This window comes from Bombyx mandarina, chromosome 11 (genome assembly GCF_030267445.1).
Source record: "Bombyx mandarina strain Sakado chromosome 11, ASM3026744v2".
NCBI lineage: Eukaryota > Metazoa > Arthropoda > Insecta > Lepidoptera > Bombycidae > Bombyx > Bombyx mandarina.
Window position 1 is genome coordinate 2,849,395 of NC_143218.1, and position 288,358 is coordinate 3,137,752.

The following is a 288,358-nucleotide window of genomic DNA, read 5'->3' on the forward strand; positions in this document are numbered from 1 at the left end:
CTTCAAACCGCATTACTGCTTCACGGCAGAAATAGGCATGACGGTGGTACCTACCCGTGCAGCCACAAATCGCCACTGAATTTGGAGGAGTTATTTTGCCTAGATTAGTGGGCGAGCTCACGGTCCACCTGGTGTAAAGTGGTTACCGGAGCCCATAGACATCTACAACGTAAATGCGCCACCCACTTTGAGATATGAGTTGTAAGGTCTCTGTATAGTTACAACGGCTACCCTACCCTTCAAACTGAAACGCATATTACTGCTTCTGGGCTGAAATAGGCAGGGCGGTGGGACTCACCAGACGTCCTACCACCAGTAAAACAAAAAAGACTAAATTTTGACAATTTTTATTTCCAATCAGCACCGAAATCAAAGTTCTCAGCTTCGAAAGCTCCGCCGTCCCTCCACAACGCCGGTTTTCTGTTTCCGAGTCGGCGACCTCTCCCGCCGCCCCCTTCGAAGCCGAGCGAGCCCCTCATCTTATCCAGCTGCTTCTTCCTCAGCTTCTCCAGCTTCCGTTTCTCACCCTCGTGCTTCGCCAGCACCTCATAGAATAGATTTTGCTCCACTTTGATCTCATTGTAATCGCTTTCTACAAAAAACAATTTATTTGGTTGCGGTTCGTTCATTAATGTTGTATTATTTTTTACTGGTTTACCTCTTGTGAGTCCGCACGGGTAGGCACCACCGCCCTGCCTATTTCTGCCGTGAAGCAGTAATGCGTTTCGGTTTGAAGGGCGGGGCAGCCGTTGTAACTATACTGAGACCTGAGAACTTATACCTATATCTCAAGGTAGGTGGCGCATTTACGTTATAGATGTCTATGGGCTTCAGTAACCATTTAACACCAGGTGGACTGTGAGCTCGTCCACCCATCTTAGCACTAAAAAAACTTTTTTTCAAAAATATTTACATGAAAAAAAAAACAGAGATTGCTTTTATGGATACCTGATTGGAACAGAGTTCTTTTGGCAATATGGCAAATATGTAAAAATCAATAATTAAACTTAATTAAGAAAGAAACACACACATACACACATTATTTATATTGCATCAAAGCTACTTTTACGACGATATTAGGTATGTTTATAGATCATGAATTTGTTTTGGAACAGTTGTTATTTTTTTTCTTCACGAATGATATTCTAAAAGCTAAAAAGCTATTTATTATCTGCAATAACAACTTTTATTCGCATTTGTTCACATTTTAGGATGGATACGTCATCATCATCATCTCAGCCTGTCCACTGCCCACTGCTGAACATAGGCCTCTCCAAGTGATCTCCAGTGCGGCCGGTCCGTTGCCACCTGCATCCAACGTGACCAAGCGGTTCTTACCAGGTCGTCGGTCCATCTCGTAGGTGGCCGTCCCACACTGCGCTTGCCAGTACGTGGTCTCCACTCGAGGATCTTTCCGCCCCATCGGCCGTCCGATCTTCGCGCTATGCGGCCTGCCCACTGCCACTTGCACACGGATGGATACGTAATATAACTTAAATTCACTCACGCAGAACGTGATACGCGTTCAGGCTGTCGTATATTGTGAAGTTGACCGCCATATGCAACGTGACATTGGAATAAATCCTGTATATCTCCAGCATGTGCCTATATTTGTCTTGGATGCCGGCGGCTATAGTGCCTAATTCGTATGTCACTGAATTCTTGTACTGGGACTGGATTTTATCAGCGTGCCTCACTTTTAAATCCGCATCTGCGAATATAAAATGTTTTTTTTCTCCTACCTACGCCGAAAGTTCGGTTTTCCTCCCGCTGAACAGGAAAGAAAGTCTAACTGTTTCTCCCTGGGTACTGACAAGTGCGCATGCGCGTTATAAGTGTCTACGTCTGCTCTCACGCACCTAAAATTCTCCGCCATTTTTGTGCATTGTGTTTAGTGTAGAAGTGAAATAAACAAAAGGCAATAAAATTTAATAGTGAAGTATTAAACAAAGATGAGTTATTCTTATTCAATTAGTAGTAGTTTATTTAAAAATTCGCCTTCGGCTCGGCTTCGGTAATTTTACACGCGGGAGGAAATCTCCAACTTTTTTCTCTTGGTGCACAATGTACTATTCTTTTGTTCAATTAGTCGTAACGACGTGTTTTCTTTTCCTTACCTATGCGCTGGTAGCCTAAGGGGCTATTTAAGCTACGCCCGGACGGTAGATGAGCTCACGGGCTCGACATGAGAGAATTTGCTAACACTAGCCCTAGCAAGGACATGGGTTCACAGAATATAACTCCGGATCGGAATCGCGACCGATTGAGAAGATCCGGCGAGAAACTCAGTCGGCTGTGTCTATAGGATAGTTCGCTCGTCAAATTCCAGTGCTTGACTGAGAAAATTTGCTAATACTATCCCTAGCAAGAGCTGTGCTTCGCAGAATGTAACACCGGATCGGAATCGCGACCCACTGAGAAGATCCAGCGAGAAACTCAGTCGGCTGTGTTTATAGGATAGTTCGCTCGTAGAGCTCCGGTGCTTGACTGAGAGAATTTGCTAACACTAGCCCTAACAAGAGCAGTGCTTTGCTGAATCTACCACCGCATCGAAATCGCGCGTGGGTTAATCTTTGTAGCAATCGATGAGGACGGTGACCGGGGCTTGAAGAGCTTAAAAGCGCCGAGAGTGGATCCGGGGATCTTTGTCTATCAAAATCGTTTCTCGACTTTCAAGTTCTGGCAGTTTTCCGGGATTTCCAGGATCCGCCAGACTACGAAGCATTTGCAAGGTCGGAAATAACTTAACGACAGTAATAAATGCGATGGAGGAGCAATGCTCTTATGTTCGGGTCGCTGGAAAGAGCTGGACGAGAGAAGCCGAGGATTGTGCTCAGTGGTGTGCCAGACCTATGTCCAGTGAACTGCTATAGACTGATGCTATTCAAGATTAAGGTACAAAAAAGAAAATTAAATCGCACATCAGCCCACCTGGTGTTAAGTGGTTACTGGAGCCCATAGACATCTAGAACGTAAATGCGCCACCCACCTTGAGATAAAAGTTCTAAAGTCTCAGTATAGTTACAACGGCTGCCCCACCCTTCAAACCGAAACGCATCGCGGCAGAAATAGGCAGGGTGGTGGTACCTACTCCCGCGGACTCAAAGAGGTCCTACCACCAGTAATTTCGACCACATTTATACATGGATCTTTTGGGATTTTTTTAGAGCAGAAAATGGGTGTATTGGGAATAACGTGGGAGGAGGTAGACCAGACTGCCCAAGACCGATGCAAATGTGAGAATTTGATTCGAGCCTTACACCCGAGCAGGTAATAGGAAAGAAAGATTTTTCTTTCTGGAGGAGACCAGTACGCACGTACCTCTGATTAGTTCTGCTGTCATGTTTATAAGATGAATGGCTATCAGCTGGTCCGCCCAGGTCTTCCAGGGCAGCGGGCGCGGCGGCCATCCCGTATGGTTGGAGACGCAGGGATCGATGACTTATTTAGGGAAAATTTAATTATCCTCCATTATATATATATATAATAATATTATATTATATATTATATTATACATTATATGCAATAAAAAAATAAAAAAATAAAAAATATATCTCGGCGTAACATCACTATTTAAACTAAAAACAGTTAAAGTGAACTACCCTCTTAATGTTACGCATATCAACGAAACGGTATTCAAGCGAATTTATTACTAAGCTACCCACACTTTCTACTATAAATTTTAATACGAGTGACTATTGTCACTCAAAACATCTAGACTCGAGCAGCCGAAAGGAGCGGAGCTCTCTGTTGTTAACGTTGTACTCTAGAAATGTAATAAAGGAATACATTGGCATAGTAAATCGTAATTACTGTCACCATGAAAGGCAATAATAATGATGAAGAAAATGGCGTCAGGTTTAACAGTACAACGGCTGCTTCACATTTCAAACGGAAACGCATTACTGATTCACGTCAAGTCACGGCAGGGCGGTGGTACCTACCCGTGCAGACTCACAATACGTCCTACCACCAGCTATTACGAAAATTATAATTTTGCGGATATGATTTTTATTACACGCTATGTTATTCCTTTACCGTGGAATCGTGGACATTTGTTAAGTACGTATTTCATTAGAAAAATTAGTACCCGCCTGCGTGATTCGAACCTTGGCACGGTCGCGTCATTCAATACCGGCTGTCTTATCTATTACACTACGATTACTTCGGCTGGTTCTAGCAGTCGACTACAACTTACTATCCTACACAAATCCAAGTCCTTTATCAATATAATAACAATACTTACACAGAACAAAAAGTAATATAACGATCATGATTTACTCATTGTTCAGATCACGAAATAAGTCGCGCAATAAATCGTTAATATTTCAAACAAACACGATAAAAATTTAACAAAAAAAATTTTACGGTATTAATAATGACATTAAAAAATGTTAGATTAAAAACAGTATGTAACGCTAGCCTTAATTGCGCCTAACTCGCGAATCACGTAAAGAAAAATATTAAAAGTTTTTGTTTTACAGTTAAATTCTGTGAAAAGCTCAGAAGTGCATTTACGAAGTTGATGATTAAAATGACGTATACAAATAATACGTGAACGAATAGATTAATTAAAAGTTCGCATCAATTTTTGTAATTACCTCGTAAAATGCACTGTTTTATTTCGAGTTTATATCGATTTTGCGTCTACTATTTAATATCTCTACTATCGAAATTTGTTTGTCTGTCTGAAGTGATGTACAAATTGTATTCCAGTTGTGCTAAGGATTATACTTTATATACTTATACGAGGTTATGCGACAATTGAGAATTCGACCTCATGTCTCAAGGTGGGTCACTGTGTTCAGGTTGCGTATTGCATGTCCTCGTCTATTTAATCTCAATACATAATCGGCCAAAAACACAAAGTGTCTGGCCTCAAACTAACCTTAGCTTACACATAACTATGTAGTAATTAATGCCTTTATCATGAAAACCGACGACTAATATACATATATTTAATATTGTTACGCCGGTAAGAGTAACGCCATCTATCGCCGAATAGCTGAACGAATATCAAAGGATCTAGCAGCATCTAGAACGCTCGAGAAGTACAACGCCATCTATTATCAGAAAGCGGAAAAACAAAATACTCGAGTTGTGTGGAATATACTCGACAATTCTAGAGATTTCGTCTCGACAAGCTTGTTAAATAAAATAATGTAAAATCCGCGTGATGGTACTAGTTAAAAAACATTAACACTTTATTAACTGAGATTGCAAAGAATAGTACAGACTCTAATGTTTTTATTTCCCTTTGCGTGGCCCGGCTGTCAAAACTGACAGATTGTAATCCGTGCATGTCAGAAAAGAAAAGAAAATGAACACTCTATTAATCTTATTGTTTATACGTAAGTGTTTTATGTTATATTTTATGAATTGTTTTCATGTTGCGATCATGGCTTGCTGGTAGGAACGCCGAAATATGGGGAACACTTCAGTATTCTCCAGTCATAGGCATTATTAAAACTATATTGTGACTAAAAAGGCCACTATCAGTCAAAGGCCATTATTCAACCTATTTGAAGGAAGTCGCAAAAGAAAAGGAAAAAAAAGTGTGTGTGTCCGCTCCGACGCACGACTGGAGTTTACTGGATATAAAAAATTAAACGAAACAATACGAGAAATAGTTCTATATTACGACAACACGATACACTACAGATTATTAACAAATTAACGAGACACAAAACAAACGACTAACAAATATATGAAAATACAATAATGAGAGAAACGCGCGATCAGTACGAGGCTTTGTGGCGGACTGCCGGCGCAGCAGCCCGGCGCGCATTTCGTGTGACATGCGCATAACGCATTTCGTGTGACATGCTAGTACGATTTTGGTCCCCATAATTTTCATACCCCGGGCCTATATATGTAAATCGATTCTAAAGGAGTAAACTCCAAAAATGACAGATGACAAGGACAAAAGAGACGGGAAATTAATAAAACATGAAGGTTTTAAAAAAAAAGATTGTGACGTTAATATAAAGATCTATACAAATAGATGCCCACTGAGTTTCTCGCCGGATCTTCTCAGTGTTTTCGCGTTTCCGATCCGGTGGTAGATTCTGCTCTAAGGCTACCTAAAGATTAGGTTTAAAATGAAAACAAGTTCCATACAGACTTCGACATAGCTGGACCAATTTCAATGATGTTTTGACATTTAAGCTATTTGACGTTCAATCGCGGAAGTGTTCGATCGCGTTGTTCTCGTGTTTTGTGCGACAGAGACAGCGCTATACGAAGCCGGAATTAGCCGATTGTCTCTTTCTAAAGACCGATGGGCGGCATCTCTCGCCGGGTACTGTACGCTCTCTAGCCCTCTCTAACGCACGTAAGTAAAAACTTTGGATTTGTCACAATTATTGTTTCATTGACTTTTCACGCGGCCATAAGCGGTTGCCGAATGCCCACGAAAACGTGAAACTCAATACCTTAATATTTTTAGGTAGTGGCTTAACACAGACCTCGGAAAAAACGGAGAAGATAAAGTTGGAAGGCGCCGATCTGTTTTCAGCCCTGTTGATTATAAACACGACGTCGGATATAATACAGGACACCAATCAAAGGTTGTCTGAGCTGCAGTACATTAGACAGGTAAGCTAAGGTCTTTGGGTCTGTCAGAGATGAACCTAGTTAAAGTTCGAATGCCCGTCACGGACGGATGAGAGCAAACTGAATCAAAGCAGGCGTCCACTGTAAGAAGACTAAGAGCATCATGGGCCCAGCCATGCAGACGTTATATTTATTGTAAATATGTATTTTCTTAATTCATATGCGTAATTGCTTGGTCTACCTTGATAGACCACTTTTTTGATGTTAATTGTGTTTTAATGCGCAATGAATTATATTCTCCCTCTCTTTCTTTTTCTCTCTGTCTGTAACCCGGACGCTATTATGCAAGATGGTTAAAGAACAGTTCGGATATTGTCATCTAAGACATGGCCACACTTGACTAGTTTTTTGTCAATGTTTGCAACGTCAGAACCTCTCCCGTCCCACGGGGGCAGAGCGAGCGCGTCCAAGCCGCAGATAATTCTAGAAGGCTACCGAACTGCCCAGCTCCTGAACGTGTTATGAAAACATTCCAATGACCTAATAGATAACTGATGATGATTGTTTTTTAATTTTTTTTATTGCTTAGTAAATGCCGCCACCTACCTTGAGATATGAGTTGTAAGGTCTCAGTATATTTACAACGGCTGCCCCACCCTTCAAACCGAAACGCATCACTGCTTCACGGCAGAAATAGGTGGGGTAGTGGTGGTACCTACCCATGCGAAGAACTCATTCGAAGGATTCGAACACCGGTGCATCGCTACATACGAATGCACCGGACGTCTTATCCTTTAGGCCACGACGACTAACTTGTCCTCTACGGCTACAGGATAACGTAAACACTCCACCTTTCGAAGTCGGCTACATTACCTACGTGATACAGGAGAAATATCGCAAGATGGTCGATAAATATAACACCAGTTCCTACATGAGGACCAAGCTGTATCTGATGGAGCTTGTGCTGTATTTGGAGGAGATCGAAAGACACTACTGGCAGATCGAGCATCTGGCTAATATGCTGCACGAGATTGAGAATAAATACGCCGTGCCCTATGGCTTCGGCAGTCCATACAATGACGCGGTGACGAAGCAACACTTCAGCATCAATTATCCGACTATGAGGTGAGTGAGGTTTCGTCTAGAATGTTCTGTCCCGTTTTACGAAAATTGCGCGGACGGAGGAGTATGAAATTTCCCACACTTATAGAGAATATAGAGAAGGAGTGCAGAATGTTAATGTATTTTTTAATTATCTATATATTAATACGTGAAGCAAAAACTTTGTATCCCTTTTTACGAAAATTGCGCGGAGTAGTATGAAATTTTCCACACTTATAGAGAACATAGAGAAGAAGTGCACAATGCTAATATTTTTTTAAAATAATGCATAAAAGATACATTAAATCAATAAAGAAAACATTACACACACTACATACCATGTATTTGACGCACACACGCATGCATACTATTTATTGTCAAACTTTTGTTCTTGACGTCTGTGGTCAAATTGAGAATAAATTAAGTATTGTTTGTTTTTATTAATATTTTTTTATAGAGTAGTCTTGGCGAAATTTGTGATTATAGAAGTATAAAATACAATCATAATAGTGTACAAACTTACAATTCCAATTAATTATAGTCGAATTTCGACTACTGCGGGACCTCTAGTGATAAAAAATACATGATATAAATAATAATAAAAACATTACACACACTACCATGTATACTCGCTGTGTTTATTGTCAATTGTCAAACTTTTGTTATTGTTTAAAGTCTATGGTCAAATTGAGCATAGATTAATATTATTTATCTTTAATACTATTTGTCTATAGAACCTTAATAATGTTCAAAGTTTTAATTTCAATTAATTATAGTCGAATTTCGGCTATTGGGGGGCCACTAGTTTTTATTATTCTACTACCTATATATATATTTAAAAGCTTATTAACCTTACTAGTGGTTAGGAGTCCAGAATGAGAAAACTCCTCACAATACGCGCAGTATCGAGGATAATTGCCTTCTGTATCAGGCCTCTAGCCCAGCTGGATAACGAAAGTTTCTGTTTTACTGGTGGTAGGACCTCTTGTGAGTCCGCACGGATATGTACCACCACCCCGCCTATTTCTGCCGTGAAGCAGCAATGCGTTTCGGTTTGAAGGGCGGGGCAGCCGTTGTAACTACACTAAGACCTTAGAACTTATATCTCAAGGTGGGTGGCGCATTTACGTTGTAGATGTCTATGGGCTCCAGTAACCACTTAACACTAGGTGGGCTGTGAGATCGTCCACGGAACTAAGCAATAAAATAAAAAAAAATCTTAAGGTGTTGATCGATACTCTTCGCTAACCAGCGCACGTCTGCATTTAGATCCACTAAGAAGAGGAAGATGTTCAACATGAAGAGGTTCTGGAAGAACAGGAATAAGACGCTGTATGGACCCACGAAAAAACCGAAGCACCCCAAGAAAATGTGGGACTTGGATTACGGATGGGAAATCGATTATTATTGGTAGACTTGATTAGTGAATTTGCGAATACCGTCTTAATTATTATAATATTAATATTCTTGACTGACAGCGTTCTTTTATTGCCGAATTTTTAGATCTTCGGTTATAGAAATTCCTTTTTTTTTTATTGCTTAGATGAGTGGTTTTGTTCAGTTGAGTAAGTTGTATTATTGAGGTAACTATGACAAGTAACTTTTATTTATTTATTGCTTGGATAGGTGGACGAGCTCACGGCCCACCTGGTTGTTAAGTGATTACTGGAGCCCATAGAAATCTACAGCGTAAATGTGCCACCCGCCTTGAGATATAAGTTCTAAGGTCTCAATATGGTTACAACGGCTGCCCCGCCCTTCAAACCGAAACCCATTATTGCTTCACGACAGAAATAGGCGGGGCGGTGGTACCTACCCGTGCCGACTCACAAGAGGTCCTACCGCCAGTAATTACGCCAATTATAAATTTGCGGGTTTGATTTTTATTACACGATGTTTTTTATTCCTTCCCCGTGGAAGTCAATCGTGAACATTTGTTGAGTACGTATTTCATTAGAAATATTGGTACCCGCCTGCGGGATTCGAACACCGTTGCATCGCTACATACGAATGTATCGGACGTCTTATCCTTTAGGCCACGACGACTATAATACTTTCGCCAAATGCGAAGCTCGGCAAGTATGAAAAGCTTTCTGAATTCGAAAGCTTAATACATTGACTGTCATATAGGGCACATATGCCCTACGCGGCGCACTGAAGTAATTATGTCGACTTCTCTCTTCTATCTCCTTAAGGCACCGGAATATCTAGTAGATTCTGGGAGAGACGAATCCGAACGATACTGAGAATTAATCTATTTACAAGAGATTTAAAAGAGCAAAGCTAGGCAATCCAGGCGCCTTAATAACAGAAATCGTCATAATTACTTCAGTGCGCCGCGTAGGGCACCGGTGACCTACGCTACAGTTAATGTGTTAATACGCATTCGAATCAAGAGGATTTTACTCTAACAGGCCTTAATTGAAACATATTTTACCGTCACACATTATAATATCATTATAACGTTACTAAACAAAGCAAGCTAGTCACACGTATGTGAAACCATACACGTCATTACGGATCCTCCCGATTCACTAACGGTGCTATAAGGTACCTCAAGCACCGGTCATCGTCCTCGCCAAAGGTACGCGAGTAAATTAACCCATAGACACAGCCCACTGAGTTTTTCGCCGGCTCTTCTCAGTGGGTCGTTCCCGATCCGGTGGTAGATTCTGCGAAGCACGGCTCTTGCTAGGGTTCGTGTTAGCAATGTCCTCAGGTTAGAGCTCCGTGAACTCAACTACTCGCTCGGTGTTGTTGGCATAGCCTATAAGGCTACCAGCTTAGGTAGAAAAAAATTAGTCCATTGAAATTACACAACAACACGCTAATCTTGATCTTATGAAGCCTTGAACCCTGGACCCTATGAACGCGAAGATAAAAGCAAATTTATAGAACCGACAGACCTCAATATGCTGGTTCGTTCTATGTGAAATGAAACTTAAAAGCTTAGAAAAGTTTTTTATTAAAAATTAGACGGTAGTCAACAAAATATTTAAACTTCGATGAATAAAACATATGCGATCACGAAAACTGAAGTATTGGAAGCTTTTGCAAGCAGCGGCTTGGTTCCGCCCCTGGCATTGCTGACGTCCATGGGCGACGGTAACCACTCACCATCAGATGGGCCGTGCTCGTCTGCCTACAAAGGCAATAAAAGCCGGAGCCGGAGAAAATACCGACTTCAGCGGCCGTTCCGTTTTCCGCACAGCAATTGTTTCGGCATTCTGGAGTAACTTGAGAATATCCTGGTGGAATATTTACTGGTCTTGGGAGCGTATTGCCCGCACGGGTAGGTACCACGGCCCTGCCCATTTCTGCCGTGAAGCAGTAATGCGTTTCGGTTTGAAGGGCGGGGCAGCCGTTGTAACTATACTGAGACCTTAGAACTGATGTCTCGAGACGGGTAGTGACATTACCTGCTTGATGTCCATCATTACCATAAAAAATAGGTATAGTACAGTAGAAGTTACCACTTATTCGCGGCGTTGGTGGGGCTGAGGACCCGTAGAACTAGGAAATGTCCTATGGCCAGGACTATTGCGCTTTTAAACGAATTTTTGTCCGAAATCCAGGATGCTGATGTGTTTGCCGATAGTTGGGGAATACTTTTGTAGAAAATAATGTTATTTTTAGCATAATACATAATCTTATCTCTTTAAACGAGCAATTCTTGTACATAAATGTAAACTAATATATAAATCTACAGTGGTTTTTACGGATGTTCCGTTACAACTACTGAACCGTGCATCCGATTGACTTGAAACTTGGTATCCATGTAGAAAATACATGTGCTTAATGGATAGGCTGATATTTATATGAGTATTGGACTCCCTACACCAGTTGCGGGGGCGTTAATGATGAGAATCTTTGTGGGTGTGAGAAATAATAATGTTCATTTTAAATGCCCAGCGAAGCGGACGGGTACAGCTAGTACTTAATAATTTTAGTAATGCTTTGGTACAAACTGTAAACCTGACTTTGTATTGAATTGAATAAATAAATTAAATAAATACTTATATTGATAACACGCCCAATCATTTTCTAGATGCAACGCTAGCCACCAATGTAACCAAACTCCAGGAGAATATCCTTAACGACCTCTCTTGGAACGTGAAGTTGAAACTCCTGAACGAGTATCCGTCTTCGAAGCCGTCTGGAGGCTCACCGGTGCTCAGGAACGCGATCAGTGATGCTCTAATGAAGAAACAAGGTTTCTTATTTCTTTATAAATATTTATCATAATAACATTTATATAGATATGTTATTTTTTCAATCGATAAGTATCATTTATTTATTTATTCCTAAAATGGGTGGACGAGCTCACAGCCCACCCGGTGTTAAGTGGTTACTCGAGCCCATAGACATCTACGACGTAAATGCGTCACCCAAGTTTTTAAGGTATAGTATAGCACAGAAATTGACATAATCACTTCAGTGCGCCGCGTTTTTTTTTTTTTTTTTTTTTTTTTTTTTTTTTTTTTTTTTTTTTTTTTTTTTTCATACCTATGCTGAGAGCCTTGAGAGGCTATATCAGCGTAACCCTAACTTTTGTAGGTGAACACGGGGCTCTAACCTGATGACGTTGCTAACACGAACCCTAGCAAGAGCCGTGCTTCGCAGAATCTACCACCGGATCGGAAACGCGACCCACTGAGAAGATCCGGCGAGAAACTCAGTGGGCTGTGTCTGAGAGTTAATTTACTCGTCGAGCCCTTCGTCGCAAGCGACGGGTTCGACGAGAACGGTGACCGGTGCTTGAAGTACCTAGAAGCACCGTTAGTGGATCGGGAGGATCCGAGATGACGTGTTTTGGGCGACGTCGACTGCTTTCCATTCTGTCCGCAGGATCGGGAAGTGCGCCGCGTAGGGAACTGGTGACGTACATAGCAGCCAACGTTTTCATGAACATTGTTAAATATTCAAAGGTCCAAGCGTGATAGACAGGCGAGTCGGCATCGCCGCGCTGATCCAAAGGAGACAGGACGAAGGAACTCAACATCCTGATCCGGAGTCGGACGAGAACACAATGCGTTTGAAACTATTCAGGCTGATGTATGAAACGGTCCGAGATAGCGACATGAAAGCGAACAAAGCCGTGCAGATCCGACAGCAGTATCAGAACTCGACGCCCTTCGAAGTTGGGTGAGTGTTCAGCGTATGGGCGGGCGTCAGCATCGCGTATCCCGCTGACGACTGCCGGTAGGTTAATACCTTGGCTGCGGCAAAACTGTAAACCTTCATCTGGTAGGTCTTATTCGACTAGCACTAACGTAAATTATAATGCTATAACTTTGCGAAAACATACTGTTTATATATATCGGGCGCAGCACTGTTATTTACTTGAATAAGATTAGTTAAGTGGACCGTTTCCGTAATGTTAAAATGAATAATTAAGCATTATAAATCCAACGCGTGTAGTTAAACAATTATTTAAGAGAACTCCTGAACAAACAACCCCCACTGTTCTACTGTAAATACGAGTGGTTATTGTCGCGCCACACACACATTGCTGACGTCCATGGGCGAACGGTAACCACTCACCATCAGGTTGGCCGTATGCTCATATGCCTACAAGCAATAAAAAATGCTTATCTACGCCCAAAAATTATACTCATACTGATCTTCCTTCGCAGATACCTAATAGGCGATATTACAGATAAGTACAATGTAATGATCGACATAGCGGCTACTTTAAAACGATTGTATAGGGAGTGGAAACCGCTCGAGCATATAAATGCATACGAACAGATAGCCAGTCAAGCGATCGAGATAAGCCATCTAATTGACATGGCCAAATATGTGAGCAAGCGTAAGCAACGGCTTTAAGCGTCAGCAATTCGTGCCCATGGTCGGCGGTCAGCAATCGATTTAAATTGAATTGTATCTGAATAAATAAAACCCAAAATCACAATTGAGATTTTATTGAAGCTTTTAAGCGTTTTTTTTCACGCTACGTGTGAGGAGTAGCCAGGGTATACGAAGTATTTTACAACCAAAGAGGTATGTTTCTTATTTATTTTTTATTGCTTAGTTGGGTGCACGCGCTTACAGTCCACCTGGTGTTAAGTGGTTACTGGAGCCCATAGACATCTACAACGTAAATGTGCCACCTACCTTGAGATATAAGTTCTAAGGTCTCAAGTATAGTTACAACGGCTGCCCCACCCTTCAAACCGAAACGCATTACTGCTTCACGACAGAAATAGGCGAGGCGGTGGTACCTACCCGTACGGACTCACAAGAGGTCCTACCACTAGTAATTACGTAAATTATAATTTTGCGGGTTTGATTTTTATTACACGACATCAGGCTTATTGGCTACAATATACCTACCCATCTATCAATCAATAATTATAGTTGAGGTTCCTGCACCGTGGAAGTCAATCGTGAACATTTGTTAAGTACGCATTACGTATCTCTATCTCAAATACATTCTGTATTTACACAAGAAAATTTTCTGTCCCTACATATTTATATACGCTTCTTCTTCTTCTTTTTCGTCGCTTTCTTCATTGCTGAAGGTCGTGTCCCTGAAACTTGACCGTTGCCTGTCTCGTGAGCTGTTTCCATCTCGTCCGGTCCTCAGCTGCTCGAATGGCGGTTGCGACTGGCAACCCAGTTAGAGCAGTTCCTTGATCACACCAACGGCTAGGTAATCGGCCGCGGGGTCTCTTTCCTTCTACTTTGCCCGTCACAATCACTTTGCCCAAGTTATCTGACTGTCGGCGGGCAATATGACCGAAGTAGCTGAGGATCCTCTGGTAATAGATTGAGAGCCTGACTATGATGCGAAGCTAGATCGAGGATAGATTTATCTGTCGTTTTGGCCGTCCACGGAATTCGGAGCATTCGTCCGAATTCCGTGGACGGCCAATTAAGCGTATATATTAAGCATATATACGCTTATATAGCGTATATATTAAGCATATATACGCTTAATAGATCAGATAACTGCGCTCACTGGACTCTCTGTTGCGACCGCCCTGAGAGAAGCCGAAACCCGAAGGAAACGGAAGCTGACAAAGGTACAAAGAACCACGAAGGGGTTTCAGGGACACGACCTTCAGCAATGAAGTATGCGACTAAGAAGAAGAAGAATAGAAACAAATGCATCTTTTTTTTTTTTATTGCCTTTGTAGGCAGACGAGCATACGGCCCACCTGATGGTAAGTGGTCACCGTCGCTCATGGACGTCAGCAATGCCAGGGGCAGAGCCAAGCCGCTGCCTACCATAACCTTAATCTTAATGTTAGTTATGTTCTAATTTACAATGCGAAAATTAAGCTTTCGTTTCCCATTAGACCCAACTTCTTCATGGTATACTGCTCACGGTATTTACTCTTCAGCTCCTCCTCCTGTCTCCGAAGCGCCAGGTACGCAGAGTCTAAAGAAACAATAGAAAAATAATAAACATTAAGCTTTTCTGGGCGACTCCAAAAAAGAGAGATTTTTTGACGTGACAACGTTTTATAATTCGATGGAGCCGGCGCGCCAGCGCGAGCGTTAGCAACTAGTAGCGTCCAATATTTTAATGATCTATTAAAAAAAAAAAAATTTTTTTAAATGTCTGTAATTTGAAATATATATAATATAAATGTTGAAGATGTCGCATCTCTTATACACAGCATTCACTATTACAAGAGCAATATGTTTTAAGGATGAAAAATGAAGAAAACCACACAACACTACACATCGAAAAAGAAGTTTCACTTCATTCACGTGCACCACGTTACACGCTTTTTTTTTATCGATACGATGCTCGGATGGGCTTATGGTCTACCTGACGTTATGTTCAGCAAAGCCTATAGAGATCAACCACGTCAATATTACCGGTCATCTTGACACGTCAGACTCCGGTTTTACTGCATTAGGTCAGAAATAGGCAGGATTCTAGTACCTACCTTGTGGAACCTGAACAGACTTCGCTGGTATGCCCTAATAAAGACTTACCTTCGTTGCTCCTCAAAAGTAACTTGGTGTTATTCTTTATTACTATCACTGAATCCTTAGAGCCCATCATCTTCGTGGGAATGCTTTCCAACACGCTCACCAACTTATCTATGTCCACCTCCTTAGTGTGGACAAGTTCCATGCTGATTATGTAGTGGAGGGGCTTGAAAACCCTCACGCCCGGACCGGCGAGGAGGGTTCTGTTGGTGTAACGATCTCTCGCGTCACGATACGTCTCCAACATTCGCTTATATTTCTCCCTGATCTGACCTGGAGTTAGTTTAATAGACTAATTGGGTGTAAGGCGTTTGATATTTAAAGCAAATGCCATCACTCGTCTTGAAACAAGAGATCGAAATTTTAATAGCATATTAATTGGCTCTATACTATAAGTCGTCGTGGCCTAAAGGATAAATCTGACCTGGAGTTAGTTTAATGGACTATTTGGGTGGGTATGTCTGATATTTAAAGCAAACGCCATCATTAAAGCACGCCGTCTTGAAACAAGAGATCGAAATTTGAATAGCATATTATAGTTGACTCTATAAGACGTCCGTTGTATTCATGTTGAGCGATGCACCGGTGTTCGAATCCCGCAGGCGGGTACCAATTTTTCTAATGAAATACATTCTCAACAAATGTTCACGATTGACTCCCACGGTGAAGGAATCGTATAATAAAAATCGTTCACGCAAAATTATAATTTGCGTAATTACTGCGGGTAGGAGGTGCTGTGAGTCCGCGCGGGTAGGTACCACCGCCCTGCCTATTTCTGCCGTGAAGCAGTAATGCGTTTCGGTTTGAAGGGCGGGGCAGCCGTTGTAACTATACTAAGACCTTAGAACTGGTATCTCAAGGTGGGTGGCGCATTTACGTTGTAGAAGTCTATGGGCTCCAGGTACCACTTTACACCAGGTGGGCTGTGAACTCGTCCACCCATCTAAGCAGAAAAAAAAGGAGTCCGCACGGGTAGGTACCACCGCCCCGCCTATTGCTGCCATGCAGCAGCAATGCGTTTCGGCTTGTAAGGCGGGGTAGCCGCTGTACTGAAAAAACTGAGACTTAGAACTCATGACTCAAGATGTGAGGCGGCAGTTACGTTGTTGATGGCCATGGGCTCGACAATATAAAATAAACACCCAAAATATATCCAATTTGGAAGGCCACTACGACGCTGTGCTCATCCACGATGTCTCTGATCTGACGAAGCTTCAGTTTTGAGTCCTGCAGCAATTCCAGCGAGAGCTTTCCTACCTGATGATGAGAAGATAGCATTCGTCTTCAACTGGTTCTAGATATACTAGAGATAAGACGTCTTGTGGAATCGCACGGGTAGTTACCACAGCCCTGCTTATTTCTGCCGTGAAGCAGTAATGCGTTTCGGTTTGAAGGGCAGGGCAGCCGTTGTACTGTAAAAACTGTGACCTTAGTACTCGTGTTTCGAGGTGGGTGGCGGCATTTACGTTGTAGATTACTATGGGCTTCGGTAACCACTTAACACCAGTTGAACGTGAGTTAATTCACCCGTCAAAGCAATAAAAGAAATTGGCATATATATAAATCTTGGGTTGTCAATGTTTATGATCAATTTTCAACTATTCAACAAACAGTTTAGCAAAAGCTTTATTATTTACACTATTAGCGAATTCTGATGCTGCCTATCCTCTCGAAATGCATGGTCGAACGACTACCGATGCCATAGATAATACGCATTAATTAGTTATAGATAAGCACTCAACAAAAATGTTTACGGGCGTCGGCCACTAGATGGCTTCGCTTCGATTAGTTTCTCATTGCTCCTGTAGACGGCAGTGACACATTAACTATCCTATATTTTATTTTTAATGAAGTGTTTTGTAAATTTGTCTACAACAAATAAAGACTTGTATGATTTATTATTTTCCGGGTTTAATTATACAATAATTCAATGCCTTAACTTTAACAACATATAAGTTTAGGGGCATCCGCTACAAGATGTCGCTAGTTTCTGTACAAAAAAATATTTGACTTAAAGTATCGCAGTTTCAGGACCCAGCCCCTTACTTCTACCATCCATATCAAAAACTAAACAACGCAATATTGTATAATCACTAATTTACCTTGTGTTTATCGCTAACACCTATAATGTCATGGGCATCCCACGAATCAATCTCTCCCTTCAATAAAAGAAGCCCTGGAAACAATAAGGCCTTGATTTTCTTGTAAGCTATATTATTGTTAAGTTTCATCAAAATCCATTTGGTGTTTTTTGCGTGAAAGCGTGACTGGTGATAGGACTTCTTGTGAGTCCGCACGGGTAGGTACCACCACCCCGCCTATTTCCGCAGTGAAGCAGTAGGGCGGCCGTTGTGACTAGACTGAGACCTTAGAACTTATATCTCAAGGTGGGTGGCGCATTTACGTTTTAGATGTGTATGGGCTCCAGTAACCACTTAACATGAGGTGGGCTGTGAGCTCGTCCATCCATCCAAGTACAATCCCAATCGTACATCCATACATTCATACAAACTTTCACGTTTATAATATTAGTAGGATTAAGCTGATTAGTGATTTAGAAAACACTCTTAGTATGATTCTGTTAGCCAACGCTAATTATTAGTGACGTTCAAATAATTCGTCCGAAAGCATGATGCTTACCATTCAAAACGAACACAAGTTGTAAGAATATCATAGTTAATTATTGTTGTTATTATTAAACATTTTAACTCAAACAAAACCCATAGCTTTGTTATGGTGATAACGTTTTTGATTAGCTACTAAATTAACATGATTACTACTGGTAGGTACTCTAATGCGTTTCATTGGATATTTAAATTTAAGCAGTTTACAGGGTGTGTAAAAATATTATTGGGAATCTATTTTTTTTTTATTTCCTTTACCCGCACAAGGGAATAATGCGGACGGATGGCAAGCACTCGCCGTCAAAAATCACCAATACCAGAGGCATAATCAAGTTTATCGGAAAAAAATCTTATTTTTCTTTATATATGAGGCCTATAAAATCAAAAGGCAGCTAAACGCCTTATGGCCATTTTCACCGACATTTAGGGATCCCTTAACTGCATTTAAGGAGCCCCTAATTAAAAATTCGTTTTCACCAACCTTTAGGTATCTCCTAAGTTCTTAAAAGGCTCCCTAAATTTAGGAACCCGATTGTTCGTTCCTTAACTGTCTCCTAACACTAGAAGACAGTTTTATGTCTGCTGTCATCTATTTCAATACATAACATTCAAAAGGTTTGAAAACAATTTTTACAATAGATGATGATTTAACTCTATTTTTAGAAAGTTTGGAAGCAGTTGAGTCTTTACAGTTAGTTTCTAGTCATTCTGTACTTAAAAGGCCGCGCTTGTATTGTCAGAGAACTGAAATTTTCGGAAAATACGATGACAAAGACTTTGTCTTTAGGTATAGGCTATCAAAAGAGACTGTGCTATTTTTATTAGAAAAAAATTTTTTTTTACCTTATAGATGAAAAGTAAGGTTTTTGGAGTGAACGAGTGTTTGAGTAAATTTTGATTACAGCTCTATGGGTATAAAATAAAAACTATTAAATAGCCAATTCTAAATTCATGTTCATTATAGCTCTTGCTACTATTTTAATACCAACTGAAAGAAAAGAAAGTTAATATTTGCAGTCAGGTTTTACTCATTTACCTGTAATCTTTAGTTAAGTAAAAATAAGTTATTATTTTAAATTAAATTTTAATTATTGATGTAAGACTTCATTCTTAATTTCGACTTCCTTTGCTGCTGCCTCTAATGAGTTCTTGTAAAACTTTCTTTTATATTCTAATTCTTCCTGAAGAATTTGTCTTTTATGTCTTCTATATCCTCTTTCTTTTTGTTCACGTTTTGAAAACTTGTACAAAGCGAGGACATAGCCCCTGTCCTCTCATTACTGAGTGATAATCGTGGTCGTCTCCTTGACCATAGTGGTGTATTATTTGTACTATAATTCTGATTGATTCTGAAAATTGAATTATTGACATTCAGGACTAAAGTGCGTTATTCAATTTCATATTTATATAACAGATTGAGTTTTTTTTTTATAAATTATATACCAGAGACGTATAATTATGATTTTTTGTCATTAATATTTATTATTCTTTTATTTGATGGATATTTTAAAGGTAATCGCGGATCACATATTTTTATCGATAAAACAGAACTCAAATCAAAACATTAAAACGTTACCTAACTAAGAAACTCCTTAAAACTTAGCACAAAGCATGGTGAAAATGAATTTAGGTAGGTGGTTGATTTAGGTAATCTCCTGTCTAAAGTGTTTCCTATGTAGGACCACTTTGGGAACTTGTCGGTGAAAACGGGCATTAATGTCGTAAAATGTACGAGGGCGGCACTGAAAATTTCGGGAATTAACGAAGTGACACAACATTACTATTTAAAAATGTATTTATTGCTTTTCGAAGTATTCTCCGCGAAATTTGACACATTTTTCCATACGATGGAACCAATCATTGAAGCAACCATTCCATTCGGAAGTTGGGGTCTCCAAAATGGCCGTTTTGTAGGCGTCCACAGCTTCTTCAGGTGATGAAAATCTCTGTCCACGCAATTTATTCTTCAATCATTAGGGCTTAGGTCGGGGCTGTATGGCGGATGGTCTAATAATTCTATGTTTTCTTGCTCTAAAAACTCTTTTGTTCTGTGCGCGGTGTGAGAACTCGCATTGTCGTGATGGAGGATGATGCGGCGGTTGCAGTTCTCTTTACGGAGTTCAGAAACGACCTGTGGCAAACAAATGCTAGCATACCATTCTGCATTAACCGTTCTTTGTCCCTCAACAGGAATAGTCGTAACATGGCCGGTTTTGGAGACAAACGTGGCCACCATTTTTTTTGCAACACTCCGTGAACGAACAATTTTTGTTGGCTTTAACTCATTTTCGAACACCCAAACTCGTGACTGGTTTTTTGTTTCGGGTTCGTACGCGTATATCCAGGATTCGCCACCTGATACAATGTTGTATACAGCATTTGAGGATCCTGCGTGGAATATTTCGAGAGTTCTGACGCACCAAGTAACGCGAGCCGCTTTTTGATCTTCACAGAGCGAATGCGGTATCCATCGGGAAAACAACTTTTTTACACCTAATTGTTCATGCAAGATTATTTGTATTTGGCCCATGCCAATGTCTAAAGTTGCCTGAATTTCGCGGTATGTCACATGTCGATCTTCCTCAATCAGCTTACGCACAGCATCAACGTTTTCTTGGGTGACTGCAGTTTTTGGACGACCTTGACGGGGATCATCACTGAGCTTGACACGTCCACGTTGAATCTCAGCAAACGAGCGATAAATTGTGGTTTTGCATGGGGCTTCATCAACAAATGCAGAAATCATCCGGTCAACACACTGTTTTTGTGTTAAACCACTTCGAAAGTCATAATAAATCATCGCTCTTGAATTTTCTCGAGTCAATTACATTTTCTCAACGACTAAACAAGTTTGACAAAACCTCGTGACAAGACCGAGAATCTTTTGTTAAATAAATAAATGGTATTCGATTTTTAAAACCAAGGAGTTTTCAATTAAAAAGATTTTAATATGACAGGAACAGTGGAAATATTCCATTCCCGATACTTTTAGTGCAGCCTAATATTAACAATGGCGCTATCTTGTTTAGTTAGTTGGACACGCTTAGAGTTTTCATGTTATAATAAATGCAGCTAAATCTCTAACAAATTCCGTTCAAAAATTTTATTTTTACTCTGTTCTAAATACTAATAAACGAAGTTTTATCATTTAAAATTCGGATTATTAATAATATTCTCATTCTTTATAACTCTACTTTAAAATAAAGAATATCGTAGCTATCCGAACAAAGTTATTTCAGCTTCTCAAACCGGGAGTGTTGCTACACACGCATAATGACCTTCTTAAATGATAACACCTAATGATCTCTCAACACTAGTCCGCAGCATCTGTTCACGACTTAACCCAGCCTAATCTATCTTAAGAAGGAAGGAGCTAGGAGATCAGCAATACAGGTCTTTGAACATAGTACAGACTTTTACTTTTTTATTTTTAACTTTAATAAATTATGAGGTTAATTTCCATTTGTATTTGTACTATAAGTTTGAAAGAAAAATAAATAAATTACTATTATTGTTATTATTATTTATTTATCGCCAATACCAGTCGATCTCCCAGCCGTAGTCAATTGGCCACCACTTATTGTAGGTCTTGTTTAAGACCGGCTTGTATAGAGTGCCCATTTTTAGCGCCAGTTGCCTCATTTTCTTGATCCTCTTTTGATCCGCTTTTAGCTGTAGTATCCTTTGCCTCTCGGTGGCTTCGATCCACTGCTCCCTCTTGAGGACCTCATCGAGATCTGCCTGCCTCATGTCCCTGAGTAATTCTGGTGAATATCTGTATCGGACGATACGGGTTTTTGGATTTTAGTTGAAGTTATATCGAGGAGTGAAGGCAGTTTAGTTTAAGCTTGAGTTTTTCAAATTTACATGAGAGCCATTTAAAGTTTTAAATCTGGAACATTTTTTTTATTTATTGCCTAGATGGGTGGACGAGCTCACAGCCCAGGTGGTGTTAAATGGTTAATGGAGCCCATAGACATCTACAACGTAATGCGCCACCCACCTTGAGATATAAGTTCTAAGGTCTCAGTATAGTTACAACGGCTCGCCACCCTTCAAACCGAAACGCATTACTGCTTCACGGCAGAAATAGGTGGGGCGGTGGTACCTACCCGTGCGGACTCACAAGAGGTCCTACCACCAGCAATTACGCAAATTATAATTTTGCGGGTTTGATTTTTATTACACAGTGGAAGTTAATCGTGAACATTTGTTAAGTAAATAGCAAAAAAAATTACTTCAGATATTTGAATGGAGGAAACTTAATTGAAGTTCAATTACAACATCATGTTTTTTTTTGCGTGCAGCCGACTACATCGTATTATAAGATGTTGTCACGTCAAAAGTTGAAGTTTCTATGGCGTTCTCTTTCCAAGTATGGTATCAGCATCAACAGTTCGGGGTTTTTAAATGAACTTCAATTAAGTTAAATCCACTCAAATAGCTTGATAGCTGAAGAAGTTTTTTTTGTTAGGATTTTTTTTAACCCCATGATATATTTAAACGGATCTAAGTATGTATTTATCAGTCTCTGATACCCTTCTCTGAATCTGATACTCTGATACCCTACAGGAAATCCTAATTCGGGTTCGGGTAACCATGCGTGATTTGTTCCCAACTATTTACTTATTATTTAAACTCAACCATAGTCGTCTAACTACACGCGAAATAGCATAACCGCTCTCACTGGTATTTGATTGGGATTTCGTGCATCATATTGACGAGATGATAGGCTTCGAAGTACAACTTCTGAATGAGCTCGGTTCGCTTTAGCGTGTCAAAGACGCTGTCAGACTTAAATTCCATAGGTCTTTTGACGTGCTCCACCATTTTCTTGTATCTGAGGAGTTGGATATGAGCTTTAGGCGCATCATCATTGGTTCTAACCTAGTTCTGAAGCGAAGAGTTGGACGTGTGAACTAGCATGTAGACACGACCCACTGAGTTCGACATCTTCTCAGTGGGTCGCGGTTCCGATCCGATAGTAGATTCAGCGAAATACCTACCAAAAGCTATGGCCAGTTTTAGCTAGTTCTCTCAGGTTGATCCCCGTGATTTCACTGTTGTATTAACAATCGCCAAGCTTTATTTATTTATCATCATCATCGGCCCACAGTCTCCTAATGCTGGAGAAAAGCCTCTTTCAATTACCACTACTAAGCCGAGCCTTTGACAATCCTCATCAATTTCTTACTGGTCACCGTTTTAAGGTCATCCACCTAGTTGGGGGCGTCCCACATTACAATCACTGATAGTCGGATCTATTGAAAATCTGGCGGGGTACGTGGTAGCTGCGTGCCAGCTTATGCATCAAGATGACATTCAAAATGGATGACAAAACGCAAAACCAGGTTGAACTTTAGCTCGATTTTTTTAGGTCTACGAACTCCGCTAACCACTCAAAATGGGTGTTTCGTGAGCTCAAACTAAAATAAACAATCATGGCTCAATCAAACTTTCATACCGAGGCGGTTATGAAATGAAAAAAGACTCATAAGGGTCATAACTCCCTCAAAAATCCTGTCAATTCAAACATTTACCAACCGTTCTATGATCTCTCCGATCAAATAGCCCATCTCGTACTGCGGCGTGATCTCGTACGTAAAACGTATCGGATTCATCTCCGCTATCCTGTTCGTGGCGTCTTCATAATAATTCCTCATCACCTGGAGGAGTCTGGTCGGCACTAACTCACTGAATTCATACTCGTTGTACTTCTGATTGTAGAAATCCTGAGACGCACTTATCTTTCGGATACCTTAAGGACTCATTAGAGGTTTATGGGGCAGTAATAGATTTTTTCCAGTTTCACCAGGATAGGTGGGCGAGCAAAGGCTCAGCCAGGAGGGGTGGGATTTGCTAACAGCTACCCGATCGTCTCCAAAGGAGACTTAACAACTCAAGAGCAGCTGCTTCGCGAATCAATCTAATGGGATCGCGACCCGCTGAGAAGATCCGGCGAGAAACTCTGCGGGCTGATACATGGGTTAAGTTGCACGTCGAACTCTATGTCGAGTTCGAGGAGTACGGTTACCGGGGTCTCTAAGCCTGCTCCTAGTGTTAGAGCTGAAGGCGTCTAATGCAACAGTTATAGGATCTCAAGGATCCGTAAGGGTGTGTCTATGGCATACAGATCGTCTGGTGGCTAGTGGTCTTCGGAATCGATAGGTACAAACCGTTTTGGAGGACGAGGTTACTGGTGGTAGGACCTCTTGTGAGTCCGCGCGGGTAGGTACCACCACCCTGCCTATTTCTGCCGTGAAGCAGTAATGCGTTTCGGTTTGAAGGGTGGAGCAGCCGTTGTAACTATACTATACCTTAGAACTTATATCTCAAGGTGGGTGACGCATTTACGTCGTAGATGTCTATGTGCTCCAGTAATCACTTAACCATCCGGTGGGCTGTGAGCTCGTCCACCCATCTAAGCAATAAAAAAAAACGAGACTATTTAAAATTCGAATAGGAAGGCAATGGACGTGACACCAAAAATACTTCACCAGCTATAATAACCATGCAAGTTTACCGTTATTTTAGGTTCGATTTTATTTTAGACTCAAACAGTATCGAGGTCAGTCGTGAACACTCGTTAAGTAAGGATTTAATTAGAAACACTCGCCTGCGGGATTCGGGTTGTTAAAAACCCGATTCTCTCGGTTTTTTTTCTTTTAAAGAAAAGGCTGCAAACCGCAATTTGTTACTTTTACCATTACTTACAGAACAAAAGTATAACCATAAAATACATGTTCATAGCCAACAATCAATTTCTACATTGTAAGCACGATTAAACACATTGAAACAAGAAGCCTGCCAAGTTTCTATATTGTCCATTACAGATGGCTATAAAAAAAATACAATTAAATTTCCTCGTCATTAATTATCCAAATTGAAGTTTTAACGGTTTAGTGTTTAATTCGCCAATCTATGATGGAGTTAATTTTTTGTCCTTGTAAGCAAACGAGCATATGGCACACCTGATGAGGAGTGGTTGCCGTCACCCATAGACTTCAGCAATGCCAGGGGCAGAGCCAAGCCGCTGCCTAAGTACTCTCCACAAGTCTGGTTTGAAAGACATTTCATAGCGCTCGGGAAACACCGTGGAGGGGAACCATCGTAATTAGTGATGGTAGGACCTCTTGTAAGTCCGCACTCTTGTAAGTCCGTAAGCACCGCCACCCTGTCTATTTATGCCGTGAAGCAGTGCCTAATGCGTTTCGGTTTGAAGGGTGGGGCAGCCGTTGTAACTATACTGTGACCTTTTAGGACTTATATCTCAAAGTAGGTGGTGGCATTTACGTTGTAGATGTCTATCGACTCCAGTAACGGTTTGTCACCAGATGGACTGTGAACTCGTCCACCCATCTAAGCAATAAAAAATCATAATATTTAAGCGCTTTTAAAGGGATCTTGTGACCGGTAAAATAGAGGGGAAAAGGCCTAGGGGTTGAGGTCCCAAACGATGGTCGGACCAAATAGCGGAGGAACTGGGAGTACTCCACCAAGCTACAGAACGGGATCGATGGAGACAGCTGGTTGACGGAATCGGACGGAGTCACGATCCTCAGCAGTGAGGGACTGATCTAAGAGAGAGAGAGAGAGAGAAAGGGATCTCGGTAAAGAGATCTCTGTCTGTGTCTGATGCCTGGAGCTTAGCTGGGAGGGAAGGGTTTGCTAACAACGGCCCCTCAGAGGTCCGAAGGCAGCTCCGAGATCCGCCGAGGGGTGTAAACACGACCTGCGGGGTCATCCGACGCATAAAAATAAAACACTCAAACAATTACATTCATATATTATGTACTATTTAAGTAAATTATATTTGTATTCATTTCGCTAAGCACTATTTTTAATCTGTGGTATGAATTCAATATGGGATACCGACACGACCGTAGACAATTTTTTTTTTCAATTTTTTGCGACACGCAAACGGTTTGATTGAGGGCCAACGTGAACGATAGACTATGTGAATTTGTTTCGGAAGGCACGCATTAATGCTGATTGCGGTAATGCGAAAACGGTCGCCATGTTTGTGTGGGGGTGAGCTTGTTAATTGCACACAGCCTAGCCTGGGATTAATTTCTTATAAATATCAAGTTCACAAAGTTCTCGTTCGAAGCGCGATACATATATTATAATCGATATTGACGCGACCGTTTTAAGAAATTGTTCTTTTTTTTTCGTATGGCAATTTCCTGGTGGTAGGACCTCTTGTGAGTCCGCACGGGTAGCTACCATCGCCCTGCCTATTTCTGCCGTGAAGCAGTAATGCGTTTCGGTTTGAAGGGTTGGGCAGCCGTTGTAACTATACTTGAGACCTTACAACTTATATCTCAAGGTGGGTGGCGCATTTATATTGTAGATGTCTATGGGCTCCAGTAACCACTTGACATCAGGTGGGCTGTGAGCTCGTCCACTCATCTAAGGAATAAAAAAAAAAATATTCTTTTTATGTGCAGACCGTACCAGTCATGTTCGGGTATCAACTTAAATCGTTACCGTATTGGCACACTTAACATCAATCAGACCGTTCGCTTTTCAGTTCTTTAAAAGCGCTTTATTCATACAATTTCGTCAAAAACAATTTATACATAATTATTTTGAAAGTAGGTATATTTAATATACAATTTTTTTTAAATAATCTTTCAAAAAGGCGCTATACTTCACACAAAACGTTCTTCGTTTTTTTTTTTTTTTGTTTTTTTTGTTTGTTTGTTTTAGAATTTCGCATTATTTTAATGAATTTGTACAACGTTAAAAAATTCCAATTAATAACTAGATAATATAATTATTATAATTAAAAAAAAAAAACATTTTTTATCACTCAGTCACATGATCGTCCACGGCTCGTGCGGAAATGAGCATCACTCAAGGAAACTCATCTCCGCTCACTAATTCTCACTTGAGATCACTTTAATTACAATTCGATGTTGCCATGTGGAACCTATAGTCGTTCGACAATATCATGATATCGTCAATGTATGCTTATCTAGCCGAACGATTGCCTTTATCGCAGTTGCATTCTTCCGTCATTGAGTCCAACGACATAAGGCTCTCTTGTGAGGTCCTCAGGCAAGACCTGCATCTAGAGTCTACTGAATTCCCACTCTGCGAATTGGCGTCTTCCGATACTGACTCCAAGCTCCTTAAGCTTTCGACTGAAGTAAGTTTGTATGAGCGCCTGAATTCTGCTATTTCTTCTTCGGACATGTTTAAAGCCAAGAGCGAATCCCTTGCCATTTTGCCTAAAGAAGAAACCTTTTTCTTCTTCTTCGTCAGTAGAGAATCCATTTTCGTCAGTGGACAAGGTTTGTTCAAGCTTTCGGGCAAAGATTTGGGGCTTGACCCGCTCCTGGACCTCAGTTTGGTCCGTCTTTGGGGTATGTCTTTGGGCGTGCTTTCCGGTATCTTGAAGGCTATCGTTTTCGTCTTCCGGTCACTTTTCTCAGCATCCGTACTCTGTAACTGCGATAAATCTTCTAGGGAGTTTGACTTTTTCAATTTAGCCCTGTCCGGTATTACGGGGGACGCCCTCAATCCCTTCATCTCTTTCGCTGTGAACACCTCCGGTATTTCCAATGCTTCATCTACTATCAATTCTGGTGACAGATCGACAATCTCTTTAAGTTCGGCTTGTTGGAGTTCTTCAGCTAACGAGCTCTGCTTGTTCGTATCCGGCTCGAAGTCTTGAGTTTCGTAAGCTAAATAAGCTAACGCGTCCTTCCCCAAGTCGACAGCTTCTAAGTCTTGAGTGATTTTTTCCGTGTTCGGATCGGCGAATCCCTCTAAGCAGACAACGTCGCTGCGCGCGTGAAGTTTATCAGCGTCTATATATTCCAATTGAATATGAGCATCGGCCGATTCGTCACACGTTTCATCTATAACCGCTATAGGGGCTAAGCCGACAGCCTCATCCGCTGTATTCTTCTCCAGCAATGAAGATACAAAAGCAGCGTTAATTAAAGGCTGGCATTTCATCTGCTTCTCGGTCAGTTCAATGGCAAGAGCTCGGGTCGTGCTAGTGTTGGACGTCAGAGTATTTTCCGGGCTGATATTCTCTTTGATCCCCCTTATGACCTTGCTGGGGAGTTTGTCCACAGTTTGACCAGGATCCGGACTGGATTGTTTCTCCAAGGAATTCTCGGAGCCCGAGGACTTTAAGACGGCCGCGAAGGTCCTCGGTCTGGCCGTATCATCGATTTTAATGTCTTTTACAATCACGCCTGGCGTTCGTCCCGGATTTTTGCCGCCTTCAGTACATGGCGCGACCGATTCGTGAATATTCTTATTTATTTCGTTGGGCTGTCTGAGATCTATTCTACTGCTAACTCTATTCCCGTTAGCGTTAGGGTCCTTTTTGCTTAAATCTATTTTTTGTACTAAATTGTCATCGGTGGTAGGGGCGGTAACTATACTTCTCCCTGCGTCACGAGTCGCGTCCGTCGTCTCCGATATCTGTGGAGCGAATGATTGAAATTCGCTTAAAGTATTGTCCGTGTCAGTGGATGGAGTTTTAGAGTCCAACCTCTTCGAGAATGACTCATCAACGAATGATACTTGAATCCTTTCGGACAATGTAGAGTCCGTTGCTTCGGGCGAGCTGTCGTCCTTTTCATCCTTGTCCTTATCTATGCTGCTGCCCCACGTCCAGAAGGAACTAGTCAGAGAGGAGTCCTTCCTGGGCGGGGTGTTGGAAGCCGATTTCCTTTCATCGTCACTCTGAGAGCTCCTCGAAAATATACTCGTCGGATGTTGGAAGATGCTCAAGAGTTTCTCCAAGTGCGAGGGTTTCGTGTCTCTGTCCGCCTCGGGTCTTGGCACTTGGAAGCTCGATGATGGAGCGACCCAGGATTTCTTTCTAGCTCGTTCCAAGCCTTTACTTTTAAGTGCCGGTACATCCATCAAGCTGGAGGCTCTCTTCGGGGACGACGTCAGGGTTTCCTCTGTAGGATTCTTCTTTGTATCCCTCAAGCTCGAGTTATTCGTCAGTGTGCCTTCGTTCGAGGACACATCATCGCGCGGCTCCGTCGGATTCTGCAGAGAGTATTCTATCCCCGAATCAGCCGACGTCACCATTAATTTCTCTTGTCTGACGGAATCTATTGAGCTAACGCTCGCCTCCAGACTCGACAGGGAGCCGTGGATTTTCTTCCCGAAGATCGGAGACGCGCTTTCGTTTGAGCTGAGCGACGTATTCAAATAATTGACAGGCGTGACGTCATTGGCTGACTCGACGCTGCTCCCCGCCGACAGAACGCGCTCGGGCCTCTGCCCGTCGTCGTCTGACGCCGCAGCCCTGACGGTGAGCCTCTGGACCTCGTTGAGACTCTCCACAGAGCCCCCGGATATTTCCAAGGACGAGCTGCTGTCGCGGAAATCGGCCAGCTTCTCACTCATCAGCATGGACACCTCGATATCGGAACTGTCCGGACTCAGTTCGCTTTTAATCTTCTTAATAACTAAATTAGCAGGTACATTTGCACTATTTACACATTCACTATCTAAAACGTTTTGATTCCTCATCGATAGAACTTTCATTTCATTTATTATGTTACCTAAGTCTTCGGTTAGTATTTCGATTTGTTTGATTGTCTTAACGCGTTTTATTGTCTCGTCGACGTCCGCGGGTCCTGCGGGTCCCGCGTGTCCGCTAGCGTCCGTCCCTGGCGCGTTTTCACTTAAAACACTTCCCCCGTCACATTCACTATCACATTCGCCAATCGTCACATCACTAATTAGCCCATCCTCAATCTTATCAGTCTCTACGTTTAACTCGGCGCTAATGTCCGCCACGTTGTCGCATACAACGGGTCGGGGGTCAGGCACGCGCCTCACTTCAAAGAGCCTCGACAGAGGCCGCCCCCCCGGTCCCCGGGAGGGGGAACCAGTGACTTCCTCGTCACAAACACTCCCACTTACAGTTGAAACATAGAACGTTTTTCCTATCACGTTCTCTGATGTCGTTCTTCTGTCACTATCAGCTTCGGCGTGAGCTTCGTCTTCGGCAGGGCGCACTTCAATCGTTTCGCTTCTACCAATAATCTCTTGAATGTTCCTCTTGAACTCGATAACGGTTATATTATCTAATTCATTCTTTGATTCGTCTCTCCGATTGGAATCGGCAGCTTCGTCAAATTTCGCTTCGTCTTCACCCGCTTCATCATCGCGGACGGTCTCTCTTGTTACATTTGCAGCTTCCACAGCAAGTGCTTTAGGTAGATCTTCGGTTTTCGCTTCGAGCGCAGTGCTTTCAATGGGAGTTTCATCTCGATCTGTTTTGTTCGTCTGCGCGTCCGTCTGTGTCTTCTCTGGCGTCCTTTGCTGTGGATCGTACGTGGTGTCGTAGTTCCTGGTCACCGAGAAACGTGAGGGTGGTCGTCTCTGGGTGGAGGCCGCGTCGATTTGTACTTGCAGCGGCTCTACCACCTGAAGGTAGAAGAGTTAATCAAAGATTGCTACCATGAGTTAGTATTTTTGAAGTGATAACTCCATATGGGAGGCTAAACCGCTTCTTAAAAGCCGTATAAAGGCATCTTGTCTAAAATTATAGTTTGCGTAATTACTGGTGGTAGGCCTCTTGTCAGTCCGCGCGGGTGGGTACCACCACCCTGCCTATTTCTGCCGTAAAGCAGTAATGCGTTTCGGTTTGAAGGGTAGGGCAGCCGTTGTAACTATACTTGAGACCTTAGAACTTATATCTTAAAGTGGGTGGCGCATTTACGTTCTAGATGTCTATGGGCTCCGGGTAACTACTTAACACCAGGTGGGCTGTAAGCTCGTCCACCTATCTAAGCAATAAAATAATAATAATAATAATAATAATGAAATCAATACAAAAGGTAATCTGTACCTGTACGACTTTAAAACGTGAAGGCGTCGGGTAATCTGTGCCGGGGACCGTCCCCGGACTCGGGCTGTCCCTGGGGTCCCGCTCCGGCGTCACCCTGGTCACCTGGACGCGATCACAACATACAAAGACATGAGTGGATGACGGGATTCAGTACATTTTTTAATGTTTTTGAGTTTTTACATTGAACCAACACCTTAACACCTTAAGAAACTTTTGTTATCCAACTGGGTCAGGGGCCTGATACAGAAGGTAGTTATTCTCGATACTGCACGTATTGTGAGGAGGTTTCTCGCTTTGGAGTCCTAACCACTAGTAAGATTAATCAGATTTTCAATAAATATAGTACAATAATAAATAATAATAACTGGTGGTCTCTCAATAGTCGAAATTCGATAATTAATTAAAATTACAAATTTGAACATTATTATAGTTCTATTGTCAAAGACTATTATACTTCGATAATCACAGATTTCGCCAAGACTACAACTTTAGACACAAATATTAATAAAGACAAAACAATATTTAATCTATTCTCAATTTGACCACAGACTTTAAACAATAAACTAATCGAAGCGAAGTGGCCGACGCCCGAAAATTTTTTGTTGAGTGCTTGAGTTGCTGATCTATAACTAACTTATGTGTATTATCTATGTTCCGACTCGAGCAGCCGAACGGAGCGGAGCTCTCTGTTGTTATCGCTGTACACTTGAAATATAATAAATGAAATTCATTAGAAAAGTGACTCTTAATTACTGTCACTGTCAGCAACGCTGACGTTATTATTTTAAAAACACCATGGAACCAGCCTCTCCAATGTCTCCTGTTATCCAATGACTCCTTTGGTCTACTGTTGGGCTACACAGGAAGGTCCTATTCTGGGAGCTTATATATAGTTTATTGAGGGAACAGAACGATACTCACAGAAAACCTAGAGGCGGCGTGTATCGTGGGCACTGGGCTTCCGGCGGGGGAGGGCGCGGGCGAGGGGGCGGGGGAGCGCAGTCTGCACGCGCGGCGCTCCTCCTCCGGCCGCAACGACGACTGAAGCGAGAACAAAACGAACACCCTGTATATTAACTGACGACGATAATGGAATTAAATAACATCGTGTAATAAAAAACAAACCAGCAAAATTATAATTTGCGTAATTACTGGTGGCAGGACGTCTTGTGAGTCCGCGCGGGTGGGTACCACCACCCTGCCTATTTCTGTATTAACACTTACAACACTTAACCAACACTTTAAAACTCTCAATTCTCTTCTTCCGTTTCGCTTCAGGTGATCTGATCGCTGTTTCGCTTCGAGCAGGTAGTTCCGATTAAGCTGCGTGCCATCTCTGCAACGCTTTTAAAGTCGACATCCCTACATTTAACGAGAACGTTCTGGGCAAGTCGAGTAGCTTCGACGTGTGCTTCCTCTATCTGACAATAGATGGCGTTGTACATCTCGAGCTTTCTCGATGTTACTAGTTCCTTTGATATTCGTTTCTGCTATTCGACGATAGATGGCGTTACTCTTACCGAAGCGTCAAAATAATAAAGAAATCGAACCTCACCTTTAGCACAGTTGTGGTGTTACATGTCAAGCTGATCTTTCGGTGGGTCCGCGACGTGGGCTCGGTCGCTACTGGTTCGTTCCTGCGACACAGCGCTCTGATCTCTCGCGTCAGACGGGATACGGTCGCAGCCTCCTGGTCCTCGGCCGCGGGGAGCGAGTCCGGCGAGTCCTGTCGGGAAACTGTGTCTATAGTAGCGTAATATAGGACTCTCGGCTGGATTTAGGTCAGATCTGTGTCTGTTTGTGCACGAGAAGAGCTCGGGATCAGTACAGAGCTGCAGAGGACTGTGTCTATTGTAGTGTAGTATAGGACTCTCGGCTGGATGTAGGTCGGATCTGTGTCTGTTTGTGTACGAGAAGAGCTCGGGATCAGTACAGAGCTGCAGAGGACTGTGTCTATAGTAGTGCAGTATACAGATCAGTGGAGCCGCTTACCGCCTGATCGTCCAGGTCTATTTGCGTGAGGGTGGTGTTCTCCCTGAGGGCGTTGAGTATGGCTCGCAGCCCGACACTCCCTAGCTTGTTGTCTCGCAAGTCCAATCTCTGAAACACAACAAGCTAAATGCGTTAGGTTTATAGCGTCTCACTTACCCCCTACTACATACGTTGCCTGATTTGAGGTCTTTTTTCCCTACTTATGCTGATAGCCTTGGGAGGCTAACTCATATGCTCGATGGATATCTTCCCTTTGTCGTTTACATCTACAGACTTAGCTTTGAGACGGGGGGAGGGGGGGAGGGTCTGACCTGCAGCCTGGTGTCCGCGATGAGGCCCGCGAGCGCCGGCGCCGCGTCGGGCCCGAGCCGCGCCGCCTGCAGCCCGAGCGACGCCAGCGACGAGCCCGCGCGCGCCGCCCGCACCGCGTCCCCGCCCACCGCGTTGCGCCCTATGTTCAGCACGCACAGCGACGAACAGCCGCGCTGCCCGATACAAACGTCACTATCATTTGTGAATAAACAAACAAAGATAGAGAGAGATAGAGAGAGAGAGAGAGAGAGAGAGAGAGAGAGAGAGAGAGAGATAGATAGATGGGGGAGACAGAGAGAGACCGAGAGATGGGGAGAGAGAGATAGAGAGATGGGGGCGAGAGAAATATAGGGGGAGGTGGGAAAGGGGATATAGGTAGAAGGATAGAGATAGGGATAGGAAGAGGGAGAGAGAGGGAGAGTATTCTTTATTATACACAAAATGAATAAACTGCGAAACATTAACCAACCACCTTTCAAACCACAACGGAGTATTGCGTTATCATCAAGCTGGGGGAAGTTCGTCTGCCATTAATACCAATAACAAGAGCGTCCAAGGACGGCAGCCGGTGTACTCACCAGAGCTTTGCTGAGGTGCACAGCGCAGTTCCTCGTCAACTGATTGTTCCAAAGCACCAGAAACGAGAGACCTCTGACTTCGTGACCTGCGAAACGATGATTAGATCATCATTATTTTGTTCACATCTCTTAAGTAATTTAATTTAGACTTGTATCTTTTGTCGTGTACTGAATAATAGTTTGGACACATTGACGTAAAACCGAAGATTTTAGCGCCGAGTCAAGGTTTAAAATCCGACCAGGACCAATAATTTGTTATTAGTGGTCCCGCAGTTGTCGAAATTCGACTATAATTAATTGAAATTATAAATTTGAACATTATTACGGTTCTATTGTTGAAGACTATTGACTATTATACTTCTACAGGTTTCGCCAAGACTACACTATAGACAAATAATATCAAAGACAAACAATATCAATCTATTCTCAATTTAACCACAGACTTTAAACAAATAACAAAAGTTTGACAATAAACCAAGAGTATATGTGTATGTGTGTGTCAAATACATGGTAGTGTGTGTAATGCTTTCTTTATTGATATAATGTATCTTCTATACAAAATATTAGCATTGTGCACTCCTTCTCTATATTCTCTATAAGTGTGGGAAATTTCATACTCCTCCGTGCGCGCAATTTTCGTAAAAAGGAGTACAAAGTTTTTGCTTCACGTATATTAATTACGGATTAACCCAAGACTAACAAACAGACTTAAGACATCAACAGACGTATGTAGGCAGCGGCAGGTAAGCAGCGGCAGGTAGGCAGCGGCAAGTAGGCAGCGGCTTTTGCGGTAGGCAGCGGCTTGGTTCTGCCCCTGGCATTGCTGAAGTCCATGGGCGACGGTAACCACTCACCATCAGGTGGTCCGTATGCTCGTCCGCCTACAAGGGCAATAAAAAAAAAAGTAGTTTATTAGAGATACGGAGTCACATACCCTGACCGTACACCGGAGACAGGGGCGAAGCGACAGCCGAGGGAGGCGTCAGAGCCGCCTGCTCGACCAGAGCATCAGCTATGTGTCCGACACCAGAATCCTGCAACGAAAAACGAATGAATGAAGAATATTTTTTCTGACTGACGGTGCCATACAGGGTGTTAAGTCTGTCGCTTCATTGGGAATGCTGTGAGTACTTCTTCTAAAATAGAGCAATAAAAAGTCAACTGCAGAGATAAAATTGGGCTGATTGGTTGCGGTCTGTCTAATGTCTACCAGCGGATCGGAATCGCGACGGAGACGCGATATTGAGAAGATCCGGGGAGAAACACAGTGGGCTGTGTGAGCTAGGTTAAATGTTAAAGTTTTCGTCGCATCGACAAGTTCCACGAAAGTGGTGATCGGTGCTTAGAGTACCTAAATACACCGAGAGTGGATCAGGAGGATCCGAAATGGCGACTGTATAATATTATCTTCGACCTCATACCTCAAAAGCGTTCGGCTGCATTCACGCTGCTAAATGGGCTTAGATAACCACAGGGTCATAAAGGGTATTCTAGTCGCATTTTCGTGCAGAATCTGACAGAAACCAACCGGATCCCTGACCTAAGTGTCTCGAAACTTCCGGAGCCATCTCTCGTCCAGATCTGCTCACACAAATGCTGCAACTGGCCAAGCGTTACAGCGCCACGACCGGTACTAACCTGTATTTGGTTGTTCGACAAGTCCAACAGTTGTATGTTTGTGTTGTATCTCAGTAACGAGGCGAGCTGGACCGCGTCCGATGAACTCAAATTATTATCGCCCAAACGAAGCTCTCGTATCGAGCTGTTCGATTTTAGCGCTATGACTGAAATTAACAAAACAAACAACATAGTTTTTAACTTTAGTCTGCATTACATCAGCGTACAAGTTCAAAGCTCGAAATCGCTTATATCACAGTACAACGCTTGCTTCCTTTTTGTATATAACCTTCCTTACTATTCTTAATTGTTTATTCTTATTTATGTGTAAAGAAACAAAAATTATTACATTACATTACATTACGTTACATTATGTATTTGTATGTATATTTTTAAATGTATATTATGTAAGGATTTTGTGTATGTATATGCATGCATGTATATATATATTTCAATTAATTACTTTCCAAACGATTCTTTTCCACCTGACGGTTGTCTGGAACAGATCGTTCTTAGCGATAAGACCGCCATTGCGGTTTTTCGGTAACGAGCTGAATAAATACTTTAGTGCCAAGTGGTGTGTACAAAAATCTGTCAACGGCAATAGAGGACCCGACTTACCAAGGGACAGTAATGGCTCTCCACAAAGAGAGGCTCTCTGAAGACACAGGGCTCGGATCCTGCATGTGTGGGTCCTGAGGGCGCGCGCTATGGTGGGGGCGTGGGACGCCTCCAGGGGACCCTCGGTCACTTCTAATTCCGTCAGATCGGCACTCTTGAAATATAGAACACTGAATCAAAAACAATTTGGTACTACTGGTGGTAGGACGTCTTGTGAGTTCGCGCAGGTAGGTACCACCGCCCTATTTTTGCCGTGAAGCAGTAAAGCGTTTCGGTTTGAAAGGCGCGGCAGGCGTTGTACTGTTAAAACTGAGACCCTTAGAACTCAAGTCTCGAGGTAGGTGGTATTTGCGTTGTAGGTGTCTATAGGCTCTAGTAACCACTGAACACTTGGTGGTACGTAAGCTCGTCCACCCATCTAAGCAAAAAAAATGGATTTTTCGTTTTTTGACTCGAGATCCGCCCGACATTAAAGTCCATGGACATGAGTAGGAGAGACACCTTAAGCTCAATGGCATTGAAATCCTCCCGAATTTCTCCTCATGGTAGAAGCTGGCAAAGCCGTGGTACCTACTCGTGCGGGCTTACAATACGGCATATTATTGCGCAAAAATGCGGGTTTGATTTTTACATTAAGCATAGTATAAGTAATTTCTGAAGAGTTGTCGAGTATTTCCCTAAAACAACGTGTACCTGTCTCCAGTATTGGAAGACCGGTACCGTCGTGACTCTTGATATGAGTGCAGCAAGCGTCTCATCATTCAGTCATGGTACGAAGCACCCACCTTCTTTATCATCCGGGACGCGGCCTGCCAACCTCTGATCCCGAACTGCCTCGGACCACTGATGGACACGACGACAGCGCTCTCGTAATACTCGATCATATCGAAGAGAGCCTCCTGAAAACGCACAGTTTCACATCCGATTTCAGGTATATTCATTTATCTATCCAAATCTACAGTGGTTTTTACGGATGTTCCGTTATAACTGCTGAACCGTGCATCCGATTCACTTGAAACTTGGTATCCATGTAGAATATACATGTACTTAATGGATAGGCTGATATTTATATCAGTTTTAGACTCCCTACACCAGTTGCGGGGGCGTTAATGATGAGAATCTTTGTGGGGGTGAGAAATAATAATGTTAATTTTAAATGCCCAGCGAAGCGGACGGGTACAGCTAATTTATTTATAACTTTCTATACTTGACAGTATAAAGGCGGACTTAATTCTATAGGCATTCTCTGACAGTCTACCTTAGGGCAGTGCAGAGATGAACCTTGGTATAATAACCGGCAAACTTCTTGAGCATTTGTTGACGTAGTGGGGGTAAGTTTGCGCATGGTACACTCACGTGCAAACACATTACTTACTCTGCGTCATAATGCTATTAAATTATTAAAATCAACATATGTATTTATTTATATATTTATTAGAACATCAACAAAACATATAGGTTAATAATTGTAATAATTTAATCTTGGGGTAAAATAGATATTCCTTCTATTAAGTCAAAACTAGAGCTGTTGCCAGGTCTTGGTTCAGTTGAAGCGAAGCTGGTATTTGTAATTTTTTTTTCGTTATCATAATCTTGACCATCATCATCATCACTGTTTTCATCACCCGAGTCGCTATCATCGTGATGAGTCGACATAGGGCTCATCGGCGTAGTTTACAACTCGGTCGATTCGGTCTTCTTTTTTGTCTATAATTAATTATTTTTTGAAGATATTCGATTCGTAGTAATCGAATGTTACTTTTTTCATTTACCAGCTTCCGATTATTTTCTGTTCTTTTTTTCCATCTGAAGCCTAGCTCTTTCATAATCCGTCGTAAGCTTCATTCCGAGCCATTAAAATTTATATCTTCTTTAAATTTTTCGAAGCCTTTCTACGGTACGGAGTTTCGCTGCTTGTTATGTAGTTATTATGATTACATCTTTTTATTACAGATTGAACGAAACTATCCATTCCGGTAACTTTCTTCTTCCCTGATCTTTTCTTATCCGGAGTCCGAAACACGGCGAGCAAGCCAGAGCCTTTAGCTTCGTTAATAATGCACCTAACAGTACTCACTGATGTTTTTGTTGCTTCCGAAGTCTGTTTTAATTTTTCCATATCATTCTTCCCCTGTTTTATAAAGAAGCAATATACGTCGTACACAAATTTTCTACCCTTTCTTTTAAGTACTACACCAGTTTGTCACGGCATAGTGTATATTTTATAAAAAATCAACAAACACTCAACAAATAGCAATGGCAACAAAGTCCACAAGTAATTATAACAAATAACTTAACGATTAATAACGATAGACTTTCCACTGTACGCAAGCGTACTTTTGGGAGCAAGCGGAATGAGGGCGCGGTGCGGGACGCAAGGTTCGACTGATCTACCAATAACGCGCTCGATACGATTTCCCCTGCCGTCGCGCCTCACCCTCACCACCAAAGTGATCTAAAATTCGGTTCTGCGCAGTCAAGGTCATTTGCTCAAGAAGTTTGCCGATTACTATAGGTGCAGTGTTATATTGTTATATGTTACTTAAATATACGTATACATATAATATACATAGCATTTATAGATACAAATACTCGTAATTAAATAAATACATATAGATGAATATAACTAGTCAGGTCATAAGTATTGTCACACAGTAAAAACTTTTCTTTTAGAATGCTGGCCACAAAAAAGTTTATTGAATTCGAATTTCGGATTGTTCATGAAAATAAAAATGTATACTTTTAGAATTTTACTCATTTTTAAATATGGAGTGGACGCTTAAAGAAGACCGTGTTGCAGCTATTGCGTTGCATCGTTGCGGTTACGCGCCAATTCAAATTTTTAACATACTGAAAAATTTGAATATAACCAAAAGATTCGTTTATCGTACCATCAAACGATACAATGAAGACTCTAGTGTAGATGACAGGTCAAGAAGTGGTCGCCCTCGGTCTGTTAGGACTCCGGCAGTGATAAAAGCTGTGAAGGCGCGAATTCAAAGAAATCCCAAACATAAGCAGAAACTGTTGGCCCTTCAGATAGGGTTAAGCAGAACCACGGTGAAAAGGGTGTTAAATGAAGACTTAGGGCTTCGGGCACATCGAAGAAAAACAGGACATCGTTTGAATGCTCGTCTAATGGACCTGAGACTGAAGAGATGCCGCGCTTTGTTGAAGCGGTACGCGGGAAAAAAATGTCGGGAAATTCTTTTTTCGGATGAAAAAATTTTTACCGTAGAAGAGAGCTACAACAAACAAAATGATAAGGTGTACGCACACAGTAGTGAAGAAGCGAGCAACCGTATTCCGCGTGTCCAACGAGGTCATTTTCCATCCTCGCTCATGGTATGGTTGGGAGTTTCTTATTGGGGCTTAACAGAGGTACATTTTTGTGAGAAAGGTGTAAAAACGAATGCAGTTGTGTATCAAAATACAGTCCTGACGAACCTTGTGGAACCTGTTTCTCATACCATGTTCTCATACCATGTTTCTCATACCAAAATGAACTTATTTTGGTATATGAATGGTTACATAATGAAAAAACTTGTTTCAATTATTTTACATTAAGCATGTGACAGAATTTATGGCCTGACTAGGTATATCTATACTAATATATAAATCTACAGTGGTTTTTACGGATGTTCCTTTATAACTACCGAACCGTGCACCCGATTGACTTGAAACTTGGTATCCATGTAGAAAATACATGTACTTAATGGATAGGCTAATATTTATATGAGCGTTAGACTCCCTAATAATAATGACAATAAATAATAATGTTAATTTTAAATGCACAGCGAAGCGGGCGAGTACGGCTAGTATACATATAAAAATATATATAAATAATATATAAATAAATATCAATTAGATGACTATATTAGATGACTATATTAGATGACTATATTAGATGACTATATTAGATGACTATATTAGATGACTATATTAGATGACTATATTAGATGACTATATTAGATGACTATATTAGATGACTCTGCTAACTCTCTGAGAAACAGTTCTCGAACCCTAGTCTATTCCGTTCGGTCCAAAATCACAGCTTACATAACGAGCCCCCAAACATTAAACGTTTGAGGGACCGCGGGCTGAAACTTAACCAGACCTAAAAGCGCCTCATGACATCAAGAGGCTGCACGATATCGGGAAAAGTGGCTAGAAATCACGACTAGTGTTGTGACACCCACATCCAAGAGGTTTACATATCTATAGTATAACAGCTATCCAGCTTTTCGAACCGAAAGGATTGCTGACGATTACATTGCGACAGAAGAGGCTGATCAGTGTTGTCTGTGTCACCAAAAAGTCTCGAACAGCGATAATGTAACACTATTAGCAATTAATTATTCTGAATAGGGTATTTCTAATTTTTATTCATTATTATTTATCTTTTTTTTCTTTCTCATACCTAAGCTGATAGCATTGACAGGCTGTCAGCGTAACGTAACAAGTAGGTGAGCTCACGGAGATGAAACCTGACGAAGTTGTTAACATTGGCCCTAGCAAGAGCAGTGCTTTGCTGAAACTACCACCAGATCGGAATCACGACCCACTTAGAAGATCTGGCGAGAAACCCAGTGGACTGTGTCTATGGGTTACTTCCCTCGTAGAGTTCAACGATGACAGTAACTGGTGCTTGAGGAGTATAAAAGCAACGATAGTGGATCCGAGAGATCCAACAAAGCATGTTTCGGGAGACGGCGGCCTTGCGTAGCTCCGTCGGATATGTAATTAGCGGAGACCACGATAAGAAAGTTATCCTATCACGCCGCTTTGTCTGGCCGTGGGGCATTCTTTTTTGCCACGTACCATCCGGCTTTGGAATGAGCTCCCCTCCACGGTGTTTCTCGAGCGCTATGCCATTTACTTCTTCAAACGAGGCTTGTGGAGAGTATTTAACGGGAGACAGCGGCTTGGCTCTGCCCCTGGCATTGCTGAAGTCCACGGGCCACGGTAAGCACTCACCATCAGGTGTGTGCTCGTCTGCCTACAAGGGCAATAACAAAAAAAAGCTGTCGTTCCTGACACAAGAGTCCTGAACACCGGCTTCTGCACCTTCCAATCAACGTCTTAGCTAAACAAACTCACGGCTCCTTCGTCGTCCAGTATCGCGTGGTCCAGTTCCAGTCTCCGGAACTGAACCCTCCTGAGCACCGCCTCCAGGGCGTCGACCGGCGCCGGACCCAGCAGCAAGCACTCGCATAGCGTCAGCCTGGGCGCTCTGGTTCCGCCGCCTATACACGACTCCGGTAGCTCCTGTAAGGAATATTATTGATCCATCGCTGAAGCCCTTTCAAACGGTTAATCCTGTACGGGTAAATAGCAGATGACATCGTGACCACGACTCTGGTAGCTCCTGAAAGGAGTATTATTGATCCATGGCTGAAGCCCTTTCAAATGGTTAATCCTGTACAGGTAAATAGCAGATGACGTCGTGGCCTAAAAGATAATAAGTCCGGTTCGTTCGTGTCGAGCGAAGTCACTGTGCCGGTGTTTGCAGACAGGTACCGGTTTTTGTAATGAATAATTAACTCATGTTCACGAGTGAGTGTTTACGTTATCCTGAAGCCATAGAGGACAAGTTAGTCGTCGTGTCCTAAAGGATAAGACGTCCGGTGCGATCGTATCGAGCGATGCACCGGTGTTCGAATCCCGCTGGCAATTACCAATTTTTCTAATGAAACACGTACTAAGCAAATGTTCACGAGTGACTTCCACGGTAAAAATCAAACTCGCAAAATTATAATTTGCGTAATTACTGGTGGTAGGACCTCTTGAGAGACCGCGCGGGTAGGTACCACCGCCCTGCCTATTTCTGTCGTTAATGCGTTTCGATTTGAAGGGTTGGGCAGTCGTTGTACTGTAAAACTGAGACTTTAGAACTCATATCTCAAGGTAGGTGGCGTTATTTACGTTATAGATGTCTATGGGCTCCGATAACCAATTAACACCAGGCGGGCCGTGAGCTTGTCTACGCACCTAAGCAGTAAAAAAATGGTAGATTCTTGCGAACTAGTAATGATGGGTACCAAGTACTGAAGTAGGAATGGGTTCCGATTTGAAGCTTGGAGATAGCAGTTGTCACTGGCGACTTGGTCCAGTCGAGGCGTTACGGCTGTGCACCCCTAACCTGCCGCGTCACGCTGGGCCTGGTTGGAGACGAGATATCGTTACCCTGATCAGCTGCAGCACGGAGTCGATCGGCGTCGTGTTGTACCGCCTGCACAACTCCAAATAGTCCGCCGCTATCTGAGCGCGGTTCGTTGCCGGAACTGAAAATATATAACAGAAAATATATCTATATATTAATACGTAAAGCAAAAACTTTGTATTCCTTTTTACGAAAATTGTGCGGACGGAGGAGTATGAAATTTTCCACACTTATAGAGAATATAAAGAAGAAGTGCACAATGCTGATTTTTTTTTTAAATAATGCATAAAAGATACATTAAACCAAAAAAGAAAACATTACACACACTACATACCATGTATTTGACGCACACACGCATGCATACTATTTATTGTCAAACTTTTTTTCTTGACTCTGTTGTCAAATTGAGAATAGATTAAATATTGTTTGTCTTTGTTAATCTATTTTATAGTGTAGTCTTGGCGAAATTTGTGATTATAGAAGTATAAAATACAATCATAATGGTGTACAAACTTACAATTCCAATTAATTATAGTCGAATTTCGACTACTGCGGGACCTCTAGTTATTATAAATGTCACACATTCAATCGCGTATGAAAAGTGCTAAAACATAGCCAGGGAGATTCAATGTAGAATAACACTTTACAAAACACACACACACACGTATAAACACACCTATAACACACGCATAATATCCTTTTCTTTTTTTTTTGCTTAGATGGGTGGACGAGCTCACAGCCCACCTGGTGATACGTGGTTACTGGAGCCCATAGACATCTACGACGTAAATGCGCCACCCACCTTGAGGTATAAGTTCTAAGGTCTCAGTATAGTTACAACGGCCACCCCACCCTTCAAACCGAAACGCATTACTGCTTCACGGCAGAAATAGGTAGAGTGGTGGTACCTACCCGCGCGGACTCACAAGAGGTCCTACCACCAGTAATTACGCAAATTATAATTTTGCGGGTTTCATTTTTATTACACGATGTTATTCCTTCACCGTGGAAGTCAATCGTGAACATTTGTTGAGTACGTATTTCATTAGAAAAATTGGTACCCGCCTGCGGGATTCGAACACCGGTGCATCCCTACATACGAATGTATCGGACGTCTTATCCTTTAGGCCACGACGACTTTCCAGTTTTTACGGATGTTCCGTTATAACTACTGAACCATGCAACCGATTGACTTGAAACTTGGTATCCATGTAGAAAATACATGTACTTAATGGATAGGCTAATATTTATATGAGTGTTGGACTCCATACACTAGTTGCGGGGGCGTTAGTGATGAGAATCTTTGTGGGGATCCGGTCACCGTTCTCGTCGAACCCGTCGCTTGCGACGAAGGGCTCGACGAGTAAATTAACTCTCAGACACAGCCCACTGAGTTTCTCGCCGGATCTTCTCAGTGGGTCGCGTTTCCGATCAGGTGGTAGATTCTGCGAAGCACGACTCTTGCTAGGGTTCGTGTTAGCAACGTCATCAGGTTTGAGCCCCGTGAGCTCACCTACAAAAGTTAGGGTTACGCTGATATAGCCTCTCAAGGCTCTCAGCTTAGGTAGGAAAAAAAAAAAAAAAAAAAAAAAAAAAAAAAAAAAAAAAAAAAAAAAAGTAGGGATGAGAATTAATAATGTTAATTTTAAATGCCCAGCGAAGCGGACGGATACTGCTAGTATATAATAATATATAATACAAAAAATTCCTCCTCATCCTAGCGTCGTTTCCTCACTGCTGAGTGTCGTGACCATTATGTTTAGACAGGATTTTAATTTTTTATTATGTCTTTCCAGCGTTTCCAATCATTGGCCGCGCGAAGGGCTTCATGAAATCAGGCTGCGCCCGCGTGATCCCTTTATCTCGGCCTTAACGATATCTTTAATATAGTATTTTAAAGTTAGGTATACTAGTGGTCTCCCGGTAGTCGAAATTCGACTATAATTAATTGAAATCGTAAGTTTGTATACCATTATGATTCTATTGTCAAAGACTATTATACTTCTATAATCACAGATTTCGCCAAGACTACACTTTAGACAAAAAAGGTATTAATAAAGACGAACATTATTTAATCTATTCTCAATTTGACCACTAACTTTAAGCAATAAGAAAAGTTTGACAACAGTCAAATAGTATGCATGCGTGTGTGTGTGCGTGTCAAATACATGGTAGTGTATGTAATGTTCTTTTTATTGATTTAATGTATTTTAAATGCATAATTTACAAAATATATTAGCATTCTGCACTCCTTATCTATATTCTCTATAAGTGTGGAAAATTTTATACTCCTCCGTCCGCGCAATTTTCGTAAAAAGGGGTACAAAGTTTTTGCTTCACGTATTAATCACGTAATAATATATAAAGACCAAACAAGTTTTAATTACTTCAGTGCGCCACGTAGGACACCGGTGATCTGCACGGCAGTCAACGTGTCAAAAACATCACAGACAGGAAATAATCGGGGGTCATATAAAAAAAATACGGGATTATCTTTATCGGTAGAGATAATATCCGCGAAATCAGCATCTTTCAAATACAAACTTTAAGCCTTATAGGTTAAAATGTATTACTCGATGTAGCTGTAACAGACTTCTGTGACTAGACGACTAGCATTCACAAAATTATTACAACGATAATTTAATCTATTGTTAATAATAAACACTGTTTGAAATGAGTAGATGGATTTATCTACCTTTATAACCTTTTGGGCTTTTTTTTACCTATCTAGCCAAGTGCCTTGAGAGGGTATTTCAGTGTAACCTTAACTAGTAGGTGAGCTGACGGTGCTCAAACCTGACGACGATGCTAACACGAACCCTAGCAAGAGCCGTGCTTCGCAGAATCTACCACCGGATCGGAAACGCGACCCACTGAGAAGATCCGGCGAGAAACTCAGTGGGCTGTGTCTGAGAGTTATATAAAAAAAAAAAAAACTGCGATGCACTACTCTTGCTAGGGCTAGTGTTAGCAACGTCCTCAGGTTAAAGCCCCGTGAGCTCACCCGGTGAATCTAGTATGACCCCTCAAAGTTACTAGAAGAGCCAGGCGAAAAAAACAACAAAAAAAAAGGTGGGTACATAGAAAAATGAGTAATCGCATAATCAATCACCGAAAGGCCGCATTAAACAGTAAGTACCTACTCGTAATAAAATATTAAAAAATTCCAACATTACAATATATAGAGTTCCACATTAACACGTCAATGATATCATCGTATGACCGGATCGGACTAAAATTCGACCCGGCGAGCCCAGAGCGTGTTTGAGTGACCTCATACATACATTTTTACGACAGACCTATTATACTTCGACGGACCTGAAGCTACTCTCATGACAAGCACTAGGATTGAAACAGGGAACTTGGATAAGAGAAATAGCGACATGGATAACATCAGTGGCAACCAATTTATCAGATTTGAAAGAGAAAAACACAAAATATAGTAACCGGCAAACTTCTTGAGCAAATGACCTTGACTGCGCAGAACCGAATTTTAGATCACTTTGGTGGTGAGGGTGAGGCGCGACGGCAGGGGAAATCGTATCGAGCGCTTTATTGGTAGATCAGTCGAACCTTGCGCCCCGCACCGCGCCCTCATTCCGCTTGCTCACAAAAGTACGCTTGCGTACAGTGGAAAGTCTATCGTTATTAATCGTTAAGTTATTTGTTATAATTACTTGTGGACTTTGTTGCCATTGCTATTTGTTGAGTGTTTGTTGATTTTTTATAAAACATACACTATGCCGCGACAAACTGGTGTAGTATTCAAAAGAAAGGGTAGAAAAATTGTGTACGACGTATATTGCTTCATTATAAAACAGGGGAAGAATGATATGGAAAAATTAAAACAGACTTCGGAAGTAACAAAACCATCAGTGAGTACTGTTAGGTGCATTATTAAGGAAGCTAAAGGCTCTGGCTTGCTCGCCGTGTTTCGGACTCCGGGTAAGAAAAGATCAGGGAAGAAGAAAGTTACCGGAATGGATAGTTTCGTTCAATCTGTAATAAAAAGATGTAATCATAATAACTACATAACAAGCAGCGAAACTCCGTACCGTAGAAAGGCTTCGAAAAATTTAAAGAAGATATAAATTTTAATGGCTCGAAATGAAGCTTACGACGTATTATGAAAGAGCTAGGCTTCAGATGGAAAAAAAAGAACAGAAAATAATGGGAAGCTGGTAATTGAAAAAAGTAACATTCGATTACTACGAATCGAATATCTTCAAAAAATAATTAATTATAGACAAAAAAGAAGACCGAATCGACCGAGTTGTAAACTAGGCCGATGAGCCCTATGTCGACTAATCACGATGATAGCGACTCGGGTGATGAAAACAGTGATGATGATGATGGTCAAGATTATGATAACGAAAAAAAAATTACAAATACCAGCTTCGCTTCAACTGAACCAAGACCTGGCAACAGCTCTAGTTTTGACTTAATAGAAGGAATATCTATTTTACCCCAAGATTAAATTATTACAATTATTAACCTATATGTTTTGTTGATGTTTTAATAAATATATAAATAAATACATATGTTGATTTTACTAATTTAATAGCATTATGACGCAGAGTAAGTAATGTTTTTGCACGTGAGTGTACCATGCGCGAACTTACCCCCACTACGTCAACAAATGCTCAAGAAGTTTGAAGGTTGAAAGCGAGCAAATTAATTTGAAGATATGGAGAGAGCTGATTGATAATTTAATTAATTTTTAAAAAAACATGTGTGCAATTCACACGTGGTACAAGTGAAACCTTCAAAAATGTTGGCCTCAAGATAATGAGACTAATCAAAATTTTCGGGAAATGGATAATTGTAGGTTTTAGTAATGTGATAGTGATACAAAGTTTGATAATTATTTTATTGTACACTAGCTGACCCGGCAGACTTCGTGATGCCTCAATCGATAAATAATAGACCTAAACTTTTGTATAAAACAGACTTAAAACAAACAAAAGTATTCCGTCCGACGGGGGACACATCAAAGGAAAAACAAAATTGTTATTTTTATTCAATTCCGAGAATTTTCATATTTATCTACCTTTTAAACCTTATCTGGACTTCCACAAATAATTCAAGACCAAAATTAGCCAAATCGGTCCAGGCGTTCTCGAGTTTTAGCGAGACTAACGAACAGCAATTCATTTTTATATATATATAGATTTCATTCGTATATCTTACATAGATTTATTCAGAATGTATTAAGTACGAATATAAGCGTACGAAGCAGAGCACAAAGAGAACCACTAACTGTTTAATGCTTCCCATCTCATTTTCTCCCACGTTAAATCTTATGAATTTATGTCTCTGTCTCTTTTTACTGTCGCTTTTTCGTTTCATCGACTTTCGAATCACAACGATGCTAAAGAAGTTTTCACTTCAAAATGCTCAAACTTTAATCGTGAAGATGGTTGCTTATCTAACTTCCGATACCCTTATATTGTGAAGCTGGAAACCCAAGTCAAACTTCCATAACTACGCTGTTTGAAAGGAAAAGCAAAAAAAAAAACTTTTTAGGTCGTCCCGGCCTAAAGGATAAGACGCCCGGTGCATTCGTATCGAGCGACCCAACTGTGCCATGGTTCTTTCTAATGAAATACAAATTTCTAATGAAGCACTGCTCTTTACGGGGCCAGTGTTAGCAACACTCCCGGTTTGAGCCCCGTGAGCTCACCTACACGTCAAGTAGAAGCTGAAATAGCCTCTCAAGACTATCAGCATAGGTAGGAGAAAAAAAAGCTACTGTTGTGCTATGAGCTATATACTATTATATTATAGCTTAGTCTGAAAGCAGCTTAAATCATATCACAGTTATTCCAGTCTTGTTTTACGCCTACCCGCGTTTGGCTCCGAAATGCAATTAGCCGCGCCGACCAAGTCTCTTAGCTCTAACTCGCTTAGAACTAGAAAGCCACCGGTGCGTCAGTACTTGGCAGGCGTCCACGCGGAGAGCACGATTATTAACGTGTTATTTATGTTTCGGGAGAACTTGTTTGTCCCGCAGAAAGAAAGGAGCTATTCAAACGAGAGATGACGAGATTACCTGGACCGTAAAACTGCGATACTTTAAGACAAATATTATTTTATTGTATGGAAACTAGCGACATTTTGTGGCGCACGCCCCTAAACTTATATATTTTCAAAGTTAAGGCATTCGATTATTGTATAACTAACTAAAGAAAAGAAAAAAATACTAGTCTTTATTTGATTAAATTTTATCAATTTGTGTTTTCTGAAAATTTACAAAATTCTTCATTAAAAATAAAATATAGGATAGTTAATGTTACTGCCATCTACAGGAGCAATGAGAAACTAATCGAAGCGAAGCCATCTAGTGACCGACGCCCGTAAACATTTTCCCATCCGTTCGCTTCGAGACCGGTGTGCTTCGAGCGAGTTTTTTAATGTTCTCGATAACGATAATTTTTTTTTCCTACCTAAGCTTGAGATGCTATGTCAGCGTAACTTAACAAGTAGGTGAGCTCACGGGGCTCAAACCTGACGACGTTGCTAACACTAACCCTAGCAAGAGCAGTGCTTCGCAGAATCTACCACCGGATCGGAAACGCGACCCACTGAGAAGATCCGGCGAGAAACTCAGTGGGCTGTGTCTGTGGGTTAATTTACTCGCCGAGCCCTTCGTCACAAGCGACGGGTTCGACGAGAACGATGACACCGGTGCTTGAGGTACCTAAAAGCACCGTTAGTGGATCGGGAGGATCCGAAATGACGTATTTAGGGCGTCGTCGACTGTTTACCATTCGGTCCGCAGGATCGGGAATGACCTTCAGCTATTTGAATGGAATAAACTTAATTGAAGTTCAATTAAAAACATGGAACTGTTGATGCTGATACCGAATAAAACGAACCTTTAATTAAAACGTTAAATATCGCGTGTTAAGCGAAATGTCGCTTCAACCAAATAACCTTACACCACACCCCTCGATATATTAGCCCCGATGAAAAACGCGTGTCTAAATCGTAAAAATAATTCTGATTGTGTCTACGGCCGAAGAAAAAAAAACATTTAGATGAGCCAACAAACATAATCACGTCATAATTCTTTAGAAACGCAAGTGTCGACCTGTATTAGTCACTCTATCTATAACTATAGATACATAAATAATTTCGATTCACCAACACGCCAATGTTGGTTACGTTGGATTGGCTTTGTTTGACGTAATCCTCGCATCTTTTTGTATCAAAATCTCATCTAATCTTTGCGTAACTATGATGGGTCATTAGTGAGCGCGCACGTTTGTACCGGCATCTTGTGGGGGAGACCCGAAATTCTCGCATTTAATTCAAAAGTCTTTATGGAATGGAATGGGTCTTTAGGGAAACCATATTAGAAGTTTTTAATTTTATTAAGTAATCTTTTTTATTGCACAGATGGATGGATGAGCTCACGGCCCACCTGCTGTTAAGTAGTTACCGGAGCCCATAGACATCTACGACGTAAATGCCGCCACCCAAAACGAGATATGAGTTCTTAGGTCTCAGTTCCTACAGTAAGTACAACGGCTGTCCCGTCCTTCAAACCGAATCGCATTACTGCTTCACGGAAAAAATAGGCATGGCGGTGGTACCTACCCTTGCGAACTCACAAGATGTCCTCCTACCAGCAATAAAACAGAAACAGAGTTTAACAGAAGTTTTTTTTCCTACCCATGCTGATAGCCTTGAGCTAATTCAGCTTCGCCCTGACATATAGGTGAGCTCACGGGGCTCAAACCTGACAACGTTGCTAACACGAACCTTAGCAAGAGCCATGCTTCGCAGAATCTACCACCGGATCGGGAACGCGACCCACTGAGAAGTTCTGTGGTTCTGGTGGTCTGTGGATCTGTGTCTATGGGTTAATTTACTCGTCGAGCCCTTCGTCGCAAGCGACGGGTTCGACGAGAACGATGACCGGGTTTAACAGAAATCACAAACATCCCAATATATAGACCAATATTGGCCCAATAATTTTGCGGCAGCACGTCCAACATCGATTCCGGAACAGACAGCGCGACGCTGGCACAACAATTTGTCATAATAATTACTTTTAATTGGCCACGTTATTACCTACGCGCAGACGATTAATACGCAAGTTGGTTCTCATTAAAAGTTCATTACAATGGTATTTTAAGTATGTTTTATACGTGAATTGCTTATTCTTATTTATGTGTAAAGAAGTAATTTTTTTAATAATTATTATTATATTAACTTGTGTATTTGTATGTACTAGAGGTCCCGCAGTAGTCGAAATTCGACTATAATTAATTGGAATTGAAGTTTGTACACTATTATGATTGTATTTTATACTTCTATATCTATATCTATATAATATTATATAATTATAAAGAGGAAAGATTTGTTTGTTTGTTTGTTTCGAATAGGCTCCTAAACTACTGGACCGATTTGAAAAATTCTTTTGCCATTAGAAGCCGACATTGTCCCTGATGAACATAGGCTACTTTTTTTTTTTTTTTTTGGTTTCATGTGTGTTTTAATGTTTCCGAAGCGAAGCGAGGGCGGGTCGCTAGTACTTCTATAATCACAGATTTCGCCAATACTACACTATAGATAAATATTATTAAAGACAAACAATATTTAATCTATTCTCAATTTGACCACAGACTTTAAGCAATAACAAAAGTTTGACAATAAACAAAGAGTTTAAGTGTGTGTGTGTGTGTCAAATACATGGTAGTGTGTGTGTGTGTGTGTAATGTTCTTTTTATTGATTTAATGTATTTTTAATGCATAATTTACAAAATATATTAGCATTCTGCACCCCTTCTCTATATTCTCTATAAGTGTGGAAAATTTCATACTCCTCCGTCCGCACAATTTTCCTAAAAAGGGGCACAAAGTTTTTGCTTCACGTATTATTAATATATAGATATTTACGGATATATGTATGTATGTTTATGTGTATGTATGTGTATATTATGTATGTACCTAGCCTCACTCACATGTAGTCCTATAACCAGTGTGATTAGCTCATCATCAACTAAGCCTCCGATTTAATTTTTAAAAGGAATCTCTGTGCAAACGCTTCGTAAGATCTTTGCACTGTGTCTTTCTTATAATGTGATATCGTGTGATAACAGTTCTTTATCGTGTTTTCAAATATGTCATTGTTGTCGGGTTTCAAGGTTAAAGGTCACGTGGGAGAGTCGTTGTCTTCGAACGAAGACCTGAAAGTCTACTGGGTGACCCATTGCTGGGTGTTCAGGACCCTTCTACTGTTTAGTGGTAACTGGGGCTCATTGACGCAGAGCAGAACGCAAGACTGCTTGTCTTCAGATAGACGCCTTTCCAACAATGAGGTTATATCTAAATAGGGCCCTCACAGAAAATTTAATATGCATAAATAGGGCGAGGCCACTAAATACCTTTTTTAGTGCATATTTTTAGCTTCAGTGTCACTAGTAAAAAAAAACAGAGAGCCCGATTTGTTTTAACGTGTCACTAATAAAATAAAAAGAGTATGTAATCTATACATATAAAAATGAATTGCTGTTCGTTAGTCTCGCTAAAACTCGAGAACGGCTGGACCGATTTGGCTAATTTTGGTATCGGATTATTTGTGGAAGTCCAGAGAAGGTTTAAAAGGTGAGAAAATATAAAAAAAGCTCGGAATTATATAAAACAATTTTTTTTTTCCATTGATGTCTCCCCGCTCGGACGGATTCCTTTTCTTTGTTTTAAGTTTATTTTAAACAAAAGTTTAGGTATTTTATTTATCGATTGAGGCACTACGAAGTTTGCCGGGTCAGCTAGTACATAAATATAAACCTTGAGAAGTGAGTGATTATGGTCGAATTTCGATATATCCGGTGAACAGAAATAATAATGAATTTATCTGTCGGAGAAGCCACAATTATTAACACCATCGTCAGACACCATAGGGGCGAATAGGGTGATCGAGCTTAGAGAAATATTGAGTACACCAATCACTTTTGCTGTCTTAGAACAATTTAGAAATCTCTTGACGTTAGCAAACGAATGACAGTTCTTAGGACTACCATCTAATAGAACTAATATCTCAAGGTGTGTGGCACATTTAAGTTTTAGATGTCTCTATGCTCCAGTAACCACTCAACACCAGGTGGGCTGTGAGCTCGTCCACACATCTAAGCAATAAAAATCTATACATATAATTAAATTAGAGTGTCTGTTTGTAATATTGAAATAACCGCTTTTTACTACATGCATATGAATAGATAATAATATACGGTACATACACCAAAATAGTCATTTTTTTACAATTTTTGTCTGTCTGTCTGTTTGTTCCGGCTAATCTCTGGAACAGCTGGACTGATTTTGATGAGACTTTCACTAATAGGTAGCTGATGATATAAGGAGTAACTAGGACTACTTTTTTTAGACTAGCTTCGCCCCGCGGCGTCACCCGCAGTTATTGTTTTACCGTACCGCGCGCAACATGGCGGGCTTCGCCTATCAATAATAAAATTTAATGTTTCCGAAGCGAAGCGAAGGCGGGTCGCTGGTAAATAAATACAATTTTACAGTTTTCGTGTTAACGGACGAATGAAGTTTCATCGTCATCTATCATGTAAATTTGTATATTGTGCGAACTACCGTCTTTTTTATTAGTACATATATATAAGTTTGTAATTTTTTTAAGAGATTCAAACAGAACGTACTAACAATATCTTGAGGTCTGACAGTTGGATTTGGGTTTTCATCTTCACGACAAGAGGATCTCTAGTGTTTGATAAGCGTCATCTTCTTTCACATCTTGACATCGCAAGTCTTTTGTTTCAATAGGTCGGATCTGTGTCTGTTTGTGTACGAGAAGAGCTCGGGATCAGTACAGAGCTGCAGAGGACTGTGTCTATAGTAACTAGTCAGGTCATAAGTATTGTCACACAATAAAAACTTTTCTTTTAGAATGCTGGCCACAAAAAAGTTTATTGAATTCGAATTTCGAATTGTTCATGAAAATAAAAATGTATACTTTTAGAATTTTACTCATTTTTAAATATGGAGTGGACGCTTAAAGAAGACCGTGTTGCAGTTATTGCGTTGCATCGTTGCGGTTACGCGCCAATTAAAATTTTTAACATACTGAAAATTTTGAATATAACCAAAAGATTCGTTTATCGTACCATCAAACGATACAATGAAGACTCTAGTGTAGATGACAGGTCAAGAAGTGGTCGCCCTCGGTCTGTTAGGACTCCGGCAGTGATAAAAGCTGTGAAGGCGCGAATTCAAAGAAATCCCAAACGTAAGCAGAAACTGTTGGCCCTTCAGATGGGGTTAAGCAGAACCACGGTGAAAAGGGTGTTAAATGAAGACTTAGGGCTTCGGGCATATCGAAGAAAAACAGGACATCGTTTGAATGCTCGTCTAATGGACCTGAGACTGAAGAGATGCCGCGCTTTGTTGAAGCGGTACGCGGGAAAAAAATATCGGGAAATTCTTTTTTCGGATGAAAAAATTTTTACCGTAGAAGAGAGCTACAACAAACAAAATGATAAGGTGTACGCACACAGTAGTGAAGAAGCGAGCAACCGTATTCCGCGTGTCCAACGAGGTCATTTTCCATCCTCGCTCATGGTATTGTTGGGAGTTTCTTATTGGGGCTTAACAGAGGTACATTTTTGTGAGAAAGGTGTAAAAACGAATGCAGTTGTGTATCAAAATACAGTCCTGACGAACCTTGTGGAACCTGTTTCTCATACCATGTTCAATAACAGGCACTGGGTATTCCAACAAGATTCGGCGCCAGCTCATAGAGCGAAGAGCACACAAGACTGGCTGGCGGCGCGTGAAATCGACTTCATCCGGCACGAAGACTGGCCCTCCTCCAGTCCAGATTTGAATCCGTTAGATTACAATATATGGCAACACTTGGAGGAAAAGGCGTGCTCAAAGCCTCATCCCAATTTGGAGTCACTCAAGACATCCTTGATTAAGGCAGCCGCCGATATTGACATGGACCTCGTTCGTGCTGCGATAGATGACTGGCCGCGCAGATAGAAGGCCTGTATTCAAAATCACGGAGGTCATTTTGAATAAACTTTAGTGTCATAAGAATCTATGTTTTGTTAAGTTCATTTTGGTATATGAATGGTTACATAATGAATAAACTTGTTTCAATTATTTTACATTAAACATGTGACAGAATTTATGACCTGACTAGGTAGTGTAGTATAGGACTCTCGGCTGGATGTAGGTTGGATCTTTGGTCTGTTTGTGTACGAGAAGAGCTCGGGATCAGTACAGAGCTGCAGAGGACTGTGTCTATAGTAGTGTAGTATAAGACTCTCGGCTGGATGTAGTCGGATCTGTGTCTGTTTGTGCACGAGAAGAGCTAAGAATCAGTGCTAGCTAGTCAACGTAAAAAACATTCTCCAACCAAACATGTTTTTTTTCCTCTTTTCTTTCCTAAACGCATGAATCTTGAACAAAATAGCTCTCGTGAACAAAAATAGCTTGATTATAAGCACGTTATTTTCACGTGGTCGTACAAATCTTGGCAACGTGAATCTGTTCAGGTGAGAAATGTGTAACGTGGTGTTTATAATGTTTAAATGAGGTAATTATTCGTTCGACTCTAATAATGAGTTGCATATTAAATAGGGATGAACCTCTTCACATTATAAGTGGTCGCCCAATAATCGAAATTCGACTATAATTAATTTAAATTATAAGATTACAAAATTATTAATGGTTCTATTGTCAGACTATATAATACTTCTGTAATCACAGATTTTGCCAAGGCTGCACTATAGACAAATAATATTAATCTATTCTATTTATTTATTTATTTTTCCTACCTATGCTGATAGCCTTGAGAGGCTATTTCAGCTTCACCCTAACGTGTGTAGGTGAGCTCTCGGGGCTCAAACCGGAGTGTTGCTAACACTGACCCTAGCAAGAGCAGTGCTTCGCAGAATCTACCACCGGATCGGAAACGCGACCCACTGAGAAGATCCGGCGAGAAACTCAATAGGCTGTGTCTATGGGTTAATTCGCTCGTCGAGCCCTTCGTCGCAAGCGACGGCTTCGACGAGGACGGTGACCGGTGCTTGTGGTGCCTAAAAGCACCGTTAATGGATCAGGAAGATCCGTAATGACGTGCGTTTCTCAATTTGACCACAGACTTTATACAAAAAACCAAAGAGTGTATATCCGTGTGTGTCAAATACATGGTAGTGTGTGTAATGTTTTTTATTTATTTATTTTATGCAAAATTAAAAAACAATATCAGCATTCTGCGCTCCTTCTCTATATTCTCTATCAGTGTCGGAAATAGCATAATCCTCCGTTCACGTAAATTTCGTAAAAAGGCGTACAAAGCTTTTGCTTCACGTATTAATATATATACATCGCAGAGTTTAAGAGGCGAAAATCTTTGATCAGTGCGTTTTGCCTATAATGGCATAAGGCAATGTGTTTATTTAGATTTGATCTTATCAGAAGACTCAAGGTCACCCCAAAGAGTAATGGAGCGGGCAGTGCTTGAAGTTTCGCTGTGAGATCGAATCAGGAATGAAAAGATTTGCAAGAGAATCAATGCTTAAGGATTGGGACGTTGAAGTGGCAGTGAGCACGGCACATTTCTCGTAGAACAGATTGACGCTGGGGCCGAAAAGCTCTCGCTTGGGGGCCGCAAAACTCCCGAGTGGCAACTGCGTACCGGAAGACCTAGCGTGGGTAGTGACCTCCCACAAGGTAGACCGACGACCTGTTGAAGGTCGCGGGAATGCGCTGGATGAAACCAGCACAGCACAGCAATTTTTTTATTTATTGGTTATATGGATGGACGAGCTCACAGCCGACCTGGTGTTAAGTGATTACTGGAGCCCATAGACATCCACAACGTAAATGCGCCACCCACCTTGAGATGTAAGTTCTAATTCACGCAGGAACAGGAGGGGTGGTGGTACATACCCGTGCGGAATCACAAGAGGTCTTACCACCAGTAATATTTGTTATATTATTATCATTCTCTCAAACATCACGTCATATGACACAACAGCTTAAAAGACACACTGTTCTGTAGACCATGACTCATAACACTATGAGCAAATGGTTATTTTAGGCAAAGACGTATAAAAGTTTTTTGAACCGAAAATTTCAGTATAAAAACAATGTTGGTATAATATGTACATATTTTTTTTTTTTACTGAATCTCCAATATCACCACCCACCTGACGCTAAGCGTTTAACGTAGCTGAAGAGACGACGAGGTCATGAGGTCCTGACACACCAAACTGGCACCTGACACATCCTTGGCGACAGAAACACTTGGGATTGGTCGTGTTTTTTTTTTTTTTTTTTTTTTTTTTATTGCTTAGATGCGTGGACGAGCTCACAGCCCACCTGGTGTTAAGTGGTTACTGGAGCCCATAGACATCTACAACGTAAATGCGCCACCCACCTTGAGATATAAGTTCTAAGGTCTCAATTATAGTTACAACGGCTGCCCCACCCTTCAAACCGAAACGCATTACTGCTTCACGGCAGAAATAGGCAGGGTGGTGGTACCTACCCGTGCGGACTCACAAGAGGTCCTACCACCAGTAATTACGCAAATTATAATTTTGCGGGTTTCATTTCTATTACACGATGTTATTCCTTCACCGTGGAAATCAATCGTGAACATTTGTTGAGTACGTATTTCATTACAAAAATTGGTACCCGCCAGCGGGATTCGAACACCGATGCATCGCTAAACACGAATGTACCGGACGTCTTATCCGTTAGGCCACGACGACTTCTAGGGCGGCGTGGCGTGTAGCGGGTGGCGGGTAGCCATCATACAACGCAAGATATTTGACAGATGCCTGAATCTCGCTTACGACATTTTCAAGATAAGCTTGCTTAAATATATAAAAGTTCCGAACAACAACATTTGGACCGTCGGTCTACATAACTAGTGGTCCCGCAGTAGTCGAAATTCCACTATAATTTATTGAAATTTTAAGTTTGAACATTATTATGGTTATATTGTCCAAGACTATTATTATACTTCTATAATCACAGATTACGCCAAGATTACACTATAGACACAAATAACATTAAAGATAAACAATATTAATCTATTAACAATTTGACCACAGACTAAGTAATAACAAAAGTTTGACAATAAACAAGGAGTATGTGTGTTGTGTCAAATACATGGTAGTGTGTGTAATGTTTTGTTTATTGATTTAATGTATTATTAATGCATCATTACATAAAAAATTAGTATTCTGCACTCCTCTATATTCTCTATAAGTGTGGGAAATTTCATACTCCTCCGTCCGCGCAATTTTCATAAAAAGGGGTACAATGTTTTTGCTTCACGTACATACTACATATTAATATTAAATATAATAAATCGTTGCATTCAAGAGGACATCACGATGACTTCAAAGAGCGGCAATAAGGACGATGCGAGCGAGATTCAGGCGTCTGTCAAATATATCTTGCGTTGTATGATGGCTACAACGCCACAGCGGTGCGATGCCCGGTCATCATTCTCGTCGAACTCGTCGCTTACGACGAAGGGTTCGACGAGTAAATTAACCTACAGACATAGCCCACTGAGTTTCTCGCCGGTTCTTCTCAGTGAGTCGCGTTTCCGATCCGGCGGTAGATTCTGCGAAGCACTGCTCTTGCTAGGGCTAATGTTAGCAACACTCCGGTTTGAACCCGTGAGCTCACCTACACGTCAAGGAGAAGCTGAAATAACCTCTCAAAGCTATCAGCATAGGTAGGAAAAAAAGCGGTGCGTACACATTCGTCGATAAGTCAATTTTACTTTTTAAACATAAAAAAACACACCTAAACGGCAAACCTGGCGATGCCGGATCAGGAACATCATTCTCCTGCCCTTCTCCTAGTCATCTGGGGTCAGCGCAACATGTTTTCTCCTTCCATACTCTTCTATACTACCATTTCTTCGCTCACTCCCCTCTTACACATAACGTCTTTCACGCAATCCACCCGTTTTTTCTTAGGTCTAAATCTTCCTTTAAAACCTTTCATATTCGATACCGGTCAGGATATTAGAGCGAATTAATAACAACTAGAGGTCCCGCAGTAGTCGAAATTCGACTATAATTAATTGGAATTATAAGTTTGTACACTATTATGATTTTATATTATACTTCTATAATCACAAATTTCGCCAAGACTACACTATAAAAAACATTAACAAAGACAAACAATATTTAATCTCAATTTGACAACAGACGTCAAGAACAAAATTTGACAATAAATAATAGTATGCATACGTGTGTGCGTCAAATACATGGTATGTAGTGTGTGTAATGTTTTCTTTATTGATTTAATGTACCTTTTATGCATTATTTTAAAAATAATATTAGCATTGTGCACTTCTTCTCTATATTCTCTGTAAGTGTGGAAAATTTCATACTCCTCCGTCCGAACAATTTTCGTAAAAAGGGATACAAAGTTTTTGCTTCACGTATTAATTAATAACAATTATTGCATCGTCATCACTATCCACAATTCTGTTTGAATACGTCGCCTCTCGCTAACTGATAAGAGCATCTCTCTGTCTGATAACATTGTTTATGTAATGCGGTGATTCTGTATCATTCTGTGTGATATAGGCCTATTAGATACGGCCGGTCTGACCGTGCGGTAGCTTTTTTTAAAATTGCATACATGGGTGGACGAGCTCACAGCCCCAGACAATAGACATCTGCAACGTAGATGCCGCTACCCACCTTGAGATTTGAGTTCTTTTTTATTTATTTATTGCTTAGGTGGGTGGACGAGCCCATAGCCCACCCGGTGTCAAGTGGCTACTGGAGCCCATAGATATCCACAACGCAAATGCGCCACCCACCACGAGATACAAGTTCTAAAGTCTCAGTATAGTTACAACGGCTGCCCCGGCCTTCAAACCGAAACGCATTACTGCTTCACGGCAGAAATAGGCAGGGTGGTGGTACCCACCCGCGCGGACTCACAAGACGTCCTACCACCAGTAATACTACATTATTTAATTTTCACAATTTATTTATCTTAACCTAGGGATGTTCGATGTTGGAAAATTTAATCAATGATGGCATCGATAATGACATCGATAGCAGGACATCGATTCCCGATGTTCATTAAGCACAAAATATCGATGTCAGCCAACATCGATGTTTTTTGCAAACATTGATCAATTATTAACACAACCATAAAATCACAACGTTTTTCTATAATTCAACAAAATTAATAATAAATTAAAGATATCAGGGCATAGGTACACGTTATAAGTTCCAATACTTTTTGTCAATTGACTGTAAAAATAATAACTTTAAAGCGCGGAGCCATTCAACCTATTGCGTTGATATAGGATTGAACCAGACAGCAGAATTTAGATATGTGTCCGTGACATCGATGTTTTACATTTAAATATCGATTAGCATCGAACATCGATGATAATCGAGCATCCCTATCTTAACCTTAATTCCCTTGTCATTCTTAGGTTTGTTTCATAATTATATATAAACTCAATTTTATTTCTGTTCACCCGATATATCGAAATTCAACCATAATCACTCACTTCTCATGGTTTATATTTATGTATTAAATACTCTTTTTATTTTATTACTGACATGTTGATACAAACGTGGCTCTCTTTTTTTCTTTTTTAATTAGTGACACTAAAGCTAAAAAAGGCCACTACAAAGTAAAAAAATAGTACTTAATAGCCTTGCCCTATGTAAGCATATTTAATTTTCTATGTGTAACATATTGAAGGGTACAAGGCTATTTGGTTTGAGCGACATTTAAGCAACTTTACAGGGGAGCCATTTAAAGTTTAAAATATGGAAAAAAATATCATAACATAAAACATCTTCAGCCATTCGAATGGAGTAAACTTAATTGATGTTCAATGAAAAACATTGAACTGTTGATGCTAATACCAAATAAAACGCACCTTTAATTACAAAAGATAAATGCCACATAAAATCCTTTCACCCCTTGACATGTATTCTTTTTTTTTAGGTAAAACATAACATTTTAAAATTGGCAACATCAAGTTTTAAGAGTTTAATTCTTGCTTATAACTCATTGACACCTGTGACAAAATTCAAATGTTAGTACTCATATTTCTTTTGTCCTATTTATAATTAATATCAATTAGTACCAAGGTCATTTACTGTTACCGGTGATAGGACCTCTTGTGAGTCCGCACGGATAGGTACCACCACCCTGCCTATTTCTGCCGTGAAGCAGTAATGCGTTTCGGTTGGAAGGGTGGGGTAGCCGTTGTAACTATACTGAGACCTTAGAACTTATATCTCAATGTGGGTGGCGCATTTACGTTGTAGATGTCTATGGGCTCCAGAAACCACTTAGCACCAGGTGGGCTGTGAACTCGTCCATCCATCTAAGCAATAAAAAAAATTAAAAAAAAAAAATTTGGAGTTCACAGTTCACTGAACTTACTAAGATTTTTAATATTGGATAATTCCATTGCGTGTTGTCATTTTAATCTTCTAGTAGAACCAACATTCAAATAAATTATTACAACAAAAAAACGATGTATATAAATCAATGGATGGAGTGATCTTTTTAAAGTGCTAGTTTTAGATCAGGATAGTGAAGATATAGACTACTTTTTATTCCAAAAAAAACCTCTCACTCTCATGAGAAATCACACTGACACTTTTCCTTGGCCGGGAGAAGCTGCAGGTAAAAGCTGTTATCTATATATTAATATGTGTATCAAAAATTTTGGCTCCTTTTTAAGAAAATTGCACGGATAGAGGAGTATGAAAATTCTCACTTATAGAGATTAAAGAGAAGGGATGCAGAATGTTAATATTTTTTAAATTACACATAAAAAATACATTAAATCAATAAATAAATAAGAACATTACACACACTACCATGTATTTGACACACACGCGCATTTATACTCTTTTGTTATTGTTTAGTCACTGGCCAAATCGGGAATAAATTAATATTGTTTGTCTTTCATATTATTTACCTATAGTATATAATATAGTCTTGGCGAAATCTGTGATTATAGAAGTATTATAGTCTTTAACAACAGAACCTTAATAATATTCAAACTTATAATTTCAATTAATGATAGTCAAATTTCGACTATTGGGGGACCACTAGCTATAATAAACATGAAACAAAAACTGACTTTTTTTTTGAAGGGCAGGTATACTTGGAAACTTCTAGGGCACTTAGATAGGCAATATTACAAATAGAATACTTTTGGACACCCATCAAACAAAACCCACTTTTTACTGGTGGTAGGACCTCTTGTGAGTCCGCGCGGGAAGGTACCACCACCCTGCCTATTTCTGCCGTGAAGCAGTAATGCGTTTCGGTTTGAAGGGTGGGGCAGCCGTTGTAACTATACTATCTTAGAACGTATATCTCAAGGTGGGTGGCGTATTTACCTTGTAGATATCCATGGGCTGCAGTAACCACTTAACACCAGATGGGCTATGAACTCGTCCACCCATCTAACCAATAAAAAAAAAACTCACCTAGACAGTAACATACATTGGCTTAACTTTTTCTAAGGTCAATAAGGTTTCAATTTTTTATCTCACGGTCTACCCAGTACCGAGTAGTTGCCGGAACCCATAGACATAGTAAAGTGTCTGCCACCAACCACCAGGTAGTATGGTCAAATACACAAATTCATTCTTTTTTGTTAATTCGATTGAGTTCAAATACAACAGCTTTTCTTGGTGTGATATGTATAGAAGACTTCTTGGGCCATCAAAGTAAAGGAAACATTTAAAAGAGATTGTTTTTATTTATTGCCATTATCGGCTGACAAGTTGGTCTAGCTCACACAATCCCAGAGGCAAAGCCAACATCCAATGGCCTTTTAAAGGCAAATGGTTACCAAATTAACGTCACAAGCTAAAAGTGATTAGCCACTTTTAAATATAAAATCAGTGACTCATCAGGTCTGCTTGCTGAAGAAATAGCTTTCAAGGACTCGAACCTATCTGTAGGGCCTCATAAATACATTTTAGGGATTTAGAAATTATTTTACCATGTGATGTAAGGGATATTAGAAGTGTTTTTAGTTAGAACAGAGAATGATTTTCAAGGAAGGCCATAGTTTGATAAGAGGCGACTGCTGTTTCTATATAATCTGGTTTGACATTGAACTCTATTCAAACACAGTCTCTACAGCCTGCTTGTTGGTAAGGGTTGATGGCTTGAGGACTCTTTCTAGACCTATATGCTTCTATATGCTATTCTGATGATATACTATTAAATAAGATAAAACTAATTAATCATTAAACGGAATTATAATTGCAGACTACGAACTATAGGATAAAGAGCATTGTGATGTTTATAAGAATGAGTAATGGATTAGGTCACATACACTAATTTCTTGTTGGAATAGATGTAAAATGAATGAGTTCATATATTTTGCTATTAATTGTTGAAACAGTGATGTAAGTTAGCCTCCTCATCCTCAAAATATATAATGAAATTGGTTTAATATTGACGTTTCTATTTTTTCGCGAGAGGTTGTTTATTATACTTTTTACGTCTTTCTGTAATGACGGAAGGGACTTACCATGTTTCCAAGGGTTTTCTGGCTCGCAGTATTGTGTGACTAGCTGATCGTCGGCGGGAAATGACACTGTACGTATTTTTTTGTTATTTTTTTCACTAATCTCATTGTCGCATACATTTTGAGCCTTCTCGGTCGGGATCAGTGAGAACGGAGCACATGCGGTGTCTTTATCAGGATCGGCAGACATATCTATCACGTAAACTATTGTCACATATCACTGCGAACGACCACATTAGCAAAAGATACACTCGTTACACACACACAACATATAAGATTTGTTATTACGAACACATTCTGTTGAGATCGATATAAGGACCACCCTTTGTGCATCACCTCGTTAATAGACCGGCCATAACGCGCTTTTTATTTCGTAATATCATACGGTTCAGTTTTTTTTTTGTTACAATTTTTCTCAATCGCTCGTCTTGAATCAAAACATTCTGCACCTTTCATACATCGTTTGCCATATTGGATCAGAGAACGAGACAAAAGGGGAGTTTACATTATACTCCGCTAGAGGGAGACGAGAGCGTGAAAAAAATTTCCATTAGAAAAATTGTATGCCATCTATTGTCGAATAGAAGTAGTTTTTTAAATCGAAAATAAGTGAATTTACTACATTTTTGTTTTTTTTGTCCCTAAGGAGACTTCATTATGTGAAGCATTTCATTGAATGATAAAACAGCGTACTATGCGTTCCTATTACTGGAACAGACAGAATTAGCGAAATTCGTGTAGTGCTTATTACGAGACTACTACAAAAAAAATTAGACCTACAATGAATTGCGGCTATGAAGAAAAGTCGCGTTGCATATGGAACAAACATAGAATACCACGTACAGTGTTTTTTTTTATTTATTGCTTCTATGGTTGGATGAGCTCACAGCGCACCTGGTGTTAAGTGGTTACTGGAACCCATAGACATCCACAACGTAAATGCGCCACCCACCTTGAGATATAAGTTCTAAGGTCTCAAGTATGTTACAACGGCTGCCCCACCCTTCAAACCGAAACGCATTACTGCTTCACGGCAGAAATATTGGCGTTATTGGTCCTTTTTGTTACTAAACTTTTTCGTAGACAACCCCGCGATATTTTTTTTGGTTGTCAATAACTCTGACAGACACCAAAGAAAGACACAAAGCATAGATTATACACTTAATATATTAGAGATAGATGCGCAACTCTCATTTTTATTTTTGCTTTAGTTAAAGCCCGGTCCAGCAGGCGTCGCTACGGTCGATTATTAGTCTCCCTACCCCCCACCAGGTGGCTTTTTTAGTAATTTTAATATTTTTAATAACTCTCTTTATGAAAAAATCTTATCGTTTAGAATCGCTGAAATTCCCGGTAGTACTTATGAGATATTAAGGAATGTTTGATTGTGTTCAGCATTCTAATCGATAAGATCTTTTCATACAGAGAGAAAACAGTTTTTTAAAATAAAAAGCTGTAATTCTCTGTAAGCTATTTAATTTCCCTATATTACAAACACTTTTCTGTTAAAAGATTGTATGAACGTACAATTGTATAAAATTTCGAATAACAATAACTCCTCTAGATTAATCCTACTAGCGTACTTATTAACATTAAATCGAAAGTTATCTAAAAGTTAATTAAGTCTAGATAATCAAATCATTCAATGTCAATTAAGTCATTTGTGCGAAATATAAACATGTCAGCTTTCCATTACAAACATAGTAGACAATTTGAATTAAATTTAATAAATTTGTTTCTTAACGATAGCAGTTCTTGCTTAAAGTTGATCGTGACAGATCATGACCTTGTATGAAAATATTACATCTATAAACACTACCTATGCTTCGTCATACAATAATTGTCATTTAAACTAGCATTGTAGAGATAATACACACACTAAAGTGAATACTAAATTATTCTTAGCATTCTTATAAACATTTAGAAATTTAAGGAACGATTAACCCACAATCATGTTCATAACATGTGACATTTTGTTCTGCACAAACGTTTTGTTACACGATTTGAAAAACAAAAAAAAACAAAAAATGTTTAAAAAATGTAATGATGATTTAAAGTACTCTTAAATATTGATAGTTTGTACTTAATGACGCTTATAGTAATCTTAGACATGATTACAAGTTATACTTTTATTCCCTATCTAAATTATTTCTATTCTGACATTTCTGATGCTTTAGCTTTGGTAATACTAGATGAAACAAACAGCAGATTGAAAGAAAATCATCTTAAAGTTAATTACATTCATTACAAACCATTAGTTTGCATTTTGTTACAAAAGAAACTGATGTTCGTTACATGCAAATGAATTATAAATATACACATCCAAACATAAAATGTAAATTTATCTTTTAATCCAAATTAAATGTACATTAATATTACATCTAAATAATAGAAAGGGTTTCGAAAATTTTTATTGCCCTCAACAGCAAACGAGCACGCAACCCGGCTCATGATAAGTGGTCACCAGTGCTTATAAACTTCAGCAGTGCCATAGGGGTTGCTGTCTATCACTTAAGTTTTAATAAATTATTAATATACTCAATCACAAGCATATTGATTTCACATAATGAAAATGTAAGAAACATAATCATGTTTGGGCATTTTCATTTATATCTGCTCATACAGAAAAGACAACTTAGCAAATATATTCCACAGTAAATCTAAATAATTGCAAATAATGCTTTTGAAGACTGCTGACTTTTGATCATTAATTAAAATCATCTTCTCGTAGAATGTACAAAAGGTTATTTACAAAAATTTATATCAGTATTTTCATATATTACTAACTTACTAATTACAACTATTCAAACATAATACTATAACTATAAGAACTAAACAACCTATTTTAAAACAAAATTGGCATCAATCTAGTTCTTATGAACTATTTCAATTATTAATTTATAAATTATAAACATATTTAAAAAAAATTAAGATCCTTGAGAGTTCACGTTCCTTGCTGAATCAGTTTCTCTTCTGAAACGGAGAAACAATGTATCTTAAGTATGTAACAAATATTGAAAAAATACGACCATGAAAAATTTTGTGTTAATGTAATCATACTTACAAATTAATATATTACATAACACGTTCTGGTTCAAATATAGTGCATCAATCTTTTCATGTTTCAGACATTTTAGTGCTCCTTATAATTTTTCCATAAAATTTTGTCATAATCAAACCTTTGTCTACAAAAATAAAAACATTATTTTATATTGGGTAGAAGGATGAACGTGGTCACAGGCCACTTGGTGTAACTTGGTTATCAAACACCAGGAAACAAAACGTGAATGCCATCATCTAACTTTGGATGTGAGATCAATTGTGCTGTATTTTATTTAAACAGGAAATCATGACTGATTGATCATTCCAAAAAACTAGTTCGGGCCCACTTGACAATAAGCATATAATACGCTGAGTTGCAAAACATAAATACTGCCACCCACTCGGGACAATTTTATTATCTGAGGTGTGTGTGTGATAGTACGAGACTTAATACCGACTGTTTTGATCAAAACTTAACATATATGATAGCTAGGCAGCAGAAATAGGAAGGACCATTAGTTGGTGCTAATTCATTTAATTATATTATGAATAATAATTCTGTTAGCAAATAATATACCGGAAAAATAGTGTAAACTCACCGTTATCAAGGCATCCGAAATAGCATTTCATTTTCGATCTTGAGGCATGCTGATTTTTAATAATAAACTTTCTGAAATGAAAATAGTTACACTGGCTTACGAAACGCTAACGAAGAAAAAAGTATTGGAGCCAAGTTATGTCTAAAGAGAATTCAAAACAGAGTTTCTCAATGTCTAATCGTCTAATATTCTCACAAAGCTAAAAGTTGCTCTAAATTAATACTACAACGTAAAATAACTCAAAACAAAACCAAAAAAAAACGATTTAAAAAATTAAAGCGTTATGTACGACATTTTGAAAACTTTTTTTTTTTTTTGAGATTGTTTTATTGGCCCTGGAGTTTTGAAAACTTCAAAGCAGTGTTTCCACTTACGTTTTTTTTACCACATTTTACCCTAGTTTCTTTTGAATTTATCCCTAAAATTTCCTAAACAACTTTCATAAATCCTTTATATAGAAAGCATAAATAAAATACAGAAAATAAACCACAGCATATTATTTAATGTAGGTATATATAATCTAAACGCCCCCAGAAGATCATAGATCTATAGGATTAGAATTTTCAAGGAAGTCGACGCATTGCTTTTATATTCTTTTGCTGCACGCAACCTAACACTGTTCGGTTCTAAAATTAAGCAATTGTTTGCTGGCATTCCCAACTTTCTATGAAGCAAGTCGTTCAGGGTTTCGTTAGAAAGCCTGTTTCTTTTGTCAGTTTTTACATTTGAGAACACTGAATAATCTTTCTACCTCAGTCTTTGAAGAAGGAACTGCTAGCAAAAGCGAAATGACAATTACAAGGTTTTCGTAAATGAAATTACCATGATAATCTTTCATGGTACATGAAGTACCTGTATATTACAATACAAGTAAGTTCTGGTGACATCAACGAAAATAGGTAAATAAAAATTTGGCGGATTATACTTATTGGGATTCTGGGGAATCCCTAAGAAAAAAGCAGTGGCTTAATCTATGATTTACTTTACTAGAGGGTTACTGTTGAATCAAACCTTCTTTATAGTTTTTATACACAACTCTGTTTTATTCTTTTACTTGTCAACTCGACTTAATGTCATTCTCTCCATAAAATAAAATGTTCATTGTTTTACTTTAATTATCGTTTATTTTAAAATTCACAACAGTTACTAGTATAGGCTTTGCTTTTTACCCCGAAATATCCTAAATCCTGGTATTTTTTAAATTGTCTTTATCATCCAAAATATCAGCTATTTTTCCCTAAAAAAGGGAGAATTCCCTAAAAGTGGAAGCACTGCTTCAAAGTACGCTAACATTTTTTATTGAGTCAGAACTCGTATCTGCCATCTAGTGAGTTTATTAGTTCATTAAGGCCAAAACGTTTCAAAAATGACCTCGCCGGTTCCTAAAGATGACGCTAGTTGAATGTTCTTTTCCTTTGTATGGGAGTTGCACCCCCCTGACACAAAGTATAGAGGGCTCACGGTTAAAAAGATCACAAATTAGACTAACTTTATTCTTATATATCGAGCGATGAAAGACTGTTTGGTTAAAGCCAAATTTTTACAACTTTAAAGGATATCCTTTTAAAATTTAAATTTTGGAGAAAATATCATAACAAAAACACTTCTTCAGCTATTCGAATGGAGTAAACTTAATTGAAGTTCAATTAAAAACATCGGACTGTTGGTGCTGATACCAAATAAAACGGACCTTTAATTACAAAGATAAATGTCGCGTGTTAACCGAAATGTCACCTAAGCCAAATAGCCTTTCACTCGTCAATATCTTATACCTTTAAACGAGCAATTCTTGTATATATATATTATATTATTATATATAATCTGAATCTCGGAAACGGCTCCAACGATTTTCATAAAATTTAGTATACAGGGGATTTCGGGGGCGATAAATCTACGATTTATTTTCAGAAAATATTGTTTTATTCGTGTTTTCAATAATCAACTTTATCGATAATCAACTTATGACTCTTCCTGACATCTATTGGCGAATATTAATACTATTTTTCATAATCGAGAGCAAGACACAATAACACTAAAGTTATTTCAGCAGATGGCGTTGTGAAGTCACCCGAAGCGAATGAGTGTTTGGTTTAAGGTTAGACCAAGAAAATGAATTATTTATATTATTTGTGTCTTTTTAACTCACGTGGTCACTTAAAAATGCCTAAAGGATCTTGGAATATTTCATCATTTTATCAATATGTAATTCGTATTTAAATAATATTATTTCTAAAAAAACACAATTTATCAAAAAAAAAAACCGTGCAAAGCTCGGTCATCGTCTGGTATATTTTAATCTGTACAGAATTACGTATTCATTACACGATAATGAGTCGGCGACAATGAAATGAAACAAAAAGACGTATATTTTAAATCTTTAATAATTTTCTTAAAAAAAAACCGTTTTTAATAAAATATTTATACTCGTACATATAACAATATAAAAACACGTACCTACGTAAATTGGTTATTTACTTAAAGCATTAATATTTATTTGGTCTTAAAAAATATACACAAAAAAATACATAATTATATATCGACGCTTGAAAGGCAAACGTGACTAAGCGACAATAACTGCTTTTTACATAAATGATAGGCAATAACCATATTCGATGAGCAAAAAATATATATTTCTACGTCTATTAAAATCATTTCAATCCTACAGCTAGATTCGTTAAAATATAATGTTTTTCATGTATTTCAACTTTAAATTAGTCTACTGTAAAGTTCACGCATTGTCGCTTAGTCACGTTTGCCTTTCAAGCGTCGATATATACAACTTTTTTTCTATATGGCTTCAATCTGTCAGTATACATAATGTTTGGAGGTTTGTTTGAATTTTGGTCGACTTTAAGGAGGGTACAATTGAAAAATCGCTCTCACTCTGCGAATTAAAGATGGCGTCACTGTAGCAAAATTCCTAAATATGAAATAAGTGCGGAATTATCTTTCTAATAACTCCGCTTATTAATTGATACAGCAATTATCATATATTCCGCATAAAAAAATTTGAAAATTGTCGTGATATGAACATAATACGCGAAGACATGATAAACGTCTAAGCAAAAAAGGGTTTTTACTGGTGGGGGGGAGCGACTTGTGAATCCGCTCCAGTAGGTATCACCGACCTGCCTATTTCTGCCGCGAAGCAGTAACGCGTTTCGGTTTGAAGGGCGTGGCTACCGTTGTACTGTAAAAACTGAGACCTTAGAACTATTATCTCATATTATCTCAATTTGAGTTAACTTTTACGCTATAGAGAACGTTAAAAAACTCTCACTAAGCTCACTGATGTCGCGATCTTACTCCGATTTCGAACTTCTCTTATTGCGCCCTCCACTCTTGAACTATTTTACTACCCTCGTATAATTATGTAGTGTGACAACGATGTTTTAAAAAATGTCACCTTTCGGATCGACCTATTAATGTCGGTCAACGTTACTGGCACATAATTTTAATTTGGCAAATTTACTAAACAAGATTTCTCTTTAACAACTCCATCCAGACTGTTGAAGACTTACGCAATTTTAAACTGGCCTCTACAACCGATATCAATAAAGAAAGGGGGCGTGTACTTATGTACGCGCGTAAGAAGTTATACTTTATTTTTATTAAATTTATTTCTTTTTATTTATTTAAATTTTAATCAATTTGAAATAAATCGATTAAACAACATCCTCAAACACGCATATTGGACATCCCTTTTCTTAACATCGTATAAATTCGGTAATTCTCGGTACGGTTCGGAAAGTTCACCTGCGGCTATATTCAGACTCGCCAAGTTACGTCGGTCGTATTGTAATGAGCGATTTAGTTGGCAACTTCATTCTGTTAATTTTGTGTCACGGTGCGCGCGCATCGTAAAATTTCACTCTCATAAATTTTTCATAACGCGCCTAAAGAAGTATAACTTGAATAACACCGATTACTTAAATACTTATCGCATAGAATAACGGATCCTAATATTCAGTTACGTAAATGGAAAAAAAACACAAATTGTCAAAAAAGACGTCCTATAAGGACGCCATTCATTTTTGAAAAATTACAGTAAACTATTAAGTTTGGAGGGTACAAGTACATTTTTTTTCCTACCTATACTGATAGCCTTGAGAGGCTATTTCAGCTTCTCCTTGACGTGTAGGTGAGCTCACGGGGCTCGAACCGGTAGTGTTGCTAACACTGGCCCTAGCAAGAGCAGTGCTTCGCAGAATCTACCACCGGATCGGAAACGCGACCCACTGAAAAGATCCGGCGAGAAACTCAGTGGGCTAGGAAGTAAGGAGCACCATCTTTGTGTATTAAAAAGTGTCCGCTGAAAGGAAGGTGGCGCCACTGTAGGGGAAAGGGGGAAGGGGAAAGATTTTAAAAAGCAGCACGCCATAAACTATTAGAGTAGGATACTAAATTAAGAAGGAAAGAAACATTTCCTACGTAAACAGTAATAAAAAGAAATAGTTGAGAATTTATTTTACTGGTTTATTTTTTTACTCGTGGTAGAACCTCTTGTGAGTCCGCGCGCGTGGGTTCCACCACCCTGCCTGTTTCTGCCGTGAAGCAGTGATGCGTTTCGGTTTGAAGGGTGGCGCAGCCGTTGTAACTATACTTGAGACCTTAGAATTTATATCTCAAGGTGGGTGGCGCATTTACGTTGTGGATGTCTATGGGCGCCAGTAAGCACTTAGCACGAGGTGGGCTGTGAGCTCGTCCACCCATCTAAGCAATAAAAAAAATAAAATTAACTCCGAATATTTTTGAACTACACAAGTCACGAAAAATATTAAATTTTTCAACTTCGCTCTGTTTAAAACTGCTATATCCACATCATTTCCACTTCCTACACTAGCGCTACTTCGGTGAGTCTTCCAATAACAACTAGCTGTTTACAGGCGGACAGTTTATCAACTAGTCCCATATACAAGACGGTCCTTACTTCTACCCTCCATACTATTAAGAAGGCTTTAACGTACGCCATTTTGTTCAATATTTGACCGCCAAAATTACTGTCAAAGTTATCAAATGTTTTTTTGGTTTTTGTTTTGAAACAGGGATCTATGAACACGGGGCATAGAACCGGCTTAAGTGACTGGTATTGCGACGGGTACTGATCCTACCTAAGCGAGTTAGGCGGTTATGCGTTGGTACAGTCGTTCTAAGAATACGACCTTATATCTCAAGGCGGTATTCACACTGTAATTTTCAATAGATTGAAGATATGTGTGCTTAGTGCGAGTTTTTTAACGTTTTCGATAGCGTCAAAGTTAACTCAAATTTGTATGGAGTTGGAACAGCGCCCCTAGCTACAAAAAACTCACACTAAGCACACCGTATCCAGATTAACCCGACGATAATTTAAGTACGAATTATTTTATTGATAAAATTTCGCTCAAGTTTTAAGTGAGGAATTTAGACGGTTCAATTAAAAGTGGAAGAGGATTATTTATATGTCTACATGATATAAGTGGAAGACCAAAAGTATTGATGGATTTAATGTGGCAACACAATCTCAGCAGACGCTAGTACTAACTAGAGTCATTCCACTGAAAACTTAGAATGTGGGCGTTAATGATTTTTTTAAAAAATCTTCGATCAGTGAGGAATTATAGACTTCGATAACCCAGGAACTAGCTGAATCGCCGAACCAAATAGACGGCATTATTTCCGAAGCCGTTTACTGGATTACATTACGTCACGAGCGTGACGTCATAAAGGCCTCGGTCTCACTCGCACGCGAGGCTGCTTCACGGCAAAAATAGGCGACCGGTTGCACTTAGATCGCGCGCACTTATGCTAGTAACGTTTTTATCACACCCGCTTTTATCGTTCACATCACTCCTATTTAACTATAAAAAGGTCAGTACACTCGACGTCTTCTTTTAAGCGACGGACGCTTCTTACCAGAACGACAGAAAGCATTCGATTTCAGCTTTATTAAAGAATAAACGAATATTTACACCTGTGCCTTAAACTAACTTTTGCACGTTTTAATCAAACTGACAGCTGTCAAATATGACACGTACGTCAACGTCAGACGTCAAATACGCTTTGCGTTTGGCGGCAATTTCGAATCACCTTCACTCGTATCGGTCGTACATTAGAACCCTAAAAACACTGTTTGTTCCCTAGGCAGAGAGAGATACGTATAAACTTTGATCTCATACCACGTATTTAAATACTAAATTGTGATTATCGTTCGAAATCGTGTAATTATAATCACATATGACTTTTCCTCAGGGCTTCTCCGTTTTGATTTTCAAATCCAAAACGTTATCTGGAAATGGAAGATCATAAAATTATTAATCGTGTACATCCTATATTATTAGTTATAAATGTGAGAGTGTGTTTGTTTGTCCTTCTATCGCGTCAGAATGAAGCAACAGACTGATATCGAGGGACTAAAAGATTATTTGGTTTAAGCCACATTTTTGCAACTTTACAACAGAGCCATTTAAAGATTAAAATTTGGTAATAATATCATAACAAAAAAAAAAACACTTCTTCAGCTGTTTTATTTTGGTAAATATAATTGATGTTCAATTAAAAACATCGGACTGTTGATGCTGATACCGAATAAAACGGACCTTTAATTACAAAGATAAATGTCGCGTGTTAACCGAAATATTGCTCAAACCAAATATAGCCTTTAACCGCTTTTATGTTTATAAAAAACTAGCGGCCCGCTCCGGCTCCGCTCGGGTCTTTAACAAATAATTTCAACGACATTTGACGTTGTTTTATTTTTTTTTTAATGAAAGAACACTTATTGCAGCAACTATAATAGTTAGAGATACGCTGTCGCGACACTTTTTGTAAATAGTAATGTGTTCTACAAAGGCATAGTACATTATTTTATTCTATCATCAATAGTTTTCGCAGGGCACGCGATGTAAAGAATATTTTAGGTAATTTTTTTACACCTTGGGTTACATTATTGGAGTTTTAGTAAGGATCCCTAATATTTTTCAAAAAAGTATTTATAGCCTATGTCACTTGGGAATAGTGTAGCTTCAAAACAGTGAAAGAATTTTTCAAATCAGTTCAGTAGTTTCGGAGTCTATTCAATACAAACAAACAAACAAATCTTTCCTCTTTATAATATTAATAATAAGTATAGATTATAATATTAGTATAGAAGTATAGAAAAAAGTTAACGTACCCTCACTATCGCAGTACACGATCCGTCTGGGCGCAGTCTGCTTCCGACCGTGGCCCCGGCGGCCGTCTTTCACCGACAAATTGAGCACGCCCTCGTATTTGCTTTCGTTAATGTAGAACGTCTGGGCGCAGATCTTTTTGACGTCATTGCACCCGAACAGGCGATCGACGCTGCGGTCCACCAGCCGGTCCAGTCGCAGCTCGAAAACGTCGTCCTTCGCGAGGTTGCTGCGGTCGCTAGAATATTCGGTGCGCGGAGACGAGGAACGAGATTTCGCGGGAGATTCGTGCGGATTCTGGACCGGATTCTGTATCGACGGAATCGCGGAGCTGTCAGAACGCTCGCTTAGTGCCTGGGAAGGACATATGAACAATCATTTATTCCGCGAAATCGGTGAAACTATAAAAAAATCTACAAATCACAGCTCCCAGTCCACTCGGTGTTAAGTGGTTACTGGCGCCCAGACATCTAAAACGTTAATGCAGCTGCCCCACCCTTCAAACGGAAACGCATTATTGCTTCACGGCATAAATAGGCGGTGTGGTGGTACATAACCGCGCGGACTCACAAGAGGTCCTACCACCAGTAAGTAGTTTTGAGTTGATCGTTGCATTTTATCAGTTACTTTTTCTGGCTACCTAATGACCAATAGCTCTTAGGCGCTATTTTAGCTTCACCTTCTACGTCAGCCTGAGACGAACTGCTAACACTGGCCCTTGCAAGACCAGAGATTCGCTCAATCTACCACTGGATCGAAATCTCGACTCACTGAGAAGATCCGGCGAGGAGTTCAGTGGGTTGCGTCTATGAGTTAAGTTGCGCGTCGAACTCTTGGTCACTCGAATATTAGTTACCCAGTGTGCTCCCAACAGGTCTTACATCCACACCTTCCATGGAAGTCCTTGAAGAGATTTATGTAAAGCCTCCCCAAAGACTCTGTGGTGGTAGCCATCAGAAAACACAAGATATTTGACAGATGCCTGAATCTCGCTCACGACATTATCAAGATTAGCTCGCATATATACAAGTTCCGAACAACAACATTAGGACCACCAGTCTATTAAGCAATTTATTTTTTTGGCTTAGATGGACAAGCTCACAGCCCACCTGGTGTTCAATGGTTACTGGAGCCCATAGATATCTACAACGTAAATGCACCACCCACGTTGAGATATGATTTCTAAGGTCTCAGTATAGTTACAAAGGCTGCCCCACTCTTCAAACCTAAACGCATTACTGCTTCACGGCAGAAAATAGGCAGGGCGTGGTACCTACCCGTGCGGACTCTCAAGAGGTCCTAACACCAGTAAAACCCCGCTAATATAACACCTCGGATGGAAGATCTTCCCTCCGTCGTTAAAATCCTAGAACTGCTTTACGCACCTGCACTAAGTACGCCCGGAGAGCCACGCACTGCTCCCTGATCGAGTCCCGCTGCGCGACCAGACTCCGCCTTTCGGATAAAGCGTCTCGTCTACAAGCGCGCACCGCCCTGAGCTCGCGCGTCAAACGCCTTAAATTTTCAACGCTTCGACGTCTACTGTTCTGTGATGCTAGCTGCAATACGTTTTAATTCATAGACTTACTTATACACTTACTGGTGGTAGGACCTCTTGTGAGTCCGCACGGGTAGGTACTACCGCCCTGCCTATTTGTGCCGTAAAGCAGTAATGCGTTTCGGTTTGAAGGGTGGGGCAGCCGTTGTAACTATACTGAGACCTTAGAACTTATATCTCAAGGTGGGTGGCGCATTTACGTTGCAGATGTCTATGGGCCCCAGTAATCACTTAACACCAGGTAGGCTATGAGCTCGTCCATCCATCTATGCAATAAAAAATAAATAAATAAAATGACGGGTGTGAACGACCTCCCGATCTACCTACGGGAAAGTCGTCACCAGTGTGCTTAGCTTCTCTTCGTTTGCCGCTAGGGGCGCTGTTTCAACTCCATACAATTTTGAGTTAACTTTTACGCTATCGAGAACGTTAAAAAACTCACACTAAGCATACTGAACCTGTGGAACTCACAACTTAGATTGTTAAATTGTATTATTTTTTTTTAGCTTAAATTGGTGGACGAGCTCACGACCCAGCTTGTGTTAAATGGTTACTGGAGCCCATAGACATCTACAACATAATTAGCGCCACCCACCTTGAGGTATAAGCAAGGACGTCTTAAACTAGGCTGGGGCCCTTGGGCACATAAGAATTTGAGGCCCTTTTGGAAAATATAAAGGGCGAATTTTCGAACATTTTCTGAGTATGACCATTTAAAAGGTACTCAATAACAGTATGATATAATATGTCATTAATGCTATCAGAATGCTGATGGTTTTTTGGTTACGATTTAATTTGCGTAATCACTGGTGGTAGGACCTCTTGGGAGTCCGCACGGGTAGGTACCACCACCCCGCCTATTTCCGCCGTGAAGCAGTAATGCGTTTCGGTTCGAAGGGTGGGGTAGCCGTTGTAACTATACTGAGACCTTAGAACTTGTATCTCAAGGTGGGTGGCGCATTTACGTTGTAGATGTCTATGGGCTCCAGTAACCACTTAACATCAGGTGGGCTGTGAGCTCGTCCATCCATCCATCTAAGCAATAATAAAAAAATAAAAAAAAAAGATTACGATAACGGCTTTCAAACTAATTTCATCAATATACCCTAAAATTATTACCTACTGTGGTAAAACGTGGAGACATCGATTGCATTTTCTTATCAGCTTTAAATAAAATACTTTTGCGATTTTGTAGTGCTTACAGTTCTTTCGTCCTTTTTTATTTCTCTATCTTATTCTAATAGCTTCCAGCGCCTTTTTTTTAATTTACCCGGTTGCTATTGTAGCGCCACCCTTATTTAGCAGATTTTAACGGACACTTTTTACACATAGAGACGATCCTCATTACCTCTACCCTCCATGTTAGTACAGTAGGAATAGGCGCAGTCATTGATATAATGGCGTAGTATATGCCTTGGAAATACCTTCTGATAAGATTACTGATTTGTGAAAAAGTGTAATGTGCCCGACAAAAATGTTTTAAGAATAAATGTGTGAGAGAAATTGTCGATCCTTCGGGGCCCCCTGAGAATGGGGGCCCGGGGCACGGGCACCGTGTGCCCTTATGGAGAAGACGGTATTGGGTATAAGCTCCAAAATCTCAGTTTTTACTGCACAACGGTTGCCCCACCCTTCAAACCGAAACGCATTACTGCTTCACAACAGAAATAAGCAGGGTGGTGGTACCCACCCGCGCGGACTCACAACAGGTCTTACCACCAGTAATTACGCAAATTATAATTTTGCGGGTTTCATTTTTATTACACGATGTTATTCCTTCACCGTGGAAGTCGATCGTGAACATTTGTATAGTACGTATTTCATTAGAAAAATTGGTACCCGCCTGAGATTCGAACACCGGTGCATCGCTCAACACGAATGCACCGGACGTCTTATCTGTTAGGCCACGACGACTTCAATAGTGTACAATAGATTAATGCGGTGTTCAATTTCTTGGCATAAAGTCCAGATCGTTTTAGTTTTTTTTTTGCTAAAGCGTGTGGACGAATCCCATAGACAGTCAGGAGCGTATATGCCGCCACCACTCTGAGACACGACTTTTTAAGTTTTCAATCAAACGGCTGCCCGTCTTTCAAACTGAAACGCGTTACTGCTTCTCGGCAGAAATACGCGGGGCAGTGGTACCCGTGCGAGCTCACAAGACGTCCTACCACCAGTAAATTAGTCGATGCATTAATAAATCAATTCTTCTCGTTCTCTCGTTCCCTCACCGCTGAGGAACGTGACCACACGTGACTTTTCTCCATGTGTTCGGCCATGGGAAGCATGGATCCCATTATATAGACTACCAGCAACCGCTTTCCTAACCAGATCAGACCATCTGGGTGGTAATTCTGACCCAAAATTATGAACTTCTCTAATTCATGTCTGGGAGACCGCAATCATCTCTTAGAAAAGCCCTGGTCATCGTTCTCGTCGAACCCGTCGCTTGCGACGAAGGGCTCGGCGAGTAAATTAACCCACAGACAAGCCCACTGAGTTCCTCGCCGGATTTTTTGACAATTCGCTGGTAGATTCTGCGAAGCACTACTCTTGTTAGGGCTAGTGTTAGCAACGTCGTTAGGTTTAAGCCCCGTGAGCTCGCCTCGTTCTGTAAATCTAGTATAGGGTTACTAGTCGAGGTTACTAAAATAGGTAGGAAGAAAGAAAAAAAGGAAAGATGTGGCTTAACCGTGCCGATCCGTCAGACGCGCCGTATTCTCCTCTCTCTTCAAAGCCAATAAAAAAATTGTTACCAACATTAGAACAATGTCAATGCAGTCATGAACCGTGAGAGTTGGAAGTCCTGAACAGTCATTCTTGCTCGGTGGCGGTTCTGTGAAATATCTCACGGCTCGACCGGCGAGTACTGTGGGAATCGATCTAAGAGTGTCATGTGACAGCGAACCGCAGACTTTGATATTGAATTACGAACATATTATTAAATACCGAATGTAGGTTTGATTACAAATTATTAGACCCTTTGAGCGCGAGCCGTCGATAGATCGACTCTGTATTAATGCGTATAAAGTGTAGAGCGTCGGAATACCGACTATTGCGCAGTTCGATTATAGGTATTAGGTATAGGCCTGTATGGCCGTGCCTTACCGCGCGCACGTATAACGTTTATGATAAATTAACAACATTTATAAATAACCATTTATTTTGCTGGGAATTTATAATGTTTTTCTTTTAAGTTAAATAATTTTATAAGGTTTTTTGTTTATGTAATAAAAGCTCAGCACTAACAGAGTTAAAACACTTTTACGATTTAATCTAGCGCTTTTTTTCTTCTTTTCGTTGTTGTTATTATATTTTTACTTCGAATTTTCGAAAATTATATTATTCGCAAAATTATAATTCGCGTAATTACTGGCGGTAGGAAGTCTTGTAGGTCGGCGCGGGTAGGCACCACCGCCCTGCCTATTTCTGCCGTGAAGCAGTAATGCGTTTCGGTTTGAAAGACGGGGCAGCCGTTTGATTGTAAAGCAAGACTTAAAAGCAGCCGTTAAGTAAGACTTAAAAAGTCATGTCTCAAGGTGATGGCGGCATATACGCTCCTGACTGTCTATGAGATTTGAACACACGCTTTAGCAAAAAAAAAAAAAAAAACGATCTGGGACTTTATGCCAAGAAATTGAACACCGCATTAATCTAGTGTACACTACACTACTGTACATTGTATTTGCACTACTGTACATTGTATTTACACTACTGTACATTGTATTTACACTACTGTACCATGGGATATCTTCGTTAAAGGTATACGAATTTCGGTTACTGCATTTAGCTGTTCTTGTTTTGAATGGTTTCCAGAACCCGATGTACTGGTGTACTGGTGATGATGGTGATGGTGTAAGATGTACTGGTGGTAGGACCTCTTGTGAGTCCGCGCGGGTGGGTACCACCACCCTGCCTATTTCTGCCGTGAAACAGTAATGCGTTTCGGTTTGAAGAGTGGGGCAGCCGTTGTTACTATACTTGAGACCTTAGAACTTATTCTCAAGGTGGGTGGCGCATTTACGCTGTGGATGTCTATGGGCTCCAGGAACCACTTAACATCAGGTGGGCTGTGAGATCGTCCACCCATCTAAGCAATAAAAAAAATACCCATAATCTCTAAGCAGTTGGATTGGAGGAGACATAATCATATGACACTATTAGTACTTTAACCTCATCTCCGAGTATCCCTAGGGCATACTTTGAGAGCATACATTTAGCACTCCTTACATTTCTACTTATTACTCTATCTCTCTACTCTACTTATTTATCTTACATTTAGCATGTTAAGTCTGACACTCTGTCAACGTCAACCTTGTTTGATTACTGTCTGATACAAGATTTGCTACGTAGCAGGAGGTTTTATTTCAGTATACTACATCTACAATCCTCAGTACGAGTAACTGACCAGTTCCTCCCAAACAAAAAAAATTGTAAAAGGTTGACTCATACTCACTCTATTCTTGATCCTTCTTCTTAAACCTTTAAGGAATGCTAAATCGTCTTCACTTAATTTTAGTGAATGAACGCGATCTGCGTACTTGCAAGTCGGTAATTCGACCACCTCTTCCACTGTCATTTCTATGCCTCTAGCTGAAAGTAAGCATATTAGGCTTAGAGAATGACCAAGATTGTTGTCGTACAGATGTACAGTACTAGAAATTCGGTTCATATCATTCTAAGTAAGTGTAACACTGACATTACTACATTTAGCATGAATTATAAATTTGAACCATCACATTGAGAAAAGTAGGCAGTCTCATTTTATAACACAGCATCAGACTCCCCTGAAAACTGTTTCACAGTAGAAATGGAGGACAGGGTCATATCTATATTCACCTACCACCAATCTAGTTGCTATTGCTTTGATGTTACCCTTACGAGGACAAATCTATTTATTTAATTAATTCATTGATCATCACCAACAAAGTAATCACCAATTTAGAACATTGATAAATCTACGAGAAATTTGTGATAAATTTTGCCTATTTATAGGCACAAACAGCATATATATAATATAAGAATAAATTACAGTAATAGAATTTCACTTGAGTAACAAAGTTGTAAAAACTGCACTTAATTAGAGAGAAATTTTGTAAATAAAACTTACTATATTTGATATGATTTTATTTAGTTCGGAAATAATCTATGCCAAATTTTCCTGTAGACAATTATGAAAAGTAGATGTAGAGTATAGAATAGAATTGCTTAATTGTCTCATGTTTGCTGTCATACACTCATTCTTCCAGGTTGTCTTAATTAACTGTGTGTGCTCTGCTCTCAAACTCCGAAGAAAACTTAATTACCCATTAAGAAAACTTTTCTGAGCAAATGTATTTAAAAGTTTTGTAAATATTAATTTGGGTACGCTCTCGTGAGCGTGGAATTAGTATTAATGTTTTTTATATTAAAATATGTCTTTAATACGTTCCTCGGTGCACGTATTAAATTAAATGAAAATGCGTCATAACAATATTTTGTACCTGTTGAATTCCAAATGATGTTTTATTACGATTTTGGATGTTTTATTTGTGTACTCACCGTCGAGTATTTCCTGGTCTAATTGATATGAGGATGCGTGTTTCGAGTTATCGTCCATTCTTCATATTTAATTTGTTGTTTATTAACGAGTTTAATCCAGTTTTATCGCTTGTTAGTAATTTATTTAAAGGACTTTAGGTTATGTTTTTGACAGCTGATGTCATTTCTAATCAGTGATGTGTTGAGTAGGTACCTAGGTATATCGATAAATGCCTTAAACTGATATCTAATACTTCAGGTGACAACATAGTTATTGCTACTTCGATAAAGCGGCACGACACGGAACCCTCTCATCGTGGCCGCCGTTAACTACATTCCCGATCCTACGGAAAGAATGGATAGCAGTCGACGTCGCCACAAACACGTCATTTCGAATCCTCCCGATCCACTAACGGTGCTTTAGGTACCTCAAGCACCGGTCATCGTTCTCGTCGAACCCGTCGCTTGCGACGAAGGGCTCGACGAGTAAATTAACCCTCAGACACAGCCCACTAAGTTTCTCGCCGGATCTTCTCAGTGGGTCGCGTTTACGATCCGGTGGTAGATTCTGCGAAGCACGGCTCTTGCTAGGGTTCGTCTTAGCAACGTCGTCAGGTTAGAGCCGTTTTATTTGAAGCGTTTTATTGCGTTATAGTGTCTTAAGCCCCCAAACACATTAGCTATAGTGCAATAGTCAGTGTAATTACTTACTATTGATTAACTTTGTGAGTTGCAGACTTAATAAAAACTACTACAACCACTTTCATGTTAATTATCAGAAATTTATCATACCAATAAGCGGCACAGCTGCTGTTTATGAATTGGACCCTATTTGACGTACATAGTTGTCGCAGCATGTTCTTACTTGATTACAAAGTGTGCAAATATAAAATAAATATAGTATTTATTGAAGATTACTAACATGTCAATTTATAATAATATAATATTCATAAATTATATTCATATTCATAGTCATAAAGAATTTAAATATATATTAATGCAGGATTCTTCTAATCCCTTAATCGTTGAAAGAAAAAAAAAGAAATTAATTGCTCTGACATTAATTAAACGCATGAAGCTTTTGGGCAAAATACAGCTATGGGAAGATAAGTAGAAACCTACCCACCCATGTACCCAGTTTAGCTAGTGCTATTATTATTTAAGTGTAGATTGATGAAATAAATGCTATCGTTCGGAACTTACATTTTATACAAGCTTATTTTGTAAATGTCATTGGTGTGTTTCAGGTTTCGTCAAATAACTATATTTATTTTAGACAAAATTACGGCATGAAGACCTCCTTGTGTATTTCAGCGACTATTTTGTTGCTCCATTGTGATCATTTAATCTAGATTTTTAACCCAGTTCGCCTACATGTTAAGGCAAAGAGGACATAGCCCATACATGCAAGCTTTTTCGATTATTTGAGATGTCTCTTTTCTCAGATCAGGAAAAATAAAAACAAATTAAAATAATATCTTCTAAATGAAAAATTATTTTCTTGTGAGATAATCATGATATTATGTACTTTAAATTTATTTTTGCAGTAAATACCAATCTGTAGAAGCCAGGGCTCAATAAAACTGATTGAACTTTTTTTATTAGGTATTTTACCTTGGAAGCTTCAAAGATTTGAATTTTTGACAATTCCTTGTCAACAAACCATTGTAACCGGCTAACAGAGATTTCTTCATCGTTTCTTGTTCTTTTACGTACGGTAAGTCTCATAAACTTTTAGATAAAGTTGAAGCAGTGAATAATATCTAAAATTATATAGTTTTAGTTAGTTTTCATTATATAGTTTAGATGTTTCTGACTGAGGCCAATGGAGCGGTTTAACGCGCATCCTCTGTAAAGCGCATGTGTCGATTAACGATTTTCGTTGCTGACTGCAAGGACCTCGTCCGGGCCATATCTTAAAGCACTGCAGTGTTTGATCCTGCAGTAAATCATTACCTACTACACATCTCTCTCTCTCTCTGCTTTGCCTGTTTCAAAAATACGCGTTCAAAGAATTATTTCTTAAAAAAAACCTCGTCCGGGTTTTCGGCGTTTACGTAAAGAATACTCCGCATCGAAACAGTAAGTCGTAACTAGTATTCATTATAATGTCGTTTGTATTTCATGATACACTTCTAGAAGCAGAAAAAGTAGTAATACAATGTTTATTTATACAAACATTTAATAGTAAAAAAATCGGAATACTTTCAGCTCCTTTGTCTTGCATCAACTGAGATTTCTATTTGCACAGTATTGATTTGTAAGACCTTTTGCTTGGAATAAAACTTTTCTTCTCTTAAATGAATACCTATTGTTAACAAGGTTTTTTTTTTTATTGCTTAGGTGGGTGGAGGAGCTCACAGTCCACCTGATGTTAAGTGGTTACTGGAGCCCATAGACATCTACAACGTAAATGCGCCCCCACTTTGAGACATAAGCGAGATAAGTTCTAAGGTCTCAAGTATAGTTACAGCGGCTGCCCCACCTTTCAAACCGAAACGCATTACTGCTTCACGGCAGAAATAAGCAGGGTGGTGGTACCTACCCGTGCGAACTCTCAAGAGGTCCTACCACCAGTAATTTTTTTTGAGTTTGCTCAGTTATGTACTAATACGCTGCATATGTTCACCATCATAAATTCTCTGTAGAGTAGTGCTACAGCTATTGTAAACAAAAAAAAAACACTAGTACTTATATTCTTGTAGCTACAACTCCAAAATAATAATTTACTAACATGGTTTCTTAGTATTAGTAGCAGTTAATATATTAGATTCAAATATAGCTTATAAATTACTTCAAATCAGAAGTAAGCTTTTTTGCCCTGTAAAGTAATCTTCTAAGAATGCTTGGATCATCGAAAAAAACAAATCTTTATCATATACTTAGTTTGTTCCTATTCTTTTGGTTGTTATAATAGCTCTCGAAATGTATTTAGTGTTGCTTACTTGTGAAGTCGTCGTGGCCTAAAGTTTAAAGACGTCCGGTACAATTGTGTTGAGCGATGCAACAGTGTTGGAATCCCGTAGGCGGGTACCAATTTTTCTAATGAAATACGTACTCAACAAATGTTCACCATTGACTTCCACTGTGAAGGAATAACATTGTGTAATCAAAATGGAACCCGCAAAATTATAATTTGCGTAATTACTGGTGGTAGGACCTCTTGTGAGTCCGCACGGGTAGGTACCACCACCCTGCCTATTTCTGTCGTGAAGCAGTAATGCGTTTCGGTTTGAAGGGTGGGACAGCCGTTATAATTAGACCTTAGAACTGATATCTCAAGGTGGGCTGCAAGCTCGTCCATCCTTATAAGCAATAAAAAATAAATAAAAAAAACTTGCACTTCATAAATTTTTTTAATGTAAACTTTAAGGGACACGTGAGTCAGTTTAAGAAATATTCATATATTTAGGCACAGCAGCAGCATATCAGGGCAGGTTATTAAGAAAATACTCATTGCCAAACTCTACAACAGCTTTATTGTTATAGTCAAAGATGCAGTCAGATGATGTCTTAAAGATATATGCAATAATAAAAGGTTTCATTATAGTTTTTTCTTAACTGAATCATAAAATACGTCCAATTTGTTTATCTATTCATTCACTTGTTGCTAATAACTCAGTCAATCTCAGCGGTCACATTTATTTTTGTAATCAAGTATTTGATATTGATTTGATAGCGGTAGGCAGCGGCTTGGCTCTGCCCCTGCCATTGCTGAAGTCCATGGGCGACGGTAACCACTCACCATCAGGTGGGCCGTATGCTCGTCTGCCTACAAGGGCAATAAAAATATATAAGTATACATATATATATTAGGGCAGAAAATTATAATTTTCTTTGTTTTAATTTTTATTTACTTCATCCTAAGTCACCCGGTGTCGGCACAATATTTCCTCTTATCCTGCATGGTTCTACATGACTTAAATTAATTTAAATTTAATTTCAACATTAAATTCCAAATACAAGAGCTTATTTTTTAAATAGTTTGTGATGTTAAATATAAATAGTAATTGTAGTTACTAGGTGTAATTGTAAATTACTTGTAACAGTCCAATAACAGCTCAAGTGGTAGTTTAGAAAAAGCAACAGGCAAGTGTAGAATCAAACGGCGTTCTTAGTTTTCTAGAAAATCATTGGATGCACATGTTAAATCAATAATTTATTTTTCCATTCTCTCAAACATTGATTTTTTTATTAATACCATTCATCAATCGTTCATATATTATTCCAATCATTCACTCAATCCTTCATTTATTATTCCTATCATACACTCGAACGTTCATTCCTTATCCATATCACTCACTCAATAGGTCATTCCCTATTCATATCATTCACTTTGTCGTTTATTCTTTATGCACTTCTTTCACTCGGTTCTTTATTCCTTGTATACATCATTCGCTCAATCGTTCTATCCGTATTTACTTCATTCACTCAGTCGTTTATTCCTTTTTCACATCATTGACGCAATCGTTCATTCCTCGTTTAGATCATTCACTCAATCGCTCATTCCTTATTCACGTCATTCACTCTATCGCTCATTCCCTGTTCAGATCATTCACTCAATCGTTCATTCCTTACTCAAGTCATTCAATCAATATTTCATTTCCGTAGTCTCTCATTCGCTCCCTAGTTCAATCTTTCGGTCATTTTGTCGCTTGGTATCGAACTATCCAAGTGCTCTGCAAGAAGTTGAAGCTAGGAAACCATGCTCTGAACGTTCGTGTGTCTTGTCATTTCTGCACATTAAATCAGGTAAAAAAAAATTTTTTTTTCTGATATGCATTCTGTCAACTTTTGAAAGCACTATGTGTGTGGTTCTTTCAGTTTTACAGATAAGTATGTATCATCAGTTTCTAGCCCTAGATGAGTAGACAAGCTCCAGAGCACATCCACGATATACATCAATTGGGATGTATATCAATAGAAATTTTACGATAGGCAGCGGCTTGGCTCTGCCCCTGGCATTGCTGAAGTCCATGGGCGACGGTAACCACTCACCATCAGTTGGGCCGTATGCTCGTCTGCCTACAAGGGCAATAAAAAAAAATAATGTAGATCGGGTGGTGGTACCAACAGGCCTTCCAATAAGCAATCTCTCTTTCAAGGCGTGTCCACCCAATGCTGAGTGTAGGTCTCTCGGGTTTCTCATTCAGTCCCTACCAGCCACTTTAACCAGGTCATTGGTCCATCTCGTTGGCTGTCTGCCCACGTTACGACGTCCAGTACGAGGTCTCCACTCCAGTGCTTTTGTGACCCACCGATTACCAATACGCAATACAAGTAGGCTATTAAAAATCGATTTCGTTGAGATCGTATCGTTCGCCATTATATCGAGTCAGCGGCGCACGTCGCGCGTGCGCATCGATTGCCGCCCTGACATTACCGTACCCCGGTTCGATTTCTGGTGTGCAAAACTCGCTTCCTCATAATACCTACCTTTTTTTTCACATACCTATTCGTTGGTATTCTAAGGGGTCATTCCAGCTACGCCCAGACGGGTAGGTGAGCTCACGGGCTCGACTTGAGAGAATTTCTAACACTAGCCCTAGAAAAAGCAGTGCTTCGCAGAATCTAGTATCGGATCGAAATCGCGACCTGCTGAGAAGATCCGGCGTGAAGCCTGCGTACCCTATATTACTTTCGGTGGTTTTCATCATTTCCTTCGTCCATTTCATGAATAGAAGAAAAAATATATATGTATAATTTCAAGATGGCGCATGACTTCCATATTCGGAATCCACGTTTGCCTATTTATCAACATTCCATATTATTTCCATTATATAAAATTACATATTGAAAACATGCTAAGCCCCTATTTTTGGCCATGTACGATCAGAAACGACCAATGAACTTGTTCTGTTTAATAAAAATTGCGTGAAAATAGCCTTAATCCTATGCTTAGTGTCTGCGGATCGCCCCCAAGTCTTAGTCAAGCAACAGGAGTAAATGCTTTTTAATTATTTCATTTAGAGGCTGGACCCCTCCCGCCTCCATCCCTCGTCTCGTTAACGCCCGTCTGGGGTTAAAGAGCGAATCGATCACGCCACGCATGCGCAGTAAGTAGGTCCTGACGATCGATCCGGATGCGCCACTGTCGCTAGTCGGTTCATTGAACTAGATAACTGCGCTGTAGAGATTCTCTCTCGGTCCTAAATAGCGGCTACGACTGTTCATTAGTTTCTGAAGCCAGGACATAGTGCTGCTTTTGCTCAAGTGATTACGCAGATTTAAAATTGAATGTACTAGTCTGATATTTGTATTACATTGCTGTTAGTTCGTCGTTGAAGTTGATCGCGAGGACTTTAGATATGTGGTCAAAGAGGTAAGTGGTAGCAGGACTTGACTGTCTTTGAACATTGCGCCTCGACTAGTGACGCGGTGGTGGGGTTCACAAAAGAGATCGAACATATGACAAAGCCAGTTGATTATCGAATACATTGCTCGCTTTGATTTAAATTTTAAAAAATATACATAACAATCGGGATCCGGGCTTTTTTGGTTCTGTAGTTCTACAGCTATTGTGTTCAAAGGTAGATATGACGTTTTTAAAAAAAAACGTATCTGTATGTTCTATATTAATGTCACAAACTGGTCCAGGTTATGATAGTTCGTGTCAAAGGAAAAAAAAAATGATTATTTTTTTTTATTAGAAAGCTGACGCTTCCACTGCATCGGGTTGGTAGTGAACCCGTTTGACTCTTTTATGTAATACCATTTGAAATGGTGATATTTTTTGTTTTTCAGGATAATGTCGAATCACAGTAGGCCTCAGAGGCGCCGGGAGTGGGACCCGATGAGGGACGATTTTAACGAACACACGTATGACGTGCAATACGCCGACGATAATGCCGGGTACGTATAAATTTACTGTACGACTTTTGCTTATATGCTTCGCTTTTACAGTGTTAAGTCGTCGAGGCCTGTGTGCTTAGTGCGAGTTTTTTAACGCTCTCGGTAGCGTAAAATGTAACTCAAATTGGTATGCATTCGGAACAGCGCCCCTAGCGGCAGACGTGGCAAACGTTCTGACTCCATACAGAATTGTGTTAACTTTTACGCTATCGAGAACGTTAAAAAACTCGCACTACGCACACCGATGGATAAAGCGGCCGGTGTGCTCGTATCGAGCGACGCGAAGGTGTCCGTGTTCGAATTCCGCCGGCGGGTAGCGGGATTTTTTTTCTAATTAAAAACGTTCTTAACTCGTGTACACTCAGGGGTAACTAGCGCGAACGCACGCCGCATAATTTGAAGAATAATAATAATTACTTTTTTTCTTTCTCAAAAGGGAACAAGTGCAGCTTGACCACACGAAGCTGTACATAATCAACATACCGAGAGGTCTGAGCGAGGACGGCATTCGCGCCGCCTTCTCGAAGCACGGAAAAGTTCTAAGCGCCCGCTTGAGCAAAAATCCTAACAAGAGATTCGCCATAGTGCAATTCGAGACTGCTAGGTGAGTTTATTATGTCTTTATAGGCAGACGTGCGTACAGCCCATATATTGGAGTCATTGGCGTCTCGTGCTATGTTGGGGGAACAGCCGAGCCGTTGCCCACTGCTGGGCACTCTCCTCAAGCAACATCGAATGCTTATAACGCGCAAAAAGTTGCCCGACGAGTAAAAGATCGCTATAAAACTAATTAAAGCAATCTTTACGAAACGGCCATCCTAGTTCCACAACTAGATGGGGCCACTTGAAAAAATCTCTCTGGTTCTACAGCTAGATGGCGCCACTTGAAACGCTATTTACCCAGAGATGGCGCTGGTTAGCACCGAAACGGCCACCCCTTTCTAGTTCCACAACTAGATGGCGCCACTTGAAACACTATTTACCCAGAGATGGTGCTGTTTAGCACTGTCATAACTTCACGATTTTCAAAAAAATGCACTCTTGTTACTAGGACCTTAAACTATAGGTTGGCGGGGCTGAGTAAATGGCACAAGCCCCCGGCCCAAAGGGTCTGCGAACTAACTAACGTAGAATTAAAAAAAAAGTAGTAAAAATAATTTAAGGTTTTTAAAATTCTAATATAGCTGTAACTGAAGTATTCAAATTTTTTTAAGGGTTTTGATTACCTGGTAACTACGACCTTTAGATCAAATCTTATTTAAATCTTATTATATTCATTTTTATGAAAAATGGTAATATGGAGTGAAGTGAAATGAAGATTTGAGACATTAATCAACTGAAATGAAATGAGATGAGATGATATGGGATAAAATATAATCACAGTAAAATGGTGGTCATTTACTGAGACTTTTTCAATGAACTTTTTGGAAGATCCCCGAGAAGTTACGTTCAGCGGTTTTGTTTGATTTTCCCACATTTGTGCACTTTCACAGATACTAAACAGTTAATAAACCACCGTTGTCACACATTTAAACCTGAAGAAACACTAAATAACAAAATAAAACAAATCACACAACTTCACTCATCGCGTTCCCTCCAAAAAGTCCAGTATTCTAATTGAAGTATATCTAACATGGATGTAACTAAAAGAATTACATATAAAATTGGTTAACTATTATTAGTATTTTATTTTATTATTGTTTTCTTATATTTTATAATATGAATATCATTATTTAAGATTAATAATGTGAAAATGTATTTAATTGTTTATCCTTCCGTCATGTTGAAACGAAGCAACAAATTGACACGATATTGTTATAGTATAAGGCCACTAGAGCGACAAAACCCGAAGAAACATCTCACTACCATGGGAAAATACACTAACATTTCCTTGATCACACAGGCAAAACTGCCTGCAATACCTAGTTTTACTAAAATGATGTGTATCTAAGCTTTTTAAAGTTCTATTTATTAGATGTTCCACAAAAATGATCATGATATTAGTAATATTTTTGAGGGGCAACTAAATCAGTGATTTATTAAAAAAATACATTACGATTTGGACATATTGGACCCTTCCTGTGAATTTTCCACTGCTCTCATCAGATGACACAGCTATGCCACTGCTGGTTGCACAGACTTCTTATCACAGAAATAAAGATTAATACGGACTACGTTGCGTAAATTATTACCGATCGTAACTATACTGAGACCTTAGAACTTATATCTCAAGGTGGGTGGCGCATTTACGTCGTAGATGTCTATGAGCTCCAGTAACCACCTTATCACCAGGTGGGCTGTGAGCTCGTCCACTCATCTAAGCAATAATAAAAAAATAAAATTAAACTGAAAATAATATATTCTATAGCTTATTTAGCGCAAAACACTGTCCACAGAGTGAAGAGATTTTAAATGTGATAGCATCATAAACAATGAGACTATGATTGCAAATTTTCAAGGATATAAATCACCGTGCTATAAAAGCTGTGCAAAATGTGGGATAGTTTTTACTCGTGTTTAATAACCCGCTTAAGCTCAATTATTAATTGCTTTTTTTTTTACAGTGAAGCCAAACTGGCCATGATGAAAATGAACGGCTCCGAACCTCTGAACCTGAAGATATCCATAGCTCATAAGGTGAACACAAATAGTTTTTTGTATTTGAATAGCAAAAGTCTTAGCACTTTAATATTTCTTTTGGAATTCACGAATCGAAGACTAAAGCTTCTAATGAAACATCAGATAAGTTATAATTAACTTCATAGTGCAATAGTTAGCGGCTCTGTCTGCTGGGCTGAGGGTTGTGAGTTCGATTCCCACATTGGGCAGACATTTGTGTGACGAACAGGCTCGTTTAGTGTTTTGGGTGCTTACTACCTACATATTATGTATAAACAAATAATGTGTATATTAGTCAATGGTTCTCCTAGCACAGCAGGATACTTGGGACTAATGCAATGACACTAAAAATGCAATATTAAACAGTATGTGGTAGAAATAAAATCATACTGGTTACAATTTGTGCTTGTGAGTTCTTGAATGTCCAGCTTTATCCCTATCATGATACACATCGAATGAACTTCCGATGGGCCAAGATCTACGTGAAGAGTGCAATGGTCCAGCGCATACAAGTATGGGCTGTTTGAGTGGTGGTTATCCGGACTAAGGTGGATGAGACCTTCATTACTTAGCACTCTCAAAAGGAATGCAAGTGGTTCGTGATTATAACTAAGATGACATGACGCAAAATCTCCCGAAGGTTTAAAGTGGTTACTGATACTAAAAAAAAGTTGAAGCAAATGTGATCTGTAGATCTGTAGATCTGTGATCACGATGTGATTCTGAGAAAGCTTATGATATTTTTTTTAGACGATTCGGAAAACGCAACATGATAATAAAGACAGGAATTACAGCACGTCACGAAATGGTCATTGTAGTAGAGATGAAGCATCCAGTATCAGCAGCAAGGGATGGAATATGAGGTATGATTAGACTTTTTTTAAAGATTTAGAGAAATGTATGTAATTGTAACTTTAGTCGAATATTTAAAAAAAAAATTATCAGAGTCGATAACTTTTCAGCAGTTGTTGGAGCTCATTGACCAATTGAATAGCGCTCATACATGCACTACTACATACTACTACATACTTATCACCACCACATACTTTGCCATGTTAAATTTATAGGTGCAATGGCTTTCCCCAGGTTGTAAACCAATGTTTCTCGGCCGACATAGGCCTTTGCCTATGGAAATTAAATAAGAGTAAATGATTAGTCTGAAAATGGTAAGGTGACACCTCTACCACCATTTTGTAAAGTATTTAAAAAGAACCTAACCTGAAAGTTGAATGGAATAAATCTGAAATTTAGGCTGTATATTTCTAAACCCTTTGTAGTTGGACCAGCAACAAAAAAAAACTACAGAAATACTTAGAGGTTATTGGATTTTAATTTCCCGCCAATCTCATTCCGCTGCGAATAATACCGTAAAATGGGGTAAATAGGGACAAAATCGAACTTCAGATTGAATTTTAAAATAGTTCCAATTAAATAGTCACTGCCCAACCAAAGAAATAAGTTGAGTCTTGAGCGTACCTAGGTGATAAAAACCGTTACATTATTTTAATTATTCAATTTAAAGAAATAATCGGAAAAATAATGGCCATCCCAATTTTCCCCGCATTCGGGGTAAATTGACACGGGTAAGGGTTGAATTGGGATATTTGTAAGGGTTGTCAGTTCGCGGTACTGCGATATATAGGTAGGTAGGTGCCATACAATTATTTATATGGACCGAAATGATGAATACAATCCATAATTTAAGCACAATACACAACATAGTGTAAATTAAGCTGGTTTCTATTCCGAAGCGATGTGACGTGAATGATAATCAACAATACAATGATCAAAAAAAGTATCTGCATGTTATATTTTAGAAAATTATTATTTAATTTCCTTAAAAATCACAACTCTAAAACAAAATCATAAAATAGAATAAAAAATAGAAAACAAAAGGACTGGAAATGCAATAATACAATTTTATTTAATCAACATTTTCAAAATAATCTTTGAGCAAGAGTAAGATATCAGGTGAATAAGATAAAAAAGCAGATTTATCTGATTACTGCCTATAATAACAAAATTATAAGAAATTTTTTATATGCTAAATAACTAAACTCAATTTAATTCACTCACTCATAATTGGAACCTAGATATCTCGGATTTTTAATTAATGTTACATTTAAAATCTGAGGCCTGTTTTTATTTGTCTGTGCGTTGTGAATGTTAACAAAATCATGATTCGACGCGTGAATAGATTCTGAAATAACAAAAGTTTTGATTCGTTTGAGTTCTTTTTAATTTTATTTTATGCTATAAAGGACATACGATCGGGCAGATATTACAAGGTAAATGTCGCGAAAAAATGTAATTATATATATACTTTTCTTTTACCTATAGTACTTACATAAACTAACTGATAAACACATTAACCTTCTTTACATCACGCAATTGAGTGATAGTATAGGCTAAAAAAATCTATTATAAGATATCAGTGACAACCCTAACAAGCCATCCCTATTTTGTCTTTTGGCGTTCCAATTTTGTGTTTTCTCGTCCCTAATTTTTCCAGTCTCGTTCCAAATTACCCCACATACGTCCCAATTTTCCCCAAAAAGGAAGGAAAAAATATACATTTTTTATGTTGTCGAAATATTGTATTTAAAATAAGAATATTGCAACTTACCGTTTGTTGTGGTATTTCGAGGTGTATTAAAAACTTATATAAACTGTGATCTTATTGAAAAAACAACGATAATATTACTTTTTTTAAAAGTTCTTTAAGCTGTTTTAAAACGCACTTTTCAACCACTATTTTCAATTTATTTTGACGAATTTTTGGGACCAACTTAACTCATATTTAGTACTTCCATAGTTAACTTGGTTTTTCTTCTATACATTGATAAATATTAACATAAACAAAATTAGGTAGATTCCGTGCTACAGGTACTTTGAGAATCATTCGCAGGTTTGTCCCAATTTACCCCAGGATCCCAATTTACCCCATGTCATGGTACGCTTTGATTGGCCGTAGTTTCGCAGATCGCTGGTTAAGTTTTTCAAAATCAAAATGGTCGTTAATACTTAAAGTGAAGTTAGGTGAAGTGAAATTTTTAGTAATTTGAAACTTTCCTTAAAAAAGTTCGTAAATCTAATATTTAAATAACTTGTTTGACTTTACGTTTCTACGTAATCTTTCAATAATGCTTATGAATAAGTTTTTGAATTCCGTGTCGTGTTCGAATGCGTAAGTCGACAGTTTTTTGTATGAAATTTAATATATTCATATCATATTACGTCTGATAAACATGAACAATATACTTCGTAGACATTTTGGCTTGTTCGTAATAAAATACAGCAAACCAACTACCTATGCTGAAGGTTATTTTTACAATACAATTTATTGTAAGCTATATGAAAATGTTGACCGAGTTCGCATATTAATGACAAAATATATTTTACATCCGAAGACTTAATTTACCCTAAAACATTTTTTTGATTTCTTTTTTTTTATTTGGCTCTTACAAACAGTAGTAAAATTCCTAAATTTCTATCAGATAGATACATTTGTAAAGTTGCTAATGGTACTAAGTGCTCATACAGCCAACTACTTAGCAGTGCTTGATTGTTATTACATTCCGGCGTAAGGAGAGAGACCTTTTGGTACAAATGCGGCTTAAACCTCATTGGACATCGAGATTGAGACAGCAATTTTTGGTGATCAAGTTCCTCAGTGGGTACCCATATCAAAAGGAATCAAGTCAAGTGCAGTGTTTAAATGCCTAAATAAGCATCCATTCGCAAAGTACTTTGTCAAATTGTAATAACTGGGAAATAATCATTTCACGACTGAACGATAATATCCTGATGTTCAGATTGTATATTATTGGTCTTTAAGTCATTGATAGAATACCACAATACTCTAAGTAGAACACACGAGTAAAAGACAGTACTGCTGTACTGGCTTGAGTCAAGCAGACTCTGTCTACATTCAAACTTCATACTACTACTATTGCGTTGGTGCTATGAGCTCTGGTAATCATTTTAGTCATAATTTGACAGCAATTAATCATCGTAGCTTGACATGAACAAACCCAACCAACCTTCATGGAGACATTACAGCGGCAACTATTTGAATAAACTATTGGAACATTCTAATATAATCATATATTTCATTTGTTTAACAGGAATCTGGACGATGTCATGAACAATGATGAAATTGACGAAATTGATGACATGGTGAGTAAACACTTTTAAGATGGCTAGATTTTTTTTTTTATTGCTTTATGGGTGGACGAGCTCACAGCCCACCTGGTATTAAGTGGTTACTGGAGCCCATAGACATCTACAGCGTAAATGCACAACCCACCTTGAGATATAAGTTCTAAGGTCTCAGTATAGTTACAACGGCTACCCCACCCTTCAAACCGAAACGCATTACTGCTTCATGGCAGAAATAGGCAGGGCGGTGGTACCTACCCGTGCGGACTCATAAGAGGTCATACCACCATTGAAAAGTAAAAGTGAAAACATTAAATAAATTTGTTAATTTTGACAACTATTTTGAAGTTTTATCTGAAAAGTCAAAGTTTACTTTGTGGTAATCCTATGACAGAACTTTACGAAACATGAATTATTGTAGTAAAATTTCTTCAGTTTAGTTTTGTACCAAGATGTGTTGTGGTAGCCATTATAATTCACAAGATAATTGGCAGACACCCGAATCTCGCTAACAATGTTTTCAAAATAAGCTTGCATCAATATAAATTCTAAACAACCACATCTGGGCTGTTGGCTTACTGAGCACAATGTCAACCGCTCAAGAGGTTTAAAATCAGTTGGAAAGGACAAATTTTATCATAAAAAACCTGCTATTTCATCAATATGGTGGTATGCGTTGAAGATATGAGGTGGTAATTTTGAATCACCAATTTTCCTTGTAACCTCTTGTTTTGAAATAAATGAATGTTCAATAGTCAAAATGTATTTTATAATTTCTATAGATTCATGAGGATCACGATGACAACCTTGACTTGGAGCTGGACATGCTCACGCTGAAACAGCTGAAGATCAAAGAGGAGCAGCTCATGTGTAAGCGGAGATTGCTCCTGCGACATGCTGAGAAGAGACAGGTGTGTTAAAAAAACTTAAAACTGCTAGAAAGAAATGAGTGAAACAATAAGATATAGTTATTCAGTTTGAGTCGTCGTGGCCTAAAGGATAAGACGTCCGGTGCATTCGTATTGAGCAATGCACCGGTCTTTGAATCTTGTAGGCGGATACCAATTTTTGTAACGAAATACGTACATAACAAATGTTCACGATTGACTTCCACGGTGAAGGAATAACATTGTGTAATAAATATAAAATCAGCAAAATTACAATTTGCGTAATTACTGGTGGTAGGACCTTTTGTGAGTCTGCATGGGTAGGTACCACCGCTCTGCCTATTTCTGCCGTGATTTAGTAATGCGTTTCGAGGTGAAAGGTTACTACAGCTGTTGTTAAGCGCTAGGCAGCGGCCTGGCTCTGCCCTTGGCATTGCTGAAGTCCATGGACGATGGTAACCACTTACCATCCAGTGGGCCGTATGCTCGTCAGCCTACAAGGGCAATAAAAAAATTGTACTGTAAAACAATAAGCTTGGAACTAATGAGTTCACGGCCCTCCTAGTATTAAGTGGTCACCTGAGCCCATGGACATCTACGACGTAATTGCGCCACCCACCTTGACGGCTGCCCCACCCTTCAAACTGAAACGCATTACTGCTTCAGGGCAGAAATAGGCAGGGCGGTGGTACCTACCCGCGCGGACTCACAAGATGTAATTGGATCGAGTCTCCCTCCTCGATGGGTTCCTCTACCCGACACCAACTCGTAAGGTTACGGATTGTTGCAGGTGGCTCCGCATTCGTCTGCCGGTAGATCCGTCCTGCCCGACGGTCGCATCGTCGTGAGGAACAACGCCAATGAGTACGTATGCTGTATTAACTTATCGCTAAACCATACTACTTACTAGAGGTGCTTAAGCTGTACATCAATACGTGGAGCAAAAACTTTGTGCCCTTTTTTACGGAAATTGCGTGGACGGAGGAGTATGAAATATCCCACACTTATAGAGAATATAGAGAAGGATTGCAGAATGTCATTTTTTTCTAGCAGTTCTATGGCCAGCAGTGAACGTCTGTAGGCTGATAGAAAGAATATCAGAAAAAAAGAAACAGAGAGAGAGAGAATACACTTCATTGCACACCAAAACACAATTTACATTCAAAAACAGTCAAAAAGCAGATACATTTGTACAATAGGCGGTCTTATCGCTAATAGAGATCTCTTCCAGACAACCTTTTAATTTAGAGAGATTCTGGAAAATATAAAAATATAGCAGGAACGTTGTGGTGTACTATTGACAATATATTAATATAGAAAATATATTCATACAATAAACAGATATATACCGTTTACATCTTCTTCTAATATATAAAATTCTCGTGTCACAATGTTCGTTCCCATACTCCTCCGAAACAAACCGCTTGACCGATTCTCATGAAATTTTTTATACATATTCAGTAAGCCTGAGAATCGGCTACTATCTATTTTTCATACCCCTAAGTGATTAGGGTTGTCCACCCCTAACATTTTTATATTTTTATTTGGACATTTTTTTTTTGTTATAATGAGGTATTATGTGGTTGAATGAGGTTTTGTTATTTTTATTATATATTCCCTCATCGTTCACAGCACTACATACCTCTTTCACTCATTTACCACATCCTTACACACTTACAATAAGTTAGTTTTTTTTTCTACACTAGAAATTTCCTAGAAATCTTATATATGACAAAACAACGTTTGCTGGGTCAGCTAGTATTAGTATTTAAGTATGTATATTGGTATATAAATCAATTATTTCATATAATACTAGCTGACCCGGCAAACATTGTTTTGCCATATATAAGATTTCTAGGGAATTTCTAGTGTAGAAAAAAAAACTAACTTATTGTAAGTGTGTAAGGATGTGGTAAATGAGTGAAAGAGGTATGTAGTGCTGTGAATGATGAGGGAATATATAATAAAAATAACAAAACCTCATTCAACCACATAATACCTCATTATAACAAAAAAAAATGTCCAAAAAAATAAAAAAATAAATGCTAGGGGTGGATAAGTCTTATCACTTAGGGGTATGAAAAATAGATAGTAGCCGATTCTCAGACCTACTGGATATGCATTTCATAAAAATCGGTCAAACTGTTTCAGAGGAGTATGTTAACTAACATTGTGACACGAGAATTTTATATATAAGATACTTACATACATATAATAAATGAACAGTATGGAACTGATATATGATAATAATTATACAAACAGACAACACTAAGCAGATAGGTAGTGTTCCTTCACTATTCTTTTAAAGCAGTTTAAAGTTGGAGCTCTTCCCATAGCATCCGGCAGAGAATTCCACAATCGAACCGTCTGGATGATGAATGAATTATCAAAGAATGATGATTTTTTTTTAGTTTTTTTTATTGCATAGATGGGTGGACAATCTCACAGCTCATCTGGTGTTAAGTGGTTACTGGAGCCCATAGACATCTACAACGTAAATGCGCCACCTACCTCGAGATATAAGTTCTAAGGTTTCAAGTATAGTTACAACGGCTGCCCCACCCTTCAAACCAAAACGCATTACTGCTTCACGGCAGAAATAGGCAGGGTGGTGGTACCTACCCGCGCGGACTCACAAGAGGTCCTACCACCATGAAGTGATGGTGTAGTAGTGCAAGTTTAATAACTTTTTTTTTTCGTTGTCCACAGAACGGATTCTGCTGAGGTTGAACCTTCATTCGCTGGAGCAGGTTCAGAATCGGTAAGTCTTCAGATTTTGTTTTGTTTTCACTTGTCTTATTTAACTCTGTCCGGTCGAGGTGTGAAAGTTTTTTTTTTTCTTGACGTCTTCGTACGAGTAGAAGATATCATACGACAGGTATATAATATTCATTTGGTATTAATCTTTTACTGCTGTGTAGGTCACCGGTGCCCTACGCGGCGCTCTGAAGTAATTGTCGTTTTCTGTCACTAAGGCGCCGGAATATCTAATAGACTTTAATGGTGGTAGGATGTCTTGTGAGTCCGCGCGGGTAGGTACCACCGCCCTGCCTATTTCTGCCGTGAAGCAGTAATGCGTTTCAGTTTGAAGGGTGGGGCAGCCGTCAAGGTGGGTGGCGCATTTACGTCGTAGATGTCCATGGGCTCAGGTGACCACTTAACATCAGGTGGACCGTGACCGTGAGGACTCACAAGAGGTCCTAGCACCAGTAATTACGCAAATTTTAATTGCTTTTTTATTACACGTTATGTTATTCCTTCAGCGTGGAAGTCAATCGTGAACATTTGTTAAGTACGTATTTCATTAGAATAATTGGTACCCGCCTGCGGGATTCGAACACCGTTGCATCGCTACATACGAATGCACCGGACGTCTTATCCTTTAGGCCACGACGATGCTAACACAAGTCCGCATAGGTCCGCACCTCATACCTGTAATCGAAGCGCGCAATAGTCGATTTTCCGACGCTCCGCGCTTAACCGCATCAATAGAGAGTCGATTTATCGACGGTTCGCGATCCAAGGGTTAAATTGTGTCAACGTCTCGCTTATAACCGAAACGAATACTATAATTGGACAGGAAAATTATAAGAGTTATAAGTTAAACACCCGGGTCATTTCATGTCAGAACGACCGATAGTCTGAATTTATTTATTTATTTGGGAAACAAACAGTACAATACAAACATTTATTTTAAAAAACAATTGCTAAAACAATAACCAAATATGTTTCCGCAATCAAAATCACATATAATTAGAAAGTGAACAGAGAAGAGAAATTTAGAAATTTAATTACAAAAAAAAACAAAAGCAACACAATACGCACATATTATTTTATACATCAACTTACACTATAAAACTATAATAGTCATCGGACTAAATCACCTTAAAAATATTTTAATTTAGATGAATAGAATAATAGAATTATGATTTTAATGAAATTTCGTCGATAACATTTCGTTCATCTTATATAACTAAGCCGTTTCATTCTTTTACAAAAGAAAATAAAATGCATATTGGTAGCATGTTAAATATATTTTGTAATAATCTCAAAATATTAGGAATTCGATGATAATTCATTTTGAAAAAGGACATTTTTTTGATTTTCTTCTTCTTCTTCTTCTTCTCTGTCGTTTCCTCATTACTGAGGGTCGTGACCACCTTGGTCCAGTTTTTGCACCAGCTTCCTCCAATGCTGCCTGCATTCGGCCTGCTTAATGGCGCCCGGGACGCTGGTGTTTGTGGCCTCCTTGATAATGTCCGTCCACCTGGTTGGCAATCTTCCTCGACTTCTCTTTCCTTCCACGTGACCTACAACTATTAATTTTTCCAAGTTCTTAGGATTTTGTCGGGCCACGTGTCCGAAGTACTTGAGGAGACGCTGCATACAGATTGTAGATAGACGGGTCTTGACGTTTAGCTCCTCAAGAATTGACACATTTGTTCGGCGCTCCGTCCATGATACGCCCAACATTTTGCGCCAACACCACATTTCAAATGCGTCAATTCTCGATCGGGTACGGCCCTTGAGGGTCCACGCCTCAGAAGCGTACAAGAATATGGAGAAGATGAGGGTTCTCATGAGCTTTATATTAGTTTTTTTGTTTATGCTGCGATTTCTCCAAATTTTCTCCAATCGCTTCACGGCTGATTTTGACATCTGGGCCCTCCTGACCACCTCTCTGTCACGATCACCGTCACTGGATATTAATGACCCCAAGTACACAAATTCCTGCACCACGTCCAGGTCACGCAGTTCGTGAGTGCGTGTCATTGTGCCAGCTCTATCGACAAACATCAACTTCGTTTTGGATCGGTTGATGCAAAGTCCGTAATCTTTGCTAACGACTTCCATTTGATTTTAAAATAAATAAATTTAATGAAAGCGTTTACTATGAACTGATGATTGATTTGATATTTTCATTCTTTCGATAATAATTTCGATTAAATGGTTAGTATAAAATCGATCAACATGTGGTACGATTCTACATTATTTACCTATGTATTCTTCTGTATACCTATTACTCTTTCTTCTATGTACCTTCTATATACCTCTGAATCATAAGTTATGAAAGAAGGTGATTAAGTGGGGAACATTGGATAGTGAAAAATGCTTTCAGGAAAACTAAACTGCTTTTTTGTTTTTCAAAAATCGATTTATGTAACCATATAAATTTTCGAGATAAGAATAAAACCAAACTTGGATGTCCTTTCTTCTAAAAATAAAACATTTTTAACTAACTGCAAAATAAATATCACAATACAATTGAGACATCGACGTCATGTCTCAAGATGGGTGGCGGAATTTACGTTGTTGATGTCCATGGGCTCCGGTGACCACTTATAAGTGGTCATATACCAGGTCAACCATATAACCAGGTGGCCCGTGAGTTCGTCCACCTGTCTAAGCAATATTTTTTTTACAAGTACTTTCCAACTAAGGAAGGACAGACATTGTAAGTAATAAGAAAGTCAGTCTTTTTCATCATCATTCTCCTGTCCTTCTCCCAGTCATCTGAGGTCGGCGCAACATGTTTTCTCCTTCCATACTCCTCTATCATATACCATTTCTTCGCTCACTCCCCTCTTACACATATCGTCTTTCACGCAATTCATCCGTTTCTTCTTATGTCTACCTCTTCCTCTAGTTAGTCTATGACTCTAGCTAATAATTGAAGACATCAGTGGATAAAGGGGATATGATACAATCTGTTAATTTTGAGAAAACGGTCAGTAAACTTTTGTTAATTGTACTTGTTTTTCGTAGACAATTCCTTCGTCACATGCAATTTCTAAAAATATACTTTAAACGTGGAGTATTAAGGTCTAATATGGTTTATAGGGGCATAACACCTTCATTCAATCTAAAAACACAAAAATCTTAAATATGGTACTTAATCCCTTTATCCACTCGATGTCTTCAACTCTTGTGAGCCTAATACGTTGAACGCCATATGATAATATGATAAAACAAGTATTTTCGTTCAGGCCACGGTGCTCTCGTGAGCCTCACGAAATATCTAAACTACACGGTAAAAGTCGCTAATTTTTATCTGCTGCCCAAACAATATTAATCTATTCTCAATTTGACAACAGGCTTTAACAATAAACAAAATATGTAGTATATATGCGTGCGTGTGTGTGTGTGTGTGTGTGTGTGTGTGTGTGTGTGGGTCTGTGTGTGTGTGTGTGTGTCAAATACATGGTAGCCTGTGTGATGTTTTTTTATTGATATAAAGTACATATGTTAAGTACATTTAAAAAAAAAAAATTGCTTTCCGCACTCCTTCTGTATATTAATTATAAGTGTGGAAAGTGTGTGCGCAATTTTCGTAAAAAATGGTACAAAGTATTTGTTTCACGTATTAATATATAGATGAATAGAGAAGGCGATATCTATCTATAAAAGTTATCCGGGGTATTCATGCATGCGAATACACATACATCTAAAGGAAGGAATCTGAGGCGAGAATGCGTTTCTGTACAGAGCGAGACCCTATGCTCCTGCCTGACGAAGACATGCGATCGAGCTTCCGAAAGCAGTGCGTCCACGACTGCATGCGATAAATGCGCCGGCGCTGACAAAGCTAAGTCTACGATCCATAATAAAACCGATATAAAGTCTTCCGACAGTAGAGCGCCGATGACGGATCCGTCGAGTCAGTTTGACAGATGTCACTTTGACATTTGCGATCTGGATGACTCCGACTCCGAAACCACTGGGCTGATACAGCTTAGGAGCACTGATTACGCGGGCGCGGTCGAGGAGCGCTTGAAGGTCGTAATAGCTTTCGAAGGATACCCCAAGTCCAGTATTCGGCTGCGGCAAATGGAATCGTTTCAGCGATGTCTGAACACCATCATAGAGATGCAGCTACACAATGGTCTGCTTAAGGAGACTCCGTCTTTTGTAGATTATTACTTGAATCGAGGTGCTATAGTGGTGGTGTGCAAAGATTTGGAGAGTAGAGATTGGATCGTACGCGTTTTTCCGGGTCTAGAAGAGAGGATGAAGGAAAAGATTGTCTTTCTGAGTTCGACCGTGAAACGCGTCTATTTGGCTGTCATGAAGATACCTCGTACGTGCTGGCCCATGAAAGCGAGAGATGTCTTCAAATTGCTGCAATACTTCAATCCGAAATTGAAAACTGTTTTGTGGAAAATTTACAGCCAGAAAGTAATGAACGGTGTTGAAATCACTTCGTTTATCATGGACAGGGTATCCGGGGAGATAGTCAGAGGCTATTCATTCAACAATGTTATAGATTATTCTCAGATGGAATTCGACTTGATCGGTCAAAGAGAAATATACTTTGAGCCCTTGTCCGGTTTAGACGAGGATATCAGCAGTGTCGCGTCTAGAGTAAAACTCTTGGCAGAAATCAAATCGGCTGAATCGACCCCGAAAACTTCTCAAATCAGTTTGATTAATAGAGCTGTTGACGTGGAAAAGGTATTAAAAGTCATCGAGGCTAATGAAAATGAAGAGAAAGAATTCAAGTTTAACTTTCTCGATCCAAACGAAGCCCCAAAGAGTTCTTTCCAACAAAAAGTCTTAGATAAACTAAAGGATGTCCAGTACGTGGGAGAGGATCGTGAAGTTTTTGTTTGGTCGAAAGACCTTGGCGGCGTCGAGGATGCGTCGAATGACGGTTTCATGTCCGACAGCAGCAATGTCACGTCTGCACCCTTGTCATACATGTCTGAGAGTACTGATCTCCGAGAGAATCTGTACGTGGACAGCAGTAAAGGCAAACCTTATTACAGGAGAACGAATTATCTACACGTCGAACCGGAGTTGAAGGTAGCTGTGACGCTTGAAGGATACCCGACAGACAAACTAGAAGCTCCCCATATGAAACTTATGAAACGGGCCTTCAAAGACTTTGTACATAAAGACGCGAAAATGAAGAGATTCGATTGTTTGATGCAGCCGCATTTTCATGACGTGTACCTAGCCAACGGCGCTTTGATTTACATATGCAATTGTATAGAAAGTAAAGATTATCTGCTGGAGGTTCTGCCTAAATTGATATTAGCTACCGGCTTAAGGTTGTCGGTGAGGGATATAAAAGATCTTGTAAGATACACTAGAGTCGTGTTTCGGTTGCCCAAAGAGATCGCTCATAAGGCTTCGGAAGAAGTGTTGAATGCTTTGAAAAAATCTTATTCTGGCTTAAAAATTGAATGCTGGAAGTATTACTCTAGTGTTATTGGTAAACAGAGACGGGAGTTCGGCTTGGATCCGGAATCGTTATTAATTATAAAAAGTTCAGAGTTCAAACCTACGTACGAAGGTCACATTTTAGAATTCAGAATAATCGACCGTACCCAAAAATATCTAAAGGAATGCAAGAGAGCTTGCGTGAAAACCGAAGAAACTTCAGAATCGGAGAAAAGGAACCAAGAAATATTAAATAAAATTTATAATCCAATTAATCCGTCACTAAAGAATTTGTCTCTATCAAAAATACGTGCGGATCATTATTCTGATTTCATTGACGACGATCTAAAACTGTATATAGGTTCGGTCAATTATCCCGAGATTCGTATCGACTTGGAGTTGTTCAATACGATCAAGACAACATTCGAGAAGATTCTTTTGGAATCCATTGAGAAAGGCGTCATGGGGATCACCAATTTACCAGTGTTCCACGATGTATATCTTTTCGACGGTGTAATATTTGTGATTTGCCAAAACATAGCTTCGAGGCGGTGGATAGAAAATTCTCTGTCCTCAGTTAATTCAAGATTGGGAATAAGTCTGAAGCATACAGAGTATAGAGGAGCGGTTGGTATAATTAGTATGTCTTTACAAACCTTTAAAACACCTGAACGGGTGATCGAAGCATTGCAAATAAGAAATCCCAGGCTAAGGACTAGATTTTGGCGTGTAATCAGCACTGTGCAGACAAAAAACAATCTGAATATAGTGTTGCAAATCGACAAGTTTTCAGCTCAAATCATAACTAGTAAAGATTTCGTAAATGTGGTCGGCAAGAGGTGTAAAGTTCACTTCAAATTGGGTCATTTAATGCCTTTGCTCGATAACAAGTCGAAACTGACTTGTTATGATAATAATTACGAAAAATTGACTACAATAGAAGAGTACGCAAATATTGAAAACCTCGAAGCGACAACTAATCAGACGAAAACAAAAAAAAATAAGAAGAAAAGTAAAAATAAAAAAGGACTTAAAATTCCTAATACGGAAGCCGAATCTAAAATCACTTTGGTATCTGAAAGTTCAAACGATAATTCTACAACAGACACGTCTAAAGGAAATGAAAGTGTAAGACCCACTGACGATCATCAAGACAAAGGAATTATTTGTAACATAAATAACAACAGTCTGGTACATGCTATAATGAATGTAACAAAAAAGAATAATGATAAACAAAGTGAAGATAAACGACAAACAAAGGAACCAAATTCGAACTCTGACAGCTCAGGTGACATTTTTACAGCAGATACTTCTAATAATAATGATGAAATTGTTAATGTAACCAGGACTGAGGCAAGCCTACAACACAATAATTTGTTTAGTAACATTAATAACATTCTAGAACAGGCTATAATCAATGTATCAAAACAGAATAATGATGAACAAACGAAAGTTGAAATATTTGATGAGAAAGCAAATGAAAATAACGATCAAAGTAATAATTCTATAAATTTGGAAACAAATTCCAAGTCTGTTGACAATTCTGCAACAGAAACATTTAACTATATCCAGGAAAATATTTGTGAAGAAAATACAGATGCTTCCGGCGTAATTCGTAACTTCGAAGAACAACAAAACAATATAAGTGTAACAGAAAACAATGAACAAACAGTAATAGCAATTCGTCTAGATAAAGAAGAGTTGCTTAAAAACAGCATTGAAAATAAATTAGATGCTTTGGCTGCTGATAATGAAGCTGTTGAAATTGAAACGGAAACTATAGGTGTGCCTTTAAGCGAAGATGATACAAACGCTAAGGATGTAACCGACTCGACCGAAGCCATACCAGAAAATAATAATTGCGAATTGATTAATGAAGACGTAATGATTGAAAAAGAAACTCCAGCATCAGATTTTAATGATAACACAATAGAGACGAGCAAAACCCAATCTCCTCACGTGTCAGATCCCGAATCTGATTTGAATACAAACGGGCTACAGAAGATACTATTGAGGATACCTATAGAAATATTGCCTGAGGAGGAAGACCTGAACATGGTGTTCGAAGTTTTGAAGAATAAGAATCCAGGTCTGAATCCTGCAGTTTGGAAGATGCACGCCATCGGCTCGTACGATAAAGGTAAATTCGTATTGCACGTCGATGACGAATCTATGAATGTCATTAAAGGCAGCGCCTTTAATAATTACGTTGGCGGTAGGCGGATTTTTTTCTTTTATTAAACCTCGCGAAGGGGGTAGTTTGGTAATTAAATACTTTTTTTTTGATTTGTCGTTCGAAGCGACAATTTTTCTTCATTTCACTATATGCTGTAGTTACGTCGACGTTGGACGCATGTTTTTGTTTTATTTAGTGTTACGTGTGGGTAGATATAGTACCATTAAGACGAACTAAGCTCAAAGAACTATGTGGTGCTGACTTGCCGGTGGATAAGAATTCTCAATTCAGAATCTACCTCTGTATTTAGAAATACTCTTAGATTTTCTAATATTGTATTAGCTATGTTTTAGCTGGTTTGTGCCGGATCTTTTTGTACAAAAATGATTGTCTGCGTTATTGAAGTAGCTTAGTTTTGATAAAATGATTATATTTTTACGTACATTAAATCGATGTAATAGTAGGATATGCGAGATGTCCTTTGTCCTTCATTAATTAGTCTTTTATTACTCTCGTCTCTTGGGTTTACAATATCAACGACCTACACTCGCCCACCTTCAGATATATTAGGTCGAAATCTATCTTATATTTTATTAGGGCTGCCACGCTCTTTATAGCGGAACGCATGACTGCTTCCCGGCAGAGTAATTGCAGGATGGTGTGCCTATTCGGGTGGGCTAACAATATGCCATACCGCCAGTCGCTCTACCTATTGATAAAAACTGTGTGATAATCTAAACTGCTTATAATAAGCACGGATTGACTTGCTCTGCTAACACCCAAGAATGCATATATGTGTAAGGTTAGGGTAAAAGAAATTCATTATTTTTACGTAAGCTTCAAGACTTATTTAATAGTCGTTTCGGGGATGCTCAGTTTTGTTCCATAAAATTTGTTGTCATTTTAAGGATAGTTTCATTAATGCCTTTATTAATATTCTTGGAAGTTTTAGTCCGTATCGGTGAAAAACTTCAGTAATTGATTTTCACTATCTCTTGATGCCAATTTCTTATTATCAAGAAAGTTTGATAATGCAAGAAAGATATTGTATTAGCTTGGTCGACACCAACTTATAACAGTCCGGACTTATATTGGTGGATGCATCAAAACTTCCCAACTAAACTTCCATAGTTTCCCGATCACTATAGAGGTGTGTGGCTCTGCTTTGTCCTGATGGGACAGGACATTTCTCCTGTTGGCCCATTCTGACAGTTTTTGGGCAATCGCTGGCAATGGTCCAATTGTTGTCCAAAAGCTTAGTATTGGGCCAGATGGATGGAACTCATAATAAATGAGTTCATAATAAACCCACCAAATTCATAACTTAACCTTCCTGGCCGCTAGTCTTGGTTTGGCCAACGTTTGAGCTACTTGATCCCTCTTTGACCAAAATCGTATTCAAACAATGCTGTAATCATATGTGACACATTTCCCATCTCCGCTCACCATTTTTTCAAGAAATGGGTCGAAATAATTCAAAGTTCGGCCAAGACTGCAGATGGTAATTCGACAGCTCATGTTTTTGATGTTAATTGATGTGGCATTCAAAATTCGAGCTTGGTGGCATCTCGAGCATATCTCGATACTTTCGGTCCATAGTTTTGGTCTGAATATGGATCTTTGTCAAGACAACACCTCAAGTGATTGTCGTTGAGGTGTATTAACGAACCGAAGGGAGATTTCTCGAATCGTCAGCAATATAAAGACGTCAGCATTTTCCCTCCCCCCTATAATTTTGACATTTGTATAATATCCTTTAATAATATATAATGTAATATCGTAATAGTTACGTTTGAAATTGAAACTGCATGCTCTTTGTTAATTTTAAGTTTTTATTTTATTTTTCAATATGCATTTGTTGTGACGTGTGATATTATTTTGCTCTTTTTAATAATGTTTTTTAAAACGTGATATTTTGTTTTAGTGATTATCTTATTAAATAAAATGTTTTTTTTTATTATTTCTGTTTTTTTTTTCTTGTTTCTTTGCTTTTTATATAATGTATATATATTTTAATATCTCACGCATTGCCATTAATTCGTGCAATTAAGATGTAGTTTTGTGGCAAGCTTCTGCTGTCGCCGGATCTTCTCAGTGGGTCGCGATTCTGATCCGGTAGTAGATTCAGCGAAGCACTGCTCTTGCTAGGTCTAGTGTTAGCAATTCTCTCAGGTTGAGCCCGTGAGCTCACCTACCGGCCCGCAAAAAGTTGAAATCGCCCCTTAGGCTATCAAAAATTAGGTAGGGAAAAAAATATTGGTATATTCTTATTTATCTTATATTTTTAAACGAGCAATTCTTGTATATAAATATATATATATAATCTGAATCTCGGAAACGGCTCCAACGATTTTCATAAAATTTGGTATACAGGCGATTGCGGGGACGATAATTCGATCTAGCTACGATTTATTTTCAGAAAATGTTGTTTTATTCGTGTTTTCAATAATCAACTTTATCGATAATCAATTTAAACAAACTTTTTTTTATTGAAAGTAATTAACAAATAATATCAATATTCGTATTTAAATATAATTTCTAACAAACACAATTTATCAAAAAAAAAACCGATCAAAGCTCGGTTATCCTCTATTGTTATTAAATTTTGCATAAAGTTATTGATTGTGAACGCGAAAGTCTACTCGCGTTGAAGTCTGCAGTGAAAACTATCTGGTATGTTTTTTTTTGCGAAGGCATTTCGTGATTTTTAATAAACGTTTCACACCTTGACCGTCGATGCTGTTAATTCGAATAATTCGTTTATGGAGGGTAGAAGTAAGGAGCAACCATCTCAGTAAGTTAAAAAGTGTCCGCTGAAAAGGGTCTAATTAAGGTAGCGCCACTGTAGCAAGTGGCAGGACTTTAAAAACTGCGCCATGAATTTCCCTTCAACCCAGCACACTACGCTCTATTAAAACTGCTACATTCATATAATTTCCACTTGCTACACTAGCGCTATTTCGGTGAGTCTCTCAACAATAACATCCTGTTTACAGGTGGACACTTCTTCAACTTGTCCCTTAAACAAGACGGTGCTTTTACCTCTACCCTCCATAATTTGTCTCAACATAAACGTCATTAGATATGAAAACGTGTCATCCCGAATTTCGCTTCCAAAAAAGCCACAGTCCAGCGAAGACCCGGCGTAATAATAAAGTCGGCTTGCTGATTGAAAGTGGAATATTCTGCAAGTGATTAATGCTTGGTTCTAGTAATATCGGCTAACCCTAAAACGCAATAGTCCCCGTCGAAATTGTTAGGACATCGTAACGGGCACGTAAACCTGTAATGTGTCATCTACAGTTACGAGAGCATCTATACTAATATTATAAAGAGGAAAGATTTGTTTGTTTGTTTGTTTCGAATAGGCTCCGAAACTACTGGACCGATTTGAAAAAAAATTCCTGATGAACATAGGCTACTTTTTTTTTTTTTGTTTTTTTTTCTTTTCTTTCATGTGTGTTTTAATGTTTCCGAAGCGAAGCGAGGGCGGGTCGCTAGTTAATTATAAAAAAGAAAGCATGGTTTTCGGGAATATCTAAAAAAACAATAATGGACACCCTATCTCCATGACCCAATATGGTTTGACCAATATTTGTCTTTTTCTAGATTTTTTTTTAAATTTTTGTCGGTATAGGTTTGTGTGTGTGCGTTTTTCTTAACAAGTGTTCAGTACGTGACTGCAGTTGACGCGGCATTATTGTGTCTAATAAAAAACTGCACATGAATCAGTGGAGGCACATCATAATATACACGTCACACGTGAATTGGTACAGCTAAAAACACCAGGACTAGAACGGAACGCTTCCCGCCAGTGCGTGAAGTGCGGCGCGCCCGCCGACTGGTACTGCTCGCGCTGCGCCATCACGCCCTACTGCTCGCAGACGTGCCAGACGAGGGACTGGACCGAGAGGCACAAGTCCGTCTGTCATTATCTAGCTCCGTGAGTATTCCTCCTTCGAAATGTCCCGCTCGTGACGTGTGCTCTGGTCGGATCGCGTTAGAACTGGTGATAGGACGCGCGGGTAGATACCATTACCCTGCCTGTTTTTACCGTGAAGCAGTAATGCTTTAGAAGGGCGGCACTCATGTCCCGATACGGGTGGCGACATTTACTTCGTAGATGCCTATGGACCCCAGTTGCTACAACACCATGCGGGTCGTGAGCTCGTCCAAACATCACAATTTTTATGGATTAGTCAATATCGATGTCGCCACCCACCTTGAGAGACGAGGTCCTACTCTCAATTGTGCCTCACTCGTCAAACTCTTGACTGCTGAGCGGTAGAAATAGGCGGGATGGTGGTACATGCTCGTGTGGGCTTAAAGTATTCCATACCACCGCCACTAGTAGGTACACGGAAATCTTCAGTTCACACGAAAACACATAATCATCTCACAGCAGAAGTAAGTTTGTACAAATTCAGAAATCACTATAAAGTTGCTTTCAGACTACGCTATAGTGCCATATAATATAGCCGCCTATACTTAGCCAATAATATATAGTACAGTACAGTGTGAACGTGGCTATAACAATATATGGTGTGCGATATTGTTGTGCTATGAGCTATATTATTATGCTATTTATATTATAGCGTAATCTGAAAGCGTCTTAATAGTTGTTGCAAAGTACGACTGCGCGCCGCCCTTAGTTGTGTGAGTGACCAATCTGTATACGCCTTAATGTAGGCTATATGTGTGCTAATGTGACGCTCCGTCGGGTACGCACACTACCTAACGAAAATGTGTATTTACGATTACAACTACAAATAAAGACCACACGCACTCTTACTTTGCAACAACTAATTGCAATGTAGTTGCTTAGCCATCAGTATATAAGTTATTGTACAAGGGATGCTCGTGGTTCGTGAGTCCGAAAATAAGTGAAGGTAGTTCGTTTGCGTCACACGAGGTCATCGAACTTGCCCGTCAGTTGGTCTTGTTTGTGTTACATTGCGTGTCAACAAACGTTCGACTTTTTTACGTCACGAATAGAGCTTTCTACTCACTGATTATCTCGCCAATCGTGATTACGATCCAGTGGTAGATTTAGTAATGCTCTTCCTTGTTTTTTTATTGCTCTAGTAGGCAGTCGAGCGTACGGCCCACTTGATGGTGAGTGGTTACCCGTGGACTTCAGCAATGCCAGGGGCAAAGCCAAGCCGTTGCCTACCGATTCTCAGGGCCAGTGTTAGCCACGGCGTAGCTGGAATAGCTCCTTAGGCTAATAATATAGATCTACACATATTAAATCCTCCATATTGAAAAGGCTAATTTTACAGCTACCTCCCAATACCGCTAAATCCCTAGGTATATTTTCACTAAAACTTGAAATTGTATAATGTCTTAGCAGTAATAATATTTGTCGTTTCCGTAGTTTGAAAACTGCTGGAGGCTTTGAAGCTGAAGCCACGTCTAGTAAGAGGTGAGTGGTCTCACGATCGGCATGTTCATACCGCATATCAAAGTTTTGTTTTAATTAGTCGACCATTGCGTGGGTAGTTGAATATAGTTGTATATCGAGGGATGAAAGGCTATTTAGGTTAAGCGACATTTCGCTTAGCACGCGACATTTATCTTTGTAATTAAAGGTCTTATTCGGTATCAGCATCAACAGTTCGATGTTTTTAATTGAACTTCAATTAAGTTTACTCCATTCGAATAGCCGAAGAAGTGTTTTTTCGTATGATATTTTTTTCAAATTTTAAACAGTAAATTACTCTGTTGTAAAGTTGCAAAAATGTCCCTTAAACCAAATTGTGTATGTCATGTGCATTACTATAATTCTCATGTTGTATTTGTTATTTTAGCTGTTCTACACACACTCATCACTTTTTATTATTATTCTCATGATCCTCTCGCAGGTCTGCTGGAAGAGATTTCTTAAAGAAATAAGCAGTGCCTTTGTACATAATTTTCCTATTACTCTGTACTATGTCTTCTTTTTTGTGTGTACATTAAAAAAAAATAGCTTTTCTCGATATAGTTATGACCTAGAGACATGAGCTGTAAGGTCTAACTTTTAACGGCTGCCCCGCCTTCCAAACCGAAACGCGTTACTGCTTCACGGCAGAAATATACAGGGCGGTGGTACCTACCCGTACAGACTCACAAGAGGTCCTACCACCAGTAATTACACAAATTATAATTTTGCGGGTTTGATTTTTATTATACCTTATGTTATTCCTTCACCGTGGAAGTCAATTGTGAACAGTTGTTAAGTACGTATTTCTTGAGAAAAATTGGTACCCGCCTGCGGGATTCGAACACCGATGCATCGCTACATATGCACCGGACGTTTTATCCTTTAGGCCAAGATGACTTCAAAATTCTGCGAAGCACTGCTCTTGCTAGGGTCAGTGTTAGCAACGTCGTCAGGATTGAGCCCCGTGAGCTCCGCTACTTGTTAGGATTACGCTGACATACCCTCTGAAGGCTATTGCTCGCTGTTCGCGACACTTTCTCCTTACGCCGTATAACTAATATTAATGGTCTCACGGCTACGCAGTAGGTTTTGTTTGTTTTAATAAGTTGTAAGAATATTAAGTTTCTCTGTTGTGTTGTACATATACTTACCACCTAATTATAATAAACAAATAAATCAATCAATCAGATGAGGTTGAAAATAATAATAATTGCAGCCTCTCTAATTCGACGCCGATGCGCGCCTCACACTCGCCACCGACAAAGCAGCAGCGGGGCGAAGCAGACGAAACTGACAATAAGGCCAAGGTAAAAACTTGATAATTTATATATAATTATATATATACTAGCGACCCGCCCTCGCTTCGCTTCGGAAACATTAAATTTTATTATTAATAGCTGAGTCTCGCGATGTTATCCGCGGTTGTTGTCGTACCGCGAGTGACGCCGTGGGGCGAAGCTAGTCTAAAAAAAGTAGCCTAAGTTACTCCTTATATCATCAGCTAACTAACAGTAAAAGTCTCGTCAAAATCGGTCCAGCCGTTCCAGAGATTAGCCGGAACAAACAGAGAGACAGACAAAAATTGTAAAAAATGTTACTTTGGTGTATGTACCGCATATATATTCATATGCATGTAGTAAAAAGCGGTTATTTCAATATTACAAACAGACACTGCAATTTTATTTATATGTATAGATAAGCAAGCTATATTACAATAAATATGTACTCATCCTGGAGGAAAGCATAAACATATAAATTAGAAGCTCCGTAGTCTCCAGTTCTGTGTTAATGATAATAAACAGAACCAATCCCAAAAAACGCGTAGGGTGTGTACGTTTAGGACTCTCATTCGCGGAAGCGGTTGTCTTTGAAGAGTCCGATCCTCAGGACGTCTCGATCGAGGTAGAAGGAGCGACAGAGGTCAGTGACAACTAGACGTGCACCCTCCAGGGCTGTCTGATCAAACCGACCTCATGGCACCACGGTCCGCTCAGATCTCAAAAGTCTAGGATTCCCAATCGTCGTGATCCCCGTCGTAGCAGCTTGGTTCTGCCCCTGGCATTGCTGACGTCCATGGGCGACGATAACCACTCACCATCAGGTGGGCCGTATGGTCGTCTGCCTACAAGGACAATAAAAAAAAAACTTCCCCTTCATTCTGATGGGATCCCGGAGAGTAGTCTCCTCTCCCGGTCATAGCTTCCCCCTACCTACCATTAACTTATGTTTGTGTCATTTTTAACAGAACATTCAAGAACCCAAGCAAAATTACCATCGCCCTTCGAACTCTGGCCCCAATAAAAACATTCCGGGGAAGAACCAAGATCACAGAAGACCCGCTACATCCAGAGAAGCGATAGAAGAGGAGACTGAAGAACGGGGAGCCAGGAGTGAGTTCTTTAACATGTGGTTCATCATTACGGCTTAAAGTAGTGTGTAACAGTAGTGAGTAGTTGTTCAATTGTTCCAACTGGAAAGGCAAAGGTATCATACCATATAGCCTAATCTTTGATACTACATGTTACAAAATACCCTGTAAAAATATAATTAATTATCAAACCAAAAAAAATTGTCAACCCTAGTAAGCTGTCACGTCAGAGAACTAGATTAGGACTTTTTGGCGGGAACTCAAGGAGTGAAGTTGTGTGATTTGTTGTAAATTTGTCTATTTAGTGTTTCTTCAGGTTTAAATGTGTAATAGTGGTGGTTTATTAACTGTTTACTATCTGTGGAAGTGCACAAGTGTAGGAAAATGATAGAAAGCCGCTGAACATAACTTCTCGGGCTCCTTCAAAAAGTCCACTGAAAAAGTATTATTAAATGACCACCGTTTTACTGAGATTATATTTCATCCCATATCATCTCATCTCATTTCATTTAATAAAAAAAGAAAAACTAAAGGGGAATACCCGTGTTATATGAGGGACTGAAATCGCGTTATATGAAAATACGTTGTATGAGTACCGTGTTAATAATAAGGAAAATTACTTAGTATGTGTTTTTTTTCCTCCACAGACCCGAAGCCAGCGGAGGTAACGAAAGACAAACATCATCCGATGAACCCGGTTACGTTCCAAAGGCGGCAGCTGAAGTCGAATCCGGTGGTGGATGCCCAGCCGGCGCCGAGAGAGCAGCAGCAGCCGGCGGCGGCGGCCAGGGCGCCCGAGGCATCTCCTACTGAACAGAGAGAGTCAGCTCGACGGACCCTCGTACCGGATAGGTTAGAAACTTTGTGTTATAACTAGTGGCGGGGCGTATTGGGTTCTAGTTTTAAAGGCGGGAGGACACCAGTTGTAATTTTTTTTAACCCACCTAAGCTGGTAGGTAGCCTTCAGAGGCTATTGCTAGCAGGTGAGCTCACGGGGCTCAAACCAGAGAGTGTTGCTAACACTGGCCCTAGCAAGGGCCGTGCTTCGCAGAATCTATCACCGGATCGGAAACTGAGAAGATCCGACGAGAAACTCAGTGGGCTGTGTCTGTGGGTTAGTTTGCTTAAAACCGATAGTGGATCGGAAAGATGCGAAAGATCCGAAATGACGTTTTATGCATCGAAACTTTGACCTCACGTCTGTCGGTAAGTGGTTGCGGCGTTCTCGTGGTCTATGGGCTCCAGTAACCACACCGATGTCACACAGCATGAGATTGTTATATGAGACTACGACGTTTGTACTACGTACAAAAAGCACGAGTAATCTTTCTGAAACATCTCAACTATCAATACATAAAAAGCAAGCAGTGAAATTTCTGTTATTCCCATATGTTGTGTGTTCTTAATGCATAATGTAATTTTAAACATAAATCTTGCTATGGTACTGTAGAAGTAATGTGTTGTAAGAGTGGAACTGTCTTGTAAAATACCATCTTATAGGACGAATGATATATTGCTCTATGCTCGTTCTAATAGCTAGAGTTGTTCCGCAGGTGCCTCATAGACAGTCTCAGCGAGGGGGACGTGGTGCTGGTCTCGGTGGAGCTGAAGGCGAGCGAGTGCTGCACCAAGCAGGGCGGCTACGTGTGCCTCTCCATGCACGAGAAGTACGAGAGCGACTACCAGAAGCTGTGCGAGGACTACGTGTTGGACTGCGAGGCTGACTCGGACGAGTACAAGTGAGTGTCTTGGTTTTAAACTGAAATTCGACTATGATTAATTGAAATTATAAGCTTAAACATTATTAGGGTTCTATTGTCGAAAACTATTAAAGTTCTATAGACCAGCGGTCGGGTAAATTACCCCAAATGGGGTAAAATGAAATTTTGGGGGGTAAAATTGAAACTTTTGTGAGTAAAAAGTATATATTTAATTCTTTTTTTTTAATTGCTTAGATGTGTGGACGAGCTCACGGCCCATCTGGTGTTAAGTGGTTACCGGAGCCCATAGACATGTACAGCGTAAATGCACCACCCACCTTGAAAGTCCTAAGGTCTCAAGTATAGTTACGACGGCTGCCCCACCCTTCAAACCGAAACGCAATACTGCTTCACGGCAGAAATAGGCAGGGCGGTGGTACCTACCCGTTGGACTCAAAAGGTCCTACCACCAGTAAACTTAAATTCGACTATAATTTGAAACATAATTAATTATATTAATTATTATTACTTCTATAAGCACAGATTTAACCAAGACTACAATATAGACAAACAATATTAATCCATTCTCAATTTGACCGCAGACTTTAAGCAATAACAAAAGTTTGACAATAATTAAATAGTATGTGTTGTGTCAAATACATAGTAGTGTGTGTAGTGTTTTCTTTATTGATTTAATGTATTATTATTAATGCATAATTTAAAAAAAATAGCATTCTGCACTCCTTCTCTATATTCTCTATAAGTGTGGGAAATTTCATACTCCTCCGTCCGCGCAATTTTCGTAAAAAGGGGTACAACGTTTTTTGCTTCGTGTATTAATATTATTATTCGTTTTATTATTATTCGTATTATTATTATATTCATGTATTAACATTCTTCATGTATTAACATTCAAGACTTCACTTCTTGGTCGTTGTTCCTCGATGTATATGGTGATTGTGGCAATTATGTAGTATTGCCCCTTTGGCCCATGGGCTACATGGACCAAAACTCCTTCGATGGAACGACCCTGCCAAAAACTTGTCTAAGATAATAATATATTACAAATAAAATTTACCAATAATTACTACCTGTACTGTTGTACTGTAAATACGGACACTCAGAACTCATGTCTCAATGTAAATGGCGACATTTACGTTATTGATATCCACGGGTTCCGTTGGCCACTTAACTCCAAGTGGGCCGTGAGCTCGTCCACCCATTAAAGCAGTAAAAAAATGTCCACAGTGAATGTATATTTTTTTTCCTACCTATTCTAGTAACCTTTTATTTTAGATTCAGCTAACTAGTAGGTGAGCTCACGGGACTCAAACCTGACGTGTTGTTGCTAACACTGGTTCTAGTCAGAGCCGTGCTTCGCAGAATCTACCACCGGATAGGAAACGCGACCCACTGAGAAGATCCGGCGAGAAACTCAGTGGGCTAACAATGTAATAATAATAATAATAACAATAACATTATAATTTTTACTAACAGAATTATAACGGGAGACACCTTCTCGTACCTGAGCCCCGAGGACGGAGGCTGGTACCGGGCGCGGGCGCTGAACACGACGATGGCTGCGCTACTGGACGGCAGCAAAGTCGTATACTTGAGAATGAACGACAAAGTGAAGAAGTTGCCGGCGAAGTACAGCGGGATACCGGAGTTCTGTTGCGTTTTGAACGCTGATGTCGAAGTGAGAATGTCTTCTGTTAATATATAGATCATATCGAGGGGTGAAAGGCTGTTTGGTTTAAGCGACAGTTATGAAACTACAGGAAAGTCATTTAAAGTTTAAGATTTTTTTTATTGCCTTTGTAGGCAGACGAGCATACGGCTCACCTGATAGTAAGTGGTCACCGTCGCTCATGGACGTCAGCAATGCCAGGGGCAGAGCTAAGCTGCTGCCTGCCTACACTGCCTACCTACCATTTGGAAAATGTATCATAACAACAAAATGGAGCAAACTTAATTGAGGTTCAATTTAAAACAACCAACTGTTGATGCTAATATCAAATAAAAGGCACCTTTGATTACAAAGATAAATTTCGCTTAAACAAAAGAGCCACTCACTCACTCGTCGATATCTTGCTTGGGAAACCTTCTCCGGAACTGATGTAGTAGGTATCAATAAAACCATTACCTGGCTACTGCCAGAGAGGGTCACTAAAACCTAAAAGAATTTTGGAAATATCGGTACCAACAAAAAGTCTTATCGCTTATTATGCCAATTATAGTGTGATTTATTTGCGGTTATTAAGCAAATATCACAAAGCTTTACCCTTGACGTTGCTGCTGTCCACGAGCCTCGGTAGCGGCTTAACCCCCGGCCGCACGCCAATGGAAGCGAGATAAACAGAAAATTAATTCTCATATATCTTTAATATATTTCTAGGTGGGCTTAAATCTCAAATGTTCGTTATTGTCCAAAACACCCAATGGATTCAAAGTTACACTTGAAAACGTCGAAACTGAAGCTAACGTCGGCGAAGGGGAGATCACGAGGTGGATTCCCGAGGTGGATTATCCTCCAGCGGTCAAGAACGTGCCAGGTAATTTACTTGACTATCCATTGTTTTTTTATTTCCACCAACCAGACTTCCTCTTGTCCTTCAAGGTTTATGGAGAGTACTTAGCTAGCATTGCTGACGTCTGTGGGCGACGGTAACCACTTTACTATCAGGTGGACCTTATGCTTCTCTGCCAACAAGCCTTACAAGGGCAATAAAAAAAATATTGACTAATGACATTCAATTCGTTCTTTCTAATAGTATTGTATAAATGTCCTATGCTTCAAACCTGAACCAATGACTATATATCTCTTTTAATATAACTCATAAAAAAAACATTTCCTCAAATAGTTCAACGGTCAGTTGAAATACCTGAAGTTCCTCGTCCGGAGATCAAGAACAAGAGCAGAGTGATATTAGTAGATGCGACCGACGTGCAGCGTGTGTTTGTGAGGCCGGCCGACACGCGCTCGCAGAAGGCGTTCGATAATATACTACAAGATGTGCTACTGTATGGTACAACGGGTGAGTCATTAAACTGTCCTCTGCAGCTCTGTACTGATCCCGAGCTCTTCTCGCACACAAACAGACACAGATCCGACCTACATCCAGCCGAGAGTCCTATACTACACTACTATAGACACAGTCCTCCGCAGCTCTATACTAATCTCGAGCGCGTCTCATGCACAAACAGACACAGATCCGATCTACATCCGAGTCTTATACTACATTTATTATTATATTTATTTCAGCTGAACCCTTGAAGGAGCCTCCAAGTAAGGGAGAAACAGTAGTCAGCAAGTACACAGACAATTTGCACTACAGAGCATTGTGCAAACGTACTAGTGTTAACAAAAATAAATATTTACTTGAATATATTGAATATGGTGAGTTTTCGTTTGCTTTTTACATTCTAATATAAACTATTTTCATAATATTTTTGTAATACTGAATATTTACCATTTACTTGGTCATCTTAGATATAAAAAATACTGTGGGATAATTACTACACAATACAATGGAATTTTTGACCTTATGTTCTAAGGTCAGCGGTGGTAACTTAACACCAAATGGCCTGGAAGAATTACAGCACATCATGACCTTGTTTGGCAAGTGTTTTTAGAGAGTGAGAGAGAAAGAGAACGAGAGAATACAGAATTTTACCTTCCAATAAAATTTTGTATTGTTTCCTAAGACGTCCAAAGTCCAGATAATGTTTTACTGGGGCTACATCCATCATTATGAGCCGAACAATGACAAATATGGCGGCTTGTCTTTGCTTGTTGGTTCGGTTCCAGAGGTTATAGAAGGCGCCGTAGGCGGGACTTTGTAACGGAAGTAGTAGGAAGTTTGAAACGGAAGTAGTCAAATTTAGCGACCTGCAGTGGAAATCAGACGACGTACTCTCATAATGAACTTCGGATGTCAATCAGAACACATAATATACTTTATTGCTTATCGAAACATAATTAACATAAAAAAAAAAGTAAATAGGTTTTATTATTTTTTAAACTGCAATATTGTTGACAGGCAACATTGAAATAACTCAGCTGAATCGTCTGTACGCGTGCCCCGAGCACCTGTCGGTGACGTCACTAGCCAGTCTGACGTCACACGTGCAACTAGACACTACCGTCGGAGAGCTGACACCTCGCGCTCTAGAATACATTGAGACTATCAAAGAGGAGGAGATGATCTTGGTATTGTATTGAGACTGGGAAATATTCATCTCTGTTTTTTTTTATTGCAAGGACGAGCTCACGGCCTACCTGGTATTAAGTGGTTACTGGAGCTCATAGACATTTACAGCGTAAATGGCGCCACCCACCTTGAGATATAAATTCTTAGGTCTCAGTATAGTTACAACGGCCGCCCCGCCCTTCAAACCGAAACGCATTACTGCTTCACGACAGAAATTGGCGGGGTGGAGTTACCTACCAGCGCGGACAAGAGGTCCTACCACCAGCAATTTGAACAACATGCATATAAATAATTTGTACTACATGCATATGGATATATATACGGTACATACACCAAAATAACAATTGTCTGTCTGTCTGTCTGCTTGTTCCGGCTAATCTCTGGAACGTCTAGACTGATTTTGACGAAACTTTCACTGATAGGTAGTTGATGATATAAGGAGTAACTTAGGCTACTTCGCCCCGGGGCGTCACCCGCTGTACGACAATAATAGCGGGTAACATCGCGGGACTCAGCTAGTCATTAATAAACCAACCACTGCACTCTCGCGCTGTGCTCGCACAGTTAGCAATCTCTAATGAGCCCGTGAGCTCACCTACCCATCCTTGTAGCTGGAATAGCCACTTAGACTATCAGCGAAAACTAACCCATAGTTCAATTTGATCGAGCAGACTCTATCGAGCGGCGCCGACACGGCCCAGAGCGGCGCCGCCCTCGTCAACCTCACCCTGGTTAAGAACAACGAGAATGTCAATAAGAGAATAGAAGAACTGTGCACTCCAGAATGGAAGAAACTCGAGCTGAAAGGAGTCGATGTTATAGGTGACGGATCTGCGCGTTTTTTTTTTGTTTATTGCTCAGATGGGTGGACGAGCTCACAGCCCACCTGGTGTTAAGTGGTTACTGGAGCCCATAGACATCTACGAAGTAAATGCGCCACCCACATTGAGATATTTTCATTTAGTTATAATCTAGTTGTAATTTCAAATTTAGTTAGAACAGGAAAAAGTACGAATTCCGTGTCTCTTAAATCAAGCGGCATACATTAAGCTTTAAGGGATGCGCTTTAAGGCTTAAAGTAAGCGAATCGAAATTGAAAAATTACAATTTAAAACGAATTATTAAAATTATACCAGTTTAAGGTGTATAATTTGAATGATATCGATGTAAGGTATAGTTCGTTGGTGCTATATCGACTGACTCTTTTCTGGAAGCTTCGTGGTTTTGGCCGGCGACGTCTCTGCCGCTCCGCCCGCATGCATGTCCCTCCAAGAACCACGATTAGAACCAATAGGGATGTGCGCGTTATACATTTATTTTATTACATTTTTGGCTTTTACCGTAAAAACAAGAATTTTTATTTAAGCCAATTCAATTCTAAAGGCGCGATGTCATAACTGAATTTGTGGTCCACAGAAACAGAACGTCTGATGTACGGCACCGCTCTGGACTACATCGAGCTGCCGGCCGCGCCCTTCGACCTGCAAGTGCTGGACGAGGTCGGCCTGGACTCTGGGAACATATCGGGCTGCCCCACGAACTCGGACTACGTGCGATACGTCATGACGAAGCTCCCTGCGCGGGTACGACACACGCCTTCCGCTAACTAGTAGGGACTGACTTGACGGAAATCTAAATAACGGCTTTTTTTTTCTAAGCGATTTTATGACCTGGTAACTAAGACCTTTAGGTCATATCTTATTTTAATTTATATTGTTTTTATGAAAAATGATAATGTGGAGTGAAATGAAATGAAATGAGATGAGTTCTCGTCGAACCCGTCGCTTTAACCCATAGACACAACCTACTGAGTTTCTCGCCGGATCTTCTCAGTAGGTCGCGTTTCCGATCCGGTGGTAGTTCTGCGAAGTATGGCTCGTGCTAGTGGTTAGTGTTAGCAATGACGTCAGGTTTGAGCCCCGTGAGCTCACCTACTAGTTCAGTGAATCTAGAATAATTCCTCGAGGTTACTAGAAAAGGTAGGAAAAAAAGACATGCTTCAGGCATCTGACAAATATCTTGTGTGACTACCCACCACAGTTTTGTCTTTGATATTCTGAAAAGTGTTCACCAAACGTCATTTCACAGATGAGGGAATACTGCGAGAGCGAATTCGGTCGGCAGCCGTATTTGCCCGCGGCCGAGGAGCTTTGCATTGCGCAGCTGCCGCCATGTAAGTGTCTATTACAATAATTACGTGTTACTGGTTGTAGAGCTAAGCAACAACAAAAAAAAACATGTCGGACAAAACGCTTTAGTAAATAGGTTGTGAGTGTTTTAATGTGTGATTCGTTTGGCAGCCTCCGAATGGCACAGAGCGGTGGTGCTAGAACAGATCCTGGGGCCCGGCGGTGGCACCGCGCGGGTGCTGTTCGTGGACCACGGCAACGTGGCCGAGGTGCCGGTCTCCTCGCTGCGGAAGATGCTGGCGGAGTTCGTCACCGACCTGCCGGCCGTCGCCTGCCAGATCGTCATTGAAGGTTCCTACATCTTACCGACTCGTTACAGTTAGACCGGTGTGCTAAGTGCGAGTTTTTTAATATTATTTTCCTGCTTAAGCGGATAGCCTTGAGAGGATATGTCAGTGTAAACGAAAGGATATGGCAGCCATTCTAACTATACTGAGACCTTAGAACTTATATCTCAAGGTGGCTTACGTTGCAGATGTCTATGGGCTCCGGTAACCACTTAACACCAGGTTGGGTGTGAGCTCGTCCACCCAAGCAATCAAAAAATAAAATAATGTTGAAACGTTTGCCGCTAGGGACGCTGTTCCAACTGCCTACAAAGGACATGGCCCAAAAGTGGGTCAACTTTGTGTCAAAACTATTTGTACTTGAAAAACTATGCCGAGTATAATAAGTACCTCAAGCACAGGCCACTGAGTTTTTCGCCGGATCTTCTCAGTGGTCGCGAATTTTAACATGATAAATGTATTAAGGAAAAAAATCACCTCTATGTTTATAAATATATATTTATGTACATATGGTATTTGTGTATGCGTGTGTTCACATCTGTATTAATTATATATTTATATTTTAATTGAATGGTACACCGCGTGAAATTCGTTTCCGAAGGGTTCTTGTCCACCTGATGGTTGTCTGGAAGAGATCGCTTTATTTATTTATGTAATGTTTCGCATTGTTTATTTTTTTGGTGAACAATAAAGAATACTCTCACTCATTCACTCACTCAATCACTCACTCACTCATTCACTCACTCACTCACTCACTCATTCACTCACTCGCTCTTTGCAGTCGAAGAGAGACCTTGAGCCGTTCAGCTCAAACACGTAATTTTGCTATTCAACAGATTTCCCGAAGCAAGCAACGGCCGAGATGCTTGCGAAGGCGCGTCGGTTCATGAGCGGCCCGGACAAGGCTCGCGCCGCCCAGCTGCCGGTCCGGGGCTGCGACAAGCAGGACGTCGGCATCTACACGATCCGCGTCCCGGAGCTGATCGAAGCGATGACCGAGTGACTCGAGACTAGATGCGATGCTGTCTCGTTAAAAACTACATAAATTATATGGCGACGTCTGAGGCTTCAAGTACGGGATGTTTATTGCGGAAATGTGGTTTTTATAAAATGTATATTTATATCGAGGGGTGAAATTGATATTTATCTTTGTAATTAATGGTCCGTTTTATTTGGTATCAGCATCAACCGTACCATATTTTTAAACTTCAATTAAGTTTACTCGAATCAAATAACTTATATTTTTTCAAATTTTCAACTTTAAGCGGTTCTCCTGTAAATTTGCAAAAAGTGTCACTTAAAAAACGCCCTTTCATCCCTCGATATACATGTATATATATATGTATTTTCCGCTATGCGGTGTCGATTTAGAATAGTATTCAATTTCGTCCTGTGGGCATTGCAAAAAGCGATTAAGAGATTTACCAGCAAATTCTCATGAGTTTAACAAATGCAACGTGCAGCGATCTACAACTGGGAAGAGCGTATTGTAACTACCTCCACGATGCCTATAAAAAAAGATAACAAAATCTTAATACTTTATATCGAGGGGTGAAAAGCTATTTTATCCGACCGCGACGGAGCAACGCGAAGCCGCCGTCGCCCAAAACATGTCGGATTCCTTGGATTCGCTCGGTGTTTTTAGGACCCTCAAGCACCGGTCACAGTCCTCGCGAACTAACCCATAGACACAGCCCATTTATTCTCTCGCCGGATCTTTTCAGTGGGTCGCACTTCCGATCCGGTACTTAGATTCAGCGAAGCGCTGCTCTTGCTAGGGCTAGTGCTAGCAAATTCTCTCAGGTTGAGCCCGTGAGTTCACCGCGTAGCTGGTATAGCCCTTTAAGCTATCAGATAATAGGAAAAGAAAAAAAAAGAAAAGCTACTACATGGTTTAAGCGATGTTTCGCTTTAGTACGCGACATATTTATCTTTGTAAATAAAGTAGATTTTTATTTGGTATGATAGCATCAACAGTTCAGATTTTTTAATTGGACTTCAATTGAATATGCAATTACGAAAAGGGCACATGTCGCATATATTGTCAAATACGTTTTTTCATATACATGTAGTTTTTAGGCTTACCTACACCCATTTTATAATAATTCTAGTAATTTTCAATTGCTAATTAAAACTAAAATAAATCTCAAAAGTTAATATTTTAAATTTTACACTGCTTTAGAAAATAATCAGTTTTTTTTCCGTTTCGTTTGAACATTTTACATTTTCAGAGATGTGCCCTTTTCGAAATTGCATATTCAATTAAGTTTAGCCCATTGAAACTCCCAAATCGTCGTAACGTTTAAATGGCTCTCCTGTAAAGTTACAAAAATGTCGCTCAAACCAAATAGCCTTTCACTTCTCTATATAATAGACCGAACTTAAGTGTACAGTTAAATGTCAGATATAATAAAAAATATTGTTGTGATATATAAAAATCGTTAAGGCCTCAGTCGAGGTATGTACACTCACTCATCCGTGTCGCTCATACTAAGTATGTGTCTTCCAAATGAGAATACAAGTCTTCTCTGGCCATTTGTCAGCCTGAAGACTGCTCAGATCAGACCAAGCCACGCTGCCTCCGTGAAGAACTTGAGATTCCGTCTCCGCGGTGAGACTACAATCTCAATACCGATTTTTTTAACTTTTAAGACTATGTTAAGTAGTTTTAAGGAATGTTCGATACATTGATATCATTAAGATAATTAAATCAATAAGATATATTTTTAGTTTGTAAGATTACTATTTTTTTTTTATTAATGATTGTTTTTTCTATTATCTAAATGTTTGTATAACTCTTTAATACGTAGATTTATTAATATGGCGACTGCCGTGTAGGTCACCAGTGCCCTACGCGGCGCACTGATGTCGATTACCTACTGAGTTTCTCGCCGGATCTTCTCAGTGGGTCGTGTTTCCGATCCGGTGATAGATTCTGCGAAGTACGGCTCTTGTTAGGGTTCGTGTTAGCAACGTCGTCAGGTTTGAGCCCCGTGAGCTCACTTACTAGTTAAGGTTACGCTGAAATAGCCTCTCAAGGCTATCAGCATAGGTAGGAAAAAAAAGATGTCGATTTCTCTCTTTGATCTTTTCTTACTAAGTTGCCGGAATATCTAGTAGACTCTGGGAAAGGCGAATCCGAACGATACTGAGAATTAATCTATTTCTAACAGACATAAAAGACTAAACCATACATTGACAAACAAAAGAAGGCAATGTTAGACAATCCAGGCGCCTTAGTAACAGATATCGCCATAATTACTTCAGTGCGCCACGTAGGGCACCTGTGACCTACACGCCAGTCAACGTGTTAAAGAATTTAACTGTTTATAATCTTTGGAACGTTAAATTAAACATTCCCAAAAGTAATTGCCTTCTTGGCTCAGAAAATGTTATGATAGATTTCGTTACATTGCGCGCTAAAGGTGACTTCATTTGCGGTCACCATTCTGTATACTTGCCTCGTTAGCGAGAGCGTTTTGTCTTTAAGTTTATATATAAATGGAGGGCGCAAGCGATCTGTACCGATAATTAAGTTCGTGAGCTTCTGTGGTCCCATTTGTAACAAGCTATTGGAGCTTTTTTTATGACCCCAACGAAAGAATTAACTAAAAAAAAAGGGTGCGTGTACTTATGTACGCGCGTAAGAAGTTATACTTTATTTTTATTAAATTTATTTCTCTTTTTTTATTAAAATTTTAATCAATTTGAAAAAAAATCGATTAAACAACATCCTCAAACACGCATATTGGACATCCCTTTTCTTGACATCGTATAAATTCGGTAATGCTCGGTACGGTTCGGAAAGTTCACCTGCGGCTATATTCGGACTCGCCAAGTTACGTCGGTCGTGTTGTAATGAGCGATTTAGTGGGCAACTTCATTCTGTTAATTTTGTGTCACGGTGCGCGCGCATCGTAAAATTTCACTCTCATCAATTTTTCATAACGCGCCTAAAGAAGTATAACTTCAATAACTATGCGTATTATAACAAGATTGAACGAATAACCGTTTGAATTATTATTCCGTTCCGGTTTTCCGAACGCGCAATGTAAAGCAAAGGCGGGTGGCCTTTTCTCGAATTTTTTTTTTTTTAATTAATCTTTAGGAACTTTATTATAATGTTTTAATGCGGCCAATTTGCGTTTACGGTAAGACTACATACAGTATTCATGTGGGAAACGGAACGTTTAGAGCGAAAGGGATGAATGTATGGCTGAGAAAGGGACAGGGAGAGATTGTTAACAAAATATATTGACCCTTTCACTCTAAGCGTTCCGTTTGCTACATTCGTGTTGTTTGGTTTTCGATCGTGGTTACTTTAAGAGATCGGTTTGACTAGAAGACCACAGTATTCATGTTGTGTGCAAATCTTGAATTCTATTCTCGATCCGCGAGGATCTGGAGTACGTATAGGTTCGTCATCGACAACAGATTTGTGATAACGACGAGGAGAGTACTTACAATTGAAGACATGAGTGGATGAAGCGGATATGATATAATTTGTTAATTTTGAGAAAACTGGCAACAAACTATAGTTACTTGTACTTTCTCTACCAACACCTTCATCAAGTGCAATTTGTAAAAATAGCCTTTAAACTCGGAGTTTTAAGGTCTAATATGGTTTATAGGCACATAACACCTTCGTTCTATGTAAAAACTAAAAAATCTTAAAAAATGGTACTTAACCCCTTCGACCACTCATGTCTTCAATTATTTCAAACCAAAGAAGCAGCAGGTGGGTGGTAAAAGTTTCGTCATTTCTTACTTTGAGACCGACGGAATCCGTTAAGGAATTGACATTGTACACGAGAATTGAAAAAAAATGCGATGCTTTAAAAAAAGGTAATTATGTAAATTCTACAAATTTAACTAATACTACAAGCAAATTAAAAAAAAAATTGATTACGTGTTGCGATGTACCAAAAAAAAAGATAATTTGCTAAAATTTCAAGGTCCCCTTGGCAAATCCCTTGGACCTATCGACTTTTAGTAGATCAAAGAGCTTACAGAGACGTTTTTTCTAGTCTCGTAAAAGGTTTTTATAAAATTTTAAGAATCTCTATTATGAGGAGAGTTCAGTTTTAAAACTTGAAACTTTCAGTAGAATTTTACAGCAAACTTCGATGGCGACGCATTGTTAAATTTAATACTATAGAGGTTCAAGTCAGCAGGAAAGCCTGGTTTTTGGGAATGTCACCATTCTTAAAAAAATATAAATATTTTCCTTGTCAGATGACAAGTTTTCGTCCGCTGCCGTGGTTCGGAAGATTCCCATGCAGTGGACCTTTAATTATGTTTCTATCTCGTGGTGTCTAAGGGCGCTTCCTGCATCATTTGACTTTTCGCCAAGTTAAACTTGAACCGGATTTTGATATCAAATCCTTCAGTAGATATTTCCAGAAATTCGTTTTTGGAAATTTCGAAAATGTTGTAAAGCACTGTAATTGTTGGAGTGTTCTTTAATTTCATTTCGAGCTTACAAATGATGGCTTGGATTGAAGTTTTTCTGGCCCCAAAAATACCGTCAGCACGAACGGTGTTATTTTTAAGGTCTCTTCGCCAATTTTAATTCGACCTTTTGGGTCGTTCTGGGCGACGCTATTGTGACCCTTTCCGAACATTTAATTGTAGGAGAAATTTCTCTGACAAAGTGATATGTCGGGTCAGGTTCAAACTGAAGCGTTTGGTGACCTGACGATATTAACTTTCAATGGATTTTGTACAGGAGAAACACAAAGCTGTAATGATGTTAAATTTCAGCGGGTCTTTTTATGCCTTAACATACGTTATTTTAATGTGTGTTGGATTTTATAGTAAGCCGCACGTAAGTTGGCAAGGTTTTGGTGTAGTGGGGGTAATGACGCGCATAATGCACATTGCCACAAAAAAATGGTCACTTTTATTGCCCGCATATAATTTAATTTTATTTTATTTAACTTTTTATTTGCCACAATTTATTTTTAAGCCTGTGTGCTTAGAAGAAAGTTAAAGAAAAGAGAGGAATTCGTGAGGTGTATTAGGTGTTATAAATAAAATACAATTAAAAGTTCAGAAGTTTATTTAAAAAAATATAGTTAATATTAAAAATTATGTGTCGCCGTCGTCACTATCGTTTTCTAATAGTGCTACCTCTTGCATTAAATTTATGGTAGCACCTGAGCTGGTGGAAAGAGTTGGCTCCTCATCCTCGACATAACTCTCGTTGCTGGAAGAGTCGCTGTCGTCACTGGCGTAAATAATAAAATGCTCAGTGACTGAATCGACTATATGGTCATTGGTATTTGGTCCTGGCATTGCAAACAAATTTAAAACAATAATAACAACTCGTAACAAAAACTCAATATAAACAAAGGGTTCCACCAACTTTAGTAGGCGCATGTGTAATCGGGAGTGAACGGAACGTGGACGCGGTGCGGGAGGGGAGGGTCGACTGACTCACCAATCGCGCGCTCGGAACGGTGCTACGTCTTTCCCCGCGTCCCGCTTGACAACCAAAGAGACCTAAAAAACGACTTCTGCGCATCTAATGACTCTTGCCAAGTTACGTGCCGGGGACTATACATGAATTTTCAAGTTAGTTATTAAATCCAACGGGTTCACTGTTGTGAATACCGTTTTCTAAATCATTTAAGCTTGCTTGTCTAATTATAGAGATGTCACCAAGGCCATAATTACCTTTTGCCGAGTCTTTTTGGCAGTGACATATTTTTGCCTAATTACATTTTGATCCGCTTTTTTATCAGCTTATTTACGGTGCGGACTAAGCTAAGCTCAGTCCCCCAACAAGCTAGCACGCTATGAACGTGCGCAGAATCGCCTGGAAACGTGAACACGGCAACTTTCATTTGAATTTTACAGCAAATTTCAAGTTGGAATCTCGTTTCATTTTAGGCACACCCGGTTTATTTCAAAACCCTGCAGATTCCAATGATGGATATTGTAGGAATTTTCTCGATTTTTCGATCTAACAATTCTTTTGGGGTGACGTGGGCCCTGTAAATACGTGGTCGCATCTGTATAGACTGCATAAGCCACTGCCAAGATATCAAGCCAAGAACTCTACGAATAAAAAGACATACATAGTTTTTTGCGAATCATTTTTGTTTTAATATGGTGCTAATTGAAGCGACTGGATTTGCAATGCGGTTGTATTTTTTCAAAAAGAAAAAAATAGCTCTCGTACAGTAAGGCAGTGCGTGAAGTAAACGTACCTATGAATGTGTGTGTTTGATGCATCCTGTATGCTTTTTTTTTATAAATGCGACAAATGTTTTTGTAGTTCTACCTTCAAAATCATGTATTCGAAGAATTTGCGTACTAAAATTATATAGGACAGCGCCGTGAGATGACAACGAACCGTTGTCTGAAATGCCACGGCTAGATTGTTCCAGAATTCGAAATGTGTAACCTTTGAATATGTGATTTAAAATAAACGCTTGATTTTGTTTTGTTTTATTTGTTTGCTATTTGTTTTTTATCTATTCTAATAGTTGCAGTTTATCTTGTATGGGAGTTGATAAATTAATTAAATGGCTATATTTCCTGTGGGATCTTATGGCATCAAGTCAAGTAATGCTTGGACAGAGCTTTTTTGGTTTTGTCGCCGTTAATTTCGTGACTTTTAGTTAAGTCGATTCGAGCTCTTGCGGAGAATTCGTCAGTAGAGTTTGACAGCAAATTTCGAGTCACGTTGATAACTCCAAAGTTTTACAGCAAATTTCGAGTCACGTTGTTCACTGCAAATGCTTAACGCGCCGGAGTTATTAGAGTTTACTTATTACTTGAATTAAATATTTCTTGGATTTCTTTACGAAATTGATTTTTAGTACTTAAATAATTTTTGACCAAGACTTTGATAGTGTCAATCTAAGTTAGGCTTGGCCAGGTATATTTTACAATTAGAGCCATTTATTTTTAATGATCCAATAGGGTCATTATAAGCTGTCATAAATAATCCTTCGTGGAGTTTTACAGCAAATTTTGAGTCACGTTGTTAACTCCAAATGCTTAACGCGCCGGAGTTATTATGACTTATTACTTGAATTAATTGAAAGGTCATTTCTGCAGTTCTTTACAAAATTGAATTTTGGTAAAGAATCCTTTGACCAACATGTTGATATCACAATCCAAGCTATGCTTGGAAAGATATTGTTCTCTCTTTGGAGCCATTAATGTTCAAAACTCCAAAGGAGCCACTCCAAACTGTCGTAAAGTATCCTTCAGTAGAGTTTTACAGCAAATTTCGAGTCACGTTGTTCACTGCAAATGCTTAACGCGCCGGAATTATTAGAGTTGACTCATTACTTGAATTAATTATAAGGTCATTTGTGGATTTCTTTAAGAATTTGAATTTTGGTAAAGAATCCTTTGACCAAGACTTTGGTAATGTCAATCCAAGCTATGGTTGGTCAGACACATCTCTCGATTGGAGCCATTAATGCTTAAAAATCCAATGGTGCCACTCCAAACTGTCGTAAAGTATCCTTCAGTAGAGTTTTACAGCAAATTTCATGTCACGTTGTTAACTCCAAATGCTTAACGCGCCGGAGTTATTAGAGTTGACTTAATACTTGAATTAATTTAAAGGTCATTCCTGTAGTTCTTTACAAAATTGAATTATGGTAAATAATCCTTTGACCAACATTTTGATAGTGTCGACCCAAGTTAGCTTGGTCAGACATATCTCTCGATTGAAGCCATTAATTTTTGATAATCCAATGCGGTCACTCCAAACGGTGTAAAGAATCCTTCAGTAGAATTTTACAGCAAATTTCAAGTCACGTTGTTAACTCCAAATGCTTAACGCGCCGGAGTTATTAGAGTTGACTTAATACTTGAATTAATTTAAAGGTCATTCCTGTAGTTCTTTACAAAATTGAATTATGGTAAACAATCCTTTTACTAAGATTTTGATAGTGTCAACCCAAGTTAGCTTGGTCAGACACATCTCTCGATTGGAGCCATTAAGTTTAAAAATCCAATGGAGCCATTCATAACTGTCGTAAAGTATCCTTCAGTAGAGTTTTACAGCAAATTTTGAGTCACTTTGTTATCTCCAAATGCTTAACGCGCCGGAGTTATTAGAGTTGACTTATTACTAGGATTAATTAGAAGGTCATTTCTGGAGTTCTTTACGAAATTGGTTTTTAGTAAAGAATCCTTTGACCAAGACTTTGATAGTTTCAATCCAAGCTATGCGTGGTCAGACATGTTTCTTGATTGAGGTCATTTATTTTAAATAATCCAATCAATCCGCCCGAGCCTATCATGAAGAATCCTTCACTAGAGTTTTACAGCTTTAGCTAATTCTACTCGCAAATAAAAAAAAAAAAAATAATTGACGAGTTGCGATGTTCCAAAAAAAGCATTGACCTATATAGTAAAAAAAGTATTTAGATTGCTAAAATTTCAAGGTCCCCTTGTCAAATCCCTCGGACCTATTGACTTTTAGTAGATCAAAGAGCTTGCAGAGACGTTTTTCCTAGTCTCATAAAAGGTTTTTATAAAATTTTGAAAATCTCTATTGTGAGTAATTCAGTTTTAAAACTTGAAACTTTCAGTAGAATTTTACAGCAAACTTCGATGGCGACCCATTGTTAAATTTAATACTATAGAGATTCAAGTTATCAGGAAAGCCTGGCTTTTGGGAATGTCACCATTCTTAAAAAAATATAAATATTTACCTTGTCAGATGACAAGTTTTCGTCCGCTGCTGTGGTTCGGAAGATTCCCATGCAGTGAACCTTTAATTATGTTTCTGTCTCGTCGTGTCTAAGGGCGCTTCCTGCACTATTTGACTTTTCGCCAAGTTAAACTTGAACTGGATTTTGATATCAAATCCTTCAGTAGATTTTTCCAGAAATTCGTTTTTGGAAATTTCGAAAATGTTGTAAAGCACTGTAATTGTTGGAGTGTTCTTTAATTTCATTTCAAGCTTACAAATGATGGCTTGGATTGAAGTTTTTCTGACCCCAAAAATACCGTCAGCACGAACGGTGTGATTTTTAAGGTCTTTTCGCCAATTTTAATTCGACCTTTTGGGTCGTTCTAGGCGACGATATTGTGACCCTTTCCGAACATTTAATTGTAGGAGAAATTTCTCTGACAAAGTGATATGTCGGGTCAGGTTCAAACTGAAGCGTTTGGTGACCTGACGACATTAACTTTCAGTGGATTTTGTACAGGACAAACACAAAGCTGTAATGATGTTACATTTCAGCGGGTCTTTTTATGTCTTAACATACGTTATTTTAATGTGTGTTGGATTTTATAGTAAGCCGCACGTAAGTTGGCAAGGTTTTGGTGTAGTGGGGGTAATGTCGCGCATAATGCAAATTGCAACAAAAAAATGGTCACTTTTATTGGCCGCATATAATTTAATTTTATTTTGTTTAATTTTTAATTGCCACAATTTATTTTAAGCCTGTGGGCTTAGAAGAAAGTTAAAGAAAAGAGAGGAATTCGTGAGGTGTATTAGGTGTTATAAATAAAATACAATTAAAAGTTCAGAAGTATATGTAAAAAAATATAGTTAATATTAAAAATTATGTGTCGCCGTCGTCACTATCATTTTCTAATAGTGCTGCCCCTTGGATTAAATTTATGGTAGCACCTGAGCTGGTGGAAGGAGTTGGCTCCTCACCCTCGACATAACTCTCGTAGCTGGAAGAGTCGCTGTCATCACTGGCGTAAATAATAAAACGCTCAGCGACTGAATCGACTATATGATCATTGGTATTTGGTCCTGGCATTGCAAACAAATTTAAAACAATAACACTCGTAACAAAAACTAAATTTAAAACAATAATAACAACTCGTAACAAAAATTCAATATAAACAAAGGGTTCCTTCAACTTTAGTAGGCGCATGTGTAATCGGGAGTGAACGGAACGTGACCATATGATCATTGGTATTTGGTCCTGGTATTGCAAACAAATTTAAAACAATAATAACAACTCGTAACAAAAACTCAATATAAACAAAGGGTTCCACCAACTGTAGTAGGCGCATGTGTAATCGGGAGTGAACGGAACGTGGACGCGGTGCGGGAGGGGAGGGTCGACTGACTCACTAATCGCGCGCTCGGAACGGTGCTACGTCTTTCCCCGCGTCCCGCTTGACAACCAAAGAGACCTAAAAAACGACTTCTGCGCATCTAATGACTCTTGCCAAGTTACGTGCCGGGGACTATACATGAATTTTCAAGTTAGTTATTAAATCCAACGGGTTCACTGTTGTGAATACCGTTTTCTAAATCATTTAAGCTTGCTTGTCTAATTATAGAGATGTCACCAAGGCCATAATTACCTTTTGCCGAGTCTTTTTGGCAGTGACATATTTTTGCCTAATTACATTTTGATCCGCTTTTTTATCAGCTTATTTACGGTGCGGACTAAGCTAAGCTCAGTCCCCCAACAAGCTAGCACGCTATGAACGTGCGCAGAATCGCCTGGAAACGTGAACACGGCAACTTTCATTTGAATTTTACAGCAAATTTCAAGTTGGAATCTCGTTTCATTTTAGGCACACCCGGTTTATTTCAAAACCCTGCAGATTCCAATGATGGATATTGTAGGAATTTTCTCGATTTTTCGATCTAACAATTCTTTTGGGGTGACGTGGGCCCTGTAAATACGTGGTCGCATCTGTATAGACTGCATAAGCCACTGCCAAGATATCAAGCCAAGAACTCTACGAATAAAAAGACATACATAGTTTTTTGCGAATCATTTTTGTTTTAATATGGTGCTAATTGAAGCGACTGGATTTGCAATGCGGTTGTATTTTTTCAAAAAGAAAAAAATAGCTCTCGTACAGTAAGGCAGTGCGTGAAGTAAACGTACCTATGAATGTGTGTGTTTGATGCATCCTGTATGCTTTTTTTTTATAAATGCGACAAATGTTTTTGTAGTTCTACCTTCAAAATCATGTATTCGAAGAATTTGCGTACTAAAATTATATAGGACAGCGCCGTGAGATGACAACGAACCGTTGTCTGAAATGCCACGGCTAGATTGTTCCAGAATTCGAAATGTGTAACCTTTGAATATGTGATTTAAAATAAACGCTTGATTTTGTTTTGTTTTATTTGTTTGCTATTTGTTTTTTATCTATTCTAATAGTTGCAGTTTATCTTGTATGGGAGTTGATAAATTAATTAAATGGCTATATTTCCTGTGGGATCTTATGGCATCAAGTCAAGTAATGCTTGGACAGAGCTTTTTTGGTTTTGTCGCCGTTAATTTTGTGACTTTTAGTTGAGTCGATTCGAGCTCTTGCGGAGAATTCTTCAGTAGAGTTTTACAGCAAATTTTGAGTCACGTTTTTAACTCCAAATGCTTAACGCGCCAGAGTTATTAGAGTTGACTTATTACTTGAATTAATTGAAAGGTCATTTCTGCAGTTCTTTACAAAATTGAATTTTGGTAAAGAATCCTTTGACCAACATGTTGATATCACAATCCAAGCTATGCTTGGAAAGATATTGTTCTCTCTTTGGAGCCATTAATGTTCAAAACTCCAAAGGAGCCACTCCAAACTGTCGTAAAGTATCCTTCAGTAGAGTTTTACAGCAAATATCGAGTCACGTTGTCAACTCCAAATGCTTAACGCGCCGGAGTTATTAGAGTTGACTCATTACTTGAATTAATTAGGTCTTTTGTGGATTTCTTTAAGAAATTGAATTTTGGTAAAGAATCCTTTGACCAAGACTTTGATAGTGTCAACCCAAGTTAGCTTGGTCAGACATATCTCTGGATTGAAGCTATTAATTTTGAATAATCCAATGCGTTCACTCCAAACGGTGTAAAGAATCCTTCAGTAGAGTTTTACAGCAAATTTCGAGTCACGTTGTCAACTCCAAATGCTTAACGCGCCGGAGTTATTAGAGTTGACTCATTACTTGAATTAATTAGGTCTTTTGTGGATTTCTTTAAGAAATTGAATTTTGGTAAAGAATCCTTTGACCAAGACTTTGATAGTGTCAATTCAAGCTATGCTTGGTCAGACATATCTCTCGATTGGAGCCATTAAGTTTAGAAATCCAATGGAGCCACTCATAACTGTCGTAAAGTATCCTTCAGTAGAGTTTTACAGCAAATTTTGAGTCACTTTGTTATCTCCAATTGCTTAACGCGCCGGAGTTATTAGAGTTGATTTAGTACTTGAATTAATTAAGTATTTTTTTAATTTCTTCACGAAATTGATTTTTAGTAAATAATCTTTTGACCAAGACTTTGATAGTGTCAATCCAAGTTAGGCTTGGCCAGACATATTTTACAATTAGAGCCATATATCTTTAATGATCCAATAGGGTCATTATAAGCTGTCGTAAAGTACGGGTGGCCCATAAGTCCTTTGATATGAAAAAAAAATTATTAAAATAAAACTAATTACATTATGAATTAAATTTTTATTTACATAAAAAGCTTAAAAAACGGGAAATATTTTTTGAAAATAACATCTCCTAAATGTAATCCGTTGCGATCACGGCACTCTTGCAAACGACGTCTAAAATTGTCGATGACTGCGCGGCACGTCACTGCTGAAATGCTTGTCATTTCTCTGCGGATGTTTTCTTTTAGGGCCTCAATTGACCGCGGGTTTGTGTCGTATACTTTAGCCTTAAGGTAGCCCCACAAAAAAAAATCCATCGGGGTCAGATCTGGACTACGTGGAGGCCAGGAAATGTCTCCTCTCTTAGAGATAACTTTGCCAGGAAAAAGTTGACGGATAACGGGCATAGCAGTGTTAGAGGTGTGAGAAGTGGCCACATCCTGTTGAAACCACGTCCTGGCATTAAAGCCTGAAAAGTTTTGCAATTCTGGTATGAAAAACTCTTCGATCATAGCCACATATCGCTCCGACGTAACAGTAACTGCGCGCCCTCTGTCATCCTCAAAGAAGTAAGGCCCTAGGATACCATGGGCTGACATAGCGGCCCAAACAGTCACTTTCGGACTATGTAAGGGCTTCTGATGCTTAAGTTTTGGATTGATGGGGCTCCAATAGCGGCAATTTTGTTTACTAACATGCCCGTTAAGATGGAAATGAGCCTCGTCAGAGAACATTATGTTATTGAAGGAAGTAAACCGATTCAACATTTCATTCGCATAATTTTGTCTTTGAATACCGTCAGTTTCCTTTAATTCTTGAACCAACTGAATTTTGTAAGGGTGCATATGTAAATCTTTCTTCAAAATCCGTTGTAACGATGTCCTGGATACGTTTAATGCTCTGGCGCGCTTACGAGTTGACTGTGTCGGATTTTCGCGAATAGACTGTGTCACTGTGTCTATGTTTTGTTCCGTACGTGACGTCCTTGGGCGACCCAACCGCGGTTTATCTAACGTCGAACCGGTCTCCTCGAACTTAGCAACCCAGTTCTTAATCGTTTGAAGAGTTGGAGTGTCGTCAAAGTTGTGTAAACCTTTGTGTTCTCGAAATTTACGCCGCGCAACGGTTGCCGAATTGTCGTTTTTATAAAACTCGCGCACACAAAACGCACGGTCCGCTCCGGTAAAACGCTCCATCGCGACTAAATTCCCAGAAACCGAAGTTACTCCCCCCGCTTCCCCTGCACCGCTCACGCGCGCCCTGTTCGTTTTATTCAAATTTTACTTTTCAAAGGACTTATGGGCCACCCTGTACCATTCAGTAGAGTTTTACAGCAAATTTTGAGTCACGTTGTTAACTCCAAATGCTTAACGCGCCGGAGTTTAAATTAGAGTTGACATAATACTTGAATTCATTAGGAGGTCATTTTTGCACCTCTTTACGAAATTGAATTTCGGTATAGAATTCTTTGACCAAGACTTTGATAGTGTCAATTCAAGCTATGCTTGCTCAGACATATCTCTCGATTGGAGCCATTAAGTTTAGAAATCCAATGGAGCCACTCATAACTGTCGTAAAGTATCCTTCAGTAGAGTTTTACAGCAAATTTTGAGTCACTTTGTTATCTCCAATTGCTTAACGCGCCGGAGTTATTAGAGTTGATTTAGTACTTGAATTAATTAAGTATTTTTTTAATTTCTTCACGAAATTGATTTTTAGTAAATAATCTTTTGACCAAGACTTTGATAGTGTCAATCCAAGCTATGCTTGGTCAGACATATTTCACAATTAGAGCCATTTATTTTTAATGATCCAATAGGGTCATTATAAGCTGTCATAAATAATCCTTCAGTAGAGTTTTACAGCAAATTTCGAGTCACGTTGTTAACTCCAAATGCTTAACGCGCCGGAGTTATTAGAGTTGACGTAATACTTGAATTAATTAGGAGGTCATTTTTACACCTCTTTACGAAATTTATTTTTGGTAAAGATTCCTTTGACCAACATTTTGCTGTCGCAATCCAAGCTATGCTTGGAAAGATATTGTTCTCGTTTGGAACCACTCCAAGTTATCGGAAAGAATCCTTCAGTAGAATTTTACAGCAAATAAAGATTAGAGTAATGTTTCAAATCACGCTATAATTTCAACCTTGCGAATGGTTTGGCTGCTGGCCGTCATAGCTCGAAGCGATATGGATTATTCTTATGCATATCTAGTTCCATGACAAGTTCCTGTTGTGATCACTTGAATGAGACATCTGAGTTTTTCATGTATCATGATATAGTTCTTGGATCTATCGTCGGATGACATTTGAAATTTAATAATTAAATAGATTGCAAGCACAGCTCCCACGGTCCTTTGTTGTACTAGCTTTGCTTACTCTGAGATTTTATGGCCTCAGGTCATACTATACTTGGGCAGAGTTTTTCTGGTTTTACAGCTGTTAAGGCCATATCTGGAGTTCTTTACGAAATTGTATTAGGGTAAAACATCCTTCGACCAACATTTTGGTATCACAACCCAAGCTATGCTTGGAAAGATATTGTTCTCGTTTGGAGCCATTAATGTTAAAAACTCTAAAGGAGCCACTCCAAACTGTCGTAAAGTATCCTTCAGCAGAGTTTTACAGCAAATCTCGAGTCACGTTGTTAACTCCAAACGCTTAATGCGCCGGAGTTATTAGAGTTGACTTATTACTAGGATTAATTAGAAGGTCATTTCTGGAGTTCTTTACGAAATTGGTTTTTAGTAAAGAATCCTTTGACCAAGACTTTGATAGTGTCAATCCAAGCTATGCTTGGTCAGACATGTTTCTTGATTGAAGTCATTAATTTTAAATAATCCAATGAATCCACCCGAGCCTATCATGAAGAATCCTTCACTAGACTTTTACAGCTTTAGCTAATACTACCCGCAAATAAAAAAAAAACAAATAGTTGACGAGTTGCGATGTTCCAAAAAAAGCATAGACCTATATAGTAAAAAAAAGTAATTGGATTGCTAAAATTTCAAAGTCCCCTTGACAAATTGACTTTTAGTCGTTCGACTAATTTGCAGAGACCTTTTTTCTAGTCTCATATGAAAGATAAAAGTTTTCGTGAAATTTTGAGAAACTCTATTGTGAGGAGTTAGGTTTTAAAACTTGAAACTTTCAGTAGAATTTTACAGCAAACTTCGATGGCGACGCATTGTTGAATTTAATACTATAAAGTTTCAGATCAGCAGGAAAGCCTGGTTTTTGGGAATGTTACCATTCTTAAAAATATATAAATATTTACCTTGTCAGATGACATGTGTTTGTCTGCTGCTGTGGTTTCGGAAGATTCCCATGCAGTGGACCTTTAATTATGTTTCTGTCTCATGGTGTCTAAGGGCGCTTCCTGCATCATTTGACTTTTCGCCAAGTTAAACTTGAACCGGATTTTGATATGAAATCCTTCAGTAGATTTTTCCAGAAATTCGTTTTTGGAAATTTCGAATTTTTTTTAAAGCTCTGTAATTATTGGAGTGTTTCGAGTCATGTTGTTAACTCCAAATGCTTAACGCGCCGGAGTTATTAGAGTTGACTCATTACTTGAATTAATTTGAAGGTAATTTTTTGAGCTTTTTACGGAATTGGTTTTTGGTAATGAATCCTTTGACCAAGACTGATAGTGTCAATCCAAGTTAGGCTTGGCCAGACATATTTCACAATTAGAGCCATTTATTTTTAATGATCCAATAGGGTCATTATAAGCTGTCATAAAGAATCCTTCGGTAGAGTTTTACAGCAAATTTCGAGTCACGTTGTTGGCTCGAAATGCTTAACGCGCCGGAGTTATTAGAGTTGACTTATGACTAGGATTAATTAGGAGGTCATTTGTAGAGTAATTTAGTCAGACATGTTTCTTGATTGAAGTCATTAATTTTAAATAATTCAATGAATCCACCCGAGCCTATCATGAAGGATCCTTCACTAGAGTTTTACAGCTTTAGCTAATTCTACTCGCAAATAAAATAACAAATAGTTGACGAGTTGCGATGTTCCAAAAAAAGCATTGACCTATATAGTAAAAAAAGTATTTAGATTGCTAAAATTTCAAGGTCCCCTTGTCAAATCCCTCGGACCTATTGACTTTTAGTAGATCAAAGAGCTTGCAAAGACGTTTTTCCTAGTCTCATATGAAAGATAAAGGTTTTCGTGAAATTTTGAGAATCTCTATTGTGAGGAGTTAGGTTTTAAAACTTGAAGCTTTCAGTAGAATTTTACAGTAAACTTCGATAGTGACAAATTGTTAAATTTAATACTATAAAGTTTCAGATCAGGGGGAAAGCCTGGATTTTGAGAATGTCACCATTCTTAAAAAAATATAAATGATTACTTTGTCAGGTGACAAGTTTTCGTCCGTTGCCGTGGTTCGGAAGATTCCCATGCGGTGGATGTTTATGTTTCTGTCTTGTGGTGTCTCAGGGCGCTTCCTGCACCATTTGAATTTTCGCCAAGTTAAACTTGAACCGGGATTTTTCCAGAAATTCGGTTTTGGAAATTTAGAAAATGTTGTAAAGCACTGTAATTATTGGAGTGTTTCGAGTCACTTTGTTCACTGAAAATGCTTAACGCGCCGGAATTATTAGAGTTGACTCATTACATGAATTAATTTGAAGGTCATTTTTGGATTTCTTTAAGGAATTTAATTTCAGTAAAGAATCCTTTGACCAAAACTTTGATAGTGTCAATCCAAGCTATGCTTGCTCAGACATATTTCTCAAATAGAGCCATTAATTTTTAATAATCAAATAGGGTGACTCCAAACTGTCGTAAAGTATCCTTCAGTAGAGTTTTACAGCAAATTTCGAGTCACGTTGTTAACTCCAAATGCTTAACGCGCCGGAGTTATTAGAGTTGACTTATTACTTGAATTAACTAGACTGTCATTTGTGGAGCTCTTTACGAAATTGAATTTGGGTAAAGAATCCTTTGACCAAGACTTTGATACTGTCAATCCAAGTTAGGCTTGGTCAGACATATTTCTCGATTGGAGCCATTCATTTTTTTAAAATCCAATGTGAAAAACCTAATGTGAAAAATCCTACATTAGAGTTTTACAGCAGATTTCGAGTCACGTTGTTAACTCCAAATGCTTAACGCGCCGGAATTATTAGAGTTGACTTATTACTTGAATTAATTAGAAGGTATTTTGTGGATTTCTTTAAGAAATTGAATTTCGGTAAAGAATTTTTTGACCAAGACTTTGATAGTGTCAATCCAAGCTGTGCTTGGTCAGACACATCTCTCGATTGGAGCCATTAATGCTTGAAAATCCAATGGAGCCGCTCCAAACCGTCGTAAAGTATCCTTCAGTAGAGTTTTACAGCAAATTTCAAGTCACGTTGTTAACTCCAAATGCTTAACGCGCCGGAGTTATTAGAGTTGACTTAATACTTGAATTAATTTAAAGGTAATTTCTGCAGTTCTTTACGAAATTTGGTTTTGGTAAATAATCCTTTGACCAACATTTTGCTGTCACAATCCAAGCTATGCTTGGAAAGATATTATTCTCGTTTGGAGCCACTCCCAAGTTATCGGAAAGAATCCTTCAGTAGAATTTTACAGCAAATAAAGATTAGGGCAATGTTTCAAATCACGTTATAATTTCAACCGGGCGAATGGTTTGGCTGCTGGCCGTCATAGCTCTAAGCGATGTGGATTATATTCATGCATATCTAGTTCCATGACAAGTTCCTGTTGTGATGACTTGAATGAGATATCTGAGTTTGTCATGTATCTTATAGTTCTTGGATCTGTCTTCGGATAAAACTTGAAATATAATAATTAAATAAATTTCAATCACAGCTCCCGCGGTCCTTTGTTTTACAAGCTTTGTTTACTCTGGGATTTTATGGGCTTAGATAAAGTTATACTTGAACAGAGCTTTTCTGGTTTTAGGGCTGTTTGTTTCATGGCATTTAATTGAAACGATTCGAGCTATTGCAGAGAATCCTTCAGTAGAGTTTTACGGCAAATTTTGAGTCACGTTTTTAACTCCAAATGCTTAACGCGCCGGAGTTATTAGAGTTGACTTATTACTTGAATTAATTAGGAGGTCATTTGTGGAGCTCTTTACGAAATTGGTTTTTGGTAAATAGTCCTTTGACCAAGACTTTGATAGCGTCAATCCAAGTTAAGCTTGGTCAGACATATTTCTCAAATAGAACCATTAATTTTTAATAATCAAATAGGGTCACTCCAAACTGTCGTAAAGTATCCTTCAGTAGAGTTTTACAGCAAATTTCAAGTCACGTTGTTAACTCCAAATGCTTAACGCGCCGGAGTTATTAGAGTTGACTTATTACTTGAATTAACTAGACTGTCATTTGTGGAGCTCTTTACGAAATTGAATTTGGGTAAAGAATCCTTTGACCAAGACTTTGATACTGTAAATCCAAGTTAGGCTTGGTCAGACATATTTCTCTATTGGAGCCATTCATTTTTTTTAAATCCAATGAAGTCACTCCGACCTAATATGAAAAATCCTACATAAGAGTTTTACAGCAAATTTCGACTCACGTTGTTAACTCCAAATGCTTAACGCGCCGGAATTATTAGAGTTGACTTATTACTTGTATTAATTAGAAGGTATTTTGTGGATTTCTTTAAGAAATTGAATTTCGGTAAAGAATTCTTTGACCAAGACTTTGATAGTGTCAATCCAAGCTATGCTTGGTCAGACATATCTCTCGATTGGAGTCATTAAGTTTAAAAATCCAATGGAGCCACTCATAACTGTGGTAAAGTACCCTTCAGTAGAGTTTTACAGCAAATTTTGAGTCACGTTGTTAACTCCAAATGCTTAACGCGCCGGAGTTATTAGAGTTGACGTAATACTTGAATTAATTAGAAGGTCATTTATAAACCTCTTTACGAAATGGATTTTTGATAAAGAATCCTTTGACCATCACTTTGATGTCACAATCCAAGCTACGTGACTAAGTCTTTGGTAGTGTTAATCCAAGCTATGTTTGGTCAGACACATCTCTCGATTGGAGCCATTAATGCTTAAAAATCCAATGGAGCCACTCCGAACTGTCGTAAAGTATCCTTCAGTAGAGTTTTACAGCAAATTTCAAGTCACGTTGTTAACTCCAAATGCTTAACGCGCCGGAGTTATTAGAGTTGACTCATTCTTGAATTAATTGAAACGTCATTTCTGCAGTTCTTTACGAAATTTGGTTTTGGTAAATAATCCTTTGACCAACATTTTGCTGTCACAATCCAAGCTATGCTTGGAAAGATATTATTCTCGTTTGGAGCCACTCCAAGTTATCGGAAAGAATCCTTCACTAGAATTTTACAGCAAATAAAGATTAGGGCAATGTTTCAAATCACGCTATAATTTCAACCGGGCGAATGGTTTGGCTGCTGGCCGTCATAGCTCTAAGCGATGTGGATTATATTCATGCATATCTAGTTCCATGACAAGTTCCTATTGTGATGACTTGAATGAGATATCTGAGTTTGTCATGTATCTTATAGTTCTTGGATCTGTCTTCGGATAAAACTTGAAATATAATAATTAAATAAATTTCAATCACAGCTCCCGCGGTCCTTTGTTTTACAAGCTTTGTTTACTCTGGGATTTTATGGGCTCAGATAAAGTTATACTTGAACAGAGCTTTTCTGGTTTTAGCGCTGTTTGTTTCATGGCATTTCATTGAAACGATTCGAGCTATTGCAGAGAATCCTTCAGTAGAGTTTTACAGCAAATTTTGAGTCACGTTGTTGGCTCCAAATGCTTAACGCGCCGGAGTTATTAGAGTTGACTTATGACTAGGATTAATTAGGAGGTCATTTGTAGAGTTCTTTAGTCAGACATGTTTCTTGATTGAAGTCATTAATTTTAAATAATTTAATGAATCCACCCGAGCCTATCATGAAGGATCCTTCACTAGAGTTTTACAGCTTTAGCTAATACTACCCGCAAATAAAATAACAAATAGTTGAAGAGTTGCGATGTTCCAAAAAAGCATAGACCTATATAGTAAAAAAAAGTAATTGGATTGCTAAAATTTCAAGGTCCCCTTGACAAATTCCTCGGAATCTTGTGACTTTTAGTCGTTCGACTAATTAGCAGACACGTTTTTTCTAGTCTCATATGAAAGATAAAGGTTTTCGTGAAATTTTGAGAATCTCTATTGTGAGGAGTTAGGTTTTAAAACTTGAAGCTTTCAGTAGAATTTTACAGTAAACTTCGATAGTGACAAATTGTTAAATTTAATACTATAAAGTTTCAGATCAGGGGGAAAGCCTGGTTTTTGAGAATGTCACCATTCTTAAAAAAATATAAATGATTACTTTGTCAGGTGACAAGTTTTCGTCCGTTGCCGTGGTTCGGAAGATTCCCATGCAGTGGATATTTATGTTTCTGTCTTGTGGTGTCTCAGGGCGTTTCCTGCACCATTTGACTTTTCGCCAAGTTAAACTTGAACCTTGATTTTTTCAGAAATTCGGTTTTGGAAATTTAGAAAATGTTGTAAAGCACTGTAATTATTGGAGTGTTTCGAGTCACTTTGTTCACTGAAAATGCTTAACGCGCCGGAATTATTAGAGTTGACTCATTACATGAATTAATTTGAAGGTCATTTTTGGATTTCTTTAAGGAATTTAATTCCAGTAAAGAATCCTTTGACCAAAACTTTGATAGTGTCAATCCAAGCTATGCTTGCTCAGACATATTTCTCAAATAGAGCCATTAATTTTTAATAATCAAATAGGGTGACTCCAAACTGTCGTAAAGTATCCTTCAGTAGAGTTTTACAGCAAATTTCGAGTCACGTTGTTAACTCCAAATGCTTAACGCGCCGGAGTTATTAGAGTTGACTTATTACTTGAATTAACTAGACTGTCATTTGTGGAGCTCTTTACGAAATTGAATTTGGGTAAAGAATCCTTTGACCAAGACTTTGATACTGTCAATCCAAGTTAGGCTTGGTCAGACATATTTCTCGATTGGAGCCATTCATTTTTTTAAAATCCAATGTGAAAAACCTAATGTGAAAAATCCTACATTAGAGTTTTACAGCAGATTTCGAGTCACGTTGTTAACTCCAAATGCTTAACGCGCCGGAATTATTAGAGTTGACTAATTACTTGAATTAATTATAAGTTCATTTGTGGATTTCTTTAAGAATTTGATATTTGGTAAAGAATCCTTTGACCAAGACTTTGGTGGTGTCAATCCAAGCTATGCTTGGTCAGACACATCTCTCGATTGGAGCCATTAATGCTTGAAAATCCAATGGAGCCGCTCCAAACCGTCGTAAAGTATCCTTCAGTAGAGTTTTACAGCAAATTTCAAGTCACGTTGTTAACTCCAAATGCTTAACGCGCCGGAGTTATTAGAGTTGACTTAATACTTGAATTAATTTAAAGGTAATTTCTGCAGTTCTTTACGAAATTTGGTTTTGGTAAATAATCCTTTGACCAACATTTTGCTGTCACAATCCAAGCTATGCTTGGAAAGATATTGTTCTCCTTTGGAGCCACTCCTAGTTATCGGAAAGAATCCTTCAGTAGAATTTTACAGCAAATAAAGATTAGAGTAATGTTTCAAATCACGCTATAATTTCAACCGTGCGAATGGTTTGGCTGCTGGCCGCCATAGCTCGAAGCGATGTGGATTATTCTCATGCATATCTAGTTCCATGACAAGTTCCTGTTGTGATCACTTGAATGAGACATCTGAGTTTGTCACGTATCTTATAGTTCTTGAATCTGTCTTCGGATAAAACTTGAAATTTAATAATTAAATAAATTTCAATCACAGCTCCCGCGGTCCTTTGTTTTACAAGCTTTGTTTACTCTGGGATTTTATGGGCTCAGATAAAGTTATACTTGAACAGAGCTTTTCTGGTTTTAGCGCTGTTTGTTTCATGGCATTTAATTGAAACGATTCGAGCTATTGCAGAGAATCCTTCAATAGAGTTTTACAGCAATTTTGAGTCACGTTGTTCACTGCAAATGCTTAACGCGCCAGAGTTATTAGAGTTGACTCATTACTTGAATTAATTAGGAGGTCATTTGTAGAGTTCTTTAGGAAATTGAATTTCGGTAAATGATCCTTTGACCAAGACTTTGGTAGCGTCAATCCAAGTTAAACTTGGTCAGACATATTTCTCAAATAGAGCCATTAATTTTCAATAATCAAATAGGGTCACTCCAACTGTCGTAAAGTATCCTTCAGTAGAGTTTACAGCAAATTTCGAGTCACGTTGTTAACTCCAAATGCTTAACGCGCCGGAGTTATTAGAGTTGACTAAATACTTGAATTAATTATTAGTTCATTTGTGGATTTCTTTAAGAATTTCATATTTGGTAAAGAATCCTTTGACCAAGACTTTGGTGGTGTCTATCCAAGCTATGCTTGGTCAGACACATCTCTCGATTGGAGCCATTAATGCTTAAAAATCCAATGGAGCCGCTCCAAACCGTCGTAAAGTATCCTTCAGTAGAGTTTTACAGCAAATTTCAAGTCACGTTGTTAACTCCAAATGCTTAACGCGCCGGAGTTATTAGAGTTGACTTAATACTTGCATTAATTTAAAGGTAATTTCTGCAGTTCTTTACGAAATTTGGTTTTGGTAAATAATCCTTTGACCAACATTTTGCTGTCACAATCCAAGCTATGCTTGGAAAGATATTGTTCTCCTTTGGAGCCACTCCTAGTTATCGGAAAGAATCCTTCAGTAGAATTTTACAGCAAATAAAGATTAGAGTAATGTTTCAAATCACGCTATAATTTCAACCGTGCGAATGGTTTGGCTGCTGGCCGCCATAGCTCGAAGCGATGTGGATTATTCTCATGCATATCTAGTTCTATGACAAGTTCCTGTTGTGATCACTTGAATGAGACATCTGAGTTTGTCACGTATCTTATAGTTCTTGAATCTGTCTTCGGATAAAACTTGAAATTTAATAATTAAATAAATTTCAATCACAGCTCCCGCGGTCCTTTGTTTTACAAGCTTTGTTTACTCTGGGATTTTATGGGCTCAGATAAAGTTATACTTGAACAGAGCTTTTCTGGTTTTAGCGCTGTTTGTTTCATGGCATTTAATTGAAACGATTCGAGCTATTGCAGAGAATCCTTCAGTAGAGTTTTACAGCAATTTTGAGTCACGTTGTTCACTGCAAATGCTTAACGCGCCAGAGTTATTAGAGTTGACTCATTACTTCAATTAATTAGGAGGTCATTTGTAGAGTTCTTTAGGAAATTGAATTTCGGTAAATGATCCTTTGACCAAGACTTTGGTACCGTCAATCCAAGTTAAACTTGGTCAGACATATTTCTCAAATAGAGCCATTAATTTTAAATAATCAAATAGGGTCACTCCAACTGTCGTAAAGTATCCTTCAGTAGAGTTTACAGCAAATTTCGAGTCACGTTGTTAACTCCAAATGCTTAAGGCGCCGGAATTATTAGAGTTGACTTATTACTTGAATTAATTAGAAGGTATTTTGTGGATTTCTTTAAGAAATTGAATTTCGGTAAAGAATTCTTTGACCAAGACTTTGATAGTGTCAATCCAAGCTATGCTTGGTCAGACATATCTCTCGATTGGAGTCATTAAGTTTAAAAATCCAATGGAGCCACTCATAACTGTAGTAAAGTACCCTTCAGTAGAGTTTTACAGCAAATTTCAAGTCACGTTGTTAACTCCAAATGCTTAACGCGCCGGAGTTATTAGAGTTGACTTAATACTTGAATTAATTTAAAGGTCATTTCTGCAGTTCTTTACGAAATTGAATTTGGGTAAAGAATCCTTTGACCAAGACTTTGATACTGTCAATCCAAGTTAGGCTTGGTCAGACATGGTTCTCGATTGGAGCCATTCATTTTTTTTTAAATCCAATGTGAAAAACCTAATGTGAAAAATCCTACATTAGAGTTTTACAGCAAATTTCGAGTTACGTTGTTAACTCCAAATGCTTAACGCGCCGGAGTTATTAGAGTTGACTAATTACTTGAATTAATTAAAAGTTCATTTGTGGATTTCTTTAAGAATTTGATATTTGGTAAAGAATCCTTTGACCAAGACTTTGGTGGTGTCAATCCAAGCTATGCTTGGTCAGACACATCTCTCGATTGGAGCCATTAATGCTTAAAAATCCAATGGAGCCGCTCCAAACCGTCGTAAAGTATCCTTCAGTAGAGTTTTACAGCAAATTTCAAGTCACGTTGTTAACTCCAAATGCTTAACGCGCCGGAGTTATTAGAGTTGACTTAATACTTGAATTAATTTAAAGGTCATTTCTGCAGTTCTCTACGAAATTGAATTTGGGTAAAGAATCCTTTGCCCAAGACTTTGATACTGTCAATCCAAGCTATGCTTGGTCAGACATATCTCTCGATTGGAGTCATTAAGTTTAAAAATCCAATGGAGCCACTCATAACTGTAGTAAAGTACCCTTCAGTAGAGTTTTACAGCAAATTTCAAGTCACGTTGTTAACTCCAAATGCTTAACGCGCCGGAGTTATTAGAGTTGACTTAATACTTGAATTAATTTAAAGGTCATTTCTGCAGTTCTTTACGAAATTGAATTTGGGTAAAGAATCCTTTGACCAAGACTTTGATACTGTCAATCCAAGTTAGGCTTGGTCAGACATGGTTCTCGATTGGAGCCATTCATTTTTTTTTAAATCCAATGTGAAAAACCTAATGTGAAAAATCCTACATTAGAGTTTTACAGCAAATTTCGAGTTACGTTGTTAACTCCAAATGCTTAACGCGCCGGAGTTATTAGAGTTGACTAATTACTTGAATTAATTAAAAGTTCATTTGTGGATTTCTTTAAGAATTTGATATTTGGTAAAGAATCCTTTGACCAAGACTTTGGTGGTGTCAATCCAAGCTATGCTTGGTCAGACACATCTCTCGATTGGAGCCATTAATGCTTAAAAATCCAATGGAGCCGCTCCAAACCGTCGTAAAGTATCCTTCAGTAGAGTTTTACAGCAAATTTCAAGTCACGTTGTTAACTCCAAATGCTTAACGCGCCGGAGTTATTAGAGTTGACTTAATACTTGAATTAATTTAAAGGTCATTTCTGCAGTTCTCTACGAAATTGAATTTGGGTAAAGAATCCTTTGCCCAAGACTTTGATACTGTCAATCCAAGCTATGCTTGGTCAGACATATCTCTCGATTGGAGTCATTAAGTTTAAAAATCCAATGGAGCCACTCATAACTGTAGTAAAGTACCCTTCAGTAGAGTTTTACAGCAAATTTCAAGTCACGTTGTTAACTCCAAATGCTTAACGCGCCGGAGTTATTAGAGTTGACTCATTACTTGAATTAATTAGGAGGTCATTTGTAGAGTTCTTTAGGAAATTGAATTTCGGTAAATGATCCTTTGACCAAGACTTTGGTAGCGTCAATCCAAGTTAAACTTGGTCAGACATATTTCTCAAATAGAGCCATTAATTTTAAATAATCAAATAGGGTCACTCCAACTGTCGTAAAGTATCCTTCAGTAGAGTTTGCAGCAAATTTCGAGTCACGTTGTTAACTCCAAATGCTTAACGCGCCGGAGTTATTAGAGTTGACTAATTACTTGAATTAATTATAAGTTCATTTGTGGATTTCTTTAAGAATTTGATATTTGGTAAAGAATCCTTTGACCAAGACTTTGGTGGTGTCAATCCAAGCTATGCTTGGTCAGACACATCTCTCGATTGGAGCCATTAATGCTTAAAAATCCAATGGAGCCGCTCCAAACCGTCGTAAAGTATCCTTCAGTAGAGTTTTACAGCAAATTTCAAGTCACGTTGTTAACTCCAAATGCTTAACGCGCCGGAGTTATTAGAGTTGACTTAATACTTGCATTAATTTAAAGGTAATTTCTGCAGTTCTTTACGAAATTTGGTTTTGGTAAATAATCCTTTGACCAACATTTTGCTGTCACAATCCAAGCTATGCTTGGAAAGATATTGTTCTCCTTTGGAGCCACTCCTAGTTATCGGAAAGAATCCTTCAGTAGAATTTTACAGCAAATAAAGATTAGAGTAATGTTTCAAATCACGCTATAATTTCAACCGTGCGAATGGTTTGGCTGCTGGCCGCCATAGCTCGAAGCGATGTGGATTATTCTCATGCATATCTAGTTCCATGACAAGTTCCTGTTGTGATCACTTGAATGAGACATCTGAGTTTGTCACGTATCTTATAGTTCTTGAATCTGTCTTCGGATAAAACTTGAAATTTAATAATTAAATAAATTTCAATCACAGCTCCCGCGGTCCTTTGTTTTACAAGCTTTGTTTACTCTGGGATTTTATGGGCTCAGATAAAGTTATACTTGAACAGAGCTTTTCTGGTTTTAGCGCTGTTTGTTTCATGGCGTTTAATTGAAACGATTCGAGCTATTGCAGAGAATCCTGCAATAGAGTTTTACAGCAAATTTTGAGTCACGTTGTTGGCTCCCATTGCTTAACGCGCCGGAGTTATTAGAGTTGACTTATGACTAGGATTAATTAGGAGGTCATTTGTAGAGTTCTTTAGGAAATTGAATTTCGGTAAATGATCCTTTGACCAAGACTTTGATAGCGTCAATCCAAGTTAAACTTGGTCAGACATATCTCTCGATTGGAGTCATTAAGTTTAAAAATCCAATGGAGCCACTCATAACTGTAGTAAAGTACCCTTCAGTAGAGTTTTACAGCAAATTTCAAGTCACGTTGTTAACTCCAAATGCTTAACGCGCCGGAGTTATTAGAGTTGACTCATTACTTGAATTAATTAGGAGGTCATTTGTAGAGTTCTTTAGGAAATTGAATTTCGGTAAATGATCCTTTGACCAAGACTTTGGTAGCGTCAATCCAAGTTAAACTTGGTCAGACATATTTCTCAAATAGAGCCATTAATTTTAAATAATCAAATAGGGTCACTCCAACTGTCGTAAAGTATCCTTCAGTAGAGTTTGCAGCAAATTTCGAGTCACGTTGTTAACTCCAAATGCTTAACGCGCCGGAGTTATTAGAGTTGACTAATTACTTGAATTAATTATAAGTTCATTTGTGGATTTCTTTAAGAATTTGATATTTGGTAAAGAATCCTTTGACCAAGACTTTGGTGGTGTCAATCCAAGCTATGCTTGGTCAGACACATCTCTCGATTGGAGCCATTAATGCTTAAAAATCCAATGGAGCCGCTCCAAACCGTCGTAAAGTATCCTTCAGTAGAGTTTTACAGCAAATTTCAAGTCACGTTGTTAACTCCAAATGCTTAACGCGCCGGAGTTATTAGAGTTGACTTAATACTTGCATTAATTTAAAGGTAATTTCTGCAGTTCTTTACGAAATTTGGTTTTGGTAAATAATCCTTTGACCAACATTTTGCTGTCACAATCCAAGCTATGCTTGGAAAGATATTGTTCTCCTTTGGAGCCACTCCTAGTTATCGGAAAGAATCCTTCAGTAGAATTTTACAGCAAATAAAGATTAGAGTAATGTTTCAAATCACGCTATAATTTCAACCGTGCGAATGGTTTGGCTGCTGGCCGCCATAGCTCGAAGCGATGTGGATTATTCTCATGCATATCTAGTTCCATGACAAGTTCCTGTTGTGATCACTTGAATGAGACATCTGAGTTTGTCACGTATCTTATAGTTCTTGAATCTGTCTTCGGATAAAACTTGAAATTTAATAATTAAATAAATTTCAATCACAGCTCCCGCGGTCCTTTGTTTTACAAGCTTTGTTTACTCTGGGATTTTATGGGCTCAGATAAAGTTATACTTGAACAGAGCTTTTCTGGTTTTAGCGCTGTTTGTTTCATGGCGTTTAATTGAAACGATTCGAGCTATTGCAGAGAATCCTGCAATAGAGTTTTACAGCAAATTTTGAGTCACGTTGTTGGCTCCCATTGCTTAACGCGCCGGAGTTATTAGAGTTGACTTATGACTAGGATTAATTAGGAGGTCATTTGTAGAGTTCTTTAGGAAATTGAATTTCGGTAAATGATCCTTTGACCAAGACTTTGATAGCGTCAATCTAAGTTAAACTTGGTCAGACATATTTCTCAAATAGAGCCATTAATTTTAAATAATCAAATAGGGTCACTCCAACTGTCGTAAAGTATCCTTCAGTAGAGTTTACAGCAAATTTCGAGTCACGTTGTTAACTGCAAATGCTTAACGCGCCGGAATTATTAGAGTTGACTCATTACTTGAATTAATTAAAAGTTCATTTGTGGATTTCTTTAAGAATTTGATATTTGGTAAAGAATCCTTTGACCAAGACTTTGGTGGTGTCAATCCAAGCTATGCTTGGTCAGACACATCTCTCGATTGGAGCCATTAATGCTTAAAAATCCAATGGAGCCGCTCCAAACCGTCGTAAAGTATCCTTCAGTAGAGTTTTACAGCAAATTTCAAGTCACGTTGTTAACTCCAAATGCTTAACGCGCCGGAGTTATTAGAGTTGACTTAATACTTGAATTAATTTAAAGGTCATTCCTGTAGTTCTTTACACAATTGAATTATGGTAAACAATCCTTTGACTAACATTTTGATAGCGTCAATCCAAGTTAAACTTGGTCAGACATATTTCTCAAATAGAGCCATTAATTTTAAATAATCAAATAGGGTCACTCCAACTGTCGTAAAGTATCCTTCAGTAGAGTTTTACAGCAAATTTCGAGTCACGTTGTTAACTGCAAATGCTTAACGCGCCGGAATTATTAGAGTTGACTTATGACTAGGATTAATTAGAAGGTCGTTTCTGGAGTTCTTTACGAAATTGGTTTTCAGTAAAGAATCCTTTGGCCAAGACTTTGATAGTGTCAATCCAAGCTATGCGTGGTCAGACATGTTACTTGATTGAAGTCATTAATTTTAAATAATTCAATGAATCCGCCCGAGCCTATTATGAAGGATCCTTCATTAGAGTTTTACAGCTTTAGCTAATACTACCTGCAAATAAAATAACAAATAGTTGACGAGTTGCGATGTTCCAAAAAAGCATAGACCTATATAGTAAAAAAAAGTAATTGGATTGCTAAAATTTCAAGGTCCCCTTGACAAATTCCTCGGAATCTTGTGACTTTTAGTCGTTCGACTAATTATCAGACACGTTTTTTCTAGTCTTATATGAAAGATAAAGGTTTTCGTGAAATTTTGAGAATCTCTATTGTGAGGAGTTAGGTTTTAAAACTTGAAGCTTTCAGTAGAATTTTACAGTAAACTTCGATAGTGACAAATTGTTAAATTTAATACTATAAAGTTTCAGATCAGGGGGAAAGCCTGGTTTTTGAGAATGTCACCATTCTTAAAAAAATATAAATGATTACTTTGTCAGGTGACAAGTTTTCGTCCGTTGCCGTGGTTCGGAAGATTCCCATGCAGTGGATGTTTATGTTTCTGTCTTGTGGTGTTTCAGGGCGCTTCCTGCACCATTTGACTTTTCGCCAAGTTAAACTTGAACCGGGATTTTTCCAGAAATTCGGTTTTGGAAATTTGGAAAATGTTGTAAAGCACTGTAATTATTGGAGTGTTTCGAGTCACTTTGTTCACTGAAAATGCTTAACGCGCCGGAATTATTAGAGTTGACTCATTACATGAATTAATTTGAAGGTCATTTTTGGATTTCTTTAAGGAATTGAATTTCGGTAAAGAATCCTTTGACCAAAACTTTGATAGTGTCAATCCAAGCTATGCTTGCTCAGACATATTTCTCAAATAGAGCCATTAATTTTTAATAATCAAATAGGGTGACTCCAAACTGTCGTAAAGTATCCTTCAGTAGAGTTTTACAGCAAATTTCGAGTCACGTTGTTAACTCCAAATGCTTAACGCGCCGGAGTTATTAGAGTTGACTTATTACTTGAATTAACTAGACTGTCATTTGTGGAGCTCTTTACGAAATTGAATTTGGGTAAAGAATCCTTTGACCAAAACTTTGATAGTGTCAATCCAAGCTATGCTTGCTCAGACATATTTCTCAAATAGAGCCATTAATTTTTAATAATCAAATAGGGTGACTCCAAACTGTCGTAAAGTATCCTTCAATAGAGTTTTACAGCAGATTTCGAGTCACGTTGTTAACTCCAAATGCTTAACGCGCCGGAGTTATTAGAGTTGACTTATTACTTGAATTAACTAGACTGTCATTTGTTGAGCTCTTTACGAAATTGAATTTGGGTAAAGAATCCTTTGACCAAGACTTTGATACTGTCAATCCAAGTTAGGCTTGGTCAGACATATTTCTCGATTGGAGCCATTCATTTTTTTTAAATCCAATGTGAAAAACCTAATGTGAAAAATCCTACATTAGAGTTTTACAGCAGATTTCGAGTCACGTTGTTGGCTCCAAATGCTTAACGCGCCGGAATTATTAGAGTAGACTTATTACTTGAATTAATTAGAAGGTATTTTGTGGATTTCTTTAAGATATTGAATTTCGGTAAAGAATTCTTTGACCAAGACTTTGATAGTGTCAATCCAAGCTATGGTTGGTCAGATATATCTCTCGATTGGAGCCATTAAGTTTGAAAATCCAATGGAGCCACTCATAACTGTCGTAAAGTACCCTTCAGTAGAGTTTTACAGCAAATTTTAAGTCACGTTGTTAACTCCAAATGCTTAACGCGCCGGAGTTATTAGAGTTGACTCATTCTTGAATTAATTGAAACGTCATTTCTGCAGTTCTTTACGAAATTTGGTTTTGGTAAATAATCCTTTGACCAACATTTTGCTGTCACAATCCAAGCTATGCTTGGAAAGATATTATTCTCGTTTGGAGCCACTCCAAGTTATCGGAAAGAATCCTTCAGTAGAATTTTACAGCAAATAAAGATTAGGGCAATGTTTCAAATCACGCTATAATTTCAACCGGGCGAATGGTTTGGCTGCTGGCCGTCATAGCTCTAAGCGATGTGGATTATATTCATGCATATCTAGTTCCATGACAAGTTCCTGTTGTGATGACTTGAATGAGACATCTGAGTTTGTCATGTATCTTATAGTTCTTGAATCTGTCTTCGGATAAAACTTGAAATTTAATAATTAAATAAATTTCAAGCACAGCTCCCGCGGTCCTTTGTTTTAGAAGGTTTGTTTACTCTGGGATTTTATGGGCTCAGATAAAGTTATACTTGAACAGAGCTTTTCATTTTTAGCGCTGTTTGTTTCATGAAATTTAATTGAAACAATTCGAGCTATTGCAGAGAATCCTGCAATAGAGTTTTACAGCAAATTTTGAGTCACGTTGTTGGCTCCCATTGCTTAACGCGCTGGAGTTATTAGAGTTGACTTATGACTAGTATTAATTAGGAGGTCATTTGTAGAGTTCTTTAGGAAATTGAATTTCGGTAAATGATCGTTTGACCAAGACTTTGATAGGGTCAATCCAAGTTATGTTTGGACAGACATATTTCTCGATTGGAGCCATTCATTTTTAATAATCCAATGAATTCACTCCCACCTAAGGTGAAAAATCCTTCATTAGAGTTTTACAGCCAATTTCGGTCACAATGTTAACTCCAAATGGTTAACGCGCCGGAGTGATTAGAGTTGACTCATTACTAGAATTAATTAGGGGGTCATTTGTGGAGCTCTTTACGAAATTGGATTTTGGTAAATAATTCTTTGACCAAGACTTTGATAGTGTCAATCCAAGCTATGCTTGGTCAGACATATCGTTCGATTGGAGCCATTAATGCTTAAAAATCCAATGGAGCCACTGCAAACTGTCGTGAAAAATCCTTCAGTAGAGTTTTACAGCAAATTTCGAGTCACGTTGTTAACTCCAAATGCTTAACGCGCCGGAGTTATTAGAGTTGGCTTATTACTTGAATTAATTTATAGATTTCTTTGATATCTTTACGAAATTGGTTTTTAGTAAATAGTCCTTTGACCAAGACTTTGATAGTATCAGTCCAAGTTAGGTTTGGTCAGACATATTTCTCGATTGGAGCCATTCATTTTTAATAATCCAATGAGGTCACCTCGACCTGTCGTGAAGAATCCTTCAGTAGAGTTTTACAGCAAATTTCGAGTCACGTTGTTAACTCCAAATGCTTAACGCGCCGGAGTTATTAGAGTTGGCTCATTACTTGAATTAATTTAAAGATTTCTTGGATATCTTTACGAAATTAGTTTTTAGTAAATAATCTATTGACCAAGACTTTGAAAGTGTCAATCCAAGTTAGGATTGGCCAGATATATTTTACAATTAGAGCCATTTATTTTTAATGATCCAATAGGGTCATTATAAACCGTCATAAAGAATCCTTCGTAGAGTTTTACAGCAAATTTCGGGTCACGTTGTTAACTCCAAATGCTTAACGCGCCGGAGTTATTAGAGTTGGCTTATTACTTGAATTAATTTAAAGATTTCTTGGATATCTTTACAAAAATGGTTTTTAGTAAATAATCTTTTGACCAAGACTTTGAAAGTGTCAGTCCAAGTTAGGCTTGGCCAGATATATTTTACAATTAGATCCATTTATTTTTAATGATCCAATAGGGTCATTATAAACCGTCATAAAGAATCCTTCGTAGAGTTTTACAGCAAATTTTGAGTCACGTTGTTAACTCCAAATGCTTAACGCGCCGGAGTTACTAGAGTTGGCTTATTACTTGAATCAATTTAAAGATTTCTTGGATATCTTTACGAAATTGGTTTTTAGTAAATAATCTTTTGACCAAGACTTTGAAAGTGTCAATCCAAGTTAGGCTTGGCCAGATATATCGTTCGATTGGAGCCATTAATGCTTAAAAATCCAATGGAGCCACTGCAAACTGTCGTGAAGAATCCTTCAGTAGAGTTTTACAGCAAATTTTGAGTCACTTTGTTAACTCCAAATGCTTAATGCGCCGGAGTTATTAGAGTTGACTCATTACTAGAATTAATTAGGAGGTCATTTGTGGAGCTCTTTACGAAATTGGTTTTTGGTAAATAGTCCTTTGACCAAGACTTTGATAGGGTCAATCCAAGTTATGTTTGGACAGACATATTTCTCGATTGGAGCCATTCATTTTTAATAATCCAATGAATTCACTCCGACCTAAGGTGAAAAATCCTTCATTAGAGTTTTACAGCCAATTTCGGTCACGTTGTTAACTCCAAATGGTTAACGCGCCGGAGTGATTAGAGGAGACCCATTACTAGAATTAATTAGGGGGTCATTTGTGGAGCTCTTTACGAAATTAGTTTTTGGTAAATAATTCTTTGATCAAGACTTTGATAGTGTCAATCCAAGCTATGCTTGGTCAGACATATCGTTCGATTGGAGCCATTAATGCTTAAAAATCCAATGGAGCCACTGCAAACTGTCGTGAAGAATCCTTCATTAGAGTTTTACAGCCAATTTCGGTCACGTTGTTAACTCCAAATGGTTAACGCGCCGGAGTGATTAGAGGAGACTCATTACTAGAATGAATTAGGGAGTCATTTGTGGAGCTCTTTACGAAATTGGTTTTTGGTAAATAATTCTTTGACCAAGACTGATAGTGTCAATCCAAGCTATGCTTGGTCAGACATATCGTTCGATTGGAGCCATTAATGCTTAAAAATCCAATGGAGCCACTGCAAACTGTCGTGAAGAATCCTTCAGTAGAGTTTTACAGCAAATTTTGAGTCACTTTGTTAACTCCAAATGCTTAACGCGCCGGAGCTATTAGAGTTGAGTTGTTGCTTGAATTAATTAAGTATTTTTTCAATTTCTTTACGAAATTGGTTTTTAGTAAATAATCTTTTGACCAAGACTTTGAAAGTGTCAATCCAAGTTAGGCTTGGCCAGATATATTTTACAATTAGATCCATTTATTTTTAATGATCCAATAGGGTCATTATAAGCCGTCATAAAGAATCCTTCGTAGAGTTTTACAGCAAATTTCGGGTCACGTTGTTAACTCCAAATGCTTAACGCGCCGGAGTTATTAGAGTTTACTTAATACTTGAATTAATTTAAAGGTCATTTCTGCAGTTATTTACGAAATTTGTTTTTGGTAAAGATTCCTTTGACCAACATTTTGCTGTCACAATCCATGGAAAGATATTGTTGTTGTTTGGAACCACTCCAAGTTATCGGAAAGAATCCTTCAGTAGAATTTTACAGCAAATAAAGATTAGGGCAATGTTTCAAATCACGCTATAATTTTAACCGTGCGAATGGTTTGGCTGCTGGCCGTCATAGCTCTAAGCGATGTGGATTATTCTCATGCATATATAGTTCCATGACAAGTTCCTGTTGTGATGACTTGAATGAGACATCTGAGTTTGTCATGTATCTTATAGTTCTTGAATCTGTCTTCGGATAAAACTTGAAATTTAATAATTAAATAAATTTCAAGCACAGCTCCCGCGGTCCTTTGTTTTACAAGCTTTGTTTACTCTGGGATTTTATGGGCTCAGGTAAAGTTATACTTGAACGGAGCTTTTCAGGTTTTAGGGCTGTTTGTTTCATGAAATTTAATTGAATTGATTCGAGCTATTACAGAGAATCCTTCAGTGGAGTTTTACAGCAAACTTCGATGGTGACACACTCACCATCGATCTATTACCATAAGTGGTAATGGATCGATGGTGACACATTATTAAACTTAATACTATACAGTTTCAGCATAACAGGCGAAACTGGTTCTTAGGAAAATCACCATTTCGATGTCAGATGAAAAGCTTTCGTCCGCTGCCGTGGTTCGGAAGATTCCCATGCAGTTGACCTTGAATTATTTCTTTGTCTCATGGTGTCTAAGGGCGCTATCTGCACCATTTGACTTTTCACCAAATTAAACTTGGATTTTGATATCAAATCCTTCAGTGGAATTGTCCAGAAATATTACACTTTGATTAATTCGAAAATATCGTAGAGCACTGTAATTATTGGGGTGCATTTTAATTTCATTTCAAGTCTACAAATCGTGGCTTGGACTGAAGTTTTTCTGGCCCTAAGCCGTCGGCACCGATGGTGTCATTTTTATAGTGTTTTCGCCAATTTTAACTCGACATTTTACGCCGCTCTATGTTAGCAATAGTAACTCGTTGAGGACACTTTATTTGGACATTTGATGAGGCGCATTGAGCTCATAGGCTTAACACTAATTATATCTACACTTACTGGTACCAATTTCTACCAAAGCGGGTGGATAACGGTACACGACAAGTATTACTCGAAATAAACAAAAGAAAACAAAAAAAAATAGTACAATAACTGTAGATTAATTGGTAAGAAAAAGTCATGAAGTCAAAGGTGCCAAATCAATAAGACGACACGTGCATTTTCAATGCGAAAGTTCAAAATGGGTCATTTGATCCGTTAAGGTATTGTTATGCGTTGGGGTTTATTATTTAAAACACTTAACGAACACCTTAAAATTCTCAATTCGTTTCTTCCGTTTCCTGTTCGCTGTTTCGCTTCGAAGTTCTGATTACTAACTGCCTTCGTGACATCCCTGCAACGCTTTTATAGTCGATAAGACCACCCTAGAATTATTAAGAATATTCCTCACAAGTCGTATTATTGATATGCGTTTCCGCCATTTGACAATAGATGGCGGTATACTTCTCGAGCTTTCTCGATGTTACTAGTTCCTTTGATATTTTTTATGTTATTCGACGATAGATGGCGTTGCTCTTAGCGGCGTAATATTAATTATATAATGTAACCGTATATAATAAATAAACAATTAACGAATTAATTTGTTTTTATTTGATCACACATTTTGACATGATAACGTCTTACAAATCCATGAGCACTGGTTGCACGCACGAAAAAGTGTCACGTTCCGCCCGAACCTGAGCGTGCGAGCGAGAGCGCGGATCAAGCGATAGAAAGGCACGATTGGCTTAAGCGTTGGCTTGTGACGCGTTTATCTCTCTTCACGCGTGATGTCAGAGCTAGTTATTCGAATGGTTCCGCTACTGACTGTCATCAAACAGACAATCAATATATTTTTTTTGCAGAGTGGTATGAACGATATATTTTTTATTGTTAAAATTGACGGACGAACTCACGGCCCACCTGGTGTTAAGCGGTCACCGGAGTCCATAGACATAAATACCGTTAATTTCGCCCCCTATATTGAGACACAAGTTCTAAGGTCTCAGTATAGTTACAACGGCTGCCCCACCCTTCAAACCGAAACGCATTACTGCTTCACGGCAGAAATAGGCAGGGCGGTGGTACCTACCCGTGCGGACTCACAAGATGCCCTACCAGCATAATATGTCACGGCCCATCCATGATGTGGTTGCCGGAATCCATAGACATCTGAACGTTTTCTTTAGGATGGGAGGATTACTGGTGGCCCGGAGACCTTTCCAGTTTCAACAAGTTGGGTGGGAGAGCACGGACGTCAGAGCGCCTCCGAAGGAGACATAACAGCTTAAGGGCAGAGCTACTTCGCGAATGCATCTATTACCAGATCGGGTTCGCGACCCGCTGAGAAGATCCGGCGAGAAACTCAGTAGATTGTGTCTATGGGCTGAACAAAGCTGTCCGTCTTGTATTAAATAGTTGCCAGAGCTTATAGACATCAAGCAAGTTAACCCTTTGACTGCCGTGTAAGTAACCATGTCGTTTTCTTTTGTTTGTTAATGTATGCTTTAGGGTTTTAGGTCTCTTAGACATAGATTCTTGGTTACTTTGGTCACATTGCTCGGCGGCCACCAGACAACCTTGGAAAATTGACCGTGGTGGGAAAGATAGAAGGGAAAAGACCTGACGGCCGGCCGCCAAGCCGTTTGTCAGATCAGATAACTGCGCTCACTGGACTCTCTATTGCGACCGCCCTGAGAGAAGCCGAAACCCGAAGGAAATGGATGTGGTACAAAGAACCACGAAGGGCTTTCAGGGACACGACCTTCAGCAATGAAGTATACGACTAAGAACAAGAGAAATAGATTCATTCTCAGTAAGGGAACGTACCCATACTACGTGACCCGTTTAGGGGGGGAGCAGACTCTTTAAAATACTACGGTCAGTCACAGGAGCGGGGGGTGGCTCAGGTTTTTGTCACGTAGTCAATTTTAGAGAGAGAAATCTCGTATTTTTTCGACCTATATTCGAATATAGCGCGCAGTGTTTAGCGCTTTGTAAACTCACACTACATAATTCACTAGTAATTTAAGTGTGCATGCAGTCTTAGGCAATAAAGACGAGTATGAACCAAATTATTATAATTTTTTTCAATTTTTGCCTGTGAAATGATCAAAAATCATAATTATGAATTACTACGTGAAAACTAAAGGGGGAGAGGGGGGTCTTGGCATATACTACGAGTGATCACCGAGGGGAGGGAGAGGTCGAAAAAACTAAAAAAATAGGTCACGTAGTATGGGTACGTTCACTAACGTACGGATTCGTCTCTCCCGCAGTCAACTAGATATTCCGGTGCCTTAGTAAGAATATCGCAGAGAGAAATCGATATAATTACTTCAGTATCTTTACGAATAAAAATTAAAACTACTTTTAGCAATTTAATATCGCTTTTTTTTTATTATCACTATATTATATCGAGAGCATTTAATAGTATTAAAAAAAAAGAAAAATTGACCGAAAAACTGACAGAAGATTTAAGTTTAAGACATAAAAAGAGATATAGACGAAGACCACAATGTAGACTGGTGGTAGGACCTCTTGTGAGGTTGACCTTTGTGCCGTGAAGCAGTAATGCGTTTCGGTTCGAAGGGTGGGGCAGCCGTTGTAACTATACTGAGACCTTAGAACTTATATCTCAGGGTGGGTGGCGCATTTACGTTGTGGATGTCTATGGGCTCCAGTGACCACTTAACACCAGGTGGGCTGTGAGCTCGTCCACCTATCTAAGCAATAAAAATAATAAAAAAATACTTAAATGGCAATTCCGAAATATCCTATTTACGTTTAATTATAATTCGTCCCGTGAATTTCTCGTCCGTTAAATCTTCGTAAACCAATTCCGGGCTATCGATTCTGCATTCCAATGCCTTTCTAAACGTCTCCAATAACCTGGTTCTTTCTCTATCGTTCAAATCGCAACCTCTCGACACGGCCGCCAGTTTCGTGTTCACCCAAGCTTCGTAATACGGTTTTGTTTCGCGATTGAGGCAAGTTGGCGCCCATTTCGCCACCTCCGTGGGCGGTGAGAAGCTCGCCTTCCTCAAAGACGCCGGCGACGCGACCTGCTTCCGCCTAAATCGTCTCCGGCTGCCACTGTTCTTTATATCCGGCTTTTTATCGACGCCTGACGCAATCTCGGGCGGTCGTTTCGTTTCCCGCCTGTCAGTTTCCGTGTACTTAGACGTCTTCTTCGCTCGTGACGTCAAATCGATCTGGATACTGCCCTTTTGCGGTTTCCGATTGATGAACCTGACCACTTTATATATTCTAGTACGGTCGTTGTCCGATATAAGCGTGCTCGTTATTGGCACTTTAACGGATCTCCCTTTTTTTATCGATTCATCGTTTTCGCAAAGTCCCTTCGCTGAAATCGATTCCGTATCGATTTTACTCGGCGTTTGGCTTTTGTCTTTCGTAGTATCTACAAACCAAAAAATAACAAATAACAGAATTGTCGCAATAATATTTCGAAGTTAAACTTCTTTACGCACGCCTGACTCCGGGAATACGATGGTGAATAGGTACGTGATCAGAGCGTTACGAAAAAGTGTGATCGACGTTTCGTATATTACTGTATGAGTCAGAGAGAGAGAGAGAGATGTGTGACACACATTTTCTTTCTCTCTCCCTCTCAAATTTATTTATTTTCATAAATTATTAGCTTATCAAGGAAAATCCATAATAAATTTTAATGTTTGTTGAAAAATAATGTACGTGTATATATAGAGCTGAAGAAGTTTTACTTCAGTTGTGTGATCTAAAGCATAATTCGTTTTCTTTTTCAATTTAATTATTGTTTAATATTTTTTTATTTATTGCTTATATGGGTGGATGAGCTCACAGCCCACCTGGTTGTTAAGCGGTTACTGGCGCCCATAGACATCTACAACGTAAATGCGCCACCCACGTTGAGATATAAGTTCTAAGGTCTCACAGTATAGTTACAACGGCTGCCCCGCCCTTCAAACCGAAACGCATTACTGCTTCACGGCAGAAATAGGCAGGGCGGTGGTATCTACCCGTGCGGACTCACAAGAGGTCCTACCACCAGTAAAATTTAAAACACAACTCTAGTACCTATCTAAAATTGCGTTTTGACCGCAATCACACAGCACTAATTACTGGCAGTCATATTATTTAAATCGTTTATAATCATATATATTTTACAAATTTTCTTTAACATTAACATGAATTTTAATTGAACCGGCTGTGTGTTTAGGTACCCCGGAGCCACTTGATATAAAAATAAAAATAAAGTGAAGTCATCATCGTGTGGAGCCTTTACCTTCGCAGGTCGATATTGTCTTAGATCCAACACTAGTATTGACGTTCTGGTCTGCAGCTTTTAATCTGATGGTATACCTCTCCCTAATGCGCTTCCTCTCGGCTAGATCTAAAATTCTCGACTTCTCTCTTTTATCTGAAATATTATCAGCGTTATAGTATTAAATACATAGATTTCCCCAGCTGTGTGATTAGTGCGATTTTTTAACATTCTCGATAACGTAAAAGTTAACTCAATTTTGTATGGAGTCGGAACAGCGCCCCTAGCGGCTAACGTAGTGTTATAGAGATTTGGCCGAAGGCCTTTTTAAAAAATGAAATTAAGAAAGAATAGATTTATTTAATTAAATTACAATAAATTGGGCTCAATTTAGGGCAAGTGTCACGCGCGCGGATGATGGTTTCAAACTGATTTAAATTATACGAGTAATTATATAGAGCTAATAAAACTGCTGACTTTGTGATTTATAATGGGGTTCCTTAGCACTATTGTATACGGGAACTATTTATAACAGCCCCGGGGCCGAGAGTAAACTTACCCCAAAAGGGTTAGGCAAACGCTCTAACTCCATACAAATTCGAAGTATTCATAGATTTCCCCACTTGTGTGCTTAGTGCGTGTTCTTAAAGTTCTCGATAGCGTAAAAGTTAACTCAAATTTGTATGCAGTCGGAACAGCGCCCCTAGCGGCAAAAGTAGGCAAACGCTCTAACTCCATACAAATTAGAGTTAACTTTTACGCTATCGAGAACTTTAAAATCTCACACGAAGCACCCAGGCTTGCCGATTGCAGTTCACTCAGTGGTGGGCATCGACTTGGCTTTGCCTTGTGTTAAAACGTGGATAGTTAGAAACAATTTAGCCTATGTATTTTATATTTTTTTTAAATTAACATTATACCTTGACAGCGTAACTAAGAACTCGCGACATTTAGGGTAGGCAGCGGCTTGGCTCTGCCCCTGGCATTGCTGAAGTCCATGGGCGACGGTGACCGCTTAATAGCAGGTGGACCGTGAGCTCGTCGACCTATCTAAGCAATAAAAATAAATAAAATAAGAACCAAATATCCTTTCACCCTTCAAAACGAAGAATGAAGATTCAACAGGCATTTCCTTAAAGGACATTTATCTCAATTGAATATTTTAACGACCGCCTCTCGAATCTGTTAGAAAATTTCGGGTTCTGACATGAAAACATTACCGGATGAATCGCCCCGATCCGGCAAATACTTCGTCTGCACTGGGTCATCTCTATTGTATTTATCTATGATCTTTTTAGTGTCCCCGCTTTCATTCGACTTTTCCGTCTTCGCATTATTTCTCGTGGACATATCGATGAGATGATTGATATAGGTATTGAAAATAAACACAATTAAAACTTGGAAATTTTGCGTAAAATTACACTTAAAAAATTTTGAGGTTAAACGTCATGACCTAATTGATTTGTTGATTATTTATTTTGTCAATCAAAAAGAATGTTAAGTTTGTTGTCAAAACGATGTATTTTGTTTGTATAAATCGTTCATAGATTTTCATTAGACTTGTAGCGTGCAAAATTGGCATTTCAATTCACATTCGGGCGACTTCGGACGAAATCGTATTCCGATTTCGTCCGAAGTTCCCTATGGAGGGTAGAAGTAAGGAGAATCAACTATTTTTTTTTTATTGCTTAGATGGGTGGACGAGCTCACAGCCCACCTGGTGTTAAGTGGTTACTGGAGCCCATAGACATCCACAACGTAAATGCGCCACCCACCTTGAGATATAAGTTCTAAGGTCTCAAGTATAGTTACAACGGCTGCCCCGCCCTTCAAACCGAAACACATTACCTACTGCTTCACGGCAGAAATAGGCGGGTTGGTGGTACCTACCCGTGCGGACTCACAAGAGGTCCTACCACCAGTAATTACGCAATTTAAAATTTTGCGGGTTTGATTTTTATTACACGATGTTTTTCCTTCACCGTGGAAATTAATTGTGAACATTTGTCGAGTACGTATTTCATTAGAAAAATTAGTACCCGCCTGGGGTTCGAACACCGGTGCATCGCTCAATATGAACGCACCGGACCTTTAGGCCACGACGACTTTTTGAATATGAGATGATTCTCCTTAATTTATATAGTTCTTACCGTGATTAGTGTAGTATCTCTGAACACTCTCAACTTTTATTCCCGATCCTGCGGACAGAATGGAAAGCAGTCGACGTCGCCCCAAACACGTCATTTCCGGATCCTCCCGATCCACTAACGGTGCTTTTAGGTACCTCAAGCACCGGTCACCGTTCTCGTCGAACCCGTCGCTTGCGACGAATGGCTTGACGAGTAAATTAACCCTCAGACACAGCCCACTGAGTTTCTCGCCGGATCTTCTCAGTGGGTCGCGTTTCCGATCCGGTGGTAGATTCTGCGAAGCACGGCTCTTGCTAGGGTTCGTGTTAGCAACGTCGTCAGGTTTGAGCCCCGTGAGCTCACCTACTAGTTAAGGTTCCGCTGAAATAGCCTCTCAAGGATATCAGCTTAGGTAGGAAAAACAAACAAAAAAGCTCAACTTCGAAGTCCGTTTCAACATCAATAATCAAATTAACTCAATAGCTAAATCTAATCAAACTATTTAACTTCGAACTTTTCGCGAAAATACTCGATCGAACTATATAGTGACATTAAGAAAAACGTCACATCAAATTACAAACAAGAAACCGCATGAACACGTAAATGATAAATACAATTAAAAAAAATATAACAACAACACAACCACAACATGAAAATTATTCGAGTTATGCAACCTTGAACATTAACGTTATAAAGAAAATGGAGAAGCCGAACCGGAGAATTCTGAAGTCGAAGTCTTCATCTAACACAATTAAAACTAAAATTATTAAAGATAAAACGCTTAATGATAGCGCCCTCAATGTTTTGCCGGAGACAAAGAAGAAAGGAATTTACGTCGAGAAGAGAAACTTCGCGCAGAAGACACAAGGTATTCGTATGTATGTTTGTGTATGGAGTGTAAGTTGTGTGTGTGTGGTGTGTGTGTTGTTTTTTTTTTTTTTGTATGTATAAATGGGCGCACAGCGCTATTATAGGCAATAATTAACATGATTTATAGTTCAGTCTATTTATTATTTAGGTATTTGTTATTGAAAACACGAAAATGTTATTCTACCTTAATTATTATTTAAGAGACACTATTTAGATTTTAAAATGTTCAAAAGATTTTTAATTTTTAATTTATTACTTAAAAATACAAATGTCAAAATGCGCATAAATATTATTAAAAATTTTTTTTCATTAACATCAATATGTACATGTTATAATTAAAATCAATACTTTGATTAAATATTGTAATTACTAGTGGTAGGACCTCTTGTGACTCCGCGCGGGTAGGTACCACCACCCGGCCTATTTCTGCCGTGAAGCAGTAATGCGTTTCGGTTTGAAGGGTGGGGCAGCCGTTGTAACTATACTGAGACCTTAGAACTTATATCTCAAGGTGGGTGGTGGTGGGTGGGTTGTCTATGGGCTACAGTAATCACTTAACACCAGGTGGGCTGTGAGTTCGTCCACCCATCTAAACAATAAAAAAATGTTTATGCAAATCATGTTGTTGACGCCATATATTATTAGACTGGATAATAATAAACTTAGTTTAAACATATTAGATATAGGTATGTACTTTAAGTAATATAAATTAATTTCAAATTCATGTACTTAAAATTCACTAAAATAATTGAAGACATGAGTGGATGAAGGGGATGTGATACAATTTTTTAATTTTCAGGAAACGGGCAACAAAGCTTTGTTACTTTTACTTTTTCTTCGTACGTAGCTCCTTCATTCAATGTATAACTCAAAAATCTTTAAAATGGTACTCAACTCCTTTATCCACTCATATCTTCATTTATTCTGAATATTAAGCTGTAGCTTAATTAACTGCTGGTATTAACCATATACTAGGAAACGCAAGATTCACAAAAAACTCAAACTTTCAGGAAACATATCGATTTTTTAAAATTTGATTTTTTCAGTGACCAAACGTTTGAAAACGTTGCCGAATCAAATCACACGGAGACGCGACAACAAACAATTTCTAAATTCAGTTTTGAATATCCTATCTAAAGGCACAACAAGTACGCAGTTTCCGGAACCAGCCCCGGACAAAACCGGCGAAGAAATTTTACCAAAAACTACTAAAGTCGAGAGAGCGAAAGCGATGAACAACGAAAAAAAGAGTAAATTTAAATCTAAAATCTTAAACAGGAATTACGATGATAATTTCATTGTATTGAAATCAACGAACAGTAGCAAATTTAGTAGTCCGTCATTATATTCTGATCAGAGCCGGGATGCTTGTAAAATCAATTCGAATAACGTGACGGCTATAGCCAAGGAAGTTTTAGAAGGGAAAAAAACAAAGAGAGTTACCATAGACGAACCGGCGACTCTGGTTTCGGAACACAAAGCGAACGACAAAAATTTGTATAATTTCTTTGTGGACATCTTAGAAACGACTTTCAGCGCTTGCGACATGAAAGAAAGCCTTGAAACGAATAAATTAAAATTGAGCGAGTCTAATCTTGGCTTTGAGATTGAGGAATCCGTTGCCAAAAAACTCGTAGACAACAATAAAGACGTTGCCACGAAAATAAATGATTATAATAAAAAAATTGTAAAACCTATTATAAATTATTATGATAATAATTTTGTACTTGAAGATTATTTACCGTATAAAACAGTATTTAAAAGTGACAACAGAAAACCTAAAGTACATGAGAAGAATCGATTAAAATCGACCCCTCAAAGTACCAGCAACTATAATCGATTCAATAAATCTAATAAAAAACGAATGAAAAGTGACTTGATTGACATTCTCAAACGCGAATTGACTAACAGCCCTCTAGGCAGCGTGGATCCGCAAAATTTCTATCAATCGTTAAAATTCATTGCTAAAACTAAAAAAGCCAACGCGAAATTGAAGTATGCTGACGAGATGCGCGACAAAAATCCCGAATGCGTGTTCAAGAGACGAAAGATCATAGCGAAATCGAGGAAGAAGAGAAGAAATATTGTTGATAGTACGAAAACGCGTAACGCAGTTCATGTCGCTTGATCATATTCAAAAGTTTTTAGCTTTTAAATAATTACGAGGGTGCGTATAATAATTTACACAAAAATACGCATTGTCTCAATTGTGGTCTGATAAAACATAAGTATTCATTTCATGCACTAACTAATAAAATGCACGCATAAAATTGTTTGATTTTTTAATTAAATTAGCCTAACCAGTTGATCCGTGACAGCGTCAGAACGCTCCTTCGAAATAGCCGCGCAAGGACCTTCTAGACATGTGTAAGTAATGCGAGTGATATTACTCCGGTAATATTACTCTACGATGTAATGCAACATCAAACATTACGCGAAAGAAACAAACATCACACTATCACCCACAGAACACTATTACTTCTAGCGAAGCTATCACCCAACATGTTTCTTTCTTTGTCGTGTAATGTTGCTTGATACACGAACGGAGCCGAGCGAGCGAGACAGACCGATCGACGCAAAATAAATGAGCAAGCGACACGGAATTATTCCTAGTCATTTTGAACCGTATGCCCTGGCCGCTAGGTACATTTTTATACCTATGGTACGTCTGAATTTTAATGTTTATATTTTTCATGCGGCCAGCCAGTAGTTCCCCGCAAGTAGTTACTTAATTTTTTATTCGCAACTTTTGTAAAATCGCTAGTCGCTCGTAATTTTTTAGTAATATTTCATATTAATTTTTGTGTTTTAATTACTTAAGCACTTGTTTGAAGATAGTTTTATTATTTATTTTAATGCGTGTTTAATAAGTGAAAGAAAGAATGGCGTCTAAATGAAAGTACAGTCCTCTTTGGATGCATTTTGAGGAGACCACGCCGAAACAATGCGTCTACTGCTCTCGTATATTAACATTATCGTCGAGCTCAATTTGCAGTCTAAGTCGCCATATGAAATCCGTTCATCCCGCAATAAATTATATTAAGTAAAAAATAAAATTATTATATTATTAAGTAAGTCAATCTCTGTCAAGTAATATAACAGTGTATTACAATACAAAGTATGAACACATCACTTAGGTAATGATTCGGGTGTATAGATACAATGTATTCGTCACAGTATCTATTGAACGCACCGAGTAATGTTAATAGTGATGTGTAATGTTTTCGAGTAATATCACCTGTCTGTAAAAGTGATGTCATATCACATTACATTGGGAAGTGATGTTTTGCGCAAGTCTACTTCTTATCGTGACTGTCTCTAACTACATACCGTAAAATGGGGTAAATAGGGACAAAATTGAACTTCAGATTGAATTTTAAAATAGTTCCAATTAAATAGTCACTGCTCAACCAAAGAAATAAGTTGAGTCTTGAACGTACCTAGGTGATAAAAACCGTTACATTATTTTAATTATTCAATTTAAAGAAATAATCGGAAAAATAATGGCCATCCCAATTTTCCCCGCATTCGGGGTAAATTGACACGGGTAAGGGTTAAATTGGGATATTTGTAAGGGTTGTCAGTTCACGGTACTGCGATATATAGGTAGGTAGGTAGGTCCATACAATTATTTATATGGACCGAAATGATGAATACAATCCATAATTTAAGCACAATACACAACATAGTGTAAATTAAGCTGGTTTCTATTCCGAAGCGATGTGACGTGAATGATAATCAACAATACAATGATCAAAAAAAGTATGTGCATGTTATATTTTAGAAAATTATTATTTAATTTCCTTAAAAATCACAACTCTGAAACAAAATCATAAAATAGAATAAAAAATAGAAAACAAAAGGACTGGAAATGCAATAATACAATTTTATTTAATCAAAATTTTCAAAATAATCTTTGAGCAAGAGTAAGATATCAGGTGAATAAGATAAAAAAGCAGATTTATCTGATTACTGCCTATAATAACAAAAATAAAAGAAATTCTTTCTAAGCTAAATAACTAAACTCAATTAATTCACTCACTCATAATTGGAACCTAGATATCTCGGATTTTTAATTAATGTTACATTTAAAATCTGAGGCCTGTTTTTATTTGTCGGTGCGTTGTGAATGTTAAAAAAATCATGATTCGACGCGTGAATAGATTCTGAAATAACAAAAGTTTTGATTCGTTTGAGTTCTTTTTAATTTTTAATTTTATTTTATTGCTATAAAGGACATACGACCGGGCAGATATTACAAGGTAAATGTCGCGAAAAAATGTAATTATATATATACTTTTCTTTTAGCTATAGTACTTACATAAACTAACTGATAAACACATTAACCTTCTTTACATCACGCAATTGAGTGATAGTATAGGCTAAAAAATATATTATAAGATATCAGTGACAACCCTAACAAGCCATCCCTATTTTGTCTTTTGGCGTTCCAATTTTGTGTTTTCTCGTCCCTAATTTTTCCAGTCTCGTTCCAAATTACCCCACATACGTCCCAATTTTCCCCAAAAAGAAAGGAAAAAATATACATTTTTTATTTTGTCGAAATATTGTATTTAAAATAAGAATATTGCAACTTACCGTTTGTTGTGGTATTTCCAGGTGTATTAAAAACTTATATAAACTGTGATCTTATTGAAAAAACAACGATAATATTACTTTTTTTAAAAGTTCTTTAAGCTGTTTTAAAACGCACTTTTCAACCACTATTTTCAATTTAATTTGACGAATTTTTGGGACCAACTTAACTCATATTTAGTACTTCCATAGTTAACTTTTTTTTTCTTCTATACATTGATAAATATTAACATAAACAAAATTAGGTAGATTCCGTGCTACAGGTACTTTGAGAATCTTCCGCAGGTTTGTCCCAATTTACCCCAGGATCCCTATTTACCCCATGTCATGGTATTCGATCCAAGCGACGCGGCAATGCAAAAAAATCCTCCTGTGTGCTTAGTGCGAGATTCATAACGTTCTCGATAGCGTAAAAGTTAGCCCAATTTTGTGTGCAGTTGGAACAGCGCCCCTAGCGGCAAACGTACGCAAACGATCCCATTCCATACAAATATGAGCTAACTTTTACCTTATCGAAAACGTTAAAAAACTCGCACTGCCCACGGTCCCCGTCGAATGGGACGTGCAACTTAACCCACACACAGCCCACTGAGTTTCTCGCCGGATCTTCTCAGTGGGTCAGGTTTCCGATCCGGTGGTAGATTCAGCAAAGCACTGCTCTTGCTAGGGACAGTATTATCCAGTTCTTTCAGGGTGAGTCTGTGAGCTCATCTACTCGTCCGCGTCGATATATCGACTCCATTAACGCGTATAAAGCGCGGAGCGTCGGAACACAATTTTGTTTTATTAGGTGGGTGGACGTGCTCACAGCCCAACTGGTGTTAAGCGGTTACTGGAGCCCATAGACATCTACAACGTAAATGCGCCACCCATCTAAAGATATGTTCTAAGGGCCTGTGTACACCACGTTTTTTAAACGCGCCGTCGACGCGCGTTCGTAGCGATACAGACGCGATACGCACGCGTCAGACGCAGCCTGTAGACCTTTGCACACCTGTATAAATTCAAATACGCGTTTGAATCGATACAGACGCGATGCTCACGCGCGTTTGTATCGATACTAACGCGCGTGAGCATCACATTTGTATCGATACGCTTAAAAAACGTGGTGTGCACAGGCCCTAAGGTCTCAGTATAGTTACAACGGCGGCCCCACCCTTCAAACCGAAACGCATTACTGCTTCACGGCAGAAATAGGCAGGGCGGTAGTACCTACCCGCGAAAACTCACAAGGCAACCTACCACCAGTAATTACGCAAATTATAATTTTGCGGGTTTTTAATTTTTATTACACGATGTTATTCCTTCACCGGTGAAGTCAATCGTGAACATTAAAATTTGTAAAGTACATAATATTTCATTAGTAAAATTGGTACCCGCCTGCGGGATTCGAAAAAATTGCGCAGTTTTATTATAGGCATTAGGTATATCAGTTATTCAGAATACAAACTACCCAACCCGTCAGAAAGCCCCTTTGACTACCAACGGATAAGTAGGAGAAAAAAACATTGCTATAGAATTCCGTGTGGCTCAATAAAAGACATTGCCAAAAATAATCATATATTAATCCGACATGAACGTATCAACGTCTAACACTTGTCTGGCCATCTTCAAAGCTTGCAGGGCTCTTCGGGGGTCGTTTCTGCTCTCCTTACGACAAACAACCAATCTTCCTATAAGCCACCTTATCATCTCCATCTTCGAGACCAAAGTACGAAGGCGTCTGAATGAAAACAAAATATATATTACAAATTTAGTTTTTAAGCTATTGCATAGCTTTTATCGCAGGCTTTGAGCGCGGTGACCGAATCAAGAAATTCCGTAACAAAAATAAAACCTAACACCCCCCACTCCGCCTACCGTGTAGCGTCACACGTTGCGCTTCTGTAGTGTTTGTGAATAAGCGCGCGGCGTGACGTCGCACTGCATGCGCATCATGAAAATTCTGCCCATCTCTCTCTCGCGCGGTCTAGCTTATGAGTGTGAAGGGGGCAGTTAATGTTTTGCTTTTATTAATGTTTATAAACATAGCGTGGTCTTATTTTATAATGTTTTAATATTAAATTATTATTGTCTAATTATAATTACATAAGTCGATAAAAAATGCTATGCAATAGCTTTACCGCGGCAGTCCCAGAGTGCCACACGTGTTTTTAATACGCTTTTATTAGCTTCAGACGTATGTAATATGTTAGTATGTAACGAAACCTTTCAACATGATTTTGACCCCCTTCAAAACGTCGGATTAACTCGAAATTTGGTATACTGATTAAGGACCGGTGACAATTAAAATTAAAAAAAAATATATTGAAAAAATTAAAATTTAACTAAAAATGAAAAATAATAGTTTAAAAAAACGAACCAAATACGCTTTTATAGAAAATCCAACTAAAAAATAGAAAATAAATTTTATAAATTTGAATTAAAAATAGTGTAAGAAAAAAAGATTTTATTGTAAAATAAATAATAGTTACAAACACTTTTATAGAAAATCCAACTAAAAAATTGAAAATAAATTTGAATTAGAAATAGTGTAAGAAAAATTATTACTGATACCATGCACCCCACGCTTTTTTTACGATAAAATAATTTTTTCTTACACTACCTATTTATAATTAAAATTTATTAAAAATTATTTTCTATTTTTTAGTTGGATTTTCTAAAGCATATGTTTTTAGTTCTTTTAAACTATTATTTATTTTTATATATTACTTAAATGAGTGGATGAGCATACGGCTTACCCATCGAGATCAGCAACGTAAATGTTACATTGAGATATATTATTATTATATATCTCAGTTTTACAGTACAATGGCTACCGCATTCATCAAACCGAAACGCATTACTGCTTCACGGCAGAAATGGAAGGGGCCAACTGGCCTACTGGTGGTACGACCTCTTGTGATTCCGCACGGGTAGGTACCACCATCCCGCCTATTTCTGCCGTGAAGCAGTAATGTGTTTCGGTTTGAAGGGCGGGGCAGCCGTTGTAACTATACTTGAGACCTTAGAACTTATATCCACCCATATAATATGAAAACAACATTTAAAGCCCATAATCTGTTTTTAAATTAATATTATAAACAGTATTATTATATATACTATGCACTTTTTTATTGAATGACAGACAGGTAAGTGATTCTGTCTGAATTGGGATTGAATGACCATGCATGATTTGTTCATATTTATTAGTAATTTATTACACACAGACATTCTCTTTTTTATATTATCTATATATATATATATCATACAAATTGGGCTAACGGTTCACGAGTTATAGTTGAACTAACATGCACACATGCATTCTCTTTTATATAAATCTAACAGTACTAACACATAGTATGCACTGTTGGTGTCCATTTCCTCGTCGTCACTGACTGCTGCCTTCATATCCCTCAATTCACCGAGCGATTTATCCCACTCAGCCCGCAACAAATTGTGCTCGTACTGTTTCTCTTGTAATATCATCTCAAAGTGACGAAGACTGGTTTCCTTATCTCTATAGTTTGTCAAGGCTTCCATTATATTTCTGCAATACATACCGCAATTAATGACCCATGCTTAGCATATAGAGGGGTGAAAGGATGTTTGGTTTGTGATTAAAGGTCCGTTTTATTCGGTATCAGCATCAACAGTTCAATGTTTTTAATTGAACTTCAATTAAGTTTACTCCATTGAAACAGCTGAAGAAGTTTTTTGTTATGATATTTATTCCAGGTACTCGGTAAGAGCTTACTATAGAAATTATCCTATGAAGTAAAGTGTCGACCACACCTAGCGGGATAAGGTGGAGAAAAAGAAGAGAGAAGAAGATTTTTTCCAAATTTTAAACTTAAAAACGACTCTCCTCTGAAGTTGCAAAAATGTCGCTTAAACCAAATGGCCTTTCACCCTTCGACATTTATACAGAAACAGTCAGTAAAAAAATCATATGATGTATTTCATCTTTTAAGAAAATGATTACAGGATATATTCAGATTTTAGTTTCTACTGAAATCCCGGCAAATTTGAATTGAGCGGTATCATTAGATAAGTGATAAAGCATTAAAACATTGTTGTTGTGATTTCATTGACTCTTTTTATCTCATATTTCAAATGGTTACAGGTAAAATGTTTATAGGCCTATTTAATTATTATTATTTATTTTTACTGGTGGTAGGACCTCTTGAGAGTCCACGCAAGGTACCACCACCCTACTTATTTCTGCCGTGAAGCAGTAATGCGTTTCGGTTTGAAGGGTGGGGCAGCCGTTGTAACTATACTTGAGACCTTCGAACTTATATCTCAAGGTGGGTGGCGCATTTACGTTGTAGATGTCTATGGGCTCCAGTAACCACTTAACACCAGGTGGGCTGTGAGCTCGTCCACCCAACTAAGCAATAAAAAAAATAAAAAAAATTTAAACTACTTTTACAGTAAAATCTCTCTTGTTTAATACATATTGTCATTTAATTATATGCAAAATCCCAAATAGTTTTGTGGTTTTAACTTAAACTTTTTGTGGTTAAAGACAGTTTATACGTCAAACAGTTTTTTAGCATAGGTGAACAAGCTTGAAGACCATCTGGTGAGTAGAGTAACCATAGACATCAAATTGAGGTTGTCACCGCAAAAGTCCTAACATATCGACGCTTGACAGGAAAACGTGACTAAGCGACAATAACTGCTTTGTACATAAATGATAGGAAATAACCATATTCGATGCGTAAAAAAAAAACTATATTTCTAGGTCTATTAAAATAATTTCAATCCTACAGCTAGATTCGTTAAAATAAAAAAAAATCAGGTATTTCAACTTTAAATTAGTCTACTGTAAAGTTCACGCATTGTCGCTTAGTCACGTTTGCCTTTCAAGCGTCGATATATTTTTTTATATTCATGCTTCTATTGCAATAATTTATGAAATCATAATAAATTTTGATGCAAAACCAGCCTACCCCTAGTATCGCTCATAGATAACAAATGGCTTTGTAAGCATTACTTTTGCATACAAAGCAGTTTAAAAGTAAATTCAAACTTTATTAAGATTATTTATAACTATATTTTTAATTATTTTATCTTTGTAAAATTAGTGCATGATATAGGATTTGACTAATATTATAGAATAAGCTGTCGATCATTTAAGTCATTGTTAGTTTTTACGGTTTTAAATCCCTTGCTAACTTTCTGGCTAACAGTGGCCACTGAGCTATTTACTACTGCACAACCATAATTTTTAATTAACCTCACTTGATCTAAATTTTAACGTACTGTTTCCTCGTAAGCATCTCAGCATCCAGAGCTCTGTCCGGTGTTGTTATAAGTTTTTTTACAGCATGTGTTTGTGCAACGCATTTGACAGTGACCTTCTCTAATAATTTTATAGCTGCTACATCACCGTATTCTTTAATGATTTCTTCGGTCTTGACTTGTTCCGTTATTTGTGGAGTCACTGCAATTAGTTTATAATACTCGATCATTATATACAACGAAATATGTTCACATGTAAATAATATTTTGATTTATGAAACAGTAGTAAAATAATATCTTCAGTAAATACATTACTGGATATCAGTTGGAGAGACCTCCATCAGGTGCCTACAAGGGCAATAAAAAAAAGGGAACTTCTAGTTATAATAACGCTATTAAGATCCGTATATATATTTCGGGCACAGTCGAAGTACCTCACGGTGGAAAATATTACACTTTAACGCAAGCCAGCTATGGTATTGGCAATGAGAAACGCATTCAAATTTAAAAAAAAGGTTTGTAATGTATTCTTTTTCTATTCATTTATTTTTAAAATTCGAATACGACTTACGTGATACAGGTTTCGCTCTCAGAAGCTTAAGTTTGGAGGAGAATAGAGATAGCTCCTGCAGTTTCTTTGAAACCGCATCCTCGAAGGTCTCTCCGATTTTAGCGGAGAATAGCACGTTGGACAGCTGCTTTAACTCCTGCTCGAAGTTCTGACTGACTTCTTTTAAAGTTTTAAAAGCCGACATTGTTTTATTTTTTCAAATGTAAACAATTTCCGTTGCTTGTATTTTTTGTTTTTTGTTCCTCCGTTCAACTGGCAAAAGTAATACAGTTCAAGCAGCCAGATCTTTTGTAACAAAGGCCAAAGCCGCGTATGAAATGTGAAGTGGAACTAAATCAAATGAAATAGAATTTTAAGAAGTAATATAACCCTGTAGATGCTCCGTAAGATGAAATTAAGTAGTAAGTAAAGTGGGAGGAATTTACTGAGAGTTCAACGATTTGTTAGACATGACATCTGCCGTTATAAGAACCACTCATCAAACATAGACCATTAATATTACTTTCATAGACGCAAAATGGGCAATAAGCCATAAACCACAATTTTAACAAATTAAACGTAATAAACAATGAGGAAGCATTAACATTAGAACCTGCAGAGGTATTAAGTTACAAAAATAATGCAATTCAAACATTTTAATAACTTTAACATGCTGTATCCAAATGATCCAGTTGATTGCTCTCGGTAGATTTTTTCTGTTCTAATAAAAACTTAAGAAAATATATGAAAATAATTTTATAAAGTATTTTTATATCTGTGAATAAACTCAAAACCGCCCACGTCCACTTATCAAGCGGTTACCGAAGCTCGTAGACAATATGATGATGATTAATTCACCATTCAAACCGCAAAAATAGCATTAATTTTGTTCTAGGGATATTAATATTTCCTACTATTAAATTTGACTGTATATGCTATTTTTCCTTTGCTTGACTAATTGGACATACACTGTAAAAACCTCTAAAAAACATCAAACTTCATTAGAATCAAAAATCCCAGTGGAAATATTTTTTAAAATAATAAAATTACACAAAAAATACTACACTAAAAACTTCAAAATGATTTTCGATTGAATAAACTTGCACACATTATTGTAAAAATGTCGGACGACGAAGACGAAATGACACCTTTAGAATCGTTTCCCACCGAAATATTATCGCATATTTTCACTTTTCTACCAGCGAAACAGTTGACGAAATGCCGGGAAGTTTGCATACGCTGGAAGAACGTCATCGATACCCTCAACAAATACCATTCATTGTGGTATAAGTTTTGCGGAAAAGACTTTAAAAACGTTTACAAATTCGCTCACAGGCTCTCCCGTCCTCAGATCACTTGGCACGAGCTCTACAGGTCTCTGACTCTGTGGAGGCAGCTGCACCTCGCTAGACAGCACTACGACGAATTCGCGTCAGCAACCACGGTGGCCAGCGAAATACAGGGCTTCAGATATTTACGAAACGGAACGGCCGGAGTCCACACTAAAGCCGGCGTGGTGTATTATGATTTGGACACGCTACAGCGAAGCAAACGCGCAGTTATTTACGGCGAATACAACCGCTATGTCGAAACTGACGACACAGTACTCCTGATGAATAGCAACCTACATTTGTTCATAACAAGAAAACTAATACGTAGCCCCAAGCACATAGCTAGTATTTCTCATGATAATTGTAAACTGTTTTATGTGATCGACAACGTAGTTTATTATGTATCTCTAGACGAGAGTATATACGCTGTGTACCTGTCCGATAAAGAATTAAAATCGCATTTCCTAGTACAGTCTACGGAGGGCATCATTTGTTTAGGGCATACAGGCAAAAACTTGAACATCATTACGTTGGAACGGAATATTTATACATTAATCGGACATGAATTACAACTACAGTGTACTATAACAGAGGAGAGTAATTTGTTACATGAATTCAATAAGTATAACCTGTTCGACCATTTCGATTGGAGAGTATACATTCAATGGATGTTTGCCCTATGTTTCAAATTGCCGGAAGGTCCACTACGAGATATAGTGACGGTGAGGTCATATGGTGACATATTTTTTGTCGGCTCCGATTGGGGTGTACTAAGAATATATCATTCGCCGTTCACAAATGGAGAGTTAGACTTCATGAACCACATGCCATTGAAACAGTATAATTTTATGGAGAGAAGCGACTGCCCAGTGCTATCGGTGTGTCCAATAATTGAAATCGAAGTAATGGAGATAGTCGACGGGCATATAATCATGGTAGCGATGCCCAAGAAAGTGGCAGTACTCACATTCAGTCACTGTTTCAAGAGGGCTGCCTCTATAGCAATGTTTTCCAATTCCAATCTTCAGAGAGTTAAGTTTTTGAAGATCGAGGAAGAAGTTGGAGCCATATAATTTTTAGCACAAGTTTTTTTGTCTGAAAACTAATGTAGGGAAGAAATCTGATAGTAAAAAAAAATTTGAAGAGGTCATTAGCTTTGAGGGGCTTGAATGACTCTCTGAGACTTAATTCAATGCGGAAGCACATTTTGAGATGTCGTTACAGAGAGAACTTTCAATCGAATCTCGTATAAATTTAAACATATAATATGAAGTTTAATAGAATATAATATAGATTATGGTCTGAGATCTAAGTTATATACATATTCCTACTTAATGTTGAATGATAGCAGCATCAGCTATTTACTTGTTTTTCAATTAAACAGTATTAATTGGGTCTTTTAAACTTACTTTAATTATGTACATATGTTTAAGTAATATCACCTTCACACTACACCTACCAAGCTTCATCTCTGCACTCCCCTAAGGTAGACTGTTAGAGAATGCCTATGGCATTAAGTCCGCCTTTATACTTTCTAGTATAAGAAGTTATAAATAAAAAAATAAAATAAAAATAATTAGGTTGGTATGTGTGTGTGTATCTCTTTGTGTATGTAACATAATTTTTAAACGTGATTTTAACTGACTTTAATACCTATGTCAGATTAACTTGCAAATTTGTGTGCACATCTATCTGGGACTGATAAGAATATTTAGTTGGTAATCTACATATTTGTTAACTATAATTTATTAGAGTATATATATAGTATATACTAGTATATGTAATTTATTATATATTATTTGCAATATTATTATTATGTACCTACCTGATTAGCAAATTTCAACCAAACTTTTGTTTTTCGGGTGGCGGAGATTTAAATTCTATTTAGGAAAGGAAGGATGAGCGATTGTTCTTATATATGAGTCGTCTATTATCAAAGGCGGCAATCTGTACATTTGGACAAAAATTTTTTATTGATATGTCAATACAGATTTATTTGAATATAATCGTCTCCTTCAAAGAATACGGTTCAAAACCTGCATTAAATAAAGGTTAATAGTTAACCTGTTATTTATCTAAGATGTCGTTCTGAAGAGTTTTGTGACTGCCAATGGAATACAAAGTCAATAATTCGTTTTTCTGATTTACCAATCATTGTCCAAAAGTCAGATTGCCGCCTTTGATAATAGTCGACTCATATATCGACGCTTGAAAGGCAAACGTGACTAATCGACAATGCGTGAACTTTACAGTAGACTAATTTAAATTTGAAATACCTGAAAACAATTTTTTTTAACGAATCTAGCTGTAGTAGAATCTAGCTAGTAGCTGTAGGATTGAAATGATTTTAATAGACCTAGAAATAATTTTTTTCTGCGCATCGAATATGGTTATTGCCTATCATTTATGTACAAAGCAGTTATTGTCGCTTAGTCACGTTTGCCTATCAAGCGTCGATATATAGAAATGTGGTATTGAAATTTTAAGGTTAGCTTGTTGATGGGGTGAAGCCTATTTGGTTTAAGCCACATTTTTGCAACTTTACAGGAGAGCCATTTAATGTTTAACATTTTGAAAAAATGTCATAACAAAAAAAAACACTAAAGCTATTCGAATGGAGTAACTTAATTGAAGCTTAATTAAAAACATGGAACTGTTGTTCTTGTTTAAAAACAGCGCCATAAACTATTAAAGTAGGATACTAAAATAGGAAGGAAAGAAACACTTCCTACGTAAATAGTAATAAAAATAAATACATAGTTGTGATTTTAAATTACCTACTCCATACTTTTTATATTCACATGATTCCCACTTCTTAGCTACACAAGCGCTATTTCGGCGAGTCTTCCAACAACAATTCGCTGTTTACAAACGGATTTAGATGGGTGGACGAGCTCACAGCGCACTTGGTGTTAAGTGGTTACTGGAGCCCATGGACATCTACAACGTAAATGCGCCGCCCACCTTGAGACATAAGCTCTAAGTATTGTTACAACGGCTGCCCCACCCTTCAAACCGAAACGCGTTACTGCTTCACGGCAGAAATAGGCAGGGTGGTGGTACCTACCCGCACGGACTCACAAGAGGTCCTACCACCAGTATCAAATTGTTTCAGCTACACGCACTTCTATAATAAGTTGATTGTACGGGTGGAACGAGAAAGGCGAAATTACTAAATAGTTTTTTTTTAAACCGACTTAAAAAAAAGGAGGTTATATATTCGACTTTTTTTTTGAAGTTATACTTCTTTAGGCGCGTTATGAAAAATTGATGAGAGTGAAATTTTACGATGCGCGCGCACGGTGACACAAAATTAACAGAAATGAAGTTGCCCACTAAATCGCTCATTACAATACGACCGACGTAGCTTGACGAGTCTGAATATAGCCGCAGGTGAACTTTCGCGCATGTACACTCGTAAATAAAAGTGTTATTAGCATTCATTATTTAGTAATAATATAAATGACAAAATTATTATTTAATATAATTCATACTAAATATTATTAAATTATGAACGTTAAATATATATTATTAATTATTTAATATATAAAAAAAATGAAATAAATTTAATAAAAATAAAGTATAACTTTTTACGCGCGTACATAAGTACATAAGCACCCTTTTTTTTAATGTGAGATAACTCAGATCGTAATGCACATAGAACACAATGTTGCAAAAAGCAAATCGAACGAGTTGAAATAAAAAATAAAACCAAGTGTAATTAATTATTATTTTTTAATTTAATAAAAATTACAATTTATTTCTCCGTAATGTTGTTAATTCGTTGTTATAAATTAAAAATACTAACGTCCACTGCATGTTGTACCGTAAATAGCGTCTCTAATGTTCGCCCTGTTGGATAAATAAAAGAATTTTTGTATATGAAGATGTCACGGCCTAAAGGTTAAGACGGTCGATCTACTAAAGCGATGCAACAATTCCCATGATCGAATCCCGCAGGCGGGTATACTTTTTTTATTTTTATTTTGTAAAGATACCTCAAAGGGACGATTTTTTAGCGAGCGGATGTAATTCTTCGGTAGACCAACTATCCGAATGTTGTTCGGAACTTGTATATACATGCAAGTTTTTTTTTTTATTGCCGGGTAGGCAGACGAGCATATGGCACACCTGATAATGAGTGGTTACCGTCGCCCATAGACTTCAGCAATGCCAAGGGCAGCGCCAAGCCGCCGCCTACCGTTAAGTACTCTCCACAAGCCTCGTTTGAAGAAGGACATGTCATAGCGCTCGGGAAACACCGTGGAGGGAGCTCATTTCAAAGCCGGATGGTGCGTGGCAAAAGTTATCACTGGAAACGCACTGTGAATGACCGCAGTGGCTCCAGGTAGTATGGATGAACTCTACTCCGGTGGCGGGCGGTGCGATGGTAAAAACGAGATGATGGTATCATCTCAAACAATTCCTCAGAGTTAATCTTGAAAATGTAAGCGAGATTCGGATGTCAATTAAGTCTGTAATACCTACCCGCCACAATATCAATTATGTATTTAAGGCATTCACATGAAATCTTTCTGCTATTAGGACCTAACGACATGAAAAAAAATGCAAACTCAAAAAAATGTGTAATTTGCACAATGAATTTACAATTGAGACAATTGACTTCATGTCTCATGGTGAGTGTCGGTAACTACGCTTTTTTTTTATTGCTTATATGGGTGGACGAGCTCACAGCCCACCTGATGTTAAGTGGTCACTGGAGCTCATAGACATCTACAACGTAAATGCGCCACCCACCTTGAGATATAACTTCTAAGGTCTCAGTATAGTTACAACGGCTGCCCCACCCTTCAAACCGAAACGCATTACTGCTTCACGGCAGAAGTAGGCAAGGCGGTGGTACCTATCCGTGCGGACTCACAAGAGGTCCTACCACCAGTACGCAACACAAGTCCAGCTATCACTCTACCAAGAACCTCATAATTTCACTTCGGCCAATAATAGCCTATGGCTAATGACCCCAAAACATTGAACTGTATATAATCAAGACATTTACCTGTAAATAAAGAAGTTATATTCGTTCGTGTCGAGCCTAGCATAACCGAAGCGCGGCAACGAATTCGCCATTAACCACACCTCGCCGTCTGTTATGTGAAGATCTGTCAAAAGAAATATAGAGTATAATTGTTATCGAAGTAGACTCAGCGGGAAAAAAAGAACGCAGATTTAATAAACAAATATAATAAGAATATGTGTGGCACTCGCCACTGCCGCGGTAAAGCTATTGCATAGCATTTTTTATCAACTTATGCAATTATAATTTGACAACAATAATTTAATATTCAAAACAATTTATAATAAGACCACGTTGTATTTATAAGCATTAACAAAAACAAAACATTAACTGTCCCCTTCACACTCATAAGCTAGACCGCGCGAGAGAGAGATGGGCAGACTTTTCATGATGCGCATGCAGTGTGACGTCACGCCACGCGCTTATTCACAAACACTACACAAGCGCAACGTGTGAATGAGTTGAACGCGAGCTACACGGTAGGCGGAGTGGGGGTGTTAGGTTTTATTTTAGTTACGGAATTTCTTGATTCAGTCACCGCGCTCAAAGCCCGCGATAAAAGTTATGGAATAGCTTAAAAATACGCGCAATTATGGAGGGTAGAGTAAGAAGGACCAGCTCAATGCATTAAAAGGTGTTCTCTGAAAGCTGAGCCAATTAAGTTGGCGCCACAGTAGCAAGTGGAAAGATTTAAAAACAGCGCCATAAACAATTTTTTTTATTGCTTAGATGCATGGACGAGCTCACAGCCCACCTAGTCTTAAGTGGTTACTGGAGGCCGAAGACATCTACAACGTAAATGTGCCACCCACCTTGAGATATGAGTTTTAAGGTCTCAGTATAGTTACAACGGCTGCCCCACCCTTCAAACCGAACGTATTGCTGTTTCACGGGAGAAAAAGGTAGGGCGGTGTTACCTACCCATGCGGACAAGAGGTCCTACCACCAGTAAAATATGTTGCTATTAGATTTGAATACCTGAAGGATAGCTCAGCCTTATGGCGTCTTTGGCTAGTATTTCCACGTTGCTCGGCGTCAGGGGCTTAGCGGTGTTCCAGCAGGAGAAGGCGTCCCTGCCGACTTCGGCGTAAAACATCACGTTGGTCTCCGCGTCATGGGCATGCATGGTAGATTGACTGTTCGGGCCGCGTTCACCGACTATCTGAAAGAATCGCGCAGATTTCAATCGATTTGATTGATTAATGGATTGATTGAAAATACATTTTTTTAAAGGATTTTATGACCTGGTAACTAAGACGTTTAGGTCATATCGTATCTTAATTTATATTCTTACTAGCTGATCCGGCAGACTTCGTAGTGCCTCAATCGATAAATAAAAGACCTATATATACTTTTGTATAAAATAAACTTAAAACAAACAAAAGCAATCCGTCCGACGGGGGACACATCAAAGGAAAAACGAAATTGTTATTTTTATTTAATTCCGAGCATTTTCATATTTATCTAACCTTTTAAACCTTCTTTGGACTTCCACAAATAATTCAAGACCAAAATTAGCCAAATCGGTCCAGCCGTTCTCGAGTTTTAGTCTGCGGGCACGAAACTTGCGATGGCTGAGCGATGGCGGCAGCGAGGCGACGCGACACGGGGCGGGCAGGTAGCGATATCTCGCGCGGGCACGAAACAAGGTGGCGGGCAGTCGCGCTCATACAGTGTTGTGCGAATCATGACTTTACGTCGAAAATAACTATTGGAGCCTAGTCTCCTTGATGTAAACTTCTTAGTTGAAATTATCAGCCATAAGTTGACGTCATTGTCAATCTATTTTATTCGTTATTTGTCAGTGTATCTAATGTAATCAAAGCAAATTTTACTGTTAATTTTAGCTTATTAAAACCTTATATTCAGTAAAGGTTTTCTCTTATTACAATTTAATAAGCTAAAAAAATAAAAAAATGGATAGATATCTCCGCCCTGAAAGGTTTGAAATCGACCCGTCAGATAGCTCTAGTACGAGAGCTTGGATACATTGGCGTAAAACTTTCGAAAACTTCATTTTCGTGCAAAAGCCGACCGGTCCAGAAACAGATGCACAGTCGGTTCGTCTGCCAGAAAAATGGGACAGCATAAAGTTTCAACTTTTGGTAAACCATATATCACCAAATATCTACACATATATAAGCGAAGCTACGAACTACGAAGAAGCGATCACAATACTGCAAAAACTGTATGTAAAACCAAAAAATCTGATTTTTGCTAGACATATGTTAGCAACAAGGAAACAACGACCAGAAGAAAGTATTGACACATATTTACAAGCTTTGAAACTACTTTCCAAAGATTGTGATTTTGTGGCTGTTGATGCAGAAACAAACAAAAACGATAGCGTACGTGATGCTTTCATATCCGGTATATCATCGCATAAAATCAGACAAAGGCTTTTAGAAAACTTAACTCTAACACTTGATCAAGCTTACAACCAAGCACTCTCTCTAGAAACTGCAGAGATCAACTCTCAAAACTTCAATACTGTCTCTTTAAATGCTGTTGCTCCAAAAGAACCAACATTAGTCTCTTCGAAATCACAAACTCTGCACAACGAGACCTGCTCTTCTGTTAATAATCCTCGACGACAAAAATGTTTCTTTTGTGGGGGTCAAATACATCCTCGTATGAACTGCCCTGCATTTGAAAAGACTTGTCAGCTCTGCAACAAGAAGGGGCACTTTGCCACTGTTTGTAGAAGCTCTTCTAAATCTACAAATTCTGTGGTAGTAGGTACTGAAGATCTTTCCGCTTGTATCACAGCAGCGTCACCTTCTTCATTACGTAAAGCTACTGTACCCGCTTATATTCGAGGAATAAGAGCAGAAGCACTTCTCGACACGGGCAGCTCCATCAGTTTTATAAATGACAACTTTGCAAGACTATGCGGGCTAAAAAGAAAATCCTGCAATCAGACTATTTCTATGGCCTCTCTTAATTATACTTCACAAGTAGAAGGTCAAACTTGGCAAACCCTGAAAATCGGAAATCATAGATATGATAATGTGAATCTTCTTATCGTGAAAAATCTTTGTGCTGATATAATTATCGGCCATGACGTCCTCGAAGAACATTCATCGCTAGAGTTCTCTTTCGGTGGGCCAAAACATCCACTTCAAGTATGTAACGTAGCTGAAGCATCAGTACCAGCTGTACCGCTTTTTGCGAATGTATCTCCCAACTGCAAACCTATTGCTATAAAGTCTCGAAGGCACAACAAAGAGGATAGTGAATTTATTAAAGAAGAAATCAGAAACCTTATAGCAGAGGGCGTGATTGAAGAAAGTAAATCACCGTGGAGGGCCCAAGTACTAATAACAAAAAGCGAAACTCATAAAAAACGCCTTGTAATTGATTACTCTCAGACAATTAATCGTTACACAGAACTCGACGCGTACCCTTTACCAAACATTGAGGACTTAGTTTCGAAAGTGGCAAAGAATACATTTTTCAGCCTAATAGACCTGAAAAACGCGTACCATCAAGTACCTATACTACCCGAAGAAAGGAAATTTACTGCTTTTGAAGCACTGGGAAATTTGTACCAGTTCAGGCGTATTCCTTTTGGAGTAACAAATGGTGTTTCGAGCTTCCAACGAACGATCGATTGGATTATAAGAAAAGAGAAGCTTCAAAATACATATGCGTACCTTGATGATATAACTATTTCTGGCCGTACTCTTGAAGAACACGATCATAACTTAGAAAGTTTTATGAATGCCGCAAAGAAATACGGTTTAACACTGAGTATACAAAAATGCAAATTTTCTCAAAAGTCAATTAATATTCTAGGCTATAATATTCAAAACCACATAATTAAACCTGACAATGAGCGACTCAAGCCACTGATTAATTTACCTCCACCAAGCGATTTACCGACCTTAAGAAGGACACTCGGCATGTTCGCAGATTATTCTAAGTGGATTCCAAAATTTTCTGAACGGATCCACTCACTTGCTAATACGACGATTTTTCCGCTCACAAGCGAGCAAATTAAATGTTTCGAAAGCTTGAAAAATGACATCGCAAAGTCTTCTATACATGCAATTGATGAAAATATACCTTTTACAGTGGAAACTGACGCTTCCGATCATTCCATTGCAGCAGTACTTACGCAAAATTCTAGACCAGTGGCGTTTTTCTCAAGAACGTTAAATTCAAGCGAACAAAACCATTCCGCCATTGAAAAAGAAGCGTACGCCATTGTGGAATCATTGAAGAAATGGAGACATTTCCTTATTGGTAGACACTTTAAGTTGGTAACTGACCAACGCTCGGTTTCTTTTATGTTTAATATGAAACATTCAAGTAAGATAAAGAATGAAAAGATTCAAAGATGGCGACTGGAACTTGCTGCTTTCAAATACGATATTATATACAGACCGGGGAAAGAGAACTATGCTGCTGATGCACTATCCCGAGTTTGTGCCACTGTAGAAACACGTACTGCTAAACTTTTCTCGCTGCATGAGGCTCTTTGTCATCCAGGGGTAACAAGAATGTTTCACTGGGTTCGCTCTAAAAACCTTCCCTATTCTATTGAAGAAGTCAGAACAATGACAAAATCTTGTCGAACCTGCTCTGAAATAAAACCTAGATTTTTCCGAAATACCTTTGATGACCAGAGGAAGCTTGTTAAAGCGACGGCTGCTTTTGAACGCCTTAGCATAGATTTTAAAGGACCAGTTCCAACAAATAATAATAACAAATTCATACTTACCGTGATTGACGAATTTTCACGTTTCCCATTTGCATTCGCATGCTCAGATGTAAGCTCGAAAACAGTGATTAAACATCTTAACAACTTGTTTATGATATTTGGCATGCCTTCTTACGTTCATTCAGATCGCGGAACAGCATTTCTTTCTGCTGAAGTACAGGAATTTTTACATGTTCGAGGTATTGCCACTAGTAGAACTACAGCTTATAACCCTCAAGGTAACGGTCAAGTAGAAAAATTGAATTCTACTCTTTGGAGAACGATTCTTTTGGCGCTGAAGACGAAGAATCTTTCGGTAGAAAATTGGGAACAAGTATTATCACAAGCCTTACATTCAATTCGATCATTACTTTGTACAACCATAAATTGCACTCCACATGAAAGAATGTTTAGACACCCTCGAAGATCTACTAACGGCACTTCTGTTCCATCGTGGCTTACAAATTCTGGACAAGTCTTGATGAAGAAATTTAATCGTACAAATAAATATCAGCCATTAGTAGAAGAGGTTGAATTGATACACAGCAATCCTGACTTTTCGTACATTCGGCTTCCAGATGGCCGAAAAACAACAGTGTCGAATCGTCATCTAGCACCATTAGGTTCAGAAAGGGTAGATCTGCGAATAGATAATGAACACACTATTGATTATCAGAACGTCGCAGAACCACTTCCGGAAACAGAAGACCAAAACTTGGAGATTCCTTCATCCAATGAAACGGGACCTGTGGTACTTGATAATAGCAGAGAGCTAGAGACAGAATTACCATCATCACCACCGCCGGAGCCAACACTTCGTAGATCTGGTCGCGTCCATAAAACGCCAGGATTTTTAAAAGATTATGTTTTAAAATAGTGCGGGAGAATGATGTAAACTTCTTAGTTGAAATTATCAGCCATAAGTTGACGTCATTGTCAATCTATTTTATTCGTTATTTGTCAGTGTACCTAATGTAATCAAAGCAAATTTTACTGTTAATTTTAGCTTATTAAAACCTTATATTCAGTAAAGGTTTTCTCTTATTACACTCCTAATGAGGGAATTACTATTACTTAGAGATGGTGTTCATCAAATAAATCAACGAAGACGCAATTGGGGATAAATTTCTACGCTTTATTACCAGCTAAGGTGTCATTTAATGAAATTTTAAATTCTTTGTTAAATTATAAATTCCTCATTATCAATTTCCATTACTAAAATAATAATTCAACACAACACTGTGTACCCGCGCAAGCGACGAAACCAAAGTAGTTTGTTCTCGTCGCTTCCGCGTCGCCGTCGCCCCATCATCGCCCGTACATCGCTCGATCGCCCCGCTCCGCCATCGCCCGTTTCGTGCCCGTCCCCATACTGTGCAATGCTTTTTTATACATCGCCGTCGCGCCGCTGTCGCCATCGCTCGGCCATCGCAAGCCTCGTGTCCGTAGGACTAACGAGCAGTAATTCATTTTTATTTGTTGAGATTGTTGTTAAATATTATGTCGTGTTATTTTGTTTATAACGGTCTGCACACTCGCCCGTTCCCGAACTTACATTGCCATCTCATAGGTACGCCATACCTATTTTAACTAATTGAAACCTCTAGTTCGGGACTATCAAAAGATTCCTGGCGTGATCCAACTCACTGAGTATCTGGTCCAGTAGTCGCTGTCTGAGGACGCGGTGCGGTTGTTCAGGAGGCACGTGGAGACAGCGAACTCGTGCGTGCTGATCAAAGGATGGAAGTAGGCCGTGTCGCATCTGTCTTCCGTCTTCTTTATAGTCAGACTGAATATTCCGTCGCTCCATTGGAACGACTGGCCTGAAATGAATACAGTATTCAGTACGCTTAGTGCGAGTTTGTTAACGTTCTCGATAGCGTAAAAGTTAACCCAATTTTGTGTGCAGTTGAAACAGCGCCCCTAGCGGCAAACGTACGCAAACGATCCCATTCCATAGAAATATGAGCTAACTTTTACGCTATCGGGAATGTTAAAAAACTCGCACTAAGCACACTGATGGCTTTGCAGATGGAGAATTGAAAAGGACGAGGTGGACTGCGCCACTCTTCGAACCGAAACGCATTATTGCTTCACGACAGAAATAGGCGGAATGGTGGTACCTACCCGCGCGGACTCACAAGACGTCCTACCACCAGCTGTGTGCGAATTGTTTGATTATGTCAATTTAGTGTTACTTCACGTCTTAATTAGTGTAACAACGGTGAATTAGTGACCGTTTAGCGTCCGCGAAAGGACACGGGTGTGGGTAGATGTAACAAAGTTGCCGGACGTGGCTTTTCGTGGTTCTTTTTTTTTATTGCATAGATGGGTGAACGTGCTCACAGCCCATCTGGTGTTAAATGGTTATCAGAGCCCATAGACATCTACAACTTAAATGCCGCCGCCCACTTTGAGACACGAGTTCTAAGATCTCAGTTTTTACAGTACAACAGCTGCTCCACCCTTCGAACCGAAACGCTACTGCTTCACGGCAGAAATAGGCAGGGCGGTGGTAGATATCCATGCGGACTCACAAGGTGTCCTACCACCAGTAATTACGCATAAGATAAATTTGCGGGTTTGATTGTTAATACACGTTATGTTATTCCTTCACAGTGGAAATCAATCGTGAAAATTTGTTAAGTATGTGTTTCATTAGAGTTTTTTTTTTTTTTTTATTGCTTATATGGGTGGACGAGCTCACAGCCCACTTGGTGTTAAGTGGTTACTGGAGCCCATAGATCTACAACGTAAATGAGCCACCCACCTTGAGATATAAGTTCTAAGATCTCAGTATAGTTACAACGGCTGCCCCACCCTTCAAACCGAAACGCATTATTGCTTCGCGGCAGGAATAGGTAGGGTAGTGGTACCTACCCGCGCGGACTCACAAGAGGTCCTACCACCAGTAAAATTGGTACCCGCCTGCAGGATTCGAACACCGATGCATCGCTACACACGAACGCACCGGACGTCTCATCCTTTAGACCACGGCGACGCGTTACGAACTCACCGGCGATGTTCAAGTTGCCCGCTATCGGATTGAAATGGAAGTAACTGTGCGATATTCTCCAGCTGTCGTTGTCCCTCAACGAGTACACGATGATGCCGTAAGTGGTCAGGTCCGGGACGTACGCGTGAGCCGTATCGCAGCCCGACTTCGTGTCGATCGTTACCGATGCCAGTCCTGGAGCGAAAATCATAGATTAAGTTTAACTTATAGGGAAATAAGACGGAGAGTTCATAGACATCGTCTACCTCAATGCTGCCGTCCGCCTTGAGAAATGAGTTATAAGTCTCCATTTTATACAACGGCTTCACGGCAGAAATAGGCAGTGGACTCACAAGAGGTCCTACCACCGCTAAGTTTGCATTACTGGTGTAAAGGCAGATTATCTAGTCACACCCCGCAGATAACCATAATTAGAAGGGCAGCAAAATATTTGAGAAGCCAAAATTTAAGAGTCTCGAAATAGTAAAGACAAATTTCAATTCCTTTGAAAATGAATTCAGATTATTTTTTATAAAAAATATATATAGATATTTAAATTTTAAATAAAAATATTGGATCAAAATTATGAATAAAATATATTCTAACATTAAGGGCGGCACGATAAAAGGTATTAAAGCGGCACTAAGCTTAAATCCATGCTGATAAAAACTGCAAATAGCTGAAGAAGTTTTTCTGTTATGATATTTTTTCCAGATTTCAAGCTATTTAAGCTCTCCTGTAAAGCTTCAATAAAAATCAAATAACCTTTCATCCCTCGATATATTCAAACTGGCTACAAATGATGGCTTCAGAAATACATAGAATTAAGAACAAAAGAATTAAACGCCACTTAAGCTTTGGTATTAAGAAAACGTAAAGTTCACCTGTTGGAGTGTTCTCGGCCGGTATGTCAGAGCTTTTGAACTGGTATCTGAATAATTCTCTGTCGGTATTCAAATCGAAGACTACGATGGCCGGTGGCTGTACTTGCTGATGATTGTCTGAAATGTTATTGAAAATGAACATGTATTTGATAAAACGCATTGATAGCATTGATTCTGTTTTTAAGACTATTGAGAATTCGTTTATTGATTACCCGGTCAGTGGATTCTCACTATTTTACGGGAAATTTCTGGAGATTCTACCATTAACCCTTTGACTACCGTGTAGGTCACCGGTGCCCTACGTTACGCATTGATATAACTTTTTCGATTTTTCTTTTCGATCTTCTTACTAAGGCGTCGGGATATCTAGAGACTTTGGGAAAGACGAATCCAAAGATACTGAGAATGAATCTATTTCTAAGAGACCTAAAATACTAAAACGTACATTAACAAACAAAAGTTAAGCAATCCTTAGGCGCCTTAGTAACAGAAATCAATATATTTAGTTCAGTGCGCCGCGTAGGGCACCGGTGACCTACATGTCAGGCAAATGGCTAATTAGCTTTATAAGGTAGCTTAATAAAAACAAATATTTCTCTATTTTTCTCTTATATTGGGCGGAGTCCTCCAAGTACACCACGATTCTGTCTGTTATGGGCGAACCAGTTTGAAAATTTGGACTTGATTGGTTTAATTCTATAACTTAATTCTATAACTGAAGTCGTCGTGGCCTAAAGGATAAGACGTCCGGTGCATTCGTGTTGAGCGATGCAACGGTGTTCGAATCCCGCAGGCGGGTACCAATTTTTCTAATGAAATACGTACTTAACAAATGTTCACGATTGACTTCCACGGTGAAGGAATAACATCGTGTAGTAAAAACCAAAACCCGCAAAATTATAATTTGCGTAATTACTGGTGGTAGGACCTCTTGTGAGTCCGCACGGGTAGGTACCACCATCCTGCCTATTTCTGCTGTGAAGTAGTAATGCGTTTCGGTTTGAAGGGTGAGACAGCCGTTGTGACTATACTGAGAAATTAGAACTTATATCTCAAGGTGTGTGGCGCATTTACGTTGTAGATGTCTATGGGCTCCAGTAACCACTTAAGACCAGGTGGGCTGTGAGCTCGTCCACACAACTAAGCAATAAAAAAAAAAAAACTTAAGCCTCATGTTCTAAGTTTGTTTGTTTATTTCGCTCCTCCTACTTACCGTCTGATTTTATTTGGCAGTGAGTTCGCCTTGGTATACCAGTATGTCCACTCACTATCACTATCACTCACCAGGTATCTCCAGTCTGCCAGTATCCACCATCCACAGTCTGCCGCATTCATCAGCTCGTGTTCTATAAACAGACACCAGAGAACTACCCTCCCTCAGGCTAGGGTAAGGCCTCAAAGCCGGCGACCGTGTATTGGAGTCCGTCGTTAGATCTACGTAATTTAACGTGGATGGTACACCTGCAGAAGAAGTCGGGATAAGATCACGAAGAATTGAAGGTTTTTTTTTAGATATGCTTCATGAAAAATGTAGCGCTGACTAGCATGTCATCTAGTTATAAACTTATATGATTTTTAGACAAGTGTAAGTAATAAGTGCTCTCGCGGTCTGTGCGGTTCCAAGCTTTAGTAGAATAGTACTAGTATAGTAATAGTAGTATATAGCTTAGAATAGTACTTTTGATGATATTTGTCCTGACGGGTAGCCTCAGAAGAGAACTAAAAAGACTATAATGAAACTTTATTAATATTAAATATTTATTAACAATCACGCCACGTTAACTGGTCCCGTGGTAAGTTCGTAAAGAACTTGTGTTACAGGTACCAGATAACGGAAATAAACGGAAATAAATATAAGGTTCTTATTATACACATACATATATTTTAATATACATCCATAACCCTGGAAAAGGCATTTTATATTTTTCTAAACAAATATCTTCCCTTGGCGGGATTCGAACCCGCGACCCCTTGTGTAGTTACCATGTCACTTACCACTACACCAGACGGCCGTCAAATGGATGGTTATGGATATATATTAAATATATGTATGTGTATAATAAAAACCTTATATTTATTTCCGTTATCTGGTACCTGTAACACAAGTTCTTTACGAACTTACCACGGGACCAGTTAACGTGGCGTGATTGTTAGTAAATATTTAATATTTAATAATACTTTATATCTCAATACAAATTAGCAAATCGAACAAAAATTAACCTAATCATTTTAAAAAACCTCGCAATCCTGACAAGAATATTACATCAGAGCAATAATATATCAAGGGGTGAAAGGCTATTTGGTTTAAGCTACATTTTTGTAACTTTACCGGAGAGCCGTGTACAGTTTAAAATTTAGAAAAAATATCATAACAAAATAACACCTTCATCCATTTCAATGGTGTAAACTTATCTGAATTCCAATTTAAAATATTGATTTGTTGATGCTGATACCAAATAAAACGCACCTTTAATTGCAAAGATAAATGTCGCGTGTTAATCGAAATGTCGCTTAAGCCAAATATTTTGTATCTTTATCGGCCCTTGATACGTCGTTTGCAAATTATCAAGTTAATTGGACGTCTTCAAGTCAATGACAATTACTTTCCGAGTCCTCACACACACACATATATATTTATACAGTTCGAGTTAATGGCTGATAAGCTTACCATATCTCCGTCTAGGGACTGTAATGAACAATCTGTCGCCAACCTTTTCAACACCCATTGGCACATTGTTATATTGAACGAAGAATCTTCCTGTTTCGTTCTCTGCAATAATAAGAATCTATAAGTAACTTGTTAATAAGGTAAGTTCTGTGAGCAACTTCTCTATGATTGTCTGTGCCAACCACTGAAGTATGTACTATATAGGTCTATGGTGCGAACTAATATATCGCGAGCTCTTAGTTACGCTGTCAAGGTATAATATTAATTTAAAATTATAAAAGACTAGCCGTACTCGCCCGCTTCGCTGGGCATTTAAAATTGACATTATTATTTATTGTCATTATTATTAGGGAGTCCAACACACATATATATATTAGCCTATCCATTAAGTACGTGTATTTTCTACATGGATACCAAGTTTCAAGTCAATCGGATGCATGGTTCAGTAGTTATAACGGAACATCCGTAAAAACCATTATAGACTTATATATTAGTATAGATATATGCTAAACTGTTCCTAACTATGCACGTCCTAACATAGCTATTAGGCACTTAAAGCTTGTATTGGACATCGTTAATGCTTGTTCAGAGGTGATTTCTACTGCGTACGAAAAATCCAGAAATAACTCCCTTGCTTAACAACATTAAGCAATGTCTTTCGACAGATAAATGTCAGAGAGTTCACCCATATCACTTGGAATCACTGCGATAGTTAATCCGATTGCAGAGGTAATTTACCCTTCGTGCCAACTTTAGAATTAACTCTCCTGTGTAACAACGTTATGCAATGTCTTTCGACTAACAAAGTTGTAACAGTTAACCCACATTACTTGGAATCGCTGCGATAGTTAATGCGTTTACAAAGATCATTTCTCCCACATATCAACCCTATAACATTACTAGGAATTACGGCAACGATTATTATTATTATTATGTATTAAACACTGCCACGCCTGGGAAGACGGCAGGACACACTCCGGCGAGGTGGGCAACAATCGGCCGGAGCGTTAGGGACTATTGGGAGAGAAACCGGCGAACTATACGGGCATTGTCGAGCAAGACTGCTTTTTGCATTTGGGCCACCACCGACTTCTTATTATTATTATTATTATTTAAATGTAATGCATTGTGACGCCTTGTGACAATGACTATTCTAATAAATAAATAACAATAAATATTTACTAACAATCACACCACGTTAACTGGTCCCGTGATAAGTTCGTAAAGAACTTGTGTTACAGGTACTAGATAACGGAAATAAATGTAAGATTTTTATTATACACATACATATATTTAAGATACATCCATAACCCTGGAAAAGACATTTATATTAATCATACAAATACCTTCCCTTGGCGGGATTCGAACCCGCGACCCCCTTGGGTAGTGACCATGTCACTTACCACTACATCAGACGGCCGTTGATATTAATACTTTCGCAAAGGTCATCAAACCCTATAATTAACTCCACTGTGTCATCTATAAACGAAATGTCCAAACCAAAATTAATGAACAGTAATTTATAGAATAAATAAACTCACCGACAGGCTTCACGAATGGTCTCACGATTTCGGGTCCTGTAATGATTAGCAGCATTTTAATATTCACGGTTCACGCAACTTTCGCGTGGCCACACGGAAAACCACATGGAAAACATTTCGCGATGAAGTTCAGGTCATTCCAGAGAAAGGTGATTCGAACTTCGAAACTTGCAATGTTATCAGGAGAGGGAGAGGGGGAGTGGGAGATGCGGAGAAGGAGAGCGGGAGGGAAGACGAGAGAATCTATATATTAATACGTAAAGCAAAAACTTTGTATCCCATTTTACGAAAATTGAGCCGACGGAGGAGTATGAAATTTCCCACACTTAGTGCACAATGCTAATATTTTTTTTAAATAATGCATAAAATATACATTAACTCAACAAAGCAGCAGAGCAGAGGACAAAGCCTAAAATCAATAACATTTTATCCAATTATTAAGGACAGTTTTTATGATAACATTAAGTGCTTTTTGGAAATCAATTTATTTTCCTACCTAAGCTGATTGACTTTAGAGGCTATTTCAGCTCATTGACGTGTAGATGAGCTCACTGGGCTCAAACCTGGTGTGTTACTAACATTGGTTCTAGCAAAAGCAGTGCTTCGCAGAATCTACCACCGGATCGGAAACGCGACCCACTGAGAAGATCCGGCGAGAAACTGAGTGGGCTATAATATAGGTTAATATACTCGTCGAGCCCTTCGTCGTAAGCGACGCGTTCGACGGGGACGGTGACCGGTGCTTGTGGTACCTAAAAGCACCGTTAATGGATCGGGAGGATCCGTAATGACGAGACATCGCTGATGACAGACCCTAGTCGTATTTCGAATTATTATTGATGTACTTTTTTATTTTTCTTAACAAGAATATAAAAAAATACGGCACTTACTGAATAGATTCCAACTCGGCCTGAGGGGTAGATCTCCGCGATTTGATACTGTCAAAATAAATTAACGCATCAGCTTAATGTACTGGAGTTATCCTTTATCGCTACCGCTGGGACGAGAGGTTTAGCTTAGCATTTTAGTCGGTTCTACCGAGTCGTAGAAGTAATTAAAACAGTTTTACAGTTATAATATCGTGTAGTAACTGGTGGTAGGACGTATTGTAAGTCCACACGGGTAGGTACCACATCAGATACCACAAAATTTTTACGATTTTATTATTTTATGCATAAATTTATGGACGAGACCATAGCCCACCTGGTGTTAAGTGGTTACTGGAGCCCATAAACATCTATAACGTAAATGCGCCACCCACCTTGAGATATAAGTTCTAAGATTTCAGTATAGTTACAACGGCTGCCCCACCCTTCAAACCGAAACGCATTAGTGCTTCACGGCAGAAACAGGCAGGGCGGTGGTACCTACCCGAGCGAACTCACAAGAGTTCCTACCACTAGTAATTACGCAAATTATAATTTTGCGGGTTTCATTTTTTATTACACGATGTTATTCCTTCATCGTAGAAGTCAATCGTGAACATTTATTGAGTACGTAATTCATTAGAATAATTGGTACCCGCCTGCGGGATTCGAACACCGGTGCATCGCTCGACACGAATGCACCGGACGTATTATCCCTTAGGCCACGACGACTTCAAGAAATCAAACAAATCACTTACGCTGATTCCGATTGTCTTGTCTGAATCCGCTGTCAGTTTGTCTCCTCCTTCTGTCAGTGTCAGTAGCGAATCGATCTTCTAAAACTGAAAAGTGTTACTTTAATTTAAAATGTTGTTAAAGACGGATAATTGAGCAAAAGCTATGGTTGTTGGTATGGTAGCTCGCTTTTTCCTCTCCCTGTCTCCACGGACGAGTGGTTCGCGAGAGGCTCTGTCTATTTTCTCACTCTCGCTCTTGCCAAATCGTATGTTTTCTCTCTAGCCGTAACGAATCTGTCGCGAGTGTTAAATTTTACTCTCAACGCGTCTAAAGAAGTTACACTTCAAAAATATTTAAAGACTTTAATATCCCTATTTAAATTAATATTTTAAATATTATTATACTATATCTGACTGAATTATTCCTGTTCATTGAATGACAGGTTACTGAACTTGTCTAAGAAAAATCCTTATTTGTCATTTAAGGACCATCCATTTAAGACCTTGCTCCTAGCTTAATCACAAGAGCTTTTTTTTTTCTCCTACCTATGCTGATAGCCTTAAGAGGCTATATCAGCTTCTCCTTGACGTGTAGGTGAGCTCACGGGGCTCAAACCGGGAGTGTTACTAACACTGGCCCTAGCAAGAGCAGTGCTTCGTAGAATCTACCACCGGATCGGAAACGCGACCCACTGAGAAGATCCGACGAGAAACTCAATGGGCATAACTTACTGAGTATGCTTTGTGTATATGTTACCGGAAATGTATGTAATCCGTCATTGTATACAATTCCTAGGAAATGTATGTAATTCCTAAAATCGCACGGAAATGTGTGAAATAAATTATATTATACTTACACATTACACATTTCCTAGGAAATCTATACATTTCCTAAATAGCAATCGGAAATGTAAAACATTTAAGATATTGGTGGGTACGCGGGGTCAGCGGGACGAGTCTTACACTACGGTCAGTTGCCAACTTGCAATCCACTGGAACCGGCCAGGGATTTAAGAAGTGCGTTTGCAAGAGAAACTGTGCTACATCAAGATGTCTGTGTTTTAAAAATAAAGTATTATGTACTTCCAAATGTCATTCGAGCTTACCCTGCAAAAATAAATAGCTATATGGACTGACAAAGTATTATAATATAAAGATTTACTTTTATACTTTGACATTTATAATTACTTAATTATCAAACTGATTACTTGCCAAATGAAAATTTGATTTTATAAGAATAAAATATAAGTTGATTTTGTGATACGTTAAAATTTAATAGATAGTTGATTTTAGAAGTTTTAATTAGTAAGATAATATGAATATATTATTATTATTTTACGGTATGACTGTTACCCGATTGTCTCAATAGTGTTATAATAAAAAAATATTATTAACAACGTGTTTTATTACAGAAAGCATTTACTTTATACATTTCCTAATACGATATTGGAATTATATACAATTCCGAGGAAATTTATACATTTCCTAGGATATCTATACATTAAATAGTTTTTCAAACAATATTTTATACATTTCCTAAATAGTATCGGAATTGTACACATTTCCTAGGATTTGTATACAATTCCTTGATTTCATACATTTCCGGTAACATATATAACATAATAAGCCATTCGAAATATATTGTTAGCAGTTGTAACACAACCGTTCCTCTGCCTTGACCGAATTTCGTAGCATTAAAAAAGAAATCTAAAATATCAAATAAACGATTAAAATAAAAACAAATTAACAATCATGAAATACTTTATAAAATACAATGGTTTTAAAAACGAAGATGCCTTTAATATGTAGATATATGTGTAATGTTGCGAAGGACCGTTGTTATGATTAATCTTGTCCAACTGAATCAGCAGAGAAACAAATATGTTTAGTTTTTTTATAGCTTAGATGGGTGGACGAGCTGCCAGCTCACCTGGTGTTAAGTGGTTACTGGAGCCCATAGACATCTACAAACGTAAATGCGTCAACCACCTTGAGATATAAGTTCTAAGGTCTCAGTATAGTTACAACGGCTGCCCCGCCCTTCAAACCGAAACGCATTACTGCTTCTTTTTTTTTTTTTTTTTTTCCTGCCTATGCTGATAGCCTTGAGAGGCTATTTCAGCTTACCCTAGCTTGTGTAGGTGAGCTCGCGGGGCTCAAACCGGAGAATTGCTAACACCGCCCTAGCAAGAGCCGTGCTTCGCAGAATCTACCACCGGATCGGAAGCGCGACCCACTGAGAAGATCCAGCGAGGCGAGAAACTCAGTGGTCTGTGTCTGTGGGTTAATTCGCTCGTCGAGCCCTTCGTCGCAAGCGACGGGTTCGACGAGGACGGTGACCGGTGCTTGTATTGCCTAAAAGCACCGTTAATGGATCAGGAGGATCCGTGATGACGTGCTTTGGGCGACGTCGACGGTTTACCAATCGGTCTACAGGATCGGGTATGTAGTTTCCGGCGGCCACGACAAGAGGGTTCTCATGTCGTGCCGTCTTCTCAAAGTGGCGAAGCGATGCCGACTGTGGATACTTACTGACGGGGATACTGCTTCACGGCAGAAATAGGCAGGGCGGTGGAACCTTCCCGTGCGGACTCACAAGACGTCCTACCACCAGTACAAGATACATATTCTTGTATAGTCGAACTTAGTTAGATTTAGGTACATTTAATGAATTATTTATCTATAAAAAAAATTGTTGTACAGTTGAAATCTAGCAAACCATTGTATTTTTATCCTGTACGTACCACGGAGATTCAATACCCCAGGGCAAGCTAACATAAAAATGTTGTATTTGTAAGCCTAGCGACGTATTTTAGAAGGGGCCAGCGACGCGATGTTTGAGAGCCACTGGACTAAGTGAATTCCGTGTATTGAATGAGATAATATTTACCTACTAATAACATGTTTTCTGACCTTGAAATGTAAACAGTTTTGTTGCGATGCAACTATTCATGAATATCAGTTATTGTACGTTTTTGCCATCACAAAATGACGTTGCAAATAAACCTGTTTTAAGAACACTTACATTTTTGATTGCACAGGACTGTTTTTATAGTATTGTAATATAGAATTCTCGGCAAGATGCAGGTCTGATCTTTGGTCTGTTTGTGTACGAGAAGAGCTCGGGATCAGTACAGAGATGCAGAGGACTGTGTCTATAGTAGTGTAGTATAGGACTCTCGGCTGGATGTAGGTCGGATCTGTGTCTGTTTGTGCACAAGAAGAGCTCGGGATCAGTACAGAGCTGCAGAGGACTGTGTCTATAGTAGTGTAGTATAGGACTCTCGGCTGGATGTAGGTCGGATCTGTGTCTGTTTGTGTACGAGAAGAGTTCGGGATCAGTACAGAGCTGCAGAGGACTGTGTCTATTGTAGTGTAGTATAGGACTCTTCTAGATTTACTCACACAGGTTTCCTTGTATGTTATAAGTCAGTTGCTTCCAGGCGAACACTTCGGTTAATTTCCCGACTTTCCTGCTCATCAACTGACCGGAAGCAGTGACGGCGAGCAGCAAAAACAATAGGAAAACCTTCATTTTGATGATCTAAGCAAAAAAAAGAACCAAATCTTAATGTGGTTTTTTTTTGCGCTGATTTACAATGCACGACACTGTAATATCAGTTTAGTTAGTTTGAAATAGAACAAAAACAATAAAACGCGTTATGTTGCATTTTTTTCAAGGGCGCTCGCGGCTTTTAAGCTCGCGGAGAGCAAGCTCGGATGTGCTTTTACGAAAACCGTCCCCGAGAATGTTTCTAGTTAAATCGATTATTTAAAATGAGATTTTTGAGGAATTTCTCGATAAAGACGCAGAATATTAAATGTCATTTGTCTAATGAAATACTTAACAAATGTTCACTAATGACTTCGAATGAATTACCTCGATTGCACAAAAATCAAGGAAAACGCAATAAAATATACCTAATTAGCGTAATTACGTAGTAGGTAGGAGTTCTTGTGAGTCCGCGCGGGTAGGTACCATCACTCTGCCTGTTTCTGCCGTGAAGCAGTAATGCGTTTCGGTTTGAAGGGTGGGGCGGCCTGTTAAAATTGAGACCTTAGAACTCATATCTCAAGGTGGGTGGCGGCATTTACGTTGTAGATGTCTACGGGCTCCGGTAACCGCTTTCGAACTAGAAGATATATCCTTCCACGCACGGGAGGTCCCACCATCCCCTTAAACAAACTATTTGCTCCAATAATCTTCCGTAAATAAATGTAAACTTATTATTGCTTAGACGAGTGATCTAGCTCACAGCCGTCCTGGCGTTAAATAGTTATTCTTCATTGACATCAACAAGAGACATGAGTTCTGAGGTCTCAGTTTTACAGTCGCATTATTGCTTCACGGCAGAAATAGGCAAGATGGTGGTACCTACCCGCGCGGACTCATAAGACGTCCTACCACCAATAATTACGTGCAGATTGGATTTTTATTACATGTTATTCCTTTGCCGTGGAAGTCAATCGTGAAGATTTATTGAGTACGTATTTCATTGGAAAAATTGGTACTCGCCTGCGGGATTCGAACACCGGTGCATCGCTACATACGAATGCACCGGACGTCTTATCCTTTAGGCCACGATGACTTCGAAATGTATTTAGCGAATTTTAAGAGAACGAACAATTAATGGTGTAGTTATATAAACAAGTAATTATTAAAAAAAAAAGTGTAAGTATCGAGGGATGAAAGGCATTTGTTTAATGAATATTTTAATAATTAATATAATTAGAGGTCCCGCAGTAGTCGAAATTCGACTATAATTAATTGGAATTGTAAGATTGTACACATACTATAATCACAAATTTCACCAAGACTACACACTATAAAAAATAATAACAAAGACAAACAATATTTAATCTATTCTCAATTTGACAACAGACGTCAAGAACAAAAGTTTGACAATAAATAGTATGCATGCGTGTGTGCGTCAAACAAATGGTACGTAGTGTGTGTGATGTTTTCTTTATTGATTTAATGTATCTTTTATGCATTATTTTAAAAAAAAAATTAGCATTGTGCATTTCTTCTCTATATTCTCTATAAGTGTGGAAAATTTCATACTCATCCGTCCGCGCAATTTTCGTAAAAAGGGATACAAAGTTTTTGCTTCACGTATTAATATATAGATAACAAAGCGACATTTGTCTTGGGAATTAAAGGCCTGTTTTATTTGGTATCAGCATTGACAATTCGATGTTTTTAATTGAATTTCAATTAAGCTTACTCCAACAAAAAAATTCTTCATATATTTGAATATATGAAGAATTTTTTTGTTCGTTATGATATTTTCTCGAAATTTTAAACTATAAATGGCTCTCGTGTAAAATAGCAAAGATGTCTCTTAAACCAAACAGCTTTTCACCTCTCGAATTATAATTAAAGTTTAAATAAATACAATAAACTTACCGATTAATAACTAATTAAATTTTAGTGAAGTATAAGTATTGTTATCGATGTCTTGTTCCTTGCAGGTGATTCTATCGACTGGTGCGAGGTATGTTGCTACAAGCTATTTATTTGCTTCGATTTGACCTATGAATTAGTGATGCGATGTTATATCGATATAATGGTTTATCGATATCTCATTTTAGTCGTTCCCCGTTAATGTAATGGGGGAAGATCGATTTGTGTTCTATGTTCGGGTGGTTTTTACTGGTGATAGGACGTCTTGTGAGTCCGCACGGGTAGGTACCACCAACCCGCCCATTTCTGCCATGAAGCAGTAATGCGTTTCGATTTGAAGCAGGGTGGGGCAGCCGCTGTAACTATACTGAGACCTTAGAACTTATATCTCAAGGTGGGTGGCGTATTTACGTTGTAGATGTCTATGGGCTTTGAGCTCGTCCACCCATCTAAGCAATAAAAATAAAAAATTCCACGTGATATTCCCGAAGCGTTTTAACTCTGCCAATGCCGGTCCTAAGCCTGGAGGAGAAAAGAGGAGGGTTTAGCTGGAGTTCGACCTTCCCTGTCTGTCAACGCCGAACATCGGGCGGCGGTCAATTAGCCGGACCCAAATAAAGCTTCAGCGATCTCCAAAAACTAAATCTCTTAAAAAAGCACTGCCGTGGAAAGACGTCGGACCCCATCATGTGTATTTTCTAAAGAAATGCCTATGACTATATTTTCCCAAGAAAGCCTCATGAGTATATTTTCCCAAGAAAGCCTCATCAGTATATTTTCTTAAGAAAGCCTCATGAGTATATTTTTCTCAAGAAAGTCTCATGAGTATATTTTCCCAAGAAAGCCTCATGAGTATATTTTCCCAAGAAAGCCTCATGAGTATACCTAGTCAGGTCATAAATTCTGTCACATGTTTAATGTAAAATAATTGAAACAAGTTTATTCATTATGTAACCATTCATATACCAAAATGAACTTAACAAAACATAGATTCTTATGACACTAAAGTTTATTCAAAATGACCTCCGTGATTTTGAATACAGGCCTTCAATCTGCGCGGCCAGTCGTCTATCGCAGCACGAACGAGGTCCATGTCAATATCGGCGGCTGCCTTAATCAAGGATGTCTTGAGTGACTCCAAATTGGGATGAGGCTTTGAGCACGCCTTTTCCTCCAAGTGTTGCCATATCTTGTAATCTAACGGATTCAAATCTGGACTGGAGGAGGGCCAGACTTCGTGCCGGATGAAGTCGATTTCACGCGCCGTCAGCCAGTCTTGTGTGCTCTTCGCTCTATGAGCTGGCGCCGAATCTTGTTGGAATACCCAGTGCCTGTTATTGAACATGGTATGAGAAACAGGTTCCACAAGGTTCGTCAGGACTGTATTTTGATACACAACTGTACTCGTTTTTACACCTTTCTCACAAAAATGTACCTCTGTTAAGCCCCAATAAGAAACTCCCAACCATACCATGAGCGAGGATGGAAAATGACCTCGTTGGACACGCGGAATACGGTTGCTCACTTCTTCACTACTGTGTGCGTACACCTTATCATTTTGTTTGTTGTAGCTCTCTTCTACGGTAAAAATTTTTTCATCCGAAAAAAGAATTTCCCGAATTTTTTTTCCCGCGTACCGCTTCAACAAAGCGCGGCATTTCTTCAGTCTCAGGTCTATTAGACGAGCATTCAAACGATGTCCTGTTTTTCTTCGATATGCCCGAAGGGCTAAGTCTTCATTGAACACCCTTTTCACCGTGGTTCTGCTTAACCCCATCTGAAGGGCCAACAGTTTCTGCTTACGTTTGGGATTTCTTTGAATTCGCGCCTTCACAGCTTTTATCACTGTTGGAGTCCTAACAGACCGAGGGCGACCACTTCTTGACGTGTCATCTACACTAGAGTCTTCATTGTATCGTTTGATGGTACGATAAACGAATCTTTTGGTTATATTCAAATTTTTCAGTATGAAAAGAATTTGAATTGGCGCGTAACCGCAACGATGCAACGCAATAACTGCAACACGGTCTTCTTTAAGCGTCCACTCCATATTTAAAAATGAGTAAAATTCTAAAAGTATACATTTTTATTTTCATGAACAATTCGAAATTCGAATTCAATAAACTTTTTTGTGGCCAGCATTCTAAAAGAAAAGTTTTTACTGTGTGACAATACTTATGACCTGACTAGTTATTTTCTTAAGAAAGCCTCATGAGTATATTGAATGTATTTTCCCAAGAAAGCCTCATGAGTATATTTTCCCAAGAAAGCCTCATGAGTATATTTTCCCAAGAACGCCTCATGAGTATATTTTCACAAGAAAGCCTCATGAGGTCACGATCCTCAGTATTGAGGTTTATCGATGCAAGTGAGGGACCCGGAGCCTGATCGATAGAGTTTTATCGATAGATTTATTAGACGTTCCCATCCCTAGCACTGCTCCTACCCGCTTTAAGAATTTGAATATCCGACCGTAATTTTCCATTGTTGATCTCAAAGTCGGTTCATAGGCCGGTCCGTGTGATATATGACCTCACGACCGGCTGGTACGTGCCGTTTATTTATTTATGGAATTGTATTAAATTTAATGGCGAATATTAAGCGGAAGGTTTACGTTGTGTGTGAAGAGAGAGTCGTCTTTACTGGTGGTAGGATCTCTTGTGAGTCCGCACGGCTAGGTATAATAGCCGGCAAACTTCTTGAGCATTTGTTGACGTAGTGGGGGTAAGTTTGCGCATGGTACACTCACGTGCAAAAATATTATTTACTCTGCGTCATAATGCAATTAAATTATTAAAATCAACATATGTATTTATTTATATATTTATTAGAACATCAACAAAAAATATAGGTTAATAATTGTAATAATTTAATCTTGGGGTAAAATAGATATTCCTTCTATTAAGTCAAAACTAGAGCTGTTGCCAGGTCTTCGTTCAGTTGAAGCGAAGCTGGTATTTGTAATTTTTTTTTCGTTATCATAATCTTGACCATTATCATCATCACTGTTTTCATCACCCGAGTCGCCATCATCGTGTTAAGTCGACATAGGGCTCATCGGTGTAGTTTACGACTCGGTCGGTTCGATCTTCTTTTTTGTCTATAATTAATTATTTTTTGAAGATATTCGATTCGTAGTAATCGAATGTTACTTTTTTCAATTATCAGCTTCCGATTATTTTCTGTTTTTTTTTCCATCTGAAGCCTAGCTCTTTCATAATTCGTCGTAAAATTCATTCCGAGCCATTAAAATGTATATCTTCTTTAAAATTTTCGAAGCCTTTTTATTACAGATTGAACGAAACTATCCATTCCGGTAACTTTCTTCTTCCCTGATCTTTTCTTACCCGGAGTCCCAAGCACGATGAGCAAGCCAGAGCCTTTAGCTTCGTTAATAATGCACCTAACAGTACTCACTGATGTTTTTGTTGCTTCCGAAGTCTGTTTTACTTTTTCCATAATATCATTCTTCCCCTGTTTTATAATGAAGCAATATACGTCGTACACAATTTTTCTACCCTTTCTTTTGAATACTACACCAGTTTGTCGCGGCATAGTGTATTTTTTATAAAAAATCAACAAACACTCAACAAATAGCAATGGCAACAAAGTCAACAAGCAATTATAATAAAATATAACTTAACGATTAATAACGATAGATTTTTCACTGTACGCAAGCGTACTTTACGCAAGGTTCGACTGATCTACCAATAACGCGCTCGATACGATTTCCCCTGCCGTCGCGCCTCACCCTCACCACCAAAATGATCTAAAATTCGGTTCTGCGCAGCCAAGGTCATTTGCTCACGATGTTTGCCGGTTACTATACCAACGCCCTGCCTATTTCTGCCGTGAAGCAGTAGTGCGTTTCGGTTCAAAGGGCGGGGCAGCCGTTGTAACTATACTGAAAACTTAGAACTTATATCTCAAGGTGGGTGGCGCAATTACCTTGTAGATGTCTATGGGCTCCAGTAACCATTTAACACCAGGTGGGCCGCTAGCTCATCCACCCATCTAAGCAATAAAAAAGCGACATTGAGGATGTTGACGCTATGAATGTTATATTTTTCGGAATTCGTGTTTAGGCGATATATTGATAACATTTTCAAGCTAAGATTAAGTAGGTACATATTGTAAACTCACTTACTGTCATAAAGCGTGAAGACACATTCCTAAAGTCAATCTTAAATACCCCTATACATGCTTACATACCCGATCCTGCGGACCGAATGGTAAACAGTCGACGTCGCCCTAAGAACGTCATTACGGATCCTCCCGATCCATTAACGGTGCTTTTAGGTACCACAAGCGCCGGTCATCATTCTCGTCGAACCCGTCACTTGCGACGAAGGGCTCGACGAGTAAATTAACCCATAGACACAGTCCATTGAGTTTCTCGCCGGATCTTCTCAGTGGGTCGCGTTTCCGGTCCGGTGGTAGATAGAAGGTTACGCTAAAATGTTCTCTCAAGACCATCAGCTTAGGTAAGGGATTTTTTTTTATCACAGACATGTAACTAATTTTTCCAATTAAATACCCAACTTGAATTACTACTAAATACCAAAAAAAAAAACAATTGATTATTAATTCACGCTACAATTGTAATTTTACTGTAGTTATTCCAAAACTAGAAATCATTAATCTTTCAAATCAAACGACATTCCGGTTGTGATGCATGGTTCTATACACCTCAATGAACACTTCAACTAATCCGCGTCTAAGCAAAATCACCTAATCGTCCGATAACGCTAATATAGCCTCTCAAGCTTATCAGTATAGGTAGGAAAAAAAGAAAAAATATATACATACATGCTTTTTTATTTTTATTGTTTATATGGTTGGACGAGCTCACAGCCGACCTGGTGTTAAGTGGTTACTGGAGCCCATAAACATCTATAACGTAAATGCGCCACCTACCTTGAGATATAAGTTCTAAGATCTCAGTATAGTTACAACGGCTACCCCGCCCTTCAAACCGAAACGCATTACTGCTTCACGGCAGAAATAGGCAGGGTGGTGGTACCCGCGCGGACTCACAAGAGGTCCTACCACCAGTTCATATCAGATTTAATTTGAACAAATCACGCACGGTCAGCCGGTCCCAATTTAGGATTCCCCGTGTTATAAGTACCAGAGGCTGACATACAAACTTATATACGTTTAAATATATACATATATAGATAATGAACACCCAGACATACAGCAAGCGTGTCTGTTCATCACACGAACGTTTGCCCGATGCGAGAATCGAACCCACGACCCACGCCGCAACAGTAATGGCTGCTATTTATTGCTCCACCTAGCCAGTTAAATCTACATGTCTTCAAAAATTAAAAGGACCTAAAATATGTAGGTATGCTAAGTCAATTTGGACGTTGGTCAATTACTGGTGGTAGGACCTCTTGTGAGTCCGCACGGGTAGGTACCACCACCCAACCTATTTCTGCCGTGAAGCAGTAATGCGTTTCGGTTTGAAGGGTGGGGCAGCCGTTGTAACTATACTGAAAACTTAGAACTTATATCTCAAGGTGGGTGGCGCATTTACGTCGTAGATGTCTATGGGCTCCAGTGACCACTTAACACCAGGTGGGCTGTGAGCTCGTCCACTCATCTAAGCAATAAAAAAACAAAAAAAAAATGCGGAAGCACCTGTTCTAATTTAGTTTTAACTCGTTTGATAAGGAAAACTTTGAAAAAGCATTATATTACACGTAAAAATATTCAGTTTTTTTTTAAATAGCAAATATACTAGAATTTAAATAAAATTAATGGTAGATAATTTAAAAACTAAAAATCGGTCGATTAAAATCGAAATAAAAAATTAGTTCATCTATTTCTTTATCGGTCAGGATCTTGGAGCGAAGTTTATAATATTATTGTGACGTCATAAGTCCTTGTAGCGTGCGCGAACTGTCAAGTCAATCACACGTCTCGATTTATAAGCTACTGCATAGCTTTTAACGCGGGCTTTGAACGCGGCGACCGAATCGAGAAATACCGTAACGAAAATAAAACCTAACACCCCCACTCCGCCTACCTGTAGCTCGCGTTTAACGCATTCACACGTTACGCTTGTGTAGTGCTTGTGAATAAGCGCGTGGCGTGACGTCACACTGCATGCGCATCATGAAAAGTCTGCCCATCTCTCTCTCGCGCGTTCTAGCTTATGAGTGCTTAGAGGATAGTTAATGTTTTGCTTTTGTTAATGTTTATAAACATGGCGTGGTCTTATTTTATTATTGTTTTAATATTAATTTATTATTGTCTAATTATAATTGCATAAGTTGATAAAAAATGCTATGCAATAGCGTTACCGCGGCAGTCCCCGATTGCCACACGTGTTTTTAACAACATATAAGTTTAGGGGCATCCGCTACAAGATGTCGCTAGTTTCCATACAAAAAAATATATTTGTCTTAGAGTATCGCAGTTTCAGGGTCCTGATGGTGTCTTTGCGCGCCTCCGTTGGCTAAGCTCTGTCGTAGCACGAAGTTAGCCGAGTTCCGACGATACCGCAACCGTGCTGTCATCTATTGGGAATCGTGCTGCGTTTCGTTTTGTTACCAAACTAATTACCATCTTCGACATAAAGTCGTCGTGGCCTAAAGGATAAGACGACCTCGAAGGAGGTTCGGCCCCCGGACGGAAAAAAAAGTCCGGTGCGGTGCATTCGTGTTGAGCGATGCACCGGTGTTCGAATCTCAGGCGGGTACCAGTTTTTCTAATGAAATACGCACTCAACAAATGTTCACGATTGACTTCCACGGTGAAGGAATAACATCGTGTAATAAAAATCAAACCCGCAAAATTATAATTTGCGTAATTACTGGCGGTAGGACCTCTTGTTAGTCCGCACGGATAGATACCACCGCCCTGCCTATTTCTGCTGTGAAGCAGTAATGCGTTTCGGTCTGAAGGGTAGGGCAGCCGTTGTAACTATACTGAGATCTTAGAACTTATATCTTAAGGTGGGTGGCGCATTTACGTTGTAGATGCATATGGGCTCCAGTAACCATTTAACACCAGGTGGGCTGTGAGCTTGTCCATTACCTAGTACTGCGTACTAGTTACCTATTACTAATTATAGTCGAATTTCGACTACTGGTGGACCTCTAGTACATCATAAAAATAGATTAGATAAAGCAACACTATATAGAATTAAGTTGTTTAATTCGATAAAGTAATTTATGATTCCAAAAAAAAAAAGATTTTGTTACACCTAAAAATGTACAGGAAAATCGTTCAAAATGCTAAACTAGTCCAAAATATATATTTTGGAGTCGAAAAATAAATAATAACCTAATTTATTATTGTCAGACTGAAAATAAATTAATAGAATTCAAGTTATTCAAATGACATGTAAAGCTAAATATTTGAATAAAACTGGTTTCAATCTGCTGGTAGGACGTCTTGTGAGTCCGCGCGGGTAGGGTGGTACCTGCCTGCCCTGCCTATTTCTGCCGTGAAGCAGTAATGCGTTTCGGTTTGAAGGGTGGGGCAGCCGTTGTAAGTTTGTAACTATACTGAGACCTTAGAACTTATATCTCAAGGTGGGTAGCGCATTTGCGTTGTAGATGTCTATGGGCTCTGGTAACCATTTGATATCAGGTGGGCTGTGAGCGCGTCCACCCATCTAAGAAGCAATAAAAAAATAAAAATAAAAGTGAGACCTTAGAACTTATATCTCAAGGTGGGTGGCGCATTTGCGTTGTAGATGTCTATGGGCTCTGGTAACCATTTGATATCAGGTGGGCTGTGAGCTCGTGCATCCATCTAAATACTAAATAAAAAAAGGCATTTAAAAAATGAAAATGAAACAAAATTGAGCCTTAAATAAAGTTTTATTCATTCAATCAAGTCTTATTCTGTGTATCTCACTTCTGGGATCGGTAAGCGCTGTTTTTTCTTGAGAAGTTTCTTAATCTAATTTCGCGACTAATGCGAATTACGCGCAATTATATCTAGACGATGTGCTCTTGAAGTGAACGTTAATATTAAAGAAATAAAATCATTTAATTATCACAAACAGTTCCTTTGATTAGATCGTAAACTTGTCCGCTGAAAATGATATTAAAAGAAAAATTAAAACAGTTTTCATTGATTAGAACTAAAAATGTAAATGCTGCCATATTTTATATTAGCCCTGTGATCTTGAATGGAGCAAAAATTAAGTCCAGTTCATTAGTTTTAGTACAAATGGTGGTAGGTACCACCGCCCTGCCTATTTCCTTCTCCTGACAAATTTGCTGCCGGCGTTCTAAATTTATGCGCTATATACATTATACAGATTCAGTTATATATCATACAAGCGGTCCGCTCCGGCTCCGCTCGGGACTTTAACAAAAATTTCAACGATATTTGACGTTGTTTTATTTTTTTAAATAAAAGAACACTTATTGCGGCATAACTATAATAGTTAGAGATATGCTGTCGCCACACTTTTTGTAAATAATAATGTGTTCTACAAAGTCGTAGTATATTATTTTATTCTATCATCAATAGTTTTCTCAGGCCACGCGATGTAAAGAATATTTTAGGTAAATTTTTTTACACCTTGGGTTACATTATTGGAGTTTTAGTAAGGATCCCTAATTTTTTCAAAAAAGATTATAGCCCATGTCACTCGGGAATAGTGTAGCTTCCAAACAGTGGAAGAATTTTTCAAATCGGCTCAGTAGTTTCGGAGCCTATTCAATACAAACAAACAAAGAAATATTTCCTCCTTATAATATTATAAGTAAGTATAGATATTATTTAATAAAATTATGACACTATCGAATGCGGACCACGGACCTCACCTGTGCACGAAGAAATTGTATTCTTCTTTGTTCAACATTGAAAATACGAAAACAGGCATTTTATTGACCAACACGTAAAGCTCATTCTGCCTTATCGCTAAATCTGAAAATCGGGAACGTCCATCGATTGAGTAACTCGCGTTCGAGCCGAGCGCCCGGCTACCGGCTCTGGTGCTGTCCATGGGCGCCAGGGACCAATTACAATGTGACGGGCAGTTTCTGGTTGGGCACGGAGTACACTTATCTTTATTGGCTCCGGACACCACTTAATAGAGGGTGGGCCGTGAGCTGGTACATCCGGCTTGAGTTCCGTACCCCCCCAGACCTCTCCTGACTCCCTGCGGTGTTTCTTGAGTGCTACGCGTCCTTTTCGAAAGAGGCTGGAGGAAAATCTTTAGAAGTTCGGCTGTGTCCCTCACTATGTTAATGTCCATAGGCGATGAATACTACTTCCTTTAATTTTGGTGGTAGGACCTTTTGTGAGTCCGCGCGGGTAGGTACCACCACCCTGCCTATTTCTGCCGTGAAGCAGAAGTGCGTTTCGGTTCTTATAACTCAAGGTGGGTGGCGCATTTACGTTGTAGATGTCTATGGGCTCCAGTAACCGCTTAACACCAGGTGGGCTGTGAGCTCGTGGAGGGGGGAGAGATTTAGCGGGTATTGTTTTTGCCTGCGAAGCAGTGTAAAAGTACATTCACACCTCGTTATCTCCATACTAACTATGGTTAAGCCACTTTTGCGCTGACGGCTTCAATTAAGGCTCGTCATATCTCAGCACTAGCCAATACTGTATCAAGCTGCGTATACACGTATGTATGTACACAGCCTAAGGTCTCTCCGAGTTAAGACGTGTACACACCGGTGATGTAGAGCAACTTCTCTCGATCCTGAACGATCAGAGCGACATTCTCCTCGACGAGCGGTTTCTTCGTGTTCCAACAGACGATCCCATCCCGGGCGACATTCGCGTAGAACATTACACTACTCGCTGCGTGTTGGGAGTGTATCCCGCTCTGGGACAGCGGACCACGGCTCCCCAACACCTGGAAGTGGCGGCGGGGGGAGGGGGGGTTTAATTAAATAAGACCCGCTGGGATAATCAGGCGCACACGCACATAAGACATCGTTTCTGTAACCCGCTACCTCTGTGAATATTTCCTCTGTGTTAGCGCTAAGACAAATCTTTCTGCAAACGAGGGTTAAGCAATTCATCCACATAGGAACCACTGTGAACATTAATGTATTTCTAGGAGCCATTTCTATAACCTATACTAGCCCTGTAAACATTTCTCCTGTGTTACAGAGCTAAGACAAGTCCTTATACATTATGGTTAAAAATACATTTACAATGGAACCACTGCAAACATAAGATGTTTCTGTCATTTCTGTAAACCACATTAGCTCTGTAAACATTTCCCCTGTGTTACAGCGCTAAGACAAATCTTTCTGCAAACGGAGGTTGTAATGTATCCATATTGGCACCACTGCTAATTAGGTATACATGTATTAGTAATTGCCATTACGTAACCAATTAACTATGTAACAGTATCCCCCCTTAAAATATCCAGGACCCCTACTTTATACTCCTTGTCGAAGTCAGCTCCTCCATTCTTCAGGACGGCCGTGTCTATGGCGTACTCGTGAGTCGACACCATGGGATGGTAGTATGCCAATCTTTTGCCACCAACATCGGATAAGGCGATGCTGAACAAACCATCTTTCCAGCTAATGACATTGCCTAAAAACAATAAGATCATGAGGAATTTGTCCTATACAAAGGGGTTTTTTCCTACCTACTAGATTCGCCGAACTAGTAGGTGAGCTCGCGGGGATCAAACCTGACGATGTCGCTAACAAGAACCCTAGCAAGAGTCGTGCTTCGCAGAATCTACCACCGGATCGGACACGCGACCCACTGAGAAGATCCGGCGAGAAACTCAGTGGGCTGTGTCTGTGAGTTAATTCACTCGTCGAGCCCTTCGTCGCAAGCGACGGGTTCGACGAGGACGATGACCGGTCAATCTATATAGGAAAAATCCTTTTTAAAAAAACTAAAAGGGGTTTTAAATAAAAATGATATAAAAATGTTTTTCTTTACACATAGATATTAAAACTCAGGCCAAAAGCAAACGAACCCGTCCATTACACGAATCTTTGCCCGATGCGGGAATCCAACCCATGGCAGCTCGCGATCCTCAAATTTATACCGACGGCTTTTCAAAAGACTGCTTTGGCAGGTAAAGGAGAGATACTGGTACGAGATCGACTCTCGAAGTGGTGGATCACCTTCAAATGTTTTTTTTAATATTCATTGGGGGACAAGCGGGGGGCCTGGCTTCTCCTCGGCCCCCTCGTCCCCCGGATTCTATTTATACTTGTTTTTCTTTTTTATAAAATCATTATCTCATTTCTCGTGACTTCAAAGAAATCCCCATTTAAACCATAATATCTCAACGATGTGTTTTTTTAACGTGCTTTTCTCATTAGTTCCTACTGTATCTATATATCTATGTGACGGAATCTTTGAATGTAATTTTCACTGACTTCAAGACGTCCGATTGACTTGAGTATTTGCAAGCTCTTCAAGGATCAATAACGGTGTAATAGTTTCAGCTTTTTGACCAAATAGCCTGACCAGTATTGTATGGGATTTCAAAATAAGCTTAGCTAATCATTTCGTTATGCTATTTAAGCGCGTTTTTTTTATAGCTGCACTTAAAGTGATTGCTGACGTGGCGACGCTATATGATAGTGTACCTAGTCAGGTCATAAATTCTGTCACATGTTTAATGTAAAATAATTGAAACAAGTTTATTCATTATGTAACCATTCATATACCAAAATGAACTTATCAAAACATAGATTCTTATGACACTAAAGTTTATTCAAAATGACCTCCGTGATTTTGAATACAGGCCTTCAAACTACGCGGCCAGTCGTCTATCGCAGCACGAACGAGGTCCATGTCAATATCGGCGACTGCCTTAATCAAGGATGTCTTGAGTGACTCCAAATTGGGATGAGGCTTTGAGCACGCCTTTTCCTCCAAGTGTTGCCATATCTTGTAATCTAACGGATTCAAATCTGGACTGGAGGAGGGCCAGTCTTCGTGCCGGATGAAGTCGATTTCACGTGCCGCCAGCCAGTCTTGTGTGCTCTTCGCTCTATGAGCTGGCGCCGAATCTTGTTGGAATACCCAGTGCCTGTTACTGAACATGGTATGAGAAACAGGTTCCACAAGGTTCGTCAGGACTGTATTTTGATACACAACTGCATTCGTTTTTACACCTTTCTCACAAAAATGTACCTCTGTTAAGCCCCAATATGAAACTCCCAACCATACCATGAGCGAGGATGGAAAATGACCTCGTTGGACACGCAGAATACGGTTGCTCGCTTCTTCACTACTGTGTGCGTACACCTTATCATTTTGTTTGTTGTAGCTCTCTTCTACGGTATAAAATTTTTCATCCGAAAAAAGAATTTCCCGATATTTTTTCCCGCGTACCGCTTCAACAAAGCGCGGCATCTCTTCAGTCTCAGGTCCATTAGACGAGCATTCAAACGATTTCCTGTTTTTCTTCAATATGCCCGAAGCCCTAAGTCTTCATTTAACACCCTTTTCACCGTGGTTCTGCTTAACCCCATCTGAAGGGCCAACAGTTTCTGCTTACGTTTGGGATTTCTTTGAATTCGCGCCTTCACAGCTTTTATCACTGGTGGAGTCCTAACAGACCGAGAGCGACCACTTCTTGACCTGTCATCTACACTAGAGTCTTCATTGTATCGTTTGATGGTACGATAAACGAATCTTTTGGTTATATTCAAATTTTTCAGTATGTTAAAAATTTGAATTGGCGCGTAACCGCAACGATGCAACGCAATAACTGCAACACGGTCTTCTTTAAGCGTCCACTACATATTTAAAAATGAGTAAAATTCTAAAAGTTTATACATTTTTATTTTCATGAACAATTCGAAATTCGAATTCAATAAACTTTTTTGTGGCCAGCATTCTAAAAGAAAAGTTTTTACTGTGTGACAATACTTATGACCTGACTAGTTATATACATATATAGTTTATATGTAGTAATGTGGCGTCGCGTCGCCATGCTCAAGCGACAGTTTCTTAATATTAATATTTTATTTTTCACTAGCTGACCCGGTAGACTTCGTAGTGCCTCAATCGATACTTAAAACAAACAAAAGGAATCCGCCCGACGGGGGACACATCAAAGGAAAAACAAAATTTTTTTTTTTTTTTAATTCCGTGCATTTTCATATTTATCTACCTTTTAAACCTTTTCTGGACTTCCACGAATAATTCAAGACCAAAATTAGCCAAATCGGTTCAGTCGTTCTCGAGTTTAAGCGAGACTAACGAACAGCAATTCATTTTTATATATATAGAAAATAGAAGATAGAGTATGCCACATGAATTTCCTGTCGTAAGCTATCTTTTCATACATCTATACCATCTATACTTGTATGAAATAATATCAATGTTTCACATCTGCCCACCTTCCCGCGATGGCTAATTTTTCTTAATTATTTATAAGTAAAATTATATATCGAGGGGTGAAAAACTATTTGGCTTATTTAACACGCGAAATTCATCTTTGTAATGAAAGGTCCGTTTTATTCGGTATCAGCATCAACAGTTCGATGTTTTTAATTGAACTTCAATTAAATTACTCCATTCGAATAATTGAAGAAGTGTTTTTTTGTAACGATATTTTTTCTAAATTTTTAACTTTAAATTGTTCTCCTGTGAATTTGCAAAAATGTCGCTTAAGCCCCTTGAAGCCCCTTTTGAAGTTTGAACTTACCCGCTACGGTGAAGTTCAAAGCTTTCTCGTCATGAACGAAGCTCGGGTGGTCGATCCTCCAGAAAGCTCGGGCTCCCAGCGAGAAGACAATCAGACCATTAGTCGCCAAGTCCGTTATGTAGGCGTGCGCCTCGCCACAAGCAGTCGGCTCCACGTCGATCGTAAGCGACGTCAGACCTTTGTAATGATAGTAAAATCTCAATCAATCAATCTCGTCAATGTCAAAGTGTGTCAATCTCGTCAATTTCATAGTGTGTCAATGTCGATAATTTCATGGTTTGTCAATGTCGTCAATTTCATAGTGTATCAATGTGGACAATTTCATAGTGTGTCAATGTCGACAATTTCATAATGTGTCAATGTCATAGTGTGTCAATCTCGTCAATTTCATAGTGTGTCAATCTCGTCAATTACATAGTGTGTCAATGTCGTCAATTTCATAGTGTCTCAACCTCATCAATTACATAGTGTGTTAATGTCGTCAATTTCATAGTGTGTCAATGTCGACAATTTCATAGTCAAAGATATGTCAATATCAAAAAAATCGTGATGTGTACCATCGTTAAGGTGTGCCAGAAAGTGAAAAATACGTACCACCAGGAGTTCGCTCATTGACCAATACCTTCGGATCCAGTTCGTATCTGAAATCCAGCTTATGTTTCAGCCAATTGTAAGCCAGGATCGCGGGTGGCTTCACTTGTCTTCTCGCACCTGAAGTGAAATGTTTGTTAGCGATAAAAGAAAGCAAAAAAAATTAACCTAAATCTCACCATCGGCATATTTACATAAAGGTTGTATTTTGTTTAACATACTTTATGACTTTTACGACGTTTTAATGACTAGCTTTTTTGCCCGCGACTGCGGCTGCGTGGAATAGTCACCTTGATATAACGCTAAATATTACTCCCCACTTCATTTACGTAGAAAGTGAAAATATTTTTGAATTGTAGAATGTTAAGGAGCCATTTAAACCCTTATTTTGAAACATTCTTTATTGGTTCTCCACTTGTATTGGTCTTACCGTGATGTTATATAGCCTATAGCCTTCCTCAATAAATGGATTATGTAACACTGAAAGAATTTTTAAATACATACCAGTAGTTTTTGAGATTAGCGCGTTCAAACAAACAAACTTTTTAGCTTATTAGCTTAATTTACTATTTAGTTAACTAAAAAGAGATCAAGCTAACTGTTTCCTTAATGTTACGCATGTCAACAAGTGCTTAAGACGATATTTAGGAAAGCTTATGACTAAGCCACCCCCATTTTCTACTATAAGTGACTATTGTCGCTCAAAAGATTCTGGCTCGAACAGTCGAACGGAGCGGAGCTCTCTGTTGTTATCGCTGTACAATTGAAATGTAAAAAATGGGATTCGTAGGAAAAGTGAGTCTTAATTACTATCACCATGAAGAGAATGGCGTCAGCAACCGTGACGTAAACATTTTAAAAACATCATGAAACCAGCTTCTCTCCGTCATAATATATAATACGCCTTTGTTATACGTTTATGATGAAATGTTTGTTCGGCAAAGACCGGTATCATCATCATCATCATCATCATCATCATCATCATCATTATCATCATTATCATCATTATCATCATCATCATCAGCCTATAGCAGTCCACTGCTGGACATAAGCCTTTCCAATTGTTCGCCACTGAGCACGATCCTCGGCTTCTCTCATCCAGTTCCTGCCAGCCACCCTGCACAGATCATCACTCCACCGAGCCTGAGGGCGTCCTGCACTGCGTTTTCCAGTTCGCGGTCTCCACTCAAGAACGCGTTTACCCCAACGGTTATCGGTTGTCCGGCTAATATGGCCAACCCATTGCCACTTCAGCTTACTAATTCGCTGTGCTATGTCTATAACTTTGATTCTCTGTCGGATTACCTCAGTCTAGTATACATACCGGGAACCTCTAGCAGTCCGGTATCCACCATCCACAGTCTGGCGCACGAGTCGATCGCAGTCCGGTATACCGATGTCAGAGACGAGACCTCCTCTGGATTTGGATAAGGCTTCAGAAGTGGATCCAGTTTTTTACTGTGTCTCCTGTCTATGTAGTTTAACGTCGATGGAATCCCTGAAAATCGATTGGTATTGTCAGGTTAAGTGATGGTCTTTCGAGGGGAAAGTGTCTTTAAGAGGATAGACAGTGTGGACGGCTCGCTGTCGAAGTGCGAAGGTCCGCTGATGCTGTATAGGCTAAAGTTCATTGATTTCGAGCGGGTTTCAAAAAGACAAATCTGAAAGATCGGTTCTTTCTTAATTTTTTTGAAAACCGATTAAATTTGAGCAGCCGTACAAAGCTACTAATTCAATATAATATTTATGTTCATACACACTCTTCAATGGTTTAAATACATCGATATCATAACAAGATCCCGTGGATTGTAATGTGCAATTTCTTTTTCGTAAGAACGGAAATCAAATTATATTCATTCATTTTTTTTTAATCCAATTACTAAAAACAATTATTCCATATTATTTATTATTCCATAAACGTACATTATCCGAAAAACGGATAGCGTAAAAGAGACATCAAGAGAAGAAACAGAGGATTCCCCTATGGCACGTGGTGGGACGTAATACTGGGAATACAAACCGAGGGGGATCGACATGGGGCAGACGGTTGGATGGACAACTAGTGCCAAGTTGCTGTACAGTATTTATAGAGGAGATGCTAGGCCAACCCCACATGACGTAGGATAAGGGCAAGAATAAGATCTTCTAACAAAATCTTCTACCGAGCGGGTGTAATAGCTCGGAAGACAACTTTTTTTTTCTACCTATTCTGTAACCTCGAGGGGTTATTCTAGATTCACCGAGCTAGTAGGTGAACTCGCGGGGCTCAAACCTGAGGTCGTAGCTAACACTGTCCATAGCAAGAGCAGTGCTTCGCAGAATCTACCACCGGATCGGAAACGCGACCCACTGAGAAGATCCGGCGAGAAACTCAGTGGGCTGTGTCTGTGGGTTAATTTACTCGCCGAGCCCTTCGTCGCAACGACGGCTTCGGCGAGAACGGTGACCGGAGGAGACAACCTTTATTCCGAACTTTTATATATGTAGACTAATTTTGTAAATGTTCTTAGCGCGATTCAGACTAGCCGCATCAGTTAGAAAATTGTACAATATTCAATGAGATCTGTGTCGTTAGTGGTTAACTGTGGGATTCCCCCCCCCCACACATTTAGGGACCCGGACCAGCTAGGACTGAGAATAGTAATTGAGGGTAGGATAAGTTTATCATGCATCAATCGCAGCTAAAAGCTGCAAGCGACGACCCGACTGTGGTCAGCGCTTATCTGGTCTAAGAATGGAGCAAACTGGTGGTAGGACTTCTTGTGAATCCGCACGGGTGGGCATCACCGCCCTGCCTATTTCTGCCGTGAAGCAGTAATGCGTTTCGGTTTGAAGGGTGGGACAGCCGTTGTAACTATACTGAGATGTTAGAACTTATATCTCAAGGTGGGTGGCGCATTTACGTTGAAGATGTCTATAGGCTCCAGTAATCATTTAACACCAGGTGGGCTGTGAGCTCGTCCAACCATCTAAGCAATAAAAAAAAAGTTAGGCCAGTGGGGGTGCTCCTGAGTCTGATACGACTAGTAAATAACAAAATTCGTTTACATACCAAATCTCCTCCTTGGGACCGTCAAAAATAGCAGATCTCCGACAAACTTGATTCCTGTAGGCACATTATTGTACTGTATAAAGAATTTCTCGCTGTCTCCTAGCTCTTGGACGAAATGTATCGCTCCGGGCGAGCGTATGCGGTCTGCATCTTTTATATCTGAAAAAATTTTTTTTTCCTACCTAAGCTGATAGTCTTGACTCTTAAGAGGCTATATCAGCGTCGCCTTGTAGGTGAGCTCACGGGGTTCAAACCTGATGACGTTGCTAACACGAACCCTAGCAAGAGCCGTGCTTCGCAGAATCTACCACCGGATCTGAAACGCGACCCACTGAGAAGATCCGGCGAGAAACTCAGTGGGCTGTGTCTGACGGTTAATTTACTCGTCGAGCCCTTCGTCGCAAGCGACGAGTTCGACGAGAACGATGACCGGTTTACATTTATGATGATCGGACGCGGGCAAACGAGCGTACGGCAGCCTGCGGGTAAGTGGCCTCCGCTGCTCTTGGACATCAGCAACGCTATGTCGTTGTAAGTATGAGGTCTTCTGCGTGATTCAGGTGATAATAGCCTTAGGTCCGTTACCGGAATGACTATGTCCAATTTTACACACAGCTGTTTATTGTACAAATTCTTTTATAAGCAACCAGAGGAAGAGGAAGGAACGACAGAGGAAAAGGTAGACCTAAGAAGAAATGGATGGATTGCGTGAAAGATGATATGTGTAAGAGGGGAGTGAGCGAAGAAATGGTATATGATAGAGGAGTGTGGAAGGAGAAAACATGTTGCGCCGACTGTAGGTGACTGGGAGAAGGACAGTAGAATGACGATGATTATGATGACTTTTATAAACGATCAGAAGGAGAATAGCAACAAACACAAGCACAGGTAGATAGTTCAAAACAAATGGTAAGAGAAAGAGAGTCCAGGCACAGAATAAGATATAGACTTTATTCATTAAACATTAAATAAAAATAACTTAATCGATCGAGACATGCGTATTTGCGTCTTGTGTGTATGTCACCACACAAGAGAGCGCCCTGAAACTGTGATACTTTAACACGTTGACTGCAGGATCAGTTTTGAGGGAGTTCCAGCCAGTGGGCATGAGGTATCTTACTGGTGGTAGGACCTCTTGTGAGTCCGTACGGGTAGGTACCACCACCACCCTGCCTATTTCTGCCGTGAAGCAGTAATGCGTTTCGATTTGAAGGGTGGGACAGCCGTTGTAACTATACTGAGACCTTAGAACTTATATCTCAAGGTGGGTGGCGCATTTACATTGTAGATATCTATGGGCTCCAGTAACCGCTTAACACCAGGTGGGCTGTGAGCTCGTCCACCCATCTAAGCCATCTATCTATATAAAAATGAATTGCTGTTCGTTAGTCTCGCTAAAACTCGAGAACGGCTGGACCGATTTGGTTAATTTTGGTCTTGAATTATTTGTGGAAGTCCAGAGAAGGTTTAGAAGGTGAATAAATATGAAAATGCTCGAAATTAAATAAAAATAACAATTTTGTTTTCCCTTTGATGTGTCCCCCGTTGGACGGATTTCTTTTGTTTGTTTTAAGGTTATTTTATACAGAAGCTTAGGTTTTTTAATTATCGATTGAGGCACTACGAAGTCTGCCGGGTCAGCTGGTAAAAAATAAAAATAAAGTATTTTCAAGGCAAGATTGCATTTCTTCACAGTGCGTATGAGAGCTGGTAGGCCTCACAAAGAATTGTTGTTGAATATGCACATACTGATAGAAATGTGGATATAGTCGCCTCTCGCAACGAGCGAAAGGACGCGATTTTGACTGCAGCACTAGTAGACAGTCGCGCGTGGGGCTTGTTAAACAGCATAACTCAGTCAACGTGTTAAGAAAAATATATTTTTTTGTATGAAAACTAGCGACATCTTGTAGCGGATGCCCCTAAACTTATATGTTTGTTAAAGTTAAGAGATCTAACTATTGTTTATCTAAACAAGTCTTTATTTGTTATAGATAAATTGATTAAATTTTATCGATTTGTGGTTTCAGAAAATTTACTAAATCCTTTGTTAAATGTTGCTGCCATATACAGGAGCAATGAGAAACAAATCGAAGCGAAGCCATCTAGTGGCCGACGCCCGTAAACATTTTTATTGAGTGCTTGAGTTGCTTATCTATAACTAATTTATGTGCATTATTATTGATTACGTAGGACTTGTGTTATGGTGGTAGGACGTCTTGTAAGTCCGCGCGGGTAGGTACCATCACCCTGCGTCTTTCTAGCGCGAAGCAGTAGTAACGCGTCCCAGTTTGATGGGTGGGGCAGGTTTTATTGTGATTATTGTTTTTTTCCCTACCATTCTAGTGACCTCGAGAGGTTATACTAAATTCACAGAGCTAGGTGATGAGCTCACGGGGCTCTAACCTAGTGACGATGCTAACACGAACCCTAGCAAGAGCAATGCTTCGCAGAATCTACCACCGGATCGGAAACGCGACCCACTGAGAAGATCCGACTAGAAAGTCAGTGGGCTGTGTCTATGGGTTAGTTTGCACGTCGAACTCTTCATCGGAGTTGACGAGGTGACCGGTGCTTAAAGAGCTTAAAGCACTGAGCGTAGATCCTGGGGATTCGACAAGACATGATTTAGGCGACGGTGGCTTTGCTTTGCTGCCGTGTAGGTCACCGGTGCCCTACGCGGCGCACTGAAGTAATTACGTCGATTTCTGTTACTAAGGATTAATGAACCTTGCCTTTTTTTGTTGGTTAATGTATGTTTTAGTTTTTTAGATCAAAAATAGATTCATTTTACTGGTGGTCGGACATCTTGTGAGTCCGCGCGGGTAGGTACTACCACCCTGCCTATTTCTGGCGTGAAGCGGTAACCTTAGAACTTACATCTCAAGATGGGTGGCGCATTTACGATTGGGCCCTCCGCGCTCTGAACACACTGGGGCTGGGACGTGTCACGCCCTGGGCACGAAGGTCAGACCGCCACTGATAGTCAGCGGCGAGCGCCTCCGCCTCCAGGACTCAAGGTGGCGTCCCAGCCAGCACACACGTCGCCTCGAAGGTGGGGCAGTCGTTGTAACTATTGGCGTGGCTTTTATCGGGTGGCACATTTACATTTGTCTATGGGCTCCAGTAACCACTTAACACCAGGCGGGCTGTGAGCTCGTCCACCCAACTAGGCAAAAAAAAAGGTCTCAGTATTCGTTCGGATTCGCCTCTCCCAGAGTCTACTAGATATTCCGGCGCCTTAGTAAGAAGATCGAAGAGGAATCGACATAATTACTTGCGTGAGCCGCGTAGGACACCGGTGACCTACACTGCAGTCAAAGGGTTATCAATTTAAGTTAGAAGCTATTTTTGTACTTTAAGTTTCATTAAAGTCTGTCTAGTCAGCTTAGGAGGCGGATGAGCATAAAATATCAGTTTGTCTTGGCAAACTTTAGGTGTTAATAAAATTGGTTGTCTACAATACGTTAATTATTCAAAATTACGACATATTTTCTGTTCGCAAATAATTGAACAAGACAAAATAAGTTGACAAAACTCTATGTTAATATTGGTTATTTTAATTTGTGAGTGTTATTTTTATGCGTTAAAAATAAAATTAAAAGAAAAAAAAACCTTCAACTATTAGTTACGTTTGTGAGTTCAAAATTATATGCAAAGAATCAGATCCGCTTCGAGATTAGAGCAAACAGATTAACTGAATGAATAAATTAACATACAAAACTTACATTTTGTTCCATTAAAATCGTATCCTAATTGCTTCCAAGCGTACAATTGTTTCATTTTGCCATTCCCAATGTAAACATTACAATCAACACAGTTCGATAAAATAAAAATTAACAATACGTAGTTAATTTTAAACATTTTAAATGTTGAGAATCTTATTTAGCTTGTGCGAAACCTGTTGTCGAGGTAAAGTTTTGCGTAGATTAAACTTGTTTTCGCGATACAGTTTCGTGGTAATAATCTATGACGTTGACACAACTAGTGATGTGAAAGGTTATCTTGTATTATCTTGGTTAGTCTGTAAATTAATAGGAACCATTGCGTTTTTAAATTAACGCGCGTGGGGAAGCCGTTTGAAGAATTGAAAAAGGATTTCATTATTTTTAAACAAATTTCAAAATATCTAGAAAATAATACTCATTAATAATTAAGCAAGTTTAATCATGAATTAGATCGTTCATTTGCTGATTTTTCAAAGAGAATAATATTGTTGAATAGAATCAAATCCGCAAACTTTATACATTAGCAAGCGTATTGCGAAATCACATGGGTAGCTGTTAAATCTCTACTTCATTGCATTCCTGATTGAATAAGGATCTTTCTCCTTGCATCGTGTTCCTCAGTGAGTGTCGTGACCTTTACAGAGTACTTTTGTTCGGACTATGCTCCTCCATTTCCTCCTGTCTTCTGCGTAGGGGCTCTTTGTCTTTTTTTTGTTGCTTAAATAGGTGGACGAGCTCACAGTGTTTGGTGTTAAATGGTCACTGGGGCTTATAGACATCTACAACGTAAATGCGCCACCCACCTTGACATATAAGTTCTAAGGTCTCAGTATAGTTATAACGGCTACCCCACCCTTCAAACCAAAACGCATTACTGCTTCACGGCAGAAATAGGCGGGGTGGTGGTACCTACCCGTGCGGACTCACAAGAGGTCTTACCACCAGTCTTAATTTGATTCAACCACCACATGAGACGCCTCCTTGGCCTCTTTCTTTCCAAGAAGGATAGCCATTATTTAACGTGCAGATTTGACTTTATGTTTTAAATTAGTGGTATTCACATCATGATGTCTATGAACTGCAATAACCATTTTACATTTGAGCCGCGAATTCATCTGCAAGACAAGACCGAAAACTTACAATAATCACCTCCTTCACTGCCTTGGTTTGAAATGTTATATATCTCGGAGACTGTCATTAGTTTGGTAGCTAAACGAAACGCAGCACGATTGCGGTGTCGTCGGAACTCGGCTAGCTTCGTGCTACGACAGAGCCTAGCCGATGGAGGCGCGTAGACGCCATCGCACTTACCGACCAGCCTTCTTGAAGAGCGGTGCCTCCGTCCTAAGAACTGTCATACGTTTCGTCTGCTAAGCTCGATCACCATATTCGCCACTACGATGTCTGACGATAGTGTTAATAATTGTGGCTTCTCCGACATATACAGTCGTGGTCAACTAATTAGGGACATTCAAGATAGTGAAGGGCTATAACCGGTTATGTACATTTAAATATAAAACCCTATTGATTTCTCAGCACCTATTATTTGCATAATGTGGTCCGATTATTATGCTATAAATGGCTGTAAATAAAAGATTTAATAAATAGAAAAAGTATTTAATATCAAAGATTAAACATGTATTAAATATTAAGGTACAATTCTGTAGTGGACATTTAATTAAGGACAGTACAGTATAATGAAAAATACAATTACACAAAACTTATAATCTTCAGTGTTATAATATCTTTAATAGCTCCATTTTATTACGTGTAAAATCAGTACCCAGTAGCAAAACCTTTGTTAGTAATTACCGCTTGACACCGATGTGGCATAGACATTATCAGTTTCTGACATGTTTCGACAGGAATGTTTGCCCATGCCTCACAAAAAGCTTCATGAAGTTCATCCAAATTTGTATTACGATAAGTGGCAACTTTTTTCCTGATTTCGTGCCAAAGGTGCTCAATTGGGTTGAGGTCCGGGCTATTTGCTGGCCAATCTAGCACCGATACAAACTGACTGGTAAGAAACGACTTGACTGAATGGGCGGTATGTTTCGGGTCGTTATCCTGCTGAAACGTCCATATAATAGGGAGATGCTCCTCAGCACAGGGAAGCAGTTTTTTCCAATATTGCCTTGTATTGATGTTGGTCTAAGTTACCCTGAACTTTCCTCACAGGTCCCACTCCACGTCCAGAAAATGAACCCCATATTTTAATGTTTCCACCGTCATGTTTCACCTGTTTTTTTGTGAATCTTGGATTCATTTCCGCTTTTACAGGACGCCGTACATATTGCCTTCCATCTGAAGAAATCAAATTAACCTTGGTCTCGTCAGAGAAAAGTACATGTTGCCATTGGGCGTAGGTCCAATGTCCATATTTACGTGCAAATGCCAAACGAGTATTTCTATGTTCTTTCTTCAACAACGGTACTTTGCGAGCTACTCTTCCGAACAACTCTGCTTCTACCAAACGTCGTCGAACGGTCCTCGCAGATACACCGGCTCTTTCTTTTGCCCCAAACACTTCGTGTTTAATTAAAATAGAGCCTAGAAACGGATCTTTCTTAGCTAACCTGGTTATCATTCTATCTTCTTGCGGAGTCGTTTTTCTCGATCTTTTTGTTCTGGACACATTTAAAGCTGTGTTATAGCGCTTGAAATGTTGCACTGCATTGCATACCATAGTTTTTGAACAATTTAAATGTTGTGCTATCCTTCGGTATGACCAACAACGCTCGACAAACTTCATGACAATTTTTCGTAGTGTTGGATCGCAACTTTTATTTTTGCCCATTTTTCTTCAAAATAATTCTTAAAACTTAAAATAAAAATCTGGATTGCCGCCAAAACGACCACTAAACAATAAGAAAAGAAACAAAAAAGTATTAAAATTCCAATTTTGAAATTAGAACGCAATACCTCAGTGTCCCTAATTAAATGGCCAGCCAGCATTCTTTGAACCAATAGCACTATGATATTGTATCAGCTATACTGTAAAGAGGTTTAATGTTTAAGAAGTTGTTATTGTTTGTATAATCGCGCACATAAATGACTAATTACACTTACATGTAAAAGATATGGAATATTGCTAAGACTCGTTGGAAAATAAAAAAAATATTCACAATTTGGCTTAACTAGAGATTGTCCCTAATTAGTTGACCACGACTGTATATATTTTTTTTTTCAACCTATTCGCTGGAAATGTAAGGGGTTATTTCAGCTACGACCGGACGGGTAGGTGAGCTCACGAGCTCAACTCAGGAGACTTTTCCACTAACGGTGCTTTTAGGTACCTCAAGCACCGTGCACCGTTCATCGTTCTCGTCGATCCCGTCGCTTGCGACGAAGGGCTCGGCGTATAAAATAACCCGTTTGCGGTAGGCAGCGGCTTGGCTCTGCCCTTGGCATTGCTGAAGTCCATGGGCGACGGTAACCACTCACCATCAGGTGGGCCGTATGCTCGTCTGCCTACAAAGGCAATGAAAAAAAAAACCCATAGACATATCCCACTGAGTTTCTCGCCGGAACTTCTCATTGGATCGCGAATCCGATCCGGTGGTAGATTCAGGGAAGTACTGCTCTGGCTAGGGCTGGTAGCAAGTTCTCTCATGTTGAGCCCTTGAGCTGACCGATTGGTCACAGCGTAGCTGGAATTAGCCCTTAGGCTAACAGCGAATGGGCAGGGGAAAAAACAAATGCATTTTTATTTGCCTTCGACTTTCTTATTTCGATTTTCTTATTTGTTCAGTTTTTTTTTTTTGTAAATTCTTTATTTATCATATGTGTATAAAACTGTCTTATTCATTAATCGACTCTTGCTCGCTTTCTCTACGACAACCGTCTAAAATTAGCCGTATAAAATTGCTATAAAATTTACTATAATATAAAGTTACTCAATTCATTTAATTATATCCCAATTGAACACTGATAATGAAATCAAATACATTGCATATTATATTTCAATGTTAGCATAAATCGTAGGATTTATAAACTCGAAGCTGGCAACATCGGCATCACAAGAAGCCATTCAAAATCAAAACAGAAAAAAAAACACAAAAACATTTGCGATATATTTTTATTGAGTTAAAAAATAATTAGAAATGATAATCCTATGGCACCTTTTCTTTTTTTTCTGGAAAATAACGAAAATAAATATTGTAAGTATTTAATATTTAGTATTTAGTGAGTAAAATTGGTACATATTGACTAGTAGGTATTACTATAAGCCTTTACTATATAATATAGCCTTTCAACCATCCATATATATTAGTTTATATCACAAATATAAGTAGTTTAGTTTTAGGTTAGAGCTTTCCCTTTCGTTCCGGAAGTACGTACGTGCTTTTAGCTTTTAAATGACTCGCGAGTGAGACATTCCGAAGTCTCGCCAGGTGAAGAAGTACTGCTTGAATGCTGCAGGCTCCGTGTTCTGTAGAACTCTGGTCACTTGCACCTGTGGAGGGGTAATAATGTGAGAAGGAATTGGTTTATCTGTCTAGTTGCTGGTGGTAGGACGTCTTATGAGTCCGCACGGATAGATACCACCGCCCTGCCTATTTCTGCCGTGAAGCAGTAATGCGTTTCGGTTTGAAGGGTGGGATAGCCGTTGTACTATAAAACTGGGACCTTAGAATTCATATCTCACGGTCGGCGGCCATGATTACAATTAGTGTCCACGGGCTCCAGTAACCACTTAACATCAGTTAGGCCGAAACTCGTTAATTGATCTAGTTAAAAACTAAAATTTCGAAAGAAGCTCCAGAAGCTTTCCAGCTCTTTCTGAGAATATATGGAAAATACACGCATCGAGTGTTATATATAACAACTCGCGATATTGTTAGACAATGAAAATCATTAAATTTTCACAGAGCTATATTATTTGATCATGTTATATTGATAATGATCAATAGTTTGATATTCTCCTAAATGGTAATTTTAATTGAGAGCGGGCAACACTGAGTGGAATCGCATCTGTCATGGCGGACGAACTGTCTTTTACGAACCCTTTGTCTCTAAATCACTAGTCATCATCCTAATCCCTGACTGTTTTAATAATTTAACCGTCTGGATAATTAAATTGATCCAAAGTCAACACCACAATCTTTATATTTCAAGGTTTCTTGAAGTCCAACGCCCATGAATTCCAATCCTGGATAGTCCACGATTTAACAATATTTAACGCCCAAATATATGAATATTTAATTCATTGTATACTGAAATTGTATTTTTAACAGTTAAATATGGTTAATAATCTTCATCTCACCCACGAAGGATAATTCTTAGCGTTCAACAATTCCTGAGCTTTCGTCATGGCCTGCGATTTCTCCTGTAAAATATATATTAATGTGACACGGAATGTTCTTCAAGTGATGATCCGGAGATAGGATGCGTCTGGACCACGACCAGAGAAAGCGGTCAACTTTGAATGCTTTAACGATAGGTGAAAGAAGATATTTAACTTTACAGCAAAATTATTTAAAGATTAAAATTTGCAATAATGGAACTTTTTTCTGGTGGTAGGACCTCTTGTGAGTCCGCGCGGGTAGGTACCACCACCCTGCCCACCTAACTTATTTCTGCCATGAACCAGCAAGCAATGCGTTTCGGTTTGAAGGGTGGGGCAGCCGTTGTAACTATATTGAAACCTTAGAACTTATATCTCAAGGTGGGTGGTGCATTTGGGTTGTAGATGTCTATGGGCTCCGGTAATCACTTAACACCCGTGGGCTATGAGCTCGTCCACCCATCTAAGCAATAAAAAAAAGATCCTGCGAAGCTCTCGCTACGGCTAGTGTTAGAAAACTCTTTCAGGTGGATTTTCATGACGTCACCTGTCAGCCAGGATGGAGCAAGAATGGCCCCTCGCGGCTACGGGCAGTAGGTCGGCGAAAAAAAAACCATTTTAAACTCATTAAAAGTGTGCTGCGAAGGTTGAGAATCGCTGGTCGACTTACGTTTGCGGTAGCCTGCTTCCCGATCCAAACGTAAATGTTGCCAGATATGGTGTCCAAAATATACGCATTCTGTAAGAACAATCGGTGAACTGAGTTGGCTCAAGAAGACTCATGGTTTGGGGCGATGTAAAAACAGAAATTTCATACGAAACAAAATGAATTATTGAATGAAACAAAAAAAAAATAGTGGAATTTGAGGCAGAAATAGGTAGGGAGAAAGTCGCGGCCTAGAGGATAAGACGGTTGGTGCGTTCGTATCGAGTGATGCAACAGTGTCAAGGTTCGAATCCCGCAAGACACGTACCTGTATTTGTAATGGAACATATCGCCTTTTCGCATTATAAGTGTACAATTTCCAAAAATATTCGAAATTGAGTTAATATGCGGAAAAATTTGGTATCACCAGATTTTTTCTCATAAATACTGTCAAAAAAGTGTAGTTTAGTTTTAGTTTTTTTGTGTGTGTTTTTAGGTTATCTTTATTTTGACTACTATTAACAAAATTAATTCATAATTTTATCTTACTTTAAAAGGCAGATAATGTAACCGGTAAAAAAGTGTTGCAAAGATGGTTAATATTAAAGATATCACATGTTAAACCTTTAAAACACTCTCCTGTAAAATTAGTAAGTTTTGAGATTATACAGTTTTAATGCGAGAAGACGATATGTTTAACTCATGATCACGTATGGCTTCCACGATGAAGGTATCATAGCATCGTGTGATAAAAATTTAACAACCCGCTAAAATTGTAATAATTATGCGTGATTAGTACAGGTTACTAGGTTCCAGCAACCTGCCTAATTCTGCCGCGAAAGTCGAATGGCGCGGCATTAATAGGCAAATTGAAGACTCACCTGTGGACTCAAGTTCTCTTGCTTGAAAGGCTTCGCTAGTGGCGTCACTTTGATCTTTCCCGTGGCGTCTGACACTTCAGAGAGAATCACGTTGCTAGCTTCACTCCTTTCGAAGTCCTGCAGGGTTTGTTAGATAAGAGCGGAGAAGACTTATTGTGAGGCTAGAGTAGGAGCACTTTGCCTATTTCCGCCCCAAAGCAATCGTTCCGGTTTGAGGGGTGTTTTTTTTTTTGCTTAGATGGGTGGACGATCTCACAGCCCACCTGGTGTTAAGTGGTTACTGGAGCCCATAGACATCCACAACGTAAATGCGCCACCCACCTTGAGATACAAGTTCTAAGGTCTCAGTATAGTTACAACGGCTGCCCCACCCTTCAAACCGAAACGCATTACTGCTTCACGCCAGAAATAGACGGGGTGGTCGTACCTACCCGCGCGGACTCTCAAGAGGTCCTATCACCAGTAAATAATTTCCGGTTATTTCGCGATAGAGAACGATTGGAAGCCGGATAAAGCGGATTTGATTACGTTGCGGCGATCGGACAAAATGCCAACTATACAAAATTAATGGTCACCACGTACCTGGTCGTCTCCACCGGTGCTCTCATCCGGCACCAGATCCTTAACTCCTGAACCAAGAGCGGTGAAGAATTTCTGAACGTCCACATCGCTCGAGTACTTGTCTGTTCAAGAGACACGAAGAGTTAGAGGAGAATGAAATCGTTAATGAGCGATATATTATTGCAGTGGCTTACTGGTGGCAGGACCTCTTGTGAGTCCACGCGGGTAGGTACCACCGCCCTGCCTATTTCTGCCGTGAAGCAGTAATGCGTTTCGGTTTGAAGGGTGAGGGAGCCGTTTTAACTATACTGAGTGAGACCTTTGAACTCGTATCTCAAGGTGGGTGGCGCATTTACGTTATAGATGTCTATGGGCTCCAGTAACCACTTAACACCAGGTAGGCCGTGAGCTCGTCCACACATCTAAGCAATAAAAATAAAATACCATCATAGAACTTAAGACATTTGGCGGATGCCTGGATTTCGTTTACTCAAGATAATCTCTCATATATACAAGTTCCAAGTACCTTACTACCGAATCAAACTAGTAATTACACCCGGTCGGTATAAGATATTTCTTTTGTCGTTCTACCCTCAAATTATAAAAGAAAAATGTGTCTTCATTCACTTAAAAAAAATCATGCTTTTGAAAACTCTCGGAAATTTAAGGGTTATTGCTTGGCGGTGTCAACATGCCCTTAAGCATGAGGTTGTTAATCTAAATTCTACGGTAAAACTTTTCCGCCCATTCCTCAAACCGGCTTAAAATTCCCCCAGTCTCGTCAAGTTACCCCCGGCTCGGCATAAGTTCTGCTTACCCACAATATCGACTCTTCCGCGTCCGTGATGATCCTGATCCCGTACTTGATTGGCGAACGAAATCGCTTTAAGCTTCTCAACGTTCTTAGCTTTCTCGCCGACAAAGACATAGATGTCGTTGTCTAGATCAAGAACGAAACAGTCGCCTTTGTTCATCGAAGCTATCTGCGGATCGACCTGGAAAAGGCAAGAGAGATGTATCTAAAAAAAAAAAAAAAAACCGCAGTGAAGAGTTCTTGAGATAATAATTCATAATTGGGAACAAATCACGCAAGATCATTCGGCCCCAATTTAAGATTCCCTGCGTTAAAGGAACCGGTGACTGACAAACATACATAAATACGTTTAAATATTGTTACGCCGGTACGAGTAACGCCAGTCAGTCAGTAATCGGAACTACTCGGAGCGAAACAGCGAACGGATCACCGGAAGCGAATTGAGAATTTTAAAGTGTTTGTGAAGTGTTTTAAATGTTCTAAGTGTTGAATACAGGTTTTAGTTGTACTTTGGTGGACATTTATTTATCCCGAACCCCAGCGCGTAACAATATATATGTCGGCGCAACGTTACCATTTAGTTAACTAAGATCACTTAATGTTAACTGTTTTGTTAATGTTAATATTGTTGGTTAACCATTATAAGTCCAACGCGTGTAAACAATTGCTTAAGACGGAATTCAAGATACATAGGCGGCACTGAAAATTTCGGGAATTAACGAAGTGACACAACATTACTATTTAAAAATGTATTTATTGCTTTTCGAAGAATTCTCCGCGAAATTTGACACATTTTTCCATACGATGGAACCAATCATTGAAGCAACCATTCTATTCGGAAGTTGGGGTCTCCAAAATGGCCGTTTTGTAGGCGTCCACAGCTTCTTCAGGTGATGAAAATCTCTGTCCACGCAATTTATTCTTTATTTTAGAAAGTATAGAAATCATTCGGGCTTAGTTCGGGGCTGTACGGCGGATGGTCTAATAATTTTATGTTTTCTTGCTCTAAAAACTCTTTTGTTCTGTGCGCGGTGTGAGAACTCGCATTGTCGTGATGGAGGATGACGCGGCGGTTGCAGTTCTCTTTACGGAGTTCAGAAACGACCTGTGGCAAACAAATGCTAGCATACCATTCTGCATTAACCGTTCTTTGTCCCTCAAGAGGAACAGTCGTAACATGGCCGGTTTTGGAGACAAACGTGGCAACCCCACTCCGTGAACGAACAATTTTTGTTGGCTTTAACTCATTTTCGAACACCCAAACTCGTGACTGGTTTTTTGTTTCGGGTTCGTACGCGTATATCCAGGATTCGTCACCTGATACAATGTTGTATACAGCATTTGAGGATCCTGCGTGGAATCTTTCGAGAGTTCTGACGCACCAAGTAACGCGAGTCGCTTTTTGCTCTTCACAGAGCGAATGCGGTATCCATCGGGAAAACAACTTTTTTACACCTAATTGTTCATGGGAGATTATTTGTATTTGACTCATGCCAATGTCTAAAGTTGCTTGAATTTCGCGGTATGTCACATGTCGATCTTCCTCAATCAGCTTACGCACAGCATCAACGTTTTCTTGGGTGACTGCAGTTTTTGGACGACCTTGACGGGGATCATCACTGAACTTGACACGTCCACGTTGAAACTCAGCAAACCAGCGATAAATTGTGGTTTTGGATGGGGCTTCATCACCAAATGCAGAAATCACCCGGTCAACACACTGTTTTTGTGTTAAACCACTTCGAAAGTCATAATAAATCATCGCTCTTGAATTTTCTCGAGTCAATTCCATTTTCTCAACGACTAAACAAGTTTGACAAAACCTTGTGACAAGACCGAGAATCTTTTTTTAAATAAATAAATGGTATTCGATTTTTAAAACCAAGGAGTTTTCAATTAAAAAGATTTTAATATGACAGGAACAGTGGAAATATTCCATTCCCGATACTTTTAGTGCAGCCCTCGTAATTCATGACTAAGCTACCGCTAATGTTTTACTATAAATACAAGTGACTGTTGTCGCTCAATAAATTCAATGAATAGAATTCATTGGAAAAGTGAGTCTTAATTACTGTCACTATGAAAAGCTGACGTCATCATTTGTAAAATCAACGTGGCACCAATCGATGACGTCACGATCCGTAACCTTGAAACCTTACGTTTTGGAAGGATACATTATATCAATTGCCTTAACAATTATTGAAGAAGAAGGACTTACTTGTCTAACGCGGACATCTCGCTTCCCTTTGACCTGGAACATTCGTTTCTGGGCTCCCGCGTTCGTGACGACGTGGTTAAAACCGGACGGATTCCCCCCCTCCAAATAGGTCAAGGCTGGTGGATGATAGGAACGGCTTAGTAAAGGTGTCGCTCTAGAATCTTGCTACTGGTGTAGGACCTGTTGTGAGTCCACACGGGTAGGTACCATCACCCCGCCTATTCCTGCCGTGAAGCAGTAATGCGTTTCGGTTTGAAGGGTGGGGCAGCCGTTGTAACTATACTGAGACCTTATTATATCTCAAGGTGGGTAGCGCATTTACGTTATAGATTTCTATGGGCTTCAGTAACCACTTAACACCAGGTGGGCTGTCAGCTCGTCCACCCATTTAAGAAACAAACAAAAAAACAAAAAGAAATCTAGAATAACACTGCTTGATGTCTACACGTGTCTTAAAGCGACTGAGAGATTCATAGGTTCATGGACAGCAGCGTTATCCGAGTATTACACCAGCGTTCAGCGTTCGCCAATCGTCATTTACTGGTGTGAGGATGTGCCGTGCCTGCCTATCTCGGTATCACCAATCCGCCTATTTCTGCTGCGAAGTAATAGGTTGGGGAAAAAGTCTTTTCGCATTACAGTATGTATGAACTTGTAATAAAATCTCTTTGGCTATACTATTTGTATCTGGCCGGTTTTGGTATCATTAAAAAGTAGATAATTTCAAATTCAAATTAGGAAAACGTGTAATTTATATTGACGCTTTCCAGTTTAACGGTTGGGGCAGCCGTTGTAGATGGGCCTTTGAGATACCCACCCCAGAATTCGTAATTATTATTTATAAAGACAAGCACGACAACAAACAACGAGCAGAACAAACAGACGCACAAATTTACAAATACAACAGATCGTATAATCGATTGCTTCTTGAAAGGAAGACTGTAATTACAACCACGACAATTACGATCATTCACGTGTAATTAATGACGTGTTCTCGAAACCACGGAAATACTTCTCAATTGGTTCTCAAGGCGCGATTGAATTGATAGCCGACTGAATGATCGTTGTTGCCCGTGGACATCATCAGAACTGAGGACGTTAACGTTGATAACGAATCTCGTCTACAAAGTCGGATGTTTCATTACGTGGTTATATATTGAAAACCGCTTTGAATGATTCACTGGTCTTGTCAGAGACTGGCTTCTATGAAGATGATAGGACAATCCATTTTATTATTGCTTAAACGTGTGAACGAGCCCATAGACACCTACAACGTAAATACCGCCAACCACCTTGAGACATGAGTTCTAATTCTCAGTTTTAGAGTACAGCGTCTGTCTCGCCTTTCGAACCCAAAGGTATTATCGTTTCGCCCAGAAATAAACATCTTACAAGGTCCTTACCTTACCTTAAGTACCTTACAAGGTCTCACAATACGCCCTACCACTGTTACCGAATAATAGCAAATTGTAATCACTGGACGTTTGATTCTCATTACACAATGCTATTCCTTCATCGTGGAAGATATTCGAGAGCTTGTTTCAGTACATGCCTGAAGAATTCGAACACCGGCACAGACATACCGCTCGCCGAGCGATCACCATGACCACACCAGGACTTAACATAGGTCTTTAGGGCCAGTTTGACGCGGCAATATCTAGACCTTTAGGGGCAGTTTTACGCTGCAGTATTTAGACCTTTAGGGGCGGTATTACACAGCAGAATCCACGTCTTTAGGGGCAGTTATGCGCGGTAGTATCTAGATCTTTAGGGGCAGTTTTACGCTGCAGTATTTAGACCTTTAGGGGCAGTATTACACAGCAGAATCCACGTCTTTAGGGGCAGTTATGCGCGGTAGTATCTAGATCTTTAAGGGCAGTTTCACACGGTAGTATCAGGCCTTTTAGGGGCAGTTTTGCGCCGCAGAATCCACAACTTTAAGGACAGTTTTACGCGACAATATCTCGACCTTTAGTGGCAGCTTTACACGGTAGTATCCAGGCTTTTAGGAGCAGTTTTGCGCGGCAGTTTCTGGACTTTTAGGGACCTTTTATGCGGCGGAAATATAGTTGCTACGGACATATGTACTTACGTGTCTGGAAATATGATAGGAACAAAGCGCTTTCGTGACCCATGGTCTCTCGGTGCTGGACCGCGGCGCCCCCGAACTTGTCGTCCAGGCCGACGGTGAGTATGGCGGCGGCTCCTGACTCGTCTTGTGTCGACTCCCGACCGATCCAGTAGTGGATGTCCCATGATAGATTGTTGCGATTGTCCGAAGTCGTCTGAAAGACGTGTTTTAACTCGTGTCGTAGTAAAGTCAGAGGCACTGGCTACTACTGAGGGCCCCCTTCGACCCTCGTTTGAAGAATGACGTGTTATAGTGGGAAACACCGTGGAGCGGTTCATACGAGAGCCGGATGGTTCGTGACAGAATTAACCTTTGGACTGCAGATGAATGGCCTGCGCAAACTTCCAGAGTTATGTCGAGAATTTGGAAACATATAGCTGTCTCTGGTCTCGCGAAAGGGCGGGAAAGGGACAGCTGCAGATCAGACGGAAACGGATAGTGTCACCTGGATTTTGTTCAAGACCTTCATTATGCTTCTACATAATATGCTAATACAATAAACAAACCAATGAAATGTCGTCAATATAGTCCAAATCTATTTAAATATGCATCAATAAGGATAACTTCGTAACCCTGTGCCACGAAATGATATAATAAAAAAATATACTTCATAAAGAAGAAAAAAAGAAGTAAGAGAAAAAAAAATTGTTTATGTACATAATGGCCGTTTTCCTTAATTCTATCTAGAACAAAAGTCATTAAAGACATTACTCGGTATATATCAAAGTTATGATTAACAATAGATCTAAGAGAAACGAGATTTACTTTTTAGGCTAGATATGGAATATTATAATGAACAGTTCGGTTAAAGGGGGCACGAGAATTAAAAAAGGTTGGGAGGCACTGGTCCAAATAAATAAATTATTTAATTACCCGTAAAATGATGTATGAATCTCCTTTGTAGAATTTTCCTATGTCCTTCTGAGCAACGGGTATTGGTTCGAAGTTCTATAAAAAGAATATTTATTAATCTAAAATTAAAACGTGCATATTCTTAAATGAAAAAAAAAATATTTAGACAACGCAAATATAATTAAAAAATCTATCAAAATATTCAAAATGGCGCCCTCTCGCTACGGGCGTAGGTCGTTGACCTCTGATGTGCTTGAAGAATTGAATACGGAAATATTTCATAAGGAAATGTTACTTTTTGTAGATAAATATACAATTTATTGTAACTAGTATTCAAGTAGCGATCGAAATTGGACCATAATCACCGGTGGTTTAAGGTTGTTTTTAGTTTCGTAAATGACATTTTTAATAAACAGTCCTAGAATGTTGTCAACAATAAAATGAGCTCTTATCTCAATATTGGTGGCGATGCGACATTTACATTTGTTGATGTCTACAGGCTTCAGTAGCCGCTTAAGGCCAGGTGTACCGCGAGCATGCTCACCCGTCTAAGCAATGTCAAATTTTAATTGCCTATTTCACATACATATTTAAACATATTCAATACATTATATACATTCATACATATTTTTAGATTTAATTACAATTATCTATATATTAATACGTGAAGCAAAAACTTTGTACCTCTTTTTACGAAAATTGCCCGGACTGAGGAGAGTGTGAAATTTCTCACACAAAGAGAATATTGAGAAGGAGTGCAGAATGCTATTTATTTTTAATTATGCATAAAAAATACATTATATCAATTAAAAAAACTTTACACACACTACCATGTATTTGACACAACACTCACATATATATATCTATATACTGTGTTCATTGTCAAACTTTTGTTATTGTTTAAAGTCTGTGTTCAAATTGAGAATAGATTACCTAATATTGTTTGTCTTTAATATTATTTGTCTATAGTGTAGTCTTGGCGAAATCTGTGATTTTCTATAAAGTCTTTGTTATTAGAATTTTAATAATGTTTAAGGTTATAATTTAAATTAATAATTATGGTCGGATTTCGACCCCTGGGCGACCTCTAGTTAAACTAAAACGCCCTAATCCCCACAAATGACGTCACACGCAACGAAGCTACATTCGATTGAGTTATGTTATTAAGAATTACCTGTATTCTCCATATTTGCACACCGGCAGTTCTGCCGACATTGGCAAAAGCCGGGTGGACTTTAGCTTTGTCACGGGCGTTCTAGAAAAAAAAACTTATTTTAATTAAAATATTTCACTATGTCAGTCTATTAATCAACGGCCGTCTGGTGTAGTTGTGATATGGTCACTACACAAGGGGGTCGCGGGTTTGAATCCCGCCTAGAGAAGATTTTTATGTGACAAATATAAAATGTCTTTTCCAGGGTTATGGATGTATATTATGTATGTGTATAATAAAAATCTTACATTTATTTCCGTTATCCGGTACCTGTAACACAAGTTCTTTACGAACTTATCACGGGATCAGTTAACGTGGCGTGATTGTTAGTAAATATTTATTTATTTATTAATAAGTCGTCTCATATCTTAAGGAGGGCAGCTTTGTCGATGCGATTCCTTATGGACTTCTATAAGCACTTAGCGTTAGTAGCCTAAGGACCTGACCGGTAGCTGAGCTGTTGATCCTGAGAGAATCGCCAACACTGGCCCTAGCAAGAGCAGTGCTTCGATGAACCTCCCACCGGAATCGCGACCCACTGAGTAGATCCGTCGAGAAACTATGTGGGTTAAGTCTGTGGTCAACATGTTCTGTGGTCGTATTTTTTTTTTTTTTTTTATTGCTTAGACGTGTGGACGAGCTCATAGCCTACCTGGTGTTAAGTGGTTACTGGAGCCCATAGACATCTACAACGTAAATGCGCCACACACCTTGAGATATAGTTCTAAGGTCTCAGTATAGTCACAACGGCTGCCCCACCCTTCAAACCGAAACGCATTACTGCTTCACGGCAGAAATAGGCGGGGCGGTGGTACCTACCCGTGCGGACTCACAAGAGGTCCTACCACCAGTAATTAGGCAAATTATAATTTTGCGGGTTTGATTTTTATTGCACGATGTTATTCCTTCACCGTGGAAGTAAATCGTGAACATTTGTTGAGTACGTATTTCATTAGAAAAATTGGTACCCGCCAGCGAGATTCGAACACTGGTGCATCGCTCGATACGAATGCACCGGACGTCTTATCCTTTAGGCCTCGACGACTTCGTATTATAATTTAGTATAGGTACTTTAATCTGGACCCACTTTATCTGACAGCGATGTGATCGGCCCGCTTATCTCCTGTGGCTTGGTCGCCGTCCGTGCCCAGACTGAGCCCAGCAAAACAAAAAAGAGACACGAAAAAATGATCTTCATCCTGTAAATAATATCTGATTTTAACATCTTAGTTTTCGCTATACATAATAATAATAATAATAATAAAGCCTTTACATAACTTAAAATCTATGAATGTGTTAGTTTTTTTATTATTATTTGATTTTAATATAGTTTTTATCACCAGTTTTTATCACTTCACTGGTGGTAGGACCTCTTGTGAGTCCGCACGGGTACCCCGCCTAATTCTGCCGTGAAGCAGTAATGCGTTTCGGTTTGAAGAGTGGGGTAGCCGTTGTAACTATACTGAGACCTTAGAACTTATATCTCAAGGTGGGTGGCGCATTTACATTGTAGATGTGTATGGGCTCCAGTAACCACTTAACACCAGGTGGGCTGTGAGCTCGTCCAGCCATCTAAGCAAATAAAAAAGAAAAAAAAAGAAAAAAAATATATTAATGCAATTGTTTATTTTCCCCTACCTATGCTGATAGCCTTGAGAGGCTATTTCAGCTTCACCCTAACGCGTAGGTGAACTCACGGGGCTAAAACCGGGTGTGTTGTTAACACTGGCCCTAGCAAGAACAGTGCTTCGCTGCATCTACCACCGGATCGGAAACGCGACCCACTGAGTAGATCCGGCGAAAAATTCAGTGGGCTGTGTCTGTGGGTTAATTTACTCGTCGAGCCCTTCGTCGCAAGCGACGGATTCGGCGAGCACGGTGACCGGTGCTTGAGGTATGATACCTTCCTTTTTAGCATGCGAAGACTTTTCTCTCGCAAACGCATATTACTATAACTCGCTTATTTCTCAACTAAACACCTTGAAGAGCAGAAGACGCCAGTAGCATAGTGATGTCCATAGGCAACGCTAACGTAATGACCTTTTCCTGGATCAATGTGCTTAGTGAGAGTTTTTTAATTTTCCCTATCACTTAAAAGCTAAGTCAAATTTGGATGGAGCTTTTTTTTTATTTTATTTTTATTCTATTGCTTAGATGGGTGGACGAACTCTGGTTACCGGAGCCCATAGACATCCACAGACAATGTAAATACCGCCACCCACCTTGAGATATGAGTTCTTAGGTCTCAGTATAGTTACAACCGCCACTGAGAAAATCCGACGAAAACTCTGTGGGTTAAGTCTGTGGTCACAATCCCCGCAGATCAGTACCTAATGGTCAGAATGTAATGGAGCACAACGCTAATTAGCAAGTCTACATCGATCGCGTCCAAATTGTGCTTTTTAATGCATAGATGGGTGGACGAGCTCACAGCCCACCTGGTGTTAAGTGGTTACCGGAGCCCGTAGACATCTATAACGTAAATGCCGCCACCTACCTTGAGATATGAGTTCTTAGGTCTCAATATAGTTACAACGGCTGCCCCGCCCTTCAAACCGAAACGCATTACTGCTTCAAGGCAGAAATAGGCAGGGTGGTGGTACCTACTCGTGCGGACTCACAAGACGTCCTACCACCAGTTGGAACAGCTTCCCTTCGTTTGCCGCTAGGGGCGCTGTTCCATACAAATTTGAGTTAACTTTTACGTTATCGAGAAGGCTAAAGAACTCGCACTGAGCACACAGGAAAACATCAAAAGCCGACATAATTGTAACATTAGCTGCATAGTTATGAATCAGACATTCGTTCGGACCGTATTCACACGAGGAAACAAATATATGAGAAGCAAGGTTTTTGTTTAGTCACTAACCGTGTGGTTAGCTAAGCGGAAATAAGCTATAAAGCCGTCTTGGCCTAATGGTTAAGACGTCAGGTGTGTTTATATCTAGCGACGCGATTTTGCCCGAATTCTAATCCCGCAATTTTACTGGTGGTAGGACGTCTTGTGAGTCCGCGCGTGTAGGTACCTCCACCGTGCCTATTTCTGCCGTGAAGCAGTAATGCGTTTCGGTTTGAAGGGTGGGGTAGCCGTTGTAGCTGTACTGAGACCTTAGAACTCATGTCTCAAGGTGGGTGGCGCATTTACGTTGTAGATGTCTATGGGCTCCAGTGACCATTTAGCACCAGGTTGGCTGTGAGCTCGTCCACTAATCTACGCAAAAAAAAAAATTAGCACTATTTGGCCGCGATCGATGGAGATTTGCTAATTATCGTTGGGTTGAATCACATAGGTAGGTTACACCGCATTACATTCGCTACGAACCAGTCGAGTCTTAGTTGTCTTAATTCAAAGTATGGAATAACCGTTACAATCAGGACTGGTTTTTTTTGGAACCTGTGGTAGAGTTAACATTGTTACTAATATTTTGACATTCAACCAGTTTTTTTTTTTTTTTTTTTTAAATAATGTGTCTTTAATTTTATAATATAACAAATCAAAATAATTTAACAGAAATCAACTCACACATTAGAACAAATCTTCCAATGCGCTTGAGGGAGGCACAGTTCCCAAGATACTGGCTACGTTACCTCGTTGGACAGCCAGACTCACTCTCTGTGCAAAGTACCAGCCAGCCTTAGCATCACGTGTAACCTCCTTCAAGCGTTTGGAGATTTCTGACAAGTGTGTTATAAATAAATGAAGTTGAAGAAGAAATGAGTTGAATTTGAATACAGTTGAGAGATACGGTGGCCGCGTCGATGATGTCTATGGACTCCAACAATTGTTCCCCGTGTACCGTGAACTACATGAAGCAAAAACGCAAAATGTCGATCATACCAAACTATAAAAAAATCGTAGATAAAGAATAGAAAAACATTTGAAAGATATTTTACACATTAAAATTTATTTAAAAAAACTTAGGTATCTAATGATTACTTTGTATTTACTTTTGTACCTACATTTAATTTGTTTCAAGAATTAAATCTATTGAGTGAGTCATCATCATTCAATCATCAGTCAATTCATCATTCACTGTTTTAAAATGTTTATGTTTCAACATACATAACGATGGGTGAAAGGTTATTTGATATAAGCGACATTTTAGAGAGAGAGAGAGAGAGAGAGAGAGAGAGAGAGGGAGAGAGAGGGGGGGAGAAAGAGGGAGAGTGAGAGAGAGAGAGAGAGAGGGAGAGAGAGGGGGGAGAAAGAGGGAGAGAGAGAGAGAGAGAGAGAGGGAGAGAGAGAGAGGGAGAGAGAGAGAGAGAGGGAGAGAGAGAGAGAGAGAGATAATATACATTAGTGCACAACAAAAGACAATTTACATTCAGAAAACAGTCAAAAAGCAGATACATTTGTACAATAGACGGTCTGATCGCTAAAAGCGATCTCTTCCAGTTGAGAGCCATTTAAAGTTTAAAATTTTGAGCATATATCATAACAAAGAAAAACACTTCTTTAGCTATTTAAATGAGGTAAGCTTAATTGAAGTTGAATTAAAAGCATCGAACCGTTGATGCTGATACCGAATAAAACGGACCTTTAATTACAAAGATAAATGTCGCGTGAACAGCGAAATGTCACTTTAAGCCATATAAGGCCCTTGAATCTACTGTTGATTAGTCAGGCAAAGAACTCAATTCCAGTGTTGGGCGGTGCGATGTTAGAAACAAATCGACGAGGGAACATCTCAAGCGAATCCCGAAATTCATAATCTGTACTAATATTAAAAGGCTGAAGAGTTTGTTTGAACACGCTAATCTCAGGAACTACTGGTCCGATTTGAAAAACTCTTTCAGTGTTATAGTCAGCTGATTTATTGACGAAGGCTATAGGCTATATAACATCACGCTAAGACCAATACAAGTGGAGCACCAATAAAGAATGTTTCCAAATATTTTCACTTTCTACGTAAAAGGAGTTGGGGGGTAAAATTTAGCGTTATGCAAAAGTAACTAATGCCCGCAGACGGAGTCGCCGTCAAAAGCTAGTAATTGATATAATTAACAATAGATTCGCATGTCTCATTAACTTATTTAATAAGAAAACTATCATCAATATATTATGTGTTTATTTTTTCACATACGTCACCTTACACGAGAGATTTCTTAAGAATCTAAGCGACGTTTTTTTGTTACGTAAATAAATAATAAAAAACAAGAACATTGATATTGATATTGTAACCTCGAACCAGATTACATATAAGCGATATATATCGATTGATTTCATTAATAAATAAATAAAACCTTCGGATATTGATTATCATCAATCAAACACAGCATCGAAGTTGTGAGATTTTAAACTTGAAAATGGCCGGCGAGAGATTGCGAAACTCGCTAGAGAACACGATTAAAAAGCGCATAAGTTAGATAATTAAGCGAGATAAATAAAGTCTGAGTTAGAAAACAACTTAAACAATATGCCTTTCTTATTAAAGATTAACTTACACATGTTATGAACACGTGCGCGGGAAAAAATCCGCCATAGATCACGTATGATCGATTAAACTTTCAATTAAACAAAATATCACAAGCTAACTTACCTTAAGCACGTCTACACGCAGCCACGACTTAAACTCGACTGAATTACTGAATCAAACGGAACTAAGCACGCAATTCATTACATTAAATCACGCTATATTTATATAACTAGAGTTGATATATCAATACTAGTTGGAGATCCAGTGTTTGTTTGCCTATTAATGTCTACGTGTTAGGAAATTTAGTTTTTGTAGTGATAACTTCTTATGGGAGGGTAAATCGCTTCGTTACGTGACGCGTTACGTTACGGCGCCAGTTTGTCTGGCGTCCCTTTCTCTCTTGCACATGGTAGCGGTACTGAGAGCGTATGTGACTCCTGACTATTTATATATCATCATTATCCTGCCCTTCTCCCAGTTACCTGGGGTCGGCGCAACATGTTTTCTCCTTCCATACTCCTCTATCATATACCATTTCTTCGTTCACTCCCCTCTTACACATATCGTCTTTCACGCAATCCATCCATTTCTTCTTAGGTCTACCTCTTCCTCTATATCCTTCCACATTCATAGTTAGCCTTTTCTTACAAACCTCATTTTCATTTCGTCTCATCACAAGTCCGTACCATCCCAAAGCGCACTTCTCAGCTTCTCTGTCACAGATGCCACTTTCAGATTTCCTCTAACATAATATTTCATTCCGTATTCTATCCATTCTCGTTAATCCACACATCCATCTGAACATTCGCATCTCTGCTGCATGCAATCGCCTTTCGTCCTATTATTCCATCCATACTAGCATCTCTGCTGCATGCAATCGCCTTTCATCCTATTATTCCATCCATACTATTTTTAGATCTCTTTAGATTTACGTTACAATTTTCCTTACATTTTCATTAAAATATATTAAATTTAAGTAATAAACTCAGCTTTGTCTCAAGTTAATCAATTTCAATACTAAAGGGTCAGAGTAGGTAGGCGGAACTCTACGATACTATCGTAGGTTCGCGTTGGTGTACTTCACCACGATATTTCGGATCCTCCCGATCCACTAACGGTACTTTTAGGTACCTCAAGCATCGGTCATCGTTCCCGTCGAACCCGTCGCTTGCGACAAAGGGCTCGACGAGTAAATTAACCCAAAAAAGCACAGCCCATTGAGTTTCTCGCCAGATTTTCTCAGTGAGTCGCATTTCCGATCCACTGCAATTTGCGAAGCACTGCTCTTGCTAAAGTCAGTGTTAGAAACAAGGTTAGGTTTGAACCCCGCGCGCTCACCTACTCGCCCGGTTACGCTGAAATGGTCTCTTAAGACCATCAGCTTAGGTAGGAAAAAAGTGGATTTCACATTACTCGAAGTTTAGTCTGAGACCGATTATGCGAGAAAAATGTAATCTTATCCACGCCACTCTCCTCCACTCAGCTCCAAATCAAAAATTATCTATATGTTAATACGTGAAGGAAAAACTTTGTATCCCTTTTTTCGAAAATTACACGGAAGAAGGAGTATCAAATGTCCAATACTTATAGAGAATATAGGAGAAGGAGTGTAGAGTGTTATTTTTTTTTTTAATTATGCATTAAAGATACTTTAAATGCATTAAAAAAACATTACACACACTACCATGTATTTGACACACACACGCAAATAAACCCTTTTGCTTATCGTTAAAGGATGTTGTCAAACTGGGAATAGATTAATATTGTTTGTCTTCAATATTATTTGTCTATAGTGTAGTCTTGGCGAAATCTGTGATTATAGAAGTATTTAAATAGTCTTTGTTAATAGAACCATTATAATGTTCAAACTTATAATTTCAATTAATTATAGTCGAATTTCGACTACTGCGGGACCACTAGTATAGATAAATAGACGCGAATCAGATTGATCAAATACGAGAAATTACAACAAGCTATGTTTTCAATGATCAAATCAAATAGATCCTAAAAATAAATTGTGACAGACAGAAATAATGTTAGCTTAAACATATAAAAACATAAAGCCGTGTTCAGACGTGCTGGTTTTTTTTTGGCCCTAAAAATAAAGTAAAGTTTTATAGGAGGAAAATGAATGACGGATATTCAAGGTTAAAGTGGATTGAGCTAGATACTATTATAGTGTGGATGTTGATGGCCTAATAGATAAGACGCCCGGTGCAGTCGTGTTGAGCGGCGCGATTGTGCCAAGGTTCAAATCCCGCAAACCGGTAGATATTTTTGTAATGATATTTTATTCTTCTTCAACCCATGTCCACTAAATGCTGATGTGATGAGTGATGCTGAGGTGAATGATGAGTATATACACATAAAAAATAGAGTGTTGCTTTTCATTTGTTTTTTTTGTAAACTTTTATTTATAAATAACTTTTTTTTTCATTATTTCACTTTCTACTTACTCGTGATTTTAGTGATGGAAACTTGTTTGGTTTTTGTTTTAGCTATTTTTTTAATATATTACAATAATATGTTTGTTTCGTGCTGTTGTTTTCCCCAAATAAATAATTTTATATACTATTATAATATTAAATTTCATCTTTTCGTTTCTCCTGTCGTTACAGGTCAGGATATTAGAGCGAACTTATAAAACTATTGTATCGTCATTGATACTTCAGGCGAGCGGGAATTGTCAGGTCAATCACGTCTTGAAGTCTATGTAAAGAAAGTTATTCCTTTCTTTAATTTGATTCTTTAATTTGAATTATGTCACGCATGCGCTGTCGACATGTTGTCAAGTCGAAAAGCCTTGACAGATAAACAATATGTCATTGTGTAAAATTTTATGAAAATAATTTCTATTTAGATAGTTACAAGATTATAAAATAAACTTTAAATGTCGTTTCTTTGTTCTTTCAGAGCAACAGATTGAAGTTTTATTTTAATAAAACAACATTACCTAATAATCTTATATCTATATAAAGATGACGTTTAAAGATTTTGTTTACGTACAAACTGTACTGTGTGCTTAGTGCGAGCTTTTTAACGCTCTCGATAGCGTAAAACTTAACTCAAATTTGTATGGAGTTGGAACAGCGCCCCTAGCGGCAAACATAGACAAACGTTCCAACTCCATTCGAAATTGAGTTAACTTTTACGCTATCGAGAGCGTTAAAAGACTCGCATAAAGCCCTCTTGTGAATCCGCGCGGGTTGGTACCAACATCCCGCCTATTTATGCCGTGAAGCAGTAATGCGTTTCGGTTTGAAGGGCGGGGCAGCTTGTTGTATACTAGAACTTAGAACTTATATCTCAATGTGGGTGACGCATTTACATTGTAGATGTCTATGGGCTCCAGTAACCTCTTAACACCAGGTGGTCTGTGAGATCGTCCACCCATCGAAGCAATAAAAAAAAATAAAAAAAATCACATGCCGATCTAATTAGAGGATATTAAAAATGTGAACACAGCCCTACCTAGATTGAGGGTCAAAGTTTATCAAAGTGCTCTTGATAGCACGTAATAACATTATTTACGAAAGATTATTTGTTAAATACACAAATATCATTCATCATTCTCTAGTTCTCGGTAAATTCAGCTTTAGATTAAGCTTCATAGAAATGTTTACGTCAATCTGTTTATATTCGTATAGGATATAAACAGTCGGATATTATTATTTTAAAATTTATTGATGCGCAAAAAGAAACTTACAATCATTACAGTACATTTACACATTAGCTAAAGTCGTATTTTCTAAATTAGATGCTAGTAATTATATTGTCAAGTAACAAAAAAGTAATTTTACTGGTGGCAGGACCTCTTGTGAGTCCGCACAGGTAGGTACCACCGCCCCGCCTATTTCTGCCGTGAAGCAGTAATGCGTGTCGGTTTGAAGGGCGGAGCAGGCGTTGTAACTATACTGAGACCTTAGAACTTATATCTCAAGGTGGGTGGCGGCATTCACGTTGTAGATGTCTATGGGCTCCAGTAACCACTTAATATCAGCTTGTTCACTGACCTTAGCAATAAAAAAAACAAGAAAATAATGCAAATAAAAAAATGTCCACTATCATTTGTTACTTCCTCATAGTACAATTGACGTGAGTTGAGTATTTAAATAGGATAATTGATGCTAGTCTGCGGGATTCGAACATAACACAGACGCGTCGCTAGATGCGAACGCACCGGACGTCTTACCCATTAGGCCGAGACGATTTTTTTTTTGTCAAGGAATTATTACTGTTGAATGTTATAAATAAACTGTTGAATGTTATAAACTGTTGAATGTTATAACTGTTGAATGTTATAAATAAACTGTTGAATGTTATAAATAAACTGTTGAATGTTATAAATATAATATAAATATAAATATTACTAACAATCACGCCACGTTAACTGGTCCCGTGATAAGTTCGTAAAGAACTTGTGTTACAGGTACCAGATAACGGAAATAAATGTAAGATTTTTATTATACACATACATAATAATATATTTAATATACATCCATAACCCTGGAAAAGACATTCATATTTATCATACAAATATCTTTCCTTGGCGGGATTCGAACCCGCGACCCCCTTGTGTAGTGACCATGTCACTTACCACTACACCAGACGGCCGTATTACTGGTGGCCCGAAAGCCTTTCCAGTTTCACCAGGACAGGTGGGCGAGCAAAGGATCAGCCAGGAGGGGAGGGATTTGCTAATAGCCGCCCGAGCGCCTCCGAAGGAGACTTAACAACTCAAGAGCAGCCGCTTCGCGAATGAATCTACTACCGGATCGGAAACGCGAGCCGCTGAGAAGATCCGGCGAGAAACTCAGCGGGTTGATCCATGGGTTAGGGTTTAGTCAAGTCCGTGTCATTTGATTAAAATTTTGCATGTCGGAAACTGTTATTAGTTTGGTAGCTAAACGCAGCACGATTCCCGAGAGATGTCAGCACGATTGCGGTATCGTCGGCGCTCGGCTAACTTCGTGTTACGACAGAGCCTAGCCGATGGAGGCGCGTAGACGCCATCACACTTACCAACCAGCCTTCTTGAAGAACGGTGCCTCCGTCCTAAGAACTGTCATTCGCTTTCGTTTGCTAGCGTCAAGAGAAGATTTCTAAATTGTTCTAAGACAACAAACGTGATTGGTGTACTCAATATTTCTCTTAGCTCGATCACCCTATTCGCGTTAATAATTGTGGCTTTTCCGACATGCAAATTTGTAATAATTTGATGCAAACAGACTTTTTGTTATAGAAAATAAGACCGAAATTTAGTTGTTGCAAAACGCAAAATTTTTTTAAAGGCTGTTACTGAGGATTGGAATAACGTGTGTATCCGAAAAAATCTTTCAAACGACAACTTAATTTGTAAAATTCATTGCCGCGATTGCACTTTTACAACAAACTTCTTTACTAGACTCTTTGCCATATTGATTTAAGTAGGTAAAAAAACAGCAAACAGATTTTCAATTTTTTCTTTAATAGTGTTCAAGAACAAATTGTATTTACTACAAAATAAAAACCATTGACCGAATACAATAATAGTGGCGTAGTTTGTGACAGCCGTCAAAAATGTCAGCTGTCATAATGACATTTGTGACACTTCGAATACAGATACAGACGCGAACATCCCGGAACGATCTAAAAGGTAACCTTAACACAGTTGCTGATTTATACTGACGTTTTAAATAAATATTTAAAGAAGAGATGACGTCAGACGTGGCTAATCGTTCCGTATTCATGAACTACGGTTAATTCACGTGACGTGAAACGCCATTCAGCCTAATGTATCGAAGCGGACATTTTTAAAGATATTATTGAACATTTTCTTTTGTATCTATCCAGCACTATTTATTCAATTCAGCCAGTGACAATGCTTTTGTTAATAAACAGTGCAGTTTATTTAATGCTAATAACATTTTAATATTGTCATTGTTCGATTTATATTCCGTGTGCTAATTAATGCGGAATAATATTTAAAAAAAAAAAAACTTATTCAATTATATTTAATATGAACAGTTTGTGCTTACACTTCAGTTTGAACTATGTTCTATATTAATAGTTTATTCTTTGAATTCGCGACACAATTGAAAATTACTTTTATCGGTTTTGGATATTTTGTTCATTATTAATTTTATTGTTTCCTAACTTATAGAATTACTATTTAATTGCATTAATTTAATGACAAATAAACAAACAGAAATACAATGTTAAATACATTTTTAATTAACGTAATACTGAATACATTTTATTTAAATACATTAAAAGACATGAAAACGCGATAAAGTTGATGTTTAGGATCATGACGTCCGTCGAAGCACACTCGGTCGAGTGAGACGTTGGGCTGGGGCGGACAACGCCATCTGTTGTCGAATAGCAAAAAGCGAAATTCGAAGCTTCTACTAGTATTATGTGAAATGCTCTCGAACATTGTGGACACATTCAAGACGACCTTTAGTGGCTCGGGCCAGTGGTTCCCAAACTTTTCTCAGCTACGAACCGTTTGGTTGAGAGAATTTTTTTGACGAATACTCTTAAGACTCATTTAGAGATGAACTTGGCCGCTAGAGTGGTGCCACTCGACTTTCATTGTAAATGCTCATAGAAACCCATATAGAGATGTACCTTGGTCGATAGAGTGGTGCCACTCGACATTCATTGCAAATACTCATAGAAGCTCATTGAAGCAAAATACGCTCCGACAACTGAGTCGTTATCCGTCATCTTCAAATGACTCTTGATATAATAATTACCATCTATATTGTTATACGAATCATAACATGTTACTTTTGAGTATTTATGAGTTTAATAAAATGAAATCGCTAGAATAAGAAGTAACAATTTTAATAACACTAATCGGATATGTGACGGGTCACGCGGTGTTAAGTGGCTCTAGACATTTTTTTTGCTTTGATGTGTGGACGAGCTCACAGCCCACCTGATCTTAAGCGGTTACCGGAGCCCATAGACATCTACAACGTAAATGCGCCACCCATCTTGAGACATCAGTTCTAAGTTCTCAAGCATAGTTACAACGGCTGCCCCACCCTTCAAACCGAAACGCATTACTGCTTCACGGCAGAAATAGGCAGGGCGGTGGTACCTACCCGCGCGGACTCACAAGAGGTCCTACCACCAGTAATAAAAAGTTGTAAGTTTAAGTTTGTAAGTAAGATAATTTCAATAAGTACATTCTCTTTTATTTATACATATAAAGATAGATATCGAGGGATGAAAGACTGTTTGATTTAGGTGACATTTCGCTCAACACGCGACATTTATCTTTGTAATTAAAGGTCCGTTTTATTCGGTATCAGCATCAACAGTCCGATGTTTTTAGTTGAAATTCAAGTAAATTAAATTATTTTTGAACTTTAAGCTTTAAATCAAATTTTTATTTAGCTTAATTTAATTATTAATTATAATAATAATAATTTCATATTGTATTATCATGAACAGTTTGATATTTTTAATTTTAAACTCAATTTTTTTTTTTTTTTTAAGTTTTACGTCATGAAACTTTTATTTAGATTAATTTAGATTATTAATTATAATAATAATTTAATTTAGATAGAACTCCTGTAAAAATCACCCCTCGATATAATTTCGCTTTGTTGTGGTCCATTTCAGTTCCAATCCTCGAAGTATTGCTTGAAGGGTATCGGTTCAGCGCCTTCCGGAACCTTCGACACGTGGACCTGTGTGAGAATAATTTAGTTAGTACAATAAACTTTTCTGGTGACGTCAGCTGTTTAATTTTAACCGACTTCTAAATTTGTCTTATTTAGTCGTGAGCACATGGCTTATGTTGCGTAGCCAGATCTTTTTTCTTTTTGCTTACTTGTTATTATTTTTTTTGACCTCTTTGTTTATTGCTTAGATGTGACTTAGACTTCGTAGTGCCTCAATCGATAAATAAAAGACCTAAAGTTTTGTATAAAATAAACTTAAAACAAACAAAACCAATCTGTCCGACGGGAGACACATCAAAGGATAATAAAAATAACAATATTGTTATTTTTATTTAAGCATCTTGTTAAATTTCGATGTACCTAGTCAATAGCGTCAAAATTTAATAAAAATATTGTTACGCTAGTAGTATCTAGAACGCTCAAGAAGTACAACGCCATCTATTGTCAGGTAGCGGAAACACACAATACTATAATTTTGTGGAATATTCTCGATGATTTTAGGGATTTCGTCTCGACTACAAAAGCGTTGCAGAGATGGCACGCAGTTAGTCAGTAATCGGAACTACTCGAAGCGAAACAGCGAACGCATCACCTGAAGCGAAGCGGAACACTCGAATTGAGAATTTTAAAACGTTCTAAGTGTTGAATACAGTTTTTAGTTGTACTTTTGGTGGAATTTTATTTATCCCGAACCTCAGCGCGTAGCAGTATCTACTTGCTTTTACTTTAAAAAAATATGTTACTAAGGCTTTTTAGTCTGTCTGCGGCTCGAAGGTCGAGTTACTAGGGGCCGTGAAGAAATCGATTATAGACACTCACCCAAGCCGGATAATCGTGGTATTTCAGGTATTGCTCAGCTCTATTCATCGCTTCGGCTTTCTCCTGAATAAAACACGACATTAGTTAATATACTGGATGTTAGGAGACCGCTTCCGAAAACGGAGACAGACGATAGTCCTGATGGCTCCATCGATGATGGGACGGAAAAAAATCGAAACTGATTTAAAAAAAAAAAACATTTTTAAATCATTTGAGTAGCATTCTTCACGCCCCATCGTGTTAGTAAAGCTACATGAAACGATAGTTTCATAAAAAATACATTGCTCTACTAAAAAAAATAAACCAGCAATGAAACACAAAATCAAAAACAGCTGATGCACGGGTCAACGACCGCCCGGGCGCGGCGTAGACTCGCGCGACCGCACAAATACTTATTTACAACATTTGTCTAAATAACTATCATTAGTACTCGTAAGAAGTCGAGAAGCTCATAAAGCTAAATAAAAGCTCAAGTGCGCTTAGGCAGAATACCAGCCAGATGGTCGGGTCTGGTTAACGGAGTGGTTGGTGGTAAGTTTATTTTTTAATTTTTACACAGCCCATCTGGTGTTAAATGGTTACCGGAGCCCATAGACATCTACAAACGTAAATGCCGCCACCCACCTTGAGATATAAGTTCTAAAGTCTCAGTATAGTTACAACGGCTGCCCCGCCCTTCGAACCGAAACATGTTACTGCTTCACGACAGAAATAGGCAGGGCGGTGGTACCTACCCGTGCGGACCCACCAGACGTCCTACCAACAGTAACTCTATAAACCATAAGTCTAGAAAACCATGCGGTCCATGCCACCCATGATTGAACACTATGGAGGAAAGTCACGTGTGGTCGCGATCCTCAGCAGTGACAGAACGATGAAGAATATAATATACAGGGTGTCCCAGAAAGAATGGATAATCCTGAAACACCTCATTGTAGAGCTATTGGGGACTCAAAATAAAAAATAAAAAAATATTTCTTAGTTAAAGCGATTCGATCGCCATCTGTGGTCGGATAGCGACCGTTACCTTCAGGTTTGAGCCGCGCCCGACCCACACATAGATGCCGCTGTAACTTCCGGTGTCAAGCACGTAGCATTCCTGGGAAATTGATAAATATGTATATCTATAAATCTGTATAATATTATTTAATTCGAGACGCAAAAACTTGTCATGGCGGGCGAATGCCAAATCTGACGAATCTGAATCACTAATCATCATCGTAATCCCTGACTGTTTTAATAATCTAACCGTCTGGATAATTAAATTAATCAAAATTCAACGCTATAGTCGATATATTTCAAGGTTTATTGAAGTCCATCGCTCACCGTGGACTCCATTGATGGCTAGTTGCTGGTCAACAACCATATGCCCGACCTCCCGACGCTCCGATAAATACATCTTTTACGTTTTAAATGTCTATGGGCTCCAGTAACCACTTAACGACAGGTGGACTGTGAGCTCGTCCACCCATCTATACAATAAAAAAAAGCCTAAGAGGCTATTCCAGCTACGTCTGATAGGTGAGCTCACGGGGGCTCAACTTGAGAGAATTAGCTAACACTAGCCCTAGCAAGAGCAGTGCTTCGTTGAATCTACCACCGGAATCGCGAGGATCCTCATAACAGTATAGGAACTCACATCGGTGTTCAGTTGCTCCTTCTTCAGTGGCGCGGGGAGTCTCGTTATCCTGATGCTGCCAGTCTTATCGGAGATCTCACTCAAGGATACCTCCTTCGTGACGACGCGTTCGAACTCCTGGAATGAATTGACAAGTAGCTACAAGTCTACGGTATTCTGAATCGGATCCCCTGTGCTGTGGGAAGACCACTTATATATCTTAATACATATAAATTACGTGTCACGTTGTTTGTCCGCGATGGACACCTAAACTACTGAACCGATTTTAGCTTTTGTTTATTTTAAATATGCGTTTTGTTCCAACTTAGGAAATAGGATGGTTTTTATTTCGTTGCAATATTTATTAATTAACAATAAAATGATTTCTTATGTTGATTATTGTTATCCATATATTAATACGTGAAGCAAAAACTTTGTATCCCTTTTTACGAAAATTGCGCTGACAGAGGAGTATGAAATTTTCCACACTTCTAGAGAATATAGAGAAGAAGTGCACAATGCTAATATTTTTTTAAAATAATGCATAAAAGATACATTAAATCAATAAAGAAAACATTACACACACTACATACCATGTATTTGACGCACACACGCATACATACTATTTATTGTCAAACTTTTGTTCTTGACGTCTGTGGTTAAATTGAGAATAGATGTAGTCTTGGCGCAATTTGTGATTATAGAAGTATAAAATACAATCATAATAGTGTACAAACTTACAATTCCAATTAATTATAGTCGAATTTCGACTACTGCGGGACGACTAGTTAATTGAAAGTTCCATAAATCCAAAACAAAGTTGAATAGAGTTTTAATTTTTACTTCGCTGGAAGTTCTGTTTATTCCTAACCCCATCCCCGTAACAAAAGGTAGTATGTAGGATACAGAGTGAACCATGGAGACCACGTTAACTAAATCATCACTCACTTGATCGTCGCCCCCTTCTTCGGCATCAGCGATGGCCTCCTTGTTGCCGGAGCCGAGGGCATCGAAGAACCTGTCGAAGATTCCATCGTGCGCTTCGGAGTCTGCAACGATAGCATAAGTTTTAACAAAAACCAATGTCCGTAGACAGGAGACGGAGCAAGACCTTAGAGACCAGAGATCAAGGGGTTTTGGACAGGAAACATGGCCCGAACTATAACCCCTCATTATTTCCCGTTGGTGACATGAGGCGACAGATCAATCGGTGAATGGACAGCAGCGATCTCAGAGTACTTTATTAAAGTAACCGATAGTACTGGTACTCTGACGTCAACACGTCCACACAAATGCGAAGTTTGAGACATGAGGTCTGAGAGAGCCCGGGAGGCGTTCACTAATGGTAGGACGTCTTGTGAGCCCACACGGGTATGTACCACCACCCTGCCTATTTCTTCCGAGAAGCAGTAATGCGTTTCGGTTTGAAGGGCAGCCGTGTAAGTATACTGAGACCTTAGAACTTATATCTCAAGGTCGGTGGCGGCATTTATATTGTAGATGTCTATGGGCTCCAGTAACCCTTTAACACCGGGTGGGCTGTGAGCTCTTCCACCCAGCTAAGCAACAAAAAAAAAGTTCTCTGCCGACACCAGACCACGAAGCCAGTTCTACTCACCAACCACTTCGATATCGGCCCTTCCATTGTGATCCTGGTCTTTAATCTGGTTGGCTACGGTGATGGCTTTCATCCTTTCGACTCCTTTCGCCTTCTCACCCACGAAGACGAAGATCTGATGGTCTACGTCCAAAATGAAGCAGTCGCCGTTGTTCAAGGACTCAAATGTCGGTTTTACCTTTGAGAGAAAAACAGAGCTGCAGAGGACTGTGTCTATAGTAGTGTAGTATAGGACTCTCGGCTGGATGTAGGTCGGATCTGTGTTTGTTTGTGTACGAGAAGAGCTCGGGATCAGTACAGAGCTGCAGAGGACTGTGTCTATAGTAGTGTAGTATAGGACTCTCGGCTGGATGTAGGTCGGATCTGTGTCTGTTTGTGTACGAGAAGAGCTCGGGATCAGTACAGAGCTGCAGAGGACTGTGTCTATAGTAGTGTAGTATAGGACTCTCGGCTGGATGTAGGTCGGATGTGTGTGTGTTTGTGTACGAGAAGAGCTCGGGATCAGTACAGAGCTGCAGAGGACTGTGTCTATAGTAGTGTAGTATAGGACTCTCGGCTGGATGTAGGTCGGATGAGTGTGTGTTTGTGTACGAGAAGAGCTCGGGATCAGTACAATAGTAATGTAGTATAGGACTCTCGGCTGGATGTAGGTCGGATCTGTGTCTGTTTGTGTACGAGAAGAGCTCGGGATCAGTACAGAGCTGCAGAGGACTGTGTCTATAGTAGTGTAGTATAGGACTCTCGGCTGGATGTAGGTCGGATGAGTGTCTGTTTGTGTACGAGAAGAGCTCGGGATCAGTACAGAGCTGCAGAGGACTGTGTCTACAGTAGTGTAGTATAGGACTCTCGGCTGGATGTAGGTCGGATCTGTGTCTGTTTGTGTACAACTCACCTGCTTAACGCGGACGTTTCTTTTACCCTTGATCTGGAAGAGTCGTTTCTCTGTTCCCTCATTGATCGTCACGTGGCTGAAGCCTGAGGCGTGTCCGCCTTTTAAGTAGCGGATGGCTGGAAATGTCTCTCGAATTAACAATTCTGTAAGCGCTATTTCACACGCGTAGATACCAGCACCCCATCCCACTATAGAACTGTAGTAGTGAGATCGTTCAAAATCTTCTTTATTATAATAATTCAAAATTAACTGACGCCTTTTTAGGCCTTGCTCATTCAATCATTTTCGCCATCTTCCTTTTCTCTGTCAGTCTCTTTTCCCTTTCTTACTGTTCCCTCTCACTCACATCTTAAAGCTCTGTACCACACTCCTTTCATACGTTCCGTTCTTAACAATCCTACAGGACTGAGACTTAGAACTCGCATCACGCGTTGTTGATGTTAATTGAATTTAATTTAGTAATGAAAATATAGTATATACCAAGTTAATTAGCATATAGATGCTAGTATAGACTAATATTATAAAGCTGAAGAGTTTGTTTGTTTGAACGCGCTAATCTCAGGAACTTCTAGGCCGATTTGAAAAATTCCTTCAGTGTTAGATAGCCTATTTATCGAGGAAGGCTATAGGCTATATAACATCACGCTAAAATCAATACAAGCGGAGCACCAATAAAGAATGTTTCAAAATCGGGGTCATTTTTACTTTTTGAGAGCTTCGGCTGCGTGCGCTGCAGAAACGATTAAAGTTTCGCTAAAATAATGTATGACAGAAGGATTTTCTCAGTGGGTCGCGTTTCCGATCCGGTGGTAGATTCTGCGAAGCACTGCTCTTGCTACAGTCAGTGTTAGCAACACTCCGGTTTGAGCCCCGTGAGCTCACCTACACACGTTAGGGTGAAGCTGAAATAGCCTCTCAAGGCTATCAGCATAGGTAGGAAAAAAAACCCTTTGAATAGCTAGACTAATTCTTTGTCCAACATAGCTGCCAGCTCTTCGATCTCCTGTGATGTCGACTAACCTTTTTGTTAATTGTGACCGTTTAATGCCAGACGCAATAAGCCCCCCATACTGACCTGGTGAGAAATACTCCAGGAACTCCTTGGACTCGTAATATTGGACCTCTCGGTGCTGTACCGCTGAACCCTGGAATTGTTCGTCGTCCAAGTTCACCGTGAGGATGGCCGCCGCGCCGGCTTCGTCCTGGCTGGTCCTCGAGCCGAGCCAGAAATGGATGTCCCATGTTAGACGGTCCTTATCGCCTGTGGTCTGGAATAAAGCTTCAACTTATATCCGCGTGGAGGTTTACGACGAAAGGGAAGATCTTCCACCGAGCGGGTGATATTGCTCGGTAGACCGACGGTCGTAATAAGGGCCCCGAAACTTCCATACTTTAAGACAAATATTTTTTTTGTTGAAAAATGAAAATTTAGTGGCTTTTAACAGTCGTTTATCGGTACACCTCGAGAGGTTTTTGTCTGCAGCAGCCATGTGCTTTCCAAGGAAGGTTTTCTGACCATTGCCATTAGGACTTCGTGAAGGTCTTGGGAATACAGCAGCGCAGGACCGATCATTACGGCGAACCTATCCAGCAGTGGACGTCCGTGGACTGGTGATGATGATGACTGAATGGGACGCATACCAGCTTCGCGGCAGATATGTGTGATACTCTTCTTCTTCTATATCGTTCCCTAATGTTTCTCCACTGTGTTCGATCATGGGTGGCATGGGCCGCATGGTACAGACTACCATTAAGTGCATCTCTAACTTGATCCGACCAACTGGCTGGTGGTCTCCAATCTTTTGGGCGTGGTACAAACCGAAATCGCTATCCCATCAGCGACTCCCACTGAAACATACCCTAATACAAATAGACCATCTACTTAACAACATGGTTTGTTATACTGAGAGAACGCTACCATTAATTCTTCTATGTCTCCCCTCCAATCGAAAGGGGGGGGGGGGTGAAATAAGCCAACACCAATTAGTTTCAGGGTGGTGGAAGTAATTTATGACACTTACGTTCAGTACAATGTAGGAGTCCCCGGAGTAGAAGAGCCCGAACTGAGTCTTTGGAACGGCGACCGGTTCGAAGTTCTGCAACAGAAGCTTAGCTTATAACCGGGTTCATTATCCGGGCGTTTGTCTCGACTCTCACATTGTGCCTTCTTTGAGAGCCGTCGATAACAACTTTGAGATGCATTCATGTTTTTTTTGTATATATATATTTATCATGAATTACTGGTGGTAGGAACACCACCCTGCCTATTTCTGCCGTGAAGCAGTAATTCGTTTCGGTTTGAAGGGTGGGGCAGCCGTGGTAGCTATACTGAGACCTTAGAACTTATATCTCCAGGTGGGTGGCGCATTTACGTTGTAGATGTCTATGGGCTCCAGTAACCACTTAACACCAGGTAGGCTGTGAGCTCGTCCACCAATCTAAGCAATAAATAAAAAAAAAAAAAAAAAGCCTTGAGGGGCTATTTTAGCTTCTCCTTGACGTGAGCTCACGGGGCTCAAACCGGGAGTGTTTCTAACACTGACCCTAGCAAGAGCAGTGCTTCGCAGAATCTACCACCGAATTTGAAACGCGACCTACTGAGAAGATCCGGCGAGAAACTCAGTGGGCTGTGTCTATGGGTTAGTTTACTCGTCGAGCCTTTCGTAGCAAGCGACGGGTTCGGAGAGAACGGCGACCGGTGCTTGTGGTACCTAAAAGCATCGTTAATGGATCGGGTCCGTAATGATATGTTTAGGGCGTATTAAAATATATTATAAATATATAATATTATTATTTCCGATTTCACAAACCTTATCGTGTGGTATAATTAAGCGAACTATATCAATTATTGTATTTGAATAGATCGATAAAAAATAATTAGATGTAACCACGAGGCACTTTATCAGCTATGCACGTAAAATATAATGAATTATTTTGCAAAACAACATCAACCGCAATACAAATGTATCCTGTTCCTATCAGAAAAAAACAAAACCCGAATGTGTTTCAGTTTTTAGATGTCCATGGGCATCGAACAACAAGGCACAGTGACTATCGACGGCAGAAATAGGCAGAATCGTATCTACCCTCATCTTATAGCAACTTACTTCAGACGCGTATATTTCTGCCGATATGAATTATGAAACTGAATTAATTGAGTGAAACTGTGAAGAGATGTGTGAAGTGACGGGGCGGCCTAAGCGCCATTGTCCATGGGCCGATAGTCACGCAGCAAACAGAGACTATTTGGAACTATTTTTAAATAGAACTATTTTGACTAAACAGCATCTCAATCTATATATTAATACGTGAAGCAAAAACTTTGTATCCCTTTTTACGAAAATTGCGCGGACGGAGGAGTATGAAATTTTCCACACTTATAGAGAATGTAGAGAAGAAGTGCACAAAGCTAATAATTTTTTTAAATAATGCATAAAAGATACATTAAATCAATAAAGAAAACATTACACACACTACATACCATGTATTTGACGCACACACGCATTCATACTATTTATTGTCAAACTTTTGTTCTTGACGTCTGTTGTCAAATTGAGAATAGATTAAATATTGTTTGCCTTTGTCAATATTTTTTTAAGTGTAGTCTTGGCGAAATTTGTGATTATAGAAGTATAAAATACAATCATAATAGTGTACAAACTTACAATTTCAATTAATTATAGTCGAATTTCGACTACTGCGGGACCTCTAGTAACGAGAAATAGACGGTAGTTTAAAAATAAAGTGTAGTTAGAACGATTTTGATAATGCCCACGAAAAAGACACAACTGCAAGATTTTGTTTTTATTGCTAAGATTAGTGGACGAGCTCCCGGTCAAATCTGGTATTAAGTGGTCACCGGAGTCCATGGACATCGACACTTAAATGCGCCCGACCACTTTGAGACATCAGTTCTAAGTACCAGTTTTTTTACAGTACAACATCCGCCCAGCCCTTCAAACCGAAACGCGTTACTTCTTCACGGCAGAAATAGGCAGGGCGGTGGTACCTAGCCGTGTAGACTTTCAAGCCGTCCTACCAACATTGCAAAGTATTCGAAAATGAATAATTTTAATTGTATCTGCGATTTGCCGAAAACCAAAGTTATCTATAATATTTTACTAATACGTTAATCCGAGAGACAACAACAGAAAAAGAGAATGTTCAAGGAAATCAAAATGGCCGCTTTTGATTTCTTGAATGCAAAAAAAAAAACGGAAAAAAAAACTTTTGGCGCGTATTCAAAACTAATCTTGTATAACGTAATTTTATATGTCGTCCGTAAAACTTGAATCTCTTTTACTTATATTAGTTCGTGTGTAATTAAATATAACTAGAGATAAAAAAAAACATGGCGGGTCCCCTGTCAAATTCTCCCGCCCAATTCTCATCTGCGTTTAATATTGTCTGTGCTTTGAATTTCACGGATTCACGAAAGCGAATGCTGCCTTGAGACATGAGGTTTGAGACTCCAAGTTATATTGTAAGTAATGTCTCAAGCTTCAAAACAGAAGTGCGTTACTGCTTCGTGGGAGAAATAGACAGGGCTATGGGACTTATAATTAGTTTTTGTGTAATTAAATATAACTAGAGATCAAAAAAAAACATGGCGGGACGCTTATCAAATTTTCCCGCCCAATTCTCATCTGCGTTTAATATTGTCTGGGCCTTGAATTTTACGGATTCACGCGAGCCACCAGCAGTAACCACTTAACACCAGGTGGGCTGTGAGCTCCTCCACCCACCTATGCAAAAAAAAGGGAGATCATCGCAGCTGCAGTATTTGCGCGTCTGGGAATGTAATGTGGCTTCAGCCGGCTTCGGATGAGCTATTATGGAAACCCGTCATCACCTCACCTCAATCCTCCATATTTCGAGACCCGGCTTCCTGCCGGCATCCGCGAATGCTTGGTGTACTTCAGGCATCTGTTAATTGAAAGAAAACGATTTATGCGTATTTAGATTTATCAGTTGATTTTTACCTTTTTTGGCTTAACACTAGTGAACGAATTAGGACGATATTGTCGTACCTAATTCGATCTTGTCTGGTCATCACGCTTCGTAATGCTTTCCATACTTATACCGAAATTATAATTACAATCACTACATAGTATAAAACAAAGTCGCTTTCTCTGTCCCTATATCTGTCCCTATGTATGCTTCAATCTTTAAAACTACACAACGGATTTTGATGCGGTTTTTAATAGATAGTAATTGAAGAGGAAGGTTTATATGTATAATAACATCCATTAGATAGTGGAGAAATCAATAATAAATTACAGTTACCGAAGCGAAGCGAGGGCGGGTCGCTAGTTAATTATATTCGAATTTCGACTACTTGCGGACCACGTCTAGTTGTAATAAATCAGTCATTAAAACGAATTTGTTACATGCGTAAAAAATATTTTCTACTTTTTTTTTAATATTTTATTAGACTAGTCAACGTTTGGAAAGGATTTATTTTTTTAATTATTATTAATGGCTGGGGAGGGAGCAAGAGAGGGAGAGAGAGAGGGAGAGAGAGGGAGAGAGAGAGGGAGAGAGAGGGAGAGAGAGAGAGAGAGAGAGAGAGAGAGAGAGAGAGAGAGAGAGAGAGAGAGAGAGAGAGAGAGAGAGAGAGAGAGAGAGAGGGGGAGAGAGAGAGGGAGAGAGAGGGAGAGAGAGGGAGAGAGAGAGAGAGAGAGGGAGAGGGAGAGGGAGAGAGAGGGAGAGAGAGAGAGAGGGAGGGAGAGAGAGAGGGAGAGAGAGAGAGAGAGAGAGAGAGGGAGAGAGAGGGAGAGAGGGACAGATTGAGAAAGGGAGAGAGAGAGAGCAGGAGAGCGAGAGAGAGAGAGAGAGAGAGAGAGAGAGAGAAATATACAATTCGATTTAAAATCGCTGTTACACAAAATAGACGCGTGTGGCTACGAATCCATTAACTGGTCGCACGATGACACCTTCAACATGTAATGTTCTTAGAAACTCGGTCAAGTAAATAATCAGTAAATAGACAGAGAACTAAACAGAGCGGGATGTATTTCGGGATGTATTTGACGTAATTTTCTTCGGCTTTCTTCCTCTACATAACCGTTACTATTATCTTACTCATTACACACAGAGGGTACAATAATACGTTCATTTCAATATTTTTTGTTAATTGTTATGTTTTTAAGCTCACATATTGTCACTTTTATGCAATCCATGAATTTCAGTTTAATTTTTGTTTAGTAATTTTCTATTTTGGAACGAAGTTCCTTATGAGACGACGTGGAGGGGTACCTTAACCGGGAAAAAGCGTCCGTAACGTAAGATTTTTATTATTTATGTATAGTCTTAGTATGATGGCTATACAGTGTCTAATGAATAGTCTACGTGATGATGGCTATTATTTTTCTTATTCATACAAATAGCTGTTTCTTTGTATATTTTTATTATATATTTTTTTATAAATCATTGTGTATAAAATATATGTCGGAGCAAATATGACTATTTACCTACTGATCATCAACTAATTACTCTGTGATAAGAAATTAATGTTAAACAGTTCCTTTTATTGTAATTTCAATACTTTAAAACGTGTTTGAAAAACGTGTAAACCCGCTCACGTGTTTGAAAAACGTGTAAACACGCTCACGTGTTTAAAACGTGTCAACACGCTCACGGGTACGAAGCCCCATAAATACGGCCGTGCTGTCTAGCACTGATTGATTCGTGTCCGAGCCGTTGTACTGTACGGATATCTCTGTAACGTTGTTATGCTTCTCGTGCAATATACGAAGTTCTTGTGAAGTTCTCGTGAAGTTTTGTTTCGGAAACCCAAACATGAGTTATCGTCAACAAAGCAATAACCGTGACGTCAGCAATGCTGACGTCACACTTTTTAAAAACGTTCCATCTGTATCTCCCCCGACATCAGAAGTGAAGGATCAGGACTCTACTCTCACTGGCGTGACGTGTTTGAACATGTTCGAAGTACAGCGGAAAAACATGATGCAGATGAGAATACCAGTAACGGTATCTGAGATCACGGGTCAGAAATTCTTCGGGAACAGACAGATTCCGATCCATGTGCTTGGTGCGCTACGATTGATATGTACCTCGATGAACGTCTACTGGATGGTGCACGGCTCATTGTAGTCTTCAGTGGGGCCCTGAAAGGCGGTGCCTTATCATGATTGTCGCGGATTTCATACGTAAGTGTCACATGGAGGCATTTGCGACTTATTTCTCGCTCGTTATGCAAAATTCTTGCTGCGACGCTTATCAATTTAAGCAATGGTAAGCCACAAAAGCGTGAATGCAGCATACGCAAGTCGTGTAATAGCGTCTGCTACCTCGATGGAAGATCTGAGCCACGAAGAAACTTTATCACATGGCATTTACTAGCGGAAATAGGACACGAAACAAGCTGTTGCAAGAAATTAAGGCAAGTGCAAGTCTCAAGTGGAAGTTCGATCACAATAATGGATCTGTCATGACGACAAGCAAGCAAACAAGAAAGCAAGCAATTTTTCGTGGGGAAGAAAATTCACACATTTGAAGTCGTCGTGACCTGTAAGATACACCGTCCGGTGCGTTCGTGTCTGACGATGCGGCGGTGTTCGGGTCCCGCAGGCGGATGCCAGTTTTTCGGGTGAAGTGTGTGCTTGTGCGTGCTTGACAAGTGTTCGCGGTTGGCTTCCGCAGTGTGGGAGTAACATCGTGTAGTAGAGGTGGAACCCGCAAAATTGTAATTTGCGTGGTGGCTGGTGGTAAGATGTCTTGTGAGTCTGCACAGGTAGCCAGAGGTGAGACTTCTGCGGTCGCAGCCCACCCAGTCTGCGAGAACCGGGCAGATCGCCTCGACGGTACGGAGGCCGGCCGACGGGTCCGCCAAATGACGAGACTACGCCTCCAGCACGGACTGCCGAGTTTGGAGCCCTCGCGCTCCGGCTGCACTTGCGCTAGGGCGCGCCGCCTCGTAGGAGACTGTGAGGTATCCTTGAATGACTCTGACCGCGATCGCGCGCTGCCGCCGTCGCAGCGCAGCGACGTTCTAGTGGGTAAGGACGTGGCACCAGACGGGTGATCCGTATAGTGCCATCGACCGCACGGGTACCGTCACCCTGCCTATTTCTGCCGTGAAGCAGTGGTGTATTTCGGTTTGAATGGTGGGGCAGCGGTTGTAGCTATGCTGAGACCTTGAAACTTGTATCTCGGGGTGGATGACGCGTTTGCGTTGTGGATATATGTGGGTCCAATAACTACATAGCACCAGGTGGGCTATGAGCTCGTTCATAGTCCACCCATCTAAGCAAAAACATTGCCACGAGTTGCCGCCGAGGCAAATTGATGGCGCGATGTCATCGACGGCCGCGAGCAACGCAGCAGCAGAGCGACGTGCCGGTAGCTGCGTAACATCGGGTGTTTTGGTAAATGAGAAAAATCTGGTGAGTCGTTTTACTTTTATTTGGAATCTGATGCCGAATGTTCTCTTGTCGAGAAATCTATTAGTAGTAGCTTCATAATTCAGGAATTTTATGCGATGGTTCTCATAAAGGGTCTGTTGTTTTGACCAAAACTGTACGGAACAAATCCTTTGCGATGATTTATTGCTTAACCATTTTAATGTCATGTACTACCCGATAGTTGTTTTAATCGGTTCAGTGAGATTGAGCATTCAGCGAAATAAGCACTTAAATCTAGTGTGTCCTTATTCGAAGCCCACACTTGCGTTATTGCTGACCAAGCTCGCAATTAGCTCATGGAATTGTTCTTGACATGTTCTTGACAAGAAGTGCTAGAAGCACATATTTTTTAAATTGTTCTATCCAACGTATAAAAAGGGTGAGCCCTCTTGAGCTTTTAATAATTCGCGTGCCATACCCCGAAAAGCTTTTTACTTTAAATGATACTGAAAACAAGAGATTAACCTTGACGAGACCAGAGAGCAACCGGTTCCCCTCGTACTAATGGACAGGTAGAGCGCGTTATGAGTGTCCTAAAAGCAATGTTAACAGCGGTAGACTAGCGATACCAGATCGTGGCAAGATGTTGTAGGTGAGGTTCAGCTAGCTATTAATTGCACGATGAGTCGTGTAACGAAAGCATCGCCACTCGAGCTTTTAATCGGCAAGGTTGCAAGACCGTCGTTGATGTGTAGCGATGTAGACTGAAATTGATATTGACGAAATTCGCGAGATAGCGTATGAGAACAAAAGATTATGATAAGGCGCGATTTAATCAAACAAAGGCGAAAATTTAAAATTTTCCGGTAAGCGTACGTACAAATATGCACACGATAGGTTGAGGAGGATATCAGTAGGTCATGTACCAGTCGAAGTTGATGTTGACAATGATCCTATTGAAGATGAGTGAGCCTAAGTTGTGCTGGAAACTCTAGTAAGACTCTATCGGCCGTATTGTGTTCGACCGTACTAGTAGCTATTACGTAGTCGTAGCCCGGTAGAAATCGATGTCTCTTGAGGCAACTCAAGTAGTCCGTGGGTGCGCGGTGCGCGTTTGGCTCTGACGGAGGTCGGGGTCTGTAAATACCATCGTGTGTAGTCAGGGGGTGATGCACACGGGCGATTCACGCTGTGGATGCGCATCATGAGGGCAATTGCGATTGCTGGTCGGCGGGAGAGCCGTGGCGATAGAGAGGCTTATGTGAAGTTTCGATAATTTAATTATGCTTAATTAAATGGTTGAATGAATAAACGACGGTGGTACAAGGCTCTGATCATCCTCCGCTCTTTAATTTGCTCTAGAAGTTTATTGTGATCAATTATTTCCGTATACTTGAGAATTTTCTAAGCTTTTACTATGTGTGTGTGCTTAATTCATCAAAATGTAGTGCAATCCCTAAATACGATTTTGTTGAAACTAGTGATTTAGAAGATGTAGAGTCAAAAGACCACGATACAACTAACTGATTAAAGTAAGGATTTTTGTTGTCCTATTTTGTGTGATTAGTAAAGATAAGTATTCGGTGTCATTTATAAAACTGGTAATTGAACACATCACCTAAATCGAGCGTGTGTTTTATGTTGAAGTTGGGTGCCGGATGGAGGTCCCACTTATTTGCGTCGCTCGATGGAGGTATCAAGGTTATCGTCACTCGATATAGGTGGCATGAGTTACTCTCACTAGATGGAGGTGATTGTAACGACAGTTTGTGATTGATACTGAATACTGATGAAATACTACTCACATTACTTAGTTTTGTAATGACTCTGGTTTCTAATGCTTATTGAGCGTTAATGAAATTTTTCAGTTGTATAGTGTGTCGCTAATAATTGGGTAATTAAATTATCTACTCACACAGGTTAAAGATCTTGTTGAAAGCTAACGTTATGTTTTGTAATGAAAGAATCCCAATCCTCAATCTTGAATGAATCAGGATTGGCCGAGACGAAACCTGTTTGATATTACAGAAGGTTATTTTTCTAGCAGGAGCGTCACACAGGGACGTGTGACATGTCAGAATGGCCGTGTCGTGATTAAAGACTTTTAGTAATATTAAGACGTTATTTTGACTATTATTTTAAATGATGAAATGCTGTTTTGATAAATATCACAAAATGTAGGGTAGACTCCGTAACGCCACAGTATAAAATGGCGGTACGTGGACAGAGTCGTGGCGTTCCGTGTCAGACAGTCATCCAGTCCGTATCAGACGGTCCGTCCGTCAGAGTCAATGAGTCTCTGGCAGTCAGTCAGTCTGTTGGTATGTGGCACGAAACTGTCGGTTTACCCTGTCATTGTGAAAGTTGTGTGTGTTGGGTTTCAATAATTATTATTCAAAAAGTTTTATTGACTAAACTGAGTTCAATCGAACACGAGTGATAACGGAAACTACCGCTTAACCATCCCCGCCGCGCGCCGATTTATATTTCTTAATGCTATCCTGATAGTTACTTAAAATGTTTACCAATTTATGAGAAAGTCAGTATCAACATCAGCAGTAAGATCCAGCCGTTGGCCTTTGTCTTTGTTGACGGGTCGACCATCATTAAAAGTAAGCCTGTACATTACCCCTATCCTATTTTCCTTCCTTGAACCAATTTCAGAGCCCCTGTGGACCACGGTCATAATACATAAGGCCTAGGCCACAGCATCGTCCTACCTACATCCTTTAGAGCCCCTGTGGACCACGGCGTACGAGACCGCTCAGCACCACAGCATCATTCCCATGTGAGCTCTTCATTACGCTATTTATTTTCAGAGCCTCTGTGGACCACGGTCATAAATATAAGGCCCAGGCCACAGCATCGACCTTCACAATCCTTTAGAGCCCCTGTGGACCACGGCGTACGAGACCGCTCAGCACCACAGCATCATTCCCATGTGAGCTCTTCATTACGCTATTTATTTTCAGAGCCTCTGTGGACCACGGTCATAAATATAAGGCCCAGGCCACAGCATCGACCTTCCCAATCCTTTAGAGCCCCTGTGGACCACGGCGTACGAGACCGCTCAGCACCACAGCATCAAACCCTCATAAGCCTAAACAAAAGGCAAGAAAGAAACATTACTTTTCAGAGCCTCTGGGGACCACGGTCAAAATGATTGACTATGACTGACTAACTTTGACCGACTTAGGCCTAGGCCCCAGCATCGTCCTAGTTCCCACTTCCATTAGAGCCCCTGTGGACCACGGCGTTCGAGACCGCTCAGCGCCACAGCATCAATCCTATCTACGAGAAATCAAATCGTGCAATTATGCGTGGAGCATTTGTATCGATATATCTACGAGTACATAAATCGTGCGAGTAAGCGTGGAGCATTACAAGCACTTCAATATCATCGCTCACCTCCCATGTACAGCATTCCTATACTTATAACAATTTTGTATAAAGCTTCTCAATCTTTATTCTGTACTACATAAGTACCACAGTGTACGCCCACTACATAAGTACCACAGTGTACGCCCACTGCATAAGTACCACAGTGTACGTCCACTACATAAGTACCACAGTGTACGTCCACTACATAAGTACCACAGTGTACGTCCACTACATAAGTACCACAGTGTACGTCCACTACATAAGTACCACAGTGTACGTCCACTACATAAGTACCACAGTGTACGTCCACTACATAAGTACCACAGTGTACGTCCACTACATAGTACCACAGTGTACGTCCACTACATAGTACCACAGTGTACGTCCACTACATAGTACCACAGTGTACGTCCACTACATAGTACCACAGTGTACGTCACAATATAAAACTACACAAAATAAGTTACTTTCAAAGTAACATAAAAAGGTACACAGATACCAATCTCAGAAACAGACATTCCATTGTTTCAGATGGACTCCAAGAACTCTCTGGTGATACACCATACATGGGCGGCTGGTGCAGAGCGCGCACCGCCTGTCAGTATGGCCGTGTCGGAGCAAATATGACTATTTACCTACTGATCATCAACTAATTACTCTGTGATAAGAAATTAATGTTAAACAGTTCCTTTTATTGTAATTTCAATACTTTAAAACGTGTTTGAAAAACGTGTAAACCCGCTCACGTGTTTGAAAAACGTGTAAACACGCTCACGTGTTTAAAACGTGTCAACACGCTCACGGGTACGAAGCCCCATAAATACGGCCGTGCTGTCTAGCACTGATTGATTCGTGTCCGAGCCGTTGTACTGTACGGATATCTCTGTAACGTTGTTATGCTTCTCGTGCAATATACGAAGTTCTTGTGAAGTTCTCGTGAAGTTTTGTTTCGGAAACCCAAACATGAGTTATCGTCAACAAAGCAATAACCGTGACGTCAGCAATGCTGACGTCACACTTTTTAAAAACGTTCCATCTGTATCTCCCCCGACATATATAATAATCATTGTGAATAATGTTCATAAAGTAGGCACTGCCTGTCTCGTGGAGAAAAATAAATAATTTATTTTATTTATTTGTTTATATATTTAACCGTTGGCTTAAGGGACTATTTGGACTACGCGCGGACCGGTGGGTGAGCTCACGGGGCTCAAGCTGAGGAGATTTGCTAGCACTGGCCCTGCGTGTCCACAAAACTCCCAAACACCAGTGAAAATTTAACCCACTGAGTTTCTTGGGCATTTTCTCAGTAGTTCGCGATTCCGATGGTAGATTGAGCGTAGCGCTGCTCTTGCTGAGGACAGTGTTAACAAATTCTCTCGGGTTGAGTCCGTGAGCTCACCTACTCTTCCGCGTGAAGTAGAATAGCCCTTTAGGCTACCAATGATTAGGTAAGGGAAAATATACATTTATAATACTTTTGTGCATGTGTAGTCTTCTTCTTCTTCAGCGTTCCCTCACTGTTGAGGATCGCGACCACATGTGACTTTCCTCCACAGTGTTCGATCATGGGTGACATTAACCGCTTAGACTAGACTACCACCAACTGGTTCCTTTACCAGATCTAACCATCTGGCTGGTGTTCATGCGACTGAGTTCCTTATAAACGGCTGGACCAATTTTGATGAATTTTGTGTGTGCGTGTTGTGTATTTAAGTTCCCTTGTAGGCAGACGAGCACACGGCCCACCTGATGGTGAGCGATTACCGTCGCCCATGGACTTCAGCAATGCCAGGAGCAGAGCCAAGCCGCTGCATACCGTAAACAAGTGGATCAATGCTTTGGATTCAATGCTTTAGATTCACAATTCAATATCTTTACTTTCAATTTTTTTTTTGTAAACTATCAAAACGGCCGGTTGTTTTTCGGATTGGAACCCGCAATGCAGGTTTTACGAGCTGGCAAATGATAGATCCGCTCGAAATAGTCTGAAAAACACGGTGATGTCATCGGGGATACGAGTGCTGCCAGGTTTTAGACACGCAATCGTTTATATCAACCGACTGACTCGGCGATGCGGTAAATAACGGCCTTGACTATTGCACCGAGGGTCGTGGATTCGATTCCCGCATCGGAACATATACCTACGTTAGCCGCTAGGGGCGCTGTTCCAACTCCATACAAATTCGAATTAACTTTTACGCTATCGAGAACGTTTAAAAACTCGCACTAAGCACACAGGCCGTTGATATCACCAGCAATTTGCGTTAAGTCCGTATTTCTTTAAAGCTTTAAAAATTCTGTTGTTGTAATACGAAAAAGGGAAGAACTTCCACCGAGCGGGTGATAATGCTCGGTAGACCGAATGTTGTAGTTTACAAACACTACACAAGCGCAACGTGTGAATATGTTGAACGCGAGCTACATGGTAGGTGGAGTGGGGGTGTTAGGTTTTATTTTCGTTACGGAATTTCTTGATTCGGTCGCCGCACTCAAAGCCCGCTATAAAAGCTATGTAATAGTTTAAAACAAATTCCCGAAATTATCAATAGATTTTGTAAAAATTAATAAATTATCAATATATAATGTTTTGAACACGGCAACACTCGCGAATCTAACGTTATGGGGGAAATCGATAAGCCATGGTGTGGGCGCGACCGTTAATGTCGACTCATGGGAAATAAATAGATTAACGACGTATGTATGTAGCTTTTATAAAACACGTAAATGTAAATAATTCGGTATTTTTGTTATCGAGCTAGTCATTCGCGGCTCTCCTGATGTAAAGAGTTTTACCGAAACTCATTTACCTACCTATCAACACTGATCCCGCTATCCAACTCTGAGTAAAATCTAGAAGTTTCAATCATTTCAATTTTTCAAATGAAATACGTACTCAACAAATGTTCACGATTGACTTCCACGGTGAAGGAATAACATCGTGTAATAAAAATCAAACCCGCAAAATTATAATTTGCGTAATTACTGGTGGTAGGACCTCTTGTGAGTCCGCGCGGGTGGGTACCACCACCCTGCCTATTTCTGCCGTGAAGCAGTAATGCGTTTCGGTTTGAAGGGTGGGGGCAGCCGTCGTTACTATAAATGAGACCTTAGAACTTGTATCTCAAGGTGGGTGGCGCATTTACGTTGTGGATGTCTATGGGCTCCAGTTACCACTTAACACCAGGTGGGCTGTGAGCTCGTCCAACCATCTAAGCAATAAAAAAAAAAAAAAAAATAAATAAAAAAAAAACATAATTTTTACTGGTGGTAAGCAAGAGTACGTGCCACCGCCCCGCCTATTTCTGCCGTGAAGCAGTAATGCGTTTCGGTTTGTAGGGTGGGGCAGCCGTTGTAACTATACTGAGACCTTAGAACCCATATCTCAAGGTGGGTGGCGCATTTACGTTGCAAATGTCTATGGGCTCCAGTAACCACTTAACACCAGGTGGGCTCGACCACAAATCTAAGCAATAAAAAAATATTATACAATTTTGCTGCTAAAGACGGTCGAACGAGCTCATGCGGCCCTGATGTTAAGTGGTTACCGGAGCCCATAGACATCAGCAACGTAAATTCTGTCACCCACATCGAAACACAATACAATGGCTGCTTCGCCCTTCGAGCGAACTAGGCCTATAATTCTTTAGGTTACGACCTTAAGATCTACCCTCGTACCCTACCCTTAAAGACAAAGGACAAATAAGACTGACCCCTATTTATCTTATTAAGGAAAAATTAATATTTAGTTTGGTTATCTAAGATATGTCAATAACCGGCGGTCTCTTGACAGCGATTCAGTATAAGCGGACAGCTTGCAGCGGATAGGCGCGTTAGACCTACGCCTAATGCGTTTTAACATGTCGACTGTCGTGTAGGTCACCGGTGCCCTACGCGGCGCACTCAAGTAATTATGTCGATTTCTCTCTTCGATTTTTTTACCAAGGCGCAAGAATATCTTAGAGGCTCTGCTAAACTAAGTTAGGCCAGACCGTGAGCTCACTGACGACGTTGCTAACACTAGCCCTGACAGGAGCAGTGCTTCGTCGAATCTACCACCGGATCGAAAGCACGACCCACTGAGAAGATCCGGCGAGAAACTCAGTGGGCTGTGCTCCTCTTGACCTTGAAACTTGCGATTTTAAAAACCCTAATCGCTTCGCTTATTTCCGTGACGCTGCGAAGACACCGCGCCTTTACGCAAACAATTGCTTAGTATCGTCATATTATACAAACAAACATCATCTGTTTGTTTGTTTGTTTATTCTATTCATTGTTGTTATGAGTTCTAGACTAGTTGAGTGATGTGGCTACGATGATTCCTTAATTGAGAAAGAATTGAACGCTTTCCATTTTCCCGGGACAAAAGTAGCGTGTTTAATTTACGTGCCCAAAGTTAATTTGTTGATGCGTACAGCGAACGCACTCTCGTATTAATTATAACAAACACGTGCTCAGTGCGAGTTGTTAACGTTCTCGATAGCGTAAAAGTTAACTCGAATTTCACTCATCTAGTCAGTAGTTGTTTTTTTTTTTGTTATGATCTTCATCATTCTCCTGCCCTACTCCCAGTCACCTGGGGTCGGCGCATCATGTTTTCTCCTTCCATACTCCTCTATGTATCATTTCTTGGCTCACTCCCGTCCTACACATGGGTTGACGAGCTCACATTTCACCCGGTGGTAAGTGGTTACCGGAGCCCATAGACATCCACGATGTAAATGCCGCCACCCACCTTGTTCTAAGGTCTCACAGTATAGTTACAAAAGCCTATTTCTGCCGTGAAGTAGTAATGCGTTTCGGTTTGAAGGGCGGGGCAGCCGTTGTAACTATACTGAGACCTTAGAGCTCATATCTCAAGGTGGGTGCCGCATTTACGTTGTAGATGTCTGTGGGCTCCAGTAACCACTTAACACCAGGTGGGCTGTGCGCTCGTCCACCCATAGAAGCAATAAATAAAAAATTTGAAAACTCTTTTTTTTTCCACCCCTTCGACAGAGAAACTGGCACGTAAATGCCACTTAAAGTATTGGACTGCAAACGCAGGCTATGATGACGAAGGGAATTGTTTGGTGCGGTAGGGCCCTAAAATATCCTTGGGCTTGCGGTCTTTTATTTTCCTACCTATGCTGATAGCTTTGAGAGGCTATTTCAGCTTCTCCTTGACGTGTAGGTGAACTCACGGGGCTCAAGCCGGGGTTGTTGCTAACACTGGCCCTAGCAAGAGCAGTCGCAGAATCTACCACCGGATCGGAAACGCGACCCACTGAGAAGATCCGGCGTGAAACTCAGTGGGCTGGCTTGCGATCTGCTCCCAACATCTGCAGATCATTCCCCACATACCCCGGTTGCCTCCTACGCGCGGATATTTCCTAGGAGATTCGATCCCCACCCGAAGAAAAAACGGTATACTGATGGAAGTGGCCTGTGAGGGTCGGATTGGGTGAGGCTCCATTTTAGACATTCAGGCGTGAAACCATGCAGCTTCTGGTTTGAACTGCGCGCTAACTATTATGCACTAAAAATGATTCTAAATGACCAACCTAGACAAAAGGAAAAACACTTCCTAACATTCTTACACATAATACAAACATAATTGGCATTAACACTCCAAAAACTTTTCTTAACACAGTATCTGAACAAGATATTAATCTCATAATAAACAAACTAAATTTAAGATACTGTCATTTGTAAATTTTCTCTTCTATACCGACGCGCTCTGAATAATTTGACCGGTATTTTGTTAATAAAACGGAGCTAATGTATTAAAAATACACAAATTAACAGTTATTTTAATGGTAAACTAACGTGTTTTGTGTTATTTAGTAATGTTTTATTAAATTTCAAGCGATGTTTTAATTCAAAAAATAAAATTTATGACTCACTTTAGGTAGCGTGCACTCTCACTGACGACAACGCGCTGACTGCGTCGACATTCTGTTTCTAGTTGTCTCTGTGTGTTTTTTGGAGGAAACAAAATAAATTAGACGCGAAACGGGTCGATTGGCATTAGTTAAAACGCTGTAGCTAGTTTTTTTTCTATTCCAAATTTATTTTCTGTTTGAATCATTAAAAAAATATATAATATTTACTAGTGACTTCGCTTCGCTTCGGTAACTAGGTATAATTTATATTGATCTTATTGAATTGTCTTTTATACAAATCTGTATTTGACAGTAACAAAAAATCTAATCTTATATTCATTGTTTACTATTATGGCGATAATGATTTTAAAAAATTAAATAATAATAGATATATGCTGTTACGGGCTTTTAGTAGGATCATTTAAGATAAACATTTCCATTTTACATTATATATGTGCAACTCCAACGGTTTTTGCGGCGCTCGCCAGAATTACTACTACTGAGCTGGCGCTATGACCCCGAAGTGGGTATGGCCTCCGACAATAAACTTTGCCATTCATCCCGGCGCTGCGCAACACCTTGCCAGTCCGACACTTGGAGCTCCCGTAAATTTCCTTCCACAGCGTCACACCAGCGGTACTTGGGCCTCCCTACGGGGCGGCGTCCCTCCGGTACACCCGTGTACACCCGTTTCACAGCCCGATCCTGCTCCATACGTACTACATGTCCGAGCCATCCGAGCGTTCATCTCCCCCAGAATATTTGGCTCACCAAAAAGCCTCTCCACATCCTTATTTTTTCGGACGTGCCAAGAACCGTCTTCTTTCCGAACTGGTCCTAGTATTTTTCTCAATACCTTTCGCTCCGTCACGAGAAGTTTTGCCTCTTCTTTCTGTGTGAGCGTCCATGCTTCGCATCCATACAATAGGGTCGGTCTGACTACAGTCTTGTATATCCGAATCCTAGTGCGCCTGCTTAGTAGCTTCGAAGAGAGAACCGGGTGTAGGGCTGCACTGCATCGTAGGGTATTTTGTATACGAATTGATATATATATATCGCCAGAATTGCTCACAGATTTTTTCATCCTACTCACTTGACCCTTCTCTTTATATTTTGGGTAATTTACGCTATATTTCTATAAATTATAGCCTGTGTTATTCTGATACTTAAGCCATATTATTGTACAGTTTCATCAAAATCCATTCAGTAGTCATTGCGTGAAAGAGTAACAAATCATACAGTCTTGAAAACTTTTTCGTTTATTAAAATAAAATTAAGTCTATCGTAATATCGGTAGGATATATCGGTGCAATGAAACTTACAAAATGTTTCTTTATTGTTACTACGCATGTAAGCAATTGTTTAAGACGGCGTTCAATAGAATTCATGACAAAACTTTTCTAGTACAAATCGAGTTACTATTATTCTGTTGTTACTGTTTTACACTTGAATTGGCAAAGGTGACTCTTAATTACTGTCAGTAAGGAAGGCAATGACAATAACATCATTTGTAAAAACAAAGTCGCGGCAGTCACTGACCGATGACGTCATCAGGACACTACGTCAAACTTACGACTGCCTCCGAAAGCCTACTAAGCTTACCAGCAATAGTAATATCATACTTTTTAAGAGCAACGGGCATCCTCCCTCTCTGTTAAGCATCCTACTGTGTTATATATGATGGGGTGAAAAGCTATTTGGTATAAGCGACAAGTTTTCAACTTTACAATACAGACATTTAAAGTTTAAAATTTGGAAAAAAATATCCTAATTTAAAGTAAATACAACACACAACACAGTACAATATAGTCGTTGTAATGCCTATAGGTTCCGGTAACCACTTAAAATCAGGTGGTCCGTGAGCTCGTTCATGGGTATATGCAATCAAAATTAATATACAAATTTTAAGAAAGCAACTCTGTTTGTTACTCGTTCACGCCCAGCCAATGAACTGATTCCGACGAAATTCGGTAAGTTTGAAACCTGGTAAATTGTAAACGCGGGTAGAGTGGTTAATTATACAACTTAGTTTTCTTCGCGACCTTGAGTACTGAACCACCGCCCGCGCCTTATCAAGTTCTTTTTTCCTACCCAAGCTGGTGGCCTTGGGAGGCCATTTCAGCGTAACCCTGGTGTTAAGTGGTTACCCTAATAAGTAGGTGAGCTTACGAGTCTCAAACTTGATGAGGTTGTTAACATTATTAACCTTAATAAAAGCAGTACTCCGCAGAATCTACCACCGGACCGGAAACGCGACCCACTGAGAAAATCCGGCGAGAAACTCAGGGGCCTGTGTCTGGGTTAATTTACTCGCCGAGCCCTTCATCGAGAGCGACTGGTTCGACGAGAACGATGACCGGTGCTTGAGGTACCTAAAAGCACCGTTAGTGGTTCGGGAGGATCCGAAATGACGCGACCGGAAAACCAGTAAAATATATATATATATATATATATATATTTTATGGCCCTTTTAGACAGACGAGCATACGGCCCACTTGATGGTGAGTGGTTACCGTCGCCCACCGTCGTACCGGACTTCGGTAATGCCAGGGGCAGAGCCAAGCCGCTGCCTACCGCTTAATACTCGTACAAACCTCGTTTGAAGAATAATATTATTAATAATCCATATAATTTTCATTTACGGTATTCCGATGTAACGCGACCGATGCGAGATTCTGAAACTTATTTCTGTACGAACACGATCCGTGTACATAGCAACGTTTCGGCTCGCTTCTATCCACCAGACGAATTCTCCCGTAGACACACAGCCCGCTGAGTTTCCCGCCGGATCTTCTCAGCGGGTCGCGATTCCGGTGGTAGACTCAGCGAAGCACTGCTCTTGCTAGGGCTAGTGTTAGCAAATTCTCCCAAGACGAGACCGTGAACTCGCCTTCCCGTCGGCAAGTAGTTGGAACAGCCAAGCTACCAGCGAACAGTTAGGGACAAAAATAGATGCATTTAACGTTGAATACAGCACAAAATACAACCCGACGTTGCTTCATTTCGGATCCTGCTGATCCATTAACTCCACTGCTCTTGCTAGGGTCAGTGTTAGCAACACTCCGGTTTGAGCCCCGTTAGCTCACCTACAAACGTTAGGGCGAAGCTGAAATAGCCTCTCAAGGCTATCATTATAGGTTGGGAAAAAAAAACTACAACTTGGGCGACAATTTCAGGCCGAGTATCCATATTTTTTGGTCAAAACTGGCTCAAAGTTTAGAGTGTAGCCTTTTTATGGAACCAATAATCAGAAGCATCAATAAAAAAATCCAAATTTCGCGAATAAAATAAAGTTTTCTCGTCACTTGGATCGTTCAAAACAATTAACAGCTTGAATTTTATTTTTTCATAATTCTGAATTTGAAATAAAAAAAAGCATACAAAAAGATGGCCAGTTTTTTTTTCTACCTAAGCTGATAGCCTTGAGAGGCTATTTCAGCGTAACCTTAACTAGTAGGTGAGTTCAAGGGGCTCAAACCTGACGACATTGCTAACACGAACCCTAGCAAGAGCCGTGCTTCGCTGAATCTACCACCGGATCGGAAACGCGACCTACTGAGAAGATCCGGCGAGAAACTCAGTGGGCTGTGTCTGTGGGTTAAGAATAGCCAGTAAATCAGTTTCAAAACTGCATATAAACTAGTAAGCTCCACTTAACATTCATTTTTAGCTAGGGTCCGTCAAAACTTAAAACAGTACGTGTGCTGATAGGTGTGTCCGGGAGAGTATATATAAATATTTAAGACTAGCTGACCCGGCAGACTTCGTAGTGCCTCAATCGATAAATAAAAGACCTAAACTGCTGTATAAAATAAACTTAAAACAAACAAAATGAATCCGTCCGACGGGGGACACGTTAAAGGGAAAACAAAATTTTTATTTTTATTTAATTCCGAGCATTTTCATATTTATCTATCTTTTAAACCTTCTCTGGACTTCCACAAATAATTCAAGACCAAAATTAGCCAAATCGGTCCAGCCGTTCTCGAGTTTAAGCGAGACTAACGAACAGCAATTCATTTTTATATGTATAGATAAGAGTATAATAAGTACTTTTAGGAGGAGTTTCGTGTTCTTTGGACATATCGCCAGAAAGAGAGGTGACAATCTGGAAAAGCTCCTGTTAAGAGGCAAGGTATGCGGGAGAAGGCACAGAGGCAGAAATCCAATGCGCTGGTCGGACCAAATACGCTCCACTCTCAATAACTCAGTCCACGTTGCTATCCACACAGCAGAGGACAGGCAGGAATGGTGCAAGATGATGCAGGAGAAAGTTATTAGAGGAGGCCACGACCCTCAGCACTGAGGATTATCGACGCAAGAAGGAGGACGTACTTTTATGTCTCTGACATTCGAGAACATAATTATAAAAGATACTCTATTGTTACTTACTCGTATTTACGGTCAATAAAAACATTGTCCAGTTCATAAAAGATATTTCGCTCTCTCTGTTGGCACGATCCCAAAATTTCCTCAAAGCGTACACGATACACATACGTCAGTCTTCCTACAATCGTTCGAGTTATTGCCATGTCAATAAACGAATTAATGCAGTAATGAATTTTAAAAATCCCATTCGAATTTATATGTCAATGTCGATCAGTTATTTTGTCATTGGATAATGATTGGATATTGTTAATTAAAAAAAAACATGTGTGCAATTCACACGTGCTAGAAGTGAAACCTTTTATTTAATTATTGCATAGATGTGTGGACGAGCTCACAGCCCACCTGGTGTTAAGTGCTTACAGGAGCCCATAGACATCTACAGCGTTCTCTACATCCACAACGCATTACTGCTTCACTTACTCCGGTAGAATTTTCATTTATCCCGAACCTCAGCGCGTAACAATATAATTAAGACATTACAATAAAGACTATTATTAGAATACAGAAAGTAGCATTTTCATATTACGTTTTGGGTTCGAGCATGACGGCCAAACATAAGATTTATATCCTCCATTATTTCGGCACCGGACTGTGTATAATGGTGGAAATGAATCATGAAAATCAACTAGATATTTGACAGCCGCCGTCAAAATGTCGGATTCGTTCTGTGGCTTAAAGTACATGGTCCACTGGTGAGTTTTAGCGTTGATGCGCTGAGGCCCATAGCACACGACGCATTTTAAAACGCGCATACGCGCGTTTCAGGAACGCGCGTTCTCTGCGTCGTAGATGCCGATTCTGGCGTTTGTCTAGACGCGTAAAACGCGAGACAAACATTTTATCAACTTATGCAATTACAATTAGACAATAATAATTTAATATTAAAACAATAAAAAAAAAAAGACCACGCTATATTTATAAACATTAACAAAAGCAAAACATTAACTGTCCCCTTCACACTCATAAGCTAGACCGCGCGAGAGAGATGGGTAGACTATTCATGATGCTCATGCAGTGCAACGTCACGGCACGCGCTTATTCACAAACACTACACCAACGCAACGTGGAATGTGTTGAACGCGAGCTACATAGTAGGCGTAGTGGGGGTATCAGGTTATTTTCGTTACGGAATTTCTTGATTCAGTCGCCGCGCTCAAGGCCCGCGATAGAAGCTATGCAATAGCTTAATAACACATTGAATTTTTGCAAACTGCGAAAATAACGTTTGAAATCTGTATATAAAAAACGCTACATCAAAACTCGACTGTGGATCGCTCGACTTACGGACTAAAATAGACGTGACAATAACATCGAAACGATTTTAGCCGCGCGAGCGATACAATATCAAAGGGATTTCATATCTGTTAATAGATATTTATGAGTGTATGTACACTCGAAGAGATAATTATAGCTGTAACAACCCAATGCGTATTAATACATAATGTGTCTGACTTATTTAAGCGAGATGTTCGCGCCAATTCCTTTATTTGTTTTTATCAAAACTAGTGGTCGCCGAGCGGTCCATATTCGACCATAATTAATTTAAATTCAACATTTTTAAGGTTCTATTGTCAAAGACTATACTTTTGACGTGACAAAGTCTTATAATTCGATAGAGCCGACTGCACGCACGAAAAAACATGACTTATGTGGCGTTACCTCGCTCTGAGGTGTTCCATTTAAGGCTTGAAGTGCAAGCGAGAGCGCGCAACGAGCGACAAAGAGGCACAACGGCCTCCGCGTTCGGCAGCGTTCGACATCTGTCTTTCTCCTACTTGAGTGAGCGATGCATCCGCGTGGACAGCTGCTATACAATAATACATTTATATGTTTTCTACGAACTATGGACATTGTAAAAAAAAAATTGAGATAATTGTATTTATGCGTACAAATAAATGTAACTTGATCAATACAATAATGATTTCCATTTACCTCCTTCTCTATATCCATACAAAATATCTATCAAACAATAAAATTAAAATGTTCTTTTGAAAATTGAAACCATTCCATCAGTATTTTCTTATGACGTTGTCACGTTCAACTATCGTCAGTAAGCCGACTTTACAGACAACCGATTTTGTTTTAATCACAGATTTAGCCAAGACTACACTTTAGACAGATATTACTAAAGACAAACAGTATTAATCTATTCTCAATTTGACCACTGACTTTAAACAATAAACAATGAGTTTATATGCGTATGTGTGTCAAATACCTACATGGTAGTGTGTGTAAGTTCTTTTTATTGATTTAATGTATTTTTTAAGCATAATTAAAATAAAATAAAATTAGCATTCTGCACTCCTTCTCTATATTCTCTATAAGTGTGAGAAATTTCATACTCCTCCGTCCGCGCAATTTTCGTGAAAACGGCTATTAAAACAGCGTATTAATATACTATAGATTTAATTTATTTTTTTCTTAACAGGCAGACGTGTTTGTTTGGTGCTCAATCACAGATGCCCGTAGACATCACGTCAATGCCATGCTACGTCTGCCAATGAAATGGCTGGTCGTTTTAAAGCTTGAGCCACATTGATTTTTGAAGTGACACTTCTATAGAGTCAAGCGTTGAGAGTAAACTTTAACTCGAGACAGATTGGTTACGTCATGAGAGAAAAGATACGATTTAGGAAGAGCGAGAATAAGAATAAATAATAGTTTAAAAAAACAAAAAAATACGCATTTATTGGAAATCCAACTAGAAAATAGAAAATAAATTTCTCTAAGAAAATATTATCAAAATATTTATTACTATTGATACCATGCACTCCACGCCTTTTTTTTAAATAAAATCTATTTTTTTACACTATTTTCAATTGAAATTAATTAAAATTTATTTTCTATTTTTAGTTGAATTTTATATAAAGCGTGTTTTTTAGTTGTTTTAAACTATTATTTATTTTTCATTTTTTAGTTAAATTTTCTATAAAAGCGTATTTTTAAAACTATTAAGTACTTTAACATGAATTCCTGCCTATAGATAAAACTTATATAAATTGGCAAAAATCTTATTTTGCAAATTGAATAATGGAATAATCTTATCAAATTAGTATATTGTCATCGGTCCTCGATAAATCTATAAAGTTTAAATGAAATCTGGCCGTTTAAAGTGGGTCAAAATCGCGTCTAAAGGAGTCAGTTACAAACATACAAACATACATACAAGTGAAGCTAATATAAAGCGTGTAAAAATACACGCTCGCAAACAATATAATTAGCGTAATTATTAAACACAATTAAGACGCGCTAAAACTCAATTTCTGTGAGCTTCTGTGCGCTTAGTGCGAGTTCTTTAACGTTATCGATAGCGTAAAAGTTAACTCGAATTTTTATGAACTTCGAACGTTTGCCTACGTTTGCCGCTAGAGGGCGCTATTCCAACTGCAAATAGAACCAGCGAATAGGCAAGGGGAAATAGCTGAACTCGCTATAACTAACTCCTTGAATTGACCAGGATAAATAGGAAAAAAAAACAAGTCAATCGGGCGCCTTGAAATCCGGAACACACAGAGAAACAAACCAAGCTAACAAAAGCATGATAATAGAACCAAATTAGTACAATTAAGATGCCCGCGAAAACATCACTTAGTTTTTTTTATTTATTGCTTAGATGTGTGGACGAGCTCACAGTCCACCTGGTGTTAAGTGGTTACTGGAGCCCATAGACATCTACAACGTAAATGCGCCACCCACCTTGAGATATAAGTTCTAAGGTCTCAAGTATAGTTACAACGGCTGCCCCACCCTTCAAACCGAAACGCATTACTGCTTCACGGCTGAAATAGGCAGGGCGGTGGTACCTACCCGTGCGGATTGACAAGAGGTCCTACCACCAGTAAATCCAATAGAAATACCTATTTCATTGCGGGCTCGCGATGGCGCGTCGATGTCACAGGCCGAATGATAGTCTAGTTTAGGGGGCTTCGCTTCGATTAGTTTCTGATTGCTCCTGTAGATGGCAGTAACACATTACGTATCCTATATTTTATTTTTAACTAGCTGACCCGGCAGACTTCGGAGTGCCTCAATCGATAAATAAAAAACCTAAACTCTTGCATAAAATAAACTTAAAACAAACAAAAGGAATCCGTCCGATGGAGGACACATCAAACAAAACAAAATCGTATTTAATTTCAAGCATTTTCATATTTATCTACCTTTTAAACCTTCTCTGGACTTCCACAAATAATTCAAGACCAAAATTAGCCAAATCGCTCCAGCCGTTCTCGAGTTTTAGCGAGACTAACGAACAGCAATTCATTTTTATATATATACATAGATGAAGGATTTTGTAAATTTTCAGAAACCACAAATTGATAAAATTGATTCAATTTGTCTATTACAAATAAAGACTTGTATGATTTTTTTTTTCTGTGTTTAGTTATACAATAATTAAATGAATTAAGTATATAATATAAGTATATAAGTTTATAAGTTTGTAAGTAAATAAGTTTAGGGGCATCCGCTACAAGATGTCGCTAGTTTCCATACAAAAAAATATTTGTCTTAAAGTATCGCAGTTTCAGGGCCCCGTGTGCTTAGTGCGAGTTTTTTAACGTTCTCGATAGCGAAAAAGTTAACTCAAATTTGTATGCAGTTGGAACAGCGCCCCTAGCGGCAAACGTAGGCAAACGTTCCAACTCCATACAAATTCGAGTTAACTTTTACGCTATCGAGAACGTTCAAAAACTCGCACTAAGCACACTGTACAAGACGATGCTCCTTACATCTACCCTCTCTCTGTATCATCTCTACACTGTGAAGGAACTAAGCCGAACGTCCGCAGCGCCCTCTGTAGCGTGGAATATTTATCAATGGCCGCTATGTGACATCGAGTAGTGTCCTCGCAAAAAAAATATGCGCATCTCAAACAGCGGAACTGACCTGCCTCAATAAAAAATAGCTTAGACGCTATGTTATCGCAGGGTTATATTGTTCGCGGTTGTTTTAGCGTGCCACGCGAAATTCACTCATTAAGCTATGGCAGCTGAGACGCTAGAACCAAACGCGACTGCAAAGCTAAGCTTGTTACCGCTAAGGACGCGTATAGGTCGATCTTTAATTCATTTTGTCTCCGATTTATTTTTATGCTTCATAAAAAAAAAATAGGTACATCCGCATAATATCAAATTGAGCGCTTTTTTTTCCATTGGCCGTTTCAATGTTTCATTCATAAGAGCGGATCTGGGAGGACTTGATCGGTTTTTTTTTTAATAATTTTATAGCATCTCCATCTATTGGCTTAAATGTAGTACTAATCCAAAGTAATATTCGCTGCACGCTACAGTAAAACATCTAAATTGTTTGTTTTTTTTCGATTTAAACATTTTCAACAAACTTATAATATGTTAACCAAACCAAATTAATTAGTTAACGAATGATATTTTTATTGGCAGGAATGAGTGTAAAGCGTTTCGCTACTTGGCAACAGATGGCGCTGTGCACTTCATCGCAGAGATCGCCTCGCCGGCACATCTTCAATATGCGTAACCCCGTTATAAAATTATATAATTTTATTCACACATTCAACCATTATAATTCACTCAAACGAATTTTTGCGGCCATGATCGCTTACCGTTATACCTCAGCTCACGGTAAAATTATTTTTCCATTTTGAATATTAATACGGTCGCCTAGCGTCAGGGTCACGCCGCTGGCGCCATCTTGCCTGCATTATGGTGATGTTTGATAGAATGTTTTCGATTATGCTAATTAAGTCCTCTAATGCATCTTCATGCACCACCATGACCCTTCAGCCTCATGTCTCAAGGTTATTTGCTGAATTATGAGACCTCATGCACAGGGCCGGATTTAGACTTAATACCGCTCCTGGGTACCGGAAACAATCAGCCCCAATACTGGAATTTTACCTAAACTTATAGTTAATATATTTTATTTTTCAAAAATAACTAATTTATTGCAGAAACTTTATCTATAACATATGATAAAAATATGTGATAAAAATATGTAAATATGATAAAATTCCAAAAACATATAATAAATAAATATTTGTTTTTTTTCCTAACAATTATAAATTTTGCACTAAGGGTGACTCATAATTATACTACATAAAAAAAAGCTAATTAAATTTCTTTAATTCCAGAAAATGGAAATATCGATTATTATTTTAAATGTCCAAGGAAAGAAATTGATTAAATCATTTTGATTATTAATTTTTACCAAAAGTGCCAAAATTATAATTCACAAATAATGGATGAATTGAATTTGTTGAATTATCAATTAAACAGAAAATTATTAATTAATAGAAATACTAGCAATATTGAGAGGACTAAAAAAAAATTTTTACTTTCGAAATTTTGCCACCCTAAAAAATTTGCCGCCCTAGGTACTTGCCCGACTACCCCTAGGGTAAATCCACCACTGCTCATGCACCCAGGAACCACCTCACGCTTCCAAGTATCGGAATGTTTTTTCACACAGATACAACCCACTGAATTTCTCAGCGAATCGCGATCCGGTGGTACATTCAGTGAAGCACTACTTTTGCTAGGGCTAGTGTCAATAATTCTCAGTTGAACCGGTGAGCTCACTTCCTCTTCCGGGCGTAACTGTAATAGCCTCTAAAGCTACCAGCGAATAGGTATAGGAAAAAAGCTAGGACAAGTGATTAACCAAGCCTGGCTGGAGATCCAATTAGCTTCTCCATAACTGTTTCCGTTTCCTCACAGTACACATCTGCAACCATATCGACGCCATTTGGGAAAAAGCTGTTATGGACTATACCTAACGTGACCATTTTTTTTGTGTCAAAGCGGTACGCCTACGGAATTTCGTATATAAATAAATAAATAGATAGGGTACGTCAGGGTAAGATGTAATATTTAAGTGCAAAATTAAAAATATGGTTTAAAAAATTACTTCAAATAATTTATTATGGTATCTTAGCCTCACTGACATCTTAAATCTTACACTACCAACTTGCCCTTAAAATAATATTTATAAATAATTTCGCAACAAAAACTACTTTTCTACAGAAAAATTAGAGATACTTTAGTATGTACTAGCGACCCGCCCTCGCTTCGCTTCGGAAACTGTAATTTATTATTGATTTCTCCACTACTTAATGGATGTTACTATACATATAAACCTTCCTCTTCAATCACTCTATCTATTAAGAAAAACCGCATCAAAATCCGTTGCGTAGTTTTAAAGATTTAAGCATACATAGGGACAGACAGATATAGGGACAGAGAAAGCGACTTTGTTTTATACTATGTAGTGATTTTGTAATACAATAAGGATTTGGGGTAAGTAAGTGTTCGGTAAGTTTCTAATAAGCACATGAGCAAGAGATAAATGAAAGCGGGATATCTTTGTTCTCGTTGGGGACAGCGGGACGGACAGCCTGAAAACGGGACAATCCCGCCCAAAGCGGTACGTATGGTCACGTTAATTATACCGGTTCTTCTTCTTCTTGCTTCGGTTTCCACAATACTGAGTGTCGTGACACGTCGGACTGACCAGATCCGCACTGACTTCAACTCACGAGGTTCTACACTCGGCGGCAGATAGGAGCAAATGGCGTGGAATGATCCAGAATACCGATACAAGTCGTCGTGGCCTAAAGGATAAGACGTCCGGTGCATTCGTATCTAGCGATGCATCGGTGTTGGAATCCCGCAAGCGGATACCAACTTTTCTAATGTAATACGTACTCAACAAATGTTCACGATTGACCTCCACGGTGAAGGAATAACATCGTGTAACAAAAATCAAATCCGCAAAATTATAATTACTGGTGGTAGGACGTCTTGTGAGTCCGCGCGTGTAGGTACCACCGCCCTGCCTATTTCTGCCGTGAAACAGTAATGCGTTTCGGTTTGAAGGGCGGAGCAGTCGTTGTAACTATACTGAGACCTTAGAGCTCATATCTCAATGTGGGTGGCGCAATTACGTTGTATAGCCTCCAGTAACTACTAAACACCGGGTGGACTGTGAGCTCGTCCACCTACCTGAGCAATAAAAACCAAAAAAAAAAAATAGAGTTTCCCATTTCGGAAGCTTTCAAAGCAATAAAGTGTCGCGCATTCTTTTCTAATCTTCACTGTGTATACCTCAAATTAATGTTGTGAGCAGTCTTTGCAACATTACAACCACGACAGAACTCATATCGACGCTTGAAAGGCAAACGTGACTAAGCGACAATGGGTGAACTTTACAGTAGACTAATTTAAAGTTGAAATACCTGAAAATTATTTTAACGAATCTAGCTGTAGTAGAATCTAGCTAGTAGCTGTAGGATTGAAAGGATTTTAATAGACCTAGAAATATATTTTTTTTGCGCATCGAATATGGTTATTGTCTATCATTTATGTACAAAGCAGTTATTGTCGCTTAGTCACGTTTGCCTTTCAAGCGTCGATATATAATAATCACTCGTGTTCCCATCGTGTCCGTATTGATGAAAAATATACGTGATTAGTAAAAAAACCAACACCTAATCAATAAACGAATGATTGAATTAGAAAATAGACTTTCGTGGTTATAAAATAAAATACATTTGAATTTTTTTTTTTTTTTATTGCCAGCTAGTTATACATTGATTTCAAATGACCGGTATTGTAACACTGTAACTTCATCAAATACCTATCATCAGTGTAACTTTAAGACAAATATTTTTTTTTGTATGGAAACTAGCGACATCTTGTAGCGGATGCCTCTAACCTTATATGTTGTTAAAGTTGAGACATTTAATTATTGTATAACTAAACACAGAATATAAAAAAATAATAAATCATACAAGTCTTTATTTGTTATAGACAAATTGATTAAATCTTATCAATTTGTGGTTTCTGAATGTTTACAAAATCTTTCATTAAAAATAAAATTAGGTTAAGTAATATGTTGCTGCCATCTACAGGAGCAATGAGAAACTAATCGAAGCGAAGCCATCTAGTGGTCGACACCCGTAAACATTTTTGTTGAGTTCTTGAGTTGCTTATCTATAACTAATTTATGTGTATTATCTATGTATCCACCCAACTCCAACAACTCACCATACGCTCATTATGTCAAGAAGTAATGAAGATTTCGGCCCATTCTGCTGCATGTACTTAAATGTCGCGGGTAGCCATCATGCAACACAAGATATTTGATAGATACCTGAATTTCGCTTCCGAAATTCTCAAAATAAGCTCGCATATATACAAGTTCCGAACAACAACATTCGGACCATTCCGATAGAGGCACCCGTCACGTGCGGACGTGCTCATCGTCCACTCGATCGCCCGGTCTTTGTTCGCCCGGCTTTTGTTAGCCCGGCCATTGTTCGCGCGGCCTGTGTTCGTGGTACATCTGCCGACTAAGTGCTCTTTCTGGAAGTTTTTATTTGTTTTGTTTCCTTTTGTTGTTTCTGTGTTCGTGGTACATCTGCCGACAAAGTGGTTTCCTGCAAGTATTTATTTGTTTTGTTTCTTTTCGTAATTTCTGTTTTGTTGTGCTTTTTCTTTGTCCTGTAGTAATCGCGCCGCATTGCCACCTGTGTTCAATAGAACCGCTCAGGTCCGAGAAGTTGGGGCCTCGCCGCAAGGCGAGTGTTTTCAAGACCCGGGGCCGCCCCACCTGGGTACTCAGCGATCATGGACGCTGTATTCGCGGAATTCCTCCGACTTCGCCACCCACAGCTCGCCTCGGAGTTTTTGGCCTTCAAGGCCAATCACACTGCGAGCCCTCTCGAGGACTCCGCCGCGCTCGCTGCTCCTGCGTCGCCTGTACCTGCGTGCAGAGCTTCTGCATTGAGCACCGCAGCCTCTGTCGTGCCTGCCGCTCCCGTGTCGCCTATACTGGCGAGAAAAGCTGCTGCGTCGTCCGCCGTGACCATCGTTTCAGCTGAGCGATCATCCGCGGCCTCCGTCGCGCCCTCTAAAACACCTACACTTGCTCGTAGGTCGCCTGCACCCGCCTCCTCGTGCTCCGACTCTGACTCGGACATGGAGGTCGACCTCGCCCCCGCCTCATCGACGGATGGATTCACCCTGGTACAGAAGGGTAAGAAGCGTGCCGCGGAGTCTCGAGCTCCCGCGGCCGCTAAAATTAGCAAAGCCGTGAACGCGTCGCGCCCCCGCCCTCAGACTCCCGTTGCGCCCCCAGCCCGTGCCACTCCGTCGCCGCGTCCGGTGGCACAAAATAAAACCCAGACCCCTCCCCCGGTTATCCTTCAGGAGAAGGCAGCTTGGGATCGAGTTTGCCTGGCACTTAAGGCCAAAAATATAAATTTCACGAATGCCCGTAACCTCGCGAACGGCATTCAAATTAAGGTTCAAACACCCGACGACCATAGGGCCCTCTCTTCTTACCTCCGTAAGGAGCGTATAAGTTTCCATACGTATACGCTCCAGGAGGAGCGCGAACTCCGCGTTGTAATACGCGGAATCCCTAAAGAGTTAGATGTAGAGCTCGTAAAAGCCGACCTGTTAGAACAAGGCCTACCAGTGAATTCTGTGCACCGTATGCACACCGGTCGCGGTAGGGAGCCATATAATATGGTTCTAGTCGCTCTCCAGCCTACCCCCGAGGGTAAGAAAATCTTTAACACACAGACCGTCTGTAGGCTCTCTGGTATCGCTGTCGAAGCCCCCCATAAAAAAGGCACTCCTAGCCAGTGCCATAACTGTCAATTGTACGGGCACTCTTCCCGTAACTGTCAC

At 39.2% G+C, this 288,358-nt stretch overlaps 16 protein-coding genes and 2 long non-coding RNA genes across 23 annotated transcripts; 6 read left to right on the forward strand and 12 right to left on the reverse strand.

The window, feature by feature from the left end:
* Positions 1-347: 347 nt before the first annotated feature.
* On the reverse strand, positions 348-3,343 carry LOC114241721 (uncharacterized). Its single transcript, XM_089731117.1, has 3 exons — positions 3,322-3,343; positions 1,508-1,711; positions 348-592 (listed from the first exon to the last, which is right to left on the reverse strand). The coding sequence occupies exons 1-3, from the start codon at positions 3,341-3,343 to the stop codon at positions 348-350; spliced, it is 471 nt and encodes a 156-aa protein (XP_089587243.1).
* A 1,191-nt stretch (positions 3,344-4,534) lies between these two features.
* LOC114241823 (uncharacterized) lies at positions 4,535-13,570 on the forward strand. Its single transcript, XM_089731541.1, has 9 exons — positions 4,535-4,539; positions 6,123-6,334; positions 6,449-6,597; positions 7,388-7,680; positions 8,926-9,066; positions 11,232-11,242; positions 11,705-11,869; positions 12,585-12,801; positions 13,293-13,570. The coding sequence occupies exons 1-9, from the start codon at positions 4,535-4,537 to the stop codon at positions 13,483-13,485; spliced, it is 1,386 nt and encodes a 461-aa protein (XP_089587667.1). The 3' UTR covers positions 13,486-13,570.
* Positions 13,571-14,924: 1,354 nt separating this feature from the next.
* On the reverse strand, positions 14,925-18,280 carry LOC149501898 (uncharacterized). Its single transcript, XM_089731542.1, has 5 exons — positions 18,247-18,280; positions 17,709-17,782; positions 16,749-16,863; positions 15,571-15,879; positions 14,925-15,043 (listed from the first exon to the last, which is right to left on the reverse strand). Exons 1-5 carry the CDS (start codon positions 18,278-18,280, stop codon positions 14,925-14,927), a joined length of 651 nt encoding a protein of 216 aa, XP_089587668.1.
* Positions 18,281-22,911: 4,631 nt separating this feature from the next.
* On the reverse strand, positions 22,912-24,972 carry LOC149501899 (uncharacterized). Its single transcript, XM_089731543.1, has 3 exons — positions 24,945-24,972; positions 23,775-23,988; positions 22,912-23,070 (listed from the first exon to the last, which is right to left on the reverse strand). Exons 1-3 carry the CDS (start codon positions 24,970-24,972, stop codon positions 22,914-22,916), a joined length of 399 nt encoding a protein of 132 aa, XP_089587669.1. The 3' UTR covers positions 22,912-22,913.
* A 1,028-nt stretch (positions 24,973-26,000) lies between these two features.
* Positions 26,001-63,394, reverse strand: LOC114241726 (uncharacterized). The gene is made up of 14 exons (XM_089731383.1): positions 62,912-63,394; positions 42,378-42,475; positions 41,292-41,459; positions 36,977-37,090; positions 36,192-36,345; positions 35,592-35,737; positions 34,888-34,987; positions 33,954-34,039; positions 33,375-33,548; positions 33,064-33,171; positions 32,627-32,797; positions 31,993-32,112; positions 31,072-31,173; positions 26,001-30,647 (listed from the first exon to the last, which is right to left on the reverse strand). Exons 1-14 carry the CDS (start codon positions 63,096-63,098, stop codon positions 27,207-27,209), a joined length of 5,169 nt encoding a protein of 1,722 aa, XP_089587509.1. The 5' UTR covers positions 63,099-63,394; the 3' UTR covers positions 26,001-27,206.
* A 973-nt stretch (positions 63,395-64,367) lies between these two features.
* Positions 64,368-66,911, reverse strand: LOC149501900 (uncharacterized). The gene is made up of 3 exons (XR_016323733.1): positions 66,550-66,911; positions 65,973-66,093; positions 64,368-65,881 (listed from the first exon to the last, which is right to left on the reverse strand). It is a non-coding gene; the product is annotated as an uncharacterized LOC149501900 (long non-coding RNA).
* A 2,002-nt stretch (positions 66,912-68,913) lies between these two features.
* On the reverse strand, positions 68,914-81,190 carry LOC114241812 (uncharacterized). Its single transcript, XM_028172789.2, has 5 exons — positions 80,800-81,190; positions 79,715-79,851; positions 75,086-75,259; positions 73,703-74,054; positions 68,914-72,817 (listed from the first exon to the last, which is right to left on the reverse strand). Exons 1-5 carry the CDS (start codon positions 80,855-80,857, stop codon positions 72,777-72,779), a joined length of 762 nt encoding a protein of 253 aa, XP_028028590.2. The 5' UTR covers positions 80,858-81,190; the 3' UTR covers positions 68,914-72,776.
* A 1,179-nt stretch (positions 81,191-82,369) lies between these two features.
* On the forward strand, positions 82,370-107,596 carry LOC149501901 (uncharacterized). Of its 5 annotated transcripts, none has more exons than XM_089731385.1 (10): positions 82,370-82,495; positions 87,523-87,630; positions 88,067-88,234; positions 90,195-90,267; positions 91,000-91,112; positions 94,377-94,428; positions 95,193-95,321; positions 96,088-96,161; positions 98,007-98,058; positions 101,784-107,596. In XM_089731385.1, exons 2-10 carry the CDS (start codon positions 87,527-87,529, stop codon positions 105,699-105,701), a joined length of 4,683 nt encoding a protein of 1,560 aa, XP_089587511.1. In that variant the 5' UTR covers positions 82,370-82,495; positions 87,523-87,526; the 3' UTR covers positions 105,702-107,596. The 5 variants fall into 5 exon arrangements, with proteins under 5 accessions (XP_089587511.1, XP_089587513.1, XP_089587512.1 ...); XM_089731387.1 differs by lacking the exon at positions 82,370-82,495 and adding an exon at positions 82,530-82,860; XM_089731386.1 differs by lacking the exon at positions 82,370-82,495 and adding an exon at positions 84,691-85,530.
* A 1,669-nt stretch (positions 107,597-109,265) lies between these two features.
* On the forward strand, positions 109,266-133,909 carry LOC114241803 (uncharacterized). The gene is made up of 16 exons (XM_089731404.1): positions 109,266-109,579; positions 111,014-111,061; positions 112,278-112,368; positions 113,307-113,451; positions 114,077-114,281; positions 114,983-115,168; positions 116,627-116,828; positions 117,528-117,684; positions 117,994-118,167; positions 118,395-118,529; positions 119,173-119,342; positions 120,015-120,165; positions 120,760-120,926; positions 121,432-121,516; positions 121,644-121,823; positions 122,656-133,909. Exons 3-16 carry the CDS (start codon positions 112,297-112,299, stop codon positions 122,820-122,822), a joined length of 2,196 nt encoding a protein of 731 aa, XP_089587530.1. The 5' UTR covers positions 109,266-109,579; positions 111,014-111,061; positions 112,278-112,296; the 3' UTR covers positions 122,823-133,909.
* Positions 133,910-138,925: 5,016 nt separating this feature from the next.
* On the forward strand, positions 138,926-158,832 carry LOC149501902 (uncharacterized). The gene is made up of 2 exons (XR_016323859.1): positions 138,926-142,338; positions 144,302-158,832. It is a non-coding gene; the product is annotated as an uncharacterized LOC149501902 (long non-coding RNA).
* A 1,985-nt stretch (positions 158,833-160,817) lies between these two features.
* LOC114251516 (uncharacterized) lies at positions 160,818-164,109 on the reverse strand. Its single transcript, XM_028185802.2, has 3 exons — positions 163,719-164,109; positions 162,520-162,654; positions 160,818-161,655 (listed from the first exon to the last, which is right to left on the reverse strand). The coding sequence occupies exons 1-3, from the start codon at positions 163,846-163,848 to the stop codon at positions 161,009-161,011; spliced, it is 912 nt and encodes a 303-aa protein (XP_028041603.2). The 5' UTR covers positions 163,849-164,109; the 3' UTR covers positions 160,818-161,008.
* An 849-nt stretch (positions 164,110-164,958) lies between these two features.
* Positions 164,959-167,767, forward strand: LOC114251511 (uncharacterized). The gene is made up of 2 exons (XM_028185797.2): positions 164,959-165,495; positions 166,544-167,767. Exons 1-2 carry the CDS (start codon positions 165,231-165,233, stop codon positions 167,623-167,625), a joined length of 1,347 nt encoding a protein of 448 aa, XP_028041598.2. The 5' UTR covers positions 164,959-165,230; the 3' UTR covers positions 167,626-167,767.
* A 3,873-nt stretch (positions 167,768-171,640) lies between these two features.
* LOC114251507 (uncharacterized) lies at positions 171,641-176,169 on the reverse strand. The gene is made up of 4 exons (XM_028185792.2): positions 175,894-176,169; positions 175,344-175,524; positions 173,428-173,622; positions 171,641-171,816 (listed from the first exon to the last, which is right to left on the reverse strand). Exons 1-4 carry the CDS (start codon positions 176,075-176,077, stop codon positions 171,657-171,659), a joined length of 720 nt encoding a protein of 239 aa, XP_028041593.2. The 5' UTR covers positions 176,078-176,169; the 3' UTR covers positions 171,641-171,656.
* A 656-nt stretch (positions 176,170-176,825) lies between these two features.
* Positions 176,826-178,607, forward strand: LOC149501903 (uncharacterized). Its single transcript, XM_089730753.1, has one exon. It carries the CDS (start codon positions 176,993-176,995, stop codon positions 178,274-178,276), a length of 1,284 nt encoding a protein of 427 aa, XP_089586879.1. The 5' UTR covers positions 176,826-176,992; the 3' UTR covers positions 178,277-178,607.
* Positions 178,608-180,924: 2,317 nt separating this feature from the next.
* On the reverse strand, positions 180,925-202,135 carry Y-fa (yellow-fa). Its single transcript, XM_089730752.1, has 13 exons — positions 202,045-202,135; positions 200,040-200,178; positions 196,656-196,739; positions 195,922-195,969; positions 195,032-195,067; positions 193,491-193,592; positions 192,107-192,283; positions 190,823-190,939; positions 189,960-190,133; positions 188,591-188,766; positions 183,217-183,400; positions 182,221-182,323; positions 180,925-181,055 (listed from the first exon to the last, which is right to left on the reverse strand). Exons 2-13 carry the CDS (start codon positions 200,167-200,169, stop codon positions 181,007-181,009), a joined length of 1,380 nt encoding a protein of 459 aa, XP_089586878.1. The 5' UTR covers positions 200,170-200,178; positions 202,045-202,135; the 3' UTR covers positions 180,925-181,006.
* A 7,728-nt stretch (positions 202,136-209,863) lies between these two features.
* Y-fb (yellow-fb) lies at positions 209,864-223,249 on the reverse strand. Its single transcript, XM_028185784.2, has 9 exons — positions 223,040-223,249; positions 219,312-219,470; positions 217,584-217,757; positions 216,263-216,379; positions 215,669-215,845; positions 212,417-212,577; positions 211,699-211,882; positions 210,840-210,942; positions 209,864-210,099 (listed from the first exon to the last, which is right to left on the reverse strand). The coding sequence occupies exons 1-9, from the start codon at positions 223,173-223,175 to the stop codon at positions 210,054-210,056; spliced, it is 1,257 nt and encodes a 418-aa protein (XP_028041585.2). The 5' UTR covers positions 223,176-223,249; the 3' UTR covers positions 209,864-210,053.
* Positions 223,250-227,383: 4,134 nt separating this feature from the next.
* LOC114251508 (gelsolin) lies at positions 227,384-243,329 on the reverse strand. The gene is made up of 12 exons (XM_028185793.2): positions 243,186-243,329; positions 238,733-238,844; positions 237,607-237,687; positions 236,454-236,528; positions 235,542-235,734; positions 233,450-233,565; positions 231,235-231,412; positions 230,439-230,539; positions 229,857-229,973; positions 229,000-229,068; positions 228,309-228,371; positions 227,384-227,498 (listed from the first exon to the last, which is right to left on the reverse strand). The coding sequence occupies exons 2-12, from the start codon at positions 238,841-238,843 to the stop codon at positions 227,397-227,399; spliced, it is 1,206 nt and encodes a 401-aa protein (XP_028041594.2). The 5' UTR covers position 238,844; positions 243,186-243,329; the 3' UTR covers positions 227,384-227,396.
* A 5,179-nt stretch (positions 243,330-248,508) lies between these two features.
* On the reverse strand, positions 248,509-273,417 carry LOC114251503 (gelsolin). 2 transcript variants are annotated; one of them, XM_089731414.1, is made up of 12 exons: positions 273,321-273,417; positions 260,546-260,614; positions 257,710-257,784; positions 256,764-256,956; positions 255,689-255,804; positions 254,797-254,974; positions 254,127-254,227; positions 253,200-253,316; positions 252,588-252,659; positions 251,561-251,623; positions 250,642-250,747; positions 248,509-249,412 (listed from the first exon to the last, which is right to left on the reverse strand). In XM_089731414.1, exons 2-11 carry the CDS (start codon positions 260,612-260,614, stop codon positions 250,676-250,678), a joined length of 1,056 nt encoding a protein of 351 aa, XP_089587540.1. In that variant the 5' UTR covers positions 273,321-273,417; the 3' UTR covers positions 248,509-249,412; positions 250,642-250,675. The 2 variants fall into 2 exon arrangements, with proteins under 2 accessions (XP_089587540.1, XP_028041588.2); XM_028185787.2 differs by having other exon boundaries at positions 248,509-250,747.
* Positions 273,418-288,358: the final 14,941 nt, after the last annotated feature.

What these genes read in the sequence shown, in the direction of transcription:
- LOC149501901 (XM_089731384.1), top strand. An exon ending in TTGACGAAATTGATGACATG is followed by an intron (nt 94,429 to 95,192) that starts GTGAGTAAACAC and finishes TAATTTCTATAG; the next exon opens with ATTCATGAGGATCACGATGA. An exon ending in GACATGCTGAGAAGAGACAG is followed by an intron (nt 95,322 to 96,087) that starts GTGTGTTAAAAA and finishes GGATTGTTGCAG; the next exon opens with GTGGCTCCGCATTCGTCTGC.
- LOC149501899 (XM_089731543.1), bottom strand. Translation starts at nt 24,972, where the DNA reads ATGTATTTTATGGTTATACTTTTGTTCT. An exon ending in TATGGTTATACTTTTGTTCT is followed by an intron (nt 23,989 to 24,944) that starts GTAAGTAATGGT and finishes TGAGTCCTTAAG; the next exon opens with GTATCCGAAAGATAAGTGCG. An exon ending in ATCGGAGAGATCATAGAACG is followed by an intron (nt 23,071 to 23,774) that starts GTTGGTAAATGT and finishes CCAACTCCTCAG; the next exon opens with ATACAAGAAAATGGTGGAGC.
- LOC114241803 (XM_089731404.1), top strand. Translation starts at nt 112,297, where the DNA reads ATGCGCGCCTCACACTCGCCACCGACAAAGCAGCAGCGGGGCGAAGCA. An exon ending in AGCGGTCAAGAACGTGCCAG is followed by an intron (nt 117,685 to 117,993) that starts GTAATTTACTTG and finishes TTCCTCAAATAG; the next exon opens with TTCAACGGTCAGTTGAAATA. An exon ending in CTGCCAGATCGTCATTGAAG is followed by an intron (nt 121,824 to 122,655) that starts GTTCCTACATCT and finishes GCTATTCAACAG; the next exon opens with ATTTCCCGAAGCAAGCAACG.
- LOC114251508 (XM_028185793.2), bottom strand. Translation starts at nt 238,843, where the DNA reads ATGAAGATCATTTTTTCGTGTCTCTTTTTTGTTTTGCTGGGCTCAGTC. An exon ending in CGGAAGAGTCGATATTGTGG is followed by an intron (nt 230,540 to 231,234) that starts GTAAGCAGAACT and finishes TCTCTTGAACAG; the next exon opens with ACAAGTACTCGAGCGATGTG. An exon ending in AAGAGAACTTGAGTCCACAG is followed by an intron (nt 229,069 to 229,856) that starts GTGAGTCTTCAA and finishes TTGTTCTTACAG; the next exon opens with AATGCGTATATTTTGGACAC.
- Y-fa (XM_089730752.1), bottom strand. Translation starts at nt 200,169, where the DNA reads ATGAAGGTTTTCCTATTGTTTTTGCTGCTCGCCGTCACTGCTTCCGGT. An exon ending in ACCATTCGTGAAGCCTGTCG is followed by an intron (nt 193,593 to 195,031) that starts GTGAGTTTATTT and finishes TTATTATTGCAG; the next exon opens with AGAACGAAACAGGAAGATTC. An exon ending in ACTACTGGACCAGATACTCA is followed by an intron (nt 183,401 to 188,590) that starts GTGAGTTGGATC and finishes CGATTCTTTCAG; the next exon opens with ATAGTCGGTGAACGCGGCCC.
- LOC114241721 (XM_089731117.1), bottom strand. Translation starts at nt 3,343, where the DNA reads ATGACAGCAGAACTAATCAGAG. An exon ending in GACAGCAGAACTAATCAGAG is followed by an intron (nt 1,712 to 3,321) that starts GTACGTGCGTAC and finishes TTATATTCGCAG; the next exon opens with ATGCGGATTTAAAAGTGAGG. An exon ending in GAACGCGTATCACGTTCTGC is followed by an intron (nt 593 to 1,507) that starts GTGAGTGAATTT and finishes TGTTTTTTGTAG; the next exon opens with AAAGCGATTACAATGAGATC.
- LOC114251507 (XM_028185792.2), bottom strand. Translation starts at nt 176,077, where the DNA reads ATGTCGGCTTTTAAAACTTTAAAAGAAGTCAGTCAGAACTTCGAGCAG. An exon ending in GAGAGCGAAACCTGTATCAC is followed by an intron (nt 175,525 to 175,893) that starts GTAAGTCGTATT and finishes AACTAATTGCAG; the next exon opens with TGACTCCACAAATAACGGAA. An exon ending in GAGATGCTTACGAGGAAACA is followed by an intron (nt 173,623 to 175,343) that starts GTACGTTAAAAT and finishes TATGTATTGCAG; the next exon opens with AAATATAATGGAAGCCTTGA.
- LOC114241812 (XM_028172789.2), bottom strand. Translation starts at nt 80,857, where the DNA reads ATGGACGATAACTCGAAACACGCATCCTCATATCAATTAGACCAGGAA. An exon ending in GAAGAAGGATCAAGAATAGA is followed by an intron (nt 75,260 to 79,714) that starts GTGAGTATGAGT and finishes AACGTATTGCAG; the next exon opens with CTAGCATCACAGAACAGTAG. An exon ending in CGTGTACTGCGATAGTGAGG is followed by an intron (nt 72,818 to 73,702) that starts GTACGTTAACTT and finishes TTCCATTTCCAG; the next exon opens with ATAACGTTTTGGATTTGAAA.
- Y-fb (XM_028185784.2), bottom strand. Translation starts at nt 223,175, where the DNA reads ATGTTTAAAATTAACTACGTATTGTTAATTTTTATTTTATCGAACTGT. An exon ending in CGGACTGCTAGAGGTTCCCG is followed by an intron (nt 216,380 to 217,583) that starts GTATGTATACTA and finishes ATTTCACTTCAG; the next exon opens with GTGCGAGAAGACAAGTGAAG. An exon ending in ACTTCGACAAGGAGTATAAA is followed by an intron (nt 211,883 to 212,416) that starts GTAGGGGTCCTG and finishes CGCCACTTCCAG; the next exon opens with GTGTTGGGGAGCCGTGGTCC.
- LOC114251503 (XM_089731414.1), bottom strand. Translation starts at nt 260,614, where the DNA reads ATGCCTGAAGTACACCAAGCATTCGCGGATGCCGGCAGGAAGCCGGGT. An exon ending in ACTCCTACATTGTACTGAAC is followed by an intron (nt 256,957 to 257,709) that starts GTAAGTGTCATA and finishes GCTTTATTCCAG; the next exon opens with ACCACAGGCGATAAGGACCG. An exon ending in ACCACGATTATCCGGCTTGG is followed by an intron (nt 250,748 to 251,560) that starts GTGAGTGTCTAT and finishes ATTCTCACACAG; the next exon opens with GTCCACGTGTCGAAGGTTCC.
- LOC149501898 (XM_089731542.1), bottom strand. Translation starts at nt 18,280, where the DNA reads ATGATATTCTTACAACTTGTGTTCGTTTTGAATG. An exon ending in GTGTTAGCGATAAACACAAG is followed by an intron (nt 16,864 to 17,708) that starts GTAAATTAGTGA and finishes TCTCATCATCAG; the next exon opens with GTAGGAAAGCTCTCGCTGGA. An exon ending in CCAAATTGGATATATTTTGG is followed by an intron (nt 15,880 to 16,748) that starts GTGTTTATTTTA and finishes AACTAACTCCAG; the next exon opens with GTCAGATCAGGGAGAAATAT.
- LOC114241823 (XM_089731541.1), top strand. An exon ending in TCTAGCCCTCTCTAACGCAC is followed by an intron (nt 6,335 to 6,448) that starts GTAAGTAAAAAC and finishes TAATATTTTTAG; the next exon opens with GTAGTGGCTTAACACAGACC. An exon ending in AGCTGCAGTACATTAGACAG is followed by an intron (nt 6,598 to 7,387) that starts GTAAGCTAAGGT and finishes CTACGGCTACAG; the next exon opens with GATAACGTAAACACTCCACC.
- LOC114251511 (XM_028185797.2), top strand. Translation starts at nt 165,231, where the DNA reads ATGATAAATACAATTAAAAAAAATATAACAACAACACAACCACAACAT. An exon ending in CTTCGCGCAGAAGACACAAG is followed by an intron (nt 165,496 to 166,543) that starts GTATTCGTATGT and finishes TGATTTTTTCAG; the next exon opens with TGACCAAACGTTTGAAAACG.
- LOC114251516 (XM_028185802.2), bottom strand. Translation starts at nt 163,848, where the DNA reads ATGTCCACGAGAAATAATGCGAAGACGGAAAAGTCGAATGAAAGCGGG. An exon ending in GGATCGGGGCGATTCATCCG is followed by an intron (nt 162,655 to 163,718) that starts GTAATGTTTTCA and finishes ATAATATTTCAG; the next exon opens with ATAAAAGAGAGAAGTCGAGA. An exon ending in GACAATATCGACCTGCGAAG is followed by an intron (nt 161,656 to 162,519) that starts GTAAAGGCTCCA and finishes TTTGGTTTGTAG; the next exon opens with ATACTACGAAAGACAAAAGC.
- LOC114241726 (XM_089731383.1), bottom strand. Translation starts at nt 63,098, where the DNA reads ATGTCTGCCGATCCTGATAAAGACACCGCATGTGCTCCGTTCTCACTG. An exon ending in CCGTGCTGCAGCTGATCAGG is followed by an intron (nt 41,460 to 42,377) that starts GTAACGATATCT and finishes TATTCCTTACAG; the next exon opens with GAGCTACCGGAGTCGTGTAT. An exon ending in GTCTCCGGTGTACGGTCAGG is followed by an intron (nt 34,040 to 34,887) that starts GTATGTGACTCC and finishes ATCGTTTCGCAG; the next exon opens with GTCACGAAGTCAGAGGTCTC.
- LOC149501903 (XM_089730753.1), top strand. Translation starts at nt 176,993, where the DNA reads ATGTCGGACGACGAAGACGAAATGACACCTTTAGAATCGTTTCCCACC.